Source organism: Dromaius novaehollandiae, chromosome 2 (assembly GCF_036370855.1).
Source record: "Dromaius novaehollandiae isolate bDroNov1 chromosome 2, bDroNov1.hap1, whole genome shotgun sequence".
NCBI classification, from domain to species: domain Eukaryota; kingdom Metazoa; phylum Chordata; class Aves; order Casuariiformes; family Dromaiidae; genus Dromaius; species Dromaius novaehollandiae.
In genome coordinates, this window is record NC_088099.1 from 157575608 (window position 1) to 157863965 (window position 288358).

The following is a 288358-nucleotide window of genomic DNA, read 5'->3' on the forward strand; positions in this document are numbered from 1 at the left end:
GGTAAAGGTCCCATTTGAAACCATTTGGAAGTGGAATTTGTTGACTTCTATCTGCTATTGAGCCATACAACTTTTTTCCTCCAGTTTACTCAATTTCCATTTTGCAATGCAAAAGAAGGGCACCTATCCACCAACCAAGTCAATCAACACTTAGAAAAGCAGTCCTGAAATCATAGAGAAAGCCTAACCTTTCAAGCAGGTTAGACAAAGCAAGGAAATACAGTTCCTCAAGCTCCTCGCAACCGGAGCATCTCTGGTTTTCACAGCAACACCCACCAGCAGAATGCAAGAGTACTGGCAAGCAGCATCCCAGCACTCTTGCTGCCTGCCTTAATGTCTGTAAAGGACCACCACCCCCACGAGTTTCTAATATAGTTGGTTCATTTAATAAGATTTTGAAGCATCTTTTCTTCTTTATCTCCTTCTCTCAGTTCCTTAGAATTAAATTCCTAGTCCTCCTTCATTTCCCCACTTTCTCTCAGTGACTCCTCATTTTTTTACACCAGCCCAGTTTTTAACACCCAAATAACATTTTCTCCCACACTTTCCTCCTTTGAATCCTGCCCCCCTTTCACCACTGGCTCTATCACCCTTCTTATTTTTGCCAGGTACAGACTTCTGCAAACATTCAGGCCTCCCTCCTATTGCATTCAGTGTTCAGTACAAGCAGCTGAACTCAGCACAGTGCTGCGATGGCAACTATTTTTGTGTCTGCTGCCAAATTGATTTTTAAAAGCATCACAGCTCCCTGTTGCTGGTGTGAACCCAAATCTCTGCTGGTGCCAGACTGGCTGGTATCAACCCTTGACCATCACTAATACAGCTCCCAGAATGAATGGGTTTCTCAAGCAAACTTCTTCACTCACATGATAAGAGGCTAAATCATCTGGCTAGCTAGGGGGTCTGCAGCCATGAGCAGATGCCTGAGTGCACCAAGCCGGCAGGAGACACACTGTGAGACAACAGAGAAGAAAACATCATATGGTTTCAGTATCATATACTTAAGAAGAAACTGCACTGGAATCTATCATGTTTCTAACAGAAAAGCCAACTTTTTCCTGTCATAAGAGGGAACCTTTACTATTATTTACTCCAAAAGATAGCGGGCCAAGAAGTCGTCCTTTTCTTCTAGATTAAGTGAACACTCATACCTCTCTTACATGAGGGACTGCACTAACGTAGAGTAACAGGAACCATCTATCCAGAACACTTCTGCAAGGAGACACTGAACAGTGTCTTCACAAAGCTGAGTGACTGATTCTGGCTTTCAACAGACATTTGCAAAACAGTCAGGGTTAGACCCTTATTACTTTATGTATGTATTTTGATGTTAAAATCCAAAGTGAACTGGCAAATGATTAGCCTACAGCATTGCGGAGGAAAGGAATGCCTAACTTCAACACTTAGACACTGTCTTTATCTATGTATAGATTTAATAGGCTCTATCAACCTTTAGTTAAAGGGTTAATCTCTAGAAATAAGAAATCAGTGTAGCCTCAGCACAGGTATCAGCACAGCACAGGGTTGCTTTTGTGTGCACAATAGGTGCTCATCCTGTAGCAGCTGAGTCTTGGTCTCAAATTTAAGAAACTTATGCTCAAGAAAAAGTTGCTTTCCGCCTGCCCCAGCTCCCACCACACACCACACATACGTACCAATACTGCCATGTGCTAATAAAACCTGTGCTTCTCACAGTGGAGAACCAGACCAGCAGTCATTGGCCTGAGGCCCTGTCACCTGTTCAACGATTTTCACAGAAGTCTTAACAGATTTGTTAATGTGTTTTGGATACAAACCTGCCAAAACTGCTTCAAAATGCCCAGAAGACTTGACATACCATTACTAGTGTCTGTTCTGACACAGTCTCCCATGTCATGCAGAGTAAAGACTGTGACAGCGGCTTAGCAAAGAACCTGAGCTGCTTTTCCAAAAGTCACTTTATTTAACACATGGGGGCAAATCCCTGGTACGGATGACGCCCTGTGTTTTTTTCAGGACAAGAATGCAGCAAGCTCCCTCCTTTTCCAGTGAAGGACAGCAGCTTTTTTGCTGCTTGCCAACATAAATGTGAGTGTGCAAACCCCACACCACAACCAGAAACAATGCCCTTATTTTTAGTTTAATAGTGTCTAGCCTTGAAGGTAAAAGACTTTATTATAGTTTTGGGTTTGCTCCAATGTGGAAAAGAATTCTATTAAAGTAAATTGTCTCATTCACCACTATATTCATCTCTTCACCAACACCACTGCAGAAGTCATGAATCTTCCAGACCTGACAAGCCACGTATCAAGACCATCATAAGGCCAACAGTAACAGCAGTTAGGGAAGTGGAAGCAGGACAGCCCTAGGAGGTATCAGAGGATCTGCGGACGCCCATTTCACTGGGCTGGGTCACAACCGTGACTCAGATGAATGACGTTCTTTGCTGGCTCGTTTCCTCCCAGGATTCACATTTCCTGGCAGCAATCCTTTGAACACAGCACCAGAGCCCACTGCCCAATGCACCATGAGTGCAGGATCCAGTCCTGAGGAGCCAGAAAGCTGGCTATAAAAAAGCCACAAATTGGCAACTTTTGACCTACCCTATCTACACCCAAAAGTCTAAAGCTTGGTGCACAGCTTAAAATTAGTTGAGGTCCCTCTCTAGAAGTGGAGAGAGACATCCTCTGGAGATGTCTGTCTCTCTCTCTCAGTGGCTCGGAGGTATAATTTCTAGACAGCGACAGTTAAGAGAGACAAATCTTAACCTCCAAATAGAATGACAAGCTGACATGCTGTAGGTTCTCCAGCAAAGTTAAGTGATGAAACTGCCAGTTTCTATAAATTGTTTCACTATTTCTATGGTCAGCAAAACCAGAGAGTTTCCTCTTGTGGCTTGAGCATCTAACGGTTCTTGAAAATCATGCAAAAATGCTAGAAAAGACAAAAAAGAGAGGGGGGTAAAGATTGTAGAGAAACAGCAAAAATGTTGAGGGTATTCTTTACACAGGTGGTCAGTAATTCCTTTCCTCATATGGTCAAAATAATGATGTTTAGACATAACTGACATTTAGAAGACAATAAACAAAATTCTAATATTAAGAAACAAACAAACAAAAAACCACTTTTCCCTTAACTTCTGCTAATACCAGGATACTAGAAAAAGGATTCAAAGGGATTAGAGGAAATTCAGACATTTTAAATACAAATTAAAATCTAATTGTACACGTAGGAAAAATCGGAAATAACCATTTAATGTTAGAAGTCAGTAAGGCTGGAAACACCAGAATGAGAAAAAGTGAAGAACATTTCTGCTGTGCAGTAAGGGAGGCTGACACAATTTTGGCTGCACAGACAGTAGTATTTGGAGGAAGGAAAAGTAAAAGCAGTAAAATTCTCCTATTCTGTATAGCTGTCTTGTGGCAACCCTTGAAATACTCCATCCTGTGATTATAAGCACAGGTAAATGGAGCTTGCTTACCTGCAGAGAGGACAGCATTATATAGAATTAAGGGGCTGGAAGAACTGATAAAGGAAAGAGTAGTATGTCTCAACAGTGGCTAAAATCAGCTAAAAAAAAGGATTTCTTTGCAATATATGAATATTTTTTTAGTGCAAATATACCAAAGATAGGGAGGAATTGCTTGGTATGACACACCATGGAACGCTAACCCAAAGCGGTGAACAGTTACAAATGAAGATGAGGGGAAAAGAAAGTATTGGAAAAAAAAGAATGTATCAAAACTGTAGATTACAGTCTGGAGAAGAATGATGGAATCCGCACGCCTGTAACATCCTGGATAAAATACTGCCAAATGCAGCCAGAGCAGTCATTCAGTATCAACAACTATTTCTTTTTCCTCCTTCTTTTTCTAACATTTACACATCTCAAAAGCATCCGAGCAAAGAGGAGAGCATGCTGAAAAAATGCAGGAACTCCCCTATGCCTTTTTTTTCCTAACCCTCTGTGCCACCATTGCTCACCCTGCATTTTCTTAAAATCTGGAGGAAATAAGAGCGAGCACCTCATTACGAACATATCAGAAAGACACTAGAGAAGTTTATGAAGAATAAGATTAGATGTGGATGCCAGATAAACATGCAAAAACCATAATGTTACTGAATTACAGGAGGTTTCAGACACAAAACCAGAGGGTATAAACCATGAAATACCATGATATCGCTTGTCCTGCAGCAGACTGGTATTTTCTTAAACTGGTGCTTCTTGGCAGCATGTGCACTAATCCACAAAGTTTTCATGTACCTTTCAGCACTGTAGCATGAGCTCAATTAATAGCTGAGCAGTAGTTTAGCTGTTGACTGGGAGCCAGTTATCTTAGAGCAGTAGAAGGGCAGCCCTTGCCTGCAAACAGAGCTTCGACTAACAGACAGAGCACCATGGCTTGATTTCAACGTCATATCCAACACGTTAGTCTAAGACATTTTCAATAGCACGTATATTTATCGCACGGCGTGTGACAGCACTAGAGCAAGCTGAAGCCTTTGCTTACTGCGCAGCCATACCCAGCCTTACCAATTGCACATGGGCGTCACAGTCCGAAATAATAAACTCATGGAGCTGGATCCGATGATTTCTTAAATCCTACTTCCTAATTAGGTACCAAAGCATAGCATCATTACTGCACCAGACCAGATCACAGAAGTGAGTCATGGCATACTCTGGAGACTTATATTTAAAGGGCTTTCAACAGAAAGCTTTCGACCTGATTTGCATGAACTGATGACACAATCTAGATTATTTCTGTAGCAAACTATATGAAAAACTCTCTGCCATAACATTCAGACTCCACCACCACCAAGATGTATATAAAATCAACGCTATAACAGAAAGCAAGGGAAGGCTGCATGCTTAGTCCAGGAAGAAGTAGCTACAGAAGCAAACATGAAACCAGTGTGGTAAGTGCACAAAGCATAAGCAGCTACCACTGTACTTTCCATTGTGACTTGCAAAGTATTTTAAGCAGAGAGCCACATAATAAATAAATAGTAATTGATTAGAACACTTCTCTATCACCTAATATAAGTAAAATTACCATTACAGATTACCATTAAGGGGGAAAATAAAGTTAGATTTTAGTAACTTTTCCCATTTTAGGTTCAAAGTAAGAAAAAAGAGTTTACACATGACACTGTCTTAACAGCATTTATCCCCCTAAGAACAGTATGATAATAGTTCAGAAACATGCTGAGTATTATTTTAGCACATAGTAACAAAAATATACTCTATTGTTTTCAATAATCATTTACAATGACAAGTACAAAAACTATACAGGGATTGTTGCTCTTTCACAGACTGACTGCACATATGGGGAGGATCAGGATTTACCAAACTAGAAAATAAAATGATGAAGAAAAAATACGTGCAGAATTCATCACTTTGTTTTCTGCTACATCACCCTAAATCAGAGTCAAGTCAATATAGGACCTGTGCCAAAGCGATTTTGATCAGCTGGAACACAGAACCATCATCTTCCATCTTAAATGGCACTGCTAGGATGAAAGATACTGATTTAGAATGAAAAATTGCTTTCGTCATTTTTTTTCCAGATATTTTAATGAAATGAATAACTTTTCTTGTATTTCTCTGAATCTCTGCAAGAGAGACTTCATTTGCTTTTCAAGCTCTCTTCTTTCACAATTATATTTCTTGCGGTTTTGTTGCATGTGGTGTTCAACAACGGCAGGACAACCACAGATGACTGAAGGAGCAGGAGTCACAACTAAGATCCAGCACTAAGAGGGCCAGCTACAGAAAATTCACTCAAACCTTCGTGTCTCTTTAGGCCAGAACCTTCAATAATATTGAGAGCAACACTGTTTGGTACTCAGAACCACACACCACTGGCCTTTCTTTGGGCTCACCTTGTATTACAGCAACTTTCAGCAATACCAAGCTGACAGGATTTAATAACATGCTAGTTACAAGCATGCTACTTGTTTTTGTTGGTCATAGCTCACAGAGCTCTGGGAAATAGTTGATTTTAAGTTTTCGTTCTTCAGGCAAAGCAATTTACAACAGAGAGCCAAAGAGCCCCGCAGTTGTGCAACACGTGACCCTCGCATCGTGTGTCACAGCAGCTGAAATGAAAACAAAAAGTTGTAATTTGCTGCCCACATGGAGTGTCACGGAGAACAATCAGCCAGAAATAAGGGATTCTTCCCTGCTGGAAAGTTTCAAAAGAAGTCATTTGTTTGCCTGTCATCCCCCTCGCTACCATGCTACTCCACTTGCAATTAGAGTTCTCAGCTTTCTTTACAACAGTAAACAGTTTTATCCAATACAGTTAGCTATATTTCACTTTGAAATAAACGTTTTGATTTCACGCCTACTCTAATTTGCACAATTAGCAATTGCACTGATCAAAAGCAACAGAGAGCAGGCCAGGGAGATCAAAAATTGCACAATTCCAGGCTTCGTTTTTAGCAAGCAGAGAGACGTTGGTGCTTGCAGAGCGTGACCAATCTCCTCCTGAAAGGGAGAGCTCAAACACATCAGACAAAATGAGTGCAGGTTTCTATTTTACGTGGACAGGTGACAGGATATATAACCCAGATGAGGATGTCCAGTTACAACATCAAAGTCCACATTTAGTCAGAGAAATCCCACGTAGTCAGGAACTCCCAAAACACGTAAGAAAACCGAGCCTTGAAGTCCACAGGGTATCTGTGAGTGACAGAGTTCATGAGTGCCCAAGCACACATTCCCGTGCCACCTGGGTGACCTGTATAAACGCCCTGTGGAACTGCATTTTGGGTTGCCCAGGACTTCATAATCTGCATGCTCATATAGAACCCGCTAATCTCCTGCAGAGATAAGCGGATGGTTATCCTAAGAGACGCTATGGTTTGCAGTGTAGACCTGAGCAGGGAGGAGCCTCCTTTCCATCTCTTTTTAGTATCTATATGAGCAACTGCCCTGTTCCTCAAGCCTGCCAGTCCAATAACCCTTAGCACAAACTCATGCAACCCAACAAAATAACTTATTTTCCCAGAAGAACTGTCCTCGTGTCTGACTGTTTTAACAAAGCAGCTGAAGGAGTTTGTAAATCAAGATCAAACTGCCTCTCACAGCATTACTAGTTCTTGTGGTATTTTCCACAAGTAATGGCTCTAGACACAGCCCAGCTCCCAGTTCTGCTATTCCAGTGCTCTCACAAGGGGGGGAAAAAGGGTTGCAGGGAGGAAAAACAACACCCTTGGCTGTTGCCACATCAAGTTGGTCAAGCAGTTAACAAGGACAAACCAGGCAACAGGCAGAGAAAAAGTCACTTGCAGAACTGCATTAAGTCTATACTGAAACTTCACAGAAATGGGCTGTTTCCCTTTCCCTTCCCTTTTAAGATCTGTTTTTTGATGTAGCCTTTGATAACTAGGCAGTTATATTGCAAAGATAAACCACCTGCAATCATTCTCTTATTCAAGGGCTCCTGTGTTCAAAAAGGAGTAATTCAGTATCATTTTTCCTTTGAGAGTTGCCTCTAGGCAGGGATTATTGGCAGCTCAATAGCCAAGATGCACAGAAATGCCACGCTGGGAGAGGGACGCCACATCAGCTCGTTCTTCCAGTCTCCCAGAACGCTAAAGGAACTCAGAGGCACAGAGAACAGTGGGGAAGCAGCACAAACGCAAACCTCAAATCCTGCTTTCTTAATTGATCCTCCATGCATTCCCACGAAGGGAAAATGGCCCAACAGAGTCCCATTCCCCTCCCTTTCCTCCTCATTCCTACCAGGATGTAACACACAAGCCATTTTCAGCAAAAAAACGATAGTAGCACCCCTCTGCAAGCAGATCACCATGGCAAATCCAAGAAGCAGCGGTGTGCAAAGACAAGAACACACTCCGTGGTCTTGCACTACCGCTCTCCTCAGAGCAACCTCTTCCCAACAGCAGTGGCAGCTGTAGGCCTAGTGCAGCAAGCTTTATTCACAGGATACGTTTTTGAACTGAGGAATGCCACCATTCAATACACTTCACAACCCACTGCAGAAGAATCTGCCTATTTACAGGTTCTTCCCCCTTTGTCATTGGCAAGCAAAAGATAATCACACTTTTGGAAGGGCTTACACCCTCCAGGCAAAAGCATAAGGCCCTTTTCATAATCGAGGCTATGAATAAGACACTTGCTGAAATGCACAAAATCAAGAAAAGAAAACAAAATGGACACATAATGCATTGGATTAAAACCTCAAATCATTTAAAATAGGTGTGACATTTCACAGCAGTTTAGTCTTTGCACGAGTACACACAAGTGTTCCCAACCTTTCTTGCAGCAATAACTGTTAACAGTCACAAACAGATATTAGGCATGATGTTACAATAAAGAACCCTGCAGGAGGGAGGTATGAAAATGTCTTGGTTGATGCCTAGGTAGAGGAAGAGCTCAGTGTCTGTCTAGTGCCTTTCTCCTGAAACATGAAACCATGTAAAACTCTGTTCATTAACTCCCAATATAAGGTGAAAAGAGATGCCAGATGCACTTTCAGTGAAATTACTACTGAATCTTGGATTTTAATGTCCCACTTTGAACATGAACAGCGCTCTGACTTCTTGAAAAGGACAGCCATTCACTGAATACCAACTGGCTGTTTACTTTAAACATTTGCAGACAGAGCCATCTCTAGCCTGAAACATAAACAGATTTTGAGAACACAAGCAGTAATTCACAAAAGGGAGAACCAAGTTTCCAGTCGAGCCTACTTGACTCCAAGAACAGGGTCAGAAAAGACATTCCCAATCTTTTAATACAGCTACAGCATCATCTGGAGGACTTCACCACGCGAGGCTGGTGAAGAGCGGCCTCTAGAGCAGTTCTGTAACCATGAGCTCAAGGGTGCTGTGTGGTATGGACTATCAGGTGTTATTACTGGCCACAAACACACAAGTTTGGCTGAATGCTGTACCATTGTATGGAGGCATTGACTTTGGCCAGAAAGGACACACTTCTAAAATGTCATTGTTAAAAATATTATCTCTTACCATGAGAGGGACTGGAGAGCCTAAGGAGAAACTTTTGGCTTCCTTTTCAAATTGTGCACCAGGCATCAAAGGAAGACACTACCTTATATTGTAGGAGCTTAATTCCCAAAGTAGCAAAAACTTTGATCTAAATTAAAGTCTTCACAAGACTCAGTCCCAGGGACAGCTGAGCCATCAGCGATACACGTATTTTTGGATCTATTTCAAATACCTCTGCCAGAGTAATATTCAGAACCAACCCAGGCAAAAACCAAAAGATAATTAACAGAGATGCCATTGTGGAGGTCCCTGTAGGGAAAAATCTTGCTAGCGTTAGAAACTTGCACAGCATCACTGCCACTCATCCCTGACAGTGCGCGACATCCCTGAAGATACATGCTGTGGTAGGGAAAAATAGTTCAAGTGAATACGATTCAGTTTAGACAAAGGCAGTACAAGGCAACTGGCTCCATCAGAAGGGGCCCACTCCTTCCAACTCCTAGAGTCCGCTTCATCCAGAGAAGACCAATGGAGATGCCTCAGTAGCTGGCTATTTTTGTTAAGCATGCATAAGGAGAGTCCAGCGTGAGCTACTGTTGGCTCTGCACCCACTTTGATTAAAGTTATTCATGGTACTATACTCTGTGATATTTAGGAGAAAAATGGGGATGGGGAAAAGAAAGAAGGGCATTACACTTTCCAAATGCCAAAAGTATTTCAGCTGGACTTGCCCAGAACAGTCAAAACAAAAAGGAATGCTTTTATGCTTGTAACTTGTGAATGTAAGGGGTAGACTGTATTCTGTCCTCTAACAGCACAGGTCAGGACAGCTACCTTCTTACAAAAAGAAAACCACATTTTTCACACTGAGGCTTGTCTCCTCTTCCAAATTCTTCAATGATTAATGTGGGGAAAGGTTGGTCAGAAAGCAACGTAATGTTCTCTTCTTCCGTACCACCAAAGCTGTTTAACTGTATAAATGCTATGGAAATATAATGGTATTCATGACTCCTCCCACCTCCAAACCTGCTGCAGGAAGGTTCTAGGAAAGCTAGGTGTGCTATTTACCTATGCTGAAGTTGATACCAAACAATTAGAACCTTTAAATTGGTAATCATTAATTAGTGCCACTAGCTACCATGCTCAGTGAGCACAGTAATTGGTAGGGTATAGACAGCAATGCTATCAGGAAGGCTGATGGGACTTCTCTTCACAGCCATCTATAGGTCTCATTAACAACAGCACGAAAACCGCCTTGGGTCACACAGCTGGGTGAGAGCTTTAATCAAGTGAATCTATTTCTTCTCTTTTTCTATGATGGCTCTGAAACATTAAAGATGCCACATACTGGGGAATAGCTAATGTTGTTGCTTTTCACTTTGTCAATGTCTTACAAATCACCTATGTGCATATTCTTTGTTACAAGTCACATAAACAAGAAAAATCACAACCCTGCAGTAGTTTATTCTAACGACCACTGCCTACCAAAGACAGTAGGAGCAACTCATGAGATTGTGAATTAGTGTTCATAGCTGTATCATCATTTAAGCCAGTTGCTTAGATACCTATTGACTTTTAAGGTGAAGAAGTATTCTACTGTAAATGTTTCTTGATGATTCTCTTCATCCTGCTGCAAGAGGCCTTATTTTTGGCATCATCTACTTATGGTACCATACTACATGCCAGCACTCCTCACTGTCTGCTGCAACCCAAGATGACTGTTTCAAATTACACATTTGAGGCTCAAAGATTGCCCTGCTCACATCCTAATGACCACATCCACTCAGTTGTGGATGGGGGGGACGAGGGGGAAGGGAGGGGACAGAAGAGCACAGTTATGTCCAGAGTGGGTTTTGTTTTGAATGGAGGGGGGCTTTGTCTTTCAAAAAAGAAAAAAAAACCAAAAGAACTCCACCCAACCCTTCTGCATTTAACTTGGTTTTTAAATTCCAGTTTGCTCAAAATCCTCCCTCCCCTCCACACAAGACTGTTTTGAAGCAACACTCCAAGAGCATGACCTCAATAAACATTAAATAAAAAATTTAAAACAGGAGCTTGAACTGGTGTTGAGAGCATAACTGCAACACTGGACTAGCTCTCACTAGTCTCTTAATATTTCAAGTTAAAATGTTACAGATCCATGAAAGTCTCAGAGCAGGACAACAATTCTTCAATATTATTAAGGCCTGTAGTTTATCACAGCTTATCACTAAAGCATGTAAACCATGACACAGGTAGGACAGCATGTTGGCCGGATGTGTGATAGACCATATGAACAGCACTTACGAAGAGTTCTATTATACAGTGCAACCAGAATAAAGTAAAAATAAAGGACAACATACACAGGTTGTCAAAATGAGATTAGACCATCATTCCAATACAGAGATGCTTTACTCATCTTCTTGTTTATGGACACCCATCCACAAAAGGATTGACCAAGCATCGAAACAAGTGAAGAGCCCCAAAGTTCAATGGAGAGTTCCAAAAGGCTTAATTGGGATACAAAACTCAGTTATTACACATGATTAAGTGCAGGTGGACTTCTGACTAATATTAATCACAAATGCCGCCATTTTTACCATGCAAACATTTTAATTGTTCAAGTTGTTCTCTTCCAAGCACGGAGAGAATTATCAGAAGGACAGAAGTGGACTACTCCACAGTGGTACCGCATACGAAATGACCAGGGACTTCCTATAACTTTTGTAATAAATGCCTGTTGTGTTAACTGAGGCTGAATACCCACAGGGTATTAACATTTCCCCTCCAGCAACTGGTCTAATAAAGAAACACAGAACAGCTTTGCTGTAGTACAAAAGTTTACAGAAAGTTTGACAATTTAATTGAAGACAATACAAAATATGTTGTCTGAATTCAAATAATTTATGTAAAAGTACATGAATGATGAAAATATTGGTGAGAAGATTTGGGTAACCACATTATCAGATGCATGTTCTTTACTTTTTTTTCCATCCCTACAGTTAACATACAGTCAAAAATACATTTATATTTTAAGTTACAATAAAAGACAGCATTGCAAAAATAAACACAATTTCAGGTCTATCAGCCCTTTAACATGAAAATTTCCTGTTAATATAGGACATACTTGATAGAATAAACAAAGTGGAATAATACTGAAGTCTCCGAATAAGCCTGGTTGTGTTTGGTTTTTCCTTTTATTGGGGAGGGAGAACAGAAAAGAGACAACAGAAAGCAAAGAAGAGAATTTGTTAGTGGTCTTTCAATTCTGTGTTTTAAATAGCATATGCAGAGCATGGGATTACTTTCACCTATTTACCCCAGGAAAAAAACACCCTCCTTGTCAGGAGACTCAGGGTACAGATCAGGCACAGATCTTCCATTTCACATGAAGCAATACCACATCCATACAAAAGTAGATCCTGTGGGCAAAGTAAGCTACCCCAACTGTATACAGGATGGCACGTTGGCCCCAGCAAACACTTTCTCCCAGCCTCCAGCACAGCCACAATTCCACTCAAATCATGGGTTATTTCTTCATGCTTGTCAAATACCGAGACCCAAAGAGTCGCTTTCATGACTATGACATCAAGCAACAGCCTGAAACACCCAAGCTTTCTTACCATGCGTCACTTGCCCTCCACATTTTTGTGGTCAGCTAAACAGTTAACAAGGAAACACATGATTAATTTCTTTAAAGATATTTTAGTTCATTGCTTCTTGTTAAAAGCATTGGTTGCAGTACAATAGTTTGACATACAGCAACAAAAACGTACTCGATTTACATGCACAAGCCATTAAACAATAGTACAGTCTTTCCTATAGCCTTTCTAAAATGAACACTATGACAGCTGACACTTAGCTTTCTGATTGTTCTTATGAGCTCTCAAAAAGTGATGAAAATAGTGTTCCAGTTAATACAACAGCAAAGGACAGAGATTTGGCCATGGCTGGAAGATTCCAGTGAAGATGCCAGTATCTTAATGGGAGGCAATGTTGGTATTACTATAGTCACAGCTATAAAAGCAGCTATGCAAAGTTGTTTTAATGTGTACTCCAACTTAAAAAAAAAATGCATGAGAAATACTTACAGCTTTGAATAGAAACATACCAGAAAACAAGAAAATGTATGCAGCAGCAGAAAAGTTAGAGTTTAAGGCAAGAGAAACGTGTGGATGCTTTAAAAACCTTATTATTGAAGTACTGTATAACAGCAGCAATCAGTAATCCATGGGGGAAAAAGTGCATTGTTTTCTAGCAGGGCTTTTTTTTTAAAAAAAAAGCAGCTTCCAATTTTGAAAATGCAAGCATTCATGTTCCATTCTTGCCTAGATGAGATTTCTTTAACTTTACAGTTTGGTCCAGATTGTCATGGTTTAACTTACAAAGAACAGTATACGCTATTAGGACTACTCACTGCAAGTTTACCAAATCTGCTTTTCAAAAACAGATGCAACTGTCACCTTCATTATAGATTGGTGTTAAAGTTTCAGTACTGCTGTTATGGTGCTTCTGGAAATGAGAACAGAGAAGTCAGATTTATGACTGAGATGAGCAATCAGCTCTGTAAAACAAATATGCATTTTTTTAAAACATTTCTTTCTAGGTTTTGAAAGAGTTAATAGTTCTAGCAATAAGACTCTCAAAGTGCCCTGGCTGTGCCCCTCTTTTTTAGCAACTTTTCCAAGCGATATTCAGACAGGTAAGAAAGCCTCTCCTCTGTAATCAACAGTCTTCAATTTAGAATTACACTATTGGCAAGTCAGATCCTGAAATATTATGAACATTCAACATGATAGTTATAATTCATTCATGTCCATTAAAAAAAGCACAATTATATGTGACTGCACTGTCAGATCTATGATACACCAAGTAAGACTGCAAAAATAAAAGGCAAAAAAGAAAAAAGGCCCCAAGTCTCCATTTCTCTTCTTACCAAATGTCCCACAGCAAAAAAGTAGCAAAGGTTTAATCTTAAGTACAAAGTTATATTCTGCAAATCAGGTCCTCTAATCCAGACTGACGGTACTTTGATTATCATTTCAATTGAGCCATCTATTACAAACTCGCAATGCCAGCACTTTTTCATACCTTCAGTTCCCCAGCCTTGTCCACCTATATCAATTATTCACATCTTATTTTATATAGAACAATAAATAATGCTGTGGTTTGCATTTCTGAAATAGGTAGAGGTCTCAATTCCTGTAAACCATGTGAAAAAGCTCAGGAAGATAAATTAACGGATACTTCAACTGAATTCTCAAAATATTGTTCATAATGGAAAAAAAGGCATGAACATGAAGGTATAGAAGGTGTTAACACACCGGTCTAAAAAATGAACCTGGTAAAGAGACTACACTGGAAACACTTACCTTGTCAAGGCATTTAAATGATGATCTCAGAAGATAATTAGTAAGAATTATAAAGAAGTGCAAACTAGACTGTAGTAGATGGCTGAAAAAATCTGTTTTAAAGGCAGTGTAAAATCGTGGCTGGTGAGGGGGCAACCAGTCATCTTGCTGACTTCAAATCATCTACCACCGACCCCCTTAATAATCTGCATTAAAGGACCTGATGAACAGCAGTGAAATTTTTACCATGCAATTACAACTGTTAAGCAACCAATATGCAACTCAAGAGTGATACTGTCATCCATGGGGAATTATTAAAGTAATAATCCATTAAAGAACAAGGTCAAAAGGGGAAGTGGTAAACATTTGTTGCCGTAAGTGAAAACACTTCAAAAATTTACATTAAATAAAAAGCTAAATGGTTTCTTATAAAAAGTACTGAACACGACAAAGCCACAATAAATTAGTGTTTCCGTAAAACGACATGCTGAAGGTTTTGTTCCCAAGTCTATACATTTTTTTTTTACTGTCTGTTAATTCCTAAATGTTGACAGCATAATTGAATAATTGAGGTACATTAGTTTACATTTGTATATGTCTTGTAAAAATGTTAATTTTTTTCTTCCAGTTTTTCTTCCTCATCGCCAAAGAACAACAAAGGAAACATTCCTAAAATGCAGCCAATGGTCACTCCAATAGCTTTACCCTAGAGAAAGGGGGAAAAAAATGAACAAGTTTCTCACAGATCAGTTGTTACTTATTTTCTGTGTAGTACCACCACAACAGGAATATGGACCCTTCTTTCTAGCTTTTGGTTGGGAGCCACACTTTTCTCAGCATGCAGACTACAAACACAAGCTAGAAGGGACACACAGATATGTATATGGAAAAGTGACAAGATGAGAAACAGCATACGCTGTGACAAAGACAATTTTGAGTAAAGACAAAGGGCATGACCCATTAAGAGTTCCACATGTGGTAAAGGAGGAGACCAAGACTCAAAGGGTCAGTAAAACGGCCAGGAAGACAGGGCAGGAAAAAAACATTTAAGGTGCAACTATAAAACATATCTTCTTGTATGCGGTAATGCAAATTATCATCAAGGCCATGAATGACTGTCATGTCAAACATGACAGTTTGCAAGGGCACAAGGTAGAGACAGAAAAATAGATTGGAAGAAAAGATTTCACAATTGACCTAGATGTAAAGGTCAAAAGAAATAAGAAAGGCAACATCCAAACCACATCTCTACCAGCAGTAGGTGGATGGCATCAAGAAGCTTTGGATAGGATAGCGGGCAAGTATTTAAAAGACAAAAGAAAAAAAACAATAAATAAAAGGAGCATACAAGCTAAGACACTCAGAAGTCCTTTGTATAGAGAAGGGCTGTGAATGAACTGTACTGGAATGACTGAAACTTGTGCTACAGACTCAGCTTCCACTGAGAAAATCCAAATGTGAGACAGAGACTAGAGGGAAGCCAACTTGCAACATGACTAGTTCCTCTCCCCTGCTCACTGCCATGATACAGCACTGCTAAAAGCAGACTTTTTTCCTGAACCTTTCCTCAGTAAATGTTACTTCTCTTCCCTTAAATTTGCAAAGAAATTTTTTTCCTCAGAAGTTTTCACTCTTGCAAAGTGAAAAAAATCTCAACACTAGTCATAGTATTTAACCACAAGTGACTTGGTATAAAAATAAGCTAACATGCTCATTGCTAAAGTGGGACTGTTCAAATGTTTATATGTTAATGAAGTAATCATGAAAATGCATCTACAAGATGAGTGTCCCATAACTGAGCAAGTTACTAGAGACCTCGGTAGTATTACTTGAATACTAATTTATCCAGATAAAAGTTAATTTCATATCCAAGCTAATTATAAAATATCAGAAATGAATACATACTAGTACAGATATATTACTAATAAGCACTTGACAAAGAATATATAGGAATAAAACTGCCAAGGGTGATGAGACATACATACTGTCATAAATTTCACATTGACTGTCTTACCGCTGTAGCTAGAGTTCAATCAAGGGACCTGCACAGCATACGTCAAGTCATGGCAGAGATTATCCATGCTACATCACTCATGGTTTGTCTCGTACAAAACACACCCACGATCAAAACAGTCCAGTCTCATAACGCTTCCCGACATAAACTTATAGCCAAACCTTCCAGCAAGTCTTCAAGATTTTAGTGGTCATTAAGTATTTAAGGGCAAAAGTGACAAAAAAAAGTTATCTCCAAATATTAGTAAAGAGAAAAAAAAGACCAAATTCCACATAAATAATTCTGAAAGGACACTTACCAAGTGTGCACTGAGACGCGTTTGCCACATATCAGCTTGTTTGGGTGTCAGATCAGGAATTGACAGACCCAGTCTTGAAGCTAAAGCTTCTACATAACCTGCAAGACTGGCAAGACAACAAAACAAGAACACATGATCTGGGATCTGAAATGTCTCAAAGTCAGAATTTCGAACTATTTGAAGCACTGAGCTTCGATAATGAATAGCTTTTCCTTCAGTACGCATAATGACAAAGCCATCAAGAGGCAAATACAGGAAAATATGCAAAATGTGAACTTAAGTCTGAAATATAAATTAATTTTCTCACTAATTTAGTATGCAGTATTTCCAAAAGAACTTTATGCAGTAAGACACAACTGGCCTGAATGCTACTGTTTTAGCACAGCTTGCAGTAACTTTTACAATTGGAAGTGTTCCACCACTTGCACACTGTTCAGCAATAAGCTTTGTTATATACAGAAAAAGAAAAGAGTGGACAATATGCAAACTTAAATAAAATAAAAGGAATCCGCTGCATCTCTTTTTAATAGAAAAAGAGCTCAGGTGCCACATATTCACTTATTAGTAACAGAAAGGTATTTCTGGCTGTGAAGATGTTTCCTTTTCCTAGTATCTGGCACCCTAAAAAATATATGCTGTTGCAAAAATGTATTTTCCAAGCTGTTCACAGCAGTAGCCACCCTGGCTCAGAGGAAGGGTCCCCCAGGTCAGCACCCTATCTCTGATAATGAATGACTGGCAGCAAGCGCTTACAGGAACCGTACAACAGGACAAGAACACAATGAATCCTCCTGCAATATATGCCCTCCTAGAGGCCAGAGCTTGTGGGTGAGGGAAAGTTATATTCACTGTTATGTGGCTTTTTTGAAAAGGTGTTGGACTACAGAAAGCTAAACTGAGTTTCTCTTATCTGAACACAGGTTTTCACCTTCTACTGAAAGACATCTAACACACCTTGAGTGTCAACTCAGTGACTTCAGAGCCAAGCTTTCACATGATGTTCTTATCAATCTCTCCTTCACACGTGTGCAAAAAATGCATATAAGTAGCTCACATCATTTTAACAAATGCACTTTTTAATGACCAAATTCCCAGTACTTCTTTACAAGCAAGCAAGACCTACTGAGTACATTGAATGAGATTAAATGCCATTCCCAACTTTATCAATTAAAACATGTAATTTCCACAATACATTTTGTCAGAATATACCGGAATAGTGAGAGAACTATTCCCTGTTTCAAAACTATGGCATTGTAATTTTAACTTCAACAATGAATACAATTCAACTTTTTATTTGCAAAGCCAGCAACCATTTCTACAGTCACATGGTTTACTGAAGCACAATTCAAGAGCTGGGAAAAAAATAAAGCAATTTCAACAGCTTATACGGTACTAGTTTGTTAGCACCAACCAGCAGCACTAGTTTGTTTTCAAAGCAGCAAGAAATCAATATACTGTTAAAAAAATTCAGACATACCCCAGTCCAGCTAAATCTGAAACAAGGTTTCCCAAAGCAGCAGCTGGAAGGTGGAAAGGGAAGAGAAGGGGAGGGGAAGGGGAAAAAAGTATTATTTTAATAGCACAACCAAAAAAACCCCACAATCAACCCCCGCAAGTGACTCTCACCAGTATATGTTGCGTAGAGGACTAAGAGTTCCTTTTCTACAGCTAGTCTTCTAACCTTATTACAATTTGTAATAACTGCAGTAGAACTAACAATAGCAGGAAGTGCAGCTATTTTTCTGAACTGATATTAAGAACGCTTTGTAAACACAAAAAGACAGTGACACTTGGAAATTGGTATAACAGCTTTTCAGATCAAAGATAACAACGGCCACCCACAGTTGCCAGTTTCATACATTTAACACTGGACACCAAAGAACACCTTCCAGTGCCTGAAGAGACACAAAACCACTGGAATTAGAAGGAACTGTTACTTGCATATGTAATTTCAATAACTATTTTAAAAGCAGACATGATATCCACAAACTCTGTTAATTCAGGAGTCAGTACTGCACATGCAGTTGAATACGTAATAAAGTTATGTTCTTAAAATATGATTTCACAGCAGATCTTAATAAGGTAAGCCTGCCTGTGACCGTCTTGCATTGCAACAGAGGTTGCAAGCTTCCAGATCACTAGTCTGTTCTGCTATACAAACTTTCATTTAAGCAATTAGGGAGCTTCAGACCAGTGCTACACCTGCAGCTTGTGTATTGCTTGAGCAGAAAGCACAAAATTTTTTAGCCAACAAAATTCTGGTCTTTTTCTCATTAAACTGAGACCCAGCATCAAAGATGCAGGAAAGACACAGCAGAAAACTTGCTATGTAAAACACTACATCCTCATTTTATTACATTATTTTCTTCACATTCAAGATGTCCAGTTGGGGGGGGGGGGCAGGCACACTTAGCTCAGTAGCAAAGACTAGAAAAGCCTGGCATTCCTAAAAATAAGCAAATTTCTATTGTCCATGAGCAGTTTGCCTCTCTCACACTAAGCATGACTTTCTCGCAGATACAGCAAAGCTGTTGAGCAGGTTTGGCACAGTGACAGAGCAGGGCTGCTTCTGTGCCATCGCATGGTCTCACACCAAGGCAAAGAAGCCACCAAGAACATGGGACAACATGGTAAAGGGATGCCAAATACTGATCTTCACTTAGTGCTGCAAGCAAACAGCAGCTTGCCCACCAAACAACAGCAGCAGCTCCATTACAGAAACGTAAATACGCTTTTCCAAGTGACCCAGGATTTGAATTTTTTTGATTAAAAACAGAAAAACCCACAACAACACACACCACAACAAGAGCCAGCACTCCAAAAGCAATTGGAATTGAAATTCCATTTCTGCAGATGGAATACCTCCTTGCTTCAGCCAACGGTTGTTTCTTTATTAGGACAGGCAGCTGTAAAACCAGGGCCGTTTCAAGCCCAGTAGCCCATTTTCAGCCTAAAATATAGTGCCATATTAGTCTACATATGTTACATTTTTATTACTTGCCTGCCATAGTTGAAATTCCTAGGACAACTCCAATTGACAGTTCTATTTGGGTTCCCTGGAAAAAAAGATTTTTTTTTCATTATTTGATGGATTTGGAGTGAAAATAGATGATACCCCTTCAGCTGGTCTAAGTATCGCTTACTGCTTTTTTATGTTAAAATTGAAAGGATAAATGAATGTTATTTCTAATAGATCTGCACAAATCCTATCCTCTCAGCCTATGTATCTCCCCTTAGAACAAGGTCCTACTTCAGATATTGTTTTAATATTATATATATCTCGTAATAGCCACCTAACGGACAAAACAACAATCCCTGTCTCTGCATACCACCTTCCCACTATAGCTGCTAGCTGAATGCACAGCAAACTTTTTCTACAAATACTGAGCAAGCTAATAAAAAATGTAGTATCATATCTCCTTATCTTTTCAGTTAAAGAAACAGAAAATCACAGTGAACTGCAGGATGATACAAAGTGGTGTGTAGTGCGAGGATGAGACACAATGGGCATAAACTGAAACAAGAAAGGTTCCAGGTGCACATAAGGAAAACTTTTTTCACTCTGAGGGCAGTCAAAATTGCAACAGGTTGCCCAGAGATGTTATGCAGTCTCCACCCTTGGAGTTTTTCAAGGCCCAAAACCCAGGTCTGACCTTATTGTTGACCCTGCTTTAAGCAGGACGTTGGACTACAGACCTCCTGAGGTCCCTTCCAACCTGAATTATCCTATGATTAAGATCAGGGCATCAATGACTATTCGACATAAGAAACAGTGTCTTTGGCTTTTACTCCTCTTCCTGTCCTACGAGCCCATTTCATCTTCCAAACGACCAAGAAAATATTTAAGCGTTGCTCAGCAATGCCAGGCTACACCAATACAAATCAGCACCAGCACTAACTATACCTGCATCACCCAGAACAAAGGAACACATTAGTAAAGGACACTGAAGACCTACTTATCAGTGCATTATAATTACATTTGGCTACCAGTAAGAAGAAACAAAAGAGTATTGACTACGCAATCATAAATGTCTTACAGCACAAATTAGGAGAGGGGAAAAAAAAGCAAGCGTCTTTTCAATCCAGTAAAATCTGTTCGTGCTTGCCTTCAGGAGGAACAACACTCCTTTGAAAACATTCTGCAAAGTCTGAATAAAGCATGGAAATTTTCTTACTGGAAAAATTAAAATAGAAATTAATGTGTTAAGGCAGGGGAAGAGGACTCTTCCTGAAGCCCTCATTTGCTTAGTTAGCACAACGAACACTTGAACATGATGAAGCATGCTGGCTTGATCAAGGAATTAAAAAACGAACTTACCGCAGCAATCATAATTGCGTTATCCAAAAATCCAAACCCTACAAAAGGTAATGCATTGTGGAAGAACACTAAAAGAAATAAGTAACAAAGAGATCATAAATATCTATAAGAGAGTTTACTAGTTTACATAAACAACTGACATATCAGTTTAATCAGCAGACATTGCCTTTAAGAGAAACAAAGAAAATCCCTTTCCTACTATTTTTGTTAGTGACCTCTTTTTATTTCTAGCAGGTTTGGTAAACCCTCTGCTACATCTAAGTATTATTAACAGCTTCTGAAAAAACAGTTAAACCAACTTACTCTTCACAAATACTTGTAAAATTTTGGATAGAAGCCACTATGCCTGCTAGTGCATAAGAGAAATATGTAAAACTACACAAATTTTGATACTACTTACAATCCTTCCAACTGACGCTGCAGTATCACAGAAGATTGCCAAACTCTGTCTCAGACTCTTTGCATTCTTCTCTCATTCTAGGAAGCAGCTTGAAATAAAGCCCTTACTTTCTCTGCAATTCCCTCTCTATCCCAGTGCAAGAGATCCATCTTCTTCAAACATTCCTAAAAATTCATTTTATTTTATTTTTTTAAGAGTATAACCTAGAGCTAGGCAGTTCTTATCATATAAAACAGAGTACCCAAAGACTCCTTCAGCAAAGCCTGCAAATGCTCCTAAGACAGTTTTCACTAATGTGTTAATTATCTCACTATTCAACCCAAACTTCTGTATCTTGATTTTCTTGGGGCACTATGTTAAATACAATTAGACTTGAAGAGGCTTCTCAACATATGTTTTAAAGATTCAAGTTCCATCTTTTATTTCATGCATCTTTTCATTCTTGAAACTCCAAATAAATTCTGTTTGAAAATATTTCCTTTTGCAGCAACTTGGAACATGCTGGTCTGAATAACTTCTGGCAATAAGCACAGTGCTACTGTATCTTTCCTTTTGTCCTATTCCATTTTCTCTCCCAAGTTTTAGCTTATAAGCTTCCTATGGAATTTGCATGGCATTGCCTCCAGCTGAGTCTTAAGGTGCTAGCATCGTAACACTAAATATAGCACTAAGGACAGACTACTTGACTAAAAATTCAGTTTAGAAAGATAGTTCTTTTCACTTTTTCAACTTTTAAAATGTATCAGCTATTTAGGGCTTTTTCACTTCAGATGTGATCAACAAACATTTTATAAATGTACACAGACTCAAACATACAAAGAAGGAAGAGAGAAGAGTACGTATGAACTTCACAGTCACATGAAAAGAAACAGGTAGCTCTTCCTTTTGGTTCTACTTCCCACTGACAGCATGAATACATGATCACGTAAAAAAAAGCAAAAGCCACACTTCAAGAGATCTTCCATGCTGAGGAACCAAAACATGTTTGGACTTTCAGAATTACTTTGTAAGAGCATAAGCACTTTCCTAAATGTAAAGATAAGAAGAATAAAGCATGTAATATGTGGGCTTTAAAAAAAAACTACAGCAGGACCAAAAAAACCAACAGAAAGATAAAAAGGAAAAAGAAGCACACAAAAAAATGCCACCAGTTTTCCAGATTTGTGCACCTAACTGTGGATCTACAGAGGGGGCTCAAATTCTTACTGAAGTTGACAGGATTTTGGAGTCCATGGAGCAAACAGAATTCCAGTTACCAACACACAGGCACAAAAAAAGGCAGATACCCAGAACCGGAGGAGATTTGCATAAATGATTGCTCACTGACAGAGCTTAAGAACACAAAAATGGATTGATTTGGAAATCGAGTCAGAATTTAGCATTATAAAGAAGGGCAAACCTATTTCCAAGTTCTCTATAGTTTCGTATCACTTCTCAGTCCATTTAAAGTACATGTGACTAGAAGCAAGTCAGTAGTTTCAAGCTTAAACACACAAAACCACACACACTACTGCAGCATCAACGCAGCTTGGCTTAGAAAAAGTAGGTTTTGCTACTGGCTTTGAAAAATGTTCTTTCCTTTGGGCTTCCAGTCCTAGTCCCATCATCTCTCCAACTGAGGTATCATGAAATAAAGATGACATGGTGATTGTAGGTGCTTGCTTTTGTTCATCTACTACTCAGTACTATAGGGATGAGGACAGAGTAACACTTGTAGGAGGAAAAGATGAAGCAATTCAAATACAAAGACTGCACAAGTACTGAACTACATTCAACAGACATTCTTATTTTACCATGTCTCAGTTGTCCTGGAGATGGTGGTGCAACCTCCAACTTCTCTAGAGAAGTCAAAATGAAACGAGAAAGTTAGCTAGGTCATCACAAATTAAGTTTATTATAATATAATGAGTCTACAGAATTACTAGCAGGCAAAAAAGTAGTTATGTTGATTAATATCTTTAAAACTTGAGGAACAAAAGCTTTATATCTCTATATTATTTTTACATTAGATAACATGGTATTAAAAGCCAAAAAGTCTCTCAGATTGATATTACAAGATTAAACTTATAAATAGAAGTGATTATGCAAAATAACAGCTTATACACTAGAACAGCCCAATAGCCATCTTTGTTATTGGATTAAATATGTTAGAAAAAACACACTAAAATTAGAAAAAAAGGACATCTAATGAATACAATAGTTAACTATTTGTTTTTAGAGGTACTGTAAGCAGGCAGCAGACAACCTTCATTTCCTCCAGTCAGTTTGCAAAAAACCCCTACCAGTTCTGTCCTGACAGCAGACATCTGTTAGCTAGTGTGAGAATAAAAGAGAAATACTACGACACTAGAGACTACGGGTTTCGATCACAGCAGACCAAGAGTGGTCACTTGGTGCATGTTTCGGGAATCCTGGGCTCAGACGGCTGAGAGCTTAGGGCAAGGACCCCCTTCCTGAACCCCACAGGATATTGCATAGGAAGCCAATGCAGTTTCACCGAGTGATAGGTGATGCGCAAAAGGCAGCGGCAACAAGTGCCCATTTCACAGCAAATTGCTAGGGCAGAGGGGAGGAACCAAGCTATGTGCTCAGCTTTTTTAATGTGCCAAACATAAAACTCCTTGTCAAAGGAGGAGGAAAAAAAAAAGTGGCCCCAATATCTTCCAGCACAATGAACCCTGAGCTTTTGACAAACAGCTTACAGATTTTTGGAGCAGGCAACATCTATAGGCAAAGGTTCTCCTGTAAAATAATTGTGAAGCTTACATCACTATCCCAGGTTTTCAACACAGAGTTGGAGCTACCACACTAGCTAGCGTAAAAAGACGGCGCTACAAACACAGGCTGTCAGTCACCCAGGCACAGTCTGCATCATGTCTGAACTGCGCAGATGAGACCGAGCACCCCTGCAGCACCCAAGTGAGCTGGCATACTCAAAGCTATTGCAAAGGTCTAACTAGTAAGTTCACCTAAATTGATGTTTCTGTTTGGTTGTTTTTCAGTTTAGACCATGACACCAGTATTCAGCCAAACAGATACTGGCTTCCAGAAGAACTGCATTAATTCAAGGTCTTAAACTATAAAACCTTTCAAGCTTTAACAACTGCTCAAGAGCTGCTTTCTCCACCTGCCAGAAAGATGTAATACCTAAGCTCCACAGAAACAGCCAACTGTATTTGCCACGCAAGTGAGAGAAGTACAGCCTAAATACAACAAAAATTATATGTATATTTTTTAAAATAGAAAATGCTACAGAATTCCCAGATTAAAACCTCGAGCTAAGGGAAGAACCAAAGATCAGCCAATCAGCAGGTGGGAGCCCTGTAAGAACCAGTTTGCCCCAGCTACAGGCATCATTCATGCCCAACAGCCAGAAGAAGTGACGCTCATATTCTCGGCTTGTGTCCAGGAGGGCTTGGCACCAGGAAGGGGACCCACCTCCCTCCCAAACTTCCTTGTACCTGTTTGCATTTGGGCTCCCTGGGGGTAGCCAGGCAACCTACGCCAAAACCCAACATCCTCTTGCTCCACCTTGCAGCATGCCAAGGAGAGAGGAATGAAAGCACAAAAATCATGAATGCAGGCATAAGGGAGTACAGAGCTCTTTGCTCCAGCAGGAAGCAATTACATCGATCACGAGGGCTCCTTGCTTCTAACCCCATTACCGAAACCATCCTCGGGGAAGTATCATCTGTTCTTCAGGTCTAGTTCTCCACAAGCAAGAATTTCATGGTAAAAATCTGCAACAGCACACACAAATTTCCAAGTAACATGCCTTTTATTTCTGAGGACATGACATCTTTTCACAGTTTGCCATAATTTTTAAAGGGCAGTTTTCATATTCAGCTAGTTTAGGTAACTCCCAAGTGAAATATTTTGGGTACGAATACAGAAGATAGAAGCCTATTCAGTTTTATCGCACAAAACTGCAAAGCTTTAGCAGACGAGTCTTGTCAACTTAACTACAATTGATCCTGTGTTTGATAGCACATGCCATTCTTCATAATTAAATTCTATTCGGTGTAGCCAAAAAGATATTAAAAAGTTAAAGTGCGTAATTTTAGAAACTTATTACTAAAAGGAGGAATTGAGGACAAGCACTTGGTATGAGTAAAAATAAATAAATAACTATGAGTAATGGGAGTTTCAACAGTCGCATTAACTGGAACGGATATAAACCTCCTACTTCGGCATATAAATCAAAGACTATCTCGGAAAGTTTTTAATAGGATGGAGGTTGTGTGACACTACTTTGGAGGCAGAGGAGAGATGAATTGGTGCGATGTAAAAGAAAATAGCAAGGGATCAAATATAGCCTTCCTAAAGAGAAAATTATTTCACCATTGACATAACGCATTTCAGTAGTGCAGGATTCCTGTAGAGTACCCATTTCATGAAGCGGGGCACCCAAAATGAGAACTTCCTTCAATAACACTGGTCAAATAAGTGTTGAAGAGAGGTCCTTAGGGACCTCTATGTTCCCTATGGAACATCGTGGAAGCTAACGGCACCACACTGTGGAGACTACACTCCTCTCGTCTAAATGTTGGCCATAGGGAATGCTTGTTTGGTAAAGGCGTCTTCCTGCCATGTCCATAAAAAATCTTGTTTCGTAGAGGAGTCTTGCTATTTAACTCTTCCGGAAATGTCCCCCCAAATATAGCCTCCTTCATTGCTGAGACAAAAATTAATCTGGGAAAAAAAGCGATCTGGGATCATTAATGAGATGCGGATAGGAGAAGTCTGACAGAAGGAATTCAAGTAACCAAGCAGAGGTCAACCCTATGAGCACTCCAGAGAGGGACTCTCCAGTCCTGAAGTCCTCTTTGCCGGAGCCAGGGCACACAGGTCTTTAAAGCCATGGAGCAGTTCAGGCTGGAGAAAGCCCCTAGTGCCACCCCCCACTCAAAATAGGGTCAAACCAGAGCAGGTTGCTCAGGGCCCTGTCCACAGGGTAGGTGCAGCACAAGACCCAGCTCAAGGAGAAAGCTGGCCCCTGGAGAGCGCTCTAGCCAACCTTCACACGCAACACACCGACGGCCAAAGGGGGTCTCACACGTGAAGAAAGAATTAATAAGCCAATAGCGTTTTTATAGAATCACTTCCAATACCATCTCTTCAAAGCCTTACACGCTTTAACACCCTGTGAGGGTGCGGTCACAAGGGGATCACTTTTCAGGAAGAAACAGGAAAAAAAAACCTTTAAAACAATTTGAAACCCTAGATACACTATTCCCAAGCACATTTCACAATTTATTCATAGGATGCTATCCTGGCTCTTTGAATTTTCAAGGCTCAGCAGAAACAGGAAAAAAAAATCTTCAGAGAGCACAGCAAAGGAAACATATCCTTCACTTGTTTTCCTGGAGGAAAGAAAAAACATAAATACAAAACTCAGCTTCGAGAACTGAATTCACTCAGAATTCAACACTTCAGAGTTTAAATGTCAGGGAGGAAAAAAAACAAAGCACTGCAGTATCACATTTCAAGACGGACATTCACCAGCTCTTCATAAAGCACAGCAAGGAATAAGACACCAGAATTCAACTTAGCACAAAGACTAAAGTAAAATGACAGAATAAGGAATACTTTTATTTTGAATTGGCATACACAACCCTAAATTAAGTTATAAACCAAGGTAAAAGTGCAACACAGGCCACAAGCCCTGAATGAGCAAAATCCAGGAAGCAGGAAAAAAAAATTAGAATTGGTTCTTAAATCTGTTCTGAATCCTTTTTGAGTTTAGAGTATCACTTTTTTGTTATCTACACATTTCCTTCCCCTTTTTTTAAATAGTGGATGAGCTAAAAACCCAAGGGAGAATATGAAACTGTCAACATAAACAACAACATTATCTACATCTTGGGCCAAATCCAGCAAGTTAGATCAACTCTGTTGATTGTAGCCCGTTTAAACTCAGATGGTACTTACAATTTAGTTGCAATTTTATTATTTTTAACTGATGAAAGAGTGATTAACAAGTAACAAGGAGAGATATTTATTCAGAAATTTGGTTTAAAAAACCCAGAAAGTTATCAACACTAGTTTTCAAATTATCAATTTATTAGTAACTGAAATACAAGGACACTTGCAAACCTAAAGCAACATTTTCTACACAACTGAAATTGCAGCTAACACTGCCATAAGATTTTACAGCTAAATCCATTATTGTCATCGCAGGGCAGGAAACACAAGTAACAGTGATGTACTATGGCCAGGGCTGCTCGAGGAAGATACACACTACAGTCAAACACCATTAAATCTAATGCAAGAATCTGATAGGTGTGCTTTATAAAGTTTTTTAAATAAAGACTGAATTCTTAAGAATAATGGTTTAACAATGAATAGTAACAAGGGGGAAGAATATGAAAAATATTAATAAACTGGATCCATTATAACACTACTGCTGGGTCTAAATCTCTCATCCAGAAGATAAGGAGGGCTTTGCCTCAAATCCATCAGTCCAGAACATCAGTTTTGTCCAACTTGCCTGTCCAGGCAATTCCAGCAAATCACTCAGATACACTTCATGCAGACAGCAATAGCTTCACATATGCAGAACAAGGAATCGAAGCAATTTGTGCATCTATAAAATAGCTGTACTCCTTTCCAGATGTATTCATAACAGGATAAAGGTCTACGGAGACAAATTCTGGACTGGAGGATAGGAATGAGGTAGGTGTTATCATTTTCTTCTGTATCTAGAGATGGATCTTTAAGAGTAAATTCTGATTATGAATTAAGAGTTTATTCATGGAATAGTCTCATAAGATGCATCCTCATCCCTCCTTTTTTCTCCGAGCTTTACTAAAAGCTGCAAAAACCTCAGCACGTACAGCAAAACACAAAGCTGAATAACCATGTTCATTGATTTTCAATTGGCTTCCTTTAATATTCCATACAAGAACAGCCAAGCGACGAGCTGACAGCAGAGGAAAAAAAAAAATCTCCATCACTTGTTATAACTCACGAATGGTTTTGTGTTACTACAGCAATTAAAGCATGAAAGGATGCTGACTCGTGCAGTGCTAAATATAGGCTCTACTGTTAGCCAGTTCAGTCATATGCACAGAAAGAAAAGAAAGCTTAGCAAAGCACCAACAAGCAATGAATAAACAGAGGAACTTGATGTAATAATTTTTCTCTACGACCAGTGAAAAGATAACTGTGTCCAAAAAAAAAATGTCCTGCGTACATACAGATATGGCACTACAGGTATTAAAGACTAATTTATGTTCTCCCTAAAACTGCAGAAAATTACATAACATTCATGTCCCATCTCCCTCCCTCAAAAACCTTGAAGTAACAGAAGCGATCATCATTTTTACTTGGAGCTGCTCTTATACCTAAAGACCAAGCATTGGGAATAGTTCACTCCAGGAATCTTCTCCCAGCAGGCAAGCAGCCACAGGTCCCAGGACAGAGCCAGGACCGAGTGCCACATACAGTGGGTGCAGTCAGTCTGTTCCAAAGGAAAAGACAAACAAATAAAAAACTAACAGCGGGGATATAACTACTCTGTACCACTTGACCTAGCGGTCCAGAGCAGATGCATTTGTCAGCATACTTTTTATGAGATATAGGTTTAAACATCACAGAACTTCATTTCAACTTTCTCTTCAGTGCCTACAGGATGTTCATCATCAAATAATGCAAGTGTGCAATATACTTATCCTATTAGCCCTTCCAAAAAAGGGATACGCCATTAACAGCACTTTAAAGATGGTTGCCAAAACACAGACACCTAAGGTGGGAAAGCCATACTGGAGGTCTAAGAGAAAGCAGAAAATGAAAACAGGTATCTAGAAATCCAAATCACTGTCTGCATCCCTAAGAGACTTTTCCTGATCCATTCCAATTTTATTTCAGCAGCTTATAAACTTAAAACTCAGCCTTTCATTTCCATCCAAGCAGGATCATGCCAAAATATGATTTGTAGAGGTTTGTTTCGCAAGGTCCCAAACTGCAGTTGCAAAATATTAGAAATAAGATGGTTTCTACAAGATTCCAGGGGGTTAACTCAGCTAAAATGAGGACAATGTAGAAAGAACTTGCAGTTTATAACAGAAATGCAGGATAGTGATGGAAGTATGGCGTTTGAGCTGCTTAGTTCAGAGAGAAATGTCAGAAAGAAACAGCTGAAGTGTTTACATAGAAATGCCAGAAACACGGGAAATAACATTGTAGGGATTTGAAAGTGAACAATAACGCGGCCTTCTGATCCATGCATTCAGACATGAATGGATGAATACTATTTAAGAGAAATCAAAACCAAGAAGGTGCAAGAGTAATGCCAAAAAATAACTTGGCTGTAGTCCTTCCCCGACGTGTGAGTCATTCACAAAAGTCAAGACTCTGCCTCAAAAAGGCAAACTCATTTGCTGAACCACAGTCCCCATCGTCACGAATGGGGGTGGGCTCTTCTCTCCCTCCTCACCCTCTACGTCCGAACGCTCAGGGACTGCAACGAATGCAGAAGCATCTCAGGCTGCAGGGTAACGGAGGGACACCTCTCACATGACATAGCAAACTATCTTAGGATGAACAAATCTTCCCCCGGCATAAATACTACTCTCCCCGTTAGCTACGAAACAAGACTGGATAAATATTTTAGGCTAACGTTAGAGTGGAATTAATCTCATCTAAACATATGCTGGTAGTTGTGTTTCAGTAATATGAAGTGTTAACACTTCTGTCAGCACTGAATTCTCTTGGGCATCTCTGGTTTTGGGTAAGTATCTGTCACTGAATTCACTGGTTTCCAGCCAAGCAGCAAAGGAGCTCAGCAACAGTGTTGAATTGGAAGCAAATAAAATCATAGCATCTATATATTATCATGGTCTGAGGTTAGGTTTTATGATTTCCTTTGTAGTAGCTTCACAGAGAGAAAACAAGGAGAACAGTTCTGAGCGACACCACAAAAAATGCGGTAACAAGGCTTATCACAGCTCTAAGCACAGAGATCTGATCTAGTACGCTGCCTTCCTCACCTTGAAAGAGAAAAGTGTTACGCATTGCTGATGCCTACATAGGAGTGTTCATGAAATATCTAGGGAGGAATATATACAATTTAGGAATTCTTTATTTAACAATGCTCCCACCAGGTCCTGTTTTTAAAAAGAAATCAGAGAGGGTGAGAGATGAGTTTGTTTCCCACTCTGCCTCTCATTTATGCCTTTCTCTCTCCTGCCCAGAAACAGACTTGTTTCCCCAGAAAAGGAAAAAAAATGGTAGTTTGTGAGGAACAGAGAGCAGTGCTGGCTTTCAAATACAAGCAAACCACACTGTATTTGTAGGCAGCAGCGCAACTTTGGAGGAAGAAGCCTACTGACAACTGCCTGCACAGCGACAAGAGGGGGCTGGGTGTTCCCTTTTCTGCCCTAGCATGAAACACAACATATTAATAATACAGGGGCTCATGCCTCAGAAAAGCAGTAGTGGGCCAGGTCCATGCTACACTTGCTGTTTACACAGTCATTCCCAGGCGCAGAGTGCAAGCTTTTGCCTCTTGCAGAGGCTAAGGGTCTTGGAAATGAGAAGAGGCTACTTGGGTGCTATCAAGAGAGATGCAAAATCCATGGCAATGCTTACTACAGGAGTGAATTCAAGGCTGGCAACAGCAGTGCTTCCCACACTGCGTGGTACGTACCAGCAGCCCCAGTGCCTGCATTCAGGCAGACAGCAACAACCGTTCCAACAGCCAACACCATGTACAGGCAGTTACTGCTGTGCAGTGACACAGACAGCTGGTAAGTTTAGAGGTTTTAGTTTGGTTTAGGGTTTTGTTTGCTTTTCTTTTTCCTTTAAGAAAACTGTAATAAAACTACAGGCAAACTGCTATTAAACCACATACCAGTAAGTATCGGGCTTTTCTTGAACTAACGAGCACTGGAGTTTATAGCAATGGAAAATTCCACTCCCTGCCTGAGGAGGAGCTCGGAAGCAAGACTGCAGAAATCAGAGTCTCTCTGAAGCAATTTTAGAGACTTTGAATGCATATGTTCTTGCTTTTCATCTGTCTCAGAACTGAGACACCTACCCAGAATGACAGAGCAGACAGATAATTTGAATGGTGTCCAAACATTTAGTTACAGACTTGCAATAAGTGTAATTATACTCCTGCTAAACTCTCACAGCATTGTGGCAATGAAGACAAGGACTTGAGGGCAGCACCTGCATTTAGGAAACTGTTAATACCTATCAGCAAAAAGAATAATGTTTAAAACAATTGATAATTTAAGTTCTAGCCATAAATTACACTCAACTAGTTTTTACCTCTCTGTATTAAATATCTAATGAATAAAGAACCCAGTAGCAATGAAGCTTTTCTCAACTCTTAACCCTGCTGTTAAAGGAAGCTGAGCACTTGGGTACCTTTCCTCTTCTTTTCCCCATGTAATTTAGCAAGCTTTCTTGCTACAGTTGTGAAACTAGTCAGATTTTACCACTTGGCTCTTTGCAGAGAGAAAAACCAAGATGCAATATCAGCTTTGACAAACAGCTGAAGGAATGAATGTTATACAATATAATGTAAAAATAGGTAAGATACATTTCACGTGGAACTTGACCTCAAAATGTTTTCTTTTGGCTTTTAAGTTACAAGAACATGGAATGCTTGCTGGATTGTTATACAGCTGTGTTATTTAGTAAATTATTCTGCACGTGAATCAAGTTTTACTAAAAAATATTTTACTCTGTTTATGAGTGATCTGAAGTGATTAAGAAATTCAGTTACTAAAAGTTGATTTTATAAAGTCTTATAAAAAAGGAAAAGCAGAGGATCACAAGGGAAGAGTAGAGCATTGTAGTATATAAGCAAACAGTTCACTGAGTTCACTTTTAACTCTTTCAAGCAATTGCCTTTATTCTGCAGAACACAGGAAAAATTCTTCTACTGGTGTTCCTGCAGAGACTCCTACGTTTTGATAAATATGATGTGTCCCCCCCCCCCCCCCCCCCGGAGGATTAATTAGCTCAGTGCTCAGGATTAATCAGCACAAGTGCATCTATGCAGCCTCCAACTACAGAGCTAACTCAAGCTTCAGCACCAGTCACGCTATTGCAAGGTATGGCTGTGCCCAGGCTTTCTCTAAAGCTACTCTGGCACTTCTGCTTTATGAAGTGCTACAAATCTGATCCATTTATTTAACACGTGTTGATTAACCTTCCCTCGACACTGAGCAATGAACACTTTAAAAGACTACCTTCCATCATTTAACATTCTTATTTCAGCTTTGCATATTTTCCCTTCTGCTTTTTCACTGTTGTTATTTCTCTTTTTCCTGTTCCTTCACAGCAATTTCAACTGTGAGGGAGCAGCAGATTCCTACGTGAGAGCGCTGAAGTTGCATCCTCTACCTATAGTTCTGCTAATCAATTTGCAAATTAGCAAGTTATGAATGTAAACCCACAGCTCAGTCCTCAAGGCTTTTTGCACACAGAAAATGTCTGTTTTGTTTTCCTCATGGGAAGAAACAAGGAATCTAACCTATTTAACATAATTCCCCTTCTATCAAGATGACAGTGCAAAGTTGCCTCTACTATGACGACCGTGTATTGCCTGCATCAATGACATACCTCTAACACCAGCATTTACTGGAGATCTGGATTAAGTTTGTGCTCCTGTTTGCTTCATGCTCTCCTGTGGGGCCTGACCTCAGTGTGCCTCCAGCATCCTTCCCTCCGCTCATTCTCATCTGCTTCTCCAGATCCGGGCAGTGTTACACAGCCTCTCCTCCAGCAACGAGGAAGGGGAAGGATGCGAGGCAAGCTGATGACTCTGCAGTGCTGGAGCAGAGTGCTGCACTACACAGAGGTGGCTGCTGATCCAGGAGGAATAATCCTAGACAGAAAGGCAGAGGAAAGGAGAGGAGAGACAGCTCCCTACTTATTCACTAGAGGTCAGAGGAATTTTGAGATCTATAATACTCCCACATACAGTTCTGAGTGTTTGGTCTGAGTGTACCAAAAGTAACGTGGGACATTTGAACAGTATGGCTCACGAGTGCAAGTCACCATATGTGCAATAAGTGACAGACCTCACCGAGGGATGAGAGAACAAACCCCAGCCTGAGGCAGAAACCCCCTGCGGCATTTCCCACGAGACAAAGGGAAAGGCGGAAGCTCAAGTCAAACACAAAACTGTACCCTGAAGTGATCTAAATTCATGCTGCTGCTGCAAGAAGCAATTTGGCACATTTTTCTTCCCATTCCTAAATTCCTTCTTGACCCTGTATTCTGGACTTTTCCTTTAACCTAGCATTTGTGCTCAGCCAGGTACACAGCTAGATCTACAAAAGAATACTAGTGCCAGCATGGAGAAACGCAACGGCACTGCACACCCAGAGGTTGTCAGGGCAGCGGAGAAGACTAGGACACACTCTCTTCGCAACAGCCTGGCTTAAGCCAAAGGTGAACCTGTACCCCCTACAGACAAGATATCTACTACACATCAGCTAGCCCACTTTCCTGCATGGTTAGGAAAAAATAATTAAATGAGCTCAAGCTTTTACAAGAGGTTGGACAAAATCACAGTGGAACTCAGCTATATACAATCTCCAACTCCAAAAAACTGAAACAAGTAACATCTCGAAGCAAGACTGATCTGACACATTCCTAGCATCCAATTCAGAGAACTAAACAGTAAAAAAAATCCAGTGAAAACCATGCAAAATCCAAAGACTTTTTTTTCCTTTCTAGTAAACCATATATAACAAATGAAGTTGTAAACAACAAGTAATATGTATTTCACAGTCAAACCAGTCACCTTTGGCACTGGCTGTTTATGCTGTATCAGAACTACAGCTATACCTTTGTTACATTCACCCTATTCAGAGAGAGGGAGATACTTTCCTGAAAAGTTTGACCTTTCAAAGAGGAAAAAGTGATCAAGCTGGTTATTTATAACACCACTGCCACTTTTGCAGCTACCTAGTTCCTTTGCTGCCTTTACATTACTTGATGAAATAAAATAAGTACTAAATAGGAAACTTGGCAGGGGAGGGAGGGAGGAGGACGGTCAGACTTCTCTCCCACCCACCCTCTGATCAAAATCCTTATTTATTTGGCAAGATGGCTGTAGATCAAGCTTGCAATATGATGAACAAAACAGTTAACTTTGTATTTGTGACACTACATCTTTCCTTGTGCTTTGTAAAAATCAGTCCATTGCCAGTATTCAGTGAAGTAAAGAAATGGCTTGGATTGAAAGGCTATTTGTAATCTGAAAATAGAAGCTAACAGCATTTAAAAGAGCAGGTGGATGAAAAAAAGAGTTTGTTCCATCCACATTTCTCTCCAGTCTTCTATGAAAGCCAATGAAACAAAATTTCTATCCATTCAGCTTGTGACAAGAGTTGGGATAATATACAAATGGAGAATGATGACACACACTTCATGTAACATGAGTCAGAGAGCTGGGCACTGTTGGGTAAGGGAGAGGTCATTGCACACAGCCAAATGCTACAAAGAGCAACTAATGAAAGCCATGAACAAAGTTTTTGTTTTGTTTTGTTTTTTAAGGCTACAAGTAACTAGAAACTGATGATACTACGAGCACACAAATGTAACAGGTTTAAGTATAGCAATTACCTGTTGGGTCACAAGGAGCATCTGGACACTGAGAGAGTATCAACAGAGCTTCACAGCAACTCAACCTTACTCACACCAGCACACCGAGAAGCAGACAGACTCCTCTGGGGCATGGATAAGAACCACTTACCATTTCCTGCACTTTCTAGAGAGCATTTCTTCTCTAAACCTTGTCTGCAGGCTTCCTAGGAGGTTTCGAAAGCATTGCCAGTGTCCAGATTACAGGTCCCAGATCTGCTCTGCAAAGAGAGCTTTGGAACCAAAGCCCGGGCCAAGGCGAGACTCGTGTCTCTGGCTCCTCTCAGTCCAAGTTGAGAGAAAGAAGCTCATACAATGAGGCCAAACTTTTTCGTTCTTTTTGAAAGGAAAAAGATTTTTCAAGAACGTGTCCCTCCCTTAGTCAAGCAGGAGCCTTACCTAACAGATATTGACCACAGTAAGGTGGATTTTAACTCTGGGAATACCTACTCTCACATCTGGCACATACACAAGAAAATGATCTTCCTTCCCGAAGTGCAGCACAACAACCGCTAAGCAGCAAATTATGGTACATACACTAAAACCCTAAAAGCTACAAAGTATTTAGCAAGTGTATTGAGAAAGGGTTATGTTCCTGGGTACAAGAAACAGGAGAGAAGAAAACAAGCCAGCTTCTCCTTAGGCCTGTTTTAAGATGATAAGAAGGCTGAACACAGATTATGCCCCATCTCTAAACACACGAGTGTTCAAATATGCTCCCGTTTGCTCATTATAATCCAGAGAAAAACATTTACGTTAAAAAACAACCTGTTGGGCTTTGCCAAAATGTGATGCAGACCACGGAGATTAAATAAAAGTAGTTCAAACAGTACCCCAAAAAAGCAAAGAACATAATGAGCTCATTACATACAAGTGCAAACTGGCAAATGATACAGCAAACAAGATGTAAGAAGTAGCAAGACTGAATAATGTGTATTACAGCTGCTAGAGTGGATGCTTTATTAATAATTAACACACCAATATCCAAGTATCCAAAATAATGCAAATGAACACGTGAAAAACACCTATGATTTTGTATTACATGGTTTTGAATGAAATACCCATTTTAATCTAGTAGAATGGATATTTGGGGGGCTCTGCCCTCAAAATCTCACTGTGTTTCGGAGGATACAAGGGTTTAGTCGCAGGCGTTGTTAGTGCATAGCCCAAGAAACCCAGCAGGCACTGCAGATGTTAAAGGAAGTCTCAAACACAGCAGCAAAATGGAAACAAGAACATCTGCTTTCAAATTTGTGAAATAACACCATGCTAGCTTAAGAGGAAAGAAAGAAAAGAGAGACTGGGAGAAAGAGAGAAAGCAAGCCCTCTCAAATCTAACTTTCCCCAATCTGAGACACTTCTCTATAGGCAAAAAATAAACTGAGCCAGAGAGATCCAAGACAGCTTCCTGAAGCATATCATGCAAGCCACGTGATTATCTTATTTTTCCATTTACTTTGTCTTTTATAAAACATTTTCTCCCAGAGACACAAGCTATCTCCGTAGTTCCATACTCACATTGATTAAATAAGACAGAGCAGAGCTGAGTTTTCAGCTGAAATGAGTAAGCTTTAAGTAATTTCTAAGTAAACTGATTGAACTAAATGAAACTTCATTTTCTTTTAATTTAGATTACACACTAAAACAAGGCCTCTGTATTCACAGAATATACATGTTCCATTCCATTTATACCTATAACAAGAAGATCAAAGTGTTTGTATAACCTAGGATTCTAAAAGCTTCAAGTTACTGTAAAATACCTAAGTCAAAAGCACTCCTCAAACCAGAAGAGATAACTTTAAAAAAAAAAAAATCCAACTCCGATGGCTATAAAATGTATTATTTTACACACGACACATTAGGAAAGCAACAGCTGAAGGTTTGGTAGTTTAATTCAAGATCTAACAAAATGCTTGTGCATGACAATTACTTTGCATGTATCACATGCTTAAACACATGCAAAATTTGGAAAACAAATTTTAATTTGAGCAATATTCTATTTGATCTTGCCCAAAACATTAATTTCAGAGAGGGGCAAAGACAGTTAACTGAATTGTATTTTTTATATATAGCAGTAATAACATTTCTGTATTGCATTTGGACGACATAATTTAATGCACAGCACTTTCCTAGGAAAACACAACGACACTGAGCTTAGCTGAACGGAGATGACACAGAGCTTCTTAAAGTGAACACAGTTGTCTCAGTCAGCAATGTCTGGTGTAATATTTTCTAGAAATTATGGTATAGCTCAGAAGACTTTCCACCAGACTGGGACATGAAACACTTCTCCAGTCATTTTAAGAATAAGTCTCCAAAGTATTAAGGGAATCACTGACATAGAGACTGAAGTCTTTATATTAATTTAAATAAAGAAAAATTGTGAACTTTTATTTCTGGTAGCAACACATGCCAGCTGCATCAAAACAAGCAAGCAGAAAGGTTGTCAAACCAGCAGTTTGCTGGCCTTATGCAATGCCACATCTCAGCAAGCTTTTTTTTTTTTTTTTACTGTACCAAAAGTACTAGTCGTCTCTGGTGATACTACCTCCTTCTCTGGCTTTTCAAATGGTAGCCGTGGTCTAGGATATCTGGATGCTAAAGTTTTTCAAAAGCAAGACAGTAATAAGTCCTCCACAGAAACACATGGCCAAGTTCCTGCATTCAAGCAGAGAATGCAGACTAGAACCAATTTTGTTAAGTTACACAGGTAAGTAAAACAACAGAAGGGGGGAGAAAACTAAACCATAAGAGCAAGAACAGCATGAACTTTAACTTGTTTAATGTGGTTTAAAGGTGGACAGTTACAGTCATATTAGACATTTTTAGAGAACAGTTTCTGGATAGTTATACTACAGGGGACCAACATCCAACGTTGTTGTTTATTGGCATTAAACCTAAATCCTTTCTAATACTTAAGCAATATATGTATGGCCTTTTCCTGAAGTACTATATATATTAGCACAGACAGAATAAGACTCACAAGCAGACTTTGAGTACAAATGAAATGTTCAGGAGTTTAAAGCAGAAAAAGAAAATCAGCAAATTTACCCTAATCAAGTTAAAACTCAATGGAAAAAATTTATATACAGTTAATTTCCAGGAGATACTACACGTAGGCTGAGATGACAACATGACGAAAAACGTAACCTTTCTAGGTACCCAAATTTGCAGCTTTATTGTTACTTTAAAAAGGAAGTCCAAATAAATCATAAGCAGTCAGTTACAATAAAGCTTAAGCACAAAAGTACATCAGAATAAAGACACCAAATGTAGAACTGACTAACACAGCACAGTAGCGCTGGAATGAATAATGGAAATAGAGATTTTCTACTGCTTGGGAGTACCTTTTGGAGATGGTTTTTTTTTTTTTTTTTTGCTTTGGGATCTTTTAGGGTGGGTTGTTTTATTGTGTTTTGTTTTTTCTTCACAATTTCACTTTCAGGTTTCTTGAGGATGGAGAGTATCTCTCAAGTGGACTTCAAAAGTATTAAATCTCTTAACTAAGGTACTCCCACCCCATGCAGTGTCCAGATCCTCCCACGCAGTTGGTCTTTTCTTTTAATAGGCACCATATTCTTGAGAAAGTATGCAAGAAAAAAAAATCCTAAAAAAAAATTGAGGTAGGTTTTGTAATAAGTGAAAAATTAATCGAGGGAGGAAAAAGGGGGTGGACTCCCACCTCTATTACTCAACAGAGTAGTTGCAAAGTTACTTGACCAATGAGGTTTTCCCTGGTACCATTCACATAACCGCCTGGTGAGCTCTCTGCAGAAGCGCGACTCGGCTTCCCTGGCCGAGCTCCATCCTTGTTCTCTGAACAGAGCAGAAGGCAGGACTCTCCTCTTCAGCAAGGAGGCCTGGGAAAGCCAAATGCTGAGTATTACAGATACAGAAGCATGTGACAGCTAAGGGCCTTGTGATTTTTCCTTTCAGAAAAATACTGTGTCAAAGCAGCTACAGCAAGATCTAACTTAATTTTCCTTCATTCTTATTTTGGGGGGGACAAAATAGCATCAATTTCGAGTAAATGGCTAGGGTTTAATATTAGTGTTAACTGACCTTTGGGGTGAAAATGCTTTTATAATAGTTTACTTTATCACAGGTAATAAAATATTTTGCATTACAATTTATAGATGACCACCATATGAAAATACAACAATTCCATTTGTAGAACTTAAAACAGCCAGTACAGCCTGTATAGCCTCCTCCTTTTGTACTCTGCCTCAAAGCAGGGGCTTCATGAGTTTGAACAAAAGCGATAAGAAAAGCAGTATGTGTTTCCATCTGAAACACCTTATTCCTGTCATCACTGAGTATTTTTGACTCAGAAGCGAGATTAGCAGTAGCCTTGGTGTATGCTGCGATGGCCTAAGAACGCAAAGGGATTGCATGCAGGCGAGCTGCAAGGTTTGTCATTTTATCAGCTTGACAGAGCACTTCAGTCTGTCAAATTGCACATTTACCAGCAGTCTGCCAGAAGACCTTTTGCTAGAATAGCAATCAAACACCAAAGCTTAAAAAAAAAAAAAAAAAAAAAAAATTCCTGACCTAGGTCACAGCAAGACAGAGGCAGATGGTCCTTCTCCATACACAGCTCAGTTCACCTGCATGTACGTTAGGCCTATGGAGGGGACCAAATCACACGAGTGAGAGTCCCCTCCTCTCCCTGTCTCAGCTGACCAGTGGTCCTTCCAAGAACCCTCCTACTTTCACTGTAAAAATCAGTCTTTAAACAAAATAGCAAGTAATCCCAGCAGGATCAAGTTCTGCTTTGCTGGGTAAACACAGATTAAGTTCTACCAAAAAGAGGTACTAAGAAGAGTGATACCTAGACCAAATCAGATGAATCGGTTTGTTCATAGCAGAAGGAGGTATCAGACCCACACAAAAACCATTTTTTATACTGGACCATGCTTAAAGAGAGTAAGAACTTCAGTTAAATTAACTTTCCTTTAAAAGTTACTGAAATAGTGGCACCTAGACTCTTATTATTCCTTAGGCTATCCGAATAAATGGGCAAGTTCATAAATTTTACACCAGACCACAAAACAGAGAATGATTATTTTGACATCAAAATAAGATGTCGCCTAACATTGGCCAAAAGCTTGCAATTCCCTCAGAAAGATCTTGCCACAGCTGCCAACCCTATCAAACGCATAGAGGTGGTGCCCTTTACCAAGCAGTGCCGACACTCTTACAAAGGTAAGCACGATACTTTAGCTTATGAACATTTTTCCATCAGAATGCACCAGTTGGGTCAGATTATTAATACGTTTGTGGTGTGGCATGCTGCTGCCTTCAAATGGAGTCTAGCTGAAGACTGCATTCTCCAGATGTGCAACATAACCAACTGCCAGGACTGCCTTGCTACTGGGCTTTTGCATGTTTTCCAGTTAATACATAACCTCAACAGGACAAATAAGCAACTACAGCTCAAAGGGCTTGAGTTTTCTTTTATTTAGTGAACACATTACAGAAACTTCCATTAAATGATAAGATGCAACCTGGCGCTTTCAAAGAACTTTGTGTTCAATGTACATACGTAACTCCAACAGAAACTGTTTTCCCATCTTTGCAGCAAAGATGAGAAATAACTATTGCTATCAAGACTTGATATTTCTAGAAATGCTAGATACCCATTGTGTTAGTATTATTAATGCAAAAGTGTTACATCTGGGCATAAGGATATTTTAACCCAATACACATTTAAGAACAACAGCACCCTTAGCATGTCTGCTGTGTCTTTATTTCTCTATGTTTAATATTTCTTACCTAAGAAAGTCAACGCCTTCAACAATTTCCTTCTGTGCTACTCGGCTTGCTGCACTGCTTAGGAGTGCCTTTATGAATTACTTCATAACATAGGCTGGAAACTTAAGGTAGAAAACCTGAATGTAATCACCTTTCCTTAAAAAGAAGTTACACCTTCTCTTCAAAACTACTCTCTTTTAATGGAAAATTGCTAGAGAAGGACACAGACATTAAATCATTCTCCAAATCGCCAGGAAGTTTTTTCGTACTTTCATCTCCCTCGCTTAAGAAAGTAAGAACAGGAAGGAGGATTTGACTACCTGCTGCCAACAAAACTAAATCTTGCTCATGGGGCACCGCTTCTACAAACAGGAAAGCTGAACTGCTAGAGTTTATCTTAAAATGAATTTCTCAATTTGCCACTTCAGTGTTTCCGTAACTATGAAAAAAGAGAGCATAACCTATCTGTATTCAAGTCCGCATGCATCATCTTTGTCTGGCATCGCTGACAAGCTTACAAGGAACACAAGCTGAAATTTTAAAACTCTACTTTAAACCTCTCCTTGGGAAAACATCAGACCCTAACTATTCACCTTTCAAAGGCTGAAGGAAAAAAAAAGGAAAAAGTAAAAGGCCTATAAGAAGAAAAAATAAGTCCAGGTAGGAAGTACTGTAGCTTCCTTTACTGAAAGCAGCAGTTTAGTCATGCTTTGACTAAACTGTAAGTTAGTTGGCAAGAGAGAAATTACAGTTTAAATTGGGACACTTTGCAAAAAATCTACTAACACACTTCCATTAAGATTCAGTTTCATACTCTTCCCCCCCAGCTTCTCCTAAGCAAAAAACTTCTATTATTTCAGTCTCACCTCCCAGGTGAGCACCGTTTCACAGCCATCCTTTAGCACAAGCTTACAGATAGAAAATTTCTGACTGAAGCATTAAAACAAACAAAGGAACCTCAGTTTTTATTAATATGTCAAATTTCAAGTGCTTTCATGAAGCTAAAGTGTTCAAACCAGCTGCTAGTGCTGGAAGCTGTAAACATCTAGATGTTTTCCAGGTAAGACACTTGATGATGAGGTGACAGGAACATGCCACCCTGTGACAAACCTCTCCCCATCTACAGGTTTTGTGACTACAGTACAAACAGAGGTGTTAAGTTTCAAAATACTTCAGACTCACCTAACTTAAAGATCAACAGCTATGGCTCACCTACCTGAGGACCGTTCTTCAGCGTAGGAGCCGTGGCAAAGGATGGGTTTCCCTGCAGCCTCTACCATTAGCGGAGGCCACAGATAGTGTGTCCTGTCATATTTCGCGCTAGGGCAATTAGCTGATGAAACTGCGTCCTTCTGGTGGTAGGCCTGCGCACGGCCTGAGGAACAGGCCCCTTTTGGTTCTTGATGTGCCCAGGTCTCCCCATATTGCTGACAGCTTCCCCTAGCTGTTATGGGGTCTGTTAGGGCACAGAAGAGGTAGTGAAGGGAGAAGGTCAAAACTTACCCCAATAAGGACTGTGTTAAGAAGGGCACAGACTAAGACCTCCCTTTCCATATAGAAGTATGAAAAGATCACAGGCATGGAAACAAGTGCACAGAGCGACAGAACTGCTTACACCTTTCACGATTGAAGAGAGACTGATTTCCCAGACTCAAAAGGGATACGGGAATTTACTCAGCAGATAGGTAAGTAAATGTGAAGGCTGCATTTGGATCACTTTCATGGGAAACGAACATCAGAGTAAAACTAATCTAAAGAATCAACTACCCAAAGCTGCAGCATGCTGTGACAGATTAAGATGGCAGGGCTGAAACACACGATCAGGATCATTTTGTCTAGATTGAGCTCAGCAGCTATCAAAATCAAAAGTGACACAAGCAGACTGAGGAAAGTACTTGGAAAGTGAGGAACAAATGCCTCTTCCCTCCCTGCCAACCCCCACTTGCCACTCACAACCACAACCCGTGTAACCAGTTAGATTATTGCTATGCAATCATTTTAACTAAACATACAAAACAGTATCTAGTCATATTAAAGCACATAAAGTATACCATCATCTAACCAGGTAGCCATATCATTTTCTTTCCACTGCAGACCTTTTATCCCCTCTGTGTGCATCTGTCACTACTTCATGCTGAAGCTGTGTTTTTATCTGCTGGAAAACTGGAGTAGAGTGCAGCAGCCACTCTAAATGTGTGTATTAATCCATCCTCACATAAGACCCGAATTCTGTCAATACCAACTCTCTACAGAAAACAGCTTTGGCAATACATCCCATACAGGGGCTCCTTTCAGCACAGTTCCCTTCCTTCATTAGACCTCAACAGCTTGAATATATGAACACCAAGGGAGAATCCAGTGCTACAACGGGAGCATCTACTGAAAGCAGAGCACCTATTTTAACTGTTTTCAATTATTTCTGTGCCGTGTTTCTCCTCCTGTTCAGAATGAATGTGCTTTTGGTTCTCAAGAACATCAGGGAACGTGCAACAGGTGCTCACTACAGTTTAAAAATTAAAGATTAGACCAAAAAAAAAAATCTTAATTCACTGGACCTCCAGCATCTCTTCATAACCAGGATGGGCTTCCAGGAAGTCCACTGATGTTTTCTAAAACACGTCAAGAAATAGCATCACTTAAAGTTAAAAGCTGACAGTGGCCATCGTAGCAAAGGCCTCACTAGAGCCGGCTAAAAGAAAAAGTTCATTCTCAAAGCAGCTCATCAAATTACTATTTGGGCAGGTCAAGAATTTGGCTGGAAGGACTGAGGCCTCGTACAGTTATTACACTCTGTGCAATCCTTATCAGTGAGACTAGAAAGCACACAGTTGCGGTTTTGTTGAAATGATCTCTGATATGAAATGATAACTTCTGGCACAAGTGAATTGGAACTTCTACTGCTGAATTAAATCTGTAGTTTATGAATAAGGTCACAAGCAGATAAGTTTCTAAATTAATGCTTTTGTTACTCAGTCTTCTAAATCCTAAATTAGCAGGTAGTCACAGTGTTTTATAGAAACAGACTTTGATACGGTATCTAACAGTAACTGAGCAACAAGATATTAAATAGGACCATCTGTTGAATCATCTCTGTGTAAATTTTGAGATGTTATACTAAAATACATTTCAGAGATTCATTTTGAAATTCACAACATGATCCTCGCTACACAGAAACACTGTGAGCAACCAGCTTTACCTGAGCAGTGACTGCTGAGACAGAAACTCACTGAAAAACCTTACGGCAAGAAACCTCCCTAAGCCAATAAGGATCTATTTTGGAAAAGTATTACTTGTTAGTATTCAAAAGTTAGTGTCAACTTACAGCTTAAAGAACACTGCCTGCTATGCTGGGAAACAAATAGTGACTTTATACATCACTCTGCAAACAGTGCTCCTGCTCCTAAAAGGAGCGTTTAAGTGAACTGCTCTTGCTCTGAGTGGAAACAATAGTGTTTCTATGCAATAGTACACTGTAAACAAAAATGAAAGAGTACCTGAAAAGGTCACTTTACGCCACGAAAGCAGCGTTTCTACGGCCGCGCCGCAGAACCGCTTTCTGCCCCCCGCGAGGTTTCTCCGAGGCCCGTGCGGGGCAGCCACGAGCCACGGAAATGCCCTTCCCAAGGGCACGCCGCTGCCGAAGGCGCAGAGGGGCCTAGGCCAAGCGCACGCCCATCTCCCCGCACCTGCCAGCGCCTCCGCTGTCACGGCCACCGCAAACCGCGGCGGAGGCAAAACCCGCTGAGCTGGTAACTAAGGAGATTTCATTTTCTCTTTTTTGTACTCTCTTTTGGGCATTTGTTCTGTCGGAGAACAAGTTTGCAAGCACAGCTGGGCCAAAAAAAAAGAAATGAAGAAAGAAAGAAAAAGCCCTCCGCGAAGTGTTTAACCGGTGCTGTGCAGCGCCAGGCCCCCCTCAGGCCCCCCAGCCAGGGGAGCAGCAGCCGGGCGCTCTGAGGAGACCCGGGACCAGCCCGCTGCCGCGCCGGTGCCCCCTCCCGCCCCCCTCGGCGACCCGCCGCCACAGGACGCCCGGCCCGGCGGCGCCGACGCTTCTAGAAGCGGGACTTGACGCCGGGCGCTGCGAACCCGGAGGCGGCCGCGCGGCAGCCCGGGCGCATGTGCCCCGCCGCGGCGCCTCACGCGTCCCGCCGCCGCCGCCCGCCGCCGCCGAGCCGGGCCGCGCCGCTCACCTTGGGCGATGGCGATGGACTCGAAGCGGTGGAGCTCCCGCAGCAGGCAGCTCCGCTCGGTGGAGTGCAGGCTGTAGATGAAGTCGCGGGCCCCCTGCGCCGTGTTCAGCGCCTCCATGGGCTCCTTGCGCGGGTGCGTGCCCAGCGCCCGCCCGGGCGGCGCCGCCCGCGGCAGCAGCGGCCCCTCCGCGCCGCCGCCGCGCAGCGTGCCCAGGCGGCGGCGGCAGCAGCAGCGCGGCGGGGCCCGCAGCGAGCCCAGGCAGGCGGAGGCGCAGGGCGAGGCGGCGACGGCGGCAGCAGCGGGGCCCCCCGGCCGCCCCAGCCGCAGCGCCGCCCGGCTGAGCCACGCCGACATGGGGCAGGGGAAGGCGCGGCGCTCGGGCCGCCCGCAACGCCCGCCGCCGGCTCCGCTCCCCGCCTGCGGGCGCGGCGCGCTGCTCACGGGCCGGGGCGGGGCGGGACGGCGCAGCCAGGCACCGCCCCGCCGCTCCCGCCAGCAGCAGCGCCGCCGCCGCGCCCCGCCCCGCCCCGCCCCGCGCCCCACTGGCCCCGCGCCGCCCGCCGGGCAGCGGCCGCCCAGGGGCGGCTCCGCGCATGCGCGGCGCGGGGCGGGGCGGGCTGCCGCCGGCGGTAACGGTCGGAACGGCTGCGGCGCCCCCTCAGGGCCGGGCTGGGGCCGCCGCCGGGCTCCCTGCGGGGCAGGACAGGGCGGCAGCACCGCCCCCCTCCGAGCCTGGCCCAGGGCGAGCGGGAGTCGTTTCGGAAGAGGAAAGACGCCCTCAGGCTCCAGGTGGTCATGACGCTCCCGACTCTTAACGGTATCGCCGTTACTACGGTGCCGGTTAACCCCCGAGGCTCCCTCGCGGCTTCAAAAAGCGCGTTCCCGGCTCGTGCTGGTCCGCAGCGTCCCAGCAGGTTGGTGGCGGTCCCGAAAGCAAGGTGGCACTTTTCTTTCCCGTTTTTGTTTTTCGGGCCTTTGCCTTAAGGGTGTTACACCATTGTGTGTAATACCAAACACTTCACGTTTTGTTTTAATACATGTAGCTAGTTGTATGTGACGTTTGTATTTGTACATTTAATCGATTGGCGTTGTCTTTAAATCATCCAATATGATTTTAAAAAAATACACTTTTATTACAATTATGGTTTACATCTTCATTGAACTAAGGCTTTTTTCAACTATTTCTTAAATGTTCTGTCGCGAGGCCTGAGCAATTCCCTGGATACATTCACTGCACTTGGGGTTATTTTAGGTTCCTTTTTTTTTTCAAAACACCGTACAGAAATTATTGGGTTGTATAATTAGACTGCCAAAAGCCTAAAGAGCCACAACCGGAAGGGGCTCACTTAAAATTCATTGTAATTTGTCTATTTTTAACCCTTAGGTAAGAGACCTCTGGAAGGGGGGAGCAGGGGCAGATGGTCTCTTAAGCGGGGCGACTGCGCCTTCTCGGAGGCTGCTTCTCCCCCGCTCGGCAGGGAGAGGTTAAAACTGTAATGGCAAAAGCAGTATTTTCTCCCCAGTTCCACAGCTGCAGACTTAAAACATGGTATGGAGGCAAAGATCTCATAGTAAATAGAGGTTTCATCCCTAGAGTATGTGTTCAGCGTTATAGATATTTGTATATAGCATGTGTACTATTGACAGGGAGAAAAAAGTAAGCACAAAAATACACAAGACAAACCATAAAGGTCTGGATATGTGATGTTATAATTTTCACCCTGTTAGAGAAATAATAGAGGTAGATGGGTGTTGGCTAGTATTTCCAGTTAAACGTGTTTTTGTCATGCAGCTCACAGATACTGATTCTGAACCGTTCTCTGCCTGCAAGACATCCTTTACAGTTCTCTGTCTTTCTCCCAGTGCTTACTCCTGATTCACAGCTACTAAGTTTCTGTTAATACTCAGAACTCTACTTAGCTTCTCAGATGTTTTACTGAAAGCACTGTCTGTACCTTCTGCTGCTCTTCAGGGGCTGTGTGGCAATCAGTAATATTTTTCACCTCTGTAGAACTGTAACAACAGAGTTTATACAAGTCTGTTCCGAGTTGGTATTAAAATTCTTAATCAAATAGCTTTTTCAATAAAAATGGAAGCTTTCACACAAAAAGACCAAACATGGAACGGGATTGCCAAAAATCTGAAAAAAAGTCATCAGAAAAATAGGAAAAAAACAAACTTTTCAGATGCCCAAAACTTTAAAGCTTCATTTAGACAGATTTCTGATTTGATCAGTCTTGACAATAAATTAAAATTCATTTAAACTAAAATAATTTTTCAGCTTCAGTTTCTTTCTTCTTCTTATGCCTGTTTAGGTCGTAAAGAAATCAAAATTTAGCAGTGACTTTAACTCCTTTTAGACCTCTGATAAATCTAATTAGATAAACGGATTAAAATTTGGCAGATTTAAAATCTGTGAATCTGAGATCAAGTACTCTCCACTTTGCAGACCATGGAATACTTTATTACGAAAAATCAGGTACATCCTTAAGTCTGCTTGTCAGAGTGTAATGCAAGTTTTATCGTATTGCAAAACAATGGTATAACTGCTTCATTTTCACACAGCTTGACTGCACCAGAACACAAAGATGGAGCAAAACACCAGTAACTGTCAAGGAAAGGAGACTTTGTGCCAACACAGCCCATACCATGTCTATTGCAAAAGGTGATTACATTTGGATTATTCCTGGAATGTTTTGACAGAACTGAAAACATTGCACATATTTTTAAACACTCAAAGAGAGAACTGCTTTGTCCCAAGGGGCTGGCAATCTATCACGCCAATCTAAAAGAATTTCTTGCAAGCAAGACCTTGTGCCCATGTGGAGGTGTGATGAAATGAACAAGAAATCAATGACAAAGAACTGGGAGTTTACAACTTGGATACTGTAGCCATTAGGTATTTGCAGTATAGGAATACCAACCTCACATAGATGTGCAAGAACATTATTTAAGTAGACATGTTACAATAATATTAAGAAAATAAAATCAGTACCTGTATGTCAAGATAGAGATCATCTTTCAGGGTCTGTGACAGACTGCAAATTCTTCTGTGGGTAGAAGCCATGACTTACGTCTTTCTAAGCCTTTAAAACTGCATTGAACAAATCGTAATAAAAATGTCTTCAGAGGAACTAGTCTGCAATGACAAGGAAATAACTAGATGACCTAATAGGTTTTTTTCCATCTTTCACTGTTGGAACTTTTATTTTCTGAGAAAGTGACATTGAAGCCATTGGCTAAATGACACTTTAATTAATGAAACAGTCTCTTTAGGTCAATTCAGGAGGTGTTGTAGAGTAACTTTCATTCATCCTGACACTCCAGCGGAGCTTGTGAATCTGCTGAAATACATATTTCTCATAGTGTTCTGAAAAATGCAAAAGTTTCTCTTTATTTTCTTGTTTTCTTTCTCATAGGTTAATTTTCTTCTAACTGGACTTATAAAATAAGTCACCAAACTGATTAACGTGGTTAACAGACCAAGTGACAGAACTAGGAGGAAGCTTTTTAAAATGCTATGTGGAAAATATGGCAGTGTTCAGCCATAAAAGCTGGAAAAATGATTATGTAGGTATCAGCAGAAAAGTGCGAACCATCTTTAACAGAATTTCTGCAAGCCCTTCTAAAAATTTCAGAAAAGTGCAAAAAGACTTCCACAGAGCTCCTATATCTATTGGCACAGATGGATTTTAAAGAGGCAAAGCTGAGAGAGATATCTTTTTCTAGAGACTGGCTGGAAATATTAGGCAGCCCTAGCCACATACAGCTATGTGGTCCAGCTTTAATAATGATATTTTTATGTGATGAAGCAATTTCAGAAATATTATTTTGCTCATGTTCGTGTAAATTGTTCTCTTTTTTTCACATTATAAAAAGTTGATAGGTATGCTGTGTGGCTGAAAAAGAGCTGAGGATCATGGTAGACAATCTGTGGAATATAAGCCCCTGTGGAACACTATACCCAAAAGGGATAGTATGTTTTTTGAATAAATAAATACGCTATTATCAAATAGAAGATGAGAAGTTACTCTTTTTCTGTCTTTCAGGGTAAACGCTTTTAGAATATTGTACTCAGTTACAATGTCCACAGTTTAAGATAAACTGAACATACCTTAAAAAAACTTCAGCAGGAATTATTAAAGGTTTTGAAAATTGCCTCTTAGTAACAGACTACAGGGATCAATTTATTTAGTGTATCAGCTGGAAGTCTGTGAGTTAACACAATCATAGTCTGTAAGTAACTTAGAAACATTATAAAATAAAAATTTCAGCACAACAATATTGTACATAATGATACCCATCATTAATGTATAGCAAGACTTGAAGCTGAAACTAGGCAGATTCAGATTGCTGTACAAAATTTCAATAGTAAGAACAATTAGCAACTGAAGCAACTTTATAAAGGTTGCAGCAGACTATCACTGGTAATTTTTAAGTCAAAACTGGTTATTTTTCTAAAAGATGGGATCTGCTTGAGATAATAATTAAGATAGTGAAGACCTATATCTTTTAGCTTAGAAGAGCTGATAGGAGGTGTTTACTATAATTCCTCCCAGATTTATAATTTATGGATGCACAGCACTTCTTAAAATGAGTCCTGGCGTTTTTCCACACTAAACATTTTATAAAACTTTGCCCTGTTCCTCCAATATTTGTATTTAACTTGAAAAAGAGAAAAGATCAGTATATCCTTTGAGTTCAAAAAAAGGATTTTGTTGATAAAATGGGAAAGGTATGAAAAGTATGAAAGAAGAGGACCATTCCCCAAGAGAATAGGGAATGTCAAAGAAATGCATTTATTGTGCCTACTTGGCTATTTTCTTGCATATATTTATCAGAAAAATGACTAGATGGCCTAAAATTATCTGTGGGAATATCCACTGTACAGAAGGTTTCCCTCATCAGTGTAAAGCTGAGACTGTGATCAAGGGCCACCTCAACATACCTTCAGCTTTCTGGCGTTAATTTGGGGTATGTAAAAAGCTGAGCATGAATTAGAGTGGCTCTGGGGCTTTTCCAACTTACTGTGAGGACTGAGCAGCTCCTGTACAGCTCTAAAATCAGGTGAACACACAGATGCTGTAAAGCACCTTTGCCCAGCATCTTCATCTTGCCCCTATGCATCATGCAATGGATATTGTACCATTATCTCTCTTCTGAAGCATGGAAGAAAGATAAAGCTCTCAAAGTGCTGCTAAGCGGCTGGTTTAGGACCTTGGAGACCTTGAACACTTTGTAGGGAAGAATGGATCAAATGACCTGGAGCTCCTTGTCATGGTAGTTCTTGCTGTGCCTAGAACAGCTGCACCATCAAGTTTTATAGAACGCTTCTGTCAGCATTAACTGCATTGCCCCTTGATCCCATTTACCTCTATTGGAGTGCACTAATTAATGGCAGAAGATAAGAGTTGAATACCACCAAAAGGGCAACACAAGCAGTCGTTCAGTCCATTCACCCATTCAGTCCATTCACCCGTTCAGTCAAAGGCAATGAGGAACACCAGCTTTGTTACCTCTCACCAGAGGTTTTCACTCAGTTTTACATCACAGATTTCTCTGCCTTCCCTGTTTTTCCTCTTCATCAGTTGCTTTCTTTCTCTTACTCCCTTGCTTTCTACTCTCTTAGTTTCCCCTCCATGTCATCCTATTAACATACTCAACGTGGCTTTTCCCAGTCTATTCCCTGAAGTAGAGCCACATCTGTTATTTAGAGGCTTTCACCAATCCACCATTGCTCCAGCTAGGCTCCTATTATTCCAATTTAAGTGATTATCGCCAACCACCCTGAATCCTCCAGCTCCAAAATTCTAAAAAGAACTAAGCTCTCCCTTAAGCAACCCATCTCCCACTCTAACATGCAAATTGCTTGCCCAATCCTTCTTTCCTTCTCTTCAACATATGCTTGGTTTAGATTTAGGCCTCTGGAGAATATACATGTAGTTCTGAAAATCATACCTCATATGCAAATCCACATCCATGAAGTATCCAAATGCTTTAAATGCCTTCCCCAGGTTTTCTGTGGTAGTCAGTCCCTCTTTAGATAACACTTTCTTTAGGTACTTAGATACTTACCCTAATAACCCTAGTAACTAATCCTTTTAGCCACGTATTCCACCAAGTCCTATATCATAGCATGTTTTCCTTAGAAGAAATGAGGTGGCTTTTCCTTGCTTTGCTATGCGAAATTGCTGTTTGACTGTCATGACAGCAACTGTAGAGAATGTATAGCAAAAGAAAGAGCAAAATTAAATAATGCTGAGGGCTAAAGTAGGAGTAAGTTATTTTACCCGATGAGTAGCACAGATACATTCTTGGAGAGACTAGTACCCCCACTTTGCTCCTTGAAGAAAAGGAACAGTGTACTGTGCTATCTTTTGCTCCAGTAAACCCTTAGAAAACTATTGCTCCCCCTTTTCCTTTCTACTTTCCTGTAATTCCTTCCTTCCCTGTAATTTTTTTTCCTGACTTCTCAACACTGAAATCATAGTGGATTTTCTTCTCATGGGGATGAATATATTTATGAAACTCCTTCTCCCCTATTCCTGGTGATGTGTAGGAAAAGCATGTTTTGCTTTCATCTTCTCATGATGCCCTTCAGTAACCATGTTAGTTTAAATAGCTTGTACTGAGGTTCTCCGTACAAGGTTTTCAATCTCCATTTGCTGATTTATTCTATTAGCTGTTGGAAGCTGCCTCATTGTACAAAAGCAAATTTGATTATATACAATGATAAATAATTTGGACGAGTCCTTTTTACAACTGTAAAATTTCATAGCCTTAAGCTATTTTTTAATCTCATTTTAGAAGTCACATGATGTATTAAGTTCTGTGAAGACAGATTAGGATGCTAACTAATTAACTGATTCTATTACATAGGTAATTTTCAGGAAGCAAATAAGCAGGCCAACCCTCACCCCCTCCAACATTTTGTTGTAAGATTATTTGTATCCTCACTGTGTAGAAGCTTCAGTCTCTTCCAAATCAGTGAATACTAACTCTTTTCTCACAAGGTGTCACACGTGTGTCCCCTCAAATTAAAAAAAAAACAATTCAATAATTAGAATAGATTAGAATCTGCATATAGAATTTATCTGATAAAATAGCCGATGTGCAGATTTAATAGGTGGATTAAATCATCTGGAGAGTGGCGATGAATTTTTAATTACTGTCTATTTAAAATTCAGAATACTTGCACAATATTCCAGTGAGATCCTCAGCAGTTCTATTGAATACAACATGCTCCAAACATTTTATTGAAATTTGTATAGAGGGTGTATTAATCTATTTAAAATAAAGAGATGAACTATAATGGAAAGGTGAAAAGGGAACAGGAGCAGAAACAGATGTGATGACAATTTACACTAATATTTAATTCATCAGTAAAAAGAAAAAGTTACAGATATCTTGTAATAACTACAGACATGTAGTCATCTCCTAATTGTGTAAATAACTGTCAAATGCTAAACTCGCCATCACACCAAATAGTGTTTTTAACACTGTTATATGTTGTTTTTGTTTTTGATTAATCACTTAATGTCTATAGAGATCAATAAGGATAAAAAATTTGAAATTAATTCCTTAATTCCACCTTCCCTTTACAATAAGAAAAACAAATTAACATACTAAGAATATGAACTACAAGGTAGATTAGAGGATTTTTTTCAAACTGTCCACCCACAGGACTGAATGTGAATATGCATGTTATGCATGCATATCTGTCTTTTGTGCAGATAAAATAAAGATGAGTAAGCAGGATGAGTCCAGCAGACATCTTTTAATGTTGCATTCAACTTACTATCAAATTTGGACTATGAGAGGAGGAGACTGGAGATTGTTAGTAAAGAGAAACTCCTCCACCCCCAGAAAACAGATACAGATGCAAAGTGAATCGGTAGTGACCGAAAGTCACTGTTCTGTAGTGACTGACCCAATATCACAGTTTGAGCATGTTCCTGACCAACATAGTGTTGTATCTAAACAGAAACAATCGTCAGATGCAACTGAATGGGTACAGAGGCGGAGACGAAAGCGCTGTGTCACGGTTACTTAGGGTGCACTGTTAGCAATCCTTGAACGTGCTGTTGCTGTACCAGTTCTGTAGGTAAACCAGAACTATGAGGAACAAGATAAGCAGTCTTGTATTGGCATGAGATTCAAAATAACCCAATGAAACTGATATCCAGCTGTTACAGGACACAACTGTACTTGTTTTATAATATTTAACATAATTTTATTTATTTAACATAATTTTAACATATATTCTGCCAAAGTTAGTATCCGTTATATTTTTAGTACTTCTGGTGATAATCATAATAATTATTAATGTATTTTGAAAAAAAACATGTTTCATTCCCAAAATTTGGATACACAGGCCTTGTGCAGAAGACCTGGACAAGCAACTGACAGAGGGTATTCTCCTCCTAAACTCAAAGGCAGCGGCAGAATGCTGACAATATTCATTGTAGCAAAGTATTATACCTTGTTTTTAACCCACTAAAGTTTCTTTTGAATTTTTTCAGCACCTTGATAGGCTTTGGAAGAGTGTAGTACTGAAAAAAGTGACCTATTTTCTCTCAGGTGGAGAGTTGCCACTATTTGTTTGAGGTGGTTGCATTCTTGTTCGTTAGGGGTATTTTTAGGGGAAAAAAATAGTAGACCAGCTTTGAGTCTGTTTATTCCAAATGCAGTAGAACATTATTTACTTTTTCTCTTGCTCTCACTCTATACCAAAGACTCTTTAAATTTGTTCCTTTTCAAATGTGGGTCAAATAAATCTGCTGAATATGCATGTGGGCAAAGTATGCCTCATAGCAAAAATGCTATAGCAGCTGAAAACGTTTGACCTGTTCTTCCAGGCACCTTAATGCCAAAGAAGAATTCTTTTCACAGAGATTTTGCTTTTGAAAGAAATAAAAGATAGGGGTGGGAAAAAGCTTCATAAAAGCAATTTACTATTTAATGTATTACATAGATATTTCTACCTGGTAAACAAACAGAGGGTTTGACCTTTTGGTGCTTGAAGGTAAATAGGTTCAGTTGAGACATAACAATTTTATCGACCAAGGAAATACCCCATAACCTTTCAGTCCACAGTGTTGCTTAAACAGGACAACAAAAATATCAGGGAAACAAACTGCAAGTTTTTATTTCCAGTGATTTTTTTTTAAGTCCTCTGTCTTTTTATATGTTTTCATGGTAGTTGAAAATAAATGTTAAATATTATCCAAGACTATAAAAGTCATTCTGAACACCCTAAAACAGAAAATAAGGCAACCTACTCAAATACCAAAGCAGGATATTCTGGCCTTGCATGGTGAGACACCAACGTAGATCATGAAAAGACACAACTATAAGAGATAAGGATCTTATGTTAAAAAAACCCCTTTGCCTCCAGTCCTTAGCATCTAAAACTGCTTGCTCATACAAGGACAGCTGTACTCTATCCTGCTTGATTTCTTTACAGCTATGTACTCCAAGAACCTATTGATTTTTTTTTATTACTATGTTTCAATATTGCCCAGACCTCAATGATCTCTTCTACTGCTAGACTTGCTAGATCTTTGATTTCTTGCATTTCAGCTGTGCACTGATTCTTGGAAGTTCGCCCAATACACTCTGAAGTTTAGGTGATCTGGATCAGTACCATAAACTTTACAGTTCTGACTCCATGTTGCCCTTGTAGATTTTATATCAGTCACCTAACCGTCCCACTCTGACTGAGCTGTAGTTTCTCCCCTAGGCTTTACTTTCAATAAACAGCAGGATTCATTGGCCTGAACTTCAGATTTCCATGGACTATAGACACTAGGGTGATTAGTTCAGCTGTAGACACCAAACTTTATGGATATGTAGGGTGGCTTTTACAGTATAGGTGTCTGCATGTGAGCTACATGCAAGCTCCCGTCGCAGACAACAGGACACCTCAGGAAGGCAATTTGCTTTCCTTACCATAGGAGTGTGCCTTACGATGAGTTTAACCACCCACTGCAGGTGCCTGGCTATCACCACTGAGTATAAAGGGAACTGCAGGTGACTAACTCTGACTTAGATGTTTAACTTTTAGATATATAAGCTTCAGCAGATGAGTCTCACTGCAAACCACCTTTATAGTACTGACCTGCTAGACTTTCCTCAGATTCTACTTTAGCTAATATTTAAACTACAATTTCTGGGTAGGATTTTAAACCTGATCAGCAGAGTGAGTGCTTGCTCTCAAGCATTAAATAAACACATAGGACAACAGCACACAGGCTAGGTGTGTGGCTTCCTAGCTGTTCTAGTGATTTGTGCAGAACAGGAGATCCTACATCTTGTTCCAGGCCTGTGGCAGAAGGTAAATACCACAGTCCAGACTAATTTCAGCCATTATATTTATCCTGTCCTTTTGCACCCTTCACTCTCTAATTAATCTAGAATATAAACTTGTTTTGTTGGTATAAGTGGTTATCTGAAGAGCAACCGATATTTTTTTCACAACTGCATATTTTCTCCGGAAGAAAATGTTACTAGGCCTTTGTGTGTGAACTGTAATTGAGGGAGAAACAATTACTTTTCTAGCAGTTGCTACTCAGGCCTAATACACCATAGGAGCTATCAGCTGCTGCCAAACTTTTGCTTTTTTCTGCTTTACTACTACTAACAAATGCGATTTTTAAATGATTTACAAAACTATTCCTAGTAGAGAGTTTGAAAGTGCATTGTGCCTGATAAAAATAGATGGTGACACAGACGTGATGCTAAGGATACAAGGCAAATGTTCATCTGTAGACATATTAGGGGTATTGTATTCTCCAGAGAAGCAGCTCCAAACTGGAGATTGCAGTGCTCGGTCACTTACAAATACAGATGGACTCATGAGCAGAAGTTTTGTTCTTGGTATTACTGTAAGCAAAATAAATAATCAGTAGCATAGCAGTGATAATCTCATAGTCCTCACAAAAAAAAAATTTCAAGATTTTCATCTCTGCAATATGCGAGCTAATGATGTGATTAGATAAGGAAAAAGAACCAGCTCTCCAACACATCTGATGAAAACATGCATTGTGTATTCGCTTATGATCTTTGTGTGTATCACTTCTTTATTTCTGAAATTCTATAAGCTTACTATTCTCTTTTTAAAAAACATATTTCACAAGGATACCAAGGAATGTGAGATCTGAAACTTTGTTGTTTAAGATGTAGTACATAAGCCATAAAACAAGGATATGAGATGCAAGTCATAAGAGTAAGTGATCTGAAATCCATTAAAGAACAAGGACATTTTCTAGTAATTTTGCAATATGTATCAGACAGCACAAAAATGTATGTGAAGAATTTCAGAACAGGGCAATATTGGACTCTCAGTGATAGAAATGGCCTTTGATTTTCCACAGCACAGAAATTTGCAGTTGTTGATTCCAGAGCTGAGTAATTTCATTACTGAAAGTCTATCTGGCCAAAGAGATCTATAAATATACACAAAGGATTTTGAGGGTAGAACACATGAGGAGTAAGTCATTAACACATCTATAAACTGGGAATAGGTTCAGTGATTCAGACTCAAAATACTTCTATAAGTTTTTTATTCTGATCCAGCCTGACAGAAGTTCAAAGTTCACTTGTCTACAGCTCTTAGGTTCCATATATGAAAGACCTTGGACACTTCAAAATTAGCCTACAGCCTGCAGCTACATCAGAGATTTGCTTAAAAATTGTGCTGTTTCCTTTTTACAAGATACTTCTTTGGTTATTTTCTTTTTTAATTATTATATAGGAGTCTGAAGTTTGTAGGGTGCGTTTTGCTAATATCTTCAAGGCCTTTATCATAATCACAAGGACTAGAAACTTGCATAAAAAGACAAAAAAGGAGACTGTCATGTAAACTTTAGCCTCAAGCGCTCAAGAAGGAAAACACCCTGTTGTATCGTAATAGTCATATTAAGATCATTAGGGTTTGTCCAGATTGGAGTTTTACTACAAGTAGGGAGATCTTGAAACTGCTGGAGCATGATCTTCAGGTGTGCTTAGTGTTACGACCATTGTCAGCTTCAAATGGAAACAGGGGGATCCTTGGCACATCTGGAAATCAGATAACAGCTGAGAATCCCGGAAGCAAGAGCTCCACATACTTTAATTTGAAGGTTTGACATACTTACAGAGTAATTTGGCAGCACATGTGCCAATTTTGACTTTACAACTGTATTTGTAAATATTATTTATTTATAGTCAGATGAGTAAATTACAGTTCCTAGAAGTACTTTGAACAATCTGTGCCAAATGTCCAAATATATCTACATATTAAGCCTCTGATTTTTGTGGGTTTCTGAGTATGCCTGATCTTCAATACAACTCTAATATTCAACCAATGAGATTAGCTTACTACCATACATAGTGGGATGAGTGTTTGGCAAAGACAAGACTGAAAGCTTATTTTATTTATAATAATAATATTATTATTATATATATTATAACAATATTATAATAATAAAACTTATTTTATTTATTATAATAAGGCCCCCTTAAGCTAGTCTGACAATGTAACACTTCTATAAAGTGTAGGGAAATAAAGCCCTATTATTCTGCTGTTATGCAATAAAAGCATCTTACTATAACAAAACTCTGGCTCAAGAATGTAATTGAGAAAAAGTCAAATCTTCATGAGGTCTTAAAAGAACTCTATGCAACTGTAATACAATCAGCCAGTCATCTCAAAATTTGTGTATTCTCATATAAAATATGAAATTATGTATTAAACATGTCACAAAACTTGTTTCAAATTCTAGTTGTGTATGCACTCTACCTCTGGGCAAGTTCTCTCTTGCTTTAGAAGATCAGACTGAAGCTTCTCTTTCTTCCATCCCATTCTCAGTGAATATTCAGGAAGGGAGTTGCTCAATAGCATATTTTACAAGTGAAGAAAATTTGGAGTAAATATAGCCTGTGTAGGATTCCTTTCATGAAATGAGAGGAAAAATTTGGCTCTGTATATAGAAAGATATTCTATAAGGATCCAGTTAGATAAAAAGTATAGAATTAACACCAGATAGCTACAGTTCTGTGGATAAAACTACAGAAGAATATACATATTCATGAGATATAATACATAATAATCTGTAAGGTTTAAATTAGAAGTGATAGATTATTTTATTTGTCTGAATGGTTCAAAATAGCTGCAGAAGTGTGATTGCTGCAGCTGCTACAAGCCCTGTGTGGGAATCAGGCCCTGACTCAAAGAATTTTGTGCCAGAGAAGCCTGGCACTGACTGTCCTATCCATAACTTTGATATGGAAACCACTATGAAATGCTAGTGAGAAGAATATATAGCAACCAAGGATTCACAGGTATATTCTCCTCTTGCCCTTCTGATAATGTATTTATATAGCATTTTGTATTTTCAAAGAGCTGGATAAGTATCAGTAAATTCTCAAGATAAGGAAGTGTTTCCACTTTATTTGACAAGCAGGGAAACACTAATAGTGAATCACTGATCTAAGTCCTGCCAAATCTCATGCACTGCATATGAGCCTTATTCATCTGGTTCCCTCTTCATCTTTCCCTGCTGTGGTACTTCTAGGTCATGTGCTTGCTATATAGCCATGTCGACCATCTTCTGCCCTACGATCTTCACCAGCTGCACTTCAGATCCCTCTACCAGCTGCACCTTCTGTCCAGAGACAGGTGAGCTATTCTGCTCTGCAGCTGTGGGTCACCCCCAGCAGGGCCCTGTGCTCCAAGGAGCCCTTTCGGAAGCCAGATCCCTCAGCTGTAGATTAACTCAGCATCATGATTAACGTGCAGGCTTTCCTCATCGTGCAATCTGACACACAGGCACACACCCCCGCCTCAGACCCAGGGGACACATGGACAGCCCTGCCCTGTGGTATGATGCAATTACATGACCTAACACAGGAAACTTGCATATGGCATCAGAAGAAAACGTGCCTAACTTGGAAATTTTACCATCATGTGAAAAATTCAAGTCAGTTCCCAAACTATTTTACCTAAGCCACTTTTAAAGCCATTGGAGTCCTACTGTAGGTCATGTTGCAAGCAGCCTGAATTAGCTTTAAAGACCTCTGAAAATGGCTTTTAAAAAGTTTGGTAATAAAAGTCCGAGCCATCTAAAGCTTTGTCTGCACAACAGCTGCAACCAAGTTTAAAATTGAGAAAGCATCCCTCCAGTGTACATTAGGTTTTAAAAAAATATTAGTAGGATTGACATCTACAGTGAAGTCTCTGGAGCTTTACCGTAGTCCTGTACTGAGTCCACTAGAGGCCACCATATCTCTGTACTAACAAGTAGAGATGTTGAGAACAAATATACTATACAATGTTTTGGAGAGATTTCAAAGTATTCCCATTCATTTAAGCATGCTTGAAACTATGCATCAATGTAAAATACTTATGTTAATACTGCATATTGATGCACTACATACTTCTCCTTCTATCCAAATATATTTTTACCAATTAAAATATTTTCTAATACAATGATCAAGCAGGATAATGTCTTCTCTGCCATCCTTAGAGAGGGTGAGATTTATTCCAGTAATGGAGAACTGTGCATATTGGTCTTACTAGCAAATATGCAATCTACCTCATTGCTGAAATACCCCCTCAGCTAGTTACATGGAATCCTGTAGCAAATTTAGGTCTAAAGCCCATTTCCAGGCACTCATCCAGCTAAATTCAGTATAGCTTTCCTCAAAACTGTAGCAAGGCTAAAGTACAGTTCCCTCCTGAGTCACGTAAGGGTAGCGCTCAGAAGCACAGACAAGCAAGAAAAAACAGGAGAGCTTTGGGGGAAAGCATGACATAAAGGAATGCATATTAATCTTTTCATTCATTTTCAGGATTGTTGCAGTTTCCATTATGTTGCAGAATATACATAATCAATCCCATACAAGCACGGGACAGGTGCAGGCACAGCTTAAGTATTTGTCGGTAGAAGAAAATCAGAATATTAAAAACTCTCTGTCCTCTCCAAAAAATATATTTATTTACAGATTATACAAATAAATGGGCACATGCTATACAGTAACACCTGCAGCCTTTGCTGACACAGTTTGGAAATGTCCCTCTTTTTTGTGAGACATTGTCTTCTTTCCTTCTCCCCATTTTCTTTAAAAGGCTCTTCTTCCTCTGAGATATGTTATGCCTATGGTAAAAATGAGGGATCTTTTGGAGAGAAGTAACACATGCTGCTCTTAATAGAGATTTTCCACTGGGTTATTTTTGTATAGTCATGTGATGGTGATTTGTAGACCACAAAGGTCCAAACATCATTTCTTCCACAGATGTTGGAGGAATCTACATTGTATTACAGAAACCTATTGCTTCTGCATACTGATATCATCATTTCACTGCAGCTAAAAGAATTGCAAGCTCAGATATGATGAACTGACCTTAGAATTTCATTTCCAAACTGACTAGTCTCTGTGTTCCTCTTTTATTTTAAATTAAAGCTGTTTGACCACTAAAACTCCTAGCTCTTCCTGCAATCAAAACAACAAAATTGAAAGTTTGCATTAACTGATAAACTTGCAAAATAAAAGTAATATAAATAAAAAATCATAGATTACATGGATTTAAAAATTCTTTTCTAAGTCCCAAGAGAATTATCATACCAAATTAGGCTATACCACTTACAGGACTAGATGATACAGTATCTATTTGACCACCAACAGTAAGGAAGGTATTACATAACAACATGAAAAGGATAACTGTCTTCCTAACCGTGAGTCATTAATAGTTGCCTCATGTCCTGAAACATTCATATCCATTTGTAAATCCTTGTCAACATAAACATTTTGTGCTTTTCAGCTAGGCTGTTTGATTCAGTGTCATCTAGCAGCAAAAAAATTCCTATAATATTTACTGATAATCACTCTTCTTTGACCTTATCCCAGTTTTATCTGTTCCTGCTATATAACTCCATCAATGACTGTGTAAATTATATGGAAACTTTTCTTTTGAGAGCCTCTAAAGTCCATGAATGAAGACAGTTTTCTCTCTTTGACATATAATAAGATTCTTTCACTGACTGGCTTTATGCGAATTCATAGACACAATACAATAGTAATTGAACTCAGCATCTTTCTTCACATACCTGTCACCTCACCTCTTTCATCTGTGACTAATGGTGTTCCTACCACCCACACTTTCTAAATTGGGTGTGATTTGTTTATTCCTTTCTTAAAGCACTTCCTCTTCACCATCTTCTTCATTAAAATCAAATTTCTTATTCTCAGCTTCATGGCCCTGCAGGATGCCCCATTAGCTTTCTTTTTCCTTTCTTCTTAGTTCCGCTAGCCATCCCAGTTCTTTTATGTCTTCTTATTCAAATGTCATTACTGAATCTTAAAGAAGAAACTCCATCAGCTGAACATGTCCTTTCTCTGAAGACCCACACCATTTAGACTTCTGACTTGCAGCATGGAGAGAAACATGGATTTAGAAATGTTTTTCAAATTGCATGCATGGTCAGCCAGACACATGTGTAGGCAGTAATATATCAATGAATGTTTAATGTCGCTACAAATATTTTAGGAACAGCAAATCACCCCTGAATTATTTTGATGTTGTGCTTGACATTTCAGGTTATTTTCGCTAGTTCTGGAGGAGGGAAGATGGTGAGGGGGAGTGAAACCTACTGTCAATATTTTTCCTCTGAAGGTTTGTGACATACTTACCATTAACTGTCTTCAAACATTCTCAATTTTGAAATAATTGCTCTACTGTGCACAGTGTGCTGAAAGGAATATTGTTATACCTTTAGGTGGATTTGATCAATGATTATGAAACTCAGAAGCATGGTTTTTGTACCTTGTGATGGATTCAAACTTGCTGTTCTCTAAATTTCCTTGCCCTAGAATCTACTGTAATATTGGACTTCCGCTGCCAAATTCTCTTCTGGACTCTCATCAGAATCAGAAAGGTCCTATTAAAATGCAATTGTTTGTACTTAGTGTTTGATGTTACAGAAGGATTTATTAGCGCAGCAACTGAATTGAAACCTAAAATAGGAATTTTGGTCATATGTGGAAATGAGCCTGTAAGTTTTATCTTAGTTCCTATTCATTTTTAAGAGGCCCCCATGGGGGAGGAAGAAAGCAGTTTTCTCAACCTGTGCAGTGGACATTGAGTTCTACAGATTCTGAATGGGTGGGATGTGCTCCTGCCTGTCTACTGACCTGCTAGATTGGTTTCCTCCAGATCTCTTATTCTATTGTCTGTCATGAAGCTCCATTGTCAAAGTCTGTGATACAGTGTTGGCAGCACAAATGGCTTAAGAGCAATCTAAAATTGTGAGATTTTATAATAATTCATTACTTCAGCTTTAAGTAGTTTTATATTTGTTTCTGGGAAAGCAACAAATATGTTCTACCAAGAAGCAAATAAATAACTTATCTGAACAGCTACTTAAATATGTTGCATTATAGAGGATAGTATTTGTAGCAGAAGTGAAGCTGTCACACAATGCTTTGTAGTAACATTATACACAGTAAGTTAAGGTTATCCCATCTAAGTTACCATGGAAGACCAGCCTGCTCCATTCACTCATCCCAGGAGGCTGAGACTGCTGTGTGCAGCTGCTTCTATTCTGATCCTAAGTGGGCAGCAGAGAAATGGGAGCAGGGAGGTTTATAGCCTGAGGTCCCTGGGACCCTAACCCAGGACTGTAGTAGTGTAGACAAATAAGGGCTGGGCAAGGACTAAAAAGGCACAAAAGCTTGTGTGGGGGCATACCTGAAGGTGGCAAATGCAGACAGATCACTCCAGCCTAGGGTGTCTTCAGAAGCAATCTAACAGGCCAGTGAAGACATAGCTAATGACACATCACTCAGACACTTCTGTATCCCCATCCTATGAAGCCCAAAGGGCAGTTGGTGCAGCTGCAGAGCACTGTGCCTGCACTGTACATCTATTGGCAGCTCAAGACATCAGTTTGCAGGCTCAGAGCCCAGCCAGATGTGAGCCAGTGCACATGTTCCTTGGCCTTTGTTTTATTTTAATAACAAGTAAACCCTCAGTAAGAGTTTGGTTTCCTCTTATGTTGATAATCTTCAGTTTTTGCAACTGAGAAGTTAACAACAAAACTGAGTGAGAGGTATTACTTAGAGCTGTGTGCAGCCACAATGCAGGCTTGGGGAAGGGAAGGAGGACTCTGAAACCTCACGTCCACCAAGTGACATGGAGCACATGCCACACCAGGCAGTAAAGCTGCAGCTAAAACTCTCTCATCCTCCCCCAGGAGAGCCACCTTGCCAAAAATTCACTCCAACTTGGAACTGGCTCCATCAGACAAAATGAGTAGTGAGAATGGAAAAAAAACATTAACACAATGAATTCAGTAGCAAAAGTCGAGGGTCGCTTCAAGGGACCAAGATTTTAGCCTTTGCATTCAGCTATGGAATTGCCTCTCTTGAAGTGCTTAGGAGAGGTCCAGTAGTTACTTTCAATAGCCCTTAATGAGATAAATAAATCCTAAAAACCCGCTGCTTCCTAGAACTGTGTGCTTAAGTTAATCTTCCTGACTCACGTAAGTGAAGATTAAAGAGTATGGTAAAGAGCAGCTAATGGCTCAGGAAGGAGTTTTTCTTTCTCTTCCTGGTTACAGTTCTACTTATTTTATTACCTTATTTATCATCTCTAATGATGTGTGAGTACATATGGAAGCTGGGGACATTTAGGAAAGAGTGAAATGGCCCTTGCTCCAACCACTTTCTGTGTATACAGCAGCCAAAGAGATAACGTGTCCCAGAACAGGAGTTTAATGAACTTATTTAGTGGAATATGACATTTAAAAGACAGCGAAGTGAGAACGATGGGTTTCATATGGCTAATTGCTTAAATAATATGAAAACTACATGAGTCTGAAGAACAGCCTGAACTGTTCAGAGGCAACGAGAGTAAATGACTTTTTCTTCTCTAGCATATTCGTGAAAAGCTTGCCAGGTATTTGGAGGTAGACAATAACATCTAGTGTGTTAAACTTTGTTGTAATGGTTGGTGAGAAGCAAAAACTACTCAATGCATTACACCACATCTATTATTGTATTTTGAATTCTTGCACATAGACAAAAGTGCTTGGCTAAAAAAGAGGTTGAATTCATGCTTACCATATGCAGAAATAAAGCGGATATCTTTCTGGGAAATGAAGAGTAAACTATTTCTCCACAGAAGTCACTGGGAATTTTTCTTTGCACTTCAGTGAAGCAATCCAAAGACATTAAGAGACGAAGAAAATTAGCATAATCAGCTCATGTTGTTTAATCCTCCTAGTCCAACCCAGGAATATTCTCTATGTGTTACTGGTTAACTCTTTTGTCCAGGCCAGGTTTATATGACCTGTAATTTCCCTGTTCCACTGACTGTTGTAACTGGCACAGTGTGCATCTTGGATTTTGTAGAAAGATGCATTACATTTAATTTCTATTTTAAAATTGTAATTATATTAAGTGCAATGGAGAAAGGAGAGCCTAGAACAATGTGGGAGCTACAAAAGAAAGTGCTTTCCAATCTGACTGTTTGTATATGCATAATACATATATATTTTTGATTCCTTAAGAAAGCCGCCAAGATTTGGTCCTGACAGGAGTGAAGACCAGGATGGAGCTCAGTGATGGATGACAGACTGAAGGACACAACAGAAGAAGAAGGGCTTGTTGTAGGAGTTTAACGAGAAAACTAAAGGTCCTCTTGAAAGCCATACTATTTCTTTCAAACAGCAGGAGCACTGAAGGCTCAGAACTACCACAGGTAAGAAAATTAGTTTCTGTTAAGCAAATATTTATACCTCACTTCAGTAGTGCTTGGTGCCTGTCACTGTAATGTTTAATTCTGTGTGGTCAGAGCCATGACTAATACAGAAATCCTTTGGGACTTCATTTCAAATATTAGAGCTGAAAATCCGATCCCTCAGTTCAGTCAGCACCTAAACTTCCACTGATCAAGGTGAAATCATCTGCAGGTAGCCTCTATCTGAGACGAATGGGATATGCATTGTTGACAGAGCATGCAGTGATTGCACATTACCATTTGAACAGAATTTTGACATGAATGAATGAGTATTAATGAAATGCTCTCTGTTACAGTGGAAAAAAGCATGTTAAATAAGTTGTTTCCATCATTTTCTCTTCATAGATGAAGAAAATCAAACACTTAAAAAAGATTCCGATACTTCTACTTGATTTTGTGTCACTAAACAAAAATAATATCAATTACGAAATAACTTTTCCTGTTTTTCATGGACTCAGAATAAATCAGTTTCTTCAAATCCACTGCATCAACAATATGACAATTGCTGACAATTTGGCTTTATGGCCTAACACTGTTCCAATACACAATCTGGATGTTATTCCAACACACAAAATCTTAAAGAGGAAGCGGTAAAACTTAGTTTAGTGTATTATGCCAGTGGCTGGGATAAACATCCTGACAACCAGAAATGGAGATGTGATAAAATTTGACAACATAACTTGGCTGCAAAAAGAATGGATGGTTTTAAATGGTTCTGAGAACACTGGACAAGGATGAAACCATCTACCAACAGTGTAGGTTGTCCTGTATAACTGATTTTGGGCAATGGCTGTAATTATTTTGTGCTTTCTAGAGATTAATGTGGCTTTGGAAGTTGCAAAGTGCACACACACATACCTATGAATCATTTCTGAGTGGCACATTTATATTCTTGCAGATGTTATCTTCTAACAAGAAGAAAAACATTGCAGTCATCATGGTTTCTATTTTTAAACTGACTTTGAAAAAAAAAGGCAAACAAAAAAGTGCTACAAAAAACCTGCACCAAAGAGACAGAATAATAACGGCATATACACTCAGTCCCTGACGGACAAACACATCACTGTAAGGTCTAACATGTCCGAGCTCTTTCCATGGCTTTCTTGCCCTCCTCCTGCAATCACCAACAGCATGTGTGTTTAAGAGTATGAGCTAGTCAGACCAGAAAACACTTCTTGCTTTTTCCGTAAAGAGCCTAACCAAAAGGGATTACAGGTTTTTTTATTTCAAGATTTTGTTTTTGTTGTTAAAAATACCAACTTTTTACCCCAAGAAATATTCCCCCCAGTTAAATTTCTTGCAGAAATGTTTTAACTTTTACTGCTTCAACTGACAATGGAGATTATTTTGTTTTTTAATAAAATATATGCATATCAAGGTACACAAGATCCACCTACTCTTCTTCCCTCTGTGATGTTTTTAATATTTTTTCAGTTTACTCCATATATGTGCTGCCAAGGTCAAATAAAGATATTGAAGCTCTTAGTGTCAACAGTTACCATCTTTACCACAAGAGGACGGGGTACATGTGTGTTTTCAGGCTGTTGTCTTACGACTGCTTTAAGCTTCTCTGCGCGTATGCTACTGCTAGATGAGGCGGTTTGGTGCTTAACCCTGCTTCTGGTGCATGACCCCATCCTCTTCCTCAGGCCAGCAGTTGCAGTCATGGGTTAAGGATAATCCACGTCAGGGAACTAATCTAGGGGGAAAGAAAACAGCTGCTCAGTCCGTAGTCTGGTTCATGTTTAGCCACATGAGCTCTGTACTGGGATTAAGGGAGGCCACAGAGCCGTGTTGCCAGGAGATGAAAGAAGGGAGCACACATTTCACCCATGGCACAGATGTCAATCAGATCCAGCTGATCAAGAAACGGCACCCAGATGGCCTGAGCCAAATCCTGCTAAAGCAGTGCAAGCACTCCACATCATCTCCTCCCACTTGGAAGGATTTCAGGGGTGGCTGACCAGGGAGCGCGTAACTCACACAAAGCAGCGTTACAAGCACCCTGGCCAAAACACCTGGAAACAGTGTCGGGGGGTGTTCAGGAGCCAGAGTTGCTCCTGGACTCCTGAATTATCCTTCACAACTTGAAAGGGTTTCCCACAATGCTGATCAGTAGGGAGCAAGTCCTATTTAATCAGACTCTGGGTAGGGGCCAAGAATTTGGCTCTCAAAAAGGAAAATGTGCATTTTTTTTCACTGACAGTGTAAATAAAGATCGTTTTATAAGAATTGCCATGCCAGACAAATTTTCCATACATGATATCTGCAGACTTTTTTTATCTGGGGAAATCTAATTCTGGGTAGTCTGAGGCTGTAATTACAGGAATATTTGCTCAGAAGCAGTACCAGCACAAGGCTTGTGCAGAAACTTTTGAGCTGGACTTTTGAACTGTCCAGCTAAAAAAAGAAAAGCATTTTTTTCTTCCAGTTTTTTTCCAGCAGGATCCCTTTCCCAGTTCAGTTCATCATGAAACCAATGCTGTGTAGCTTAATGTAATATAATACATCATAGTGGCAAAATACAAATTTTAGAAGGGAAAAACTCCATTCTGGATGTAGATACACCGACGCAAGTTATTAAAATAAGCATTTGTAGGAATTTTGCTTCGGTTCATCACCAACCATTAGTACCAGAAATAGCAATGTGCTAAGTTACTTGAAATTAATATTGAACATCCATCTTCTTGCTGTGCTAGGGTAAAAAGCATCAAGAGTATTCCTTTTAGCTGTTTCTCTACCCTGCTGTTATAAAAATCGTCAATGGCAGAATTTCCACAGCTTCCTAGGAGGCTCATCTCTGTGCTGAGCTGCCTTTATAGCAAGGAAGCTTTCTGTAAAATCTAATTGAAAAATGCTTAACTGCTTATTAGGCCACTGTCGTCTTGTCCTGCTCTCAAAGGTTATGCAGAAAGCATGATCACCAACTGTCTTTTTTCCCCCAAAAATCTCCTGGTATTCTAGGCAATAGAGTGCCATCATCATTTATTTATGGATATGTTTTGTTCTGGGGGTTGAAATGCTTGTAACTAAAAGAGATAAATTTTATCTTTAACATGAAATAGTGGGAAAGAGGGGGTTAGGCTTCTCGCCCAGTCTCATCTATAACACCAGACTTTGCTGCAAAATTTGGAACTTCTTGTAAAGCTGGAGTATTTTCAAATAAGCAGTAGAAACATATTCCTCTTTCCTTTCTACATATACTTTTAAATACTGTCAAGTTTAAAGCTTCTGTTTCATTCCTTGATCCTGACAATTCTAGCTGCTCAAGAGTATTCATATGGAGATCAGGTCAACAAAAGTTTTAGTAGTAAGACTAAGGCAAAGGTAAAAACAATACATACATTAATCTAAGTACTTTCCCCTCCTTGTGATAGATTATATTTTGTTTTTATCAGCCTTTTTTTCCCCAAAAATCTTACCCTGCTCTTTAGCTCAACTGCAAGGAAAGTGATTGTATAGACGGGAGGTTTTGTACAGCATTAGTGTTTGAGTCCACCCTGAGCAATGATGGAAAATTACACTTTCTACAGGGATCAGTTCTCTGTCTGGTCCTATTCAGTAAATGCATGGAGCCCCTGCGTGATCTAGCAGTACATACTAAATGGTACACAATTCCCTCTATGCTCTCACATACAGTCACTACAGTGGCCTAGTATGCAAAAGTCATAACTAAAATGTAGATGATTGAAGCCTACTACATTCAAAACAAAAATTATGCTGGTGGCAGAGAGGAACATTTTGAGTTAGAAGAGTTTCCTCTTAAATGCATATCCACAACTAAGCCAATTCTGAATGTAAGACCCTTGGATTCCTCACTAGCACCAACTTCTCACATAGCTACATCAACATTATTGCTGCCACCTCCGTGTATAAAGAATTTTCGTTCTGTCCCGGCGGACAGTGACTTTACTTCAGCTAATCATGCTTTTGTGACATCTCAACTGGACTATAGCAATACAAGAAGTCTGGCCATAGAGCTTTTGATAAATGTCTATGTAATATATATGACATTTCTTCAGAACCCTGTCCTTTGCTCCTTATACCAGTTTCCCTGGCAATATTTAATTAAGTTCCATTCTCTGTCCTTACCCTTATGGAACCAGTAACCTGAGCCCAGGATATCTGAGAGATTAGCTAAAGTCTATGAATGAAAATCACAGCCAACAATTTCAGTTCTCTAGTGAAGTGGAATATCTTACAGTCAGAGTAAAGCTCCTCTGTCTGGAAAGTTATGTTTCTTGCGGTGCTGGACCAAAGCTGTGAAATGATCTCCCACAAGTAAGAGATATTATGAGCATCTTGACATTTTCTTTAAGTGCTAGATGTATTTCTTTGACTTCGTCTTCTCTCTGAACACAGAATATTCCCACACGGGAATGCCGAATCAGTGAATAGTTTGGAGCTTTGTAGAAACCGAAAGTTCAGCCCCTACTGGAAAGTACTTTGGTTTACTTGACACTTCTAGCCAACTCAAAAATGAGTTGATAAATTAAGAGTCTTATCCAGTTGCCAACAACTGGAATGATAGGCAGAATTTCTCTACTTCTAAGGAAGTAAAAGGACTGCTTGTCATTCTGCAAAATATTCAGAAATTGCCAGTCCTTGGTAGCTGTGAAGGGGAAGTGCCAGACTGTAAAGCAAATCTACATTCATTTTGTGTTTTTCCTTGCTCCTACCCATGCTGAAGTTATGGAAGGAAAGAAGAAAATAGCAATAATAAAGCAAATCAAATAATTAATAGCAGATTATAATTCATTATAATTTCATAATGCAAGAAAAAACATCTTCTGCCCATCATGAGAGTGCATGCAGGATCATAAAGCCCAGAGTTGGGAGGAGGTGTTTGATAATATTTGTAACGTCATTTGTCTGCCTATTACTGAGGCAGACACAAAATGAAGGGCTGCTCAGGTGCAAAAATGGCACCATGTTACGTCACTCGAGAACACGTCCCACATCAGTGATGCCAGTGGGGTCAGAGGAGCTCGACTCCCCGAGCACTCCTCTCCCCCAGTACATCTGCAGCTGTAAATTCCTGCAAATTTTGTTATCGTATGGTTTAACCATTGCAAAGATAACTAAAATGATGTAACATTTCAAGTCTTGACTGTGAATTATTTTATTCTTAAAACCCATTGGCACACTGGCCTTCCTCCCACAAAACACGCCTGCCATCTTCTGGCCAGCCCACCATACATCTAGGGGCTGGCTGGAAATGCATTTGGAGTGTCTGTACTGAATGGACTTTTCCAGTTGTTAAAGCAATCAACCAAGCAAGCAGGCTGAAATTAAACTTTTTTTTGGAATGTCATGTTTCACTGATCAGAGAAGAATTAATCTTTCAAGTTGTGCAAAATTCCTCTCTCTTGCTTCATAAAGATTTGCATGAGCTTTTCCTTTTATCCTCATACCCACAAATAGCCTGAGGGTTTCGTTTTATCCAAGTCTAAAAAAGACATTCAGGCAAAACAATCATTATTCAACTGTCTTTACATTTAAATCACAATTTTCAGTGGAATTTATAGGAAACCAAGTTTGATCAAAATGGGAATGATGGTTCTCATGAACCTGTATTGAACACCAAAGTTGTAGTGGAACTTGAAGCTGGGCAAAGTTCATGTGGTGTTGGGTTCCAATGCAAATATTTGTTGTGGCTGTAATCGAAGCCAATGCTAGAGCTTGGTATCACCTTAGGAAGCTTCAAGGAACTTGCTAACTAAGAATAAAAAAACTTGTTCAGAAGTCAAGTGTTAAGTTTTGACAACAATTCTTTGCTCCTCAGAATCTTCAAAACAAGGCTGAACCTCTTTCTGAAGAATAGAATTTGTTATAGGTACAGGGACTACTGCTTGCAGTTTCACAGCCTGTTATACAGAACTTCAGATTGGAGGCACATAATGACTCCTTTTGTTTTTAAAGTCTGTGATTAACCCACAAGAGCAGACTGAGTATTTTTATTTCAGGATAGAGCCATTCTGTAGGAAAAGGAAATCATATGAAAATTGTAACACTTCACAAAATCATATTTCATTAATAAATTTGAGAGAAAATTTTAAAAAGTTGTGAAAACCTGTTCCAAGCAGCACAATGATTTAGATTTTTTTTTAATTTGGGAATATTTTTGTTTCATTTTCTACTATGCTATATATTACAATGTCATATATAGCCTATAATATAGGCTATAATATATGTAATACATGCATATAACATACATATGACGTGTATTATACATATACATATTACACATATACATATTATATTATACATATACATACTGTATGTATCAATGAAGATACTAAATCTTAAAAACTTGAATTGCTCAGAATTTTTGTATTTTCAGTGCCTCAATTTTAAAATATAAAATTTCTTCATAAAATAGAAATTCTGCCCTCCACATCACTTATGGTGAAGCAGGATAGTGTGGGAACTGAGACTATCCATACAACCATATAAAAATCAGTTGTGCAAGTTTCAGTATCCTCCAAAACTACGAATGCCATTATGCCCTTTCCTACATCAGTTACAGAGATTGTGCTATTCGGCCCTTAATGACACACTTCACCAAGCTTAAGTCAAGTGAAGGGTTGGGAACCATCTGGGTTCCCAAGACAGTCAATGAGAAGATGCCTTCTCTGGCATTTGCAGACAAGGATTCAACCTGTCTGAAGTATCTAAGACAGTGGATATCCGTCTCTCTTTGCGGACTCTTCAGGGAGCCTAGGTAATTAACTTAGAGTAGGCTTTTAGATGGCAGTTAACTGGGATGAATCCTACTCAGCATGACTGCCCAGACTGTATGGAGACACAGAGAACAGGCTACTCTGAGCACTTTTGCTGTCAGCTGTGGCACGCAGCCAGTCACATTTGCAAGACAGGATTCACCCCTCCCACAGAACTAGATCATGCATTACCTCATTTTTTTCTAAGCCTTAAGCCTACTCTGTAAGGTTCATGATAATCTCTGTACTGAGACACATTTTAGTCAAAAATTGTAACCCAGTTCAGCTAGCTTTAGCTTAGAAGTCAGGAGCCATCCTAAACTAGATACCCAGGCTCCAGCTGTCGTAGGCACAGATTGACAAGTACCTCCAACTGAAAATTCATCCTCCTTGTCGTTGATACAATCTTCAGATGAGAGAAATTTTTGGACTCTTCCTGCTGACTGTAGATGATGTCTCAGTCTGGCATAATCTTATCTAACTTTAGGTTCCCCTGTTAGAAACAGTCACATTTGGCCCCTCAGTATAGTCCATGGAGAGAATAGGAGGCGTCTCTAGACGCTGATGAAATCGAAGAGCTGATATGCCTTTGGACCAGCTTGTTTCTCTCCATCGACAACAGAGGAAGTGAAGCTGACAGGACTTTCAGCTTCAACTCTGCAGCTCAGTGCTTAACATTAGGCAGAAGCAGTCCAATCTTCTGCATCAAACCTGCTGTTTTATCACCATTTATCTCTGTTTAATCCAATCTGGATTTCCCTGGGAAGGAAAGGCCAGAAAGGCCATTGCTCTGAGTCTTCCTTTGCCCTATACTACAAATCACTTGTGCTCCACTTCCCATGAGACAAAACTGTGCTAGCCTCTTCCTCCCATCCCCTCATCAAGATGGTGGCTGTATGCAGTCCTAGTTACATTGATCCCTCTAACCCAGCCTCACGCATGGTTAATACTCAGAACTGTTTTTTTTTTTCACTGACCAAATTCAGTGTTTTAAAAACACCTTGGTGAAGGCTTTCCGTGGGAGCAATGGATTTGCTCTACCAGGGAGGATCTTTCAAGACCACCTTTTTTGCTGTGGCTGGTCTAGCTTCCAGTGCAAGTCTGATTCTTTCCACTTTTGTCTCTCATAAATTGCCTATAAACAAAGATCTCCCAGGTTAGTTCTTTTAAAGACTGAAATCATCCTGAGAAATGTGTTATTTTAGTTGAAAATAGAAAATGATTCTTTCTAGTGCACTTTATCAATCAAGAAATTGTTACATTACAGAATAGTTCACACTTTCAATTGGTTTTAATTAGTTTGATATTAGCTAACTGATGTTAACTAGCTTGAAGTTGTCTAACTGGTGACTAGCAGTACACTTCTGGCCTGTGTACAGTTTTCAGTTATCAGGGACTAACTAGATTTAGTAGCCCAGCCCACAGATTAGCAAAAAACAGCTCTTGCACGTGACTGTGTATGCAAAGGGCAGGGGAACTAGGGCCAGGGCTGCTCTGCACGTGACTTCAGAAAACTGAGCTTTGCGACTGAGATCTTCTCTCTAAGGCTTTGTACTGGTAGGGGAGTAGGGGAGATTGGCAATTACTGTGTGAGACTTAAGAATGTCTTTGTAACATTGGCCAGCTTTGCCAGCACAGACGTCCACTTCCACTGGGAAGTGGGGGAAAGCTCTAGTGGACAAGACACAGCCCACTCACAACAGAGAGACTAGTGACTGACCAAGGAAACAAGTAGCACAAATGGTGAAAATAATGTCACCTCCAAAGCCATGGGAACCTGCCTTGCTCCTTGATTTTTCACTTTGTAATTTGGAGGCTCTACGATTGTATCCCAGATGTTGCTAAATATCTGAGAGAAGCAGTTCTACAAGGCCTTTGTTTGTGTGTATTGAATTAAAATAGCAAAACCTTGCCTTTCAGATGGACGACTTATCACATGCAGCCATGCATGACCTTTTAAGGGAAAAGAAACATGGAGACTAATGTATAATTGTTTGGATTAGCTATGAAAAACAACATATAGATCTAGGTTCTGTATGGTGCAGCTGCTGTCTAGTTTGTGTTTTTAAAGAGGAAATTTTCATTAATTAGGTTAAAAAATAACATTAGGACTGTACTTTATTTCAAATATGTATCTAGGGCCATAGCTGTAAAACACAAAGCATGGCTAAGCTCAGAGAGACACAATGGCAATATTTGTTCTCTCACATCCTCCACACAAAATATCTGTTTCTCTCTCTAAATCAGGCAACATCATTTCTGAACTTTTGCCTGGTTTTGAAAGATGCAACTGCACTGATGGTCAGGCTTTTCCAGCTGCCCACCTATTTTAGAAAGACATTTTTCTGTGAACAAATAGTTACTAAGCTTATGAGAAGTAATAGCCAAGAACAAAAACAAATATTAAAATCCAGAAAAATATTGAATATCAATTTCTAGGATAAATTTCTAGCATCTGTTCTGAGATACTTTGATGATATTTTACTACTTCAACATTCTAGAGTTATTTTTACTGGATATGTATTTTGCAGTAAAGCATGCTGCCCTTTCTACCATGGATTAATAGCAGAACTAGGTTGGATATGTGAATCTGTTAAGAAAGGACATGGTATCCAAAAGGCAAGCACCTAACACAGCCTGCCTTTAGCAAGATGCACTCAAAAAACCATCAATCCAGTGACTCTAATACACAACCAGTGAACCTGACTAGTGATCGCCCATCTGGTACATAAGGTTATTTCTCCTGAGTTTTGGTTCCTTCCTGTGGTCTGCTCATCTCTGATGTCTATATTGTGCCATCTGCACCCAGCCAGGCAAGTAAACCTCCAGATGAAAAGAGGCAGCTGCTTCAGTTAGTCTGGCAGGATAAGAGCTTTGTGCTGGAGTTGTCAGCCAGCAGCAGCATAAAGGTGGAGCCATCCTGAGGTAAAGCATTGTGCAAAGGAATATCTAACTCTGTCCAAAATCTACTCACTCGTGGCCTGAAACCCCCCACACACTTGGCAGTAACAAACATAAACATGATCTATATTCATTCTTTCTTTTTGCTTACTTAGTTAAGCCTTTAAATCAGGTCTGCAACACACAGTTAATAGTTTTGGAAAAGAAGGCAAACCACTGCAGCAGAAGCCATGCTTGTGAGGGAGGGAGTTATCAAATGCAGACGTCTCTATGGAAGACATATGAAGTGCTCAGAAAACAAAACAGAACAAAAAATTAGTGTAGGTGAAGGATCGGGGAGGAACTATCTGAAGTAGTGCATTCCCCATAGGTCCTGCTGTGGAGGAGAACTGGAGCCAAGGAAGCAAAAAGTAAATGCTTTCCTAAGCACTGTCCCTCCGCACAAGAGCTGGGCAAGCATCCAAGTGCTGCTGTCCATGTCTGATGGTCCTAGAGGGAAAGGAGGACAGTGGTTGTGCAGCCCTTCTCTCACATTGCCAAAGAAACACTGGGAAGGGGTCTGCTGTGCTTAGATATATTTGATGTCTCTTGCTTTTCTAGTTTCCTTGCTAAGTATGCTGGTCATGCAGATAGGAAATGAGATAAATGAGTTATTGCATGTTCATATAATTTGTTCTCTCTACATAATTTTTTCCACAGGAGGTGAAACCTAAAAGCTCTTTCTCTGCAGAGCTTAACTGAAAACTATAGTGCTATAAACAGCAAGGTCTTAAACAGCTGCTTTGCAGTCACCTCTTTGCTTTGAAGAGAATGAGAGAGTTTGCCTTTAAATATGGGAAGAATTACAGGACTAAGGTATTTTCCTCATGCTGGTGACGCACTTGTGTATGACTCTTATCTCCTTTAAGAGATGACCCATGGCTTGTCGCTGTGTTTTAACTCTCCAGTGGGTCCTTTACTTTGTAAAGACACAAAACTCTTCTAGGCATTTTTGCTTTCCAAGTGATCATTCTTTTTGAATAACGAAAAAAATCCTATTCTTTACTGAGGGAAACAAACAACAAAAAAAATGACTGCTAATATATTATGGCCATTGTCACTTCAGACAAATGTGAGTTATTTCAGTTAATTTTGTCAACATTTTTAATATGAGTAAATTGATTTCTACAGTCTTAGCTTCTTTATAAAAATGATATCTAAATGCATGGCATTTAGCTGTAGAGAAGGAATAAAAATCAAACTGATAAAACAATAGCTAAATCTTATACACATTAATTCATATAGGAAAATTCTTACTATATCAAAAAGGTCCCTGTCTCAGTAACAAGCATTTGCATCTCTTACCTTTCTTTTTCTCTCAAGAAGACGGCACAGATATAAACTATTCTTAGGTAAAGACTACCAGTGTCTTGAATTGTAAGGTAAAAAATAGACTTGTGCGTGTAAAACTTTTACATTAAACCTTAAGTAGGAACTACATTAGTCTTTAAATATCTCTTGCTTTGCAAGTAGCACATATGAAAGTCTATATATACTGAACTGCAGAACAAGAAGTTCAGATTTAGGAAAGTATCTATCTGCTCTAGTTGATATTTTGATCTTATCAGTAGCACACATCTTTACAAGCCTGCAAACACTGAATTCACACAAGCAGAACTGATGACATAAGCTGTCCTCTACAGCTGGTTATTAGCTATCTTTACCAAGACACAGCTGGGTGTCACCCACGTACTGAATCCACCAAAGTTTACATTAATAAAACACTGATACTTGGCTTTTAAAAAAAATTCACATACATTAGTCTCTCTTATGCTAGAATATCATCCTAGGAATAGAAAATATTGTCACCCACTTTAGGTTCCTTTCATGATTCTTGGGTTTTGTTTCAGTACAGGATACGGACGTCCTTATTCATTTTAATGAAAAACTGCCATGGAAAAATGAATGATATACTGTACAGAGCTTTCTTCTCACATAAGAAATGTTAAATCTTTTCAGATAATTCATTGCAAAAGACATTTGGAAAGGAGAAATAAAATTTGGGAAAAGTTAATGGATTGTTACCTTCATTGCAAATGAAAACTTTTGATTTTTGACACACACATTTTGAACTTAGCATCCAACTATTACAATTCTTACAAAACTTATTTTCTTTGGATCAGGCTACATTTATGTGTCATATCTCAGGGAAAAGATGTATTTATGGATATATTTAAAGCTTTGCAGGATCTCGTAGCTAGAAATAGAAACAGTACTCTAAGTCTTTCCCTCCATTTTTGTCCTCTTTAAAAACACGATTTTTGCAAGATCATGTGATTTTGCAATATCTGACGCAAGCATTGGCTTTAATCCAGTAAAGCTGTTGTCTGGAAGGGCTCCTGAGAGCACTTAAGCGAGAGGAGGAGTTTTAAGAACTCAAAAGTTGTTTTGCCAGGGAGCGGTTGTAGATGTGCCCAACACATATGTACACAGACCCCAAACATTGCTTCAGGAGACAGGTATAAAAAGTATGCATTTCTACCATTCCACAGGATAATAAGGATTATTGAATCATGTTATTAAACTAGCTGTAGTTCAAAGAGGTTCATCAGAGGCTGCACTTGATAATTTGTATTTATGCAGTTACTGTTGTTCCAAAAATCTCAAATTTAGAATTTTTAATAGCTTTTGAAAATGATATTTTGACCACTCTGAGCTGTCAGAAAAAAACATAAATCATTTTAAATAACTGAGAATAAAACCCCAACCTTCTGCTACATGCTGTAGAAAACATCAAACAATTCCAATGACTTATATTTGTTATTTAAATGAATTGAACAGGGATTTTATGACTCCTTGCCTTCAACAAGAGGTGCATTTAATTCTTCAGAAAACACTTTATAGTTCTCATGAATTATCAAAGAAACATAGAGGGCATGTTCTTTTGTACTGTCTTGTCATGGGATTTAGGCTTGACACTTGACACTTTCACAAAGTCGGGTACATGCAGCCACAATGACATGGGGAGCAAGCTTCACCTTGGAGTTCAGGACTATTTGCCCCTGACAGTTTCTCTAGATAGTCAAATAAAGGAATTTTTTGCCTAAATTATATGTTAGTTTATCAACAAGAAATTGCAGAAGTCCCCAACTGTATAAGAAAACTTTTTTTCTAGGATTATTAATATGAATTTACACAGAATAGGATTTAACCTACGATTTACATTAGAAAGAATTTGAGACTGGATTTAACCCAAGAAAAAATATGACAAATTTTCTTTAATGTGTATATATAATTGAAGTGAATTCAATAGTTATGCTTATGTAACAAAGTTGAATCTGGCTTATTATTCCACATTTAAAGCTTTCAGTAGCTCAAACTGCAAAATTACAAATATCCAGTAGGTGTCATCTTCATACATATCATATGTATGATAATCAGGTTTAGAATTTTTTTATCTAATTTAAACTAACTGCAGGAGTCTTAAACACTGGAACACATTTTTCAGAAGAGCATGAGTAAAAATGTATGAATTTGATCTGATACACTTCAGTAACATCAGGATTTCTGAACTACTTGCAACCTGGAAATGTTTATGCACAAAATAATTTACACATACCCAGGACTGTACTTACATGTCTAAATAATATGTGTAAATATGCCTGTAAATGCACATGTTTAAGCTTGAAAATCCATTTAATGGATTCAATTTAATTCCTATGTCCTTAAAGCAGTATAAATATGGACTGCACTATAACATTGCCTTTGATTCTGAAGCCTGTACTGCAAAAATAGATGTAAGATCCCCTTTACTCACAGGGATCTTAAGTGAAGTTGGAAGTGTCTCAGGAGGGCACGTAATTCCACTTCCATAGATGGTGTTTTATGTTGCTGAGTTTTTGAAATTACACCTTATAGAAATGAATATTTTCATATGGATTATTCTGAGCTATCAAGTAGACATCACAGATCCACTTGATTTACATTGCTTTTCATTGCAAATCAAATACTTTTATTAATATTTAGCATCCTTATACTTAGCTGAGGCATAAATTTACTCAGGAAAGGTTGAATCACTTTGATTCAGCCATCTTCAAATACAAGTAAGATAAAGAAATACACACACTATATTTTAAACCTCTAACCTCCAACTGTTATTTGGCATGGGGATAGCTACTAGGTCAGAGTTATGCCTTTTAGCATGTGATTAAAAATGCACTTTGCCCATGTAGATGGATTTTGTAATACAATCCTTTAGCAATCTGGCAATGTTTCTGGTTTTGTTAGTGTGGAGCATTGCTTAGGAAAAGTTCATATGGAACACAGTTGGGCCTGATCCAAAATCCTTTGACAATAATAGGAGGACTTCTAAGGGCCATGAATTAGTCAGACATGTGAAAAGACTGAGCTATGACAGGTGAAGCTAAAGGCAGACATTTGCAGCAAATCATACAGTGACAGATGCCAAAAAGCATACAAGCTGATTTCAATTGCAGCCGTAAAACTGCTTTTAATTCACACAGCTAATTGGGTGGAAAATGCCAGTGTTTCAGATGGACTAATATTGATTACGCATTTGCATTTGCATTAATTTACTTTTAATCAATGTTTAAAAATCAAGTCAGCTTGACGTTTCCAAAAGTTAGATTCTCTATAATCTATGCTTCTGTGAAGATGCATGAGGAGACATGATTTCGAAGGAAAATGCCTTTCTTCCATACGATCTAGAAATATGCTTATGCATAGAAGATGACAGGGCTTTTCTATCACACATGAAAAAACAGGAAATTCTACATAACCATTCCCTAATTAAAAGATCTTTATTTTTTCAAGGTGAATTACTCACTTAAAAGCCAGGAAATGATTATGTTAAGGCTGCCTGCACTAAACATTGGCAAGAAGGTGAAAATGCAGACGTGTGGAAATTTTACAAGGAAAGATATGGCACGAACTGGCTTAGAGAGTAAATTACAGATTTCTTTTGAGAAAACAAAATCGCTGATTTGCTAAAAATGTCACGCTCTTATGACTGTGTTTTGAGCCATAGCAGCTTGGGGACGAGAGTTATGGCCATCACAGAACAAATAAATTTTCTTATTTGAAAAGGTTTCTTTGTTAGGAAGCAGTGTTTTTGTGAATGTGATGAATGAATCCTGATTTATCTTTCATGTAATAGCACGTGCTATGTTTTGTTGTTGTTGTTGTGCTCTATAGGTAAGAGGGGAAAGGTGAAGCTTCGTGAAAGTAGGGCATAATGGGAAGAGTGTCCGTGTGTGCTGTGAAATACAACGTAGAAATCATTTTCTGCTCTCCTAACCCTCACAAAAATGCTATGCGCTTTTGTTTTATGCAGGGATACAGAGTTTATTTTCCGAGAAGACGGCAACTCAGCCACGCATGCCTGCAGAGCAGAGCAGGGATGGGACCTGCTTCCTAGGGCCCTCGTGGTCGATGCTGGATTCACCTAAAATGATGCCTACGCGAACCGGGTGCGTCTGAAACGGACGTTCAGCGCCGGAGCACAGATACCCTGTGGTGGGACATACATAGAAGTGCAGAGAGTAGCTATTTCGGGAGACAGGTATGAAGCAGAGGGACAGGGATACCTTTGAGCTCTGCCACCACGGGATTAGCAGCGTAAATGCTTTTAGGATCGAGGCTGTGGCAGGGTATCAGCGGGAGGAGAGCAGCTGCAGAGGGCTCCCTGTGGGGTGGCCGCGGGGCTGCACTGCCGCCGCAGAGGGAGCCGACGCGGGCGCCCCCAGAAGCGGGATTCACCCGAGCCGCAGGCCTGCGGCGAGCTCGGGCCGCCGGAGGGAGCGCGTCGGGATGGGCCGTGGCGCAAGGAGCCACGGCGGCTCGCTGAGGGGCTCCCGCCACACGCAGCAGCTCGCTGAGGGGGCGCGCGCGGGGCAGAGGCGGTTGGGGCAGCGGCGGTTGAGGCGGCGGCGCGCGCCCCAACCGCGAGCCGCCCCTGCGGCGGTTGGGCGGTGGCGCGGGGGAGGGGCGGGGGGAGGGGAGGCCGCCGCAGCGCGCGGCTCCGCCCCCGGCGTCCCCACGGCGGGGGAGGGGGGGCAGGGGGAAGCGAAGGCTGCGCTAGCCGCCATGTCCCACCCGCGTGGAAGCTGGGGGCGGGGCCGGGCTTTGTGACGCGCGCGCGCGGCCCCGCCCGTCGCCCCGCCCCCCGGCCCGGCTGGGGCCGAACCTGCTGAGGCGAGCGGAGAGGGAAGATGGAGGCGGCGGCGCGGCGGGGGGCCTGGCCGGGCCGAGCGGCGGGAGCGGGGCGGTAGCGGCTCCGCCGGGCTTCCCCTGCCCGCACGCCACCCGTTGAAGGCGGGAGACGCTAGGCCGCCTTCCCCTGCCCCCGTCGCGAGGGAATGGCGGCCCCGGGCCCTCCGCAGCTGCCGTGGCTGCGGCTGGGCCCGCGGCTGCGGACCGGGCTGGAGGTCGCGCTGCGGGTGCCCAGCCTGTTCCTCATCGACGCCATCTTCAACTCGTCCCCGCTGCCGGGGGGCTCCTTGAGCGCCGCGCTGCTGGGCGTCCTGCTGCGGCTGCTGGGTGAGAGACCTTCCCCCGCGGCGCCGGCGCGACCCTCGCCTCGCCTCGCCTCCCCTCCCCCCCGGCCTGCCCGGCCAGCCCGCTGCCACCGCCGCTCCCTCCTGTGGCCGCCCCCGGCCCCGCGTCCTGCCTCGGGGCGCTGGCGGCTGCCCGCCGCCCCCTGGCTCCTGCCGCTCGGCCTGTTTACGGCCGCGCGCAGGGGGTGGGCGCTGCTGCTCTCCTCCGCTCCCCCTGCGCCGCTTTTATTACTAGTTTGTTTTCCCCTGCTGTTACGGCCTGTCTCTCCCCTCCCCCCTTTCCCCTGTCTCTGACCCCTTCTTGCTGTTTCCTTGCCCCCCGCCCTGCTCACTCGCTCCTCCTGCTGTGCTGCCCGGCGTACGCCATCCTCCCGCCGCCGCTTTCCCCCCTACCCGCCGCCCCGGCGCCTCCCCCCGCGCAGCCTCCCGCTCGCCGGGGCCCCGCGCGGCTTCCTCGGCCGGCAGTGCTTGGGGCCTCCGCGGCGAGGGAGCCCCCGGCGGGGGCCGCGCGGGCGGTGCAGCGTCGCGCCGTGGCCGGGTTGCGCGGTGTTTGGTGGAGCCGGATGGGTTTCGTGCGGTGCGGCCGCTTTGCCGTGGCTGCGCTGAGCGCTTCCCTGCTGAGGTGGGAGCTAGTGATCGCTGTCGTCGGGAGGCGTCCGCGGTGCCCGAGGGAGCCTTGTGACTCCCTGATTATAGGTTTTTTAAAAAAACAGCGCTTGGGCAGTGCGGTGTCTTACTGAAATACACTGCTCAATCCCTTATTTTAGGAATGGCCGTTCAAAAATGCTGGAAACTTGATTCCCGAGTGAAATAGGAATTGAGAGGTCTCTTGAAACTTGAAATCACATATTTTAAAACTGTTTTTTTTTTTTATTCCTGGGCTGAAGGCTGAAAGTCACTTGTATAAATCACTATGTGGTCCTATTTTCAGTATTACATATAATGTAATGAGAGGTTCTTTATGTAGCCTGAGCAAGGTTGGGCTCATTGAGTTATAAACAGCATTGTGCTAACAGCTGAACAAGTGGCGTTGAGTTATACAGGAATCCTGAGACAGGAAGGCAAGGGGAGGAACATGAAATGCAGCTCGGATTTTCACAGGCCTGTGACGTGCTGACATTTTTGGTGGATTTCATGAAAAATTATGATACTATGAAAAAACTTTGATATGAAAAATGAGGAAAGTGAGAAGGGAGGTGAACAGGAAAGAACATACACAGTGAGAAGTGCAGGGGTGATAGCACTGCAATAGCTGGAGAATGGAGGGGAAAAAATGAAGGATAATCTGTAGTAAGATGGCAGATAAGAGGAGAGAGGAGAGAAAATAACAAAGCAGGTACTTTAGGTGGGCTTTTCTCCTTTGGTAAAGGATGTCTGGGGAAGTTGCTGTACACATGAGAAGTGCAGGCCTGGGAGATTCTGACTTAGCTACTTTGCCATGTGTTGCAGCTGGTACTGTTGGCTTAATGACAGTGAAGAGGGAATTCTTCCTCCTCATTTTCCATTTCCTAGTACTTCTGTTCTACACTTCTGGAACTGCTAAGAGTGCTCTTTGGTGATAAAAATAACTCCTTTCTAAGGAAATGGACATTGCAGTGCCTTACTGAAATCATTTTCAGAGCCTTTTGTTGTATCATTCAGATGCTGTAGGAAGTGCCTTGAAATTAATCCCACGTAAATGAGAATGGTAGAAATGTTATTGGATGATCTCTCTTAAGTGTGTGATAATGAGATTAAATGATTAAGGAGCTCTTCAGGATTGTGTTCATATGATCCCTTTTCTGGAAGGGTTTGGGGAAAGAGGTGGGTAAATCCCTCCCCTACCTCCTGCAAGAAAGCTTTGGCAACAGTGTATGGTAGAATAATCTTGTACTTTGAGACAAGTTCATGGCTTCTCAAAATTAAATAAAAATCAATATGTAACCACTTAAAGATAAAGATCTTTCATGTGGTTCAGGCAACAACGTTTATGCATATATTATCCTTGTCTGAATTTAAGGATTACAGGGGAGGAGTTGTTGTTAAGACAAACTGAAATACTTTTTTTGGATCATGCTATATTTAAATACTGGGGAAGTTGCCCTTCTAGTTGTCATATCCAGGCTTTGAAAGACTGCTCTGACTTTCCTGTAGCAAAGTGCTATTAAGAGTAGGATAAGCGAACAACTTATCCTATAGATACGAACATTGTAGCTCTGCAGAGATTCGATAGCTTTTAGGGGTGATGTTGAACAGTTCAGAAAAATTCTGGGTATATATTTTGATTTGAGAATTTTTTTTTTTTTTTTTTTTTTTGTAAAAGTTGCCTGTAGGATTCCTCTGTTTGTTTGTTTGTTTTTCCATTACTTTCTATGTAAGTAACTTCACTGGGTCATAAAGAGCGTAAATCTAAGTTCTAAAACTGTAGCACATTATTTTTTTTCCTCTCTAATCTTTTTGATTAACCTTGTTTTATGTCCCCTGCGTGATGTTTACCTTTCGTATCTTTGACTGCAGATTTTGTAAGCGATTGCAGGAGAACCACCAGCTCAGAATTATCAAATAATTGTGTTGGAAAACAGTCCCTCCTCAGTGAGGATGCTGATTTTTTGACAGAATTACTATAAATACTGTACTTCGGAGAAAGATGCAGAAGCAAGCAGAATGTCTGGGGCTAGGAAAACAATCATTTGGCAGTTCCATGTGATTAAAATATTATCATATAAAGGTAGTTGAACCCTGTAATTGACTGGAAATTGAATTCTAGTATGCTACTATAGGGATATCAGCAAATTACAGGAAATAATGGAAAAAAATATGAGGGAGAGAGTCATTGTAATAGAAAGAAGTGATTTAAGGTAAATATGTATGGTTCGATTAAGTGCTCCTTTTGGAGGCGATAGTAGACAAATAGTTGGTGATGAGGTGATACCGGAATAGTAAGTTGCACAAAAAAAGCAGTATATACAGAAATATGAGAAAACTCTTACAGAGATACTGTTGTATTTAATAGTATCAGAAGGAAAATGGGAAAGATCTACTGTTTGGTGAATACTTTTGGGGGAAAAAACCTCTTGTCATGACAAAAAGATGGAGTGAATGACAAATTTGAGGGAGGGGGGCAGTGGCTCACCTCCTGTTCCAAGATTTCAGTCACCATGTGTAGTCTTTGGGGGTTCCTTCAGGGGGCTTTTCCACAGAAGTTTTGATAAAGAAATGCTACTGTTATGTTAGGCCCTCTCCAGGGAGACAAGTAAGTGTAACTTTTTTCTTTTTATGACTCATTATAGTACTGTTTTTAGGTATGTGTGTAGTATGCAAAAGGTCAGTATTTTAAGATGACCTGTAGTATTTGAATACAGACTTGTTACTACAGCTGCAAGGAAGAGGAAACGGATTTTGTAACCTTTTGTTAAGGTATGTTTCAGAGCAACTTGGTTAGTACAAAATTTATCTCATTTGGCTCAAATTGTCAAAATTATGTAAATAAGGATGTCGTTACAGTTATTTGAGCCTTTTCAGTGACTTCTGAGGAAGGAGAAAGGATACAAACTTGTCATCAGTGTTGATGGGTGTTTATTACGGCATGCACAAAAAGGGAACGAAACTGCCAAACTTATGAAAAAGAGCACTGTATATAATGAATGTTTAGCTTTCATGAAAGAACTGAGCTGTGATACAGGGCAATTCCTGAAAACTGATTGAGGCTTTTGCTTGGTCAACTTCTCAAGGTTAATGATTAGTTAGGAAGAATGTTTTTTTTGTATGGGACAAAACTGCTTGCAAGTTATACTGTAAAGATACATTCATAACTGGGCACTTCCTTTTTTTTCTTTTGTAGTCTGCCTTTTGCTCTTGATTCATGTTGACCCTATTTCTTCTTGTTCAGTCTTTGAAGCTTTTTCTGGCTATGAGCAGTTGCCAGTGCTACCAGTAAAACTGAAGTGCTGGTTCTTAGCAAAGTTTCTCATTCCCATGATCAAGATACTATGGCTTAAAATATTTATTTTGAAATACTTGATTCTGGAAGACTTGAAACAATCTAAAATACTATTTTCAGAAAACACTGATGCTATCCTTAAATAAAAAGCAGAGTACTTGTTTTCATTAGTTTTAGTACATAAATTGAAAGCAACTCATAATCAAATACAAGTTGCACAGATCAAAACCTCTCCAAACTGGTTTGGATGTGAGAGCAGTTGCATAGACTGGAAACTGATTGAGAGGCCCAAAACAAAGGTGTTTACTGGAGAGAAAATGCTTAAGGAAGTATCAGAGAATTTAGTCATGTGTGCCATTTCATTTAACATTTGCTGGGGTAGGGCACACATTGAAATTCATAAGTTATACTACAGAAGGAGTATTGCAAGGACATAAATGTAATACAAAGGTACTGTGGATATCATGATAGCATTTCTTATAGGAAAGTGCATACTTTAAATCATGGGCAAGATGTATTTGTGGTCAGTATCAGGCAAAGGTTAGCAAACAGGAATTTCAAGATCTAAGTCTGACTTCTAGCACTTAGACACCAGTTCGAACTGGTATTTGGTAAAGAAGTGATTGGTACGGTTTTGGATTCTGTGTGCAAGTGTTATGGGGAAGACCTTCTTCTGCAATATATGACTTTTAGTTCAGGATGCCTTATTAGAAATGCAGGATGTCCTTCCTCCCCTCTCCTCCTTCTGAGTAAGCTACAGCAATTTTTCAGTGTTTTGACAGTTGTGGTAAAAACTCTAAAAAGTTGTCGGAAGCAATTAAAATATTTTACTGTTACAAACATCATGCATTCTGCACTGCCATAGTAACTTGATATTAATGAGTTAAAAATGAAACCTAATAAAAATTACTTGATATCATAGCAGTGAGATCTGTCAAGCTTTAGATAAATAGTCTGAAACAACTAGTTTACCTGTTTCTCATCCTTCAGTGTTGTGCCTCTTGTGACAATTTCTCAACATACTCAAATTGATATGTTGCTGACAGTACAAGAGTAAACAGTAATGATTAGTCATGAGTATTATTAAGATGGAAACCTTGAAATCCACATAGTTACGTTGTAAAAATACCACATTCATTGGAACATAACTAGCAATATATAGTAAAATGGTATGTTCCCATTTTCCTAGTAACTTTCTGTAAGCCTCTTCTCTATAGCATTCTGCATGAGTTTATTTCCTTGAGTAGTTTTACTGTTTTGCTTATTTTATTGGTGTCAACTGAAATTAAAAAACCAAAGACCCTGTTTGCTGCTGTTCAGTTCATTTCAATTTTAGATTGAGGAGTGGGGGAAGGGGAAGGTTGTTAGCTACAAAAGCTTGACTTTTAAGAATGTCTGACTCCAGGTTTGCTTCAGTTTCAATAATGTATGAAAGTCGTTAACCTGTGATAACCTACTTGCATTATACTCTACCACTGATTCATGCCCATACTTAATGAAAGGGTTTAGCTCATCTGTTTTGGAGACTGTTTAGTACTTTGAATAGCTTGGACCCTGCTAGTTCAGTGCTTTGCTCAGGTGAATTAATGGCCTTAAGGCAGGGTAAATGAGTAAAATTTAGTAACTTTAAATAGCAAAGCGAAGCTGTATCTGGTAATTCTTTCAGCTTTTAAAATTTAGGTACCCTCAGAGTTTGAGACTGATCTAGAAGGATCTTTGAGGGCTAGGGAAGGTGTCATTGCTCTAGACTGAAACTGCAGATAAGCTTGACAGTTGTGGCAACTTATGCTTGCATTGTCTTTGCATCACAGCTGCAGTGCAGTGATGTCTTAAATGCAGATTAAGTGGTTCTGTTGAACTCTGAAAACGGCACCATCAGCAATGTAAAGTTTGAATAACAGCTAATATGAGCGAGTAACTTGAAAGCAATAAATTAAATAATTGTAGCTCAAACTAATAGGTAAAACTTGTTGCACAGCTTCTGCTGAGAACTAAATTATGTCAATCTGTTTTCAGGTGTCTTTGTATCCAGTGTTGTTCTGGTCTTACAACAGCGAGCACTTTTCAAGTTTTATATGATCGCCTCGGCATTTCTGCTGGCTGCAACTTCAGTGTTGGTGAATTACTATGCTTCTTTGCACATAAACTTCTACAGTGCCTACTACACAGCAGCTTTTGGAATTCAGTTCTTCCCTCATAAAGGACCTTCGCTATGGATGGCACTTTCCATCCTTCAGCTCACCTTTGGAATTGGATACGTTACCTTGTTAAATGTGCAGTCCATATACTCTCAACTAATCATACTGGATATATTGATTCCTGTAATTGGCTTGGTTGTTGAATTACCTTTACATGTCCGACAGATGCTTGTTTTTATTTCAGGCCTAGTTCTGACGCTAAACACCACAGCCATCTTAGTTATGAGAATTAAATGGCTCTACTATTCTGTGAGATATGTTTATCTGCTAGTAAGGCACATGTATCGCATTTATGGATTACAGCTATTGATGGAAGATACGTGGAAAAGAATTCGTTTTCCAGCTGTACTGCGTGTCTTCTGGCTAACAAGACTTACAGCACAAGCTGTGGTATTAACATATGTTGTAAAGATGGCAGAAACTAATACAGAAGAAAAATTCTTCTTAATATCATGGGACAATTGTTGGGAACTGATTTGCAGTCTGATAATAAGTGGGTGTGATTCTACTTTAACTGTGTTAGGCATGAGTGCTGTAATTTCCTCCATAGCGCATTATTTGGGACTTGGTATCTTGGCCTTCATTGGATCAACTGATGAAGATGACAAAAGGCTTGGTTTTGTAGCACCCGTTTTGTTTTTCATTTTGGCTCTACAGACTGGTTTAAGTGGACTGAAACCAGAAGAAAGATTAGTTCGCCTAAGTCGAAACATGTGCCTTTTGTTAACTGCAGTCCTGCATTTTATCCATGGAATGACAGACCCTGTGCTCATGTCTCTCAGTGCCTCCCACGTGTCATCCTTTCGCAGACACTTCCCTGTACTGTTTGTTTCAGCTTGCCTTTTCATCCTGCCGGTTCTGCTCAGCTATATCCTCTGGCACCACTATGCACTAAATACGTGGCTTTTTGCAGTTACAGCATTCTGTGTAGAGCTTTGCCTAAAAGTAATAGTTTCTATTACTGTTTATATATTGTTTATGATTGATGGCTACTATAATGTGCTATGGGAAAAACTTGATGATTATGTCTACTATGTTCGTTCAACTGGCAATATTATTGAATTTATATTTGGAGTAATCATGTTTGGAAATGGAGCTTATACCATGGTTTTTGAATCAGGAAGTAAGATTCGTGCTTGTATGATGTGTCTACATGCTTATTTCAACATTTACTTGCAAGCGAAGAATGGCTGGAAGACTTTTATAAATCGCAGGACAGCTGTTAAGAAAATAAACTCACTTCCAGAGATAAAAGGAAGCCGGTTACATGAAATAGATGATGTATGTGCAATCTGCTATCATGAGTTTACCACATCTGCTCGTATTACTCCATGCAATCATTATTTTCATGCACTTTGTCTTCGGAAGTGGCTGTATATTCAGGACACTTGCCCAATGTGCCATCAGAAAGTATATATTGAGGACAAAGAAAATGTCAATATCTCTAACAACAGTGGGTTTGTTGCACCAAATGAAAATCCTGTACAAGCTGCAGAAGAAGCTGTTGATGCTGAAAATGAACTAAATGAAGATAATGACAGTTCGGAGAGTGATGAGGAAGAGGATGACTGTGTGGCACAGCACTTGAATGAGACTCTTAATGTTGACTCTAATTCTCTTAGTGATTAAAATGTCCTTTACTAAACCGTGAGGTATTTGTTTAAAATTGACTTCAACAGAATAAAATTATCACTTTGTAGTTATTACACTTAAGCACAACAGCAGTATCTCAGTGTTGAGTCTGTGAATGGTGGTTGTTTACTGTGGTATGTGCTACTGTAAATATACCTCTAATATTTGCTGGTCTCTTTCATGACCACCTTAAACTTATGTACATTATTGTACATGGAATAAAATGTTTTCACATTTTTAAGATGGTTGGAAAAACACTCTTTAATTGATGTAGTGCTATGCTGTGCCAAAGACTGTATACCAGTAATCCCTGATCAGTGAGTTTTGGGTGCAAACAAAAAATATTGGTGAAAATACTGTTCAGCAGGTCTACTTAGAAATGAAAGAAGCCTGAACCAAAGCAGCTTTACTTACAAATGCAGTATTAGCAGAGCTTTATAGCTATAAACTAGTGAGCTGTGTAAAATAAATAAATAAATAAAATAATTTAGGTTGGTAGACTTAACGTTACAGCATTTGCATACGTGAAGCAAAAAATGAAACTGCTAAGCTTTCTGGTAAAGTTAAGTAGTAAAGCATGCAAGTGATTTGTTAAACATTTTACTTCTGAATTTCAGTACTAGTTTGGAGTATTCTACATGTGAATTTAGCCACCTGGCATTCAGCTTGTAATACATACACGTATTACAAGAATTGCTGGCTTGGATTATCCTAGAAATTGATTCTGAATCTTGATGCAAAGGGAATAGGGCTGAAAAACTGCACAAATGCAGATCACCTTTTTCAAAATCATCTTTAATCTTGCACAAAAAGCAGCACTACATATTGGTTCCATTGCTGAGAATGTGCAGACATGATCATTCTTAAGTTTTTGCAATACATTTACTGAAGTTATGCTGAATAAATGTAAGAAAAACAACTTTACACATTTGGAAAGAAGACTTTAATAGTGTTGTTATATAAGGTATTGGCCAACTCAGATGGGTCATCTTCCCTTACTGCTGCCATTATTTCCAGTATTTGACTAAAAAAGAAAGAAGAATATTAGTAAACTCAAACTCAGTATTGAATATACTTGTCTACTGCATGTATATGTAGACAAGTAACTAAGATTAATCTGGAATAAAAACTATTCTGAAAGCAACAGGGAAGGTGCTCAGATAGGCAAATAGCTTCACTAAGTCACTAACTTCTCTTCCCTCTACACGGAACACTGGTTGCTCACTGGTACAGATTCATCTTTGGTCTTTTGACTCTTTTTTGGACGTAATTAAACAGCTTTCTGTTTCAAAGAAAGTGTCATCTTGTGGGTGTCTTTATCCATAGTCTTAATTTTCAGACTGAAATTTATTAGCCTCCTTTCAAGGCTAAATCTGCATTCTAAATAGACACTGGTCTATGGCAAAGCTTAAATTCCTGCCATAAATTTATCATCTATTTTGAGAGTATAGCTGCCAAAATGGTTCATTCCTACTTTTGATTTGTCTATATTAATTTTGAGGAGTAAGTTCAGATAATAGTGGTAGTACATGTTAAATGAGCACTTTTAAAAGGCCTTGGCACAAGCCAGGAAAGTTAAGAGGGAAAAAAAAATGGGGTGAATAATAATAAAAACCAATCAAGTCCTCACCTTTCTCTGTACTTATTTTCTCATGGTCTCCTAGCACTTAATCATACTGAAAAAATGCATACTCTGTACAATTCCTAAGAGGTTTTATATCATCTTACCATTTAACTAGAAGTAGGAAGGAAAAAAAAAAATCAAATTTTCATGGTAAAGCTGATGACCCTCAAGCTTGCTGGTGGTGGTTTTGGGATCTTGTATCTAACATACATAATAGCCAGACTTCTTTTTGAGGAAGGAGGTAAAGCTCCTTTAGACTATATTTCAAATGCAAACAACTTTTTCCATAATGCAGGAGTAGCCCGTTTCATGCCCATGCCTGGGCTTTGTAGCCAAACAGCTTCTTGATTTAAGGGGAAGCTACTAACTGTTCATTATTCCAAGAGAAGTTGAGGCGCGATCAGGCCCTTTGGCTACAGGCCTGCACCGAAATAAGTTTTAAATAACCAAGAATTTAAGCCTTGCAGTGTTTTGGTAGGGCTTACGTATCTGTCCCCCATTGGATATAGCTGGATTAGCCCATGTTACTGTAATACTGTTTGTGTGAAATAAACCACTGCAGGGGGGAAAAAAACTTGAGGGCTAAAGTTTTAATGAAAATAGCTTCTAAGGAAGCAGTCTTGTCTCCGAAAGACAAGGGGGAAACTCCTCTTGCCAACTTATCTATGCTAAATGGTTGTGAGCTGATGTTACTTGCCACTCACACTACATCTTGCTATTTGAGAAGTCATAAAATACCAATTTTCCCTTACCATTTACCTTACCTTCATTTTTCCTAAGGTTTAAGAGGTTTTCAGGTTACTAATCTACAACTAATATGGGCTATAATTTTAAAGGGACAGTACATCTGAAATAAGGTTGACCTAAACAAGATTATTTTATAAAAGACCAAAACCCAAAGTATAGCACTTGCATACTGTTTTAGGGCAGACTCCCTGCACGCCTGCTTGTGGGGTTTCTGAAACACTTTCACTGTAACTTACAAGTAAGGCAGCAAAGGCTGGGGGTGGGGGTGTTGTTAACACATACAGGCTTGCCTAAACAGGCACCTCTACTGTTACTGAATAAAGCTGACTCCCACCTGTCCTCAGTGCATTTTCAGAATTTTTTTTTTTCAGTTAGTCTCTTCCTCTGCCCCCAAATCCCTGGATGACCCCAGAAGGTGTAAAGTACTGAAAGAACATTAGAACATTTCCACGCTCATGTGTGCACTTTGTATTTAATACACCAATAAAATGAACTTCAAGGAATATTACAAATTATTACTGCACAAAATATCTAAACACTAGTAGATGTCACCATGTAAGCTTAACCTGTGCTTTTAGCATGACTGGTGGTCTTTTCTGGAAAAACGTTTCTTCAGGTCTCCTAACGAAGAAGCAGAATTCCCTTCAGTTCTCAGATAAATTCCTGTACAGATACCTTGCCAAATTCCTAGATACTTTAGTAGTACCATGGGAAATATTTCAAACGGCAACAGGTGTTTTATACAACTTTCCATAGAAATATATGTAGACTTCACAGCAAGAGATCTTCTGATGAAGTAAACAGGCTTTGCATTTGGATAGGTATAGCTGTGAGCTTTATTTACTGGGTTGAAAATTCATTCAAATACCATACCGCCGTAAGAGAATTTCATGAATTTCTTTTTTTGAGAGCTGATAACAAGACAGAGAGGATTGGTATAATCAACCAATCAGACTTTACTACAAGTTGTAAAAGTCCATCTTTTACAATTGTAGTCATCTGTCAGAGCTATTCAATGGATATAACTAAACTTTTTCATTAAAACAATGATACACTTCCCTGCTTTTCAGTGCATCTGGGAGGGAGTGTGTTAAGGGGTGGTAGAAAACAGGGATTCTGTCCTTTCCCATTCGAACAGTGAGTGCACAAGTCCCTAGAGTTTTAACAATTCCTGATGTTCACTACGGTTCTTCCTATCTAAACTGTATCACAGGGTTTTGTGAACCTCGACACATTTTTAAGCACAGTAGCAGAACGAAGAAGTGATCCTAAACAATTTCATGTTACTGTAGTTAGTACCAGAAAGGCCCAAAGGCTAGTCTGCTAGGGAACTGGGAGAAGTCATTTATAAATGACTTCTTATAAAAGACTTTTTAATATGACTGGTTTATATCTACTCAATATCGTAGTACTCTCCACTCTTCAGAGGATCACACAGCTCTAGCGCTGAATTCGTTTAAAAGCAACTGGAACAACAACTGAGTGAAATTTATTCCAGTCAGGTTCCTTTACAGAATATGGCCCCTTATGCAGTGTATTGAGTGAAAAGATAAAAACAGCACTGGTTTCACTTGCTGGGAGCTTTTTGCATTGCTGTGAAGAGCTTTTTAAGATCTTCCACAACCTGTAAAGCAATACCTTGCTCAAGGCTCAATAAACTTAGAATTCATTTCCATTTACTACGTTTCCAGTGAATTTATTTTTTTCACTTTTTTCTGTAAAATGAGATTTGAACTATTTTAATTAATATAGTACACTTACATTATGTGGCAGGGTTCATTTCTGTCCTTCAAGCAGTGCCCTATTTCCCATTTCTTTTTTGTAGGAAATGTAGTTTTTATGTATTTTGATCCCGCATGAGTATTTTTCACTCCACACCAAGGTGCATCTAGTTTCATTCAAGAAAGAATTAAAAGTATTAGAAGTCCTTACAATCACTTTCTAAAGATTACTTCTCTTCCTGTTTGAAATGGAATTTGAGAGATTTGGACAATTTAACATCTTCACTGCCTTTGGATTTTTATACCAACATCATCAGGACTTTACATTTTAAGAATATCAGCAATAATAGTACATAACAGTAATTTCTTCTGTCATAAAAAAGATCACTAGATAGACTACATGCATTCCACAAAGGTTATGTACTCTTTAACAGGTCTGTGCTTCATACGTAATTGCAATTTAAGGATTTAGGCAGGATTTTTTTTAAGTAAAAAAAAAATTCCCAGATTCAAAAATTCATATAAACACTGTATTTTTAACCACCAGTTACTGATATTTGAAATGAAGGCAGCTTAGTCCTTCTAGCAGAAGGCTGAAAATGAGTATTTCTGGAGTCTGTAAACTCTTTTCTAACCTAACCTGCTTTCTCTTCTCCCAGTTTCTCAGTTCTTGATTCTGTCTTATCATTGCTATACAAGCATATCTCCTTATCTAACAGTGTTTTAGTCAGAAAAAATGTTGATCGAGATATAAAATCTTACCAGTCTCTATCATTAATCGCTCACTAGGAATGGATTTCAGGGTTTCCAAGTTAGCTTCTGTTTTCAATGAACTAGAAAAATCACAGGAAGAAAATGTGTATAAAAGTAATTATTTTGCCTGTTGAAGTGTTTTGTGGCAAAGGCAGCTTCCTAAATAATTTTGTAAGTAAATAAAATCTGCTTCATCTTTTAAAAGCCCTGCCTGCAAATTCAGGATTTGCAGAAAACAGTAGGTTTGGGCAGTTATTCACAGTGAAACTGTCTCAACCTAGCAAGGGTGTAGAATTCCTACCTCCATTGTCCTACTCACCTGGCCTCAATAACCCACACAACTTAGAAAGTCAGGCTGGCTGGCTTTTGGGCACACAAATACTGAGAATTCAGGCTATTTAACTATTATGAGGCTAATCAGATTGCATTTAAATTACTCCTGGATTTGACAAGGCAGCTTAAAATTACAGAATTTAAGTAGGCCTCAGAAGGATTGCTTCTGCATCCCACAACCTCATTTATTTACAAACAAGGATTGAAGCATAGTAGCAAGGACCCTAAGACTAGATTAACTCACCAAGCTGTGAGTTAAGAACTTTTCGTAGCTAACAGATTTACTGTAACGAGTGGAATTCTAAATCTGTCAACAGACGATCATTAAGAGTCTACTGAGCTTTGAAGACTTGACCTGATTTTTTTAAAAAGAAAGTAACCAGAGTTCAATAGAGCTGACATTTTAGAATAGTTTTAATTCTTGAAAAGAACTTACCAGCCATTTATTCCAATATAGAGATCTAAATCTATCATAGCAGCTGCTTCCTCCTTTGTGCCATCAAAAGAATGTACCTGGAATATATGTCATCATTTAAACACCTGTCATCCAAAAGTACATATTAATTTTTATTTGTGATATCAATACCTCTGACAGTATGTATTACACATGAATATAAACATCATAAAGATGTGGCCTGGCTCAGCTGATTCTGAATGTGGACAAAGCTCAGTTTGAAGACCTTAAATACTGTAGGTAGACCACTGCAAGTAAAAATCTGTTACCAGGTTTCCTTAGTAGTAAATACATGTAGAAAGGGACTACACAAAGATACTGCTTCTGGCTCAGGAACTTGCTGAGCAATGGATAGCTGGAAAACTATACAGAGGAAGTAGCACTGTGCTCAATTTTTACCTCCCTCCCTCGCTATTCCCTACAGGCTGCCATCAGAGACAGAATAAGAGCGGTATTACATTCTACACAGACTTAGTCCAGCAGAGCTGGGGAGAGGGACAGTACCTGCCATTCTGTCGGCCTGGGGACTAAAGAGGCAAGGGACAGGTCGCAAGGTGTGACCCTAATGCATGTGGGAGCTGCAGCTTCTCAGTCCCTGACTGGAGCAAAGAGAACTGCCTGTTCTTCCATGCTACGAGGGGAACAATCAGTTGCAGAGAGTGCCTGCTCTTCATTTCTCTACTCAAAACCAGTTTGGCAGAAGAGAGGAAGGAAAGAGAGATTGTACAGTGTTACGTAAGAGCAAAAGTAACATGCAAAGTACTGAGCTAGGAGAAGGTTTCTGCGGTAAGGGGGAAAGCTGGGGACTGAGATGGTATTGCAGGAGATGGGGTCCAATGTTAGCAAGAAAGAACAATCCAAACATTTATGAGTTTTAGGAAACTCTGCCATAACGGAAACCTGACAAAGTGTTGCCTGGCTTTTTTAATCATTTCATTGAAAGTTTTTCCTACTATGCTTCTGAATTAAAATACACAATCTGAATTGCTAAAGACAAAGTAATCAAAAGTTACATCTGGATATAATTTAAGAAAGGTATCTGATGTCAGAACCAAACATTCAAAGTTATGGCTCATACTGGGAATATGCATCTGAATTATCTTCAGTCTGAACATACTACATCCACAGACACTGTAGAACTGGGGAGAGGCCAATGTGATTTATAAGGTGCTTAAACCGTCCTTCTGACGGGCCAAGAAAAACTGCTCATGTCAGCAGCTGAATTTTTTCTGTCTATCCTCTTACCTTGCAAAAAATTGTTGAATAAGCAAAAATAAAAACACTGGAAGGGATTGGAAAGTGGTTACTAATTTGTAATAACTTAAATCACATAAAAGGAAACCCATTCAGATTCCATGAAAAACAAGAAGTCACATACTAAGGGATAATATTCACATCCCTTCCCCTCTCCACCCACAATATCTACACATATGTGTATAAAAGTGAGCGCTAAACTGAAGTCTATACTTACCACCCCTCCCACAAATCTATCTCTATTTCTTCTCATTATATCTGTGAAGTGAAATGAATAAAAACGTAAGAAAACAGCTTTATAACAGAAAAAGGCAAAAGATTCAGGTTTTCAGATTTTTTCATATTCAGTATTTGTTAGCGCTTGAAGCTTTCAAACAAAACCCACCTAAAAATTCAGCATGTGAGTTCCTACAGTGGAGAAACATTGGCAGTTCTGTTTGTTCTGACAGGTCAAATTGTTTTTCAAAATATCTGTAAAATAAAGAACACTTAACCAGAAACTCAGTATAAGAACACATAAAGATAGTAGAAAAGTTTTTCCATTGCTTGTATGCTGCTGTCCTCAAGAATTAAAGACACAATGGATTTGCCATGCAGCAGTTCTTATTTGTACATGGATTTAAGAATTCAGTTTTTAAAGGAACCCTTTCCCATGGTATATTCATATATTAGCAATCTATTTTGGAAGACAGATAAGAAGTGGCCAAGAACGACAATAATGGAGGAATCTACACTACGCAAGTACTCTACTAGAAGCTGGCCCTTCTCAGCTTTTTGACTGCTGTTTTCTGGGGAGAGGAGGGGGTTTAAATGAAAGAAGAACTGGCTGTTTTCTCCACTATGTTTTGAAATTTTAGGAATGGAAGAGAGCATATATCACACAACACTACTGCAAGAAGCCCATGTAAAAGCAGGCAAAGTGAGGGAGCGATATGCAGACTTCTGTAGCCTCGAATGGCCGAAACTGGGTATCAGAGCTGGCTGCCTTGTTTGCTCTTCACTGAAGGTCAAAGTGATGCCTGTCTTGGGGTGGAACAAGTACTAATATTAGACATTTTATTTCTGCCTTTTGTCTTCACTCTCTCAAAATCTTCAACTGCTTCCCTCCTCCCCGTTGTGTGTCTGCATCCTTTCATTATCACTCATTTTTATCCCTCTCCTACCTTCTACTCCTAGTACTCCCTTTGAGGAATCAGTAACAGCGAGGCAGCAGTCCTATGAAGAGACATAAAAAGGTGGGCAGAGGGAAGGCAGCTAGGCAGCCGGTTTCCCCAATGCGCTTTCTAAAGGAAACTAATTCACACTGAAATAACCCTGTCACCTGTCATTTGCAGCTAGTTCTGACCCCAGAGTATCATAATTTACCATTTCTGGCTATCTATCTGCCATGCTACACCGAGGCATGCAAATTGCAAATGCTGAGGAAACATGGTAGAGGAACATATGCATGGTAGAGGGCCAACACCGCATAGCTCGGTCAGCCTGCATACATAATGTGTAAGATGACAGGATTTGGACAGGGCAGGAAGACAGCATTGCTTCTCCAACAGGCTGGGACCATCTGCACATATTGGATTTCTTTATGCGTTGCTGCTAAAAGCAGTCCAGGCCACTGGGACATTCCCATCATCAGATATCAGGAACACTTCAAAAGGAAGCTCCGATGTCCACGTACTGCTGCATATGTTTCATGTATGAATTGGCAGAAAATGGGAGCAAACCATTGGTTTGATTTATGTTTTTGTACCATAAAAAAATAGAAGACAATATAAAACAAAGACAACTCAAGTGGGTTATTTAAATTTGTTTAATCTTCACTATTTTCTGTTTATTACATGTTGCTATTTCTCTGGTATTGTTAACTTCTTTGTTTATCAGTCCAGATATTTCACATATAGCATGTGAAAGAGAAATCAGGTGGGATGTTAAAAAAAGACATGAAAATTCACAGCATGAATTACAGCTGCTTACTATTTTCTAGATACAATAGAATTTTAACTAGAACTCATGATTGCTCTTGTGATTAACTGACTAAAATAGCTTGATTTAAAAAGAAACCTAAATTTTTAAAGGTTCATTTCACATGGAAATGAGGCTTGAGAGGTTCTTCAGGTCACTGATCTGCAAATAAGCTCCCTTCGGAAATCCTGAACCTATTGGCCAACTTCAGTCTAATTCTGAGAGAAGGGTAGTGGTCCTGAAGATATTATGTGCCCTGCTGAGGGAAAGACAACTCAAGCTTCTTCTGCTCTTAGCAGCAATGAAGCCCAACACATGCTGCTACTTACTCTGTCAAAGGGACAGGGGATGTGGAAGTTCTCAGAGGAAAAAAGGAAAGGGATCACAGACCCAGGGAAAGTGTGAAGAAACCAGATATGTGGCAGTCAGGATGGTAACAACATAAATCAGTACGAAACCAAGCCTCACTAGTTCCACAGCTTAAGGAACAACTTTTTTCTCTTGGGCGAGTGAAGTGTCATTTAATATGCCTGTTCTGTGTTGCTTCTCAATATGGAAGGTCAAAAATATTTTTGCAACATGCTTGTTTGCAGGTTTAGTTTTGACCATAAAAGTAAGTTTAAATGCGGTATTTTTAGTTTTGGAATCCAGCCACTAAAGGAGTTGAAGCAAACCGGTCTTGCTGAGGCAGGGGCTCTCTAGATAAGCACTTCTGGATCCACATATGAATAACAATGCACGTGATTTTGGGTGGCCTCCCTTCCCCCATTTGGTTAAAAAACCCTCATTTCCCATGTTGCTGAGTCCCACAAACCCAGCACAGTCATGACAGCAGAAGTGAAATCTCTATATACTCCTCAATTTACGTGACCTTCATTATATATAATAGGAAGGCAGTATCTTCATCTAACTACCATTTAAATCACCAAACAATCACCACATGAAAAGTTACGTGAAAGGAGGACATAAACAGCTCCTAGGGCTGATTCAACACAGGAATTTCATCCTTATTGGCTTTTTAATCCAAGATACTGAGTGGAATGATCATTTGCATGGTGGAAAATCATCCAGAGGCAAACGAATCATAACCAACTAGAAAATAATGATTAAACATTAAACAAAACAGAGAAGTAATGCTCGGATACCATCTACTGGGAAACAGTCATACTTCTCTTCTCTGGGGTAACTCTGCAGCTGCTTGCCAGCAATCCTAGAGACTGGTAAAACACCTGAACTCCAGCTGAGCTGACAGCTGGTGAACTGGCCCCTCAGACTCCACCCTTTGCTTTCCTTTCTTAGTTCACTTATCAAGCATATATCGAATATTAATTTGAAGAACCTGCCATATAGTCTGAAAAAGGTCACAAGAGTCAGACTGTACCTAACTTTATAGCATTTCATTAGCTGAAATGGAAACCGCAAAACAATCTGAAACCTCAATCACGTTTCACAAACATGTGAAGGATGAATACTAGGGAAAGCGGAACATTTAGAAAACAGGAACTTTACAAACATAATGCTTGCACACATTTTCCCTCGGGTCTTACCCTTTCTCTTTGCTTTCTGTCTTTTTCATCAATCACCTCCTTCTAATTGCAATTTCCAGCAAGGGCTTTCAATAGAGCTCTTAGAAACCAGATTCATGTATTTCACACAATTCACTGAAAGAGCATCAGCTAGAGACTTTCTGTCATTATTAATCTTAATTAGAAAGGAATCACCTATCACTTCTAAAAGGTGATTTGTTTCACTTTGTCACTTCTTTCCTTGTACCCCAAAATTTAAGTGCACCTGATTGCTTTTCCACTTGTCCATCAGCTGCAGTCCATCAAAAAAGAAAAATCAGATTTTTTCCTTAAATTTTCTCATCAATAACATGAAGGCAATAAGAATCTTAAAATACAATACTCCACCAGTGTTTTAGTTTGCCACAAAAGATAAACAGGTTATCCTCCAAACTGTGCTTTGCTCAACTTGGTGTACACTGAATTCAACCCCCCAAAAAGATTCTGCCCACTTGGCTAAATATTCTACTGTATGACTGTAGTATTACAAAGAAGAGATTAACTCTACCAACTGCTAACATGTGGCAATTAGAAAAAACACAACTAACCACTGCCCCCCTGTGACTAATTCTACTCAGAACAGCAATATGCAAGCATGACTCATTAATCCCTCAACTCATTTGAATTTATCACCTACCTTTTTCAGTCAGTTCCCCGTGTAGACAGAGTTTATCACTACAAGAATATGAGATGATTTTAGGGACTATGCTAGTTTCTTTCTATTCAGTACCTATGCTGTACATATTACTTCACAGTACATCACTTGCCAGCTCCCCAAACTACCTTTTTAATCAGCTTTCCTCGATTACCTTACTCCCAGCTAAGATCTCCCTTATTAAAAGGCCTACTCTTGTCCACTGGTGATTTACCTTATTTGACAGTTCTGTTCCCTTCCCCATGCCTTCCATTAAAACAACCCCACTCTTCCTTTGCACGCTACAGTGATGTTATTCTCCCCATGAGAGTCTCTAACAGTTCTTGAGTATAAGCAAGAATGAACATCTGTCACACCCAGAAACTCAAAAATTCTGATTGATTTCACAGAAAAGGACACGTTAAGTCAATGCCAGGCAGGTAGTCTGGCAAAATTTAGTGTATAACTGCTTGAATGTAGGCCTCTTTGTTTAAGGTCTTTTTTTTTTTTAAACTTCAGGTCTCTATCTGACAAAATGTCACCTGGTAGAACACAAGATAGAAAATATTTCTGCAAACTACTACAAAGTCAATTTATAGTTATCAAAAGTTTCTTACTTGAGTTGGATGTCCTTTGGGCAAAATTCTAATCTATCAAAATCTACAAATGGAGAGAAGAAAACCCTGTTAGTTAGTAGTGCTGGGGGGTTTCTTTCATATAAAGGAAAACAATAGTATTGAAGTACTAGGTTAATGCTTACCTAAGCCACATTCCCCAACTGCTATTATCTTTGTCTTATTTTTTTCAATTAGATTTTGTAATTCGGATAAATACTCCTCAGGCTTACTCTGCTCAAATTCTCCACAGCGGGTAGGATGGCAGCCAACTGTACTGTAAAACATATCTAAAACAAGGGAAAAATAACAAATTTATGTAAATTATAGCTATTATCTGGATTTTTTTTAGTTCATAACTTTAAAAGAAACTCCTTCTGAATGTCTTTTTATCTTTTTGATGGTTTTATTACACTGATATTTTTTACTGTAACAGTGTATCAGACAGTATCTCTACAGGGGTCTTTTTAGAACACATCATTTAATAAACCCCAAAACTGCAACTCACAGTTGAATTATTTTGTTGGAGAAGCCCTCAAAGGGAAATATGACTTGTTCAAAATGGATCAGGTTATCCCCAGCTATAAAATTTGTAGATAGAATGTCAGTTCCCTTGCATGTCTCTGCATTAGCACAGATTTAGCAAAACAACATCTGGCCTGATTTATCTAAAAATCTAGTCTAGATTATCTAAATGCCAGAACTAAGAGTACTGCTGAAGTGCCTTTATGGAAGATGTAAACACACAAAAAAACCTTGAATACGTAAGGGCCTGAGCAACATGACCTAATATTAAAGCCAGTCCTGCTTTGCTGGCGTGGGGGAGGAGGGAGGAGGGGTTGGGCCAGATTACCTCCTCGGGTTCATTCCAATTTAAATTATTCTAAGATTATATTTTGTAAGCAGTACTTTACTTACGTATATTTGAACATATGTTAATTAGCTGAATGATATTTGCCAAAGGAAAAAGGGTGGGATATTTTTCTTTAAACAGAAAAAAAGTGAAAGCTAGGAGAACCATAAAAGAGAAAGATACCTCCATTGCTCATGCTGGTCATGATAGCTTGGTAAGTACAAAACAAACAAAAACCCACAAAGCAACACGTGCTCCACAGTATATAATCACGTCAGCTTATTTCTGGGAGAGGGCCTTGTCCTTTCAGAAACACGTGCAGTTTGATTTTTCTAAGGATCTGTACTAAGAAATACTGATACAAATTGCAGGAAAGGCTGATTCCCTCCAACACCCAGGGGTCTAAGTAACAACATGAAGAAACTCATGCACAATACATTTATTCCATTCTGAAACATAATTTCTGGTTTTTAATTTGAAATTCTGTCAAGACCTCCAGGGACATGTTCCTTTGAACTGTTAATTCTGAGAGAGAAGATTGTGTTTTTGACCAACAAAAAAAGTTTAAACTGAGGATACCATTAGTCTGTGCCAGCTGCAATGCATCTTTACTGTCTTGTAGACTTCCACCTGTAATCAAAAACTTGAAAGAAGAAAAGTACTGTCAGTCAAGGCACTCAGCTTCCAGCAAACAGCTGCAGAATGTTTAAGAAACCACTCAGATACAAATAAGAATGTAAACAAAGAAGATCAAAAGAAAATAATTGCTAATTTATATATAACAAAATTTCATAAATCACTACAAATCTCAGTATTCCTCACAAGCTAGTACTGATATACTAGGGACTAGACTGGAATTTTTTCTTCATCAAGTATCTTCCACACTAACTATTTTAGAACATTTAATAAGTAAAATGGTTCTATTTGCAGCAATATTAACTTAATTATAGAGTGACTCAAGAAATTTTACTTTTTTTTTGCTCAAGAAACAGTATTCAGAAAAGTATTCTCCCTGTCTTACAGCTAGAGAAACAAACATATAAACAAACAAACAAACAAAAATCACAAAACAATCAAAACATGATAAATAAGTAGATAAAGCAACAAAGGAGTCTGTATCAGGGCCAAGTTTACAAATTTAAGAATGTCTGGCTCCAATCTTGTATTTTGACCTAACGAGCAAAGTTTAGCATACCAGAATTGCTGCTAACAGCTTTTTTTTTTTCTTTCTTTTTAAACCACCATCTGCAGAATCTACACCCTAGGTCATAATCTGGGAATCTCATTCTATGACTACATTGCTTTTGCACAACAGTTATCACTTCATATGCTATGTACCAGACTTGGTCAATGCTAACTCAGACATTTCTGTGGCATACTCCACTACAGGGTGGACATGCCACACTACTGCCACTCCAGAAATGCATAAAGCCAAAACTGACTCATTCCACATAAAGCACAGGGCAAAACTTCACAGAATTTATCATAAATCAGCATTTCTTGGGGGGGGGGGGGGGGAGGGGGGAAATCCACCAGCCTTATTAGCATAGCAAAACAGCTTTGTAAGAGCATGCAATGTATTCTGTTTTAATTCATTTCTGCAGTTTAGAGAGGTACATATAGGTGGGCTGGACTATTACAACTAAGGGAGTGTGCTCCAGTCCTGAAAAGAGTGTTTTTAGGCCAAGAGTTCCAAACCTGCTCATAATGATGCAATTTTAATACATGTAAGTTAATATTTACTAACAGACATTCAGATATCTGTAAACATCCATGGGCATTCCTAGCTTTTCTGCAGTCATCAAGCTACTCTACATATAGGAACATCTGAAGGATCACTGTCCTCACAAGAGTTTTTTGTTTGGGTCTATAGTAGTAACTATTGAGTTAAAGAGTTGCACAGGATACAAGAAGCCAGTACTGGCTGCCTATAACATAACTAAAATGGAAAAATACACATTGATTGCAGTAGGTCAGAGGAGAACACCTGTTAAAACGGTACAAAACAAATTTGACGCACCTATCACATATGATATAATTGAACTTAATTCATGAGTATCTAGTGATCTGTTCAGATGAAAGATAAAGCTCTGCTTTATGGTACTGCAGAAAGTTACTACATTCTCCATAGCAAGTTTCAGAAATATTGCTTTTGTAGTGCTCCACTATCAAATCAAATGTATTGGAAAGCAGTTAAAATATTAAAGAAATTTTCTAATTATAATAAATTACCTTTTTAACACCAACTTTGACTGCTCTCTCTACCACATCCAAAAAGTCATCTGCAAAAGTTACAGAAACATTGTAAGTTAAACATGAGGTTTTACAGAATAATTTAACTACTTTTTAACTATAAATCACTTTCCTGTAGTCAAATGCCTATATATCATGATAAATCTTTAACCCACATTTGAATAATCCTTAGAAGGGAACAAAAGAATACAATAACTGAAGATCTGATTCAAATCAAAGAAGTCAGTGGTAATTTTTCATATATTTCAATGGCCTGCTTGCTTTTGCCTCTATATCTAAAGACTCCGAGAGCCAAAAAGCATCACATAACTATGTTTCAGCAACGCAATACTGTGATGGCTTTTATTTTTCCTAAGGCTCAGACAAGTTTCTTTCATGCTATTGGGTGTCTCCTACTATAAATACAGCATCGGTAATTTTCCATTTTTCTCTAGAAGCACAGTTACCTGTACAACAGCTCAACAGCAGCTGAATAGAAAGGAATATATGTCACTCTGAACATCTGACTTATTCTGTTACAGCTTCTACTTCAAGCGCTTGTAAATAATAAATCTCCAGTCTTTGCGGAAAAAAAGCAATCCTAACCTCACCTTCTGACAAAGTTTTTAACAAGAGAAACTGCATCTTCCAGCAGATAAAAAGAAACGTTCACCTTGATGTTTCTGCGTCCCTCTGTAGACTCCCCTGAACATAGGATCTGTCAGGTTAACACCAATATCTGCGAAGAAAAACACCAGCAAATACGGAATTAGGCGTTACAGTCATTCTAGGTTTCACTCTGAGAATTAGCACAGTAGTGCATGAGCACGGCGGTGACCGGGACACAGACCCCGCTGCCCTCCCCTCACCGATGAACTTGGCGCGGCTCATGGCGGCGGCGGCGGCGGCGGCGGCGGCGGGGTGGGGGTGGGGGTGGGGGTGGGGTCGGTGCGGGACGCGCCTGCGCCTGCGCGGGGCGGTGTCCTCCAGCTTCCCGTCAGCCCCCGCGCCTCGCCGCCCCGCCCCGCCCCGCCTGAAGGTGAGCGGTAGGGCGGCGCGACATGGCGGCGTACCTGACGCACCAGCAGAAGGTGCTGCGGCTGTACAAGAAATCCCTGCGGCACCTGGAGTCCTGGTGCATCCACCGGTGAGGGAGGGAGGGAGGGAGGGGACTCCAGGGAGAGCGAAGAGGCCTACAGTCTCTCTTGCTTTGTTCCCCGGCTTGGCTGGGCCGTCGCCCTCTTCCTTCCTTCCCTCCCCTGGGCCATGGCGGCGGTGGGGAGGAGAAGCCTCCTCAGTCGCTGCCCGTGCCCGCCGTGCAGGCGGGCGCTGTGAGAACGGGAGTCCCTCAGGGGCCTGTGGCCAAGCCCTGTCTTTACACCGGGATAACTAGTGAGGTTGCTATGCTTTATTTTGGTATCTGGTTCCCCCCCTCCCCCTTTTCTCTCTCCATCACACGTACTGCGTTTGTCACTATGCGTAACCTCTTTCTGTAGAGACAAGTACCGCTACTTCGCCGTCCTCCTGAGAGACCGGTTTGACCAACACAAGAATGAGAAGGACATGGTGAAGGCAACAGAGCTGCTGAAGGCAGGTGAGGAAGAGTTTTGGGCAAACCAGCATCCTCAGCCTTACATCTTCCCTGACTCTCCTGGGGGCACTTCTTATGAGAGATATGAATGTTACAAGGTAAGGTGGCCTGTGAGATTGTGTGTTAGTGTGTGTGGGACTAACATGCTTACCTTTTTCCTTTTTCAGTGAATGGAAAGTGTTTTAAGTAGCCTTTTGTACGCCTGCTGTTTGACTCAGCGGTATCAATAGCTCACTGCTGTTAAAAGTCTTATTGCTTCGATGGGAGAAGCTGTCTGGCTTGTCTGATCCTCTGACGTGAAACTTGCTGGTCTGTCAGAAGACAGCTAGTTTCTTTTTGCTGGAATAACCTGCCCTTTTAGCAAGTTGGAGCTGCTCAGTGATGGGTTGCACAGAGCCAGTGAAATGTGGCAGAGCTGTGAGAGGAGTAAGGGTGGAGGAAGCAGCACTACCCTTTATGGTGGCATCTGTTCACAGCCTTGGTTTCGCTCTGGTCCTGTCCAAACTTTGATGTCAGCTTGGTCTGTCTTCACTTCACTCAGTCCCATTGTTCCTCCAGCAGTTTGGGCAAGGGTACAGATGGTTGTTTCCCTTGGTATGCTGTAGTGCTAGATAAGTATTTGAGAGCCGTGGTGTGTTAGCCTAAAAATAGTAATATTCTTAGAATTTAAGGTACTCCTAGAGATTTTTTCTCTAGATTTTTTTATTTACAAGTAAAGAAACCTTAGTTTCACATAAAAATACGGTGTTTTGGCTTTCTTGGCATTGGCTGTTTTAGTATATTTTTTAAAAGTTGATATAGAGGGAGTATGCACCAGTTTTTCTTCTGCATTTTGAAGAAAATGCTGATACTCAAGACTAGATCTGTTCGGGTCTGTATGTGTAAGAAGCCATATGGAAGAAAAAAACTGATATAGGTTTATCAGAGGTGGAAAAAAGAAGATTTAGGAGAGAGTATGGAAGAAAGGAATGGCTGAGGTTAATGCCAAAGTCTTTGGCATTTAACAACAGTAGAGCTAACGATGATAAAGAATAAGAATCCAGGCAGGAAAAATGTTGGTTAAGTAATAAGTGGTCAAGACTGGTCTTGATATAGAAATATAAACTCTTTCATGTTTTCTTTTCTTCTTTTCTCTGTTTTTTTATGCTAGAACTATCATCATGAGGATTTGGTTTGTTGCTATATCAGTGATTGTCTATTGTGGATGTGGCTACTTTAAATGTAGTTTTTAGATCTTCCTGTATTTGATGGGTTTAGTTGGTGCTTGTTGCATATGGAGGGGTGGGTGTGGAAAATATATATATGTATCTTTTTAATAGCAGCTCTGCTATTATTGTTAAGCCTAATTAGTGGTGAGAAGCACAGCAGGAAACTGGAACTGTAAATGTCACTGGATGAGTGATGGTATTGGAGCCACTTCTTAATCTTCCTAAGGTGGATTTTTTTTTTTTTTTTTTTTTTTTTTTTTGGTAGATGTTCCTATCTTTAAACTGTCAATATTCAGTGATGTTGTTGCAGAATTCTAAATTCTGCTTTTATTTTTGATTGAGCATCTTAGAGGTCATATCATAATTGAGATCTTACAGGCCACTAATTATTGTACCTTAAGTTACTTGGAGAGCTTTAAAGTAAACTGAGATGACCTGGGATCAGTCTTTGGGCTGCTGTGACTTAAGCAAGTCACTATGACTTCTGATAACCTGTGAAACCAAGATTAAAAACATTGACCCCGACATAAGTATCTTGTGATCAACAATTCAGATGACTCTTAAATTGTTTTTATGTAGTACTTTATTTCATGGCCTATTTACCCATTTTAACACTGGTTTCAACGATCAAATGTAATTCTTTATTGCGTACATACATATATTTTTATCAAGAACATGTGTGTTTTCCTCTTTTTTTGGCAGCTTCCTGAATGGTGTTTGGATTTCTGGCATCCTTCTGAGAAGGCAATGTATCCTGATTACTTTGCCAAACGAGAGCAGTGGAAGAAGCTGCAACTGGAAAGCTGGGATAAAGAGGTCAGTGCTTGTTTTGTGCAAAGTGAGCTCTTACAGCGTGCAGGTGTTTTGTGTTACACGTAGTTGTGTTCTTGGAAAATATTTTAGATGAGAACAGCAAATGCCCACTGCAATCTTACTTAGACCTTTTGTCAGCATGAAACACTGACTTGACTTAAAATGCATATGCAGATGTCAGAGTTACAGCTTCTTAAAGGATGTGAAGGGAATTTTAAGTTAAACTTTATCACAAGGCTGTCGTAGCAGTTTTGCTAAAGGTAATTCCAAAGGGGAATGAACAGAGATTAATGACCAGAGCATTCCTCTTCTGGTGTTGTGAAGCTCTGAACACTTCTCAGTTGCACTTTCGAAAGTCAGTTGTCACAGCGTTCCACATTTGGGAATCCAGAATAATTTCTGGTCAACTTAGGTTTAGCTTTAGTTAGGAAAAGTTGCTGATGTTCTTATTTTTTTTTTAATTATTATTTTTTAAAAATGTATTATTTATTTACTTATTTTAAGCTCAGTTGTAGAGAAGTGGCTGGATTATATGTAATGTGTCATTTTTACTAGAATTAGCATAGTGACAGCCAGCACCTATACTGCCTCAAGAAACATCTGTTGAATTTCTGCAGGCTGTTGGTGGCCTGCAGAAATAGAAAATCTAAGAAAGTGCTTTTCTAGAAAGCTGCTTGTGGTCTGAGGTCTCTCTCTGACTTGTATGGAGGTTGTTCAGGACTTGTAATTATCTGGAAGCTTTCAAAGCAGCAAGGGAATACAGTCTGTTTTTAATTTGCAATGGCAGACATGAATTAGGAAGAGATAATGACCTTCTAAGTGAAACTTTTCTTATAAATCACTAGAACTCCTTTTTAATGACATAATATGAGCCTGCAATGATTACTGAGTTTGTAAGTGAATATTGAGAAACAAGAAATGTGTCTGTCAGCTTAACAGAAGACGTTACTGCATAGTCCTTTTTTTCCAAAATGAGGGCCAGTTTCACTTGCTGTCTGAGCAGCGAAATCCACAACATGGAAATGGTGGTGGTATGTACTAAAGCAATTGTATGTTTTGTCTTCTAGATTAAGCAGTTAGAAGAAGAAACTCCACCTGATGGTCCAAAAACTGAAGCCTTGCCTCCAGCTCGTAAGGAAGGGCATCTGCCACCACTGTGGTGGCAATATGTAACAAGACCCCGTGAAAGTCCTATGTAAAAGCATTACTTTCATGTGTGAATTAAAGCGGTCTATCTTCTGCAAGCAGTAGACATGTCAGTAAACATACTACTGTAAGTAACACAAAATAAAGCCACGTAAAATAAAATGGAAGGCATTTTTGTGATATATTGGTCTCCTATTATAGCATGCATACAATTATCTTCAGTTTGTGCAGCCTCTAATAGAGGACTTAGTATCTACACCATATACCTGTAATGTTGATGAGAGCACTGACCTGCATGTGAAAAAGTCTTAACACCAGAGCAAGTTTGCTAAAGGTGAACATAGCTTGTGAAGATTAATGTCGCTTGAATTTGTGGTATTGCAGATAAATTATGGATGGTACTTCACTCAGACTTTAACTTCTGTTAATACTTCAGCCTTCTCAGATAGGTGCCAAGCCTACTTACCCACTTACTTACCCTTGCTTCTTGCATTGAGCCCGAGGTCCCAGAGGAAGAGGGGGAGAAAGGCACAGTCAGCTTTCTGGCTTTTTCAAGGTGCCCTGAGAGTCTGTATCCCTTGGCAGGGAAAGCTGAGGTATAAAAGGCTGTCCAAGAACAGGTATTGATGACAGAGCAGTTGCATCATGCCAAGCATTGAACTTGCACTGAGTTCCTAAATATTTAATTTTCAATTTAAGTGCTCAAAGATACAACTGTTTTAAAAGAAAATGCCAACCCGTAATATCTGGCTTGAAGCTATAATCCCTGCTTTCACACGAGTAGCAACCAGTGCCTTGGAGAAGTTAAAACAGATGCAATGTCAGTAGAGAGCTAGGAAATTAATGCAATATAATTATCTGATGAGGCTGGAGAACTCCCTGAACACACTTGTAATTTTTTTCGAAGTAGTTGGTCTTACTGAGCTATAATATAGAATGACAAGATTAATTTCCTTATACATAAGAGAATTCCAGTATCTTTCCTCCACAAAGACTAGAGTGGAAAAGGTTACAGAAAAAGTGATCCTTAGGGGAAAATAATGCTAGTTAAATAATGGCCTGTGTAGGGTGTTGGGGAGGAGAAGGTGCCCAGGCTACAGCAGGAAACAACGTGCAAGTAATTTGATGCTTAATTGGGGCATTAGAGCTGGTAGCAGAACAGGAACCACCCACTGTGCCTCTTTGGATGATTGCCCCTGTCAGGTTCAACAAAATGTCAGACTAGGCTGCTACGAAATTCATCCTCATTCTTACATATTCCAGCTTTTACAGGAAACTCAACTCCTGAGACTGGAAAAAACTGGCCAAATAAAAGTATTTTCCCTGAGAATGAACATGAGCTTAAGGCAGAAGGAGAAGGAGACTTGTTGGAGGCCTGGATCAAATGATAAGTAACTAAATGGAGAATAACACTGAGTGGCAAGAGCCTGCTGGCCAACGTAGAGAAGGTGGGAGGGGGTGGTCCTAGAGGAGGTGGATGAAAATTATTAAGTAATTTGGATCAGCCTGGTAACTTGGAATTTGGTACCACATGCAGGCAAGGTGGTGAATGCTTGTGCTAGGACTGGAGTTTCAGGATACTGACAGCAACAGGCAAGGGCTTTGGTTGCTCCTGGAAGGAAGGTATTTTTACCTTGCTTATTTTTACTTTGCTTACAGGTAAAGACTTCTTGCCTTCCCAGCTTAATAACACTATTTTAGAAGTTTTTGGATGCACCTGGATAACAAACCTTACTAGACACAAACCTTCATGTTATACTTCCTTGCTGCCATGGTTGAAATTGCTCTACAGCACCAGACAAATGTTCATGCCTGTACGAACTGAATTTGAGATGTCTATAGAGTTTTATCAGTAAAGCTAGGTCGCATTCTGAGGAATATAGTTCTCATATGCTCACTTATGGATCACAACAGTTCTAGTACTTGATACTTAGGAAGAGCTAGTGATGAAAGCAGTTCACTTTCAGCTGTGTGCCAAAAACATGTATGTAAGATCTAGGAAACTTCACTAACATTAGCACCTATAACCTGTCAGGGAATAAGAGAAAAGACAGGATATAGGCTCATAGGAAGAGATTGCTCTTCTGTTGTAACTATTCCCATTTTTTAGGGCTTCAAGAGAGGTTTATTACATTATCTAATCTGACTTTCATTCTACAGAACCTATTTGACTGTACCACTCTTAGCCATGTAAGTCGTGCTTATTTTTTCCATGAACTCCTCCAACTTAAGACTTGAAGATAAGAGATGGTAAAGCAACTATCTTCAGTTGTTTTAAGGACTTGCATTCAACTGGTGTATAATGAAGGGCTTTAATCTGGCTGCTATTTAGAAATTTCAGGCTTAATGAAGATGGCTACCTAAATGCTAAGGTCTGCCTGAATCTGTAAAAAAAAAAAAAAAAAAAAAAAAAAAAAGATTTCATTTGCTGACATACTCTACTTTTGAAAGTGTCAGTCCTTCCATGAGGCTGGAGCTCTTCTCTGGCCTCTGTTAGTCCAGAGGCAGTAACAGAACTGAGGAGTGGAAACTGCAGTTGCCCTTTCCCAGCATTGATTTCTTCTCTCCACTCAGATACCAATGCTTTTCAAAACTGAGGGTACCTGTTCACATTAGGAGTTTCAACCTGTGCTGCCCCCTTTCCTAACTTGTCATGGCCTTCTAACACAGAATCTGCTATACCAGAATTGCAAAATTGCCCTTATCTAAACTGCAAAAGCAGATTTGTTTTAACAGCTACCTGCGTTAGCCTGTATAGAAAAGGCCAAAAATGTTTACTGCCATCTTTCCTGGCCCTTGACAAGCAGCCCTCAGCTCAGACCTGGGGCCACAACTGGGTACCCTGACTGTCCTGGCACCTTTGCTTGCCAGAGGGCCCCACACCAGGGTTGAGGTACAGCCACTCAGACCACAGCCAATTTTTTGGCCAGGAAACTGAGCAAAAAGTCTCTCCTGCCTTTTACAACCATCTGAGCAGGTTTCATTGACGTTCTCTAAGACGATGCATGCTCCACCTCCCAGCACAAAAACAAAACATTTCACATACGCCAATGTAAGCCCATCAGAGATTCATTGTAGAAACATCAGCGATATGCTTCAAAATTACTGAACCTGGCCCAGCAGTACATGGAATTGTGAAATAAGTCACAGCCACAGAGAGACACTGGAATGAAAATATGATCCTTTTAAGGACAGAATGTATTTCCAGCCAAACCACCTTGAGTTTTCCTTTAATGTCTTCATGACAAATTGAAACCTCAGGACTAAATGGATCTATTGCAGTGGTAAGGAAATAAATTAGGCCACTGCGTGATAGCTGTAAGTGGGAACAATACCTTTCCTCTCTACCTTTGTTCTTGAGCAGGCTCAACAGCAACTCTTCAATCACTCAGGCATGTGGCAGACAGCACTTGCCTTGTGCTTGATAAATTCTGTCCATAAGCGTGTGTGGTGTTGACAGCAGCAATTTCCCTCCTCTGGCAAAAGGAATTGCAGTCCATTACTGGAGCAGATGCACAAACATGTCATCTGTGCTTCCTGGCCAGATAATAACAGCAAGGGACAGAGAAATGTAATCAGTATTTAATGGGAATTTCCATCATTAGCTCTGTATCTTTGCTGTGTTACTTCAACTGCCCTTTCCAGCGTGCATTAGTAAAATGTAACTATAAGCAATTATTTTTGAAATCTCTCTTGCTTCTGTTATGTGTATGAAACTGGTGGCTGGAGTTCAGATGGAATCTGCATGATCTTGAGAAGTTTGATGAAGGAAAACATTGATATCCAAAGCTCTGGAAGCAGAAAGTTTTTTTTAAAAACTGAAATACAGAAGTTTTCCAGCAGTTCTTTATTCATAATGTAGGCTTAAGCAATCATTACAATGTAGAAGGGAGACACACTTACAGCAATTATTTATACCAGTTTAGAACAAAAAACTGCACAGGGAGAGGTCAACTCTCAGTACAAACTAGCAACTAAACCACAATAATTTACCATTAGAAACATTTTATTTTTTAGCTGTGACACTGCTTTTACAATATGCAAAAACACAAACAATAGAACTATCCAAAGTGTTTTGTCACATTCTTTCTACATTGAATTTGGCAACATTTTATATTAAATTTTACTGATTATACTAACGTTTAAGAACTAAACAAGTGAAAAGCTGTACTCAGGTACAGTTACATCCATTTATTTCAAAGGTTTAAATAACACTTTTAACTATTGAGATTATCTCCTAGCAGTTCTTGTTTATGCAAAAACCATCTCAAAGCCTCATTTGCACAATGCATCAGCTACTGTATCAAGATTGGTGGGCTACACCACAGGCACTACTGTTTATAATATTCTGTAATAAGGAGCTTGTTTTTCAAAGAAAGGAAGGTTTAATATTTTCTAAGAATCATGCCTTTTTTCTTTTTTTTTCTTTTTGCTTTTAAGCCATAACAAAAAAAAATGTTAGCAACCACAGCAGTGTAAAATGTTATATCAAACACAGCGACTACACAGTTACTAGAAGTTTCACGTCCAATGCAGTTATGTATTAAAGCATAAGAGGTTATGTAGGCAAGCCTAGAGCCAACAGAAATCTGCAGAGGATTTGGTGGGAACTAGCTCCTTACAGAGTATCTGGTGCAGTTTTAAACAATCCCAGACGTACAAGTCGGTACCCAGCCGCACGTGGGCCTGCTGCGGGCGGGCAGACCGCGTCCTTTCGGACTGTCTGCATATTTCTATCGGCTTTAGGAGACGGGTATTGCGGCAATAGCTTGCTTTTACTTTAAGGAAAAAATCCAACTCTTATAGTTCTATCAACAGCGTTCCAAAAAACATGACTTAAAATACAAAAAAAGAGAATATAGTGGTCAGACTCCCAGGAACATCAAATAAAAAACAGTATCTCTCCCCTCCCCCCACCCTTCACCCCTTTCTTTTCAGTATTTAATAAAAGCCAATCGACTGCCATTTAAAAGAAGGTAAGAAAAACAAGCCCCTGTATTGGAAAGAAACATTTGCGGTTTATTAGATCACAAGCTGGTTACACCTGTCAAATTGGTACATGTTTTCTCAAAATATTTGGGTTTTCCAAGGTGCCCAGCCTGCTGGGCACAGTCAGAAAAAGGCATTTTGATAGTATCTAAGAACTCCCTGCTTGCATTTTAAAAATGTTTTCGCATTTGTAACTGCCTTGAGCCTGTCGACCTTGTTTGTATTCGGTGAAAGGATGAGTGGAACAGAAAGTGAAGGTGGAAGAACCAAGCCTACACAGTTAAGGCTGCATGCACGTGACTGAGAGTTGCTGCTGTGCAGTCAAAAAGAAACGTGGAAAAAACCCGAAGTCTTTAAAACACCCTACAAAACAAAACACTGCAATCCAGTATGGCTTATTCTGATGCATTTACCATGAAGCTACTAGTAATTAATCCTACTAGCCTACTTTTGTGCAACAGCATCTGCTATTTTGATGGCATCTCCCTCCCCCCACTACCCCCAAATACTCTACACCAACTGCAGGTTTCTTCCTTGCATTATATATTGCTTTTATTATCAATTTTTATTCCTGCTTTTCAAACTTTTTAATACTTAAATGAGGATCTAATTCCTTACTGCTTGACTTAAACTTTAAAATAAGTCCCACTGTTTTTTTTCTTTTTAACCTCACTATTACAAGGCGCTCTACAAAAGCTTGCAAAAAAGCCAAATTCATTAAATCCCTTTGCTGAAGTTAACTACTCAACATTTTTTTTTCTCCTATGATTCAAAACTTTACAAAGAGTTATAAAAAAGGTAAATGGGATTTGGCACCTTCAGAAAAAATTAAAAGTGTAACTTAGATCAAAAAAATGCAGAAACAAAATCATTGATATTTACAAATTAAAACACCAGTGAAGATTATGTCTTACTATGCTCTTTCACCTTGTTTTCTTTTAGAGTACTTTCAGACTGTCTGTTACCGAGTATCCTAAAAAATTCACTGATTACAGATTGGAATGGATAGAGACAAATTAGTTTTCCTCACAGTTCCTTCTCGGCGGCTAGTACTCTGGCAGCTGCTTCGCTCCTAGGAAATACGAGGTGCTGAGCGATCGTTTGTGGTCGTCTTCTTCAGTTTGACACCGCGCCGGATGGCGTTCAGCATATCTTCGCCTTGCGGGACATCCCCGGGACTGAGCTCCCCGGGCTCCAGCTCCGGCTGGCTGGTGGGTGTCAGGGCGCTCCCGCCATCCCGTTCGCTCTCCTCGCCCTCGCTCTCGGCAACCGTTTGCCTCTGCTCCTCGGCAGCGCTCAGTTTCTGGCTCGACGGCGGCGGGTTCACCGACGCTTGCCCGCTCCACGAGGAAGAGGGCATGCTGGTGACTTGCCCGCCCTCGCCGGCCGCCGGAGACTCGGGACTCTGCTCGGCGCATTCTTCCGTGCCGGCGAGGGCCCCGGGCAGCCCCCCCGGCATATCGGGGACCGTCGGCGTTTTGACGGGAATCACCGGCGTCTTGATCGGAATCGGACCTGTCCCGATGGTACCGCGTCTGACCGAAGGCTTGGTGGAAGGGGTCCGTCTGATGGTGGCGACGCCAGGGGTGACGATGACGGGTCCGAGCGTGGTCGGCAGACCTGCAGTGGAGGCAGGACGCTTGGTCTGAAACATTCTGCGATAGGACTGGCTGATGTCACTGTTTCTCGGGATGGTGGAAGATTTGTCAAACTCTTGCTGCTCTGTCTCCTGGTCACCACTCACAGAGAAATAATCATAATCTGAAACTGATGCCAAAAGACACTGTTAGGAACGAGCTGGAGAAGACAGCTGTGTCGTGTCACTTAAGTCTCAAGTATTTGTATGTGTCTGTAACCTAAAAAGCCTGGAGGGCGATACTAACTAAGAAAGGGTTCACCTGTAGCAGGAAGGAAGGAAGCCTGAAATACTGAGATCAAGATTCTCACACTAAGTGACTGAAGCCAGGCACTAAAGCAGTTTGAACCTAAAGCTGCGGAGTGCCAACATCTCTCATGAGAGAGAACAAGGAACGGTTCTCTCTTCAGTACCTCCTCTAAAAAGAACTAATTAAGTAATGAAGACTCAATGTTTGCTACCGAACAGACTTAAAACCTTCAAAAATCTTCAAGCCATATGCTACTACCGTAGATACAAATACTGAGAACTGTCAGTGACCAAAAAGTAGGGCATTGTGGGGCTTAGGGGACTGTGCACTAGTGATTTCAGCAGCAAATATGTTTATTTTGCAAACAAAGTAAATCACACCTGACAGCTCTGAAAACTCAGCCTGAGCATTAATAATTACATCCGGGTCCTTCCTTTCCGTGTAGCGGCTGAGCCAGGCGAGGCCTCTGCAATTGCACAGCACAGCTGACCGCAGCTGAGCAAACACCACGGTTGCCGAACTCCAAATATCATCAAACTCAGCCTCTCTCACCTTGCTGTTAGTTCCGAAAACGGGTACCAAAAATTCAAGACCTTATTGTAAGTTCCCAGACATGCCCAGTTAAGGTCTCCAATGGACTTTTTTCCCCAATTACAATGATTTCTGCTTATGTAGGAAATAAAAGCTCGTGAAGGGAAACCAAGAGCAGATTCAGAGTTACTGACAGAGCAAGAAAGCAAAGGTTATGAGCGCATATTTGCTAAGACAATAGCCCAGAAAGGATCTTGCCACCACAAGAAGTGCACGATGCAAACCCAGTGATGTTCTGCTTAACCCACTAAATATAATTCCAGCATTCTCTTTAATAGTATCCTTAAGCTAAAACTCTTTCTAGTAACATAGCATAAAATACAAAAGTTCAGTGCACTATCTAGCAATCCAAGTCCCTATTTGGTTAATAAATCAAGATTGCATTTTGAGCTGGAAAAAACTTCAGGAAAGTGAAGTCCATCTCCTTCCCCTCAGCTGCCACCTCCAAGGCCAGCGATGGCTGCAGGAACGCTCCTCCCCGCTCCCGAGGGGCCAGCACCCGCCACAGCCTGCGCCCAGCGCTCGGGAGGAGCGGCGCCTGGACAGCAGAACACAGAACTGGGCACCTTGAGATGGGATGGTGTCCTCCGAGCAGCACGGGGTGGTCGTCTGGGTGCTGTAGCCGCTGGAGCACTGCAGGGAATCCCGACTGCTCCGCTGCGTGTCCAGCTGCAGGCCTCTCGTCAGGGCCAGGGCCAGCTCCTCGCAGGCCTCCATCTCCTCCCCCTGCTGCACACGCACGAAGGAGAGCCGTTACTTACACAAGGTTTAGCCAGTCTTCACTGAGCTTTTAATCCTCTCCCCTCCTGAGCAGAGCTCATCTCCGTCCCAACCCAACAGGATTGTGTCCAACAATTTACTACAGTCTAGAAATGGGGTTTTTTGGATGCCTTTGTTCTACAAATGCTGATATCCTCAACAGCGTTATCTCTCGTGCCCACACAACTTCCACCCCCCATACCAACACCACACAGGTCCCACCCCTTGCAAAGAGATGTGCCAACACGCAATGCAGCAGGAAAGTACCAGCAAGGAGCTAGCACATCCCTTTCCTCTGCGCCAAGCAGCACATTCACAGTCTGAGCCTCACCCTCATGGTGGCCGACACCGTCATGCTCCGGGGTCTCTGGGCCTCCTCAGTGGGCGCCGCTGGTCCGCTCTGGGCTCCTCCGTTAAGGTCCGGCTCACGCTTTTCTTTGCGACGTTGCAACGTGTTCACCGTGGGTTGGTCATACGGGCCTGGTTTGGCCCAGTCCTAAGGAAACGTGTTTGTTAGGGACAGCTTATGGTAGTCGCTGTACTTTAACTATAAATAAAGCTATGTAATAGGACAATTTTAACGCAAGAGATTTATGCATCAAATTGGAGGTGCCCTTCTGAATAAGGCCAGATGTAAATTAATTTTGAAGATATTAAAAATGTTTTATTATAAAAAAGCTATCTCCTTTATTAAAGGGAACCTAAATTTATTAATCTACCTAAACTTCCTTATATGAAGATATTTAACATTTGAGTGTTATAACTTTCTTTAGATGAAGGCCCATTGTGTTTAAAGACTATATTTTCAGAAGTTCAAATACAGAAACCACATGTGTAAACTTGCACACAGCAGCAAATACACCTAAGCTTCCAATTAGTGATTTAACAGTCCTAGGTGTATGCAAGCTCTAATACTATGTGTCGTTACGCATGCTGGCAACTTCGAAAAACTAGTCCTAAATAGATTTTTGATACACATTTAGAGGTGCAAACTTAGTCAGGGTAATCTCTCAGCTTGCTCACTAGCTGAAATCTAGATTAATGACCTGCACTGAAGAAGGACTAACTTCACTCTGAATTACTGACACTGAATTTGAAGCAAACTCCCCAGGCCACTAGGCCTACGTTCACTTCGGGCTCTATTAAGCAACGCCCTGCGGCCGCCTGGAAATTGCACGTTGTGCACGAAGAGCAGGATCCACCAGGGACCTGCGCGGGGGGCCAGAGTCGCCGCGAAGCGGCAGCTCCCCCAGCACTATCTGCTAGAGGCATGAGCGAGTCTTCCCTCACCAACACCAGGGGTGCCTGAAAATAAATAAATAAATAAATAGAAGCAGAAGGCACCTCACGCCCCACCGCTGGCAGCAGCTGGCTGCTGACCAGCCTCCACACAGCCTTGTGATTAAATTAATGACAAGCTAAGACCATGCTTTAGCTTTTACTGAGATGTGTCTCACTAGGGGAAGCACAAGGCAGCTGCACGGACAGAAGCCTCTTGTGTAGGTGGATATCTCAGTTTAAGCCATGCAAAACTCAGCTTTGCCTGAACAGCTTTGTCTTTGCTGTGTTTTGCTGCAAAACAGACTGGCAAAGTGTTTCTAGCATGGGCACAACTAGTAACACTGGAGCCCGTGATCACCGTGGCCACCCTGTGCACGTCTCAGTCTCCAAGTGCTGGAGAGGGCGATTCAGGAGTCTGCAAGGAGATATCTCCCATTTTACATTTATAGAAAGGTCCCACCAGAGCGCAAAGCGCGTTGCATATCCAGGCCAGGGCAGAGCAGAGCAGAGGTGGTGCGATGCAAAGAGAGACCCTTGCAGATCCAGCTGGAGCGACTCAAAGAGGTTATTGCTCTCCGACATTTGGGACTGTATCCCCCAAGACACCAAAATGAGCTGTGTGAACGCTTCCAGTCTGGACAGCACAGCATAAATCAATACCTGCGTCCAGCGACTGGGGGCAGGGGACTTCTTAAGCCACCCCAGCTGGGTCTACAAGAGCATGCCTGCCTGCGGCTGCGGGAGGGGCGAAGCGCAACAGCTCCAGCGGGAACCTCGTGTTGTTCAACGTACGATTGCACTAAACGCACACGAGATGTCAAGCCTGCACTTCGCCGCTCACGTGAGTGTGCTAAACCAGCTCTTCTCGCTGAATAGAGCCCAGAGTGCTTTCGACAATGTCACGTCTGCTCCAGACTTCCCTCTCTAGGTGTTGTCAGTTTTCATATATTTTAGGAAGTACCAGAATAGACAAGATCATTCAGAAACGCTTGCTACCCTTATTTTAGCTCTCTAGACGATTACCACCATGCAGCGCCCATACAGAGGGATGTTAAACAGCAAATCAACAGGCAATTACAGGGATCAAGAGGGAGCAACTGCCGCGAGCGCAGTGCTGGTAGGAGGAGGTGAGGACGGCCACAACAAAAGGAACACAAACCTTCCAGCTAGGGATCTTAGATGATGGCAACATGCCTGGCCCAATGGTGTAATAATGAACGTAGTCTGGAAGGAGGGCTGAGGGAGCCCGAGTCCACGCGCGGGAGACAGGCGGGAAATGAGGGAAAGGACCTGCACCAACTGAAGCTACGGATGGGTCACTTGATAAACTACAGTGATAAAACCCATTAGACAACTGGAAATGAAACAAATAAACAAACAAAAAAACAGAAATTAATATAAACAGAATGAATATGAAACTTTGATGACTTTGATGCTCTAGGGAAAAAAAAGTCTGTTATCTTAAAACAAACCAAAAATTTGCTTTGCTGCAAATAAACAACACAAAATTGATACAATGCTTGGCTCAGAAGAGAGATTGTTTGAAAATTGTTATTTGGTATAACAAATTTCAGACATCAATGTGGCAGTCACCGTCGCCAGGCCCGGCAGCTTTGCCTTCTGTCCAGGGAAGCGGCACACCGCGAACGAGCCCTGGCAGTTTAGCTGCTCTGCAGACTGCGGACACAGAAACAAAGCATTTCCAACACGGAAGGCGTTTGCAATGGTGGCGTTTCTTCTGCGTAACTGGACAGAGAGGAAAAGCATACGGCCTTCGAAAATGACATTGTAGCCACGTGATGGTATGGAAGAAAAAAAACAGCAAGGATTTACCAGATGAGAATGGATACCGCTGTCACTGTCTCCCCCAATTTAGAGCGTATCCCCCATGATTTATTCCAACCGTGCTCTAGCACTGTGCATTTTCTTTTTTTTCTTTTTTTTGTTCAAAAACACACCCAAATTCCTCAAGAGCGTAACGCAGGCTACCTAACGGGAGAGAGGGGAGAACCCACCAACAGCATGACCTGGATGAGCGGCCCCTTGGCAGGTGACCAGCTGTGTTTAGGCAGCGTTTCAGTCTCTTTAAGCAGAAAAGGTGGACGATGAACTTTCAGAAAATTTTATCTCTTTGCAAAACCCCGATTTGTAGCATCCCCCATCAGCTACTTTAAAGGGGAGTGTCACTGTGGTTTATCCAAACATATTTGCTTTTCAGGGACTGCGTAACAGTTCCTATTCTCATCTCCGCAGGGAGGAATCCTGGCTGCGTCCCATGCACGCTTGTTGTTCAGATGTTGCTGGGTTTGGGTAACGAGCTAATAGGTTTGTACATCTTTGAGATGAAGTTTTTCACCTTATCTGTGGAGGCCCAAGCCCCCATGGTGGAGCCTGAGCTGACTGAGGTGGGGGAACTGCACTCGCTCACTGACTGGCAGGTTTCAGAGGCTTCGGAAGAGGCAGAGCTGGACGAATTCTGCAGCATAAAACAGCACCGCAACAACGCAGGGAAAGGATACACAAGCCACCGAAAAGAAAAAATAAAACACAAACAAAAAAGAGACAAAAAGCACAGACACAGAGACACACACAGGAGAAAGGGAAGGATGAGAGAAGCAGAGGGTTAGGGTTAAAAAAAATCAATTATATACTGCTCAAAATCATTGCTAATGTTCAGGAAATCTATAAGAGAAACAACAAGCCCATTGCTTAATGCGAGAACTTGGCATGCTGCTTGCGAATGAGGAAGTCGAGGGATCGCTCGACTCCTCATTGCAATTTCAGCAGCTCAGTCGTGTTAGGCGTCTCAGAGCAAAGAGCTGAGGGAACTGAGGAAACCTACAGTCCAAACATGCACTATACCACGACAACCCATTTATACAGAAAAGCAGGTTGTCCATACGTCAAGGACACAAAGTTTAGATTTAAAACACGGAGCAGCAAACGCCGCTTACATCCACAAGTTCTCGGATATTTTGAGCTGCAAAAGCACTTGTGAAAGCTAGTGTGAGTTTGAATATTACGGAACAGAGAAAGAAATGATACTTACCAACGCTGGAGTTTTCCAAAGTGCATTATCTGTATGCATGAGCCTCTGTGGGTAGTATGCATACATTAAAAGTACTCTAACTCACACTTTTCTGCCCAGCAGTCACTACGAAGGTACCTGCTGGTGGCCGCATGAATGGTTGCCTGTGCCTGCCACCTCTTCACGGCAGAGACAGAAAATATCAGGGACTTGAAAGGAGAAGGAAGGAAAACGCAGGACACTGAATATGCATATAAGGCAAAACACCCTGAAACACTCAGCTCCTAGCAAGCAGGCCTGACTCGTATGTGAATAACCACATGGACCATTTTACCAAGTACAATGCTATTGTATCTCTCCCTCCTGAAAGCGGCATCACCCTCAGTAGAGGTTTTGTGCACAGGTCCAGCTGGGTCCTTTGAAATCATCAAGAACACAGGCCAAGTTGTCAGGACAGCAACAAACTCTGCTTGCTGCCAGAAAATCCAGCACTAGCACCACTTTAATTCATCCTGCTGTAGTCCAAGACCTGTAAAGCAAGTCTAAGGCCACCCCTGGCATTTTATTTATGACAGTAGAGACAAATGGCTGAGATTTCCAGAAACGTGCTCTCATACCAAGGTTGTGTAGCAAGGCCTCAGATCTCAAGGAGTGAAATTTTGAAGGGGTAGAGGAAATCTCATCTGAAATAAAAACGCCACCAGTAACCTTAGGTGAGGTCTTGCTGTGAGTATGCAAAGAACATGATAGCTGGATAAGAAGTAACGTAGAGAGAGAATAGCTGCTAACACCCAAAACTCATTTTGCAGCCCACTAAAAGCTACATAGAAATAACAGCTAACTGCCAAAGCAAGAGAGGATGTTGGTCTCCTGAGATGGGACACCATCGCCACATGGATTTTGGTGAAGACTACAGGGGCTGCTGAGAAGCCAATATAGGATCAGCAGCTTGACCTTATTAGTGAACTGTGGATTTGGGTAAGTGCTGTGAAAATTTGCAAAGGCAAAAAAAAGGAAGAAGAAATAAAAAAAGGCTAAAAGGATGCACATCCTGTCTTACGTTGACAGCACATCAGATCGGCAGGTGACTTCACAAATGCCTTTAGGGTACAAGCAAGCTCAGCTAACAAGGCTTGTACTCAAAGTACAGTAAGAGTTGAGGTGAACACAAGAGAGAAAGAAACTGCAAAAAAATGATGACATGTAACTAGAAAGCACAGAAGTGCAAAGTATCTACGGGGGCACTTTGTGATGTACTGGTTTGATGTTTTCTGCAACTTGTCACATTTTTCTTGATTTAAAGAAACACCCACTGCAGGAGAAAAACCTCCAAAGATAATGTATCTGACAAACACGAGCTCCGGTTGATTCCATCACAGTACACTGAACAGTGAGGAGGCTGTTTTTTGTCTATCCTTAGAGAAAAACACATTTTGGGAAATTCTTTTTTGTTCTAAAACTCCAAGTGCTGCCTAACGTTCTAGGCAGCTCAGCAAAAGAAACTATGTGAAAAGCCCCATGAGAGCACACGCTCCCATTCAGAAAAAAATGAGAAAAATGTGATTTCAAAAATGCTTTCTGAAGCTCAAGCTCATAACCCAAAAGAACTGTTGAAAAAAACATCCAGGGTCTAAGTATTCTGCATGTGACAGGACAGTGAAGGAACCTGCGTTCCAAAGGCCGTATCAAACCAGCTTGTTTTCTGCAGATGCCTTGATGATGACAAATGAGAGTTTGGAGTTTACACCTAACAGACTGTTCCTGTTTACAGGCCAGAAACTTCAGGAGATTATGTCAAGCAATGGTGGAAATGGCTCATAAATGAGCTAGCAATAACACTGCATAAAGCAAATAAAGGGAGAAAGACTACAACCACAAATTCTGCAGATGCAAGGATTTGCTCAACTTACTTGATATATAGAGGAAAAAAAGACTGGAAACGGTTAACTTGTTACTGCAATTAAATGGGCTTTTGCTGGTTTTTCTACCCATGGGTGGACTGGGATACAGACAGTAGATGGGAGGATACCTGCAATAGCATCCTTGTGATCAGAAGCTGGGACGGTTCATTGGACATTATTCAGCTACATGCCAGCTCTGGCAAGAAGTAGGTGACATTTCTGAGAAGCACAAGCAAACCTGCCACCGCTCAGTGGCTGCAAAGAGTCTCCTGCCCAGCATGCCAGGATCAGCCACTGACTCCTCCTGTGAACCAAAGAACCAAACCTCATCAGGCCTCCTGGTCCAGGAGATGAAAGAAGGGGCTGCCCCAAACTCCATACGGCCATTTGCAATAGACGTAAGTAGGCAAAGGATGAACCAAGATACCATCGGGGACACCATCTCGGTAGTGGAAGGAAAGGCAGGAGGCAGTGGTAGGGAAATGGGACCTCGTCTTAAGAAATTCACATGGCACAGGCCAAGGGAGGCTCAGGTATCGCCAAAGGAGGATTACAAAAGTGAGAAAACGATGGAGAGGGAGGCAGCAGAATACTGAACTCTTGAAGGGAAAACATAAAAAAGCATCAGGGAGGCAAACGCTACCTGGATCAGACTGCAGAAACTGCCTTGAACTGAACAGTTGGGAAGCACAGACCACCCTTTGCTTCTCAGCAGAAGCGCCGAGAACAGGAACCGCACAGTCACTGCTAGGGCAGAAAGTCTCCAAACCTGAGCGCTTGCTCTAGGTGCACACCCCTCCCGTGCAACATGCCCCCAGGGAGCACGGGCGGGCAAAGGCTGGGCAGAACGACGTCGACCCCACATCGCTCCGAGTGAGAAACTTCACTGTGCGATTTTTGAACTTATCAGTTGAATCATTTTTAAAATTAAATTCTTTCATTTTAGCTATTTTAATCGCAGGAGGTTGATTTTTTTTCCCCCTCAAGGCTGTCGTAACTGTAGTTGTGTTCAGCTCTCAAACCATCTCTTCTAAGAAAGAAGTTAAAGTTAACAGTATTAGCAGAAACCTAAACCGGTGCTTTGCATGGTAACAACCAGTTCCTCAGATGACCATTATACACAAGTGGCCTGATGGCTGGTGTCTCAGACATTGTCCTATGGCTCGTTCTTCAACAGTGTCTCTCTGCTTGGTGTGGGATATAATGAATTCCAATGGGGATACAGAAAAAGCTACATTTTGGGCCACTAGACTGTATGATTTTATTTTCCATCTATTGTCCCACTAACCTACAAAAAGACTGCAGCTATCTCTGATCACTTGCATCCTTCGTTTGCTACATTTTCCATTCAAATATAGTATTGCTTTCTTAACCCTTTCCCTTCCTCGTATACTAGACAGAGCTTCCTGGGCAAGGTTTCCCCAGGAGACCAGATCCTAATGAAGAGTCTCATCCAATATCCCTCTGAAACCAGTGGAAGACCCAGCGGTTACCTTTCAGGAAGCTGTGGATAGTGACTCAAGGTCAGTATTTGACTTCCCTCATTTTCAGGAACATGTCTCTACTGACCTCTCCTCTCTAATCAAGAACAAACCCTTGGGAAACTTATTTAGAGAGGAAGCTTAGGAGAAGCAAACACCTGGTGGTAATTAATGCACTAATGGTGCATTTCTGGTTTTGTTTAAGGTCTAAATTAGGACCATTTCTTAATTTACATGGAAAATTGAATAGTCATAATGAACTATTTCCCCTTTTCTAACTTCATGTTATTTCAAGCAATAGAATCTCCTGAAATGCAAAATCCTATCTGCTTCCTAATTTCTACATGCAGAAACAAATTCACATCTAGTTTCCCTCCACTTCACTGTCTGGGGAAAGCTATTTCAAGAATACACTAACAATAAAGACTTCAACAGTCCTCTGCAATTTGACAATACACCAACACTTCTCTTTTCCTCCTTTACCTGCTTTTCTCTTCATCTAACACCTTGCTTTCATCCCCATCAAATCAGGAGTTTTAAAATCCAACTGCATAATCTTTTCCCACGTTATTCCCACAACGTAGGTTCACTCCGGCTCCAGTGGATCCTTTTATCATCCTCCTCCTAAATCAAACACCACTATACTAGGATCGTACTACTGCCACCACCACACTACTTGATCCCTCCCAGACCTCAGTTTGTCTCCCCCATACGCTACGTGTAGGTTCAGCAGCACTGACCAGGTCGGGTGTTCACCCGAGAGCTACTCCGTGCTCCCAACCAGAAAGTTTCTCACGCAAGCTTTACACTGTTCAAGTATAAGCCATAGGCAATGCTGACTTCAAATCTGGCATTTAAATAAGCTATTCAGCTCCAGGAAGAGAGCTGTCATGTTCTTCAGGTGTTCAACTATACCCAAATGCACTTGCTTAATTAAGATTAAAGCATTTTACAGTGACCTTTCCAAATGTACCACTGTCTGGTACAGGCTAACACCTTCTCTCCCAGTGATGTTAACAACAATGCTGCAGAATGGAGATCACACTAAAGCAGAAAAAGGACATCAGAGTCTGGTTTAGTAACTGCTCTTTCTCCTTTCTTCTATGCAGAGTGTAATAAAGAGATAAAGACTTACTACTCGAGGATTATAATCTGAAAAGCAGTCTTCACTTTGCCAGTCATCTCTCCTCTGGTAAAGTCTGTATCATGTTTGTTTAAATCCCTAGTTATTCCTTTCTTGAGAGAGTTTCACTGAAAATTAAACTGATTTTATTCAGAAACCACAGATAGGGAAAAAATGTCTAAAATGTAGGCGAGAGCAAAAAAGTCTCATATAGCTCTCAGTCTCACTCATGTAATATGGGAATTTTGTGGCCCCCTTCTGCTTTTTTTATTAAAAGAAAAGAGCCTTTGTTGCTGCTAATAGCTTCCAAAGCATGGAGCTAGCAAACATTATCAGCAAAGCATCCACCTGTGCAAGATATATAGCTTTTAATTTCCTTTCCTGGTTCTAGGGCTTGCTTTGCTGCTTTCCCAGCGTCACTACCAGAAACAAGGACGTTGGTGTTTTAGAAACAGCAGCCACTATCGCTGCTCCTGCCCACCCGCCACCGAGCCTCGAAAACAAAACACCAGAGGAAGAGCTGTCAGTTGGTTAGAGACACACAACACGAAATACGCTGTAAATTGATCAGCTTTTCAGTAAGCTCACAATCACAATTTTCTGTCAGCACAACACACACATTTTACTTAGTGCTGAACATATAAAGCAAGACACTCAAGCGCAGATGAAGCGGCCAGGCAATGATCTGCTACCTTTCCCTGTGCAAAGGCACACAGAACCGAGACACACAGAGCACATACCTATTCGTTATACCAATACACTACACTTGGCAAGGCAACGTCACGCTGCTGCAGCCTCCTACAGCTCATTAATAGCTCAAATGATGTTTGGATCAATTTGCAACTTTAGGGATAGTGTCTAAAATGAAGTAAAAGCATAGGAACAAGGTTCTTAGCTGGGGTAAATCAGCATGACTCCAACTTTTGGGATGTTCTGCCAGCTGATACCAGCCTAAGTTCTCTCCCCAGCTTAACAGAGGAACTCGCAAAGAGGGATTTTTTTTTCATGCTAAGGACAATTGCAAGTTAAATCCTCATCTGCCAACATTGCATCATCATGTAGATTACCACTTTTTTACACCGGTGCAGTGGATACTATGAAAACCAAAGATGATGCCAGCAAGTAAAACTGATGCATGTATCTTAAAAGTCAACTTCCTTACCTTGTTACTATTCCAGTTTATTTGTGCTCATTTACTTTTTGGCATTTCACTTAGGTTAGCCATAGCCCATCTAAACAAAACATTCGTTTAATTAGTCTGCACAAAGTTCTAAATCCATCTGTTCCAGGATGTCATCTATAAAAAAAATGCTGATGTGTCCGGACTGAGGACACTGCAGAAGACGTACATGTTTGAAAACAAAACATTTCTATTAAAATGAAAGAGACAGAGAGGAGGAAAAAAAAAAACTTGAGCTTCCCTTGAGAATATGATCCAAGCTTGAATGAACCAGGGTTGTTTCAGATGATATCCTAAAAATTTCACTAAGTGCTGCTGACTAAATGTTTCTGCAAGAAACGGGGGGTCTATGTGCTGTTGAAGGTGGTCTAGGAGTAGCCAAAGCATGCAGATGACACTTGGTAACTGGCAACGCTTGCTGAGTGTGAGGATTAAAGTTATCACCGGCTCCAAAACCACCTACTCCCCAGCACATGAAGAAAAATACAACCGCATTTACTAAAGTAAAAGGCAATCTACTCTGGTGACCACAGAGTGTATTAAAAATGAGCAATACTCAGCAAAAGGAAATGAGGCCCACCTCGGACTGTGACTAAGATTTACGATGGGATTTATAATGTGAGTTGGCGATTCAGCCTCAATTAAAAAATACTGCAGTTGCAATGTGTTTTGTTAAAAAAAACCCAAACCCAGAAAACAGAATTCAGGTGCTGAAAGATAAGTCAGGGATGCATGCAAGCCTCTGCCTTCAAACGGCCAGCAAGTTTTTGTAGGACAGTTGCCTTCAACAAATTGAGAAAAAATTTCCCTCTGCAGACCAGAAGACATTATGGAAACGTTTCACTTATCCTTACAGTGAAGTTCTCTTAATTTGACTGGGTTCAGGAAATCATCCTATCTGTCGAGTTTGTTAGGATTTCCATAAAGAATCAAATATAACATGTATTTCCTGCAGAAATCTTGTTTCTACAGGGAGCTCAGTGGAGGGCCAAAAAGGACAAGCCTATCTATACAAAAGCACATCCCCAAAAGTGGCAAAACCAGTTTCACATGATGCTCTGCTGGTGGTATTTTGAGGATTCTGGGTCCTTTACAGGGGTCCATCTGGAGGGAATAAAAGTAGCTGTCCTGCTGCCAAAGCCACCAGTGTCAATACCAGTGGTCATAAGGCTGTTCTGGCATGGATGTTTGTCCATTAAGCAGCAAACAGCCACCAGATACTAATAAATTGCAATCTGTGTAGGATTATTAACTAATAACCTCAGTGGGTGAAGTGAATATTGATTCCCTCCCATATGGTGGATTTTTCTCGCTCTTTCTCATTTGTACATATCCGAAAGTTAGGTGTCCTGGGCCAACAGAGAAACCCATAGCCCCTAGAGAGTGATTTGTCCCATCCTGCAGTGCTAACTGCCAAGGGAGCATCAAGAGGTCACTCCAACTAGAGGCCCAACTTTTAGATGAACGAGGTTCAGAAAGACGTATCTTACCCTCAGTGCTTAACCTGGCTCCAAGGTACCCCCAAAACCACGTAAGATCCTTTTGTGAAAGGTGAACCAAGCTACGGTCTCCAGCTCACTTCTCGTTCTCATGCTTGCACGTACCTGGTTAGGTGCTTCTGGTGGCATAGGGGATGGCGATTTGGACTGGAAAGCATCCTGGGACATGAATCCAGAGTCATGGGAGGACACACTGGACAGCCTCATGGGTGCCTGCTGAGGCAGATTGGAGCTGCGATAGCGATAGTGTGAACTAGGTGAGTGCGAGTGCGAGCCACTGGACCGGGAATCACTACTGTTAACGCTGTTCAGACTGCTGTGAGAGACAAAAGGAACAGAGAAAGGAAAGGGGAGAGGAAAAGACAAAAGGGGGGGGTGGGGAGAGACCCATATACAGTACAATTAACATTCCACGTGTTGCTAGCAACAGGCAGCATAAACCGGAAAAGAAAAAAAGAGGTTGACAAAATAAATTTAAATATATATATATACATATGCACATATATATCAGTAAAGAATAGTAAGCAGCTGCAGTATCCTTTGTGACCACAGAGAAAATGGCACTTTACCCTGAATTTTGCTCAAATGATCACACTGTGTAACCCAGGCACTAGGAGCTGAAGGCTGGGTCAGGTCCAGAAGAGGAGATCGCTGCGTGCCCGCCCCAGCCTTAATGCACGTGCAGCCTCCACATGCCCCCAGCTCGCTTCTGCTCTTAACACCCTGCTGCTCTTGCACTAAGAGCCAAATTCTTCCCAAGCTCCCTACAGCAGGGCGTCGAAGGTGTAACAGTGCACCTAAAAGGCTGCACCTGGGCACGCGGTGCCAGTCAGCCAGCAGGCCAACACACGGGATTATTGAAAGCATCACGAAACCCCATACTTCAGAGTGCCTGTGACCAGCTTCACCCGCCTGGTGACTCTCTGCCAGGAAAAAAGGCGCGCACGGGGCAGTCACACCTCTCGGCAGCTTCAGTTAGAAAGGTGACCAAAGAGAAGCAGAACTCCCCAGTTAGGAACTACGGAGGAAAAGATTCTGAACCAAAGAGATGGACTTTTCATCTCCAATATCCGTGAACGATGGCAATGCCTAATGGGTCACGACGCGGGAGCTTCCAAAGTTCCCTTCTGCTGCGGAGGTGACTGAGAGGGACTAGCTGGGTGTGTCAGTCTGAAGGCAGATTCCTACTCTCGTTGGCAGAAGCCTACCTCCTAGCTAAAGGGATGGCTCTAAAAGATACACGGGCAAGGACTGCACCTTCTATTCCCAAATTTCATGTACAAGTGAGATGTACAAGTCTGGTGCAGGTGAAGAGGAGCACTGCATTTTTTTATCCTCACACAACAGTCTCTTGCCATACAGTTTTTACTACACAAGAAGATGAGGTTGATTCAGAACAGGTGATGGATTTTCCAGCCATTTTCTTTTACAGCTTCAGGATATTGCATCTTTAAGCCTGTGCTCAATGCTTTAAATATGCGTGTTTTCACATATATAAAAAAGTATAGCATTTTTTTTATATATATATATCTGCATGCAGAGGCAAGTACATACATACAAGTAGTCATGTTCACTTGTTCTGACATGCTATAGATAACTTTGCTCATACACAGGGAACCTGTAGTACATTATTCATAAAGCAAACTAAAAGGTAATCATCTGAGAGCAGCTACAAAGGTGTTAGAGCAGAATACACAATAGAGTATCTTCCTTTTCAGTAAAAGGAAACAGTAAGTGTAGACATCAGGGTACAGGGGTAACATGCTAATAAACTGTTTTATGAGAGAAAACAGTTTTTACAGAGAAAGCGTCGACAGAATCCAAGTGTTCCAACATATTTGGGGACAGCATTAGACAGCACTAAACAGTCAAAAAACTTTTATCAAAAAAATGCATTTCCATCTACCAGACTGATAGGGTAATCGACAAGGATGTTTTTCCTTTTCGAACACTTTAACTTACTGATTAGTAACAGCTACTTAGAATAATCTAAAAAGCCATCATATGAAAAACAGAAAAGGAAATTATGAATGAACAATCCCAGAGCTTAGATCAGTACAGTCTGCTCTTCGATCTGAAATGGGTTCAAGAGAACTGAATCAAAAGCATCCTCAAGTTGTCTTGAGTTCAAAAGTTGTTCAGTCATGCCCATCCTTTTTAATATTCTCAGTCACACACATAAATGGATGAAGACCATGAGGGACTGATTTCATTAAGAGTTCTTACTTAAGATTTAATTATGCAAATACAAATCTGTACCACAGTCTGAACTTTCCTCCTTTTGCCCCCAAAGAGGTTAAAACAAAGTATTACCCATCTACTTACCTGCAAACACTAGATTTTCTGGACATGGTAGTACTGGGAGAGGATGGAGGAGTCTGATAAGACCAGCTGTAATCAGAACCTTTCAAATCTAAAATTACCTGATGAAAGATAATCAATAGTATCAATGACTCAGAAAATCTTTTTTTCCTATTAATAGAAAGAATCTGCTTGTTGCAGCATTCTTCACCACAAGTTTTCAATGTCTATTGACCTAGTTTGTTTTCTGCTAGAATGAGACTGCGTATGCTACAATTCCTATGCAAGGTAGTCAGCTTTATCCTTGGGTTTCCAAAAGCTAGCATACTTCAACACTACAGCTGCTATCACAGAAGGACAGTTTACGTTTGAACAGAAAAATCTTTTAAAAGGAAACTTAAGATTTAATTTATTTAACCAATGTTGTAAACTGTTCTTCCTTTAAAAAAAAACCACAGCTGTTATAACCCTAGAGTTTAAGAACTGTCCCATTAAAAAACCCTCAACGATTCAGTATTAACTCACAACAGAGATTCCCTCCTCTATACTTTTCAGTCAATGATAAGGGGCTTAAGGCGTGATAACAAACACGTAAGAGTTCACGCAGCAGAGCTGGAGGAAAAAGGCCTATTTGGAGTCATTTAACAATACATATTTTCCTATGCATTTTAAGGATAGCACGGGAAAAAAGCTCAAATGTTAGAACGCGAGGAACTATCTAATCTCAGCCATGCTGCTTTCACCACTTAAGAGGGATGCTCTGATGTAGGGGCAGGAGGTGGCACTCATTTCTCACGGAGCCTCGGTGGAAGGTGGGCATCTTCATATGCTTCAAAGTGTTACAGCTACCATTTTACATTGTGCTGCCCAAATATTTCAGGACCACTCAGTTGGTATTTTACAATCAAATTGTTAAAACGGCTCATGTTAAAAATGATGTTGCTGCAGTGAAGCATCTACAAAAAACTAATGTAAAGCCACTAACTGCTAGCAGTCAGTATTTCTCATAACACATAAAAACAGTACAAGTTGAAAGTTGAAATATTTTCCCAGTAACAAGAGCTAACCTGTTCACTTGAAGATGGCAATTTGTGTGGATCCATGGTGAGACTTTTCAGGTCATCTGATATGGTTTGTAAATGTGTTATTTCTCCTAGCATTGATATTTCTTCTTCCTGAAGGGACAAACCAGCAAGGCTAATGATGGCCTCGGTTTTAAAAATGAGATCCAAAACACAATATATACAATCTTCTGCATTTTGCTGATGACTGTAGTCATCAGCTCCAGTGGAGTTGCTTTTTCTCTGTCCATAAATCAATCACTACTTATGAAAGAGGCTTGGAAATACTCATTCACAGAGTTTTATGCCTACTTTAAGATTGCTTAAGTTCTCAGGCTTAGACATCCTCTCTCTCACCAATGAGATAAATAAGTCTTAGCGTTCTTTTGGTCACGTCTTCAGAAAAAGAGAGTCATCCTCACCGCATTTGAAATAGGTTTATCCTTTCTATGTATACTCACTAACGTGCCTTAAGGATTTTAACCTTGCATGTAAACATGGGTTAAATTCATACTTCTTGCTAGCTTTGGAGACTTTGACAAAGGCACCATACAGATACAAAGCATTACCATGTCTGTGATTCATGCTGGCTCATACTACATCAAGAGCTAGCTCTACTCTGACAATATCAGCACCGTAAGTTACCATAGCAATCTCTCAGCTACCATGGTAATCTCATCCAGGTCTTCTGAGTCTGCAGTTCCCCTACTACTGCTCAGCCATCATCTTCCTACTTCTCTAACTGTGGTTTTCTGCTGAGGCTGATGCTCTTTGTAAACAAGCATCGGGAACGTTTTCCCAGGACACCGAAGCCTCTTCAGAAATACACCAAGCTTACACAAAGCCACAAACGTTCTGGCGCCGGGCTGCAGACAACCTGAGATTATGAAAATATACTTAAGCCTTTGGAACGAATTGAAGAAGCTGTCATGTAGGAGGGAAAGAGCTGCCAGAAAACTGCATGGAAGCAGGCTGCAATCTGTCAGATAATGTCATTACATACACAGGGGAGATCTTGAAATATTTCAGTCTTACTGCTAGAGTAGGAGTAAAGAAGGTTTATATTAAAATGTGATGTTAAGAAAAAAGTGGTGGAAGCTACATTAGCGGTGCCCCAGGGCCATATTCATAGGGGCTCAAGGGCTGTTTCCCTGAGTTGGCTTGAACATTTTCAGCGTCTTTGGTCTCCGAATCACTCCAAGGGCCCATAAGAAAGCGCCCAGCTCTCACCACTGCCTAGACAGAGATGCAGGCAGGATTTCGGCTAGTTTCTATAGCTCTAGAAATCCCTTCCAAAGACACAACGAGCTACTCTTTTTAGAGGCTGGGGGCCACCTAGCAGACTTGTGCACTGTACCAACACGAAATGGAGAGCTCTTACTATGACAGGTCGCAGCATCGAGATGAAAGTACAGAATCGGCCACGTTCCTCAATCAGAGCTTTCCTGACAGCTTGCTTCTCGGTTTCTTCAAGCAGCAGGTACTTATCATTGACGTCTTGTAAAGCACTATCCAGCTGGGGCTGAATGTCACCCCGTCCTGCACACAGGGAACAATCAAGAGTGCATTTTATCAACACTGTGGATCTATATAGACAAATCCCTTGTTTTCAGTCAGCACTGCTGCCAGACTGCTTTTGCAATTCAAGTCTCAACCAGTATTTTCCCTTAATTCAAATTAATAGGGCTTCTTTCATTGAAATTAAGCATGTTCCCCTTTTGCCTAGGGAAGAAATCCAGTTCAATTCAAAGAAAGTTTCACCAAGGCAAAGAGCATTTCATGTAGGGACTCTCTCAAGCTGTTAGTTGTTAAAACCTCTCACATCATCCTTGCTGACAATCAACACCTTACTGATTAGGAGGACATTCGTCACTAATCCCAGGCATGCTCCTCTTCCTTCCTACTGTCATGCTTGGCAAGCTCCTGCTGGCAACGTTGTGGAGTCACTACATGAGTGAATGAGTCTCCTATATGACATGACAGTAGGGACATGATACCGAGCGTTGGACCACAGGATTCAGCTGCTTTACACAAGCCAACTGGTAAAACAGCTTTCTTCATTTCTAAGTCCAAAACGAACAAACAAAAAATAACTATTCACATCTAAAATATATAAATATGTCCAGTCCAGTATTTGTCCATGAAAAATAAAAAAAAACCCAAAACACACACAATGCTTTGCCAACACAAAGCTTCACCTAGTTCACCATAAGCCAGCTCATACATAACACTAAAATTTTCTGTGACAGTTAAGCATCTTATTCTGCAACAACTGCTTACCCCGCATCATGTCAAAAATTCGTTCCTCTAGTAGTGAAGAGCTGCTTAACTCTAGCATTACTGAGTCAACACTGCTGCAGTTACAAGATCTTTTCATGCAGCCTACAACCCTGATTATTTTAAAGAGCCTCGGTTGCATAAATTTTTCTCAAATCTTCCAGAAATACCACAGACAAAGTAAGAATGCCAGGTGCATTTCCATTCCACTGTTGCTCAATACCAGTAAGACCACATTTAAAAATGATGTGCAAGTTACAAGCAGCTACCAAAAAACCAATTTTTATGGACAATCCGTTTTATGGACAGTCCTTGTGCATGCAGGATTTAAAGCTATGAGCAGGAGGAAGAAAAAAGCTTCTTGATGCGGGCAGTACAAAATGCCATGTTCCACAAGACGACTCTAGGTCAGAGGCACAAAGGTAAGCCTTTGCCTTATTACCATACCTATGACTTAATACTTCACAGCAAGGTGAAGCCATCGGTTCCCCAGCACTAATAAACAACCAGAAGAGAAAAGACCAAGCAAGAGTGGAGCAAAGAGAATCACTGGCTTAGAGGCATTACAGGCTGGATATACCCAAATCTCCTCTGCACAGAGTTAAACATAATCCAGATAAAACTGTACAGGTCCCCATGCCCAGCGCTCCGAGGTGCATCCCTGAGGAATGGCGTCCCTGCGGGCCGGGCAGCCCCAGCACAGCCTCTGCCAAGGGCACACAGGGACCGAGTTATCGGCATGAACTCCCAATGTCCCACCCTCGAGACCAGACTGACTGGTGCAAGGTGGATCATAAAACTCTTTGGGAAACAAATAACTTTAAAACAAAGTCTGAAGCTGTAGAGTTATCTGGTCTTTCTCTCAAAATTACTACTTACCAGAAACAAAAACTTTTTAGAAAAATTGTAGATAATTCCCTAACTGGCCTGTGCCTTCTTATTTGTCTCCACCTCAGGGGATAAACCGATGGCCTTCTCTTTGACCACTGCTCTGTACGTTTCAGGCCCTTTCTCCTACTCAGTGTTGCAAGCAGATGCAGCAATTAATCATTTTACACTTCCCTGGAGTTGTGCTTTCAAACTCCTTACAAAACTGAGATTTACATTACTACCCAGAACCTTTATTTGGAGAGCTGCCTGGAAATGACTGCAGGTGAAGTAAGCTCATGTTCTTCAACCCTAGATACTGGATCGTTCGTATGGCTGTACCAGATGCAAAACATATAAACTGCTAACTAAATCATGCACCCACCAGTTCAACTCTGGAGAACTGCTGTGTATAAAACCACATAGCTCTCCAGCACCCTTTGCACCTCTGTAACATTTGTATTTTACTCCCTTAAGTGAATCAGGAAATTAATAGACATACCATCTACTCACAACCACTTTTACGGAGCTGAGGCTCTTGGGTGCCTGTGCAGTCAGTGAAAACAGCCAAGCTCTCCAAGGCGTAATTCACAGCAGTGAACCAGCTTAGGTGCTCTGAATCGCCTGGATGAGCTTCTCAAGTCAGATGTCTACAGGGCACAAAAACAGCTCTCTCTCAACCCTTTTCCTCCTGAGCACAGCCCCGGGCAGCCCTCCTACGCCTGGGGACACCGAGGACGCGTGGGAAGGCTGCGCATCTCCGTTGCTCCCCACTGGCCTCCGGCCTTCCTTGGTCCAAACCCGCTACGTTTCTCAGGAGGAAACATCAGTGTCAAAAGCCATTGTAGACACCAGGTCTCCAGGGCACCAGGGCTACAAACCCTGTGGGCACTGCATCCCCTGCTTGAGATCGATGATGGTTTTTCCCCTTTGAATTGTCAGGGAAGGTCACTTATTTAGGGTATCCCTGACAACCGACTGCGCTGTTTTTGTAGTCTATTGGAAAATCTATTGCAATCTATTTTTGTGGATATGAGCTACACTTTCATAAGGAACATTAACAATTGATTATTCTCTCTAGCACAGTAAAGGCTTTAGGTTACACATTTAGAAACGTTTCCAAACCAATGCAATTTTTATAACGACAGAAAATAGTTCCAGAACAGTCTCATCATTTAGCACGTGATGGTGATGGTGGGCAAAGGTGGACCTGAACGGACACTCCTACCCCAGCTGCAGACTGGTTTGAACAACGCACCAAAACACTGAGCTCTAGAAATGGTCAAACTTGTCCACTGTAGTCACCAATCTCTGACTTGGAGTCAGCCAGAAATGAGTATGCTGTAAGGATGGCTCTGCAAAACGCATCCCTTTGCACGCAGAAGAACGAGATAATCTGAAAAGCCAGGAGAAATGTGAATCCACCCTTTCTCCAAAGGGAGCTTTGGTGCTGTAGTGAGGAACAGAAATGCAGAACCAGAAGTTACAGCTTGCCTGCATCCTGCCAGGACCAAAAGCAGCAGAGAGAGCAAACTCCAGTTGCTGAATCACTTTTCATCAATATTGACATGAATCCACCATTACTCACCAAATAGTCTTCATATGTTATGTTCAGAGAGGGTGTTTCACATCACTCGCATGACATGCAAGAGCTTTAAAGGACTGATGTGCATTAAAACATCAGTTTTATAGTGGTCTATGGCTAAAAGCCTCATGCAAATTCTTAAATAACCACTGTTTGAAATAAAACTTCAGTCAAAGGAATATATTAGGGAGAAGACAAAAGGTAAGTCTAATTTTCAACCCAATTTCATGCTTATATTTTATAAGGCAACTTAACTAGCAAAACTATCAACAATAGCAAAGAGCAGCAATGATTTTTAAATGCTCAGTCTAAGTCTGACTGCTAAAGTTATGCTATTATTGGCAAAGTAGATAATGCAATAAATATTGGTGAAATTAATATTTTCCATGTTCCCATTCTCACCTAAAGACTGCTCCCTCTCATTCTTTTGGGGTGTCTTAAAAATTCCACATGGACACTTTATAGGGAGTGCCAGCATTGACACTGTATAATCAAATGCTGAGCGCACATCTACCAGTAGAAACCAAAACGAGCTCAAAACCATTCGTCCCCAAATCGTTTCCTTCACAACAGCATACCTGCTCAATCTTCCAGGATGAGCAACTCCTTTGAGTCCTGCACAGTAAAGTCAACAAACTAATAAGGACCTAGACTGAGAATAACGCAATCCTGTAGCAGCTTACAGAAAGGTGGAAAACCTCATTGCTGGGGTTAACTTTAGAAGCTAATTCCAGAAATTCAGCAACCAAATCTGAGTCTTTCCAGCGACTGCTGGAGATCTGAATCAGCTGCCAATGTTCCCAAGTACTAAGCTGTCTCTTAAAAGACAACGTCCAAGTTATCAAAGGAAACTTGCAGATCGAATTGCGAACCAGGAAAAACAAAGTGCAGTTTCAAACCAGGAGCCCAGGTGGTAGGTGCCCAGTGCCCAGCTCCAGGAGCCCAGCCGAGGCACCTCGATTAAGAGCCTCCCTGTCTGATCAATCTAGGCTCTTCCAGAGGGCAGTTTTAAACACCTCCATGATTATTCCTACCAGCTGAGGTCTGGTATTTTCTCTCAAACACACTAAATTTCACTTCAGAGAAGATCAAGGCAACTACTTCACATTTTCAATATAACGACTGAAGATAGCACTCCGACTTAAACAGATTAAAGGTGTGATCAGGCAGCAGAAAAGGAAACAGTTGTGAGGCCAATTCCACCCCTTCCCCAGCATGAAGTTATACGTGATTTCTTATCTATCATTTAAGAAAGGTGCATGCGAATTTCAGAGAAAAGGGATTTGGACCACAGGTTTACAAAAAACACCACTAAGGACTAAGCTCTAGACTTTAAAAGTCATATTAACAATAAGATATTCAATTATGGGAACATCACCTTGATGACAAGTCTATTCTATTTAGCTTCTCTCGCAACTGTGATACAATTTAATCAGTCCATGTTAATCCCTTTCTAAAATAAACCAGAGGTTCGGCTACAAAACCGATTTTCTTCTTTTACAGTGCTCCAATTAGATGCCAAAAGAAGATACAAATCAAAAGATAGTTTGTTCACTGAGATTGGGCAATGTTTTAGTTTCATTAGAAATTAAAGTCTAGGCAGTTAGTGAAGACCAGACACCATAAAGAGGCCACAGCAAGGGCTACAATAAACCAGCCACCAGGGTTACAGCATGGCACAGACTTACCCAGAGCCTCAGCTGTCAGGCAGGTGCGCATGATGAGAAATTGCAGGACACAAAATTGACACAGAAAGGAAAATAAAAAAAGTCAAACTGGTATTCCAGCACTCCTAGAGTTTAGACATTATCATCAGCTCTGAGACAGGAGAGTGAGCAGTTTGGAGTAGCCTATTTTGACTTCTGCTGCTGCTAAAGGCAAACGCATTAGCTTTGCTTACTGATGAGCTGCTGTAAATCAAACACCCGGTTATTTATCATGCAGTTTTATTTTAAGAAATTTAAACAGTTTAGGAACTCTGTTCGGCTTGCAGACTCTTAGGCAAGAACACGGTAATGTGTGTTTCAGAGAAAGTGCACGACATAGCCAACCGTCAGACTCTGCTCGAGCGGGGGAAGAGGCACAAGGTGCACACCCCAGTGCGGAAAGGGGAACCTCGGAAACTCGGAAACCCGAGGCGGCTGCCGCACTAGTAACCACAGCACTTTTTGATGCTCTCCACTGCCATTACATTAATAGATTGTTAATTAAATGAAACACTAATTGCCGATGCAGTGTGGAAGAACATCAAAAAGATTAACCGTGATATGCACGTTTTAATTAGAAGAAGTTTATATTAAGCTCTGCAATAACCCTGGCTAGATGTCAAGAAGAAAAGTGTCAAATGACATTCAAACTCAAGGAATGAAATTGAAACTCAGAAAGATCTGCGGTCACTGAGCTGGCAACATGTCTTCACTGAAGTTTTATAAAGTGGAGCTTACATTGCAAAGGCTGGGCCGGGGCAGGGGGGAACTCAGGCACTACAAAAATCCACACAGGATTTTTCCCTGAAACAGATAAGGATAATTTGCTAATTAGTTCCCCTCCTCCTGAGCCATATCATATCTGCAGAGCGAGTCCTGGCTCTCCCTTCGCTCATCACCCCACGCTTGATCCATTTGAAGAAACAAGCTAGTGGAGCCGGGGTCCGCTCAGAGGTCCTCCCTCCCCAGACTGTCACTCCGGGACAGTGCTAAGCACAGGACCAGGCAAAGTACCCGAACGAGGAGGTCTGCATTTGCTTAAAAACTGGGATGTTCCTCAGTTATAATTGTGTGGAAGAGTTTCGTGTTTTTTAGCTAAGAGTCATAGGATTTGCACAACCATCCCTGAGAACAGTACAGCAATTATTATAGTTTGCAAAGACCAGAGTGTACAACAAAAACAGCTGCAAAGGCTCTAAAAACACAAACATGTCATCTCAGCTAAGTGGGAGGAGGGAGAAGAAAAGGCACTTTCGACAGTATTACATTAAGTTGATCATCATCCTGCTCTCTCAATTTCATTAAAAGGCTGGTAAGCATACTTTCAAAAACCGCTGAATAACGCAAAGTACAGGTTGTGCATTTGGATACTCAGCACTGACAAGACAAGATGAAATGTTGTGCTGAATGTTTATGGCACTCTGCAGAAACATCTCTGAATAAAGGCAAAATTCAGCTTTTACATTAATATATGTTATAATAGTCTTGGTCTTTTATTGGGACTGTTATATGTAATTCCTTTTCAAAAATCCCTTTGGATTTAAACACTTTTCTTCTCAAAGTTAGCACACAGTACCATGCGAATAGCCTCAAAGTGAAACCTTCCAGATATGCTATGAGCCGAATTGAAACCTGTCTACTCAATCATAAATGTCCAAAGTCAAAAAATACAGAGAAAAAAGCCAACACACACACACACCAGATTTCACATGATATGTTGTTATATATTAAGTTAGTCATTTCAGTGTTACAGTTAGATCCTTTTTTCTTTTTTTTCCTTCTTCTTTTTTTGGAACTAGAAGTCATGCATTTTGTTAACCTTCCGAAATGGTCACAGGCAGAGCCAAAGCTGCTGCTGCCTTTTCTCTGAGCTCAGTATAGCTGCAATAACTTCTAGCAGCTATAGCTTTAACTCTAGAGGCCTTGACTCAGCATAAAACCTAAACATGGCTTCGTTTTAAATATACGCATAATTATTCTGCTGAATCAGGTTAGGTAGGCCGATTTTTGATGTCCAACGCTTGTCTGAAAACAAAGAGCAATTTGTAAGATGGTGTACATAAGTTCATCCACTGGGTAGCCTCATCCGTTTAGAAACTGGGGAAAAGAGCAAAGTTTCAGTGCTGGGGAGGCGATGTGCCCTACAGGCCTCACCTCCTGGGAACATGGCTCTAAGGAGAGAGGAGCAGGACACCCCAGGGACCACATCTGGTTCTCCAGGATCCTATTTAGACTGCACATATTTTGACTTCACATGGATTTCTTACAGTCTAAGATACCAAAAAGAATGAAAATCACTCCTGAAAGGTCCTTCAAAGCACAATACTTTCATTTCCACAAAGACTTGTCATTTATCAGCTATACTCCAGCAAACTTCTAAAAAGGACTCATAGGACCTTTTGGGTTTGTTTCGGAAGTCTGTTGTTTTCCTAACCATTTCCTGCTTTGGAAGTACCTTTATTGCAATTAAAAAATAAACAACAAAAAACAAACCTACTCTGCAAACATTGAGAAACGATCTCAAATGCCAGACCTGAACTTTTAGCTTGGCTGCATGGAATCGGACCAGACAGACCATGCAAAGCCAGAGAAGAGGCAAACCCCAACGTTCCCATCCCTTTGGTGCTCCAGGGATGCCCGACCTGCAGCATGCCTGCCGGGATGAGCCACACGGACCACAGACCTCTCCCCCAAAGCCCTGGAGATGCAAGCAAGGAGTGAGCAGCTACCATGCAAGGGGCAGGCCAGATGCTGCAGGACATAGGCTCTGCAGCCTGACACGATGGTGAGAGAGGACACCACCGTCATAACACATGCGAGTGAGAAGTGCAGGGCTGTATCTCAGCTTCTAGATCTAAAGCTGTCCAAAGCAAACCACTGCCCCATCCAGCCATGGCAGAAAGCTTGCTTAGAAAAAGCTTGAAAGGCAATTTTAGTAGCATGCACAGTATTTAATCAAATCCAGAACTGGGCAAACATCTCACTTGCCCACAGATGATCGTAAGGTCAATTCAAAACCATTCTTACGAGCACTAGGCAGAGAATGGGTTTGCTGTTTTAGAGGTCCTGTGAGTCAGTAACTTTGCAGAAAATCAAGGGACAGGCCCTGCTCAAGGAAGAACAGCACAAAAGAGCAAGTCTGATCAACAAGGAAACAGAAGAGCTGAAGACACAATAAAGGGAGCGTCCATGCACTCAGCCACATGCCGGGAGCAGGTCACCAGAGACTTTCCCTGCCAGCAAGTTCAAACCTCACTTGTGACCCAAAGCAAAATCGGTTTGAGCGAGCTACCGTTTTGTAAATAAACCCCTTCTTGTTTATGTTTTTGCCTCAGCGAAAAAAGCAACGTACTGCACAATGTACCACAAAGAGACCTGTCAGGAGAAGACATACAACAAAGTTCACACAGTAACATCTGACACTGCTCTTACAAATTCAAACAAATGCTTTCCTCCTGCAAGGTAAGGATCAAAAAGGCAAAGAAGGCAAAAGGCACCTGCTACGTTTTTCCCTTCTATATTTAACTGCTTTAACTAGTCTGTCAAAAGATAGATTTTCCTCCCACTTCCCTCCCATCTGTGCCTGGCAGGTTCAGGTATTTGTTCTCACGTCTGCACGAGCCTCAGCACCTCGCTGCGTCTCTCCTTCCCACGGGCAGAGGGAACAGACGTTTACAGCTCTGAGCTCCTAAAAAAGTTATTGCAGCTCCTCCTTTTCCTTGTGCTGGCTACCTGGGTGCCTTCATCACCTCCATCATCCCCACGCACCTCTCTTTGCAGCTGGCTTTCACCCTGCCTCAGCCCCATTCGGCTTCAGTTCTGGACCCAAGTGCCACGTGTGTGACACCGGTTCGAGATCCCACTGCCTGGAAATACAGGAGGTTCACTGACAGCTCTGAGAGCATCTCCTAACATTGCAAAATGAAGCGAGGGAATGGCTCTAAAAAAATAATCAAGATACTTAATTGCAGCACTGCTGCTATAAAAACGATAGCAAAATGAGGCCTATTCCACTCCCCACTAAAGATGTTTAATTCTGAAGCAGGACAAGACACTGGTGGGCTGACCTCCTCTTGGTTAGGCACGGCATGTTCAGGGGAGGGAGAGAGGAACCCAAAATGCAGGGAGAAAGCACGAGAGCTTCAGCCTACTTGCTTTAACTATTGCTGACAGAACAAAATATCTGTCAACTTAGAGGAACAAGCTCCAGCTTAATCACTGATCATTCCCAGGACATGGACATGCTCTTCTCAGTTCCCACCTCCTGGACACCAAGGGACTGCTCCTGTTACAGTGAACAACAGGGGTCAGACCAGAAAGGGGGAAGGAAGGGAAGAGAGAGGGAGGGAACAGTACACTCTCTAAAGCAGTGTCTGAAATCAGGCAATTCATCGCACAAAATGGTAAACAAGTTAACAAAACAACCAAAAAAAGGTCTTATCACAAAAAAAAAAAAATCACATCCCCTAATGATAAACATTCTGACCCAAAATGCTGGACTTCTCCAGCAACACACAGACGCACTCACTGGGCACACGTAGCTAAGCTCTTCTGTTAGCTTGCGTCTTTCCGTGCCCTTCCTCATCCCTCTTGTAAGTCAGTTAAAATTGAAGAGCAGTTTGCCAGCCATGTGGCTCTACCACTGTAATCATTAACTCACCTATTCGGAAGGACAGCTAGGGATCACCTGCTCTGGATAAAGTACAATAGGTCTAAACTTACAGGTTTTGAAAAGTTCAAGAAACTCCTGGCCCCAGTGTTCATTCTGCTCACGTTCCAGGCTCATAGTTTTTAGGCAGGAGGGGAAGCACAAGCTGCAACCTGCAGCCCGAGAGCTGTTGAAAGCTGGTAGGAGCCCAGAGCCAGGAAAGGGAGCGAGCAAATCTGCTTCCATACAAGCTCCAGATGAGTTTGCACCTAGCTAAATAACACCCTTAGTGATGGTAATGCTGCAAGTATCTGAGTGGATGCATGTTTCCACGAATATGATGAAGAAACTCCTATGACAAGTTGGTGGTGGGAGAGCAATAGAAGCATGAGGTTCAGCTGCTAAAAGGGAAAGACCCCTTTTGTGGAGACCTCCCATTCCTTTCCTACTCATCTCTAGTTTTCTATGGTTGCCAAGCGCCCTCCCTGATGACAACCCATACCACCTTCTTACACACTGAGGAATAATGTAAGATTTAGGAGATTATAGGCTGCAAAAAAAAAAAAAAAAAAAAAAAAGAGGGTGGAAAGGCAGAACAGCGAGAAATGTTAATAGTTACAGAGCATTTACATAATGGCTTTTTTATATTATTCCAAAAGATTGTAGAATATTTTACAGGTATCTGCATGCGTCGTGTTACAGCATCAATGCTCTTAACAGGAATCAGTTAGCAGCAAGTGTTCTGTTTCAAAAAATGACTGACTCTGTACAAACAGCTTCAAAGCTTTTGTGTAAGAACATTAGACAGCAGCATTCAAATATGATTTAAGTGACACAGAGTAATTGTACCCTGGTATTCAAGCACATATCAGTAGTACATTACAGGGGACTGAGCTATTAGACTAGAAAGCCCTGTTGTTGTTCAATCTGCGTCAATAAGCACAGCACAAAAGGTGCTTAAGAGCACAAGTATGGAGCAAGTTACCTTTCTTTGCTTTCTTCTGCAGCTTCAGTGTGTCAGACGACTTCTTTTTTATCTCTTGGCGGGCTTTTTTGTATTCTAAAAAACACACAGTCTCTGTATCAACACACTTGATATTAAAATAAAGGATTTTCACAGAAAAGGCTATGCTTAAAGACATTAGACTACGAATTTTAAGAGGACAGTTATTTTTAATCAAAACAGCTTAGAATTCATGTTTTGTAGTGCCTATATGTTTGGCTAAATAAAATGTTTTAGGGTGCGAGCGCATTCAAACTGAATCTTTCCCAAACAAACAAGTCTTTACAGAAGTAACAGCTGAGAACACAGTACAAAATGAGAGTGCTTTTTGTTTGAGAGACTCATCCACTCTCAGGAACAGAAAATGGAGATGACAGGCTTCTCAAAACATCTGTGTTCAAACACCAGGATCCCGAAATGGCAAGGCAGAGAAGATCCTATGATCCCTATCCAGCAGGAAAGCCAGGCAGAGGGAGAGGGTGCTAAGACTTTGCCCAAGAAAGGGTCATGTTGCCAGCTCTTGCACATGAAGTGGAGCATACTGCAGCTGTCCTCATTTTTAGATGAGCTGCAAACCCCAGGAGAATTAAAAACCCAGAACAAAATATTCCACCTCCATCTAGGCACGCTAAAGATACCAGATATGAAAGTTGATAGTAAAAAAAAATAAAAATAAAAAAAGAAGATGGAAAGTATGTATGGGTCTTCACATACACACACTTTAACAGAGGAGGTCAATGTTACTGCTCTTCTACAGATGGGAAAACAGAAGCAGGCTGGTGGCAGGCACAGGAACTGTGTCTGGGCCAGCCACACCTCCAACACCCAACCCTGTCCCCTAAACTCTGGGGGTCTCTGCATTTTGGTGAGTTGGCCCTACCTCCCCGTAATAAACCACCATGGTGCTGCTTTTACCAGGCAGAGCAAAGTCTTGAATTTTCAAGGGTCAGTGGTGAACCGTGACCAGCTTTTAGTGCCTGTGCTAGAGGGCCATCATCCCCTGGCAGGAGCTTTGCAAAGCTGAAGCCATCTACCCACAAGCTCTAGCCGTGCAGGACCCCGCTGCCCCCTGCTCGCTCCCCCAGGAAAGCCTCCGTAGTGTGCTCAGCACTGCAGCTCTGAGCACCTCGGGTGCAACGACACAGCTTTGCAGCTCCCTGGGTACACATCTCTGTATCCCACCAGATATAAAATAACTGCACTGAATGTTTTAGAGAGCTGTGCTTTCTCTGGAGAATGCTATGGCTGAGACATACCGTGATCTCACAGTTAGTTTTTAACTACACCTCAGAGCTTTGCAGAGATAGATGTGGCATCCTCTGCACTATGGGAGATCATATAGCGAGAGTATACTAACTGAGTTAAAACCAATGACTGCCTACCAGCCTAGAAAAAAAACCTATCACTTGGGGTCCTGCAAACTACACCTTCAAAATATATGTGCAAGAGTGAAAAAATGTTAGGCACTTTTGGATGTAGTGTTTTAAAAGAGAAAAGTTGCTATACATATTTAAGCATGCGTCATTTCATTCCCCAGTACAACCATTAAAAGAGGAAGAAAAACTGGTATTACAATTTTACTCCTATTAAAGAATTCTTCCTCTGTAACTACCTTTTGCATGGTCTTTATCCAGTTGATTGGCCACTTTCTTCCACTCTTCCATCTGTTCTTGAAGTGGGTTTATCAGACAGTCAATTAAAGCACTAATTTTGTTGAAAAAACACAAAGAGCAATCAAATCATGCAGATGCCCCTATTCTTACATAGAGAACCAAGGTCAACACTGGAATATTTTTACTTTTTGCTGCGACAGCTACCAGTGTCACAATGTAAATATCAGAACACAAAAATGCATGAGCTGGAGAAAGCTAAAGAAAGGACTGGATCAAAAAGTCCCCATCACAAGATAAACCAGAATTACTGTGCAGCAGTTCGTGGCGGGGAGGAACTGAGTGTAAACCAGAGGAGTGACCTGAAACAGGGCCAACGTAAACAGCTAGATCCCACTCATCCGGCACGCAAAGAGTAGTCTACACAAACACCCTGGAGACTGAAGGGTTTTACGTGCCCGTGAAGGTTATAAACTTACGCAGGACACGTACATGCACAGGATGACAGCGAGCAGCTGTAGGAGCTATCAGCATCCTGCCCACTAAGCAGCCTCACCTCTCACCAGCCGGGGCTCGAGCGAGGAGGTAAGTCAGACTCCGCGCCCATGCCGTGCCTGGCACTGCTACTGGGAATAGTAAGCAAGAAGAGCCATAGGAGCAGCGGAGTTTGTGATACAACACTAGCAAGGCTGCGCTAGGTTAACTGGATTGAGACGGCACTATTGAAACAGCTAACTCTGGGTAAACAGAGGTGAAAGTTCCCTCTGTGAAGCCAATTCCTTCACAAATACCTTTTAAAAAATAAAGGGGAGAAATCTCAAGTCATCAAGCAAATGGTAAAGCATTACTTGGTTCACCTCGGGTCAAGTACTCATTTTGCATCTCTGGTTAAAGAGAAACACGTGTACATACTACAGAAGCAGGCTGTGCTTTATGTATAGCCCCGCTTACTTGCAAGTTGCTACTCTCCCATTACCTTCACAGTCCGACTTTAACTGGAAGAAAGGGATGATGGAATTTAACTTTTCCATATTAACTTCTTTTTTGGTTGCAAGCTATTTGGGTTCTCAGGTAAGTCAAAGCAGCAGCACAATACTGCTGCTGCTTTCAGACTTGGTGAAAAGGCTTAAAGTCCCAAAACACAAGGACAGGTCCCTTGCCCCATCGGCAGGCTGCTCAGCACCGACTGACAAACTGACGATGGGAACTTGCAGCATTTAGTGTGATTTGAGGCGATGAGTCCAAATCCTAGAAGATGCAGGGAAATGCTGTGTTTCCTGGCTTTTAAAACACTTAGCGTGCTGGGGGAGAGAGGAGAAAGGCTGTTCTCACCGAGATCAGCTGGAAAGCCAATGCTGGGGAACAGCTTTATGCATTCCTCAGTAACAGGGGCTGCACAACAGCTACGCTGTAATTGCGGTCCAGCAGCTAACGAGAGCCAAATCTCGGGCTCCGGGCCAGGCACAGAACCACTCACCTGGAGAACTGCCTGAGTTTGGACTCTATACTCCTGTGTCTCATACACATCCTGGTCAGGGCAGATCCAATCTCTCGGGTGCCACCTGCAAAACAAAATGTGAGGAAGGTGAGACGTCTGATAAGACGCCTTCCTGTGACGGAGGCATGGCAATTCAAAAGAGCGTGCCAACTCTTACGCAGCAACTCAAAACCGTATTTGTAGTATACAATCACCATAAAATCAGCCAGGCTATCAACCAGGCAGAACTTAGTGGTGTCAGTCACCGTGGGGAGAGACCAGAACTGAACCATTAAGCAGGATTAAAGCAGTTCTTCTCGGCAGCTCTTTGTGCGGTGAGGCCCAACTCCTTGGCAGAAGGATTGAGGAAACAGGGCTGGAGATGTCAAAGCACAGGGGAAGAAGCCTGGCAGAACACCGAGCATCTACAGCCAGGTGGGTTGTCAGCAGTACGCCGAATTTCTGAAACAAATCCAGCCGTTTGATCCAATTTTCTCATAACCAGGTTCTTTACACCAATGCTCAAAAAGGATTTTACTTTTCCAGAATACGTAACTAACCCTATCTACTCCCTCATGCATTGATGAAGATATGCATCACGGACATATTGTCACCATACCTGGATCTCAGATCAGGCATCTAGTTATCACTAAATGCCAGAAGATGGCACTATTTGCTCTACGCCCCGACTCACTTCAGTTCCTCTGACAACTGCATAACGGGAATAATTTTTAGCAACTCTTCCTCTTCCAGAGTTTTTCTTCTTAAAACCGCAAGTTCCACTATTTCCCACTTTGATCAGCATTTCCAACTTTGATCAGCACGTTAGATTTCAATATTATTTTGTTTCAGTGAGCTTTAGTTTTGATAACAACTTAGTCCTCATCTGCAAACCAAATCTATTATCAGAGAACAAACATCAACTTTTGCACCAAGCCTTTCCAAACTGTAACGGTCTGCAGAACAATGAAGATACCCACATCTATTTTAAGGTCTCATCTAATTATGAAACTAGCCTCAGTCTTGTAACGTACAGTATGATATCCTTCTTAGGCTTTGCTCATTTTTTCCCTTGAAAAATGGTACGGTGCAAGAAAAAAAAATTCAAGCAAAAAAGCTTGATGTCTTTAATCGTTTTATTTATTTTTTTTAAACACAAAATCGAAAGTTACCATTTCCCTGCATTCTTACAGAATTAAACTCTGTGCCCACAAAACAGTGCTGGAACAAAGACACTAAATAACTGGAGCAGATTTTGGCTACTGGGTATTTTCCATTGTTCAAAAAGATAAACACCAAGTCCTTTGTCACTCGCTCACTTACTTGTATTTTTATAAGGAGCTTTTGAAATCACGTTCTTCGGTACGGCTGAAGAGCTGCGGCCTCGCTAGGTGACGGGGCCAAGCGCAGCTTGGAGCTCAGCGGAGGAAAACCTCCAACAGAGATACCAAGCAAAAGGGGCTGAGAAATGACCCAGAGAGCTTCCATGGCCGTCAGCAGAGCGAATCTCATGCTGAAAAACTTAAGTGTTAAGGCCTGTCAATGGTTAATTGACAGTGCTTTCCTAAGCCCCACCATAAGAAAGAAAGGGAAGAGTCATTTTAGAACAATAAATAGGAAATAAGGCACCATGTGCTTCGGAGAGGAGGAAACCAGGGTCAGCTACTATTAATATTAAACTGCAAGGTAACAATATTTTAACTGAAACACCAATAACCAAAGTTTAAATATATTTCACAGAGTACAGATGAATGGGCAAGGTCAGCAAAATAGCTATGCAAAATTAGGTCTACAGTGGCTTTTTTTCTTTTTTTTTTCTTTTTTTTTAAACCAAAGACACTGGTTTGGGGTATGGGAAGTTACTGTTTTTTGGTTTTGGGGTTTTTTTTAAACTGTTCTTCCCATCTTTTGCAACCTCATGTTATCCTAAAGAGTTTATAAGAGCATGGAAATACCAGGTGCTAGCTATTCTAGGAATGACAACTACCCTAACAGAGCAAAGGAAAAAGGATAAGACCAGTTCTGAAGAGTTTTTAACGGCCCTTTTGGAAACAAGGCGTTGCGGAAAATGGGTTTCGGAGCACGCACGGGAAGGGAATGAGCCGCGCCACGGGCAAGCATGGAAGGGCAGCGCCGGATCGTGGGTGGGTGGTGAGGAGAGGCCCGCAGGGTCAGGGCTTAGCAGGCAATGGTGCTACTAAATGAACCTAAAGTGATGAACCAAGTTTGACTATGCTGGACATGAGATTTCTGCAGCACGGCAGAACATGCACACCTTAACCCATCCGGGGTGAGCGCCCTGCCCGTACTCATGCGCTGAGCCGGGACGCGTGCAGCGCGGAGGGTTTATCTACCGGGCACCAGGTTGCCACCAGGGCTGGTCCCACCACCACGGCGGCACTGGTGCGCCCGTTTCTGAAGGGCTGGGACCAGCTGCCTACACAAACTGGCACAAGTAAACCATTTTGTAGCACTGGAGCTGGCTCAAAAACGTCCAACCATGGAGAGGGACGGCAGATGGGATTTTTTTATCCCAACCCAGCCAGACAGCCTTAGTAAGAAAGAGCAATATATGCTTTATTTATATAAATTATTGCTTGGCATTAGCCTAGTGGTTCACCCACTCACAGAATGAAAGGGTTAATCATTCGTATCATACACGCTCTACAAAACAGGGTCTGACCTTGCAAACAATACCAATGTGCACACGAATCTTTAGATTGGAAATGCAGCCCAGTATTTCAAGTGTAAGGCTAAAGAGCTTTCAAAATCTGATTACTGCACTGGGCTATGCCAGGATCATAAGGCACCTAGTTAAGCCTCCAAGTTCATTTACGGTTTTTCTTCCCCAAAAGACTGGCTCCATAAGTGTCCAGTTCCTTATTTGTTCCAGGATAGAGCTGTGCAGCGGGAGGGCAGTACACCAAGTGGAGATAGCTGGTTTTTCAGGGCTACCAACACACATGCTTGGTGGCCATGAGCACATCTGAGCCAGAAGTGCATGAGGAGCATGCTCAAAGTACCGCCAGTCTTCACGTCACTCAAAGCAGGTCCCCAGCACAAAGTCATGACGCTCTCCAGTAGCTAAAAATTTCCTGAAGATAAATATAGTGGCCAGGTTAGCAAACTTTTAGTCAGACCAAGAGTGAACTGGAAGACCTGGGCTCTATTCACTGCTCTCCAGCTGTTTAAGTCAAACTCCTTTGCCTTTGGCTCTCCATTTATAAAATGAGGCTAGGAATTACCTGCTTCTCTGACACACTACAATAATTCATCCGTTAAGGCAAACAATGCTTGGGAACCATGTAAAGTAACAGTACGAAACCAGAGACTAAAGCTGCATTCATGAGAATTCCCTACTCAAAGAAAGTGGTTTAACAAAACACCCAAATTTGATCCAAAAGTGGGTGATGACATCAGACTCACTTCTCATATGTAAAAGGCAACTCTGCAAGACAAGCGTGTTTTTGCTCTTACCTGCCATGCTTTTCCCTACTCCTGCCTAAACCCATGAAAGGCCAAAAAACTCTCTCTCATGCAAGATAATTAAATGAAAGCCTGTGGGCCAGCGCGCTACAATGAGTGCACTATGAAGCCATAAATGATGCTCTTTCTGCACTTGTCATTCAACGCTGCAGAGAAGCAACAGGGAGGGATTGTAGCAAAGAGACTCAATTGTTTTATTCAAATCATTATGTTTGCACTTAATAATGCCCACATATGAAGGAAATGACTATCTGATGAAATGCGCAGCTGTACAGCTTCACGGCCTCTGTACGCTCAAAACAGCTCCCTACAATCGACCTCTTATCTTCCTCCTTGGGCTTCAGTTTTGAGCAACCCCGGGCGGCTCAGAAGACGACTGCCTTTTGGGAAGTGCCTTGAAGGCTCCAGCTTATTAACCAGCTCATCTTTATCTTCAAGGGCAGGGTCCAAATGTACCAGTCACTTCACTCTTTCCTGAAAGGGGCGAGGATGATGAAAAATGGGTGTAATACTTTCGTAATTTCAAAGTTATCAGAAGAGGCTTCCATTTCACAGCAGAGATTAAAGCAGCAGCTGAATATAGGCCAGATTATTAAATACTGCTCTGAACATAGAGGCTATGACAGGATGACTAACAGTGGGACGTTTTAAGCTAATGGTCATTACTCAACCCTTATCCAAACTCACGCTGTTAAAAGAGCAAGCAGCCTCCATCGCTGATTGCACAGGGCACGGACCTTGATCTTGCAAAACTGTTTATGCCGATGGCCCCACAAAACCCAAGGATGATGGGATCAGTGCCAGGGTAGCACAGCAGACATGGAGAAGAGGAGGGCTTTTGCCTAAAAGTGACAGTGACTAACACAGGCGTTGTAGGAATCGCCACTGAGACAGGAGCCTAACAGAACTATGGCAGCATGTTTTAGGGTATCAACAGCCTACAGATAAGGCTGGTAAGTTGGAAAAACACATCAAGAACTGCATGCATGGTGGTGTTGTCTAGGATCTACTACCCAGCAAAAAACAAACAAAAAACCCAAAACCAAAAAAAAAAAAATCCACCCTTATTCCTACAGGTGCTAAAAGCCTCTCTGAGCAGCACTCGGCAAATGTCTCTGAAAGCTGCTGTTCCAAACAAGCTAAAAACTGTTTCTTAAGTATTTAAAAATAGTTTTAATTTAGACATCTTTCAAAAAACTGAATCAACAAATGCAAATTAAAGGTCAAAATCATCTAAATATTTCAAATTAGCCAAATTTTAAAAACTCAAACGACGGTGGCAGACCGTTGTCACGTACTGCATATCCCTGTCGCCGTCATTGCAATGGAACAGATTGCTTGCAATGTTCAGCAGAGTGCCCTTTTGGTTAAGTTACTTGGAAAATATATTTATAGGAGCCTGATACTAGCCTGTCGTGCTAACTAGAACTCCATGCAGTCCAGATGATCCTGAGAAGAAAACGTGTTAGGTTCCTGTTTTGCAGAAGACGCTAGCATTTGTTCATGGATGGGGGTAGCAGGGTCTTAAATTGCATTTACATCAGTTTTCCAAAATTAAAAGAGGAAGAAGAGGCAGTGAGCTAAAGCAGTAAAGAATAAGCTAAGACAAGAGGAACAGGAAAACAGAAGCGACCCTAGGCTACAGCCTGCTCTGGCAACCGCCGGCTTCAGGAAGTCCCTAAAACAGGCTGCGAACATGCCCAGTCAGTATGTTAAAAAAGGAAACGCAGGAAAGCTCTTCCGACCTCTCCTAGCCTAGCTGATGCCTCTGCTCAGCATCGCTGGGCCTTGCCACCACACTTTGGCGCTTCTCAGTAATGAAAGCCTCCAGTTTGGCCACATCAAGGCTTTAACGCCACAAAAATAAGGCAGCGTTAGAAGCAGATTTGCTCAGAAGAAGAAATACTGGGCTTGTGTTTTCCAAGGTTATTCACGTTTTCTTCTTTACTAAACATTGATTACTGAACACTACAAGGTCTGACGAACGCTGGTGCTCGGTGAAGCCACCCCTGGTAGCACTGCTGCTACCTCTCCCCATCGCTTTTCAAATTTTGAGCCAAACCTACATTCGAAACCGCTCTATGAATAGCTACGTAAACCTCACCAGCTTAATCCGAGCAGATCCAGCTGCTTTACTCCAAATGCTACTAAGGGCTTAGGGAAGACAACGTGAGTCCCCGTGCTCACAAGCACCTGCAAAGCGGCAGCGAGGACTGCCTCTAACACGCCAGGGAGTCCGGAGCGGCCGGCGGTTTGGGGACAACCTCTCACCCGCGCAGCACCCGGCCCCAAGGCGGGAGGTCAGTGATATCTAAAGAAATATCCCCAACGCGTAGAGCCTTCACTGCACCCAGCAAAAAGACGACAGCCTGGGTGAGCAGACGTGCTGAGCGAGCCGGACCGCTGATTGCAGATCTGGCGGATCTGGCTCTAAATGAACTCCTAATGCCATCCCAATGCGCGAAGGCGGCAGTAATTCAAAATCCTTCTGTTCTTCGGAAGCGCAACCCTTTATTTTGTCTGGGCAGAGCTGTGAGCTGCAAGGTAATCTGATTAGACTCCAGCGATACTCAACAAGGGAAGGAGATAACACACTTAAAGCAAATGGGCTGGAACAGCAAGCGCAATCTCCCTCCGCGCTCGGCATCGCATGCAACCGTTCGCTTTGACCCCTTACTTCCATACAGCAAATGCACAAGCTACAAGTTTTTCTTCTCTTTTTTGGGTTCAGCTACCAGCCTTGCCGACACCACCGGCTCCCAAAGCGAAAAGCGTCCGCAACCACCCAGCTCCCAACCACCCGCGCTGCCAATCGCGCTCCAGCCGGGACTTCAACTGCGACCGAATGGCTGCTGCCTCTGAAACACAGCATCAGGCACGGCTAAGACAAACAGGTGCAAAAAGCAGAACAAAAGCAATCTTTTTTTAATTAAAATCAGCAGATCTAACTGAAACCCCACAGCAAGCAACTCTGCAGACGGAGGCAGGGTTATTTTTACATGCTGCTGCTCCTCGTGCTCTTCCTCAGTGCATGTAAAGCTGCCTTAAGATATAAGCAATTTGAGAAATTTCAGAGAAAGCTGGTTACGCCTCGGTTTGTTGCAAAGAGACCCAGTGACATCAATAAATAAAACAAATCAATGCCTGAGTTGGCCACAACGGGATCTCACTGCCCGCACTCCCTTCGCTGGGGGGAAAGCTCTGCTCCTCTTGAGGAGCCCCAAACTGTCCCAAATGAACCACCTTTTCAGACTTCTCCCCAAAAACCCGGGAGCCTCTTCAGCAGGCACACGGAGCACTCGCATGCCTCTTTCATCGAATGGCCGGTAACACAAAGCCTTTGCAAGAATCCAGGGCACTGATTTTATAATTATCTAGATTGCCCCAAACCTCTTAAAGCCTGCTTCGCCCCGTGCTATATTTAAAGACAGCTGCTGTGCTGTTCAGCATATCAGCTCTCCAACAGTTGACCAGCTTTGCACTCACTGAAATGCCCTTTTTTTTTTTTTTTTGGCAGCATCCCACTTATTTTCAACTTTCTCAACCGTACTACAATGTTACGAATTTTCACATTTCAAGGGAGAATATCGCCACATGGGTTTGACACCAGCTGGCCGCGTAAGCCTACAGTGCGAAGGAATGTGGTACACAACACTGACCTCAGTTAAAAAAAGTAAAAATTAAAAAAAACACCTGTTATAAAAAAAACAAAATGAGGACAGTCATCTCCAAATGGGCTTCTGCCCATAAGCTCAATAAACACATGCTCAGGAAGACACAGCCTAACAGCAAACTCTGAATCCAAACTTTTGAATTTGGAAAAGGAATTGGCATTTTCTCCTTCACTTGTAAGCAGCAAGCGATGCAAGCTCCGTACACAAGTCAGGTTGCAGACGGAGATGGTGAGACAGCTTACGGACACAGGCCCTTGCTCCCCAGATCCCTGGCTGCTTTGACCGCACAGATTCGCGTGCTCTGCAGGCAAACTGCTGTTTATCCCACAAATCCTTCCAAACAATCTAAGCTGTCACACTGAATTTAAAGCGTGCCTGCTTGAACCACAAAGAGGACGGCGGGAGAAAAGCTTGGAGAGTTCTCTGATTCACAAAAAAACCCAGTATGTCTTGTAGAAAACATCAAGCGAGCTGCAAAGTCGCATGGCATTGCGAACATGGCATTTTGGCACCAAGCAAGACACGCAGCAACGCTCATCGGCATGCAAATACCAAGCACGTGCTTCTCACTTTCTGCCTGGGCACAGCAACTGGATTTCGTCTTCCAAAGACTCTGCTGGACTGTGACACATCTTCTGACCGCTGGAACAGTGGATGCACCTAATTCTGCTGCACAGCTCTGCTCCAGCACACACGCACAAAATGCACACCAAGCTTATAAAATCGGTGCACGAAGGCTAAGTATTAAAGTACTGCGTAACCCTCCTCCTCGGTAAAAACAACTGCAAAAAAGCTTCAGGTAATCAGGATTTGAATCAGCAAAAAAGGCTAGAAACCCAAAGAGAGAAGAAAAAGACAAAGTAAGAACAAGGCTTTGCAAATCCTGAAATTTAAGTCTTGAAAGGGAAGCAGAAGTTATCTTACACCCACAAAAGTTGCTTTACAGCTCTGCTTTTCAACCTTTTTAGCTTTCACCTCGCTGAAGTACAAAAATCCTTTTGTGCCTACCCTATTCTGCACACCTCAAAGTACTACCTACCTTTTTAACTCAGTCCTGCTTATTTTATAGTCTTTAAAAACTTCAAATCAAGTGGAGTTGGGTAATTTTAAGTAAGGCATATAGAGTGCTGCTAAACTTTCTTAGTGACAGCATACAAGCTACCTACTACCCTTCCTTACAGGATGTGCCATCTTCTACAGGTGGAAACCCCTTGTTGCCTACCCTACTGTCCTCCAAATATTTGTGTAACTGGTTTGGTCAGTGGTCCTTCCTCTCACTAACTCCTGCAGAAAAACACATAATCATAGAATAACTCCTGCTGGCAGGGATCTTTGGAGGTCATCGGTCTGCTCCCCCACTAAAAGCAGGGTCAACTTAGACCAGATTCCTGAGGTCCTTGTCCAGTCTTGTTTTGAGTGTCTCCAGAGGTGGAGATTCCTGGATCCCTCTTCCAACGGTTGACTATTGCCATCGATGTTTCGCAAATGCCTTTCGGGAGGCTGTACTCCTCCGACACTACTTCATCAACATACATTAATACGTAACACAATAAATTCATGTGGTAAGTGCAGCCGATGAAGTTGTTTAACTGTTTTACCAAAGCAAAAGCTTTGAGTGCCAAAAAAAATCCATCTTATGCACACAGAACAGCACTGTCATAACCCAGTTTGAAAAAAAAAAAAAAAAAGTAGTCTATGGTATATCCAAAATGACATAAAAACCAACTAAAGCCCACCTGCAAAAAGGCCCCCAGACACTAGCTCGTCCAAATGCATCCACAGACATTTCCTTTCTTTGCATTTCTCACAGTTTCTCAAAAAAATGAATTCATACTACTAAAAGCTTAAGCCGATTGTAGTCTGCCAGCACAGAAATGCGCATCTGGTCATTTGACGTTTTTGGTAATGCACCGAATCCATCTAAATCTCACATCTCCTCACATGCTCTGCTGCTCCCTTGTTCTGCTGAACAGCCCTCAGCAGCCTTCGCCTACACACGCACTTGGCTGTGATCTATTGCCATTATACTGTCTATTAAAGACAAGAGGAAGTGTCAAAGCAGGCTGGAGGATTTCTGACCTACGTTTTAAGCTCTGTAACGGACAGGACTAGCACATAAATTACAAGCTGAAAGGAAAGCGCTGAGAAAGGGTCACCTCCTATTTAGGATTTATTAGCTGTTCCTCCAGAGACCACCTTGATTTAGTACCACGTAACCTACATTCCCACATTTCACAGTGATGTTGTTGCACGAAAGGCTTCCCTGCATCCTGCTCTGCCATGGAAAGCAGGAATGATCAATTTGCCCAGCTGTTCTAAAGACGGTCAATGTGAGACACAGGATGCGCAAAGAACATCTGTATACAACCAGAGAGATCAAAAAAATCTCACATGTGTAACATGGAGCTGGATATGCTAGGGAAGAAAAGCTTTGCATCACTCAACAGAAAGTCATCTTTCTATGCGCTCTCAAGCACAGTTAGTAACACACAGACCTTGGGCAAAATTCAAGCTACGGAGACCAGGAGATCCTGCTTCTGTTAACCAAAGTGAGACCCACCCTGAGTTTTGGGGGCTTTCAGACCTGGGTTGCAGTCCCAAATCCCCAAATGCAAGCATGACTCAGATCCATCTGCTGCTCACCACTGTGTTCAATTCTGGCCTAGACTGGTCGGCAGAAGTCTTGGGAAAAAAACACTGAAAAATACAGTTTACAGAATAAGGATGCAGCAGCTTTGAAAGGGTGTGCAGGAAAGAGGCGGCTCCCGAACAGCCAGTTGGTCTACCTTGACCCTGACAGTAACGTCTTAAGGCAGTGATTCACAAGCTGCGTTTTGCAAGACCATGGTACGTGGCCTACCGCCGCTTTGCAGACAGCAACAACCCCAGGCTGCAATCGTCCCTCCCCGCCCTGGAACCAGGAGCACTGTGTGTGTGTCGAGATCACGTGCTCAAACACGGTATACAGCAAAGCGCTTTTTTAGCGTATGTTCCTACGAACGAGTTACTGCACATCAGCTGTTCAACATCCCATGTACCCATACTCAAAGCCTGCGGTGAGAGGTAATTTACCCTTTTATTTACGGGAAGCTTCCTGAAAGAGGGCTAAGTTTCCTCAAATTGTTTTTCCCCAGAGTAAAGCTTGTATGCAGACAATTCTTGAGGAACCACTAGCACACAGGAGTTTAACAAGAAGATACCATTCTTGGTCCTTGCGCCCCTGCCATTTTCCCGGGCATTACAGTGTCAACGCAGGCTAAAACTTTCACAAATTCAAAGCTACAGGTAAAAAACAACGCATACGCTTTTCACATCACCTATAGGCACAAATTCTACTAGAAAGAATCAGTTTTTCTCCTGCTTGGACAAACACCTCCCAACCAACTAAACCACACTAAATAATGAAACAATCATACTAGTAACGTGATTTCTTACAATAGCAGGTCAAAAGTTAAAATGAACCTTAATAATGTATACAAGATTTTAAAGGGTCTTTTTTTCCCCTTCTTCTTCTTTTTTTTTTAAATGTGGTCAGCTTTAAAGTTATGCTCCGGTAAGCATGACATATCATCAGTCTTAATAGACTTCCAAAGCAATAGCACTTTCTGATTTATTTCCTCCCATCCCACATCATCTTCAGAGCCCATTTCTATTTCAAGCATCGGTACCCAGTGTTTGCAACATCTGCAGGTTGCCAAGCCAGTTTATCTATGGAAAAATGGATATGAGCTACTCACTAACAGCAGAGGGGGAAAAAAAAAAGAGAAAAAAAAAAGACTGTGCTGAAAACTATGGCTAGTTCACGCTTTTTCCATGTATCTATAAATAACGCAATGCCAGCTGCTAATTAAAGTAGACAGGTTCGAATGGTGTAAGAGCACTAATCACAACATGACATGTTAAGTCTCTAAATATAAAGAAAAGGGAAGCTCAAAAAAAAAAAAAGAAAGAAAAAAAAGAAAGAACCCCCCCCAAACCCTGCAGCAGATAAGGGAGAGCACAGCGTGGCTCAGCATTAGGGAGAAGGGAGGAGAGCTCGTGGGGAACGCCCCGTGCAGCACGCACAGGGCACACAGCGAGAGCCACAGAAACGCGGCTGGTGCGATTTGTGCCGTCACCCCGTACCAGAGCCGCGCTCTCCTGCGGCTCCCGAAGAGCGAACACTTCAGCAGCCTGAAGGTCTGGCCGTGACGTAAGCTCGCAGTAACTGCAATGCAGCACTCGCACGGGCTCCGATTATCGCAGAATTGGTCTTGGGAGGCAGCAGGGCTGTCACTCATCCCGAGCGGGACTCAAGGGCAAGTCCTCAACACGAATAATTGCTGCCTTCAATCTGCTCAGCTGCAACCCGTTTCAGATGCAACTGCTTGCAACAGCTCCAGCCTAGATTTGGTAGCAGTTTGTTTAAAGGAGGTAAAATAAGCCATTCAATTAAAAGGATAGCCCCCGAAGAACTGGGGTTTTCTGCAGTAAGAGTAAGGACGGTATAACTGAATCGTGATATAAGCAGTATTGCTATGGTTAAGAAAAACCTCTCCAAAGAAAGTATTTTGTCTTGTTAATCTGCCATTTCCAAAAGGATCAAAGGGCTGTGAAAGACATTACTTCCAGGGAAGATTATAGTAAAACAAGAATGAGGTACCTCAGTCAGCAACGCAAGATAAAACAGCAATACACGTGGGAGATATTCTATGTGGTGCATTATTTTACAAGCCGGGAGGTGGGTCAAAGTCCTACCACAGCAGAGATAGGAAGCACTAGAAATCCTTTGGAGACGGATGAATTTTAAAACGTTAATAAAAACCAAATCACATTCAAGGAGCTCCAATTTATCTACGAATAACACTTTATAGCAGATTTTACTAAAATGTAAGCAAGCTACAGGCACATTCAGACATGAAATAATGAAGAAACATACTGAGTTCCAACGAGAAATATGGCGAGTTATCTGCTAAAAAACAAAATAAAACCTAACACTATTTTAAAGCATGTAAGGAGGTGACTGAAGCCACAAAATAGGTACAATTCAGCAGCAGCAACTGCTCTTCCAATATGCCCCCCCTTGCTAGAGGTAGTGCTTGCAAGTGCAGTCAGCAATCTCGATGGGGAGGAGGAGAGAGGAGATCCCCAGGGACATCCTTTTGACCAGGAGCTGAACGTGAGAAGACTCTGCCTGAAGCTTACAGTGCACACAGAAGGTGCTACAATATGGCTTCTTTTGAAGTTTAACTGCCTTTGCAGAGGTAGGAAAAAAATATATCAAAAGAAAGAAGCCTGCAAAAAGGTGAAGGGATCTTTTTAGCAGAAGCTGTTTCTCAAGAGGGTAGTACCTTCCTTCTGCCTGGCCCGTGCTTGGAGAAGCCTACGGGGAGTCGCGCTGTCGGAGTGCTCCTTGTCTGAATGTACCTTCTGGCTACTATCGTGGCATCTTTATTTTAAGGTTTCATTAACAGAATTATGTTGGACACATTTCAAACAATTTTGATTGATGCTGCCAGGTTTTGCCAGGCTACAGTTGAAACCCCAACCTATCCCTAGTGTGAGGAAGTCAACGAGCACTGAACTGAGCGGGAGGCACTGGAACATTGCGGGCAGGACGAACAGTTGAGTGGTCTCGCTGCCAAAGCACAGCCCCTGCCCCATGCTACAAGCAAAGACATTGTGAGAACCGTGCACAGATAGAGAGTAGGAAGTACTGTGTGATGTGGTCATTCTCAAACCCTTCCCTTGCCAATTTACTCCATTGTTTAAGCAAAGTTAACCCCAAAATCCAAGAGAGCCATCAGGTCCTCACAGGTGAGCATCCTACTTTCTGCAGCCAGCGACACACAAGTGGTTGAGGTGTCCGGGATTACAGTCAGCTGCCCCTGGCTCTTGGGACAAAGTGACGTGGTACATCTAGAGCAGGCCTGACTGGGGACAGCCTTAAGCACAAGTCCAAATCCAGGCACAAATGGGGGTCTCTGGATCTGCAGCAGGATGCTGTTATCCACGCTGCTCCTTCACACGCTTTGTTCCCTTCTATGTCTAAATGACTAGCACCATCATCTCCCAACAGGAAAGCCACAAGAGTATCCATGGATCCATCCTAAAAATATCAAGAACCACTAAAGATGAGAACACTCCACTGAAAAAAAGGGCTATAAAAAGGGAAAGCAACACAGAGCATCTCTCAACAGCTCACCTGATGTCAGGCCAACATCCATCCTCTGTCAGATAACAACACAGCTGTTTGCAAGCAAGGCATCCCCTTAGAATAAAGTTTTGCTCAGTCTCACACGCTTTCAGGACGGTAAGGCAGGAGATCTCAGCAGCCATTAGGAAATGCATTGTTCCTGCACTGTGCTCTCTCAAACCATGATTTCCAGCCCTTTCCAAAATTAAGGAAGTGGTCAAGCTCAAAACATGCCAGTGGTCTATCAATTTAGTACAGCCAACATTTCCAAAAGGAAAAAACTTCCAGGCTTAAGTCATATGTAGTCTTTAACCTAGTCTCCAAAATAAGCTAATTTGTTTATAGCAGGATATGCTTCCTGCCATAAAACATCCATATGCAGAAGATATTGCAGAAAACTTCCTTCAAGGTCTATATTTAAATTGGGATTACAATTCATTGCTGATGTCTAGTTATCTGGTCACTGATTTTCTAAGATAAAGATTTAGATCTTTTAACACTGTTTACTGTTATTTTACCTCCAAGTTTTCCTCTACTGACATCAGATATCTCCTCCAGGAGAGCTGCCAAGACAGGTACCTCTCATCCCAGTGACTCACAGGAAGGAATTTGATGCGATATAAGCAGCGTGAATCATAAAGAAGAGCTTCTTAAAAGGAGTCCAGCATTTTGATAGGAAAAGTGTATCTTTGTCCACCTTAACAGCTCTTTTACAGCAGAGTACAGCAGAGGACTCGTGAAGCAAAGAGCCAAGCTCTCTCCCTATCCAAACTTCCTGACAACGGTGCCGGGACCACAGGAACGGGAATGATAGTCCGGGGTCCAGCCGACACAGTTCCCCCACCCACCTTCATGACGGGCCAGTTCCAGAAAAAAAAAGTCTATTACTTTCTGGATCAACACAGTAAAACTAGAGTCCTGGAGTCTTCAGGCACAATCAGGAAAACTGTTCCCTAGATGATGTTCTTGGCCCAGCGAACAACAAAGTACCATTAAATCCAAAATACTGGACATGGGAGTAGGGATTTCAACTCCACCTTTACACCTAGAATTTCCCTGTGATAAACAAGAACGAAGGCCCCAAATATCTGTGCTTTGAATTTGAGGAGGTTTTGATTCTCCACAGCAGACCAACTCCACACTGGGTGTCTTTGGTGGAAATTTGGGCAAAGCCAAGGTGACATTCTCCAGCATCTAGCTACACCGCGTGAGCTGGCATGAGAAGTGCGCTGAGCCTCCCCTTCAGCATACGCATCTCCAAAGAGCATCGTTTCTCAATTTCCCCTAACACCTTCAGCCATAACACCGGGGGTGGGGAGGGCAGCAATACTATTACAATTACTATGCCTATGACCTTTAAATGTTTAACTAGCAATCTATTCTTTGCAGTCAAGATAAAGCAGCAGGTGATTAGCTTCACTATGAGTCACTATGCCCCTGTAGTGCAATAATTCAATTAGACACTTTAACGGCCTTCAATTTTGTGCGGGATCTGTTTACTAGAGCCGTACTCCCCAAGCTGCAATTTTGTTTTGCCTCACGAGCTAAGCAAGGTCAGTTCAGGCCAGCACCAGCTGGAAGGAGAGGTCTTGCAGAAAATCCCAGACACTGCAAGAAATGGGGCCGACGTTTATGGCAGAGGCGCTAGGAACTTGAGCTTTGGGAGAAGTCTGCAGCTTCTGCCCGGATACGACTCGCGAGCTACAGCTGAGCCCCTGACCTCCCCAAATCACTAATCTCAGGACAGTATTTCACTTGCTCACGCCAAATCAGATACACGAGTCTTCATCTGCTCTTGCAGCTGCTGAACATATACTCTTAAGCAAGTGTTTCACATCTCCAGAAATGGTGCGATCGCAGTGGTGTGTGTGCACATGGACACCTTCGCCTTCTCCCTCCATCCACTCCTCAGCTGGCTTTAGAGCACCAGGAAGCAGCTGGGGCAGCCAAGGAAGGTTTCCAGTGTGTAACGCACTGCCTCGTCTTCATCCAACCGCACCTGGATTTTAGAAACTGTACCGGGAAGTATCTGCTCACGCAACCTGTGTTCATCACAGCTGAGCCTGTTCCTCACCTCCAGCGCCGTTTCCTTACCCCCCTAGCTCGATAGACAAGTCTACAAGGGAGTAAACAGATTTCCCTCCTGCCCAGGGCAGAGTCAGCCAAGGCGACCGCAGGTGCACCCTGCTCATCTCTGCACTGGAAACCTGCTCCGCTTCCCGGCCCCACGAGGTCCCTACACCCCAGCGCAGGTGCAGCAGCCTGCAGGGGCGTCCCCAGCTCCCGGAGACCCAGCTCGATTCCTGCCCACAGCACAGAGGGCTACCAAGACCCACAGATAAATCAGTGGCAAGACCAGACGTCCTCCTTTTCTTCAAGCAATGGCCAAATACAGCTACTGAGAATCAACCTCTGTGCAGTATTACCTCCTGCTCTAAACTTGCGCCACCAGGCACACAGGTTAAGCTTAAAACTATACTTTTGCAAGTTTTAGCTTAAAAATATCCTTTGGTCACTGTCTACTGCCCACTTCACATGGCTTACGAATCTCTTGCTGGCTGCAAGCTAATAGATAAATGCTTTAGCTCAGACGACATTTGCCCGTAGCTTTAGACCCAAAGGTCTTGGGTTCCAACACTGCTATCAAATGACAAATTTCCACAGAGTGCAGTAAGAAAGGTTTTGTTTTGTTTTACAACACCTAGCTCTATCAAAATCTTTCATTAAATAGCCTTCCCTTTCTTAAAGCATGTATCTGCATTATGGAAGTGGTTATTTTATCTGATAACTATTCTGGTTGTATTTTTAAGGCCACATTCAGTGCAATTTTTTTTTAATTCAGGATTAGACTAACTGAGAATTTTATCAACAGAACAGGGAGTTTCAAGGAAAATATTTATATCATAAGCCCCAGCATGCACGCACTTGACAAAGTGTGTCTTATAATGGTATATTCTTCTTCTCCTTTAGGAATAGCTTCATTAGCATAAGCACATCCAGCCTAGTAAAACTGCATTTACAACAGCTGTTGCATTGCTATTCATATAGGTGCCAAAATACGGTTACTGTTTAATGTGTCTAAAATTACTGTGACATAGGGAAGCCCTAATTAGAGCTTTGCAATACTGTATTGCAAAAGGGCACCAGCAGGAAGACCTATGCCAAGGACATCTCTAGGTCTACAAATAGGAGATTTTTAGTATTACAGGGTTAAAGAACTAAAACACTTGGTGATTCTGGCTCCCTAACAGAAAGTAAAACAAGACAAAATAAATCATTTTATATAGCAAGAAGATAAGCTGGCAAAAAAAAAAAAGCAGGTGAAGTCACGCATCAATCTTGTGACTAGAAAGCAAAAAAAAAGATACTATCTACTTGGCTTCCGCTGAAGTCCAAAATCTCGTATTTCTTCTGAGAAAGAGCCTTCAACAGAGCCTCTTATCTACCAGGAGAATCTCGTCCTTTGGCGGATACAGTAACAATAAAAGCCGAGCCTGTAGGCTCCAGAATGAGCTCTTTCAGTTTTCAACTTGCAAAATCACTTTTGATTTTCAAACTTCTCAGCACTCTTACGAGAAAAACCCAGTGAGTCACAACGAGCAATCTGAAGGCCCAAGTGCTGCCAGGCGACCCGTGCAGAGCTGCGAAGCCTTTTTCCCACCTACGGCATTGCACCGACAAGCTTCGAGACAGCAGGTCGCAAAATCCGAACTGGCGACTTTCGGCGCTTTCTGCCCGAAGTGAGGCACGTCACAGCCATCGCAATTGGAGTGTGGGGCGGGGAAAAAAAGGCAAAATAAAACATGTGTTTAACAGCTGGCCTAGACGAGGCTGTAAACCTTTCCCTTTAAAACAGTAATTCAAGCTCAGCACCGCATCCCACTCTGCAGAAGCGTGGGAGCAGGCAAATCCCCGGCAGCGCTGGCCGGGCTTGCTACCTTACAGCTGCAGCGCTCTCAGCCGAAAGCTCCTGCCTCCACCGGTGGTTTTTCCTCTGGTTTGCAAGAGAGAAAACCACTGCCAACCCGCGAGCGGCACCGGCTGGGCTCCCGGGCGCGCGTGGGAGACGGCCGCCGTCTTCGAGGGACGTGAGCGACCGACGTTGGGTCAATTAATTCTACATTAACATGAACCTGGGGACCCGTTAATGAGAACTTTTTTCTTTTCTTGATTTGATAGAAAAGACATCGAGACATGTTTTAATCCACAGAACAGACTGATAAAACCAGCTGCCCGACACGGGCTCTCTCACGAGGGCTTAGCTCTCCTCGGAGCGCGCTGACCGTGAGGCTACACGAGCTATCGGCAGGCAGCGTGTTTTCCAATACCGCCTTTCTGCTCGTGAGTCAGCAAAGAGGCCAGGAACCATCAGCGGACACAGCTCCTTCTGGGCTCTCCAGACCCAAAACAGCCACGGCACTAAAACCTGTATATTCTCTCTTATGTCCAAAGAGACTAGAGAATTTATCAAGATCTTATCAAACATGTTTCTTCAGGGCTGGTTTGTTCGTGCCCCTCTCCATCCTCCCCCAAAACTAAGCAGCTTCTTTTCTAAGTTAATCAGAACTTATTATTGGCTTTCAAGCCACAGACACAAAGCAGTACCCATAAATACTCCTAGTAAATTCATGAATGTAAACCCCAGAATACGAGCAAAAGCTGCATGTTCAAGAGTATAAAAACTAGCAAACAGATTCATTTACCTTACATAAATGAACTGCTCAAGTACTTATCTTCCAAAAACAAAATGCACGCAGATCCTCATGAGGGGCTAAATACGGTGTTATGGACAGATAACTACGAGGCAGATAGGCCTTCTTGTTACTTCATGAGCATTTATGGACGTCCTGAAAATGGCAAACGTGCATGAACTCAAAAAGCAGCCAGCAGTTCAAAAGGAGCTGTGCGAGATAACAGAACAAGTAAAGCAATAAGGCAGACCCAGCCCAGAAGAGAGGAATTCTGCACGGCTCCTGCTGTACCCATTTTCCAAGGTATTTCCCACTCAGGTCGGTGCCTGGTGGAGACGAGCTACAACAAATCTGGTTCAGCTCACGTTTAAGGGAGGCACAGCAATTCCTGAAAGAACCAGAGCTAAAAATAAATATGAGTGACCAGAATAAGCACGTGAACTAAATACAAGGCACACGTAAGAAGATTTATTAGGTCTCACGCTGTAACAGTGCTGGGAATCACAATGATGCCCTATTTGCTACCCAGATACCCTTGTAACTCAAGGATGAGTTTGCTTGGTGCTGAAACAGAGCATGCAGGATTTCACCAGAAAAGGCTACATCTCGTCCTTCCCAGCTGAGCTTCATTCACCTGAAAACTGGCTATCTTGGTGGAAAAGGGGGAGAAGTCCCATGGTGTCTCCCAAATGGCAAGCACGAGGGGTCGACAAGCAACACACCAGGCTGAACTGCTCCACAGCGTCAGAGTCCAGGATACACATTAGACATGCCAGTAAGTCAATCATTACACAAGTGATAAGAGCAGGTAACCTTATCTCCAAGAACTCCTTTTTACTAGGAACTTGGGGTCTGAACTCTCAAAATCGAGGCAAGCATTGCAGGAATCGATGCTGGTGTTGCTGTTAGAGCACTGGGCTGGCCTGCAGGCCCTGCTGGACAAGGTGCGGTTGGGGTGGTAAAGTCCTCCTTGCAGGGGTAACCAAAGGGAAAGCTCAGAGGGAATATGCATGCTAACGAGGGCTGCAGTAACGAATCCCCTTCAGGAGGGGCAAGGAGCAAATGTGCCCAAAGGACCATGCTCAGATGACGCTATGAAGGGCACAAGCAAGATCACCATTACACTGGCTGTAAACCGCCAATGGAAACTACAAGGAGCAATGGGAAGTGTGGAGAGGGAAAGGACTGCCTTTGGAGCACCGAGTCACTAATAGTAGCTCTGTTTTTTCCTCCTTTTTTCCCCTCACGCAAACTGACTACACATCTGCCACCACAATCAGACTCTTCTGCATGCCAGGCTTGCTGTTTCTCCTGTGTCTCTTTAGGCTATAAAAGATTTTGCAACAGGTTTTTGTAACACACGCTAGAGAGCGCATACAAGCTCTCTGTAGCTGGACATATGCAGAGGCTGCCTTTTCAAAACAGTATTGGTGTTTGCGTTGGTGACCTTTCTTGAAAGTCCCACATCATTGTCCTGCATCCTTTTGTGTAACCTGGCTTTTGAAGCTAAATACACAGCAGCAGCACAACCTTGGTCACTGCCCTCTAGAAGAGTCAATCTTGCTCTTGTTGGAAGTGCCAAGGCCACATCAGTTGATCCAAAGACATATCCATATCTTTGGTTCACAAGCAGACACTTCCCTTTAACGCTAACTGTGGTGAGGGCTTTCCAGATGGGGAACATCTCTCTAGTAGGAAGAGGATGGTAACCATCAAATCAGTTTGCACAAGCCTTTGAATAGCCACAGCTAGAGCAATATTCAGTCACTGTCAGTCTGCTCCTAGTTAAACTACAACCAAAGTACACTTAAAGATACTGAAGCCACATTTCATCTCCTAAATCACCTATTTCCTAATAAATTCTGGACAGAGTAGGCTTTCGTGTGTGAAAAGCAAAAGAAAAGATACCAAAGCCAAACTAAACCTTAACCAAAGGTCCTAATTGCCCTTCCCTTCCAAATATACCTTTTATTTACTGATCCTGTATCCCAATTGTGGAAACTTATCTGGGATCATTAGGGAGAAACTAGACGGAAATGATAGTTCTGAAGTGTACATGCTTTTTCCATGATGAAAAGGGTCTCTCCAGAGCTTGTTCAAACAACAGCTATGGGAGGTGAGGAACATCCTGGCTCTTGCCCAGGGATCTGTCCACATTCCCTGGATGCTCCCTAGTACATTTGCCTACAGTATCTCCTATTTCACAACGGGTCCTCCTATCCACACAAACCTCACACAACAGACACTGGCGAAGGACAAACAAATCTGGCAGAACACAGTGCTGCTCCCAACCAGCTACTGCATACCCTGGCCTTGATTTCTCCTTCTGACACAGATACTGCAGAAGAGACATAAGGCAACCGCTCACACAAACAGTCAAGGGAAAACAGTCAGAGGCTACGCTGTCACCTCCTCCAGCATGCAGTGAAGGCTGCAGACCTCGGAGGGGCCATTCCAGCTGCAAACCTCCAGATGCTGAGCACAAGACCAGGCTGAGCGCGAGAGGCAGCAGCTGGAGTGAAGGCGAGGGGGCTTCGTCACAGCCCTGCGTGGCCCCAGAGCTCCAGTGCCTAACCACCAAGAGCTGTTCTGCACTTAGGATTATTGATTATCCTCTCCTAATCCTGTGATTGAATGCCTGGGGCAAACAAAGTTTCATATTATATATAGATAGATAGCTATTTAAAATCATTAACAGAGATTTATATCTCTGAGCTAGTCTGCCATTCTCTGGGGAAACCAGACAGCTGCATAGTAAGATACTGAAAGCTGCAATAAAATGAAGAAATGAACTTCAATAAATCATCAAGCTAAGGCTCAAAATGTTTATCTGCAATGTCATGTCCTCGTAACCTACAAAAGCAGATGTGTAACTTTTTGTTTTTCTTTTATCAACTATTAAATGGTCATGTAGATATTATGGAAGATTAAAACTTTTTTGAAGCACTGAGCAGAGGCTGCAGTTTCTTTTCATGACAGGGGTACTTGCACATGCCACTGTACCACACGAGAGGAACTGGAGATAAAAATCTGTGGAAAGACACCCTTGAAGGGGCAGCTTTAAACATGCTGTTTATCTTCTGCTGATGTTCTGGCAGCTAGACATGCCCAAAATGCCACTTCAGACTTCACTTGTTCATTAATAAGAAAGCATGGGACCAATTTTACTAGCTCTGTTCCATCTTCTCTCATTTTTTCTTCTTCCAGCACCTCCCATCATACACTTAAAGGGAAACACTGACACAACCAGGCACCACAGCAGCAAAGCTGGCTCAAGACCTCCCAGCAATGCAGGCAAAATTCACTGTGGCTGCAGTGCACGCTTCCTGGAGGAGGAACAAGAGAGACTGTACTCCAAGACGGTCCTAGAGACATCCTACCTGGATGCGACCAGGGAGAAACACGGCTGATCCTGCCAGGTATCTCTGCCTGTGCCTTGGATAAAGCTGATCGCCAGAGGGCTAAAGGTTGCCAAAACAGAGTCTGCAGCAAGGAAATAAGCCAGTTCCTGCAAGTCTTTGCCGCCTGTCTCTTAAATGAAGTCTCCGCACCAAAGGTGCTTGGAAATAAGATTACTGAAAGCCTACCCTGAGACTCAGAGGGAAGAAAGAAGTGGGGGAACCAGACATATGTTGCACCGCATCTCTGCTGAAAGCTCAGAGCTCGTCCCTCTCCAGGCAGCTCCATGAACATCGTGGACATTTTCCAACTTTGCACTGAAACACCCTACAGACACAGACCTTCACCTCTTTCTTCAGAGCTCTACCCCAGTCACCAGCACAGAGAGGGGGGAAGAAATCAGATAGCATTACAGGTGTGTAAGAGATCCAAAAGTTTTTTTTTTTTAACCCTGTTTCCTTTTTTTTTTTTTAGAAAAAGAATAGGGCAGGAAGTCTCTGCGCGCCCTCAAGTGCAACATCCAAAAATTAGCATTTGTTTGTTTTACAGAACAGGCCCAGTTCTATCCAATTTACACTCAATCTGTTAATCTACAAAGAGAGCTAATAAATGCTGAAATTATGACTAAGGGGGATTTCAAGAGGCCTGCACCTTAACTGTGTTTTTTTATGCAGTAAGAACAGAGTCTTGCATTATTCTACCGTATTCCCTGCTGGCATGAATACAAAATCCAGCAATTCTGCAGCTTCTTTTGTCTGCAGATGATGATGCGAAGTGTGACTATGTGTTAAATCCAGCCTGGGAGGGCTGCTTTTTAAAACCTCATTGGAAGCATGATTTCTAAGATTTTGAACGTACAAATCTGCAAGCAAATCTCAGCTATTCTATGCGAGCCACTCGAGCTACTGCTGTATTCAAGTCCTTGAAGTCTACCAAATTAACTCGCTCAAGCTCTCATGACTATGGTTCACAGAAGTTCAGCTGCAGCTTACATAAGAGACAGAATCGGTGTGTTTGCGTAAAATAAATAAATAAATAAAAAGGGTCAGCAAACATGATGCGCAATATTTAACAAGAAAAAAGCTAGGAACTTAACAGGCTTCACAGCCTAAAACCGTTCCTGAAGGCAACAAACATGACATGATCATTCTGACAGCTGTGACAAATTAGGTTTCATTTGCCTGAGAGCCAGCCATGTTCATTTAACTGCAATTACTGGCACATCATGATCCCCACTCTGGAGAATGCACCCAGTCATCCCAGCAGACAGCGAAACAAAGCCTCTTGTACAGATCAACATGCTTAAATTGTCCTTCTGTAAACAGCAAGTCTTCAGAAACAGCCGTTTGCTAATACATGTCAATAGCTTCTACAGGTGTTTATCGTGGTCCCTTTGCTCTTTTGCAGCCAGCGGAACAGGCAGATCTGGTTGCGATGCTTTAAGCTACTCACCCGTTCCCTGTATGTCTGGTTGGCGAATAAAGGGCTTACAGGAGAATGTGCTATTTTAAGATGTTTATTCTGTTGGGTCTAATCCAGGTGATTTGAAAATAGACTGAAATACTATTTTAAAATCCTAAACATGTAAATTAACAATTTTTGTGTTTGTCTTTATGTCTAAATTCAGTAACATATTTGGGCTTTCTGGGATCTTAGAGCAAAATCCTGCGCACATACCTACGATTTCAGAAGAGTCCTTTCCTTGCCCCCCCAGAGACGAAAGCTTCATCCCGCTGTACCTGTGCTGCTGAAGCATTTTTCTTTGCGGGGCCCATTTAAATGTATGGCCATCAATGTCCTCACAAATTCCTAGGTAACATACCCATTTTGTGTCCAATCCATTTAGTTACGTCACAAAAAACATCACCATTCTTCAAAACAGACTTTATTCTATCCCGAGCAGGACTTCACCAGCGCATGCGCTGTGCAGGCAGCAACGCAGGAGCCCTCTCGTGTATGTGGTTTCCAGCCACCAGCTGCACTAACAGGTGGCTTCTGTTTTTCTTCTCAAGAGAAAGTCCCAGTCGCTATCTTTGGTGGAATGCAAGAAAAAACCCACCCCACGGAGGCATTTAGGCCCTGGGAGCCCAACGCGGAGCCACATTCCTCCCAGCGGCAAGGGGAAGGATGCTTTCCATTACACGGTGATGGACAGATCGGGACACACCAGGAGCAAGCGCTGTCTGCGTACGTGCACTCAAAACTCGCAACGAAAACAACACTCGCAGCCTGCAGCGCTGGCTGCGCAGGACGCTATCGGCGGCTGAGAAGTCTTACGTGGCAGCAGCTAATTTCTAGTCAACATTTCTATCCGGGGAAAGTTTCTGATCTTCCAAGGCATAGAAATGCATTAACCTTCACTCACGGTGTGTAGTCCTGCAGTTTTAGAGCAAATTACGTTAAATGTGGGAGTAAAAAATGCCAGCTTAGAGGCCTTTTCATCCTTTTTTATACACTGGAGGATTTTAGCTAGCAAATTCCTCATAGCAAAGCCTGACTACAGCACCTAATGCACTCCGAGTGCGAATGCAACACGAACAACAGAACTGCTGCCCAAAATCCAGCCGCGTCGCCCACGCCTGCAGCGTAAAAGTTACGTAGGCAGCTTTTGAAAAGGTTATTTCCCTCCAGGCCCTCCGCAAACCAAAAGGTTAACTTCAGACGCTCCTCTGCCACAGCTTTTTTTTTTTTTTTTTTTTTAAAGACTAAAGTCTTCATTTTAAACCAACCCTCTGAGACATTTTGCAAACAAGTCCTTGGAAGAGTAAGCTCAGAGCTAAAAGCCCAGCTCACCTTTTTATTTACTGCAGTCATTAAAAACAGAAGTGAGGTGACAAATGGAGTTCCCCCCTCTGCTTACCTTCTGCTCACCCTACCAATACAGCTAAATCACAGCGATCCACCTGCTCAGTCAGGGCAGCTGCTGCACGGCCGAGAACTGAATCCATCCAGTCTTTACCCTCCATCCCCAGAAGCTTTTACGATGGAGCAGGAGGGGACATGGATGGAGCACGGAGGGATGTCAGGCCGGTGACACTTGCTGGCCCGTGCAAGTTGCATCGCTGGCTAGGAGGTAGAGCCGCGAGGTTCGGATGGACGGTTCCCTGCACGGGCAGGCAAGATGCTGAAAATGCAAGACGTCATTTCAGCAAAACCCAGCGATGCTGCGAGCTGAGCTCCTCCACCATTGCCCACCGATGCTCTCTTACCATATATTCATTTATATTTATATGACTTGCCAATACACTTATTCACGGGTCTCACCCAGGGGTCTTCCCCGCAGCAAGTCTGGCATTTCAGGGGTCACTGGCTCGCTTTCTACAATTCTTCTTCAAAACAATCAAGTTTTGCCAAAAAAAGCACAAGCGCGGGAGCTTTCTGAGCGCGGCTGTTGGGACTGGCAGCCTAACCACTCCGGCCTCGGGGTTAGATCATTACACGCTTTTTGCCATAGCCTAGTCCTTAACAGGCAGCTTTCACGGCTGCTACCTTTTGTCAGCAGACAGACGGACGGACGGACGGACAGCCAGGCAGCCTTCTTCACAATGAGATGGGCTGCACAGAGGCTATTAGCTAAAAATATGAGTTACTGTGAAGCTACTGTAATATTAAAAGCATTTTTTATGCTTAAAAGCATCCAAGGCTATTCCCTTGTCACTAAAAATAAGGTAAACTTAAAATTCAAGAGGAACCCAGTTTGCCACTAGGTTTCCCAGATTAAAAAAAATAAAGTGTTCAATTATTTATTCCTGGGGAGAAATTAGCCCCCCCCCCATCCCACTTCCCCCATTTAAAGAAAAATAAAATAAAATCAGTGTCCACACAAAAAACACCCTCAGGCCCTTTGGGCATGTTTTGAAGAAGCTATTTAGAGGAAGGAACATGGGCATTTGCTGTCCTCGTATTTATAATGAGGCTCCACCATCCCCAGGAGCGAAGGCAGAATGAAAATGGGTCATATATCTAATTAGCACTATTGAAGCGTGAAGCCCAAACATCCCTGAAATGTAATAGATTTTTTTAATAACTCCAGCTTCATTAGAATATCCCACGGTCACCTAAGCGATGTGCCAGAAGCTTAAAGAAGGGTACTGTAAAGCAAGCGTGTATCATGCTGCTTTACTATTGGGGAAGACGAAAGAGCGCTCTTGACAAAATCTAATCTCTTAGCTAAAAAATAAAGCGATTAGTCGATCAGCCTAGCACAGACTATTCTTTAATCATATTTAAAATAAAATAAAATTTAAAAAAAACCCTGTTGACTACAAAAACATCATATACAGGCATGGATGAGACTGCTTGATAGACCTGTAATTTTGAAAGCAGACCGCTGGACGGAAACCATGGCAAATTCCACCTCTTTCATCCACAAAAAAGACACACGGAAGAGGAAGACTTTCCTTTCTCAGTGCACAAGTCTCCTAGCAGGATGCACGATCACCTGCACGTCAGGCTGCCGCAATTCCCACCCTTCCAGCCCCATCTGCTCCTGCCTCTTACGCTTGCTTTTATCAGAAGCGGGATCCGCTCCCTGATCTGCACCCAAGCCCGGTCTCCTGCACCCAAGCTCTCATTTGCTTTGGGGGACACTAATGGCAGTGAATCTACAGGGCCAGCTCGGTTCCCCCATCCAAAAAGACGCTCCATGAAGGCTTCCGCGCTCAAACCCACTCACAGGACCCTCCCTCCGCTTCGATCAAAGTCAACAAGCCGTAAAAGCCACCCATGCGTGAAGTTTTGGAAGTCACTACAGCCTTCTGGAAAAAAATAAAGTGGAAAAAAAAATCTGAGGGGGGAATTAATTGAGCCTGCAGCTGTCTGCTCTGCATATCAAACGTCACCAAGTTCATGTTGCTGCACAGGTTTTTTTGGTACGAGAGAAGAGGAGGCAACAGCAGCGCAAAACCAAACAAAGCGCTTATTCTGCCCGTCCGTGACTGGGCTCCTGCCCTGCAGGCAACTACATCTTTTGTGGGACTTGGCACGTGAGTGCTTTGATGCGCCTCCTGCCCTGATTTTGCATTTCTGTTTATTACGCTGAGGCCTCTTTTTAAAGTGCTCTGTCGTCACAGCGGAGAACGAGGCGCACCAACTGCATGCAAGTGAAACCCACAGTATTTTATTTGCAGAAGAGAGTTGCTAGATTAAACCAAAGGGAAACAAAAATAAAAACACACACTAATGCTTTGATTATAGAGACACATATAAACATTTATATCATCTTTTCTTCAATGGTATGGTGCAGGCAAATCACCATGCTCTCCAAAACTGCTCAGACCCGAGGGAAGTTAAATCTGGAGCAGAGCAAACAGGGATAACCCACGCTGACTGTGGGGCCCAGCAAAGGCTGGAGACCACCGGTCCAGCGTCCCAAGTCCAGACCTCAGGTTATCACTGCTGAGGAAACAGTGGCCATTTTCATTGCTTGTATTTGCAGAATTTCAGTTCCATTAGCATAACCACAACTTGCACCAAAAGCAACTCTTCAGCTCTTCTTCTGGAACCAGAAGTTATTCTCCATCACTTCATATTAATATCGGTATTAATGATATGGCTGTTTAAAGACTCAGCTGCTAGTTATCTCCATATGCTTTAGGTGGTACAATGCTAAAACATACCTAATTTTTTCCCCAAGCCATAGCACAGCAATTGGTTAAACCTGCTCCAGCAGTCCTGAGGCCAGATTTCCTGCAAAGCCCACCCGGGTACCAAATCTGCTCAAACTCTAGCTTAGGCAGTCATCCAGCACACAGTTTGTAAATATCTAAATATTTAAATTTTAATAAACAAATTTTAAGTAGATGCTAACCCACGGTGTGTTTTCCACTGTGTTTTACATGAAGATCTCCAGGTCCTGAGGAGCAGCTCCCAGGGAATTTAGCACATACACCCAAAGCGGCTTCCATGCGCTCTCCGCTGGGGACTTGGGCACCTCACCCAAGGCCACGTACACGGTCCGCGGAGGAGCCAGAAACAAAGTCCGGAGCCTCCATGCCACAAGAAAGTCTCCTTTACTGCGGAACAGAAATAGTTGAGAGGAGGCCTTCAGTGGAAAATGTGATGAGAATAGAGAGCAAGAGAGTAAAAGCCCTGTCAGCACATTTCATAGACAGTCGTTTTAATGAGGAGATAAACAGATAAAGCTTTCAATCCATATATGGAGTATTTTTTTTTTTAATTTGAAAAGAAGCTAACCAAGCACATGCAATTCAATGGAAAACAAAGGCCGAACAAAACATTTTCTGACAAGGCCCAAACTTGATCTGAAAAATGTCAGTTCTCAGGCCACGGTGAAATGGAGGGTTTCCTCACGTTCCCTACCTACCCCTTTATTTTCTTTAATTATCTCTTCCTTTCAGATATCTGGCTGGGTAATGAAGTTAACAAGTGCAAACAAAAACCAACCCGCAGTTTTGTCCAAGACGCCCCAGCTTTGCTGCAACAGCCCAGAGTGCCGGGGCAAAGACCGCCGAGCAGCGAACTGACGCCTCCTTCCCCGTACGCAGACCAGCCGGCCCACGGACAAGCGAATGGCTCCCTTGTTATGTTCACATGCATAAACGCGCATGTGAAAACACATTTATAGAGTTTACATAACGGAATGCTGCAACAAATATACCTGAAAAAGATTTCTGCGAGTCTTCTGTAGTATTTCTGAAAGCACAGGAAAACACTTTGGAAGAAAACGAACAAACAAAAACCTTAAAAAGGGAGCTCTACCTTTGCTAATAGCATGATGAGGACAACGTACGCTTTCTGCGGGCTTCCTCTTTTGTTGCCCGTTGGAGCCTGAGTCAGGCCACACAGCTTGAATCCAGACCTCCCCAGGTGCCAGGCAGCTCCACCACCGTGGCGAGACCTCATCATTACTATGCAGTTGCCACCTATGCTCTCTGCCACCTCTACAGCCGCTTGACATGCAAAGAAGCCGTCCCGCCAATAACATGCTGCTTCTTAAATCTGATGCAACACATTTAAATCAGGCTGGTAAATGGAAAGCCGATGCTCAAAAGCCAGCCCGAGACTATTAAGCAACAAGAGCAATTTCTTCATACAAAGATCATTTTCAAGACAGGCAGACTGCGATTTTTCCCCATGAGGTGGGATCTGGGCAAGGAAGCTTGCAAATGAAAGCCCTCTCTTCAGAAGCCACGTGGCAAGAGTGAAGTCTTCTTCTCTCCAACCACAGTTACTCCTGTCGTAACCTGGAGCAACCGCTCCGCACAGGGGACGGCAGCTTAACTTCAGCGGCCCCTCGGGTTTTCCCCCTCCTGGTGACGCTCACCCGTTGGGTGGAGTCTTCGATAAGCCATCTCCTGTTCACAGTCCAAAGCACTGAAAGCCAGCAGCCACTAACGAAAGGCTCTACATCCTCCATATTACATTCCCCTGGATATCTTGCAATACCTTAAAATTTTATATGTGACATTTTCAAAGGTAAATGGTTTAGGGGCATTTTCAGCACTTAAATCAATCGGAGTCTACCACTGCAGCTTTAAATATTTAGTATTACTCTAACCTTGCCATTTAAAATCCCGCATATATACAGCTACGGACTCCCCCCCTACACACAGGGATATACGTCGATGAAAAAAGTGAACTTTAATTAAAAGGGAAAGCAAAAAACAACCTAATATATGAAATCCAACTAAGCGGCAATCATACAAAATCTCTATGGTAAAGAAATCTTATTGTTCTGGGGTTTTTACGCTTCAGAGATTGTATTTCATGTTAGCAGAAAAAAATCCATATCCTAAAGAGCCAGCGACAGAAGCCCATTACATAAACACATCCATGCTGGAGTACGTGACATTGCTGCCAGACTCCTCCGACGACCTCCAAACTTACTGCACGTTCAACCACTCTGAATTGTCCTCCGGGACTATTTTCTATGATAATATTCAAGATGTGCAAGTGTCACCATGTAGGAAGCAACACTGTTCTGTAATCTATCACCCAGGTTGTACCCGCTATGCAATTAAAAACATGTAGGTTTTTATTCTGCAGCAGTGAAGTAGGACTAGAAACTGACCCCTGTACATGGCTATAAATACAGAAAAGCAGAATTAAATCATTGCCTCATGCCAGATGCAATAAACTCTAATGTGGTTCCTTATTTATAACAGCTGGGCCAAAACTGTATCTAGTCATAAAGGGTCACGATGAGAGCAGCCACATCATGGACCTCCAGAGCCATCGTTCACATTGCCTGCACTTCAAGGCTGGCAGACCCGGCTCCCTGCGGCAACCACAAGAGACAGAGCCCATCTGCAGACCTGTTGGGGTAAAGTGGCCTAACTGGGATGCTGGGTTGGTGTCTTCGCACTGCCAGGAGCCACGTCTAGCAGAAAGTCCATTCTGCTGCTTCTCCCCTTGAATGAAGATGCCACGGTACGTGCCTGTATGCATTCTCAGCACTGTATAATACGGTCTGAATACAACCACTGCAGCTCTCCCTTTTCGTCTGGATTTGTTCAACTAGCCAGTTAGAAGGGTATTCTTCCCAAACTATGGCGTAAGCGAGTGCTTCACAGTTTGTTTTACAAATTCTTCCTTGCTTCTATTTTGCAGAAGCAAGCTGGGCTAGACTAACAAGAGCCGTGTACCAAAGGAAGCAATAAATTCATCACCACTTCAGAGTCCTGAGATTTGAATAGCCTCCCCAGAAGTTCTGGGCTCAAAAGCATTCCTTTCACACTAGGGACCTCTCAGTACACAAATTCCTATGTGAAATTCTCAGGCTGCATTGTGCAAGAGATCAGATAAGACAACAAGGACACAGACTATTTTCAATAAGCCTCTCAAAATGCCCATGCTTTCTGAATAGATGCACAAGTTAATGTGTATCTACCTAGAACTGCAGGTAGATACTTCAGCTGCACAAGCGATTCTTCCTGAAATCATGGAATAAGCCCAAATGGATGGAAAAGCGCGAAATGAAATACCAAAAACGTAAACATCTTTAGCAGACATCCAAAAGCAGAAATAATGGTTGTTTGTCCTACTATATCCAAAGATGTGACTTTAATTCGAAGGCATCTTGGATCAACCACCACGTTCACCACCACAGCCTACTTTCAAACTCACCATAACACAAGTGGTGTCTGAGCTAGAAAGTATGCCAGTCATTAAAAACAAAAAATATGATATTTTAAGTTCTCTCATGCCTGTTTTCCCTACCCCCACAGACAGCAATCTCCACCAGAGAAAGGTCAGCTGTCTACAGAATCCCAGTTCATTACAATAGTTGGCCAATCTAACTAAGTATGATTTTTTTTGTGCGTCTTAACCTTAACTTTTAAATTATACCCTGTATTACTTTTCTCCAACACTTTTTTTAAATTTGAAAGCTGACTTCAGTATTGAGAAACCAGTCTATGCTACTTATTAAATTTTTGAAAAGGAATTCAACTGCTAAGCAGGTTTTTTTTAAATTGGTATTTCCCCTGGTCCACAGCATTCATCTCTCTCCCCCATCAGTAGAGGAATTTGTTAATGTACTTTGCTTCAGCTCCACTCACTTTCATAGCGTGTATCTACAGCAAAGAAGTTTCTACACAGATGGCAAACTTCCAGCATTTGCTCCCAGGCTACTCTTCATGAAAAATACAGATATATTCTTTAAATATTATATGAACCAGAGCAGTAACTCAAAACCAGAAACAATTATCTTCTCCTGGATGACATTCAGCAACCCATTCTCCTCTTCCCTGGCCTGCCAGCTGCCTTTAGCACTATCGGCCCCGTTCCTCCTTTTAATCGCCTGTCCACTCCCTGGTTTCTTATGGTTTGGTCTTTTCCCAGCTTTCTTCTCACCTCTCCCACTTGGGGTTTCTCTAGGGGTTGTGCAGAGCTCAATCCTCAGTCTTTTGCTCTCTGCACTTTGCTCAGCTTCCTCCCACAGGACCAAGCTCCCACTAAAATAATTTTATTGTGATCAGCTGGAGTGCAGCATCCCCAATCATGAGTTTTCCATATTTTTGAACATAAACACCATTTAAACTTCTCGGCATTGATGACTCAGATTACAACAGGGAACAAGACTGAAAAGGAGTCAAACACCTTGGACCACTTCCATTTTTTGATGGTGTTCAGGCATTACTAAGTAAAAAATTGCCAAAAAAAGAAAAATAAAGGCAGACTCAAACCATGCTCCAGCCCCATTTCCCAATAGCTGCAGACACTGCAGCTACCTTAGTGACGGACCCTTTCCACTACGCCCTTTCTCCACATCGCCATGTTCAGGCTGTGCTCATCTCATGGATTTTTTCAGAAAAACAGCCAAGATGTCGTTTTTTCCTATCCATCCCGGCAACTGAAGCTCACAACTAGGCTTAGCTTTTGGTACTGCAACTATCTCTTGGTTCACTCACACTTGGCTTTCTTTCCCCTGATTTAGCTACACCAGTGCACTTAAAACCAAGACACCCTTCCATTTTTGCACTCCGTCACTGCCTGCATCCCATCAGGCTACTGCTACTCTTATCTTCATACACTATGCCATACTACTAAAAAGTGTCAGCTCCAGGCTCAGACTGGCCAGCTAGGCTAGGTATCATCGCATCTTGCTCACTGGTTAAATTCACAACATATACCTTCATTATTTTTCTCTAATGAGCTGACCATTCACCCTCCGCCATCTACAGCGCAAGTCTGTCTGTCTTCGTACCCTTTGCTGTGACAGCTAACAAATTGATTAGTGATTTTTGGTCATTGCCTGTCATGTTGATGCTGCTGTCATGGTTATGCACTGCAAGCATACGATGAAAAAAAGCTTCCAGTGGGCTTGATGCTGTACAGTCTTGATCCAATGCAGGCCAAAGTAACCTGCCATCTATCAAAATTTAGTCAACTGGGTCAAAACATTCCCAAATATTATTATGACTCAAAATATTCCCAGCTATTTCATAAAAAACATTCCCTGCCTGCCTGCTGCTTTTTACTTTCAAAGCATGTCATACTAATAGCAGCTCTGATACTAGCATACGGAACAGACTATTTTAAAGCTGCCAACAAGTTTAAACAAACAAATTGCACAAGCTCAACTTTAAGTAAAAGCTTCTTCCCAGAAACAAATATTGACATTAGATACAAAATATGAAAATGCCAAGCCAATGCAAATACTTGAGGAGACAAAACAAAACTAGGCAGGAATGTTTTCCATTTTGGCATAAATGGCAGCAGTTTTGTGCCCGGATCGCAAAGCCGAAGTTTCGTTTCTGAAGAATATATACTATACCTCCAGGCACGTCCTGAAACACCAGGCGGGCCGGGGAGGCTGCTCAGGAGAGTCGCGTTTCACCTGCCTGGTGACTCACCGGGTAGATGCTCGCCAGCTCCTTCCCGGTGCTGTTTTGAGCTGTTTCGCATGGGGCAGATGGGCAATTCCCTAGGGTGGCCTTTCGTAGCAAGTATTACCCAGACAGATTATTTTTCTCCCTGGAATGCTTGTCCACTTACGGCATCCATAGTGTGTGCAACTTCAGTGATGGAGACTTACTTTGATATAACCTATTGGATTAACTCTAATCCTGGTGTGACTAAGTACGTTATTTGCTATCTTTACTGCCTATGGAGGGAAATTAAATGATACCCCTGCTTATTTTCCTTCTTCCAGCAAAAGGCTGGGGAAAAGATAGGCTACAAGTGTATTGCACACTCAGCTGTTCGCTTTTCCCCTTGTTTGAATATTGAAGTAATACTTAAACTATCAAGAAATTAATAAAAGAGCAATCCAGGCATCCTGGCCAATATTTCCTCCAAACGAAACACATGCTGTTGTCCTCAGCTTCATGTGAGCTGTTGCCATGCACTTAAAAAGCAGCTTCATTTGCCTCTGAACATGCTGCAGAGACAGCATGGAAGCTTCTCCTTTACGCAGCACTTTGAAACACCTACCATGAGCTGTTCAAATTAAAACATACGTAACGAAAGCAGCTCAATTTTGGAGCATTGTCATTACATTTCCAAGCCAAAATTCAAAAGCTACTCATTTCAACAGCAAGCTCTGGTTGAAGGAAAAGTAATCCATAGCCTACAAATACCACTTTAAGTGCATCGAATATAGCACAGAATTTTGTGCAGTTATTGTGTTACATGACACAATCGCTTCAGGCTAACATTTGGCCACCACAAAAGACGAAGAAAGTAATATGGTGGATTAAAATTAACCAAATCTTATTTCAAGACCTTTTCAATCAGAAGCTAAACAGCAGTTTATCTCAACAGCAGATCGCTGGTATAATCAAGGATGCTCCATCACATTCTTCCCACAGTCCAGGCTAATATTACATCGGCAAGTCAAATGAGGTCACCGCCATTTAACTTTCTCCTTAAATTCAGAGTGCAGAAGGAAAGCATTTTTTCAGGGCTACTTTCCTGCTCAGAGGAGGCAGTCATATTCATATCTGTAGTGTCCACAGGCCTATGGGACTCGGGACCAGGTTGTCCCAAAGACATCTCCCCTTTGCCCCAAGGACTGTTGTATGCCATTGCCTGCCTTCCCTGCAATCTGGGTATTGGGAGCAGCATGGGACTAAGCAATTCATATGGTTTCATTTTCACAGTCAATATGTGATGGACTCTGACTTCTTGAAGTCCCTTCTGGCCATATTTTCTAAGATTAACTTGTAGAGCTCGGGGGAGGCAGTGTCATCTACATACCCTGCCTTCACCTCCGTCTGAACGTCACAAGCAGTGAAGTTCTGGTTGCAAACAGTTAAGCACTGAACATGCCAGCACCCAGTTCAGGCAGCACAATACCATTACTTAGGAGATATCCAGATAGCTGTAAAAATCAAGACCGTAGGAACACATTGACTCTTGAGCCCAGGCAGGTATTTTTCTACTGAATTGCTTTTCCTGGTCTACAGATTACCCTGAAGTCATTTGTCGCAGTCTGCATTCCTCCAACTGCTTGCTCACGGTAAGTACCTGCTTACTTAGCTGTTCCTGGTCACGTACACAGCTTGCAAAACTCCCTGCCCACACTCGGTGTGGCCTGGAAATAAAGCAGCTCCTTCCAAAGCTGCTTTCGAGTAACATCTGAGCGAAGCATCCTCGTGGAAAGCAGACCCATACAGAAGGTCTGATAGACCACAAGATGGTTTACTGGAGGAGAAAAAGGCAGGGAGGAGAAAAAGGCAGCCAGCATAAAAAGGCTCAAATCACCCTATAAAAATACTCTGCAGATTCCTAGGAGGAAACTTTTCTAAGTATTAGAGGCTTAAAACAATGGGAAGTTACATGGCTAAAGACCTCTGTGGAGTCGCACCCTCACGCCAATGCCTGAAGGTCTTAGCCTGCATCCTCCTGCACCTCTCCCAACAGCAGCCTTATCTTGGGGAGATCAGCTGCACCCTCTACACACCTAAAAGGAGGATGTGCTTTGTTTAATTGTTTAGGTGCAAACAGCCTCTCGGAAGTTTAATTAAGTAGCTCCTATCAGAAGCTATAATATTTCTTCAGCCTCCATTTGCCTACACCTAACACTGTCAATAACGTGAAATTTGGCACTGTGTTTACGGGAACTGAGCTGACTGTGCGGCAGGGCACTCTTTAACGTTGCCAGCAGTCTAAGTACAGAATACCAACTGCTCTCCACTTCTGCTCCTGATAAGGCTCTCAAGGTAGCAAATCCCCGCATGTGCGTCTTTGCACTTGAAAAAAAGCGCAGGGATGACTCACTCGCGTGTATGCAGAATTGTTATCATCAGTCTTACACGGCCATTTGTGCCACACCCCCTGACACAGGAATTAAACTCAGTTTCAGTTCTCACTTGCTTGTACCCAGCACAAAGTCCTGCCATTAGTCAGATGTAGAAACTTCATTTCTCCCAGCCAATGTCTGGATCTTCGTCCCAATCCAGGTCACTCCACTGGCCATAAAGCAGCTACGTTAGGACCACCAAAGCATGGAGGATGGATAAACTTTGGTATCTCTAACACACATCAGACATTTTATCAAGGCTGAAGCACAACAGCGACAACGAAAAGCAATCTCCCGTGCCCATTTATCACTGCCTGCATGCGAGTCTGCTGCAGCCTGTCAAGTATCTGGAAGCTCTTCCTGCCATCTGCTTCCTTCCTCTAAGGGTGCTGCAGCTTTCCATCACTGCTCTCTCGTAGAAAAGTCTCTATTTCTGTGAATCTGAAGTAGTATTTTTATATGGGCTTTGTACTTAGAGCCTGCCTTCACCAGCTGTAACAATTGCCACTTGCTTAAATTGAGAACATGCACCGCGTTACCGGTTTCCATCCCCGTAATAGTCACCAAATCCACGTTCCCCCCCCATCCTCACTTTGTGAGCTGATAATACTAAACCAAGCCAGCTAAAACGGCAATCGCAAACCAGGCCTTTTCCAGAACGCGGTGGCCTACTTATTCCTGCAAAAAGCTGTCAGCCAATTACCAAACCAATTAACAGCCAGGAGACTGATCTGTAGAAGGACTTGCTGGAGTTTCGGTGCTGGCCGGTAGTTTTATTGTTGCCCTTTGAACACCAAAGTTTACAACAGCTTGTTAAAGGTGCCTTTTCTGCAGCGCTGAGGTTCCCGCAGATTAGCATCCGTCTCCGCTCTATATGTAAATATTGCCCTTTTCTTCGCTTCCCACAGAAGGCAACTAAGAACTTTACCATTTCAGGAAACAAGCCACCCTAAATATTTAAGGGGCCTTTTGAGTTTTAAGGCAAATAGCCCTGAATGTACACAAACATCTACTCACTATTACAGCAAAGTCTATCTTCAAAGTCTGCCTTTTCCATAATGCAGGAGATGCATTTACACACAGTAAACTGTGTTTAGAACAACAAAAATAATCCAGTGCCTCAAATTACAAGTACTAGACTTGAAGAAATAATGAGCTAAAAATCCAAGTCATTTACTTTCTGCAGCTACTAGCTTCAATAACGTAAAACTGGGGGTAGGGTGGCTGCTCAGCATCCATTTTTTCCATTTTGTTTTACAACACAGCCCTCTAACAGACCAGGGAATATGTGACTTTTCACAGAAAAAAGTCATTTTCATTTAAAAATTTGGATTAGAAAGTGGAACATTCACATTAAAAATGCCATTGCAAATTCAGAAGCAACACAAACACTGTGGTGTTAACATCACATTTGGAAGTAAACCCTAAAAATCTGTTAACTGTGTACTTTGCAATTGGTCCCCTGACAGCAAAGAGGAACCAGAAAGTGTCCCACACCAGCTAATTGAGAGTTTTAATAATACCGTCTTTAAGTAATCTCACTAGACAACACTGAGCCAATCTGACCTACATGTTCTAAATAACCTGCTGCTTCTACTTTATGGAGAAGCTGGTATTAAACCATTAAGCTAATAGTCGGAGCTGTCTACTGTTTCGATTTTAATAAGATCTGGCCCCAGCTGATAACATACCGGGAGAAACAGCTTTGCAAATGGAAGCTTCGCATGAAAATCTGGTCACGGCGAGACCAACTCAATTTCCCCTCTTAAGAAGGCCACAGAGCTGTTGTGCTCCAGCTAGTAAAAGGTATCAATACTGACCTCTATTCCTGCAGGCTCTGGGAGCAAAGGCGTTTACAGTTTAAGGATGTCTCTGAGAAGGGTATACACTTCACTGTTTACATACGCAGAGCTGAGCCTTATCCATATTCCCCACATTTTGGGTATTGAGGAGCCTCTCAGCATGAAGGACAATGTGACATGGTACCTTCTACAGAAGAAGAAGGAAAAAAAAGCTAGAATGTCCTTTTTAATTAAGCATCTCATGAGATTTACAAGAAAATTTGCAAAAACTTGAATTAATTATTTGGATACCAGCACAATAACACTTTATATTTGCAGCATCCTGCAAAGAAGCCCTTAAAAAAAAGCCCTGTCTAAAACAGCAAGCAATCAGCACTGCACTTCTAACTCCTTAAAGGTGGATTTACTTTGGGTTCAGATGTTTGGAGCAAGTTATGCAGTCTGCACAACCCGAACCATTGCGTGCTGCCTGGATTTCCCTCGAGGAACATAATTAACATCGAGTTAAAGCCCTACCTCCAGCATCAGGGAGATAATTGAAATCCAGGGAGTCCCAAGACTCTTCTCAAATTGAGGAGTTGCTAAACCAAAATGTAAAGCTGCAACAAGATGTTTATATTAATTATACTAACCAATCATCAAGGGGCTCCTATCCGAGGGCACTTTTCCATGGATAATTTATGGCAGTGTTTAAATGATGGTCTATAATACACTGTACATTCTCCAACAACACAAACAAGCTGTTACAACTACTTCAGGCTTCCAGTACGAAAGCATAGTGGCTGCTTAACTCCCAAAGGGAGCCACTCTCTCAAATATCAGCTTGCAGTGAGTCCTTCGGCACAGAGAGCGGCATTTCATGGTTTATTTTCCAACAACACACTGCCTTATAGCACTTTGGAACTGTTACTATCTGATGAACATACCTACATAGCTAATAACACGAATTTTCAGGCAAAAACTGCCTATAAAAGTGCTTTGAAAAATAGCTCTGTTACACTGCCCTTTGCAATGCCGTCCCTATTATGGCTTTCAGCCACTCCATGGTCTTCCCTTGGGGCTCTGCCTGACCCACCTGTTGAAAGCCCTCTGTATAAATCTCCATGGAGAGTTACTCTAATATAGTGGGTAAATACTTCCCCCTTATATGAGTAAATCAAAAATTTATTTGACTAGCTACAAAGTTAATCAATTAGACTAACAGCTGACCTACTTAAAGATAGGGAAAAGTATCTGATACTAATTTTCTGGAAAATAACATGCAATACAGCATCAGCACATGACAAGTCAGGTAGTCCAGATATAAAGTAGGCTGAAGACTAAGAGCATGCACAGTAGTGGAAGAGCGTTAGTCTCAGCAGGGCGTAAAGGACTTCATTTTACCCTGGAGCATTTAGATGAACTTTGCAGTCTTGGGGAGGGGGGAGAAAATGCAGCAGGACTAACACTCTCCACGTAATACGGATAGCATCAGCTCAACACACGGAGCTTTTCCAACAGAGGGAACTTCAGTGATCAGAACTTCTCACTCTGGTTTTTCACAGTCTGTGGTTTAGGGTTTCACAAGTAGATGGGAAGGAAATAATACAATTCAAAAAAAACCCACAAAAAACAAAAACCAAACAAAAAAAACCCCAGCATGAGCTCAGGTACACCCGTATTTCACACTGTTGCATCTACTTCTTTATAAGCTGTCTATCCTGCATCAAACTATGGCAGAAAAGGTTTAGCGGCGTTCGCCCTCAACCACAGTCAACAGTTATCTCACAGTAGTTACTACTACGAGGCCTTACTTCTGCCTAGGGATCAATTTATTGGACATCTAATTTTCTAACCCATTTCTGTTTGCTCTTTGGCTGCCAGCATTTCAGGGACATACCACATTATGAAGTGATTCACACCGTTACTCCAAAACGTTTGGTATGTTGGGGAGAAGGGTGCTGAGCTTTCCATTTTTGTGCCTTTTTTGTTGTTGTTTTTGGAATAGAAAGCTTCACTGGGAGAAACTGTGCCTCAGACAAAGGCTAGGGTTTGCACCCCTCAACAGGCCAAGCAACGCTAACTTAGCTAAGTGAGCATCCACTCAACACTGCAGCTTCTCTGTCTACAATTTGGTTTCACATCTGCATCACTGGATGAAGGTAGTCACTACAGAGTAGAAAGCCCAACAAAGTTTTTTGATGAAAGCTTCCTGTGGAAGCGCAACACTACTCAAAAAGATCTCTTTGCACTGAAAACTAGAGCTACTGCAATCCTAGTAAGTCATTTCTTCAGTTATTCAACAACCAACATACACAGGTGCACTTGGTGGAGGCTGCAATTTTTCTTGCATAAAATGCTTTCCTTTAGCGTAGTCAATCTGAACGTCATAAGTCCAGCTCATATCAGACTAGGTATAACGTCATTTATAATTAACAAAGCTGAAAAGCAGCAAATAATTCTAATTATGAGCAACAACAGAACAAATGATGTCAGCTTTTGTGAAAAGGCAGTTATGCCAGAGGCAATGCAAACAGCTACGTTGCATTAAACCTTCTTCAGAAAAAAAGTTCACCTGCTCTCTATTAATTTACTCATTCGATATTTAAGGACTGACAATGCTGGAAAATGTGTCATTCCATTAGATGAATAGCGTCCTGCCTACAGGGGAAACATCATTACTGTAATGGAAAGAGATTTAAGACTTGTTTGCCGCCAGTGTGGGCCCGAGCTGAACAGCTGGTCAGAAATTCTGCGTAACCACAGCAGGCTCCGGCTGCCGGAGCCATTGCTCAGGAAACCACAGGCTGAAGGGGAGGGCCAGAGGTTTCTCAAAATGAAAAGCATCTCTCATCCCTCAGAAGAATGCGGGTAAACAGAGAGAAGAACAAACAGCATGGAGGGGAAATAGAGAGAATATTTGGTGCGGAGGCAAGCCCCTAAGGAATGTCCACTAGAAGGAGACCAGTCAAAGCGGTAGGATGTAATGAGAACTACTCTGCTTTAAAAGGTAAATCAGGACAATTTACTCACGGTTCTTGCAAATATTTACTTTGAAGGTAGTCCAGCATATTTCATCCAACACATATGGAGAAAAAGTAATTTATTATTTGCATTCTTACTTGCTCCCAAAGATGCCTTTCCTCTCCGTTAGCAAAATAAAGAAAACAAACTGTCATTTTGGCTGCACCTTATTCATTTTGTTTCCAATTTTTCCCTCTACTTTTCCCAAAGGCTCCTACTGGAAGAAATTTAGTCTTGGAAGACTTCAGCTGCATACTTTCCCTTCATTCCCTGTCTCCTCAGTAAGTTTGAGAGCCTTCTCATATGGTGCCGTCACATGACTTAGTTCCTAGTCGTCTAAACGGTACCACTGTTCAAGCACAGCAGCAGTACTCGGGATGGACAAACGTCCCCTGCCGCCAACAGTGATTTCAACTCCCACCAGGCAAGACGAAACCTAAGAAGCAGAAAAACAAATGCTTGCGGGAACCTGACTATGGGGGAGTCCAGCTACAAATGCAGTACGAATAGTTTCCAGCCATTTCATTGCGTTTACATATTCGGTGACAGCATATCTTTTCCGTGCCTGCAAAGACGGCACTGCTATTCCCTGCTGAATGGGAAGTATGCGAGATAAGAGATCCTGGCTATTGCGTTGCAGGTTAAATATTATTTCCCTAATCCTTCTAGTCAAGCTGACCACGATGGTCCTTTTTTAGACTTTCTGATGCCTGGATTTGTTTCCTGGCACGTACCTATTCCCTAGCTTAGGGGTGTGAGGAAAACCGGGTTTGATATCTTTAAAGCAGCGTGCCAATACTTCTCCCAGCCCTTCCCGACCCCTCTATCTCAAAGCAGCGGCATTGCTGGTTGCATGCCATCCCGACCAGCTGGCCCTCTCAGCACTCTTCACAACTGCCTAATATCTTTGTGTGACCTTCACGCGGTGTCAACCAAGCAGAGAGAGGACCAGGCAAACAACCCAAGGAAGAACACTAAAAATAGCCCAAACATGCGTTAGTCACAGGAGCACGACCCTGCTGAGAGCACAACTCACCGCTCGCCTTCAGAGACATAGCCCCACTTTTCCAACTCAAATTGCTGTGTCAAGTCAGATCAAACACCTCAGTTTTGGTTATTTTAAAATGGCAGAGCAGAAATACAGGTCTCTACTGCTGCTTTTTGTCCCATGACCAAGACAGAGCATCAGGAGACAGCTCACAGCTTCGAATGAGCAACGGCATAAGGCAGCGTTCAATAGCTTCCCTGTGCCAACGCAATACCACACCAGAGCTTTGCCAGGGTTGGTTGTCCTCCCACGGTTTACCAAAACCAGGCTTCCTCTCACCAGTTGGTCAGAGGACTCAGCTGAGGAAAGTACTTGCTTGCTCCTTATTTCAGAAGGAAATTCCCTGCAGACATGGACACCAAGCCGCACAAGCTCCATACGGAAACGTGGAGTACCAACAGCTACTGGAACCCGGGCTCAAGTGGAAGCAGCTATTTAACTCCCATCAGGTTAAAAGAAAATGCAACGTTAAGGAGAGATGGAAGCTAGAAGGAAGTACAGCAAAATAAAGTTCTGGCCCAGAGAGGGTTTCGGAGATTAAAGGGAGAGCAAAAAATTTAAGGCAAGGAAGAGCAGACAAACAGACACTAGACACAGCATAAAAGCTCACTATTTTGCTAATATGAATGTTCTCCCACAAATGAAATCCTTTCCCCATTCCCAGAAAGGCTGGTCAGCTGGTTTCCCAGTGGTTGGGGGCGATGGGGCAGGCCAGGAGGGCTGGGGCCCCCGGGTGACAGCAGCTGCTGCGTGGCACAAGCGCACACCAGCTGCGTGGCCACATGCCGAGCCAACTCCAAAGAGTTAAATTCAGTCGGTCACTGCCAAAAACTCGTGCACGCGAAGCTGCCTCACCCCGGGGCAGTCATCGTATTTTTGTTTATCATCATTTCCATGTTTTGGAGCGGGTTGCGGATGCGAAGGAGAGAGGCGGCATCGTTCTCAAGGTTTAGAAAACTGTCTTTTCAGGATCGCGTTTTGAAGACGAAGGCAAGGAAAACCTCAAGTGAAAGTGAAAACCCACTGAAAAGCACACTGAAGTGGTTAGTTTCTGCTGAAAGCTGTCACTCCACGACGTCTGTCTTGCGCACGCATTAATGCAACGCTGCGCGTGTCGGTACCGTCTCCCACTAACAAACTAGAGGATGTTTCTGCACTCAGTGACAGTACTGCTGAACTACAACGGGCACCTTCTCCTGCTGCTGCTGCACAGCTATAGAGCAATTTCAAACCCCAGACTGCCTCATTGCTCCAATACACATAAAACACAACCAAGACCTACACACAAAACTGCCCGTTTCCCGCTCGAGTTGAAGTAAAGTTGAGGGTTTTGACTGGCGTCTTCCTCCGTTGAGGAGGCTGGCCATGACCTTCCTCCCCGCACGGCCCCGTCCTGCACAGCACTTCTGTTTCGGTGGAAACATTAATCTCACGACTGCGGCACACAAAGGAAACAGTTCTTTTTTTGGAAACAAGCTCTCTGAGAGGAGTCGGGAACAACCACAAACCTCAACAGCTGCACAACGAAATCTAAAACACAGACTCGGGCTGGCCTTCCTGTCGGCCACAGCCAAAACAAAACGAGCCCTCGGGGGCACCCCCTCGGCCTGGGAGCAGCGTACAGGGTGGTACAGCGACAGTATAGAGCCTAAACGTTAACAATCTTTCCAAGCACAGCACAGGAAAGGAAACCTTAATACGTGTTGTCTGCCAAACCTGTGAACCACCTCCAAAAACGCTCTCAGACACCTGCACCTCAGGTGCCTGCACCAGGTCTCCTTTTTTCTCCTCCCATTCTTGAGGGGGGAAGAAAGGCAAATGTTTTAAAGTTGCAACTATAAAGAGGTCAAGTCTTACAGCTTTCCATGCACACCAAATTTCAGCAATTCCCAGGGGGCCTTTGACGAGCCCTTGCTGCCTGAAGGCACAAAAAGGGACACCAACGGGCAGCAACACGAGTACCATCGCCATCTCTCAAGCTGACCACCGCTCAGCCAGCCCGCGTTAGCCAGGCAGGAGTCAGTCATTCCCCACAAGTATTTGGCTATTAACAATCATCTTTACATTTTCAAGAGAGGTGTATGGCACCCAGTAAAGTTACAGAAATTGGTTTGTGAACTGTGAACTTCAAATCCTACTCAAATCCCTCCAGCCCTGCTGAAAGGAAGGCTTATGTGCTGCTGTGTACTGCGGTAATCACTGGACAAAGCTACTCCTTGACTCTGCCTTTTCCCGGGGGCCACGCCAGGCAGCCAGAGCATGCCACAGCCAGCAACAGTCACTTACCACCTCAAATAGTTTGCATTCTGCATCTAATGGCAGGAATGCATTCCTCTCATCACGCCGCAGCCACGTAAGATTTAATGAAGACACACACCTGGAAAAAAAAGCGGCTGAAAGAAAGGGATAAATTATTTAACTACCAGTGCATATCTTTCCCCATTCCGAGCAATCACATGAATGCCCTCCTCTGATACAAACCCTTACCAGATAACCAAATACCAGCTTTCAGGACCAGGGACTGGGAGTGAATTATACTTTTCTCCAAAACAGATTGATACAAACAGAAAAATGCAACAGGCTACACACATGAACACACACACACTGAACAAAGGAAGGTGCTTTCAGCTTGCTACAGCCATCGTGACCCGAGTGACACAACCAGCCTCCTCCCACAGCGGTGAGGACCAAGGAGCACTGACACAACAAACCATCACACGTCACCAAGAGATGCCACTGCTGGTGAAAGCTGGGGCCCCTCTTTTCCTTTGACCCATGATAACGGTAGAATTTGGCAACAGAACCACGGATAGAAGCAAAACAGGACCAAAATGTTTATACAGACAGTTTGCAAAATATTTTGGAAGCTCTGCAGACACTGATTTCGCTACAGCTTTCATTAAGCCGGTAGCACCCCCACCACCGCTACAAGGCACAGATCCACGAGCAGCCTCACTGGAGGGGGACTAGGAACCTCTGGGTGAACAGGGCACCATGCTGTAGCTTTATCACCCAAGGGAAGAAACTACGTCCTACTATTCCCTAAAATCTTAAGATTTTCACTGCAACTCAACGTAAAGAATCAAAACAAAGCACTGCAAAAAAACCACCACCCTGAATTATCAGGAGGGAAGCTAGCTTTTCCCCTTATCACTGGCTTAAGGTGAACATTGAGCTTAAGTTTCAGCGAAGAAAAGCGAGGGTAAACACTAATGTATACGTAAAAAAGGCCACCAGAAAATGGCAACCGCAAGGAGTAGGATTTGGCTACGATTTCTCAAGTTATTCCACTGATGTCATCTCAGCAAAAAGATCACATTTAGCTCTCCAGGTTATATTCAGAACATCGTCTCGTACGACAAGTCATAATGATACTGCGAAAGACCACAAAAGCCAAAATGGTAATTCCCCACGAAGAAGGTAAGCAAGCTCATACTTTGCAGGCCTTATGAGGGAGACTTTATAAAGTCACTGGCACAAAGAAACGTTTTCAGTTGCTAAACGTGGTCAAGACAATCTACGCCATTCCTAGGAGTGGCTATACAGAACTGGCAGTCCCAAAATTAACATTTGGAGAGATGGAAAAAGAAATACACACTCTAGCTTAAGGTGGGTTCTCACACAGCAAGCACAGTAGCAAGAGAAAAACAAGGGCCGTATTGCAAAATCACCGAATTACCAAAATATTCACTTCCTTGTCACTAGTATTTTTACACTAGCTGCGGTAGCAAGACAAAGAAAAAACAGTTCTGGAATAAACACCAGTGCTATTTATCCTGATGCTTTCTCTGTTTTGGGTGTAAACACATCCACAAGAATCAAATCATACGAGAACTACTGAGACATATATGCGTCTTTCCTGTTCCACTGAACTTGCAGGTATCTAAGTGCAAATAGTTTCACTGAAAGTGCATTTTAAGCAAGCCATGGTACCAAATCTGCTTCTCACTAACCACACGCTCCACAGGGCACAGGCACTCAATAAGAACATGCTCTGGAAAAATGAAGTGCAAGTCCCTTTGATATGTATACATTTTTTAAAGTTAATCAGAGCAGTGAATTGCATTACCTTTAAGTGGCTGCATTAAACACGCTCACTGCCCCTTAAAGGGCAGCAGGCAATCTTCAAAAATGAGCTAGGCAATTTGAGAAAGAGTATCAGGACACATTAAACCATATAAAGCAAGTCCTATTAGTCTGTAGGAAACAAAGAGGATGGTTAGATACCAGAATTTTAGCCTTGGTAAAATACTGCGAGTTTATATTCTTTAGCGTTTCCCTGTTCATTGTGGTGCTGGAGTTAAAGCAGCTGGGAGCAGTTTAAACTAGGCACCAGCCTCCTGGGGGTTACAACCCGAGGACAGCCACTATCGGCCATTTGGCAATTGCACGCACATGCATTTTGGGGGAATCAAAGTTTACCTTCTTACAGGAAGGCAAGTATTTTCCTTGGACTCTTTGTGATCGGTTTTGGCAAGTCAGGGACAATATGCTCTCATGGAAGCCATACAGCCTATTTTAATCCTACTTTAAGTAAAAGCCAGCAGTATTTCCTTACACTTGGTTGACGACAACAGGATGCAGCTTTTTGTCAGTAAGCGAGAGTTACCTATATCCAAGAGCTGCCCCACAACACGTTTCATGCCATTTTAGCACTAACGTTTGGATTGATGCGTTCTGCCTGTTCCATTGTTAAACCATTTCGCTATAGTCTCCCTCCCGGGAGCTCGTTTTCCTCTTGAAAACATTCACAAGAAAACAAAATGCCTCCTCAGAACTAAAGACTTCTACAATGATGTTCAATAATTAAACCGTAAGATAGAAGACCCCTTTTCAAAACTATAAATTTCTGAAAATAGTTTTTTTCCTTTCACAAAGTAGTTAAATGAGCAATAAAAAAAATATTATTTTTTAAACCACTATTAGAATAGTTACAAATTATATTAATGGTTATCAAGTGTACCTATTTATGCTAGTGAGAAAAAACAGAGTTCCATATTCCAGAATTAACACCCTGTTATTAGGTACTGGTTAGGCTTGAGAATTGAATGAGAAAATATAAACTTCCCAGTGGCAATCTATTTGAGGCTAGGGTGACTAATTATGTATTCAAATGCTGCTTGATTTAATATCCACTCAATGCCTATTCTCTTTGAATGAAAAGAAAATGTCACGCTCGGACTTCGGAAGAAAGTTTTCCCGACTGTGAACCAGGACTTCATGATGCAGTATTTCAAAAGAAAAAATAAAGCTCATAATTGGAGCAACAGAAGCTAATCTGCTTCTTTGCAGAAGAAGTCAAAAGGTTTCGGTTAGCAACCCGTGAAAATGCACAATGACAGCAAAAGCTGAACTAAAGCGCAGTGCCCCTCTCCAGCTGCAATACTAACAGCTCCCATGTGTTACTTCAGCATAATTTTTAGCTCTGAAGAAAAGCATATGAAGAGCAACAAGGGAAAATCAGTTAGCTCAATCCCAAAACAAAGTTTTCCTTTATTCTACTGAAATATCAAGGATTTTGGATAAAACAACACTGGGGGGAAAAAAGAGAGTCCAAATTCTACAGAAGCTTGAAAACGAACAGATTTTACATCAAACAAAAAGGACTGAACTTTCCTTCTGCACTGCCGAGCTGAGAAGCCTCCAAAACAACGCTCCAAATTTTCCTTCCCCAGCACAGTGTAGTAACACGCACACTTAGTTGTGCACTGAGGATCTGAGCCCCAGCTTTCCAGCCAAGCTGAGGTTGTCAAATGGGTCGCGGATTTTAGAAACCCGCTTTAGATTGTTCAACAAGTATCCGGAGCTAAAAGCAGACACCTATTATACTTACGTGGGTTTGTAAATATAGCTAATATACTTTTTTTGTAGGGGTGTGCCTCTGGAAAAATATAAATATGTTACTGGTCACTTCATTGCAAATACAAAATGTAATATGCAACTGTAGTTAAAGGAGTAAGGCAGAAGAAATAAACCATTTGTTTAATTCTTTAGAAAGCCTGCTGCAACCCAATTCACACATCTGTCTAACCCTTACTTCTTTCACCCACACATGAGGTTACGTGGAACTTCGCAATTTCCCGCTTTGCCTCTGGTTTTAAAACATCAATTAGTTTGAACGCAAGTGGACACGTACTGTTGGGTGGACACAGGGAAAGAGAAGTCAAAACCATTTGCGTATTCTTAATTACACAGTAAACAGGTTTCTGTTCTGTTTCCGTGAAGACTAAATGACAGCACTTCCCCTAAGACCAGAGACGCAGGATGTCAGATTTGGCGCCACTGCTTCTTTATGGACATTCGTTTTATCTCTAAAAATGGCACCAGCAAACAAGGGCGCGCCACCGAGACAGACTTATTTCTGAATTTTAACCTTTTCCTCCTATTTACTCATTTTTAAAAGGACATGAAAATCAACCGAGGCCGACTTGCTTTGCGAGCCGCAATAACTTCAGTGATACTACGTATGAGTTTGCTGCTGAAGTGTTTTTGGTGCATATCGGACTGCAGCAAGTAAAACACCTCAGATATTTTAAGCCGATGCCTATTCCCACAATACATCTCCAAGTATTGCTATTCACATCTTTTACATACAAAACAGACTGCAACCCAGCTAGAATTTTCATCTTTTAGGCAACCAGGAGCAAGGTCACGCTCAAGGCAAGTCAATGGAGCCACCTGCAATGAGCTCGCTGCAAAGTTAAGTTGTTCCACGTTTCATCAGAAGCTTCGTTTTGAACAAAATAACCAACAGTTTCAACGCCGAAGTCTTAAAAGTCCGCCCTGCCTTACCCTACCCCCCAGACACTGTAGAGACTGCAGCAACGCTCGTCGCGAAGCCGAGACGCTCATGTCATCTCTTGGCACGCATCAGCCGGTCAGCTGTACCACCAGGCTTCCTCCGTGCAGAACGAGCAGACGCTGCCAACCGCCCTTCCGCCTCTCATTTTCAGTCACTATTTCACAATTAAGCACAACCTCAGGACATTTGAAAATAAAAAGTTCAACCAACAGTTTCCTTGTCCTCCCCCCACAAGCAAATACATGTTTGATATTACTTAAATATTTCATATGTGAGGTTTTACTGTGCCTGAAGTATAGGTAGTTAGGAGATTACTGATGTTTCTGGAAGATGCAGGTGTACCCTAAGCAATCAGCAGTTAAACGCGGATTCATCTTTCACCACTTACTGGAAACACTGAACAATCAAAAATGCATGCCAGTGAAAAGGAACTAATATGTCATGAAGAAAAGGAAACAAAAGAAACAAACTTCAACTTTTTTTTTAATGTAATAGAGACTGCATTGAATATAAGCAGATTTTCTGAGAGAATATGCAGATATCAGAAAAGAAGGGGCAAAAGGAATTTTAACCATTCCAGAGGAGACACAGCAAGAGGTGAAGAAAAAAAAAAAGGAATAAAAACAAAACCCCCACACCCCAATTTATTCTTTGTCATTTTGGGGGAACTGTTTCATAAACTCTGGCATCCAATATCAGCTTAAGGTTCCTCGGATACTACAGGATTCTCCTTTTTGTCTTAATTTGGTCTGCGCTTAGAGACCACACAAACATTCTTCTCCTCAAAGCATTTGTTTTTTACGGTTATTATTAGACCTGAAGAGCTAAAGCAGATCCGTTCCGCTGCGCTCACAGCCCAGATGTGGAGCGCGCGAGCGCTCGGCACCGGAGCCCAAGCCAAGATTCCAGAGCCGCGGACAAGAGGGCCCGCAGGAGATGAAAAGGCGGCTGTCTTCGGCATTTCCAGCCTCCCAGCTATTTAGAGGGCCGTGACTTCACACTTGTTTGTTCTTGGAGCGGCACAGATGTGCTCTATCAATTCAGAGCTGGAAGACAGTAAGTAGAACTAAAGAAAAATGACTTTTGCACCCAAAGTTTCACCAGGACAGATACAGAGCACCGACAGGCTCTACTGCATTATCATCGCGGTAGAATATATGTATTTACATAAATATTTACACCACATTTTGTCTGACCATCCAATCTGAAGAGATTCTGAAGCCAACAGCAAAAAAAAAAGTCTATAGCTAGAAAAGCATTTATTTTATGTTCTCAGCTGGCCTGAGCTGCAGCAACAACTGCTGTCTGAATTAGCAGCAAGCCTTCCTTTTGCCATGTATGTTAGCTGCAAGACGGTAACTGTTGAGGGGGGTTTTCTGTTCTATTTTTAAAGCAAGTAATGTCACTTTTACACAAGCCATTCTGCCTTCAGAACTCATAGCATATAAAAATTCAAACAAGCACGGTTTCTAACCTCGAGGATGCTAGTAGGTCCAGAAAATTGACTTGCTGTGCCATAACACAACTTCTAAGTGTGGCAAGGAAAGAGGGAGCAGTACAATTCCATCTTATCTCGTTGCAAGTTTGCAACACTTTCTGTAATTAAGGTCTAAGGGAGAATACTTTTTCAAGCAACCTGTAAATTCCCCTCTCCTATGACTTCTCCTTCACTTACCACACTTCCACCTCCTTTGCACACACAGCAGTTACATTTGCCACCAACTTGAGAACGTAGAAACATGCAAACATACATCAGAAGGATCAAAATTTGTGAAGAATTCAGGAATTTGCACTGGAGTGCTCCTGAACATGAGGATGCGGCCGGTAGAAGCTGCGCTGGCTTGCTGCTAAGACCACTCCACTGATGGTAACTACGGACTGCTTTGTGATATACTGCAGAACAAACAGAACTGCCACAACTTAAGGGATATATTCTCCACGCGCTGTCCTTATTCCAGCCAGCGGTACAAATTAGCAAGGGTGGTTCCTTAATTACAAAGTGCTGCATTTAGAATTGCTACTTACTGTTCAGCTCAGAAGGTTGCAGCTGTTTCTTATTCCAGCAGCTACAAAAATCCACCTTATTCTTTAATGCTGCATGTGTTATTCAGCATGATTTATGGCACATAACATTTAGTTTAAAAATTTTTGACTCCACAAACGTGAACACTCCCTCCCACTTCTTTCCTCCCCCATTCTCCCACTACCACTAAAATGAGGTTAGTTAAGAAAAACCCTGTTCAAGCTGAGCTACGACGGTATTAAGAGTTAAACATTCAGTCGAAGCTTTTGCAATCAACAAGTAGCCGCAGTTTGAGTTCCCTTCCCATAAACCTGCTCTAGAGGTTTATAAAGAGGACCCTGTATTTTTTGATTAGAATGAAACATGTTTGAGCTATTAGGGACACCTGCACTAGTGATGCCTACCAGAGAACTGAAGAGCTGTGGTTTGCATTATTTTAATCCAAATATAACACCGCTGCTTTTAAAAAAACATGAAGATCCACAGATAAAAAGAAGTCATGCTACTGTACAAAATCCTACATTTTCACTTATAATGTAGAAACGTTCAAGAATGAGAAGAGCTAAGGGTTCAGGCTGTAATTTTTACTGTACTATGAACAAAATCTCTTGCCATTATTCCTGTCCCAAGGCAAGGCCAGCCAAACGCACAGTGCTGAGCATGCAGGCGCTGTCTCAAAGGTCTTGCAACCAGAAAGTTCATTAAAAACACTGCGTTAATTATTAACCTCCAGTTTACTGAGCTGCAATTGCATTATCACTCAGCTTCCATGCTCTTCATCCAGCTACAAACACGTTTCAGCCTAGTCTGGGTTTTGTAACATTTAGCATTATGCTACACGAGAGATGAGAACTGGTCACCAAACAGGGCGCACACCTCCCCTGACCGTTCTGCTATGCTCCATTGACCCAACCGGCCAACAACTGGCAAGATCAGTGCTTCAGCAAAGCTCAAAGTACGGTAAATACACGGATCTAGCACTAAGTCTTTCTGTAGTGCATCCCAGAACGTTTAAAATAAAGATCCTCAATCCTGCAACCCAAAGCTCTGTAGATCTGTGCAATTTCATCTCCACCCAACCGGCAGGTAAGAAAAGCTCCCCTAATCACTAAGGTGACCACTGTTTACTGCTAAAGAAGTCCCACATGCCAAAAACCACAGAAGGAGGGTATTCTGTGGGAAACCCACTTCCCACATGGCTCCTCAAACCTTTCTCTTGGAGAAAGATGATGGTTTAGATTCATCAGCCACAGAGCTGCCTTTCTTCCAAGTATGCTGGGCTCCCCCAAGTTTTACATACTGTCGTGGTCCACAGATATTTTCCTGCTTAGCACAGTCACCAATCCAGCAGACCTATCAAAGTGCCATGACAGTTATTTCCATCCGCTAACTGGTAGGAGCTCTACGTTCTCTCAGCGAAGCCTCACAACAGCCCATTTGCAGTCCGTTTACAGCATGTGATGATAGGTAACACCATGAGTGGTTTTGTGCCCCTTTGCAAATGTATGCTACAATGTACATGAAGTTAGCAGCCTACTGAACAGACTAGACATACAAGCCACAGGAATTCAAGATAAACCAGACATCTAGCTGGTGAAGTTCTTACTGCTTTAATAACAAAAATACAGCACTTATTACTGAAACACAGGCTCTGAAGTGAGTAACTATCTCAATATTAAGTAGCCTTAAGATATTATTTCAAAAGCCATAGTAATAAAAGTATTCCCCCCCCCCCCCCAGCCTAGCTGCTGCACAGAAGCACTGGAGAATCTGCAAGGTCTGAGGCTGCTTCCTCCAGATACGGTGGACATATCCAACTGAAGTGGTCTGGAGTGCAAATCAAAACTGCATGCTACAAGCTGTTGGGCATCTGTTGCCAAATGATCTGTTAATTCTTCTGAGTCTTCTTAAATGGAAAATCTCATCCTTTTAAAATAAAAATCTTTTTCTCATCTAGCAGTAGTTGAAAATACATCATTTAGAGAGAGTGAGACTATGTCCATAAATATGTAAAATTCAGTTATGAAATGACTAGGCTATCAACTCCACCAACAGATAAACAGATACTGAGATATTAACTTGTTTACATTAAGTGCTCACTGCTTTTGTCCAGATAGTTGAAATTTCAATTCACACAAAGTAGCCTCATCTCTTTTTCTGCAAGCTGGAGAGAGCAGTATCTCACCTCTCAAATTAAAAAAAGAAATTGCTGAATATATACTACATTTTTTCCTCTAGATGAGGATGACAAACAGTTTGTAATGCATTACACTGTATTTCTGCTCTTACAGCTGCTTGCAAATCCTCTACTTCCAAAAATAAGTGTTTCAGAGTAGATAGCAGTGAATTTAACTGACCCTCTTTTTGTACAGTCCAGATTTACAGAAGCAACAAAGGCTCTGCAGATGTCTCCACATCTAAAAGAAAACCAGTTCCCTCTGTGCCTAGCTCCTTCTTGTAGTGCAAATGAGGAAGAGAGGAGAGAAAAGCCGGCGTGCTCCGATTCAAGGATCTTCCTCTCCGTTACCTCAGGAAGCTGCTTGGGCAGGGAGCCGCTCAAGCTCCGTGTTTCAGAGCACCCAGCAAGGGGCTTCCCTGCAGCCACAGCGCTGCACCCACGTGCTCTTCGACACCCCTTCCGCTGGTCCTCACCACCATTGCTGGGAACTATTATTAGTGCTATCCAAAGCATGGCGCTAAGCACATCCCTCTAGCCAGGGCGACACAGGCCTAACAGCGTTATAAACCGCTCTGCCAACAGTACCAGCGAGCCTACGCGGCTCCGAGGCATTCTGTAAACAAGCAGACCTGCTGCTTACCAGACAGACAGATTTAGCAGCATCCTGGAACAGGGGTTTTAAAATACGTAGAGGATACATCACTGACTCTACTACAGTAAGCATCACACTTCTTTTTTTTAATGCTTAAGGTTACTATCTCATTTTATTCACTTTAAAAGGTCTGAACACAGGCACAAAAATGGGCACTATATACACAAAGAAACAAAGCAGTATGTTGCTTTTCTCCTCTTTGTACAATCTTACAAAAACAAGACCTGCGTTTTCTTTCATTTCTTCGCATCTTCTAGATGGCAGAGGATGAGCATGCTTAAAACAACAGAGGGAGAAGTCCTTGAAAGATTAAAAACACTGGCCAGGGGACCACCTGCCTTCATCTCTCACTGACCTGATGCAATTTCAGCTCTTACACACTCTTTCATGGGCTTCTGGCAAACCACCTTGGCTACAGAAGTGGGAGGAAAGCTATCTTCAATTGCCCACCGTGATTCTGTATTCTTGCTCTCATTTCAGGCAAGTGGACTGCGAAGTCGCACAGCATCAACACAGAGAGCAAGCTGGCATCTTCCAGCCAAGCTCACACCTGCAGGCAGCTTCCACGAGCCCTGCTGCAGCGGTGCCTTTCCTCTCCTCTCACCCTGGCATGGACAAAACCAGCAAAACACACAAGTATAAATGAGCCACCACTATTGTGTGTTGTGTTGATGAAACCTGTCCATAGCAAGTCAAGGTGATGGGCTATGCCACCGCCGATGTAACTCTACTGGTACCATTGCAGGAGGCAACCTTAGGGCTGGAGGGGCTGGGTTTGGGGTGGGGGTGATGGGGGTGTTTTTGTTTTGTTTTGTTTTCTAAGTCCCATTCCAACAACAAAACAGTGAGAAGAACGGAAGAGCTGCAATACTGACAAATTCTGAAGGGAACTAGACGGTTACTAGTGCCAGCATGAACCACATGAGATCAGTGCTAAGCAGGACTTTATGAGTCCTGCAAGGATAAAAGATGATCTCTTCCCTAAGTTTTTACTTACACTCTTGCAGCTAGCCACAGCAGGAGGATAGGAATTACCAGGTCTCTCAACAGCTTGCTACTCATCCCTGGCCAAGGCATTTCATTCCAGGCCACAGCTCGACACTACTGGTTTCCGTGAGCACCATGAGACCAAATGTGACACAAGGAGCAAAGCATTCCTGTTCTTCTGGGATGCACCAGGAGAATCCCTCTCTTGTGCGTCTGTGAAAGTTATGCCAAATCCAAAGATGAAAGACCTCACCAAAAGCCAACATCTGTATTTCGCTTAGGATTCGAGTCAGGGAAGGCAATTCAAAGCAAGACTTCTTGTGGGTACTGGTTGGGTTAAAATTTTTTTGCGTATCTTCATGCAAAGAAGATGCAGCCAGAGCATTTTCCAATGCATCTTCAATAGCCCGGCCCCTGCCCGTTCCCACACCGCTCTCTGCTAAAGGGCAGTGGGCACTGCTCGGCCCAACCTGGCTTTCAGTAGACTAAGCACTGAGCAGTGCTCCACAGATAATCAGGTTAGATGATCTAATGATCCTTCTGGTCCTTAGAAAGAAAATTTACTGCAAATCACTGCGATGCTTTGAAACCCTGGTACGGCTTCTCCCACACACAGACCAGCCACTGCAAAATGAAACTCAAATAGCCAAGTTTTACTTTGTGGTCAGCAACACACCACTAGAGCCGTGCACATCTGAGACAAAAGCGAGGTGAAGCAGACAACCAGTGATGAGAGACGAACCAAGAACAGCCGTTTTCTGACTTTAAGACACAGGAGCATCCAGTTTGCTAAGAAACAGAAAGGTATGGAGACAAGGGGCCTGAGGGGCTCCCTGCCTTGAGCTTTGCATACATAACCCTAAAACAGCAGTCACCTGCCTGCCACAGCTCGCTCACTCATCCCTGTTTACCAACACACGCTTGTCTCTTAGCTGGGTAGAATTTGTCGCCTTTCCTCTTGAAGGAACTACAGTGAATAATTCATCTTTTAACCATGCTTCACCCTAATACCACAAAAAAAAATCTGAATGTGCATTAGATGATTATTAATATGATACCCCAAGAGACTTTTTTCAAAGCTCAGAAACTAATTTTTGCCCAAAAGCTGTCCAGCTGTCAATACCAAGGTGACTCACTGATATTTAAATCATGCTAGGCCACTGCTGTTTAGCATTCCCACAGAAGCCTTCTCAAACAGATTTTATCAATCGATAAATCATATTAAGAATTTATCCACTCGACCTATGGACACAATTGCTGCTGAAGTCATTCTCCTCCTCCTCTTCCTCCAGCATGACGGGGTATAAAAAAAGCTTCATAAAAACATTAAAATGGATTAATAAATAAATAAATAAATAAATAAAGTCCTAGCTAAAAGTAGTGAGATGGCTTTGCAAATTCTCTCCACAAAACCAAACTCCCTATAGAGCTTTTCTAAAATATCCTAAAAAGGGCTGCACCTTTAGCTACAGGATTGCAATCTAAAACAAGTTAACCAGAAAGCAAAAGAGGAGGTAAATTACAAGAAAAGTATTCATTGCTGCATGGAAAAGTCTTTGTCTAAATATATCGCACCTAAGAAATCTTAATATTGTGTAATTAAAATCTGAACTGACATGGACAGGGAAGTGGAGCTTCAAAAGCAAGGTTTTCAGGATTGTCTAGTTTGACATCTACTTTACATTGCAGGAACGAGTTTGTCTGCCTTCATCCTTCCCATACAATCACTGAGAAAGGTCTGTGCGTGTTAAGAGCACCTGGGGTTTTCAGAGCTCAAGGAAGATGGACTAATAAAACCATTGCTAGCCTTAATGCCACTCAAACAAGATGCAGTATTCTTGATTGTTTCTCTCTCACTCTTTCTGGTCCTCCTGCAAAACGGGCTATTCTTCAAGTCAAATGTTTACGGGTCATGCAACTTAATGCAAATATGCTGAAAATACTGCAGGAAGCATGCACTACCACAGAGAGAAAGGAAAAACCACAGAAACCCACAGCAGCTGAAAACAAAAAACCACAGATTTTCTTCTTTCTTTCCAACGAAAACAAGCCCTTTCTTTGCCCTCTGCAAAGCAGAACTGACCGACCCAGACAGGGAAATCTAGACAGACCCAAGAAACACTAGGAAACAACAGTTACCCCAGACTTTGTATTTATTTTAAAAGAGGCAGAGGTAAAAATCCAGCTGCTGTCAGTGTGTGCCCCCAAGTTATTGTGAACTAGGTATCCACCTGTTTAGCTCCACTAATATTTAAGTATTGTAGTTGCTCTGCAGAAGTTACATGGCATCTCATGCTGGATCTACAGGATAATGGATACTTAAATAACTTACACGAGCTTCACAGACTTTAAGACCAGAAGAAATTCTTATAGTTATAAACAAAGGTCACGCAAACCAGATGCGCCTGCAAACATTTGAGATCCAAGCCTTGTGGTCAGACTTCCACTTCACACCTCCCTCCCAAGGGATATTCAGACCTCTACAACCCAGGACTGTTCTTGGAAGTCTTTATTTTATTTTCCCTCAGACAGAACTAAAGCTCCCCTTACCAAGAAACTATTGCAATTATGTAAATTGCTATTTTATCATTGGTTTTTGGCATGTTTGCTTTAAAAAAAGAAGAAGAAAAAAAGAAAAACCTGAGTGTCACTTGGAGGTCATAAATTTTATGCATCTACCTACTGAAAATATTATTTGGGGCAAAATATGTCATTATGAGAAACAACTAAAGGAAGAAGCTCATATTTACCTTGTGTCCATTCAACCTTTTCTAACTGTTGGAAGCAGTGAATCAAAGGTAAAATGAACTGACTTGCCCCAGTTTGTTTCCATGCAACTTAAAGCTGTAACATTAATGTTTAATGCTTACTCCCATTGGTCATGAGAATCTTTTTACATGCCAAATGCATTTTCATCTAAGACGACCTTTTCTCTTTAAAAAAAAAAAAAAAAAAAAAAGAAAGAAAGAAAAAGAGCAAGGGGGAGAGGGAGAGAGAATAAAGCTGTTCATACATATATTCATTCTCCATTTTCTATGAAGACCTAAAAAGCTCAGATTTTTGTGTCCAGCTTCCATTTTTGATAAAAATCACATCTGAAAATAACCTAGAACCAAAGTGGGACTAACTTGAAGTAAACAGAAGTTAAGTATTAACTCAAAAGCATAGGTAGTTTCATCCATTGTGATCATACCCTCAGAAACAGATCTGGCACCAAAGTCTAAACTTTGACCATTTTCAACAGCCAAGAGACCATTCAAAATATGGTGCTAGACAGGGAAATCAGGAAAAATTACTGAATAATCTTACTTTTTAACCTTACTATACTTTAACCCTCATTAACCAACTTCTCCTCAGGGAACAGGACAAAGACTTCTTGCCAGTCTAGTCCAAAAATCCCCTGGCAATATTCAGGATGGGCAGATGGGCAGCTGTTTTTGAAAGCATTAGCTTGTTTATGAGAGAGCCTATTAAATCTAATGCAAATCCTGAACAAAAAAGCTCTATTTTAACAAAGGTCGCATACTTGTTTTAGAATATTCACTTCTGCACTTTAAGCTCACTTATGCTGGTACAGAAAGTCACGCTACACCAGTATCTCATTCACTTTCTTCACTTTCCTTATATACACGCCAAAAGTTCAGCACCACCATCACCCTTTCTGGTAACATACACCAAGCTCTTCCCCCACCCCCACAATTTGGGGAGCCGTGTTAAATTAGGAAGGTTACCAACAAAGAAAGTACATTGTGTAGAACAAAGAGGCTCTGAGAATAGGCAGCCACTTCAGGGGGAAGAGCTCAAGTCCTTGTTAAAATGCAGCTTGAGACACGTGAAGTTTCTAAGTCCCTACTTAGGCCAACCTCAGGCTTACAGAGAACATTAAAGCCTGTTAGCAACATCAATTATCCATCCCGAATGTACATGGTGGCATGTGAACCACGTGGTCTGGGGAGGGCTCTGCATCACAGTACGTATTCGGTGACGGTCTTCATCTCCCCAGCAGCAAGCTAAATTTCAGCTCAATGGCTCAGACATTCCCCTGATTATAGCCAAAACCAAGGCTCCTGCCTGTACGGCAGCTACAGAAGAGCAACATGTGAACTCTTTACCTTTGAACCCATACGACTAACGCTCACGCTGAGCTGCTCTTCTCCCTGCGAGATGACCTAGATTTAAAAGGCATACACAATCACACCAGCATCAAAGGCAAACACGGGCTCTTGGTCTACAGTGATTTTGCAAACTAGTAGGAAGTGAACAAGCATCAAATATCAGGCATAATCCATCATAGTATGCAGTTTAAACATTTATTTAGTAAATATACTTTGGGTTTAATTTATTTATAACAACTCAGTCTCAGACTTGTATCAGTATACTAGGCAAATTTAACAAAATCTTAGCCTAAGACCTCGTTGCTGGACTCTCCATAGTACCTGCTTGCAAATGCAAACATTTCAAAGGCATCATTACTCAAAAAAAAGAGGGCTTTTTGCCCACTATCCATTTCTTCTCCGCAGTCTCTCCAGCTGCCTCCGGCATTCTTGACTACCAAACGAGCAAGGGGCAGCTCCCGTGGTGGCTGGTTCAAGGCTGCCCTCGTGCCCGCTCATGGAGCCAATGCTGCTGAACTAACCCGAGAGCTTCCCCATCTCTTTTCACCCAGCCATCAATTTTCAGAAAACATTTTAAAAGTTTCTTTTCTTGGCACCACGCTGTCAATCAGGTGTGTGTGTGTGCGCATGTGGGTGCCTGCAGGTGCACAAAAGCCAAATGTCTTTTGGTGGAAGAAAGTTTTGGGGTGAACACAGACTCATGCACATCTTTTCTGAGAGAGATGTGTAAAAAAACACACCCCAGCTGACTTCCACAGATGAAGATCTCTTCAAACTTCCTCAATGCTGTGAGCTTACTTGACCACAAAAGTTTCAGCATCAACACAATTTTGGGGAGCGACCAGGAAGAGAGAGCAAGTATTACCTCCTGGCTAGGTCCAATTTCTATACTTAGAGGACTCCCCTGGAGAGAGACCACTATTCTGCATTGCTTCCCCAACTCCGTCACATGGACGAGATTTACTTTGAAAGGGACCCTAAATGGAAAGCTAAGCTTCATTTTTACACACCTGACCCCACTACACCTTTCTGGATTACCTGTAGTCCCAGGCTTCCCAAATTGCCAGGCACCCCACAACCTACACGTGAAGCTTCAGCCCTTTCCATCTCCCCCTCCTTGCTTACCCGTGCAGAACGTGCACGTTTAGTGGTCCTGCCCGGGCCGAAGCAAGGGCAGGGGCTGGTCCTGGGGACGAAGCCGCATCAACAACGCTACTTCTCACGCGCAGCGGCACAGAAACCAGCTCTGCTTCACAACAAAACAGCGACCACGGCAAGGGCTATTATTCTTTGGAGAAAACGCACCCAACTCCTGGGCTTGTGCCATACTCCGAGGTGGGCCAACGCGATGCCAGAACACAGCTGTGACCAGTGTGTTCTTCACGGTTTCGAGTCCAGCTCCTACCTTTTGCAAAATGCATGGTTTCAGCCCTCAAAGCTCACTGTGGCAGCAACGGCTGCCACCACCTCTACCTTCTTGTCTGCAATCAAATACTTGCACAGGGCTGCACCAAACTGTGAAACAGGCTCAAACACAGCTCCACAGTCAAGTCGCAGCCAGCTCCTCGGTATTAGTTACTATAGTAACCAGTCCCTCAGCCCCAGCGCTCACAGCAGGAAATCATGCAGATTTCTATTTTACATAGTAATAAATGCTGCAGGAGAGGAGATTTTTACCAACAGTTGCAGGGGCCAATTGCACAAAACCGGCCCGATTCTGCCCCGTGACACCACCACCTTGCAGATGAACGCGCTCTCCTCCCCTCCCACGCGCCGCTGCCACCGCCGTTCGTTTTGAAGGGGTCCCCGCACAGCCTGCAGCAGGACTGCTGCTGCAAAGGCGGCAGCATTTTGCAATGGCTTCGTCAGACGAGGAAACACTCCTTTTGATATGCGAGAAGCCCACTCAGAAGCAACAAAAGCAAAGCAGCACAGAGATTTGAGCATACGTATGTACACACAGAGTCCAAGCACTGCATAGGAAACGTGGTCAGGTCACGACCCAAAGGTCCTCTGGAAATGGCCCTTCCTTCCTTTCTCCATCCTGTCCAAAACCAAGCTGAATGGAGGGCAAGCCACAGATGCGTTTGTAAGAAAAAAAACAAAAAAACACTACAGAAGCCATAAAGGCCCCAGCAGGGCTCTGAGAAGCAAAACACCAAGGTAATGGCATCATAACCGTCCAGAAGTAGTTCTACAGGTCAGACTCCATCAAGCATGGGAGTGGAAGAGGGAGATGACAGAACAATACACTTCTTGTCCTGGGCCAAGGCTAATTTTCTAGTGAAATTCAAGAACCAACGGGATATTTTCCCCAATCTCTCTGAACGGGCCCATAAGACTGAACACCGCAGGTTTTGCTGCCTCAACTAGGGATGAATAGATCAGGAAACTGCTTCACTGAAGAAAACTAACGTTTGGGGGAGGAGGGAAGGGGGGAACAGCTTGCACAGCAACAGGGACAAACATTTGTGCTGGCAACACCCAACAAACCATCACACGAACAGACGGACAAGAAAATGAAGGAAGCTGATCTATTTTGAGCAAGACCTCATTATTACCATGAACATGTCCTGCTTTCCTGGAAGCAGCAGGTATGCAAACATACGATGAATCATATCACCGAGCAAATCGCCTGGCAGTAGGAACACTAGTTTGCATGGACACACGCAGAGCAGACGCATACGATCCGTTGTCCTGACACCTCTGAAAGTGCGCGGAAGAGCATCCATCTGGGAGGCAGAGCGTATTACGGAGAGCAAAAAAACCTGTCAGACCACGGCGATGCCACGGGTTCGTTTGTTAATGATTAGACAGCTCTGTTGTTCTGGACACTCTGCTCAACGCTGCTCTGCTGGAGTTTGTAATTTCACATTTCTTTGCATACCTTTTATGCTGTTAAAAACGAACAGGATTTCTGTCCAGCAAGGGCAGGAATAGACTTGGGGAGTCAGAAAATACATTCCAAGTCAAAGCACGCATTTTTAAATTACAGCCTTTGCACAAATTGCCTTGCACGGCATCCTGATGTAAAGAAACACTGCAAGCAGTTGAAGAGACCTATGGACAGGGCACAGCGAAGTCTCGGTGACCGCCTGGCCCTCCCCAGGGCAACGCCAGGGCCTCCTAGAGCTCTGGCAAGTTTGCATGAAGGCAGCTGCCAGCAGCAACCCGATCCTTCCCCAATACATTATCCCTTGGTGGAAGCCACATCCCAGTCGATCAAGAAGAGGGCAACAACCAAACCTGCATTTTGAGACAGCTGCAAAGCTCAAGGGATGAGGCAGCAGAAACATCTACAGCCACTGCTCTGCTGTCTCCAAGGCAGATTGTGGGCAAGGTCTGCAAGGCAGCAAGTACTACCCTGCTTCACAGGAAACTTCACTTAATCTGGTCTGACTTCTTGATACTCCCCCACAAGACGTTTCACCTCCCTTTTCATCCAATGGCAAATAAATGCAAATAAAATATTAAATAAAATGCAATGGAAGCGGATCTTCAGCAGTTGTTGCTCTCCAACCTGTGACGTTAAAAAAAGAAATAAAAGCTGCAGCAACTCTCCTGTGGTTACCACAGAATTGTTGCTATGTGCCAACCAGCAATTTATCACATCAAAAGGCTGCTGGAATTAGCCTGAAAGGGGATCTCCCACCACAGGAACATGTGCTACACGGGGAAAACCAACCACTGACCAAAACCTCAGCCTCCATTTTTAAATCCACATCCCATTATCCAAAGGATGCCTGTGCCTCCTCGCCTCTCACACACCATCTAATAAATCAGCTGAAGGAAATTCTTAGAGCTATTTATGATTTGTCCTCATCATTTCTCAAACTGCATGCTTAAGATATCAAAAGTTCAGTTCTATTTCTAAGCCTGTGAAAGCTCTTTGGAGCTACAAAACCAGTATTTAGTTCCTGAAGTGTAGGAGCTCCGGTTGAAGATGCCCACACAGATGCAAAGTCACTGTGGAGTCAGAGACAGCACCTGGGAACAGCAATCAGCCTACCCATCTCCAGCCCACAGAAAAATCAGGACCTTAAATTCTTCTCTACTAAAAGCACTACAGCTGCTTAAGGAAGGGGAGAAGAAAAACCACAACTAATATTGAAATATATGAAACATTAACTCTCTCCTCTTCCTCCTCTCCACACTCCCACCAAAGATTTCTGATTCAGATGATAGCACAGATTTACATGTAGTCAGGAAAAAAAGACACCAGCTACTCCTATCTTGATACACCTGCCCACTCCTTGGATGAAGCATTAAAGCAGCTGATCTGCACTTCTTCCCCCAGCCTTTTATTTTTCTCCTTCACAGAAGTTACGCTCCTGCATTCACACTTGCTTCTGTTGTCAGCACACACAATCACCTGCTTTACGCCTTCTCTAACAACACTTCAGTTTCTTAGCAAAGCACCGCAAGCTCAAAAAATAATGCCGAGTTGTAGGGCAAATACAAAGTTTATTTATACACCACACTGTGCACTGCACCTTGGGCTAGCTGACAACACAAGTTACTATAGCAATTATTTTAATCTATCACATTGGAAATTTCTCCTCAGCTAGAAGCATCAAAGCAGTACAAACGTTGCCAACGACCCTGAGCTAGCTTTTGTCTTGATCTTATGGGGAAAAGAAAACCAAAATTAAACAAAATTCCTTAATGCTGCAAGGCATGCACTCACCCCAGGAAAAGGCATTGGGAATATGTTCCCCACCTAGGATCCCTTTTCATCCCCTAGATACAAATTCTGGCTGTTAACAAGCAAACCCAATCAGATCATGTTTCTTGTGTTGGGGAATACAAATATTAAATTCCAGCCAGGAAGACTTTCATCCCATTTTGACTGTGCCAGCCCGATGGGCTCACATCAGCAGCACAGTTTTCAGACGGCAGTACTTGCTCAAAGCCTCGGGCTCTCTTATATATGTGATGTTGTAGTTTTAGCGCTGGAAAGAAGCATTTCCATGTCCTGCTTCTCAAAATGCAACGAATCGCGTAAACAGGTATCCCGCTTCAAAGTTATCTGCCGACAACTTTGAATTGATTCTGTGTTTGGCATCATCTGCGTGAAAGTCTAATGGAAGCCTGAACACTTCATTTAAATAATTTTCTTCCTGATTATCTTCTATTTTGAAATCTGCAAGGAAAAAGCTTGGTCCATATTATTTTATTTCAAAGACTCCATGGGAGAAATAAGTACGTGCTTATTACAAAGTCTTATCTAACTGACAGGAAGCTCTAACGAAGGTCTCGTTATTTGAGTGAGAGCATCTGAAGCTAAGGAGAGGTTAAGACAAGAGTTTAACAATGTGAAACCCTTTCCTCTTGTGGCCAGCTTTGTTTTCACTCTGGATTTACACAGAGATCATTATCACAGCTCCTGCCCACGGCCACGAACAGGTATTAAGATTTTTGCAAAACGTTATCCGTATTTTTGGTCCCCTGCTATAGATAGCTGAAAACGCCCTTCTCCTCTCAGTCTCCCATCGTGCTTTCTGAAAAAGAAGAAACTGCCTTTCAGTACTGTTGATACTATTTTGCTGTGACACCAAGGGTTCAAGATTCATCCCTGTGGTTGCACTGCGCCCGTTTTCAGCAAGGCCTAAGCACACTTATTTGGGAAATAAGGATGCTGACTCCAGCTCTGCAGCGGACTCAGTCTGTGACCTTGGGAAAAGCCACTCATACTGTTTACATACCAATTACTCATACCCGTACATACCATTTCTCCTGTCCGAGACGACGGCAAAACATCCTAGAGTAAGGTACCTGAAGGTGTGCTCACACAACACCTGCAGCAACACAGATGCAGAGTCCGCATAGAGACACAAATCTGCACCGAAGGTATTACTTTAAGCGGTTTTGTTAAACATGAAAGGAAGCCACCGAACGCTGAAGTACAACAGCTACCTCAGGCAGATGCCCGCAGAAATTAATGAGATTTAATTTTATAACTAAAAGCATTAAACCACATTTACATTGCTGAGCGCTGATACAGTTTAATGGGGCCTGAAGAAGGTACAGACACTTTAACGCAGCACTTCACCCAGACTAATACATCCTGTCCCTCGCAAGGGTAACACGAAATGGCTCTGCTGGTTTTGTAGCCCTGCCGCTGTCGTGTGCCGTGCAGGCTGGGGCTGGGTTTCCCTTCTAGCTCTGAGCAGTGTCACTTCGTAGCTGGCTGACCATCCACGGTGTTTCCTCCATGCCCTCAAATCTCCGTGCCCCTGCAATCTCCTCCAGCTCTTTTCTGCAGCATCTTAAAGCTCAGCATTGCCTCCAAGTCCTCACTGACATCCGTAAAGTGAAAGAGATGGAAAGCATGAACAGCACCAAGCAGCATGGCATATGTCAAAGTCACCAAAGGTGGAGAAAACATTCCTCTAGCAGGGCTTGCCAAGTTGAAACAAGGCAACTTCAAACAGCATTACAATCCACTGAATCCAGCTGGCCACCAAAAGCTCTGTGCGATACCTCTCTTAAAAATGATTTAGTCCGTTTGCTAATATCAAACACACCTTTGTATATGTAAAACACTTCAATATGAATGAAAAACCAAAAAACCCACAACAGTGGGTATCAGCTGCCTCATTTTAACAACTGCACTTTGAAGATCACTTTTAAGCTTCAGGGTAAATCAAACCTTTTAGATCACCTTTCCATAAATTTTAAATTACATCTGTGAAAACGCATGTAGGCAAGATTGCTTGTTTTATGGAAGTAGCTGACAGTATATTAAATAGATATAAAGAAGTGTGTATGCCTTAGGATTAATGTCCCTCATAACATAAGGAGAACAGTTACTCCTCACCTGCTTTCTCAAGTTCCTGATTTCTAGTGCTTACCTACAAAGGCCATCGAAATGCAGAACACATGAGCAAAGGCAGAAAAATACCAGCAAGCACAAAGCAAAGCAGTTTACATACGCTCTTTAACATACTGCCCAAAAACCAACTCATGATACATTTGCAAGCCACATTTGGAGCGTGCAGTTCTTTCTGCTTTTCCAACAGACGCAATTTTTAATGTGCAAAATATCAAGCAGTTATTAAATGAAACCAGATTTAAATTTGTCTTTCAAGCCTCAGTCAGAATTGATGCAAATAAAAACACTCAAGATCTCAAATACTGAAAGCCTTAAGCCATGTGACAAAATCCCCAAATTAAAACTCACAAGCAAAAGCCTCCCCAAAAGCAAAACTTCATTGAGATTTATAGGTAGATTGCAGCATCTGTGTTTAACTTTTGTGAGTTTCAAAGTCTAGGCTTTAAAAGTATTTCCAGCTTTTGTAAACCACTAAATTACTTCAGTTCCTTTCTTAACAGTATTCTCTTAAATAATATAGTGAGAAGTAAAACCAGATTCCACTACAGGCTGATGAGTTCTGCCAGGCTGTGCATTGAACAAAGTCTGAAGACTACAAACTGCCAGATAGACATGTACATGTCACGAGAACTCTGAAGTCAAAACATTTTTGAAGTGGTATCATTTTTTTAAATTTCTGTTGACACCAAACAGCATATGCTGCTACATAACTCGCATTATTAGAGAAATATGACATTCTTACAAAAAAAAAAAGTCCTGGAAATGAAGTAATTTTTCTTTCCAACAATACATTATTTTTTAACAACTGCGTATGTGTGTTTATTTTTTTTATATACACGTATATAAAAAGAATTAACTGAGGTGCTTGGATACTTGTCCTTCTAGCAACAGTCTGCTGAAGAAAACAGGATGACTATATGGACAACCCAGAAGGAGAAAAAGCTTTTGGAAGTTTACTTTTTCTTCTCTATTTTGTTTTGCCTGTTGATTGCTGGGTAAAAAAAAGTAAGTTATCACCCTCCTTTTAGGGGCTTAGGATAAACTTTCTAAAAGCACATTCACAATTAAACTGATAAGCCACCTTACCCACTACCCAAGAATTTCATCAGGAACTGTTAAACGGATTTCGAGCGTGGCGGAAAATCCAGGGCTTAATTTCTGTGAACATTAATATCTTTCACCCATTACAATGAAACAGTGATCTTCAGCGGTGCAACCCGAGCAAAAACAGAGTGCCCCGACCAGATCTTTTTTCACACTGTCAGACCCACAGAAATAAAACCTTTTGGCAATAGACTACTCAGAGCTACTTTCCACATACTTTTCTGTGTCAGGCTGACACCAAAAAGCACTGAACTAATTCATACGCAGGGAAAAAGAGACTGAACTCTAGGTTAACACGTATCTGAATGGATAGAAAACTAAGGGTACATATTAAGTCCTGATTAGAAGTGGTCAGGGAATTTACCTCTGCATTTTGAAATAAGAGAATATGCTGCCTGCTTCACATTGGGAACCCTTCTGACCTCGAAAGCTACGACGTCAGGAAAATATGGCAACGTACGGGTTACCTGGCTCACCCGGCCTCCTGGCTTTACTACCGGCAGAGCTCCTGTTACGCCCTCTCTTTGAGCTCCAGATGGGAATGCCAAGGTAAAGGAACATCACTACTGTTACAGAATTAGAAGGAAGCAAACCACATGGAAAGAAAGATACATCAGGAGGGAAAAAAGTGGTAGAGGCACATGAGGCAGAGAAAGGCATGCGCTGGCACAAGGACTGGAGGTGATGGCAACAGGCTCTCCGTACTCATCCTTGCGCATTTGGTATCTGCAAAGGTATTTGTCTCTCCTTGCATGTGCGGATGTGTACATTCATGCAAACGCTTTCTTCTTTGAAAGCTAATGCTGATGCGCACAGATTACAGAGCGGCCAGAGAGTGCTTCTGCTGATTGACCAAACGCTTTCATCGGCCCCATCACTGGCTCTTAAAATAACACGTCAACTTTCAATAAAGCTACGAGCTATTACAGATGAAATTCAGCACCCAGCTTTACAACACTTCAATCATCCTACAGGGTACCAACACTGAAACGGGCATCTGTTTCAGCATTTTCTTACCAAGTCCTCCAAAGCAGCATTGGACTCACGCAATGACAATCTATAGCTATGATTCAAAACACCCCAACCCTCTCTACCTTTGCCATGGGAAGCGTTACACAACTCTTGTGTATCTCCTACTCTCATAGTTTATCTTTAACGTTTGGATGTGTATTTAAGAGGAGGATGCACCCATGCACAAGAGCTTAAAGGTTGTAAATTAACTTTGCTGACTTCAGTTCACATGTTAACTGAGCATCTTCAAAACAGTTTGAAGCCGACCCAGGTGTTTGACTAGACAAACAAAAATATTCTATGAAGTAACCGGCCGAATTTAGTGCAGAACTGTTCCAAGTTAGATAACTCTTCAAAGAGAAAATTAAGAGCCCATTAAAATCCCCACATCAGAGTAGGAAAAACACCAGGTTTGTTCAGGTTTGTTTTGCTTCCTGAAGGTGACTGTTTATACTAACAATAAAATACATTTTTTTTAAATGAATCTTGCCCTAGTAAGTCACAAGGAGTTCTGTCATCAGCTTCAACAGGGCCAAGATTTTATCTCTGTCCAGAGTAAGCTAGAAGAATTTGTATTTGTTAAAGGACCCACGTGCAAAACCTCAAGGATGCTCCAAGGCAACAGACTACTTCCATGCCAACACTCAAAGGGGCAGCAGTGGAAGCTGGGTTGGGAGGCTCATCAGAACCACCACGAGCTTGGCATTTTGATTCTTCGCCTAGAACATCAGCTTCTAAAAATAAAAACAAAATTCCCTTCTATCCTCCCAGTCATGGGAGGCAGAAAGACAGAACAGAAGAGCTATACACATTTGGCCGGCTGCGATTTACAGAGCTCCTTTTGTAAGGGATGTGCTCTAAGAGATAAGAGACAAGACACGACGCTCGCTGGACCCCTTCCAAAGAACACAGCAGAAAGAGCAAAATACCCTTCAAAACCTGCACGAGCCATTTTTGTCAGAAAGGAGGAGAATTGCCGTCATTCTGGTGTCTGAATGCAAGTCCTACAGCCCCGCCAGCACGGCCAGGACACAACACAAGGCTGAAGGGTTTTGGTTGTTTCTTTGTTTTGTTTTGTTTCCCCCTTGCAGAAGGCAGAGGAAGGAGAAGGGAGCATGCTCAAAGGCAAGACATTTCAGAAACCCAGCTGAAGTTCTGGCTTGGGTCTCATCCTGAGCTTATTCCACTTTTTGCAGTGTTTATTATTTTACCTGAGTAGATGCTGCATAATTTACAGAAGGTACACATATAATGAAGGAACTTCTTACCAGAATGTAAATATTAGCATTAAAAAGGAAAAAAAACATTGTTCCCTGTACTCATGCTATGGTTTAAGATGTGCTCCAGCAGCTGCTACTACTCCTCTTAGCCAGCAACAGGAGGGACTGGAAGTCTGGCTTAGCTCACACACTGATAATGAAAATGCACACTCCTCACATCAGCGAGGTTACATTCTACCCCTCAAGCCAAACGCCAAGGATATACTGGGGCTAAATAAAATAAAATAAAAACCAGAGCCTCTAAGGTTAGAGGTGACCAAAAGCCACTTGCTCAGCACTGATACATTCCCTTTGGAAATGCTCTCCACCAGCCGAGCCTGCGGGACACAGTGACCACGGGGAATGCCCCACCGCTGCAGGGACATCTGCATGCAATGCCTTCGCCACTGCGCCTCCAGCATCACAGCGGAGCAGCCTTTTGTCTCCTTCCAACTCAGCAGTCTGGAAAGATTGCCAGCTGCACTGTGTTGACCTCCCTACTCACAAACGAGCTTACGCTGTTACCCAGAGAAGCCCACTGCTCAGGAAAATTAATTTTTACGAGTAATGTCAGACTCGAAAAGAAAAAAAGGGGAAGGGCAAGCAAAGACTCTCCTCCAAAATATAAGTACAGGCCACTGCTGTTATTATCTACAGACCCCAAAGGCCACAGCATCAGCTGGTATCAGTTCTATCTTCAGCAGCCCTACAATAATTTATGCCAGCTGAACATCAAGCCTTACAGCTTTTACATTTACTTAAGGTACAAAAGTGTCAGTGAATACAGATTTCAATAAATCCTGCTTTCTAAAATATTATTCATCAACATATAATTCAGATGGTAATTAAGAACTGTTCACATGATTGATGACACATTTAAATTACAGGTTTCCAGCATTTTTTTTGGTAAAGAAAAGACGATTTCCTTTTTCACGTGCTGCTTTTTCAAAGTGCAAGTCCATCTAACAGATGTCTCACAGATCTGCTTGTCAATGTAACAAGTTAGGCTTTTTTATTTTTTTATTACGACAAATGGTATAAACCACACAGCATTCTGTTAAACTCAATATTGACACATCTGCTTACCACGTGTATTAGTAGCCATGTCAGCCACTTTCTGAAAGGCATCCAAAAAGGCAGCAGCTGCTACTACTGTAGTCCTGAAATGCATACAGATAACAAAACATTAGCAGTATCTCATTGCTGCCTATTTAATTATTGCCAAAAACATTAAGGCTCACAAAGAATACCAGTGTGAACTTGCAAGAAAATATCCTCTTTTATGTCTGAATTTAGCCTTCTCCCTCCCTCATGTCTTAATCTCTCCCTCGCTTTGTGTTAGGGCCGGGGACTTGATGGCAGCTCCGCTAATTCTGCGCAGTGAATTGCACGGGACAGGTGCCGTTTCAAAAGAGCACAGCCATTCCCCTTCTAGCCGATTCCCTCTGATGAACTGATATTAAGTAGTCAAACATGAAAAAGCAAATCTAACACACATTATACTGCACCCATCAGAGTACCAATTACAGCCACTGCTATTTCCGAGGAACACATATTTTTAAGGAGAAGCATGCAGAACCTTCCCTTTATTGAGATTCCTCACCAAATGCTTTCCTGAATTTCTCATTGAGGAGTGTCAGCATCTCCTTTTCTATCCCTTGCGATAGAAAATAACAACCTCCTGGAAATAAGGCTGTTTTGGAGTTTGTGAGCAAGTGGGAATGAGGCAAAAAGCTTCCCCACTTTGAAAGAAACTTTCTGATCCCGTGCTCCTCCAAGCAGTGAGCTTCCTCCCGACAGGTCCACCAGCAATCTCGGAGACCTTACAGTCCAAACTGCCAACCCCGCTAACCTCCCTCTTACTCTAGATGTGAAAAATGTTGGAGATCACACGTTTATTCAAGCGGAGAGCCAACGTGAGTCCCAATTTTCCAATGCATTTGCTCTACGTAAGTAGGCCTTAGAGCCCCTAAGCACCTCAGCTTGGTACCAGACTTCTGATGGTTTACAGTCTGGTTGACCCGATTTAAATGAAACCAGGACAGGGCTCTACAGATAAAGTACTACTGTGCCCTCGCCACGGTTAGCTCATGGTTCTGCGTCTACACATCTTTTATACCAGTAACTCTGATTTTCTCCCCTCACTGTAACAGTCAGTCTCCCCAAGCAAAATCCTGAAGAAGGAAGACCTTTGTCCTTTGCTTCAAGAGTTCCTTGACATCCTCAAAGAGCCCAGATCTGCAGGAACGCTGATCCATGGCCAGAAAGGACCACAGAACTGCATCGCTAGGTCAGATTTTACCAGAGTTTCACTCCAAATGCGCTAAAATATGGAGGACATAACTGGCAGCATAATAAATGGCCTAGTGACCACACACAAGATTTGACTGCAAAAACAGGCTTGAGGGGACGTGCTTGAGAGGATGTATAAAGACTCCCTACATACCCACGCAAAAAACCTGACAGTTCTCCAGATAACTACTAACATCTAGCCCCAGAACTAGCTATGCTTTTTCAGGATTTTTCTTAGCAGTATTTGTGTACTTAGTCTTCCAAACTTGTGGGTCATGCTGTTATTCATGTACTACATTGTTAATTATTAATTAAACTGCTAATAACAAAGTTCCATTTCTCCAGTAACAAGATACAGGAAGAGCTGGTTCCAGCTCAGGTGACATCTGCTCTTCTCTGTCAGACGGAGCACACAGAAATGAACCAGCGGGAGAAAGCTCACACTTGCTGCAAGTAAAGAGCACATCCTTGAACGCAGGCTTTCAACCTGTCTGCTTGCACATTCCTGTAGCTAGGAAAGCACTACGCTGGACACAACACTACAGGATTGGAAAATAAACTTATTTTTTGTGCCTTCCCAGGAGACCTATGTTTAAGCAGTATAAAAGGCTAGGGAAGTTCTACATTTCCTTTTACTACCTCCTCTATTTCTCCACACACACTCAATGGGATGGGATTGCTGGAGGAGGACAAACCACATGCAAGTGTGATATTTTAAACACGGCATAGCAGAACAGCGCGTTCCAACTGTTTAGGGCAAATGAGCCTAAACACTAGCTTCTTCGGAAATGGCTCACAACAATGCAGAACCACAAAATATCCTGCCAATAACCATACATATTACCACCACTGCTGCTGTGAAAAAATGCTGATGCTCTAGGGAGCCTAGTGGAGATTGTGGTTTGGGGAGAGCAGTGAAGAAATGGAGTTTGGATTCGTATCAGCAGAAACACACTGTACAAGTGAGTTCTAGAGGGAACAGAAACGCTCACAGTGTGATACATATGGTGCTTATTAACGGAAGTCCGTGGAAAATTATATAAAATGCCATTTGCAAAGTAAACCCCAATAAAATAAGCTTTAATGAACACAAGTGAACGATCCAGTAGGGGAATTCCCCTGATTTTGTAGGCAGATGAAAACGTTGCTAAGACTACTGGAGACTCTATTTAATGTTTTGAGGCCTCTTTTAATAGAAACCAGCTGTATTCTACACTGATAAAAAGGACAACATACATCTTCTAACTCCAAATGTGTGCGTTCACTGAACAAAAAAACATCTTTTTCCATCAGGATCTAGGCCATTTAGCTCAATTTATGTTTTTTATTATGGTGGTAGATTATGTATTTTTCTAAAATACACCAAAACAGCAGCAGTAGCATGTGGAAATTACATACGTGGGTGCTGCATATGAAATACGCAAAATTTACTGGGACATGCTAAGCAAATTATCCTGATGGAAGCTGCATCTAGTTTTCTTAACACTGTTTGCACACACAAGGAATTGGAGGGGATCTTGACTGTGCAACATAAAACTTACCGAAGCTGAGACTGCAACTTCCCAGCTTTATTTATAAAATCTTCCCACACTGGGTAGCTTCCCTGCAAGAAAAAAGAAACAATAATTAATACTTATTTTGGGCATTCAATTTTTGATACCCCAGATTTAATGTTCATATGAAACTAAAAGCACAGCTAAGACTTGGTTCATTACAACCTCATCCATTAACACCAAAATATATTTTCCCAGCAAATTATCTGTCATGTCTTTAAACACCAGCCCCAGACAGATGGGACTTAACTAGTTATGATTCCAAATAAAAGAATAAGCTCTCTGAGGAGCCTTTACAGTCTTCTCAAGTAGATACACTGGGGGAGAAGAGGGATTTCAACTGAAGCAGCAGTAAGAACCTCCTTACTTTGGATAAGTACAATAAAAACAAGCATATTAGAAGTGAGGTGCTGGGATATTACAATAACGTGCAGTGAGAACTTCCCAACACCCGAAGGCAGAATCCCAGACGTCCTCCTCTACATATGAGTTTCTCTATGCAATTTCCAAGCTCCCATCCTCTTTTCAAAAAGCCTCCGAGATAATGGTCCGAGTTGCCCAAGAGACCACCTCAAACACTGTCTCAAGGTAACAGAGCAATCACTCTCAGAAAAGGCAAAGTCACCATAAGGAGCCCAACTTTCTCCACAGCTGCCCTATAGCTGCAGGCCTTGCTGCCAAAATCGTCTGCAACGACCTTGGAACCAACTGCAGAGCTGAAGCTGGTAAAGCAGTGTGGCGTTTACAACACGCAAAGTTTTTAAGAAGGTTTAATTCCTCTTCCCTTCAAATTTCCTGCAAACAGCCAATTTTCATTTAGAATATAGACACCAAGTTGTTTTTTGATCTTTATCTTCCAAAATAAAAAGGGGGGGGTTGATTTTTAAGATTTTTTAAAATCTTTTTTAGAACAGAAAAAGGTGAACTTTCTCTCTTGCAGTGTAAGTGCAAATTTTCTGTTAACGTTAAAAATGGTGGCAGAAAGAACTCTCAAAATTTCCCTTTGCTTGGAGTCTAGAGAATAAAAGAGAGAAAAATCCATGCTTCCTTTAATAAAGGTATAAGACTTGCTGTTACCAGAGCAACGACACAATAAAACCTAGATAAGGCAGCTCCTCAAGGCTAACATTACCACCGCTCTGCCTGCCGGGAAGAGGCTGCGAGCAATTGCAGTTGCTTGCAGCAAACTCCATCCACCCTGATTAACAGGTGCTGCTCCTGTTTCTGAGTAAAATGAAATCCATCGCTCTCACTACCACGACGAGAGGCCGCATCTCGTTTTGCGCAGAACAACTCACTCAGGAGTGTGGCACCTCGCTGCCCTGTTGCCCGAAGGGGCTTGGGCAGTGTCACGGTAGACCTAGGTGCAGGAGCTTGCTGGCTACTGCCCCTGCCACAGGGCACTGCCTAGGGCGCTAACTGGCACTCTTTAAAAAAAAATTGTTGAAAAGTCATTTAAAGTAGTGTAAACCAGGTTGCCCTAAAACCTTATTATGCCTACACACTAGGGAGAAGGGGAAGAGAGGAGAGCATTTGTCAGGGTGGGAAGAGCCAGAATATAAAGTGCTTTGTGCTAAGCGAGGTTTGTCAGCCATTTAAAAAACAGAAGAAAGGTACCAATCAGTTGAAAAATGCCATTTCCCTAAACCTATTAGCCTTACTAAAATCCACGGCTCTGAACCCCATCTCTCCCAGCAGTCGCTGCTGGCATTTCAGCGCCTGCCCGCGTGCCAGCCATGCATTATGCATGCAGACGCCAGAAGCCCTGAAAGCACCGACAATTAGCAGCAGGGCCCAAGGCTTCACCGGCTTCTCCAGCAAAATGCAAGCTGACGAACGCAGGATACCACAGCAGCCCGATGACGCTTCCACCTCGGCGGGGTATTTTCCAGCTAACTGTGCCTGATGGCATGCAGGAGACTGACAACAACCTTGCTTCACTGCAAAACTTAAGATAGTGCTATCAAAACATAGCTCAGGAAGCAAACTTTTTTTTGCCAGGCTGGCCACAGAGAAATTGGAGTCGGAACAGTCACCCAGCATTTCTACATATTTATTCTTTGTCTTTAAAAATGCTGTTCTCTTTAAGTCAAGCCTACGTAAATAAGTCGTAGCAGCTCACTTAAACTGGTTGCTAAATTGGTTTGATTAAAATCAATGTAATCTCTTCACGTGGACATTCCTACGCTGGCCCGAGAGCAGCTGATCTCATTTCAACCAGAGGAAAAGCCCAGCAGTTTAATTCTGTCATATTTAAAAGATCTCATGTCTTTCAATTGTTAAAGAAAATACTTCTCAGCAGTTTTGCATCAATGACATGAATGCCTGTATAATCTCTTCAGCCTGCAATACCTTGCTGTTTTCTCTCTGGCTTCTCTCATATAAACCTAGCTGAAAATTAAAAAATGTGTCTTTATTTTATCTGTGTCCCAGTAGAATTTGCTGGGTGCTTCTCCCTTTTGGAGCCAAGTCAGCAAGTCCTTCATCTCTTTCCATAACAGAATTCGAGTCTTGTGCACAAATTGTTGATCCCATTCAAGCCACTTGTTCCATTTGAGCTTTTCCAAAAACACATTTTCACCAGCACATTCTTGCTAAAACCAAAAACCCTCGAATCCCACCAAGAGCAGACATGCACGATGTCATCTACCGCTTTACATGACCTAGTAATAGGTTTTTATATCATCTCCAGCACCTGGAAAGCAAGGAAGCCATTTAGTGATGCTTGCAGGGACAAACCGAGAAGATGAAACAACCCAAGAATTAAGCCAGTTCTGTAAACACCCCCAAGACTCCCGCAACCTGGGGGTGGTTCCCTCTCCAAGGCCCCCTCGCATGTCACCTCGCACAAGGCAGCCCCTCCATCACTCCATTTCTCATCTACACAGCTGGAACAACGGTGCTTCCTTTCGTACAGAGTGGCTATGGAGAGAAACACAATGGTGGTGGAAACCACACACTAATATAGCCATAAAACTTAAACCTCAATTTAACATGCATGACTTTTTCAATTAAAAGAAAAAGGTAGAATACACTGTCCTTGTCTAAAAAAAAAAAAAAAAAAAAAAAAAAAAAAAAAAAAAAAAAAAAAAAAAAAAAAAGTGTGTGATGTAAAGCTGCTTCTGGAAGAGCAGTAATACGTTTAAAAATACTGTGATGTTTCCCAACGCTTGCTCTGAGCCTTCTGTAACTTTCGATTTCAAATAGCTGATAAAGGAAATCGATTTTTCCCCCTTTAAATGTCAGGGTTATTGAGGCCCCAGTGTTATCTGCAAAAGCAGCAGCCTGCCTTTACCTTTCAACCCCTGCTCGGAGCCAGGAAAACCTTGCGGGAAGAGTCACTACGGGAATCTGGGTCCCAAACCCTCTACTTGGTGTCTCACAGGTTAAAATAGACATCAGTCACAACGTCGGTTTGTCCAAACGGTTAAATGGACTGTTTCCCCCAAAGTAACTTCATGCCTATTATTTCTTCATCGTCAAACGCCAGGCATGGGACATCCTTTCCTGCAAAACGGACATGTCTATCACTGCATCACGCCGGCGTAGCAAGGTGGTGAGACCCTCCGCCGTTGCCCACCTATCGTGGCGCCGGTCAGCTGCAGCATGCCACCATCAGCCCCGATCGCCCAATTAGCTGGTTTACAGGCGACGAGCCAGCCGACCAGAGGGCCGCGAGTGGGCCGGGAAGGGCCTCGCGCCGCTCCGCTCGCCTCCGGGCCTGGAAGCGAGACGGTGCTGTGCACGGCCACCCGCTCGGCCAGGCCTGAGGAGGGAGGCGGCGGACCCTTCCCCGCGGGACGCCCGCACGCCGCGGCGAGCTCCCGACCCGCCTCCGAGCGCCGCACGCCGACAACCCGGCCTGCCAGCAGCAAGCGCGGGCACCCATCCCCGGCAGGCGGTTTTGGGAGAGGCACCGTTTAACAAACCCCGGGTGGATGACGAACCTGTTCTCGGCAACTCAGCACAACTCTACAACAGATTTATTCGAGCTTTTTTCCCCTCCCTTTGGGGCCAGCTATCCCGCAATGGGGACGAGCGGAGACCCAGAAGCAAAACTTGGTGACTTCTCAATAAAGCACGGGCAGACATGCAGCAAAGGATCGTATTTACCAAGACTGGCCTTGATTAACATCTAAAGGCAAGATAGGAACCCAGATTGCTATATTTATTTGAGATATGAGCAATGACTATCTACAGACTTTGATAAAAAGGAGAAAAAAAAAAAAAAAAAAAAAAGCACTTCTCCACCTTAGTCTAGTTGTGCAGCTATGGAAATCACCAGCTAAAAAGCCCAGTGTCCCAAATATACAGAGCTGGTATCAAGCTTCACGCACTAGCAACACATCCAAAGGCTGTACAATTTTTGTCCTAAAGATAAATGTAACTTGGCTCCACCCCATGTCCCCCCACCCCTCCAAAGTAAATGCCACCTAGCCACAAAAGATTTATTATAGAGTTTATCATCTATCTGAATCACAAGGATTATCACGAATGTTTCATTTCGGTGCCGTTCACTACGCTACCTCCAACTAGCGGAGAGACTTTTATGGTGCTGGACACCACACAAGCTCACAGATGTTACAAACAAAAAAGTGACCTGGATGAATGACTGCAGCTTTCACGTGGAGACTATCACTCTCCTAGGGAGCCTTCAACAGGCAAAACAGGAAAAAGCAGAGGGGAAGGGGACAGGAAAACAATGACAGCCTGAGAAAAGGCTTCCGGGCACAGATGTCTCAACACGTGGCCAGACGCAACGGGTGACAAATCGATTTCCCCATCCTGCTAACATCTTGCACTGCAAGCTTTTTTCTGAAATAATTGGTAGTCAACTAGGGAAAAGGGCACTTGGCCAGTCCTAATTGCAAGAGTTACAAAATGCAACCCAGCACTAATACATTTCTCCATACGATCCACAGAGTTCACACAATCTGCAGCTGAAGAACTGGGCTGCCTAGTCCTTTATTAAGCCATGAAAGCCCTTGGAAGGCACAGGTGAGTAGAAAACGAACATCACCTTGCGTTCAAAGTCACTCTTCTTCCCACCCTACCCCCCCCCAAAAAAAAGTTCTGCTTGTTGGCTTGCCCTCCTTTTAGGTTAAAAAATAAACAGTTCAAGAACCTCTCTCATGAAGTTTTTATAAGCTGCATCAATTTATTTCCCAACCATTTGCCCGAATAGCCTCAAACTTCCAACAGAATGAAATGTAAATTTTGCTGGCCAGGGAGATTTCACGTTTTATGGAGATGCAGAGGTGGACATAACATCTGCTCCAGGACTTATTTTGTGTCATTTACATCATTTCAGTTGTATCCCAAATTCAAAGACAGAACTGCATCAGCAAAGACCCAATACTGATTTCAAGAGCACCTTACAGAGAGGGTTGTGACAGTCCATGTGGGCTATCAGCTGCTCTCCAGGGGAGAAGGACAAGGAATAAAACACTTTTACCTGCAGCAAAGAAGTTTCAGATTGGACAATTCTTCCTAACATCCAACTAAAAGAACAGCCGAACTTTGAAAGGTCAGGTCTTTAATAAAACCTAACACATCCATAGGGGTGTTCTAGGAAAACTCGGTACTGCCAAAACACATGGAAAGGGACAACATGACTGCCAAGTCCCTTCTGTATTTCTAAGCTAAGGATATTGCCATGCTTGAGGGAACTGAAGGCTCAGTTTTAGCAGCAGAAGGGACTCTTGACCCATGCAGAACCTGTGCTGGGCCAGGAATGAAGAGTCATTAAGAGCAAAAGACATGGAATTCACTGGATTTCCCAACAAAAGCAGGACACACACATTACTGACTGGAGGGGGAGGAGACAGGTGAGAACTCCAGGTCTGACAGATCAGACCCCACGCAAGTGGAAGTAAAAAAGCAAGTTAAAGATCAGATTAAGATGTCATTTAACCTGTAACTACCCTTCAGGAACAAAAAGAAAGGATAGTTAAAAGCAAAGTCCGTGTCAATACAAAAACACCCCTGAAGACACTTCACGCGCTATAAAAAAGACAACAGTCAATTAGCTATTTCTTCTATGCATCACAGACCATCCTTGTTTAATGTTTTCAAAACTGTTTGGTTTTCAGTCTAAACAGAGCATGAGGACACTGTGAGAACACGACTGTAGGATACGGGTAATGGCATAATGTCCTGATAAATCAAAACAAAGATCTGGTCAGAAAACTGCAGAAGACGATATACCTTCCACCAGGAAAAAGCAGAGACGTATCAGTTACTTCTTCCTTCCAAAAACCAGTTGAGGAACTTTAAAGAAGGATCAGCCCCCCGAGCTCCAAAATGCTTATTAGACTAGGTATTCATTTTTGTAATTTATTTTTTAATGTAGGTATTAGGTATTTATTAACACTGCACAGCACCCTGGCTTATGACCAACGAGGGTGCCTGCTTGCTCAGCCAGTAAAGCCCCATGTCAAACCTACGTCACCCGCAGCCCCATTTCCCAGCAAGTCGGAGACAAAATCTCGGCTCCAGAGCAGACACGTTGTGGTTGAAATCCAAACCAGACTGGGTAATTAGCAAACAAAAAAGTTATAGTCACACTGTGAGAAAATGTAGCGTGCATAAACATACATCCTCCCTCTCTCTAAACACCAGAAGTTATTTAGGGAGGGGGGGCACCACTGGTCACAGCTTCTGGGGAGCCTTTTATCCCCTGCTACATTAAAAAAGCTGGACATGAAGTCGTCTTCCAGAGGAAGCATTTAGTTCCACGCTCTTCCCTCCAGGTCTAAACACGTCTGCAAGCCTGAATAGCAGATTTCTCCTCAGAGACTCATCAATACCGCCTTTCATCCACTGAATCATTAAGTGGCCACTGTGCATACTCGGCAGCTATTTTATAAACCCACAATATTTCAGCTGGATCAAAACTCAGATAATTAAAATACTGAGAGGCACTCATTCAAGTTAATGCCTACATGGTGCTGTCTCGAAGCAGAGCTCACAGCGCTGTGCTGGTACCTCCACTACCACCCCTGGGGTTTGATCACTTCTCCCCAAACCTCTGCAGAAAGAGGAGAAATCCTCATTTCTAAGCGGCTATTGCTGGTCTTGGCAATCTCCATCACACCAACAGGCAAAATGATCTCCAGGACCCAAGAACAGGCAGTCTCTGGTCCCGGAGCACAAGTGTCCGAGTTGACCACAGTCTCCAGAACTACCTCGCATGGAAAAAGGCAGCAACCAGGTTGCAAAGTTTAGTGCTTTACTGTCTGGAAAGTGCTGAAATTTATAAAGTGCAACTACGCTTACCACAGGCTATTTTTTCGCCATTTTGCTCATGAAAAAAGAAACCACATCATTTTCCCGTGCCAAATTACACACTTCAGCTTGATCGCAGACAATTTGGTTAGGAAGCATCTCATGATAAAATTTCATTAACGAAAGTCCCAAACTGGCCACAACTATTACGCCACTATGCAAAGGGCTTTAGTGACATTGAACAGCACATACCTGACTTACATGACAAGAAAATCTCATGCTCGGGTGAGAAGCATGGTGGAAGTTTATGGAAGAGAAAAAAAATGGGAGGAAAAGAATCTGAACCTTTTTATACCATAAATCAAATTCGTCCAGTTACACAATCATGGCTAGCATTGCACACACCAACAGTATCAGCATGCACAAGTTAATTCATGCAAGTGTACCTTTTTCTAAACTATGCAAAACAATTTATGAAACACTGTTTGTACACCAGCTAGCATCCTAGAGTTAAATTAAACTGCACAACACTATCATGCTATCTGCTTGTTGACCAGTACGGTGAAAAATGCCGAGCTAATGCACAGCCTCACAGCACAAGACAGACAAACTCTTCATAATCTTCCACCCTGTGATTAAGATGCTCCAATCACACCTCTCCACTTAGAGACGCCCCGCAATTTTAGCTACAGAAGAAGAGTCAAACGCCCTTGTGTTGAGTGTTGATCATTCATTTGTAGACGTCATCTGTTCTGCCTGCAAACAACGGGTTATAAAGGGGAAACAGCAACACGTCTTAAGCGGCAACAACAAAGTGGATGAAGAGCATCCCCTCGTTAGCTCTATGCTCTAGATGCACTCAGCTCCTTCCTGTCCCAGGGGAAAGGAGCAGAAGTCACCAAACCTGCAGCCATATATTGCCTTTCTGCAAAATGGGAACCATTCTTAGGAGCTCAGTCACATGCTTCCAGAGCACTTTGAAGATGAAAGCTGTTGTGGTCCTAACCACAAAGCTACCAGACATTTTGTCTCCAATCCTGCAAAACAGCTCAGCATTCAAGCTATCTCAGCCCTGTAGGAAGGAGTCAATCAACACACTTAAAGGTCAGCTCAGATACTAGCGCACGGGGCAGTGCTCAGCACCTTGCTGCATCAAGGCAGACCTAATTTTGAATTGGAAAACACACCCTTGAGGAGGCAAATGCACGTCTACAGCAGCCTCTTTGTGGTAGTAAGTCAAAACCATCTGTACCCACCTTTGCATGCTTTGAGGCAGACCAAAAAGTAGACCAAACTGTACTTTTTAAGTATGGTTCCTATTCTGATCTATGTCACGTAATTCTTTCCACTCCTCTTCAATACCACACTGTCTCTGGGTAGACCATGGACATTAGAGATGTTTCTCAGAGGCTGAAAACACACAGGCTGTTAAGCAGAAGATACTGTTTACAGACGCACAAGAATTCGCCAACTGTAGCGACTTCTGGACTTTGAGAAGACATATCTACAAAGCCAAACTTCTTTTGCCATTTTATATTGAAGATTTGGGGGCATCTCCCACAAGTTCAGAACCGAAGCAGCAGCAAACCCTTTGGGAATATCACTCTTTGGTACGTATTATGACAGGCTCAGCACTGGTTTACACAGACTTCTTGTCCTCCAAGATCTGTTCAGCCAACTGCTTTATGCAGCACTGCACAATCCTTTCGACACTTACGGCATTGCAAACCCTACTATACAGCCCCTGGCATCTTGCCAGATCCGAAAGGCGTACTTTTTAAAGACATGAAAAACTTCTGCCTCCAGTATGCCAGAAAAACAAACCAGCCTCGTACACATTTAAGTAGCAAGCGCTCCTCAGCTGTATAAATTGCCAGGGCTCACACAAGACTATGTGGATCAAGAATGTGTCCCTGAAAACAATCATTTCCCTGGCTGTATGGAGCCCCCATATTTAAGCAGGCATCGGTAGCTCTCTTCCTGCATCATCCTTCAACCTCTGCAGCACGTTACTCCCTCCCCCCTTAAAGATGTTCACAGAAAGATAGAGCAGCTGTGTAGAGAGGGCAAGGAATTTCAGCGCGAGCAAACTAACTGCTTGGGCAAGCAGGTTGTTGGCAGCAGCTGGGGTAAATCAGTGCAACTAGCTAGGCACAAAATGTGTTGGTGGTAAAACCTTTAAAACAAATTTTGAGAAGAAAATGTTCAGCTGCATGGAGCAGAAATTAACCCGTTTCATACTTTTGGGGGAGGGGAAAAATGTAAATTTTCTAGATTTGGAATAACCACTTTTCCTAAGGATTGTCATGAAAAGGATATGCCAGTGCACTACAGCACACATGGGAGACAAAGATACCTTTTCTTCGCTGAGCCTGTACCTGCACACTGCACATTTAACTTTCTTTTCTTACACTGGTTATCATCTTTAACAGCTGGATTGAAACTAGACCTTAAAGTCATTGAACTTCACCTTCCTCATCTCCAGAGAGACCCCAAGCTTCAAATAAAACACAGCTGTAGAAGAGCTGTCATACTACTACCTGTCAAAGTAACACAAATCTGCCAGATTCTCCAGCGCGTGCAGGCGGTCCTTTGGATTATCTGAATGCAGAGGACTTGCAGCTGCACTTGCAGCAGTAACTGGCTCAGCATTTTATTTTTTCTAACAAACATCTTTCCCTGCTCACTTTTTATTATTTTTCTGACAAGCACAAGGCCATCCCTCACCAGCAAATCAGCCCTACTTATCAAATGGCTCTTAATCCTTGATGTGACCACCCCCGGCTCCATCTTCCACAAAAAGCAAGATGAAAAAGCTGCTTATCACCAGTCATGTCCTAAAGGTAGGTAAGAAATATTTCCGTTTTTGCAGTCTCTTATGCTCGTCACTGCACATGCTCTTTCTTTTGCTTTCTCTCCAAGACCAACAGCCTTGAAAGGCTGAAAGAAAAGGTGTACTGTGTTCTTGTCCAGGAGAGCTCACCAGTTGCAATGGGCAGGAGAGGGTCCACCTCTTTTTGAACATTAAAACAGCAGTAACTGCTAAAAGCAAAGGGTAGATGTCATTGAGATTTCAGCTAGACGATTATAAATAAGGTGCACACACTAAAAAATTAAGAAGAAAACATCCCTGCCTGTAGCTACACCTCCAGATTTTCACTCCTTGTGTGGGAACTTTCCTTCTTGTTCCCCAGTGGGATGAAGCTTGGAGCCCTTCTCATATCTGCACATCCCTCACACGCAGCAAGAGGAACCAGACCAACTGGTAGTCCTCACCAGATCAATTAAAAATTAGTTAAAAGTAAAGCCCCAGGAGACTTGTGCAGGCCTGACAGCAAGCCCCTGCCTTGCCAAAACACGCTGATAAACCAAGAGCACGTGAAAAGGGAAAGCAATGACATCATGCAAGTGGTGAACCTCAAACGCTGCTAATTTCAGTGTTTCCAGATGCAATTTCCTCCTTTTCTTTTTCCTTTGAGATAGCAGAGAAGGATGCGACTAAAAGGAACGCAGAATTAGGGCTCAAAAGGAAAAGCGGCATTAAAGAGAACACTCTGCGTGAGAAGACATCATCTTCCAAAAACCACACTCAAAAGGCCCTCCCAAAAAGTCATCTGCACAGATTTGCTTCGCACTACAAGAAACACTGAAGTTAACAGCACATGACGGCACCTCATTTCCCAGCTGCCAGAAACGCGTTACAATCCAGCGGGATCTAACACTCTCTCCCCGCGAGGAGCTACAGAAAGTACGTTGAGAAGAAGAGAAACTGCACAATGTTAGAATACAACGCTCAAAACTACCCCTGCCAGGATACCCATGGTTTTTTTCTGTTGCTGTTTTAATAAACTTCAGTCACTTCGAAAAAGATCTCGCGTAAGCGTGTAGCAAATTACAAGTGCGACATACCCGAGGAGGTATCACAGGGGCCACCAGCACTCTGGGAATGGACAAAACCCCGTGGCAGCCAGACTCTCCCCGCCTTTATGATTCTTTAATCCGGACTGGAAATCTCAAAAGCATCAAAGCCCGGCTCTGGCGCACACCTGCCAAGCACAATTCCAGCTGTGAACCTGCCACAAACAATTTGGTCCAGATGTGCTCCGTACAGTACGTAACAAATTTGACCCTCATTTTGCATGGAAGATACGGATTTTCCTTGTTGGAAAACTAAAGCTCCAGGTGTACCTGAAGCTGCCGTACAAACGTACTGTTTGTTACTCATTTTTACACTTAACTCAGTAACACAGTGTTCTCCACATCACTTAGCTTTAAGCTTAATTAGTTTGAAGCTTGTTTTGTTGCGTATTAATTACGTAACCATATTGTGGTAGAAGAACAGACAAAAATTTAGGGTTTCTAGAGAAAATTTTACAGGCAGTTTGAGGGACCGCAGCCAACAAAAGATAATCTTGCTATCAAAATGTGTTGTATTAATCATATTGGTGTATAGAGTCCTCATTAGGTTTCAAAGTTAACGCACTCCTCAGAAAACCAGAAGCAGTCGCATTGCTCCGAACAATTCCAGTTTCTGTAACTTCGTCAACACCAAAAAGAGCTCAAAATTAACAACAGGCGGACCTGAACTATTTATTAGTGTGAACAAAGAGGAAAAATCAGTCCACGCACACTGTCACCCTCACCTCGGCTGCGGCACCTACCTGCATCCACCGGCAACGCTGCAGAGTACTTCTAATGCAGTGTTGCCGAACCCGTTGCCTTTAGATTTAAGTTTGAGGGAGAGCAATGCATAGGATAAAAAGAAGGTGAAAGTTATTTAGTTAAAAAAAAGTGGCGGATTCTGCAGCAAAGCCCTCAGCACCGCAGGGCGTTTGAGACCTCAACCACAGGCATCGACGGGGTGCTCGGGCGCGCGTGGGCAGACCCCGACACCGAGCCTCAAGGCCCTGCCACAACCTGCACGCAGCAGCACTTCAGATGCCAATTTTCACTTTACTCCTAAAGGTACGACTAGCTGAAAGGTTCTGGGTGGCTGTTATAAAATAGCTACTTTTTTTAGAAACCGGCACCGTCCTTTGTGCACGATTCCCACACAATTCTCATGCAGCTCATCAGCCGTACGGCATCGGCTGCAGCAGGCAAGAGTGTGAGGCAAATTTATTTCTTCTACTTGAGCTAAACAACGAGCAGATTTTTCCCTTTTTAAATCTAATTTTTAATTTTAACAACCACCACGCTGCTAAAGAACTGCAATGTGCTCCAAACCCACCCACCCCATACGATGCCTCCGCAATCTGCAGTTCACAAAACAGGTTCCACTACTATGATGGATTAAAAAAATTTAAAAAAAAATAAAATCGCGCCTGTGCCCATCTCTGTCAACCTATTTTGGATGAGCAGCACTCCCATGCAAGAAGCGATGCACAAGAAAAATCAACATGCCACAGATTTGCTTGCTCAAGAGCAGGAAAACGTTATCGCTTGGAGAAAAGCAGCAGAGAATAAACATGCCCTGTGTCCTTCTGCCCCGAAACCCCAAACCACACACTTCGTCTGGGGCGGAGTACGTGCTCCTTGCACAGCGTGCTGAAAATGGATCCAGGATTCGTGACTGTTCCCCGTTTGGGGTTGGTTTTTGTTTTTTTTTTTGCTCTATTTCAGAGCGTAGTCGATAAGGAATAAAGGGAGGATGACGGCACGGCGACCACCACAGCCAGGACCGCGGCACCCCCGCGACGGGCACGCACACGCGCCCCCGCTCCTCCCCACGCGCCCCCCCTCCTCCCCACGCGCCCCGCTTCCAATTACACGTCTCCTGGAGGCCGTCTGCAGCGCGCGGACCCTCGCCAGAAGATAACTTGTGGCCCCGGCAGCTTCTCCTCCCCGCTCACCTGCGCCGGGGGCTTCGCGCCACGCGGAGGGCGGCCGAGCCCGAGGACCTCCGCGGTCCCGGGCCCTCGGCGGGCGACGCTGCAGCCTCCCGCGGCGGCCGGGCTCCACGGGCCCCCGCGCCCGTCGGGAAAACGCGAGGCGATGCCGCCAGCGCGGGAGCCCTGACGCCCGACGCGCTGCCCGGCGCTCGCCGTCAGGGCGCGCAGCAGCCTCTGAGCATCTCCGGGAGGGAAATCTTCATTTTATTTTATTGTTAATTGCGCCTGTCGGTGCAGCACGGCAACACCTGCGCGGCCGCACCCCGCGGCCCCTGCGCGCATCCCCGCCTGGCAGCGGCGGCGAAACGATGCCAGGGGGGAAAAACAGAGGGGAGGGGAAGGTGAAGAAGGAAAAAATAATAATTATGATAAATAATAATAATAAGAAAAAGCCAACAGGTTTGGAAACACCAGGTAGCACCTTGCACCTTTTGGCAGGGGCAGGCAGAGGGTGAGGCCACCCTGCCCGCAGCCCCCAGCGGCGCCGGGGGGGTCCCGCGTCCCCCCTCCTTACCTTCATGTCGCTGATGATGGTCTGGAAGAGCCCCCCGAGCGCGCTGCACTCCTTCTCTATCACCGCCTCCATCTTCCCGGCTGCGGGCACGCCGGCACCGCGGCGACTGCGCTGCTCGGCTACGGGATAAAGCGGCCGCCCCCCCCGCCCCGGCTTCCCCCCCTCCAAAAAAAAAAATCAGCAGTCCTCAAAAAAAAAAAAAATAAGGGGGGCGAACAAGCCAACGGGGCTAATGACCAAAAACCAACCCCCGCACCTGAACTCCTGCCTGCACCTCTGCAAAAATTAGATGCCGAAGGAGAAAGGGGAGGCGGGCGGCGCTGCGGGCGGCGCTGCGCTCTGCTCCGCTCTGCTCCGCTACGCGCGGCCGGCGGGCGCGACCCCCCCACGCGCGGGCAGCGCCACAGCCGCCGCCGCGCCGCGGCCCCCCATGCCCGCCGCCCCCCGCGCCAGCGCCGCAAGCCCTCGGCGCGCCGCCTCTGCGCGCGCTTAAAACAAAACGCACAGAAAAAAATATATGTGTGTGTATATGTATATACACGCGCGCGCGCAAACCCACGGAAGGGCGCGTTAAAGCGAGCCGCGCTCTGTGCGACCCAGCCGCTCTCGGCGGAGCAGCTCCCCGCTCGCCCGCGCCGCGCTGCGCTGCGGCGCAGCCCGGCCCCTCCGCTGCGCCCGCCCGCGCGCAACGCCCCGGCCCGGCCCCGCGCGCCCCCGCGAGCGCGCGCAACGCCACCGCCGCCGCCTCGCTGCGTCACGGGCCCTGAGGCGGAGGGGGGGGGGGGGGGCTGGTGCCCGGGCGCGGCTGCTGATTGGCCCAAGGGGAAGGATGGGCGCGGCCGTGGGAGCGGCGGGAGGCCCCGGGTTCGCGTCCCGCTGCCGCCCGCCTGGGTGAGCGGGAAGGTTTCTGAGGGGGACGCGGCCGCGCTGCGCAGTGGCCGGGTGTCGTTCCCGGCGTGTTTCTGCCCCTCGTGAGGAAAGGCACAGCGGCAGAGCCTGAGGGGCCCCCTGCAGCGCTGCCCGCTGGGGGCGCGGAGCTGTCAAAGGAGCCCTCTGGAAGGCTGGCGCCCGTAGGGCAGCCCACGCGCCCGTTAGCAGCAGCCATTAAATTGTGCCCGCTCGAGGTGTTGTGAGGCGTCGTGGGGGCCCTGTGCGCCCCGCTGTCTGCCCCCACCCCAGGCCTCGCTCCTGCTTAGCGGCCCCCGTGAGGGCTCCCCAAGCCCTCCCGGACCCACACAGGTCCCCATGGCCGGGCCGCTCCGGCTCTCGCCGTCTCCCCGCCTTCTCGCTCTGTGGGCCGGGCCAGGCCGGGAGGTGGCACGGTGGCAAGAGGGCCCCTTGGGGCCACGCAGCGTCTCCCGAGGACTCGTGGCCAAGGCCTAGCGTCCCCGTTCCCCAGCTGCCTCACTAGTGATTTTTGTCTTTCCAGCCTCCTGTCCCGTGCGTCTGAGAACCTCACAGCCATGCTGTGACCCAAGACACCGCCACGATGGCAAGGGTCACGTTCTTGCTCCAAAGGAAGGTCGCACTAGCACCGTTCAAAGCGAGTGCTGTCGGGAAGCCTTAATGCTGGTGAAGAAAATATTTGTTGCTGTCGTTCTTTGCAATTGCCAAACTCCTGCGTTTTCAACTCGAAAATGTCAAGCAGTCTATCTCCCTCAAATGGAATAATTAAAAAATTTCATCTGAAAAGTGCTCACCAAAGTTAAAAGCAACTGAAAATACAACCTCAGTAGAGTAAGAAACAAAGTGTAACTGACAACTACTTTAATCATAGATTAAATGGGGCTGTTTGTACATCCTGTCTTACAAAGGTAAGACTATATTTAAGGTTGTTATCATGAATTAAGTATAATAAAATATATTTTTAAAGTAATTGAGTTTTAAAATTCTCCATGCTGAAACCTCAGTTCTACAAAACATCAAGGTTGAAATTCATTTTGTGTATATATATATATACACACACATATACATGTGTATGGTATGGCTGAAGTCCTGTACGCACTAATGCATGTGCTTAATACAATATTAGAGGAACGGACTAAATGTACTGAGGTTCATAAGACTTTTCGTGGCACTAAAGCTAGGTGTATGCTCATCTGTTTCAGGGAGTTGAGGCCTTAAGATCCTATTGCTGCTAACTCCAGTGGAACCACTGTGCTCCTGGGAAAATAGGCTGCGTTACTATGCAATTTAATAAGACCCAGATGCAGAACCAGGAAAATGTAAGTATAAAATAATAAGCCTTAGACCCCAAAATGAGTTTTTTCTCCCATCATATACACATACACACACAGTTATGTGCATAACCAATGGCTGAGATGGAAACTTAGGAATCCAAGGAGGAAAATTAAAGAGATATGAAATCTATTTATCTTACAGTCTCTGCCAGAGAAGACCCATTATGGCTCACCATCATATGTTGGCTCACTTCAGCCAGTATTTAGGCACATACAAATGAAGGATTGTGTTATCTGTGTTAATTTAGCAATGGTGAAAAATGCTGGACTGGTGCCATATCTCCAGTGGAACTGCTGCATCACAAACTTTAGCGGTGGTTTCCCCTCTGCTTTTTACCACTTCAGCTAGGAAGCACCTCCCCCAGGTGTGAGTGATTTGTTTTGTGGCTCATTATGCCCCTCTGTCTTGAAGAAAATTCCACTAAATATCCACAGTGGTTTGTAATAACTCTACCTTCGCATCATGCACAAATCTACAGCTTTAGGTGGTTTAGCATAACTAGCATAACAATTATCACCTGAGACAGAGTTATATACAGCAATCTAGCAGTGAAAGCTTGTCACCTATTTTGTGTTCTTCACCTACCCCATTTCTGGGATGGTCCTTGTTTTAACACAAGTAATATTTTGTATAACCTCCTTTTTAGATATCACAATTTCTAATGTAAAAGGCTTTCTAGTAATAAAAATTAAGAAATACATGATACATACGTGACAGGATGGAAGCAAATCTATTTCTATTAAATAAAGGGCTACTGAGTGAAATGTTTCAGTCAGCTTTTAAGAACTGCTTTAATGCTTTAGTTTTCTAAATACATCAGTCCTGTCTGCTCTGTACTAAGCAACAAATCTTCATGGAGTGATGATTTTCAAACCTCAAGAAATTATAACACGTGAATTAGGCAAACAATGTAAGAGAATTTTTTTTTTTTTAACTTTGCAGAACTGAATGGGCAAAGCATGCACACCATTGGTTGTGTAGAGTAACTTGCAAAATCACTGTAAATCAAGCACGTCCAGTCACATGCCTGTCACCTAGAGAGACCTTACCAAAAGTGTTCAGGGGGAATATTTTTCTGTGAGAAAGTGCTAGTTTGTCAAAAATGGAAACATGCTTTCAACAAACTTTTCATTCAGAGGACAAAGAATCAAAATGAAACACTGCAAATGGAAAAGATTTATTTCTCATTTCAATATTTTTTATTTTGAAACCTATTTTGTTAAATCTTCCTTGTATATATCACTTAAAATACTGTTCATGTTGTTCTTATATCTTAAACTTTTTGTTTGTTCACAGGATGAATAGATACAAAATAAAGCAAGAGCATGTAATTTAAAACCAACAAAATAAGGTCTTGGTGACTGAAAACTTTTTATTCTTTAGTATTGAAAGAAATTTCAGACTTTTAATTTTATTCTGTTTCTAAGGGACTTTCAGTGCTAGAATTTTCTGCAGAATGGCAATTCGGCTTCAGCCAGCTGTAGAGTTAGAATTAGCGTTTTTCCTCAAAGACCTGAGTCCAAATGGTTGTTTAAAGTGCAAGTAAAAAGGAGTTTGGTGATTTTTGCTCTAATGGGTTACCATCTGTCACATTATTTCTGGGATCTACTTGACTGACTGATAGCAAATCACTTCCTGCAAACATTATTTGCAAAACTTTTATGGTCAAAGACTATTTCTGTGTTCATGAGACATCGTTACAGGGGAATGTTTCATTACCAAGTGATGACATTCTGTAAAATATCCTGTTGCACAGCAAATGCCAATACCACTTCATGACAGTTGGGTGGCTGAGTGTATCTTAATCGGCAACCCCCAACAGATGTCAACCTCAAAATTTGTCAACAGCACCATGGGAGCCTGTATTCTGACATCCTTCAACACATTTGGCGGTCTGCTGACACCGAAATCCCAAGAAGGCTGATGGCTGAGAATAAACGTATTTTTCCAGAGATAAGTAGAAAGCCTGGGCAGTGACGTGGTCACTTTGCTTGGCCTGGATGGTTCCTAGTCCTCCCACACTGTGTACCAAAGCATGAAAGATAGCCAGAGTGAACCAGGACACACATTCATGAGGGCCAAGAGTTTTCAGCCCCCTACGAGCTCTGCCAATGGACTTGCCTTATGACCAGAATATATCCATTCACATTCCTGTGCCTTGCCTTCTCTATCTATAAAACAAAAATCCCAAGTTTTAAAAGCATTTTAAGCGTTTTCACACCAAGCACAAGTGTGAATTTTCATTGCAATCAAGACAAATATATACTTTGTCAATGTGCTATAAAAATGTTTAACTGGGGTACTTATTTAGGTCCTGATCTTACAAAGATTTAAGCCCACTTACGAATGTGAGCAGCCCCATAGCAAACTAGATTACACATGCACTTAAGTGTTATCAGATTGAAGTCATAGAACAACAATCACAAAAGGTACTTAATCACCTTTAAATTACAGTGTTCCTAAATTAGCTAATGTTATTCCCCAGGGAAAAATTGCCTCATCTAGCATACAATCAAGAAAGAATCAAGGGCTGTTCCTTCAAGTGGTTGACAGTTCAAAAAGAGACATGATATAAAAAAAGGGTTGCTAAAGGCTGAAGTATTTTATTGAATTATCTCTTTCAGAAATTGATGCAAATGAATAGCATAATACTCCATTATACTTCCACGGAATCTTTCATCCTCAAGCTTTCCTAAAATAAGCTTGAAAAACAAATGTGTGCTTTTTTTAAATTGGAACAAGTATTCGGACCCTGTTGGAGGCTTTCTGATAATGATTTATATTTTGAAGAAGGTTTGTATTTTCTTATTTATAGATTTAGGAGAAAGAGCTGTCTACTAAGTCCCTGACACACTCCTTCAGTCATCAAGGTGGTCACCAGATACAGTTCTGCTCTATGCGTAAAAGCAGATGAGATCACTTTACAATGCCCAGTTGGCTGGAGAAGTAAGATGGCAGGGAATAGAGCCAGAAAGATGACAAAAGGAATTTATGAGAAACAGAACAAACCCAATAGAATTCATGTGAGCCAGCAGTCCCAACTTCATTACAAATTTTAAATAATAAGCCCTCTCTATCACTAGTGAGGGATTGATATTCTATTTAAAGTGAGTTGATTATTCACTGGTCATATGTGCAGTTGGGGACCAGGTGAGGGAGAATTCACATTTTTCTGGAATAGCTGTTTACAGTTTCTGGTCAGAGAACATGAAAAATAACAATTCTGTTTCAATTTGTGTTTCTCTAACTTTATTCAGGTTATTTTTGTGATCCAATTTGTTTTTAAATAACCAAGCTGCATTGCTGCAGTGTGGGTACCTCTGCAATAGTTTCTGCTTGCTGGCAAAATAACAGCTGCTATTGCTTTACCATGATTGATTTCCACAGAACAGCTCCATCTAAAGCTTACCTACGGGCAACAACTGTGCAGCAAAAAAATCTATGCAGTCTCATTTTCAGTTGTAAGCTTTTCTCAGAAGAAAAATACATTTTCAGCAAAGTCCAACATGGGATGTCATTCAGTCAGAACACATTGAGGATGAGCTGCTTGTTTTTAACAGAATAAATTAATCTTCCCATTTTTTTCCCCTCACCAAGTAGGAAAAGAAGTCCTTCCAATGGCTATCTCTGTTCACAAGGTACAAAAGATCAGTATCAGGGCTTTCATGTTATCAAGGGCTTTACAGATTGGCATGGCTATTTTTATTTTTCAGTAGTGGAAATTCTAAATGTTCTTGCTCAGATTTTCCATCATAGGCTGATAGATTCAGAAAAGGTGCTGAGGCCTATCACTGCCTTCCAACCAATACTCCTGTCACCTGCCTGAAAACTGTTGCATGATGAACCTTTATAAATGCCAGCTGGGGTTCCTGTGGCTGAGGTTATGGAGATACTTCACCTTGTGTAAGTCCACACTGCCACTGAGAGCGTATTTCCAAACTGCCTGCTCACACACGGCCTCTCCTTCCTTGTCACGGTCACTAGAGTTCAGGGATCTGATTTGGCTGAAAACTAAACCTACAAGAAAAGTTCATTTTAGCCCAGGTGGAGACCCTGGCTTCTTGTGTTGCATGAAGGAGGGGCAGCCTCTGTAACTGTTCACATGCTTGTTCTCCACTAGGTACCTTCATGTTTCTCACCTACAGCTAATGCAGGTTTAAAAATCTGAACAGTCAAGCAGTCGTCTTCCCCCACCTCTACAGAGTAAGGACTTGTCTACATGCCTACTCAAAAATGTTAATCTGAATTCACTTTTAAATTAGATTGATTACCTTATACCAGATTCTGGTGTGAACATACTCACTTTGCAAGAAGATGCCTCACTTTCATACACTAAAGCTGTTTCAGTAATGCATCTTAAAGTCACACCTTAATTTAATTTGGATAAAATTTCCTGAGTGTGCCTGTGTAGACAAGCAATAAGTGAAAAACAAAATCAGATCATACTTGCAGTTACATACAAGCTTAAAAGTACTCTGAAGAAATGACACTTATAATAGATGTCACCTTTTAAAATAGTTTGTGAGCTCTTCTTTCAAGCAACATCAACTTTGACTTCAGTATAATTACACATATAAATCAGTTGTCTGTTGTATTACGTCTTCAGCATGTGCACTAGTCCAAGCCTTTGTCAGCGGTTTCTCCCTTTCCTGTAGCCTGTTGATGTGAATATTTAAACGAAAAATTGTTAGGGAAGATACAAGATTAAACTGAATACTCCTGTACTTCTCACTAAGCAACAATGTTTAGTAGGTCATGATTTTTGAAATCTCTGAGATGTGAAATTATTGGTACACACAGAAATCAGTGTGTTGAATCACCACGGGACATGGTCATATGAAACCTTATGCAACACTTTCTCCTACAAAAAGAGAATGTTATTCTGCCAATCCATAAATCCAGCTTTTAAAACAAGCATTACATTCAAAAAGAAATGGTTTAGAAAAAAAAATAGAACATATTCCAGTGGGCAGACTTCCAACTCTGCCTTTTATAGGCATAGTGTAGAATATTCAGGGTTTTTTTTTCCTCTTTAGTTGGGTTTAGTTTTTGAAATTCTGACAATGAAAACTTCAACACTAATCTTTTTTCACAGGCTTAAACACCTGGGATGTCAGTAAGGAGAAATCATGAGGTATAGGTTTCAGCTATCAGTCCAAGTTAAAGTTCTGCTGTGAACTCCATGGACAGAAAACATTTTAAGTAGGTAAGATCAGGCTGAGAGCCTGCTACTATATAGTTGCTTCAAAAAAAGAAACGTCAGAATTAGAATTAGAAACAACAGGATCCCTTCCAGTGAAGCAAAGAAGATGGACAGAAAGAAAAATCTAGCCTGCTTATCCAGATAATGCAGGCAGATGAGCACGTCCTGGAATTTGGGACTGAAACCAAAGAGAGCTGACATGAGGACATACTGCAGGGAGCATGAAGAAAAACAGTGAATGGTGCCATTGTGTGACTATTTTAATTAATTTTTGTAATGAAGCCAAAGCTCTAATTTACCACATCCCAAAAGTAAATAGAAAAGGTTATGGCCTTAATTTCAGAGGTGGGGAAGGAAAACCTAATTGTTTAGGAGTCAGCTGTCACTCATTATTGCAACTGGATAGATACACTCTGTGTGTTACTATGAATAGTCTAGATTCAGCAGTCAAAATGGTAATGACAGTTCCAGTCTCTCTCCTTCTTCTTTGCAAGTTTATGATTAGTAACTAGTTTTTGTACTAGATTTACCATGTGGATTGCAATACTTCCTAATCCCTCAGACTCTGTGTAAACCTGTCTGGGCCAAGTAGTACTTTTTCTTTTGTCCTCTCAATATATAGATGGGTACAACCTTAGCAGGATACAAAACATAACAGACATGACAGGCAATCCATTCTGCCTTCTTACTTTCTGTTAACTCTGAGTAGCAAGTGGGTAAATGCTTATGCAGGAGCTAATAACAAAGAGAGAACATTTGTGTGAAAGATCTACAAGCTGAAAAGGTGCAGCAGCCACATCCTTTCTAACTAGGGCCACTAGTAAGTACTATATTTAATAAAATGTGCATTATATGCTGTTACAAAAATGCCTCTGTTCCCATCAGTCAGACTTAGCACAACTGTCTATGCACAATGCGACAGTGTTGTGGGTTCATTTTTGTGGGCCGAGGGAAAGATGCCAGGACAGATCTGAGATTTGTGTAAGGTCTTTTCATCTGATCAAATGCTGTACCTCTGTACATGCCCAAATGAAAAGAGTACCATACTGAGTGCTCACTAAATGAAGTGTTTTATACTCTGGGTCTTTTTGTTCTTTGACCTATAATGACAGTTTGAAGAGGAAGTTATCCAGTATCAGAACATGCAGGATATATGCAGAAATGTTCATGATAAAAAATGCTGTTCTAGCAAGTTCTGCGATGTCAGAAACAAAGGAGTGATCTATGTTAGGCTGACCAGTTCAGACAAAGCATACTGGTACTAGACAGTGTGAATATTATTAGATTAACACCTATAATGCGATAGCTATCATCCAAAACACAAATAACAATCAGTTCCTTCCCAAAATACTTGTGTTAATAGTATTCCTCCTCTCAGCATACGCAGAAACTGCCTTCTTTATCCTAGAAACATGAACATTTCTTTTAGCACTCTCCTTTTATTCCTATTCAATATTCCTACTCAAAATCCTGAATTACACAGTGATCTCATCTATGCTCTGTCTTTAAATCTTCTTTGGCAAAGGAGGTTAGTTTGCTGGTTGGCATCACAGTTTAACAGTTTAGAACTTGAGCACAAAATTAGATATATTCTTCTGCCAGGAATAAAGATAATCAGGAAAATTCACATTGTGCTTTCTACAACAAAGAATAAACATCATGAATGACTTCTAAACTTCTGTCAGTATTGGAAAATAGCAGCTCTTCCATCTTCTGTGGCTGTCAAATCAAGAGTGGACTGTTTTCTTTGAAGGACATGTTTTAACAAAACACAAATTAGTGCAAGTCCTTATGAAATCCGATGCCCTGTGCTACCAGGCAGGATGATCTAATGGTCTCTTTTGACTTTGAAATCTACAGCTGCATGAATCAATCTCTAAAGAAGAACCAGCGTTTAGCATAAATCTTGAGAGACAGATGCCAGTCTTACTGATGTTCAGGGATGATATATAGGGAAAGCACTAGTCCCAGTGGGGTTGAAGCATAGCAGTGGGAGGGAGAAAGTTTTCATGATATATGACTTATGCATGCCCAGTAAGCAGTGTGCTGGTCCCCACAGCGATATCTCTTTTGAAGACAGTAAGATTGTTGATAGAGGTAATATCCTTCATTAGGCCAAACAGAGTATTTGGAAAAAGTAGACAAGTGCCTGAGTGCATGAGTTTTTCCTGAAGCTGATTGAGAAGCAAGAAACTTCAAAGCTAAGTGAAGACATTTAAAATATGAGAATCATTTTTGGGTAACATTTGACATTGTTCTAATGTGTGAGAAAAAAAAAGTGTCATGATGTGAAAACACATCAGTTTTGTTTTTAGGGCTGAAAATATCTGCCCTGAATGGCTAAGTACTTGATTGGCATCCACTTCTTTTGGTCTTTTTTATCCAAATCCTTTGGCAACTCTTATTTCTCAGCCTATGCTCCGTACAGCAGGGATTAGTGAACAGGGCCTGTTTGCGTTAATTCTAACTCACAGAGGCTACAGCATGGGGTTCCCTCCCACCAACACTGATTGAAAAAGGGAGTAGATTTTACGCTCTTTAGCTGCAAAAAAGCGCTTGGCTCTACAGTCAATGTTGGCCTTCAGCTCTATAGATATCAGTCATCTGCGAAGTATTGCTGCATGCTGACCTAGATACTCTTTCAGCTGTTCTGCAGAGCTGGTTTGGTTGTAAGGCTACCATTTCCCTGGTCTCTGCTCTGCCCTACCTCCTACCTTGGAGAGAAGAAAATGAGGGACAAATTAATATTAATCTGAATAGCATTTTCCTCCAATGTTTTTTCTGGAAAGCAGAGTTTCCCAGGAAAATCTGTTACCTTATGCTTTCCCTGTCGCTTCCCTTCTCTACATTCTCCTTATGTTGCTTTGCCTCAGAAATCTTACCACTTTTCAAACATACCCTGTCCTCATGAGAAGACAAATGTGCCACCTCTGCTCCGTTCCCTTCTTTCCTCAGATCTCCACCATGTGCTCCATAGGACAACAATAGAGAATGGGGAGGGCAATTTGTTTGCTAAAATGAGAATCACAGAAAGAGGATAGGCCTGGATCTCCGACAGCAGCCATCTGAGATGTTTGAATTGCACTCTAGTGTCCTATTATTAATAGGGCATTCAGTCCAGCTTGATAAGTACAACTGAATAATATGAAAGGGTCTTTTTAGCCTCTGATTTGTATCAGATAGGAAATTAAAAAAAAAAACCCTTAATTGCCTCTAAAATTTGACAAGAGTCAAATTAGATTGGCAAATCTATTTTTTCCTCTGAAAAATGAACAACTTTAAAGGCACATCTGGGATTATCAATAAAGGGGAATATTTACCTATGTAGTCTTGCTGTAGAGGGCTATAGGGGCAACACTAATACAACATCCCAGAAGACAAACTTCTTCTGACTTCTTTGCTTCATGTGGCAGATTTAGATCTTCAGAAAACATAACATCTTGCAGCTTAATGAAAGCACAATACTGCACCACCACTGCCTCCCTCAGTAGTTTAAGGAGAAAAGCTTCCTGGACCTAAAGGCCTTTTGTTTAACCTGGTACACTATAGACTGCTTCTGAATAAAATCTGCACACTTCATTCTATGCAGAACAATGTTGAGCCATGGACTCAGTTCTCTGCTCCTCCACAGGGCTTTTGTGTGACCTTAAGTGAATCATTCAGACTAAGATGCTCAGAGGCATTGAATTCTCTCCCTTAGTTTCCTGTCTTCAGTATAAGGCTGCCTAAAAGCCATGGGTAGACAGAATAGTAACTCCGTAGAAATGCAATTTCTCTTATCTCATCCCTCAGTTTTAGATGTAGCTGAAGTCAACTGACATGCATAATCATTTGTAGATTTATTTATTTGAAATCAGAATAAATCTCTCTTTCTTCTTCTTTGGTCTCAGTTGGGATGAGAAATGATTGGATCACACGGCTTTATAGTTTGCCTGTTTGTGTAACTACTTTTATCTATGAAATATGAGAGACCCAAACTGAAGAGAAAAGGAAGCTGAGGAAAACAATCGTGCATTTAATTGCAAGTATGGTGAGGCATATGATTATCCACATTTCGTGGGGGAATGGACTCCACAGTCCGGATCCCTATCCTGTCTCTCATGTGTATGATCCTTCCCCACTGACTAAGGGTGAAATGTAACTTCAGCCTCCACGGGCCAGGCGATCTCTGTGGCAGTGCACCAGAGCTATAGGGGCATCTGAACAGCAGAACAGAGATTTTGATTTCGGCTTTGTATTCAGCGAGCCTGAGAGAACAGTCCTACAGGAGATTCAGCCACAGAGTATGACAGGAACAGAGATCCTTAGCTCTAGATATTCCTGCAGATTGTTCAGATAAGTGGGAAGAAAATACTGTGAGTCAGAGCAGTAAAAATCATAATTCTCTTGACATGATTTGCAGGGCAAGGTGAATACCATAACATAGAAGTAAGGGGAACAATGTGGCTTTATTCCCAGATATATAAAAATGTGACTTTGGAGCCCGGTAATTTCTTAGAATTAAAAAAAAAATCCTGTAAAGACCAGGGTCTTGAGAGAAGTGAGGGATTCCCTGAATTTTGGAGGCTTTTTTTTTAAAGAAGAGGGAAGCAAAAAGAAGAGATGAGATCTGACAGCCCTGGCCTGTTCTTTTTGGCTGATGTCTTTCTTCTTAATAATAATAACAATGTTCGCAGATGTGCTCTTGCTGGCATGACTGTGGCATGGGCTGGTCTGGGGAGATGTCAGCCCCATTTTCATCTCATGCCACTGCGTTTTCTTTTTCTTCCCCCACCAACCTCTTGTTAAAAGTTAACTTTCTGTTACATTCACAGTCTTACTGGGGCCAAATCCTCAACCCCTAGGCAAAGTCTGAATAACTACACTCAGTGGGAGGAGAGAGATAGGGTAAAGCTGTGTGGATGCAAGACTGGGTTTCGAGAAAGTCTCCCAGAGGAACAAGGGCATACAAGATGGATTCCAGCTATCTGAAGACTTCAAAGCATTCTCTGTGGTTAGGGACAGGAGTTGGATTTCATCAGAAGAAGACTGGGAACCTTGAAAGCCAGTGCCTAGCTGACTTTTAGTAAGATTCTCAGATGACAGAGGATACAATGCCCTAAAAGTTTAGGACCCGCTTCTCTCCCCATGTCACACTGCTGCATTTAAGATGAGCAGAGTCAAACTGAGCTGGAACCTGCTCCAGGACAAACAAGTAGGATCTTTGGTTTAGGTGTTTCCCACAAAGAGTTCTTGAAGCTGAAAATTCATTTGCTTTCCCTGCCTTTCAGTGCACATTGCAAAGCCCATCTTTTGCAAGCTGTAAGGGAAGCCAGCATGATGTGATCGGAGATTATGAGCTGGAGGCTGGAGGATGTTTCCAGCGGGTGCTTATGATTTGACAGTAAAGACTATCTTTGGTATTTTTTGAGGGAAAGTCTGTTATTAGAAGCTTTTATATTGAAATCAATGGATTAGAGTATCTCATTGAGAAATGCAGATATTTTATTTAGTTTTAGGTATGCATAGCTGTCCAGAACACACCAGTGGAATTGGAAATAAGACAAGCCAGTGAACTGCTTTGCCTGTCACCTGCCAATAGTTTAGCTTTCAGTTGATTTCAGCAACTTTACTCTTAGAGGTACTGAGCTTTCCAAGTAATAAAGTAAATGCAAAGACGGCAAGCACTGCATTTAAAATATTTATCAGGGCTAGTGCAATAAATACATTCCGTTCCCCATTTCTATTTATGAATTTCCTTAAATGAAGCTAGATCAAGTAATTTTACAAGGAGCGTAATATTATTCCCTTGCATTAATCATGAATTGATTGCCAATGCAATCTGAGATAGTGGTAGCAAAGAACAAATAGGAGATACGCTTCCAGATTTTGTTATTTCTCTCCCACTGTGATCACTCAGTGGGCTTGCTTTCCTTCCCTGTCCCATACCTCCATGTGCCAAGGAGGAACGGTGGCTTGCAATGCATCTGTTCCACGCTGTTGTATGAAAGCGAGTCCTTCTGCTCCCAGAGTAGACAGTACACAGAGGGCACATTACATGCATGGCTGCTGCAGGATGATCTCTTTGAAACACTATGTCAGCTTGTCTCACTGATATCCCAATAAACCCGAGCTTTTGGAACATGCATTTTTCAAGGCAGTGGTGGTTTTTTATAACATTGCAGTGTATGTAAAGGTTAAGCTTTGTTCTGCCAGTTCAACTATCTTATTTCTTCAGAATTCAGTGCACTTTATACTGATGCTAGTGGCAAGTCTCCCACTTATGTTGCTGGGAGGAGGAATTGGCTGCTGTGATAACAGCATACTGTATGTGTAATCTGGCCATGAGAATTTAGAGGATATGGCACTGCATTGATTTAATTGATATAACATGGTGTCCATGCATTGATCTGCAGCACAAGCCTGTCAGCTAAATTTCATTCTTGAAACTAAACCTGACTTTTATCAAATGATTTTCTGCAATGGTCAAATAGAGGGGGAAAAAAAAATCTGAAGGAGAATGGTTCTTACACCAGCAGCAACCGAGGGCTCCTGCATTTCACAAGTGATAGGAAAATTTCTGTCTCAAGAGACACTGGGGCTTTCATCTCCAGGTGGGAGCTGGGGGGCAGGAGCAGGTGTCTCTAACATTGGCAAGCTCTTGTGAAAATCTACATCTGTGTCTGCACCAAAAATTCAGCAGGTGTTCCTGTGGTCTGTGAACTGTTGCTGGTTGTCAAAGTGAGACCATACAGCAGTGAGCAGCAGAGTCTTCCAGGCTCTGCTGAGGCCAAAATTCAAAAGGATTACAAACCAATTGCTCCTGTCCCAGAAGCAGACCACCACCATCAGCTGACTGATGGGAGCTAGTCTCCGTGATGGGCGGTGCTGCTTAGCACGCTGCAGTGTCTTTGCAGTAACTGGCCAGGGGCAGTGGCTCTCCTTGCAGGTCTTCTGAATGCAGCTCTCCCTCCATCCCCCAATTGTGGAGATGCTGATTTCCTCAAAAAAAAGGGAGGAGGAGGGGACTGAAAGGTGTACTGCTGCAAACAGCTTTTCTCCAAGCAGGGATTTTTTGGCAAAATGTGTTCTGAAACTCCAGATCCCCCATTCTCACAAAGCAGTACAACTCACATTTAACTGAAATAGCAAGTATCTTTCACCAAAATAAGAAATTATTTTTATTTCGTACACAGTTTAGCTATGGACACCCTGGCTATAGGTTGTCACTGAAGCCAAAATCAGAAAGTCCTAGACAATTCTACAGATAGCAATACTATTGAATGATAGCTTGTAATCAAAAATGTTTTGAAAAAGAGAGAAAAATCTCCTGTTTGGTGTCTAAATCAGGCTCTGATTACTTGCGATTAAAGGCAAGACATTCATGAGAAACAGACTGTCATCTGGCTGCCATACATCTGCCTACTTCCCGTTTTTCCTCCATCTTCCTCTACAGCACTGACTGCCTCTGACATGATGAAGGAGTTGGTAGATAATGATGGATCTTAGTAGGATGCCTAGGCTAAAGCATGTTTGTGAGCAGGGCCTTAATCAGGACTCACTAGGAAAAAGAAGTCATTGTCCAACAACACTTCACTTGTGGGTGCAAAGCAGTAAAGCAGGTACATGTCAGTCTTGTCAACATTTTAAATCTAAATGTAAGTAAGAAAGCAAGGTGCTGTTGAGGCAGTTAGCTCATCTAGTTGACTAAGAAGTAAACGGTAGAGCATTCCCATGCTAGAGGCAGCAGCCTGCTTGTGGGCTCCTTTGCACTAAAAGGATGAAAGCTGCAAGAGCAAAAGGAAGGTGGAAGCCTGAGGGTATAATCAAGAACTTCTCCCCATAAAAGGGATGGAGGAGGGAGACTTTGATTCTTTTTTCTCCTACACACCTTTATTTCCCTTTCTTTTCCTCTTTACTTCTAGTCCCTTGGGGAAAACATTACTATTAAAGCAAAGCTCCAGGGAGCTAAAAAAATGTGTGTAGGGATTCTTTGGAGGAAAACTTGGCTCCACTGAAGTCAACAGGAGTTTTGGAATCAGCTTCAGTGGAGCCTGAATTTCAGCTTGGTATCCTTAAATCTGTCTTAAAATGTTTCCAGGACCTTACAAAACATTGTCTGCTTGATACTGACCTTTACATCATGATTGTATGGAGCCTGATACAGTCTTGTGAAATTCACCATTCATTTGTGATAAATCACATCTTTCTCTCAAGGGATAAAGACAAATAAATAACACCTTAATAATCCTGTGAACTGGATCAACAGTTTCATGTATCACTGGGCATCATGACTAGACCTTCATAGTTTCAATGGGAAACTCCTGTAAATCAAATGCTCCTGCAGAGTTGTTTATTTGAGGGACAACTGGAAAATTCCAGTGATCCAGATTTAGTTATATTTGGTGTCCCTTTCCATAGGGAGTTTAAATTCAGGGGACCATGACTAGCTATTCAAGTTTTGCTCTGTTGGATTAGTGCTGTGTATATTTTGGAAACAATATCTGCTCTGAGCAGCAGATAGAGCTATGCCACAGCCCACATCAGTGAAAAGCTCTTGTGATTTTTTTCCTCTTCCATTTTCAATGAAGGCTGTCCTGTGTTCTTGCTCATTTCTATATTTTATTGCCAATGTGGAGTGCTTTAAGAATGCCATTAAGGAATGTAATACTCATCCAATAGGATCTACACTACATTTCACTCTCTATACTTTCCGACAGCAACCAACCCCTGAATCTACAGGATCATTCTGATGACTGAGAAAGCACAAGCATATTCTGTTGGGTAAGCGTAACTTTGAGGCTAACAACAGCATGCCTGTAATACAATGTGCAAGGTCCACATTTTCTTAAGTGCACAAGGATTTGGATATGATTGGCCTGATTTTCTGAGGTGCTTTGGCAACTGAGGGCCTCAAGCTGAAGGTCTTCAGTTTCTCAACAAATGAGACCAGACACTGGAGATTCAAAAATCAGATTCAGAGAATGAGCCAAATCTGCAAAGTCCAATGACTTTACCTTTTTCCCTCATCCCCACTTTCCTTTCTTGTTCCTGGGAGAATCTAGCCTGATTGCTTCACTTTCACTCTACTTTCAAAAGCACTCTTTTAGAGCTATTACTTTTACCAGCCCCAAAGTGGCCTAGCTTCTGAAAGTGAATCAGCAGAAAGGGGGTGACTCAGCAGAGAAAAATGGTTTTCAGTTACAAACCTGCCGCCCACTGGACCTCTGAGAAGGGAATAATCAGTGCAAGCACACACCCACCTTCATTCTTGAGTAGGCATGGTGAAATAGCAGCCAGGCCTCGTGCAAGAGCTGCCTCTCCCGTCAGTCTCTGGCGAGTGCCTGCTGTAACACCACCCTCTCAGAGGCCAGGCTGTGGGCATGGAGCGGATTTCCCCTGCAGAGCCTTCCCCCAGCTGGCAGCGAAGGATCCCTCCCCTGCCTCTTCCCCGCCTCACTGCTTGCCTGGCTCCGGTCCATGTCTCTCCGCAGACTGCTACTAGTACTAACGGTTATCAGTGCTCTGGGAACCCCTGCAGCAGAATTTGGGACTATAATCTTTTATATACTATACACCTTTATATACTAAGAAGTATGATGAAGTGATGATTTGAGGTGTTGCATGTATGTACTGCTTTACCATCCCCAGAACCCATCTCAGGCTGGTTTGGCTATGCACTTTGGGACAAGAAGCAGTAGGGCTAGGAAGAGCCTGGATGCACATGAGTGGGAGCCCAGACTGCTCAGAGACATTCCCAGTTCTGCTGCTGACTCACGGTGTGAGGCTATAAGGTGAGATAACTTCTCTGTTCCCTATGTTTAAAACCTAAAAAAGCAACCCTGACCCACACAGATTAAAATAATTTAAGAGCCTGAGTAGCATCTTATTAACTGATCATTGTTAAAAAAGGAAATTCAGAATGAGCTGGAAAAAAAACACGGAAAAAAACCACTTTCAGTTCCCCTGTTCTGTCTGTAAAAACGACATTTGATAAAAATGTCACTTGCGTACTTAGAAGTCAGCAGCTCTACTTCCATCTAATTCTCACAATCCCTACCTGCCACCCAAGGTCCCTGTATCTCACTTTGCATTAGCAAAAGATTGGGTTAATAAGCAGTCATATTATCCCAGCAAAAGACAGAATCCTGGTGAAATGCATGGGAAATACACGTGGGTGGTTGTTGTTAAGAGCAAATTTCATTAGAAATATTTGTAAAAGATGGAGGAGGTGGATGATAAGCCAAGTGCTAGCACAGAGCATATCGTGTCAAAGTCACTAGAACTGCTTTTGTGTCTTCAGCAGGAGTCAGATTGGGTGCAGAGTGTGGGTCATTTTGTAGGTCTATGCTCATGAGCAGTCCTGCAGGTGGATGGTTTTAAAGTCCCTTTCAGACAGTTTATGGCCAGAAAAATGTGCCTGCCCTAGATATTACAGATGTTTAAAATTACTTTTGCTGGCACAGTCTTGTAAGAAATGTCCTTAATAATAGAGGTGCTCATTTCTCTGTTGCCATGAGTTATAATGTGAAAATAAACATTCCTCTCTAAATAGAGAAAGACTGGTTAATCTCTGGTAAATTTGTAATAGGTAGTGCCAAAGCTGTGGCCTCAATAAGCTACAACAGTTTTGTCAAAAAGGGCAAAAGAGATCGAGAGCCTAATGTGTGACCTCCATTCCCAGAAGAGGCACCGATGGCATGTTGTATACTTTAGCATGCTGCTGTGTTCCTTCCAGATGCTGTCTTGTTACAAACAGATGATGTCCTGAGTTTTGTACCTAGGTAAGTATAAGGTAAGTAGAGCATTTCCAGATTTCTGGGGAGGGAAGAAATCATAATTCAGCAGTCCTGTTTCACCTTATTGCCAGTCCATGATGTCTCAGAGATTGCTGTTGGCAGCCAAAAGGAAGGAAGACAACCAGAACTCTGACCTGTCTCGTTTCCATTTGATCTCATTGGTTTTACTATGCACTTGCTGATTTCTGTCAGAGCTACTTACTACTCATATGCCACTTCTGTTTGCCCAAGCTGGCCCTTTATTTCAAAGACGACTGCCAGTGTAACATTTTCTGCTTCAAGAAGCACAGGCCCTTGCCACTTGCATAAAGAAACTCCTACAGCATAAGTCTGTTTATTTTTATTTTTCCTCTGTGTACCTAACCTATTTTTATCTAGTTAGGCACAGATCTTTTGTAGTTCTCTCTGCTTATTTTTAAAAACCTAAGTTGGGCTTAAAGCTTGACATGTGTCATATCGGACCCACTGTTTTTGTGTTGATATTTTTTTTCCATTTCCCTTCATTCCTTGCCTCATATTCCTGGTGGATTCCAGCCCACGTTCTCCTTCCAAACACTCACTGTCTCGTTTCAGCCCTGTCTGCCCCCAGTCTGGTTTAATCTAGCCCCTCCCTCCTCCCCCCAAAATTAATAAAACCTTCTCAAAATAGTCAGTCACAGTTCTGGTGGCTTATTTCCAGCTCTTAAACTTAAACACCTATTTATAGCTCAAAAGGTTTGAAAAGGGATCATTAAGGGAATACATTTGCAAATGTAGAACAAAGATCTGATTCTGGGATTTTCTTTACACAATTACTTAGTGTAAATAATAATGTTTGACACCTGCTTTTCTCTCATATAGAAATCTCAAAGCACTTTACAACTATGAATTCACTAAGCCACTGTCAGCTGTGTACAAATTAGCACGAGTGCAGTTCTTTGTGCAGTTCTTTGTGCAGTAGAGAGAGGAGTGGTCCTTGAGGCTCTTCGACTGACACCCTGTTCAGATCTACTAATGTTATTATTCTTTTAAATTCACTGACTTAAGCTTGCTCTGTCTGTGACCCCATTGATGTACCTCCTCACTTGAGAGACTGAAACCTGAGTGAATTAGACCTTCACAGATTCAAATTATATCAAAAATATAGCACACCCAGTACTGAAAGGTGACATTCAATGGACACCCCAAGTTCCTCATTTTATTCTGAAGCCATTAAACATTATCAGACATCTATAAAATGTAACACTGATGCAGAGACATATTTTTTTCCTATTTCTTAATTTCACTTCAATATTCATGTAATATGAACATCAGAGTATAGGGCTCATGGGCACCATCCTAGCCATGCTCTACAATGACAAACTGATTACATTTTTGTACAGATTATGTTTTGTTGTTTCCCTTTGGCTCTGATGAGAAACAGTATTCCTGCAGTTAAAAATCAGCACTAAGTGGGAAAGTTAGTGCATCACTCCTGGAAGTCTGCTTCGATTTAAAAAACAAAACACAGAACATTTCTTATGGATTCTGTCTCTGCCCCGAGAAACCAGGACTCAGTTGAAAATGACAACCCCCAAACAGAAGTGAAGCTGAGAATGCAGCCAAGTGAGCCTGCCATAGCTTTTTTGTCCCTGAGTTCATTTTTCTTCTGTTTCGCTGTCATCCTTCAGCTATAAGTGTCATTTTGCTGCTTGTCACAAAAGCGTGGCTGGGATGTGTGCCTGTTTGCAGTTTCTTTCAGTAGAAAGTGAGGCCAGCGTTACAAGGACAATCACATTGACTTAACCAAGTAAAGGCATCTACCCTCACCTGATGCAGCCTGACACTTGATGAAAGCACAGCATGGGCAGATATTTCAAATACTAGATACATCCTTTTGTAACAATTTTTCACAAGATATTTTCTTTTAGATTTCCAGCCAACATTCTCCCAATAAATGTCTTTTTGTAGAAGGGATGATTTGCTTTGACGTTTCTTGTTGCTGTGAATCATCCTTTCCATTTAATCTTTACTGTGGATCTTGACAGAGGTCTCAAATCCATTTTGTTTTTCCTGAGCTATCAGAGGCCTGATTTTGCGGAGTGCTGCCCATACTTGGGCAGTGCTGTGTGCCCAGGACGCCTGTTTTACATAGAAGTGCTCCTCTTGGACCAGGATAAAGCCCCAAAGACCAATTTCCAAGTGGTTTCCCCTAGAAAACAAGGCAAAATTTAGCTGTTATATATGAATCAGATTTTAAACCAAGCCAAAATATTAGGCCTCCTTTCTGAAAAGTCAAGTGCATCTTGCTGTTTTAGGCATATTCTGGAGGTGGGGCTAACAGAGCAGTAAAATGGGGACATAGTGATTTTAGACAGTCATTGGGGTCAAGGGAGAAAGAGAGGAGCTAGAATCACAGTTCTTTGAGGCACCATGAGAGTGCCATGGGAATGAGACCAGAAATGCCCCCATAGACATCTAGTACACATTTAAACTTTATTAAGTTCCACAAAGGTTTTCTTTAACTGATCTGCAGAGCTTGAGTTGGCTGGTCCTCTCAGGGCTCATGTCATGAACTGTTTCAAAATGAGCCCTCTTATCCTGCTACTCCTTTAATGTAATGGTGCAGGGCACAGTTGCTTTGCAGCCATGATGGATTTGGCAGAACAAGTCATTGAGATCCTTAAAAATAGCAGCAAAATACATCCCTGTTGTGTTTGCAGGGCTGTGTTTACATGCCTTTATCCAGAGCATTTGCCCCATCACTCAGGGCTTTTTTCTTCACCTGAAGTGTGCCTACACTTAGACTGAGTATTAAGAAGTCTGCAATATTCTTCTTTATCTCTTTCTCCATCTTTGGCCCAGATATATCTCCTTTACCCCTGAATAGAGGCTCTTTGGAACAGAGACCTGTTAGGTCTGTAGAGGTGCCAGCTGCTCTTTAGGGCATACAAAAATTATGGCCCAGAACAGGGTCAAGTTGCTAACGAATAGCAGTTGCAGGTGCCAAGTTGCTGATGTCTCTGAGGCCTGTTGGCTACTCCTCTGGCTACACCTGTACCAGGGAACTAGTGCCAGTGCCCTTTATTTGGTCCTGAGGCCAGCTGGCATAGTCTGGCCAGGTCTTTACTTTTAGATTCTCTTAGCCTCCAATTCGGGTTTGCAAACTTCCTACTAGTAGTACTCCACCTGGCTGAGGCTAACTGCTGAACCTTTGCTTAGGAGAGTACTAGCTACACTGGGCCATAATCATGCCCAATACCACTGTAACATTTACAGTCTCTTAACAAGGATATTCCAGTATCTGAGCCTGGTCTTGGGTACTGTTCATGCCAAACAACTGCTGACTTATTTTGTGGTTTAGCATTTTCTTTTTTCAAGACATGAAGGACTTTTTTCCCCACTCAATTTATGCTAACTTCTGTGACTCTGCAGCTTGTCTCGCATTTTTCAATGCATATGTCCCCTTGGCATCCTTGCTAGGCAGGTAAATGCCATCAGCCCTGATCAGTGGTTGGGAGGCTGGGAAGTGGGGAGGTGATCTATAGAGACACTATGTGCATGCCTTCACTATAACTAGAGTGACAACATTGTTGTAGAGATATAACAGAACTATCTGATTTAAAGTAATCATAATAGCTCATAATTCAGCGTTTACCTTACTCTCAGCAAGATAAATCAGCCCTGCCAGATTCCATGCTGCACAGTTAGCTGGGTATTCTGACAACATGCTACGTTTTTTTCTGCAAGGTAGAAGAGCGTATGCCCCAGGCCTTTGAAGGTTTAAAGAGCCTTGGGGATCAGATCCTAAATAACTTGCTAAAGGTCATGAGGGAAGTCAGGAGGTAGCTACAGCTCTCCAAAGTCACAAACTAGCACAAAAGCCACTGGAGCATGTTTCTCTCAAATTTAATAGGTGACAGGGCCTTTGTGTCCTTTGAATTTTCTTCCCTCTGTGAGAACAAACAGGATCAGCTTCAGTTCATGTAGGCCAGGGTCATATCTTCAAAAGTAGTCAGAAAGAATCTTGAGGGAAAAGGAGAAGGACAGAGGAGTGTTAATTCAACCTGTTCCAAAGGTCTTAACTAGACCTTATATCGTATGTGTGTGTTGTATTGTATTACAACTCAAAGGCCAGTAAAATAGTTTCTATGATGGTGATATACCTTAGAAGGCTGAGAAATTTAATCACGGAAAAGGGAAAGGGTGGAAAAAACATAGGAGAGTAGAAGAGAACAGGGATGTGTCTGTTACCCATGGCAAAATCAAAGTAGGACCTTGTTAAGAAGAGGCCAAGAGGGAAAATGAAGAGAACAGAGCCCCTGGCAGGAGGAAGGAGGCAGGAGGAGTTGCAGCAATTTCCTGATCAGGAGAGGGCTGTGAGGAAAGTGTATTGGAAGCATGGGAAAAGGAATGGAAAAAAGCAGGAATGCCAGATACCTACGGTGTTCTCTGCTGAGAGCTGTTAAGAAGGGAACTCCGCCTAATCTTCTCTGACTGTTGCTTGATATATACCTCATGTAAAGAGAAGAAGCAGCTCTTCTGAACACAAGAGTCTCCCTTTATGCAGACTGTGGGCAGCTCTTCAGCATCTGTGAGGGACAGACTGAATTGCAAACCAGGTCTTGAGAGAGCTCTGGTGTGTCCTCCAGGACACCCTTGCAATTGTATACCATATTCAGGATGTGGTTATTCCAGTGGGAAAAGTTTAGGATCAGACAACTGCCCCCTTAATAACACAGGGTTCACTACTCTCCCCACTTACTAAAACAGCAACATATAAGAATAACTTTTTTATTTTCTATCATGCTTGGATCCTGGGGTCTTATTTTATCTGTCACATCCAGTCTACTAAAAGAGGCAGGTTCTGTATCTTAGACTGCGGTATGATTTTCTGTTTGTCCTTTTGGATGACTTTGCCCAAAGGAGTGATAATAAAGAAATGTGAAAGCTGGTGTCAAAATAATTTCTTTGAGCCTGGAATATAATTTTTTTCATTATTCTTGACATTCTCTTTTATTTGCGTCTCTTCTCTTCCGCTTTCTACTTATGTTCAGTATTAGAGCAAAGTAAAGCACATAACAGAAAATCCTCCTTTCAAATTTCTTGGCTAGCATTGACCCACTCTCATGTGGACATGTGGGAGCTTAGCACACCACATACGCTCTCTATATCCCTATGATTTAGGAAGCTGCATCATTTTCCATTCACAAGTGTGCAAGAGCATGGTCACATGGTCACTCTTGCTATGGGAGTTCTCCTCCTGCCTCACCAGATCCAAAAGCTACAGAAGCATCACAGAGGCAATTTCATCCAGAAGAAAAAAAAAAAAGCCCCATATTGCAGATTTTCCAAAATACACCTTATTTGGTTCTTCCTTTCTGCTGGCCTGCAGACATGATGTTTCCAAGAAGAGGGAGGCAAATCGAGTGCTTCATGCTTCTTGTTTGTTTGGGTGGGAAGCTGGGATCTGAAAGGGAGTTAGGAACAGATCCTCCCTCCACCATATTTAGAGGAATGTAATGGATGTTTGATCTCTTCCTGTTATATGCTGCGGTGAAGAACCGAGAGGAAGAGGGCCCATAGTGGTGAAAGGCTGGTTATACGTGCTGGCAGGTGTTAATCATCCCTGGTAATGTGGTCTGTAATGAGGCGCCAGTATTAATGCTCAGACTCCATCTGCATGGCTTTTGGAGGCCTTTTCTGTGTAGGGAGTGGAAGCCAAATGGCAGCTATGCAAGGTTGGAAAGGCTCAAGAGCAGATGACATTGTTTCAACACTAATCCCCAAATAAGGCTGTTTGAGGAACACAGCTCTTCTTACAGTGATACCATTTTAACACACAACCACTAGCACAGTCAGCATGGTGATTTCTCCCATTCCCAGCTCTCTTCATCTCTTTCTAAATTCTTTCTTCCCTACCCCATATTTTCTCTTTTAGACCCCACTGTAAAAGAGCTAGCTTGCTTCTAAACTTACTTAAGTATATTTCATATGTTAATCAAAAGCGGGGGCTGATTTTTGATGACTTGTCTCCTCAGATTGGACAGATGCCACTGCTTTGACATTTGCGTTTCAGAGATACCGTTTCAAAGCCTGTATGTCAAGGGTGACATCTCAGAACCAGATGTGGTTTGGCTGGCACCATAGCTTTGTTCCAGGGCATGGCTGCCTCTCCCACAGGCTGTGCAAGGTAAGCATTTGTGTTCTAAATTTAAATAAAACACAATCTAACATATTTTTACTACATTTACAAAATGAATTAGATAATGTATTGACATGAGGGTCATGATGGTCCAGCTCCCACATCAAAGACAAAGAGACAAGGGACAGAGAAAAAGGTGTAACAACGTCAGATTTGCTGTGTAATAGCAGAGGTGGGGTTATTTCAATCTACCTGCCTGTCTCCCTAATATCCACAGCTAAAAATGTTTAAAATGCAAATTATTTTGCATGCTGGAATCCCAGCCAAACTACAGTGCCACAAAGCTTGTAAAGATGAATTGTATGCTACAGTCAATTGGTCGTGGTGAGCTGCTGAAACAACTACAAAAATGGGATTTGCCTCGTGGCTGAAACAAGGGACTGGCAGTCTCTTGGCATTTGCTATGGTCTCCACCATGGATTTGAAATGGTGGCTTAGGGCAACTCCTTTTATTTTTCTACCTCTCGGTTCCCCTGTCTGAAATAAACAGTATTTTCCCCCCTAACAGAAATGCTCATGATGGGAGATTAGTAAGGTGTATTGAGAACCTGGCATGATTTGGCCACAGGCTGAAATTCCAGGGACTGTTTACTGAAAGGGCAAGTGTTAAGTATTACGTTTTTCTTCATCTTGGCTGTTGCTGTCTGTCAGCAGCACAGGGAACACAGGTGTTAATACATCATCACTGTCCTCTAACATAATGCAGGAGTTAGACCACAGACGGAATTGGGACGATTTATGAAGCCAGGGTGCACAAATGGTTTCTACTTGGAGGTGTACATGTTTTGCTGGCACAGGTGATGCACGCCATGTGAACAATTCAGAGAACTGCTTTGAGCAGACACGCTTTGCAAATAATGCTTGTTTTGTTTCGAAACAAACACAGAGTGATTGAATTGCACAAAGGTATTGACTATGCCACACTGAGCAAATTATAAGTCACTCACACATGACATGTTGACTGAGTTCGCGTACCGGGACTTCTCTAAAGCTAGGATTTGTGACAGAACCAAAGAGAATTGGGTCTTCAGATCCCACAGAAATTCAGTGGGTTTTGAGTGCCCTACTCCTTTCAGTTTTTTAAAAAATCCCAGTGTTATGAAGTTAAATACAAAAATGGGCATCAATGCAATTTCCTCAAGTCAGGTCAATGATTCCTGACCTTGGGCTGCAGAGTCAGGAAGATAATGTCATAGAAAGTTACGAGGTTGCTTATGGTATTTGTAGTGTGGCAGCAGCTGAAGGCCCCGCTCAGGACTGGCTCACACACAGGTGAGTTTTGCAGGAATGGCTCAGCATTTTCTTGGCTCCTGAGCTGAAATGTCTGGGTTACAGCAGAGCAAAGGATAAGGCATGCTTTGGAGGAGGATAAAGCTGCTACCTGCAATTATCCATAGGCAATCAGGCAAGGAGGGAAACCATTTCCTGATTCCACAGCAACCGCCTTATTCTTTCAAGGTTGTGGTTTGATTAATTCCTTTCTCAGTATACAGACGTTCCTTGCTATTTGTTTCCAGATCCAGCCCCACAGTTAACAAGACCATTCCTCCCAGCATGTAATTCCTCCTAATAGAAGGTGCTGTGAAGTCTCTTCAGGACACAAAGATGATTAACTGCTACAAGTATCTTCAGCATAGATCAAGGAATAAGATTCAACCAAAGAACCTAGAAACCAGTTCTGACCTCATTTACATCAGCTGAAATCTCAAGTAACTCCGCTAGCTTCAAAGGATTTACGTCAGACTCATATCAGTATAAATAGTCCAGAATCTGAACTGACCTCCGTGCTGTATGCAGCAGCAATGGTTTTGTGAGCACAAGAGTGGATTCTTTCACAGCTGCTTTTGGAACAGTCTCCTTTTATACATCACTCTGGCCAATGAGGGCCATTTGGGGATAGACTGACCCACTTCGAGTTGTGCTTTACCATAAGACCAACTCCTTGAGCATTTGAAGTACGAGGTTCAATTAGGCGGACTGCCGTCCCACCTTTCTCTCAGTACGGTGATTCATAAATAGCAACCGGCACAGCCCTTGCCAGCACACAGGTAAAAGCACCAGTTACAGAGACCGTCAGATTTAATGACCTAAATTCAGCCCTTCGGCAGTAACTCAGGGAAGACTCTTATCCAGCATATTTATATAATTTCACTATATATGTTAAAGTTATGGTTCGTTATTGTTATTATTTATATTTGAGACTAGACTTACACTACTCAGACCCCTCACTATTGCAGTAAATGCCATATCAGGAGCTGTAAATGTCAGGAGCTGGCCTGGCACATTAAAGAGACACATGCTACACAAGATATTACTGCATTATTTTCTAGAATAAAAGTGACCTTTTCTCTTTTTTTTCCAATATTGCCTAAAGGAAGAGTTTGGCCATCCCTGGATTTTATATCAGTTAGAGAAAGTTTCTCATTTTCCACCTGAAGATTTACATGGCAGGATGTGGTTGTCAGACTGTTCTACTTGCTCTGTGCACACTCTCTGACAGTGCTGACGTGTTTCTAATGATGAATAAACACTATTATTCATAATACAGTGGCATCTAGAGGGTCTAATGATACATTAGGGCCCCGTTACTCTAGGCCTGGTAGAAACCCACAGGAAGAACCAGTAATTTAAATAGACGAAGAATGTTATTACTGTTTTACAGGTGAGACCCAGAGAGATTTGAGAATTTGTCCCATGCCTTATAGGAAGCTTAGCAGAATCACGAGCTGAACTCATTTCCCCTGAGCTCCAACCTTATGCCTCTAATTTTACTGAGGCAGAAAAGCAGGAGGAAAACCACTGTCATAGAGCCAAGTGCATCACAGGAAACACACTCATTCTTTCAGCTTCATAAAGCTTTTCTTAAACTGCAACACTTCCGGGATTGTTTTGTTTGGTTTTTCTTTTTTTCTTTTTTTGTGTGTGTGTGTGTGTGTGTGTGTTTCCCTTCCCTGGTGATTATTTCTTCTTTTTTTCTTCCTCTTGCAGTTTGGGACACAGAAAATTTTTATCTAAAACAAAAGGAGCCCAGTTTTAATCAGGAAATCAAACACTACTTCTGAGAGAACATGTTATTTCTTTTTCTTTTTTGTTTCCTTTCCCTCCTTTTTTTGGTAGCAAAGCAGTGCCAGATTGGGTCCTACAAAAAACAAATTCCATTTTCACTAACATTTGACTGTCTTTTATTATGTCTGATGCTGGCTCACTTCTTTCACAAAGGCTGATGTGGAGAATTTTACCACTTCTTTATTGTTATATTTTCTAGTCTTGCTTGGCAGTGGTGTTAGTCTTGTCCATTCCTTTGACATGGTCCTGTACAAATATCTCAGTATTTTCTCCCTAGTTCACTTGAATCATGAAGTTATGTCTCTGATCTCTTCCTCAAAGACTTGGTTCAGAGTCAAATCCTTCCTGAAAACTCAGCCCTGTCATGATTTTCCTGAGAAACTTACTGCCCAGCCCTGCCTAGCCTGGGGAGCACCTTGAGACCATCTGTGCTATGGTCTTTTTCCTCGTCTGCCTCCTACTTCAGCTTATATTTGCAGCCACCTCAATCCGGCTAATTGGTTTTCTGCTGCTAGAGGACTCCTAGCATGCTGTGAGTACTCTCAGAAATAACCTTGCTGTTGGATTTTGGGTGAAGAAGGAGGTGTTGAAGGGTAGGCTCCACATTAGAGCTTGTTTTCCTCTTTCTCTTAGCTGCTGTGCTTCTTTTCACAGCACCTTTGGCCAAACGGATGTGATTATAACCTTGCCAGTCTACATCATGCTGTGGGTCCCATCTCAAATACCACTAGGCTACAGCCTCTTTAAAAACTTTTCTTTGGCAGACCTTTAGGCTAGGTTAGGACATTCAGGCATTCAGCATGTAATCAGGCACTGCTCCTGGTGTTATTCTATGAGTAGGATTTCCATAGATGGGAAGAAATCAACACCTCTTCCTCCAGGGAGGCAGCAGTTTTAGGATACCCAAAACAAGTATCTTCCATGGCTCTTAGGAGGAAGGAAGAACCTTTCACTGGAATAAGTAGTCTCTGTGGGTAGAGAATACTGTGGATTAGCAAGACATGTGGGACAGGGATCACAGAGGCTGTTTCCTTCAGAAATGGAGCATGCTGGCATGCTGACAGAGCTTATGAAGAGCAACTTCTATCGAAATGACAGGGAGAAGGTTCAGGGGGTGGAATATAAATACTCACGTTGGATTTGGCCAGAGTACAGAGGCTTACAACACTGAGTTCTTTCAGAAAGCTAAAGCAACGTGAACCTGGTGTATAGGCAATCACTCCAGATTTAACAAAGTGCCATTACTTATGTTCCCACAATAAAAAGCCTACAATACTGACTCCCTCCAAAAAGATGGCATTTCAGCACAGAGATGTGCCTTTCTGGCAGTGCTGCCATAACTCTTGTATTACTTGGTTTGGATACCTTTTAGAGCTTATAAATACACAGTCACCAAGATACTGGCAAACTCAGTCCACAAGATGGACTTGTGGGTTGTTTTGCCTCACAACATACTGCAAATCAGTGCAGTAAAGCGCTTTCCTCTTTATGATATTAAATTTTGTAAGGGAGATAAAGTGAAGTAGTCTGTTGCTCAGAGGAAAGAGAGCAGATGGCAGAATCTCAAGACATGCTATTTCTGAGTGAAAAGAAGGCGTCCAGAATGGCTGGATATGAAGGCAATGACCAGATATGATTTAGTCTGCTTTCTCCTATTCCCTTTGTTTAAGGACAACAGCTGACTGCATTTCCACCATATTCCAAAGGACTACTTCAGATGAGGTATTTCAACTCAAGGCATCTACCCTTTCCAAAACACTGAATAGCTACAGTGCTTCATAACATCATCTAGAGCTGAGAATTTCAGGGGCACTAAGGAACAGATCTAAGAGGCTTCGAGTTGGATATCCAACTGTGAAGACACTTGAAAAACTTGACCTTTTTGAAAAACATGGGACTATCTTTTTTTTTTGTAAAAATGAGACTGTTAAACTGACCCTATTAATGCTGAGCATGTTGAACATCCACAGATCTAACCGTAAGTGCCATGGAACAGGACAATATAATGCCTCTGAGGAAGCATGTTCGTTATTACTGCTCATGTTCATTAGAGCCTGCTCATTGCTCCACAGAGGACCCACTCCGTGGAGACATTTACATTCTTCCTGCTCTTTTGTGCATGATAGACTGGTCTCCTCCTGATGCAGGGGAGGTAACTATTTGTGGACCATCCACTGAGTGTATACAAGGAAGGGAAATACTGTGCCAGTTCCCCTCCATTGTCCTAACAGATACAGGTTCTGATAGCTTAGAAGGAAAAACTGAGACATGTCTCACTGGCCTCAGCTTACAAACAGTGTGTTTCACAGCTTTGTTTACGTTGTTTGCATTTACCTTGACAACAGTTGCATTGTATTGCATGTATCTTTGTGGTTTTGTTTTCTCTGTGCTTTGGCATTTTAAACTAACAGCTGATATCAACATAGAGTTGGGCTTTCCCAAATTTTCCATTTTTGATCACAATCTTGTCAGAGCACTTAAACCACAAAGACGTATATGTGGTAAGGAAGTTCCATGAGTGGCCAGACACTGTGGGGAGTGATGCTGACTCTTCTGCGTGTCTCACTCTGAGTCACTGCTGAACCCAGTGAGACTCTCCATTGACAGACATCAGGAAACACAGTGCTAATCAGGGAGATACAGTGCACTGAAGGAGATATAAAAACAAGCCCTGGACTCACGTATATTAGAATTTATTGGGGGAAAACACAGCTATTTAAAACTAAAAAAAATATATATATCTATCTTGATCTTGGCTTGATCAAGAAGTTCTGCAGGGAGTAAAACTGAAACATTGCCTGGTGTTAGATTCCTTAAAACGCTAAAGGACGAGTTCACCAATTAGGAGTGTATGTGAATAGCTCTATGACCTAAGCTCACTTTACTTAGCCACACATTATCTGATGGCTTGGAAGTGAGAGGGAAGTTGTCATCCCCAGGAGGGAGAGGGTCACTGTGATCTAATGTCTGCACTTGCAATGCCAAGACTTGTTACTCATCCCTTAAGCGTCTATTTTAAATAGTATTATTTTTAAAGGTAGCCACATGAGACAGACTATAAAGCAGCTCCTTGTAAAAAAAATAATTGGTTCAAAGGGTAGTTTCATGCTGTAAATACGTTCTGTCCACTTTAGATTTCCCCAGCAGTAAATAATGGATTAAATCATGAAATTCACATTATAATGAGAATGGCACAATGCTTTAATGAAACCAGAGCTAGGCCAACTAACCCTATTTTCCGTTCTCCTCAGGAATCAGGATAAAGGTTTATCATTAACACACCATATCCAGCTTTAATTGAGTAATTAGTAGCAAGATAATATCAAGGTGCTTGACAGTGTTAGTCTAGCTGGCATATAGACACATAGCAAAAATCTGGGCTTTGTCTAGAAGTAGTTTACAACTCAGGAGAGAAGACTGGAACAGAAAGTCCACAGCTGTCAACCTCAGGAGTGCCCTGACTACAGGCTAATGACCAGGTGGACTCTCCTGTGCCACTTCTGCTTGAAGGTGGGCCCTGCACAGAGAGAGACCAAGGAAGAGGTCTCTCACCAATGAGTAGCCCACTGGTGCTGCCCCCAGGAAGGGCAAGCCCAGGGCTTTACTCCCCACTCCTAGTGCTATTTATACACTTCATATCATGAAGCACAACTGGAGAAGTCCCTGGAGCAAGGACCGGAGTGCCCAACCATCCCTCCTCATTCCCCACTCCAGGAATGCCCAAGCTATATGCTATAGTCACGATCACTTTTGCTTGCCTTCTTTTGCAGAAGCAAAGCCTCCACTCCTTTCTGCACAATAGCCTAGCCATAACTAGGGATATGGAGTGCCAGAAACATTTCATCCTCTCACTCAACTCTAGTAAACTTGTAAGGATGCATGCATGGAAAGGGAAGCAGGGGCTTTGAAATCTCTCAGGCTGATGATATAAAACCCAGGCCATGCAGTTTCTGGGCAAGTGCTTTAACCAGTAGGCCTTTATACAAGAAGAAGGAATTCTCTGCTCCAGTTGTGTTCTGAAAGAAAAAAAGCTAGCTGATAATCTCTAACCGAGGGGAGGATTACGGTTATGGGTGGGAGCGCTTTGCAAATCCCAAATCTGGATGACTGCCCCAGCCACTTCCTGACTGTATGCCTGGGGGACACCACGGTGCTCAGTAACCTTCCACTCCCCTCCATTCTCTGGCTTCTAAGAGAAGGAGACATGGGTGCATAGCCTGGAATTTGTGACACATCCCAGCCATGTCTTTGGCTTGGCTGGTTGGAGGACTGTAAGGTGAATCATGGATCATCAGTCTCCTGCTGCCAAGATGTAGCTGGATGTCCCAAGGTTCAGGCCCACCTCTGATTTGGTGTTGCAGGTAAATTCCTAAGTCCAGGAGAAAGGTGGGATTTCAAACAGTGGGATTTTTTTCAAGTTTCAGACTGGCTTAGCGCTGTGCTCGGCACCCTCAGTGTTGGGCCCATTCTGAGGTGCTGGCTCTCCTCGCTGTGGCACAGCACCATTGAGGCCTTAGCTCGTATAGTGCTAAGGGCCTTCTTGCTGTGATTCTGTAGCCTGCCTTTCACTTGCAGCTTTGTACTCTTTCACCCAAGCTGCCATGGCACCATTTTCCAGAGCTTCTGAAGCAGTATTTTCCCGCTGTTGTTCTCCCCCTGTTGTTCTCATGCTGCTATTCTCATGGCCTTGATACTGTTGTTGTGGCAGGTTCCCATGGGAAGCAATTGCCACTGGGGTGAGGATCATCCCGCCTTCCCCCTGCTCCTTTCCTTCTCCTTGGTTGTAGCTCTCAATTAGGGGACCAATAACACACATACACAAAGCCTAACACCTGAGCAGCAAGCAATATCTGCCCTGACAGCATCGTAAGCAGGAATAACCAGTAGGGAATGGACATGTCCTGATGAAAACCGTATCATTATTATGGGAAAATTATAGTGGAGGGAGCCTGATACACTGGAGAGGACACCCGTCTGGGGGGCCCATTACTTTTCTACTGGCTGGCTGCTTGGAGAAGTTTCCCTTTGCCTTTCTTCTGTCTCTACTGCAACACTCTTGCCTGTTGTCACTGACTTATAACAGCAAGTGCTGTTTGATAAGATGATTACAAACATGGCATCCTAAGTCAGGATGTGGTTATGACTACAGCAAAGAAAACTCACTTGTCTAGGCACTGTCTTCATATTTCATCATTCTTCCAACCAATCTGATTCAGAAATGTTCCAAGCACACTGCACTTTCCAGGAAAGGACTCGTGGGATCTTCAGCCCAACTTAAGATTAGGTCCTTAAGAGGAACTGTCTCTCCATATTTGTTATAAAAAGCCATCAGCTCAGCCAGTTCTGCAGTGATGGCTTGTGTTATTAACATTTCATGATATTACAGAAGTGTGGGCCTACTTCTCTGATGCAAACGATGTTGTCAGTTCATGACTGATGAGTTTTTTTTAATCACGTTTATCTTTAGACCCACTCAGTAATTAAGACTCAGAAAGGGACTGTATGAATATGTCTGCATGCAGAAAATGATGCTCTGTGTGGAGTAACTGATTATATTAGCAGCTTCAGTGTTGGCCAAAGAGTTCATTAGTCCTGCCAAAACTCAGCAGTCAATCCAGCTAAGACAGATACGATTTCTTTCGATGTCTTCCAACTGCTGTTGGAGAATCTGTTCAGCTGGAGTCCTGATCAGTTCAAACCCAGAGAAAGCAATGGGAATTCATGGAGATACAGAAAGCTCAAACTCAAGAGTGTGCAACATCCCAGCATCCTGGAAGACAGCTGCAAGATGTTTATTAGCAGTGATGATGCATGAGATAGATGACTAACAAGCCTTTCACTTGAAGTTGTGGCTGAGCATCTCATAATCAGTAACGCTCAACTGCCTCTAGGCAAAATCCTCCATCAGTCCCAAAGAGAAGACAGTGCATTGAATGAGTAAACCGAAGCTGGGACATAGTGATTTTTCAAATCACTTGCTATTGCTGATTTTCCCCCTTGGTGCTTTGAGCTCTACCATTCAACTAGCAATGCCCTTGCTCCAGAATCATTATTGGCTCGACTGCTTCTAACATAACTCACCTATTACACATTGTCTAAGGTTTGGTTGTCACAGCTATAAACAGTGAAATGAGGAGAGATAAGAGATTAGCCAGATTATTGGCAGCAGTAGAAGCTGTAGAGCAACCTTGGCAAGGCTGCTTGCGCTGTCTGGCAGAAAGCTGAGCAGAGAGAAAAACAAGGCTCTGCCCATACTGGGGGCATGGTCCTGGGCTTACTCCTAGCAGAGCTTGACACAGGCTGCCATGACCCAGTATTTTTGACAAGCTGCCCTTTCAGCTCAACACAGCTCTGTATGGGCTTAGGGCATCGCCCATGCGCAACATGCAGCAACATCAGGGACCTGCCAAAGGTTCAGACCCACAAGGGAGTTAGTGAAGCCTAGGGGGGCACCGCTCGCCACCTGAGACACTCTGCTTTTTCATCTGCTTCTCCCAAGCTGGCCACATTAAAATGCCAGTAAAAAAAAGGTTTGTGCTAACACACTGCAGCTTCTGTTCACAACAGGCTAAAGCTCATTAGAAGAGGGTTGGGATTACTGCCGAACTGGAGCCCTGTGGAAGCTCAGACAAGTGGTTGATGTCCTCACGTTGGCTGAGCTGTGGCAACTGTTCACGTACACACTCTCTCCCCTTTGCAAATAGCAAGGAAGGCACATTCATCTAACCCTCTTCCACTGAGGCTTAACATAATGTGTTTTACCTTGTGGCTGCCGTAGGCGAAGTGTATGAATCAGTCAGCTCTTGCAGTGCAGCTGACATGTAAGAACTCAACCATGTGTCTCAGCCCTCTGGGCTAACTATTGTCACATTGTCCTTCCTCCTGCATTTGTCTGGGCTTGCTTATGACCCTGAGTGCCTGGGTCACATCAGATCTACTTTGTGCCTTCCCTTAGCAGGGACCAGGTTCCTGTGTCACTTTTGCTATGGAATTTTCACATTTTTGGGCTGCTGGGTTTTAAACTCCTCTCTCTCTGTACGGGAGGTTGGGGGGGGGGGGGCGGTTCGCTGAACTTCAGAAGTAGGTTTTACGGTTTTACTTAAATCCCCCATTACCAAGACTTTCTATTCATATACAGACATGTGCATCGATTGCTCTTCATGCAAGAAATAAAGCTCTCTTCCCTAAGCAAGCAAAAATCAGCCCCGCTTGTTTATGTCCCACTTCAGACTTTATCTGTTTCAAACAGATAAAGTCTAAAGTGGGACATAAACAAGCGGGGCTGATTTTTGCCATCCTCATTGTACTTGGAGGACCATTTTATCATCATTATATTGGACTACAGCAAAAGCATCTTGCAATAAAAGGCTGACATAAATTGACCTTTTGTTGCAAATTCTGCCATTCAAGCATATAGCAGGAAGAAAGACTACATAAAGCTGTGTGAAAAGTAGGTCACTGTACATATACTGTTACCATGGCTGTCTTGGATGCGTTTTAGTAACTGGGCTTCTTGGTTTGAGCAGTGATATGTGCACAGGGGAGGTTCTGAGTTTGCTACACAACTTCGTACTGCATGAAAAAACCTGAGTGGTATCAAGGGGTGTTAAAAGCCTTGTTCGTAGCTTGGGGAGGATTGCTGTGGGACATTTATAATGCTGGCTTCGGAGGAAAGGGACGTCCTAGTGGCAGGGACGGTATTTCTGCGAACAGCCTGAGAGCTGGCACTGCTTTCCCTTAGGTACGTTCTAAGACTGCGTAAGTGACACGGGATCTAGTATAGCTCTAGGCACATCAGTAGTACTTCAGGTCCACACTACCTGGCCTTGCGGAGCCTCTCTCTCCCCACTGTGCTCCTGTCCAGAGCTGGGGCAATGCTAGCTGAGGGGACTTCCTACCACAGCAGCACTCCTCTCCCCCCAGGCCATGGTGGTCTTCTCTTTCCCCAGCAAAGTGGTTGCTCTGCTATGCTCTGACATGTAGAGTGAGGTGAAGGGGAACAGAAGAGATGACTTGCACTGCAGATCTCATCTCTTCCAGTCTTGTCTTTTCTCTTCACTCTCCACCATGGCATAAAGTCACCCGGTAATATCAGCTCTCTCTGTAATATCAGCTTGCTCTCAGCTAGCGTATCGGAGAGAAAGAAACTTTTACCTCCTCCACAACTGTCTGAATTGTCATTGATTCTTTGTCATTGGTCCCATGAAAGATTCAGCTGGTCTCTGAAGCTCCAGGACAGTCCAAGCAAAAATAACTGATGAGATGGCTGAACTCACTCTAGCCCCTTTTAGGACTGCATGTTCTCTGTGATGCCCGTTAGAAGATCTCTGTTTTGGTTTTTTTTCTGAAACTGTTGATATTATTAAGGAAAAAGTTGAGTCCAAGCCTCCAAGAGTCAACAGAATTAACTCCAGTGGGCTGTCTACAAACCTTACCTCAGAAAAACATCACTCTCCAGGAAAATGCTTAAGCACAAAAGGCTTTTTAATACCCTTCTGAATAGGAGTGAATTTAAGCACATAGTCAAACATTTTCTTGACTCAGACTCTAACCAGTGTACTACAGATAATGAAAACCAAGTGAGTCCTAGGAGCTCCTCAGGAAAACAAATATAATGTCCATGTTTCCCATGATCGTCCAAGCTTATCTGACTCAGCTGCACTAACAGCTCCAAAACAAGACTGGATTCAAGATCCAAGCTCCTCCTGGTGATTGACAGCAGACCCTCGAAATTGATGGAGAGCAAGAGCACTTCCCCAAAAGGGAATCCAGTGCCAGCTGTTCCTTGTCCTCAGCTCAAGAGTTTCCTATTAAAGTTTTTATTCAGCCAGTAGGGAAGGTCCTCTATTTACCATTTTATTTATTCCTGACATAAAATGATATGATAGACCTGAGGAGGAATTGTTTTCCTTTGTGTTGCTGTTATAGACTTACACAGTGAAATAATACTCAGCCTTTGATCTTGTTCTGCTTGTGTTTTGCATTATCTTTGCAGACGATTGAAAAATAGAATATAGGATTAGTAGATTAAAAGAAAGATTCCAAGTAACAGAGTAGCTAGATTTTATGATTTGTGCTGAATTATTTATTGCACAATAAATGGCTTACCCATTTTAGTAGACAATCCATCCACCCACCCATCCCCTTACATGGGCTTCAGTGCAAAACAGATTAAACACTGTGAAAGGAAGGAAGAAACAATGGAAGCATGTAAAATTCTGATGTTAACAGATGAGAAAACAAAAGGTGGAAGTTCTTTTTAGTTATGACGCTGAATGGATATTAAGTAGGAAGATTCTTCATTGCATTTCTATACAGCAGTTCTGAGGGGTCCCAAATGGAAATAGGTTTTAATGTACTGAATAAACATATGATAAAAGACTATCCAGGCAGGGCTGGCCTAGGATTACACAGAGCTAGAACTACTCCACAGCACAAGTTGGTGAAGGACACTGTAAAGCCCTCAAAACCTGGTCTAATTTGCTTATCTGACATACAAGGTGTTTCACTTAATGTGTGTTTTCTAGTAGTTGTGAAGGACTTGCACCAAAAAACATGGGAAGACTTCTAGATACTACGTGCTAAATGATCTATGGTATCTATTGCACAGAAGACCCAACCACAAACATGGAGTAATCAAAAAAAAAAAAAAAAAAAAAAAAAAAGCGCTGCATAAAAGCTCTAAACTTCTAAGCTCCACTAAGACAAGCATCATGGTGTTTGTTATCCCTGTAAGCTTGATTTTCTGAAAAGAAGAGTTTACACAGTCAGACTATTTGTATGTCCATGTAAATGTGTGCATGTATAAATGTGCCCACCCCACAGAATCACGGACTAGTTGAGGTTGGAAGGAACCTCTGTATATCATCTAGTCCAAACCTGCTGCTCAAAACAGGGTCAGCTAGAACAGGTTGCTCAGGGCCACATTCACCTGGGCTTTGAATATCCCCAAGGCTGGAGACTCCACAAGCTCTCTGGGCAACCTGCTCCAGTGTTTGAACATCCTCACAGTAAAAAAGGTTTTCCTAATGTTTAAATGGAATTTCCTGTACTTCAGTTTGTGCTCGTTGCCTCTTAGCCTGTCACTGGGCACAGCTGAGAAGAGTCTGGCACCGTTTTCTTTACTCCCTCCCATCAGGTGTATTGATAAGATCCCCCTGAGCCTTCTCTCCTCCAGGCCGAATAGCCCCAGCTCTCTCAGTCTCTCTTTGTATGACAGATGCTTCAGTCTCTTAATCATCTTGGTGGCCCTTGCTGGACTCACTCCAGTATGTCCATTTCTTGTACTGGAGAGCCCAGCATCGGACACAGCACTCCAGATGTGGCCTCACCAGTGCTGAGTAGAGGGGAAGGATTATCTCCCTCAACCTACTGGCAATGTTCTGCGTAGCCCAGGATACCATTAGCCTTCTTTGCCACAAGGGTACATTGCTGTCCCATGGTCAACTTGTTGTCCACCAGGACCCCCCAGGCCTTCTCTGCAAAGCTGGTTTCCAGCTGGTTGGCCCCCAGTATGTCCTGGTGCATGAGGTTATTCGTCCCCAGGCGTGGGACTTTGAATTTCCCTTTGCTGAACTTCATGAGGCTGTTGTCCCATTTCTACATTTTCTCATCAAGCTCCCTCTGAATAGCAATGCAACCACTGGGTGTATCAACCACTCCTCCCAGTGCTATATCATCTGTAGACTTGCTGAGGATGCACTCTGTCAAATCATCCAAGTCATTAATGAAGACCTTAAAAAATATTGGCCACAGAATGACCCCTGGGAGACACCACTACTGACTGGCTTCCAGCTCAAGCTCATGCTGCTGATCACAACTCTTTCAGCCTGACAGTTCAGTCAGCTTTCACTGTCCATCTATCTAGCCCTCACTTCATCAGCTTGCCTATGAGGATGTTATGGGGCACAGTGTCAAAAGTCTTACTGGAGTTGAGATAAACAACATCCACTGCTCTCCCCTTATCCACCAAGCCAGTCATCATTGTAGAAGATTGTCAGGCTGGTCAAGTATGATTACCCCTTTGTAAATCCATGCTGACTACTCCCAGTCACCTTCTTGTCCTTCATATGTTTACAATTATTTACTCCATCATCTTCCCAGGGATCGAGCTGAGGCTGACCAGCCTGTAGTTCCCCAGATCTTCCTTCCTGCCCTTTTTGAAGACACGAGTGACATTTGCTCACCTCTGGACCATCAGGGCCCATGGACTTGTGTATGTCCAGTTTGTTTAAATGTTCCCTAGCCTGATCCTCCTCCATCAAGGGCAAGTCTCCCTTGCTCCAGGCTTTCCCTCTGGTCTCAGGGACTTGGGATTCCTGAGGGCCAGTCTTAGTAGTAAAAGCGAAGCAGAAGTAGCGGTCTTACCAGACTGAAGCAAAGAAGGCATTAGGTATCTCAGCCTTTTCCGTGTCCTTTGTCACCAGGGCAGGCCCCTGTCCCATTTAGTAACTGGCCCACATTTTCCCTAGCCTTCCTTTTGCTGCTTATGTACTTACAGAAGCTGTTCTTGTTGCCTTTCATGTCCTTTGCCAGTTGCAACTTGAGGTGGGCTTTAGCTCTTCTAACCCCATTGCTGCATGCTTGGACACTGTCTTGATATTCCTCCCAGGTCACCTGTCCTTGCTTCCACCTCTTACACACTTCCTTTTTATGTTTGAGTTCAGTCAGGAGGTCCTTGTTTATCCATGCAGGCCTCCTGCTACCTTTGCTTTACTTCTTCCATCTAGGGATGGACCATTCTTGAGCTTGGAGGAGGTGATCCTGAAAAATCAGCCAGCTCTCCTGAAGCCCTTTTCTTTCCTGCACCTCTTCAAAGTAGATCCCTGAACAGGCAAAAGTCTGCTCTCCTGAAGTCTAGGCTTGTGGTGCTGCTATTTGTCTTCTTCTGTTCTTGCAAGATCCTGAACTCCACCACCTCCTGGTCACTGCACCAAGGCTGTCCCTAACCTTATCATCCTTGACCGGTTCTTTTTTGTTTGTAAGTGTCAGGTCCAGTAGAGTGCCTCCTCTCATTGGCTTCTCGATCACCTGTATCAGGAAGTTGTTGTGAGTGCACTCCAGAAACTCCTGGATTGCTGGTGCCCTGCTGTGTTGTCCCTCCAGCAGATACGGGGATGGTTCAAGTCTGCCATGAGGACCAGGGCCTGTGAACATGAGATTTCTTTCAGTTGTCTGAAAAAGGCCTGATCTTCTATCTCTTCCTGATCAAGTGGTCTGCAGAAGACCAAGCTATCACTACTTAGTTGTTATTTACTGAAGACAAGTAACATGCTTAGAAAGAGCCCTATACCAAGAATAAAACAGAAAGCACTAAAACTCCAAAAGATACAGTTCCCACTATGTTTCAGAGCCCCTCATCTCCCAGATTTACATAGGAAGATGATGGAATGGATCCAGTGAGTGCATGCAGTTACATACTGCCCTTCATATGCTGAAGAATTATTTGGATGGCTGTTGTTGACAATATGTTTATTAGTTTCCTGGTGTAAACAGCCATATGTTCTGTGAAAAAGATACAGGATTTGAAATCAGAGTTCCCACAGCTTGTTTGCAAATACTAATTTCTTGGAATTGTTTTAAAGCTTATTACTATTTGCCTGCTTTTTAAATAGGCAGGAATGAGGAACAAAATCATCAGTTTTTACCTCAAGCAGATATCTCCTACAGCACAGCTATTCGAGTGCCAAAGTCTGACCTTGATTCAGGATTGCTGCAGATCGGCCACGGGGAGAGCGTGCAGCACCTGGCCGGCCTGGCAGAGCTGGGCCAGCACGCAGAGCTCAGTACAGCTCCCAGCGTGGCTCAACACAGCAAAAGCAGCAGCTCTGACCCCCGGGAAGGATAACACAGTTGGGCCCTGTGTTAAGAAATTAAACGCTTCTCTTTAGAAAGGGCTCTTTGTCTCTTTTGTGTAAAATTCTGAAAAGTGCACGTCTTCCTTCTCAAAAGTGCCAGGAAGCCCTTAGCTTGAGTCTGCAATGCAGCTGCAGCTGAGTTACCTGATTACAGAGATCTGTAGGATATAACATGCCTAAATATTTTTGAGGATGAGGGCTTAGACCTTAATCTCACTAATAAACAGTGCAACAGAGATGCCAAAGTACTAATTCTTTAGCCTGTTTAGGTGTCCTAATACGGCATTCCTAAGCACATTCCGTAGCACCAAACCACCCCTCGTAATTAGCATTAGCCCCTTGCTATGATTTTTTTTTGTTCAGTCTGGTGCTTTGCTGTTTTTGAAAAGTGTACCGCAGATCAGTAGCTATCAGCCTAGCTGTCCAAAACCCCAACCACTCTAGAGAAAGATCTGCTGTCAGTTAAACCCTGAAAATCATCTTGTTACCAACGTACATAGTGGCTAGATGCCTCCATCAGGCCAGAACTGCACTTTTGCTAGAAATGTGTACAAAATAATGCTGCATAGGGGCAGTCCTGCATAACCATGCAGTCTCTCCCCTTCCTCTTTCTATGTGACCAGCATTAAATATCATTCCAGGCAGAAATAATGGAGGTGTAGATGGAGGCAGGAAAAAGCCCTTCTAGGCTCTTGCAAATTTGTCTCGTAAATGAAAGTCAGTGTCCAGAAGGGCTTTTATATGACCTGCAAGGGGACCACAGTAATGTCAGTGACAGGAGATTTCCAGCACGAAGAAGTAGTCCTCCTTAGAAGATCTTCTCCAGGTCTCCGTCATTTGTGATAGCCTGTTGCCACCCAGGTCACAGGACAGCGTAAGCACAGTGTCTTTCCCATTCTTACTGCCAACATTCAGGATGGTCAGTTTGTCATGTGCTTCTCTAAAACTGGGAGCAAAGATTTTCTCCCTGGTACAAACAAGCATTTCAAGTATTACTGTATTGTATGTATATATAGTATTATTTTCAAGTACAACCTGCCTCCAGTAAGATATTGCTTTTTGTCCACCAAAGAGTTTTTCTGATACAAAACCCTACAGTCATCAAAAAGCAGTCAGTGGAGTTTTTTACTTAGTTATAAACACAAATGACAGGCAATATTTTAAAAAATAGGAAAAAAAACCCCCCACTGAGCTGGTGCTTTCATTCACTCACATCTGCCCACACCATTTCCATATGAAAATGACAAGACTGTAAATTAAATTCAAAAGCAATGTAAAAGACATTTCAGTCAAGTTAAACTATTTGTACTAGAGTTGAAGCTGACCAGGCATTTGCCGATTTTTTGCTACATCAGAGGTGTTATTTTTCTTGTTGCTGTGACCCTGGTCCGGTAGAAGCTCACGATGGCTGTGTCCTCTCCTGCCAAGGCAAAGTGCTGGAGATCTTTCTGTAGGAATGCATTAGATTAGCATTATTGCACACGACATGATGTGCTTGTACAGACGTCAGGTGAGAATTTCACAGTTACGATAAAAATCAGTACGAATCCTGCAGCTGGCCAGCGTACCAGGAAACCTCTGCAGACTTATGCAATCCTGTTCATTCCAGTTAGGTGAAACAAAATTGCCCGTCTCAGAAAAATAAAGCAACTACAAACAATTATTTTCAAATAACAGATCTCCTAAAATGTTGTTAAAGAAATCCTGAACTCTCTGTTCTATTCCCATGTAGAAAAACATTCCATACATATCAGGGATTAGCCAGAATTCCCCTTGCTCTGTCTTGCCTTCATGTAAAATTTACTTTTAATAATGCTCAGTTTCCTGAACCACAAAGCTAGCTTGACTGTTTTGCTGTTATTCACTGGGGCAAAAAAAAAAAAAAAAAAAAAAAAAAGCTAGGGCAAGAAGGGAACACAGGTGTGTTTATCCTGGGTCAGAGCAAAAGGCATTTGCACACTGGCAGAGGTGGAAACAAGCAAGCTGATGGGTGGCTTTCAGCCTTTGCTGTGGGAGGAGTGTGGTGGGAAGTCTCCTACATAGGCTCCCTAAGGGACACCAGCCAAAACAGCACCTCCACCTGCACCTCCTAAACCCACTGTACTGGCTGGACTTGGAGGGACTGTGATCATCCTCTCGCCACCATTGGAAGTCCCAGACTTTCAGAGAGCACAGCGCCATGCCGGCATGGGAGGCAGCTCACACACTGCAATTCCCCCCTAAGAAACCATCCTGCTTCCCTTGTAATTTGAAACCTGCGCATTATAAGCAAGGAGTGAGCACCAGGGAGAGGACTCCATGTCTTTCATCCCTACGATGTCTCAGAACCAGAAGCTTGGAAATAACACAATCCAGTGCAGATGTTACAGGGCATTTACCGAAAAAGACTCCCTCTCACTTGAGTGCTCTTTTGATTAGGCCGGAAATCGTCCTTGTGCTGCAAATGAAAACGTCCTTATGGAAAAATAGGCTGGAACCTAGTCGAGGTGACTGGCCAGGTTTTAAGAAGCATTTACCTTGCTACAGATGTAGACAGATTTTGGAGAGAGATTTTCAATGGTGTTTAAATCCTGTCGATTTCCATGGCAATTAGATGTTAGTCACCTTTCAAAAATCCCATTAGGCACCACTCCTTCAGAGCCTGGCTTTTAGTTAGTAATGGACAGTGCCTATAAAACCGAGTTTTGTGCATGTGTGGGAAGAGGGTGGAGGCAATTATTTTTCTGAGAAAGCACAGCAAGAAGTGAAGCTTAAGAAACTGAAGGACAAAGAATTGCCCTTTGAACCTGTGCCATAGAATTCTATATAAAAGCACACAAAAATACTGAGAATATATTGGTCAGTTCAGGCAACCAGCATTTTTTGCTATATTTTATAGAATTTGCTATAAAACCTTGCTTGTTCAACTTGGTCTAACACCTAACTGCAGTATTTTCCAAGCCCAGCTTTCTGCTTCTTCCACACACATGCCAATGCAGTTACAGGCTACTCTGGGTGTATGATGATGAGCAGAGATATGCTTGGCATATAGATAGTGTCCCTATGGCCAGGAATATCAACTACAGACCCATGTCCCATTATGCACCCAGGGAGGGACCTTGCCAGGAAAGGATGGGAAACAGAGCAGAGAATGTTTTTATGATCACCCTTCAGTTAGGTAAAGAGTGATATTACTCCAACCCTGGAAGGAGAAAAAAAATAGGTGTGGGACCTACTTCATATCAGCTCTCCACAATACTGACTAACCAGTGTTAATTGTCCTCCTCTGAAGACAGCTTTTCCAAGTTAAGCACACATTTGCATAATCTGGTGTGTGCACATAAATACCTATCATGCATGCAAATCAGGTATCTTCCTAGGTACTTACGTGTGTGACCAGGTAGAGCATTCATTCTAATTCCTGATTAAAAACATAGTCTTAAATTATGCAGAAAATACTATGAAGGAATGCTTGCATCAGTAGTAGGCAGATAAGAAGTTTAAAATCACATGAGACAGAGCTCTGTTTTCCAAAGTAAATACAACTAGATGTTGGTCTTCGACTGGAAACATGGACCAATAGTTTACTAAACCTCTTTCGAGCTCATTGCTCAGCCTCTGTATAGACTGAGCCCTTTTGAAACTATTTATGCGTAAACACTGGCATTTCTGACTGCATTTTTAATGCTCAGTCCCTTCACCAGAATTGTTTATCAGGATTTGTTTATCAGGAATAGCCACGGAACATTTTCTGCACATCTTGCAGAATACTACAAAACCAAAGTCAACACCCTGTCAAAGCAAACACCTGAAAACCAGCATTGTCTGTGTATAAGTGGGGATAGTTAGGATACTTTTCAAGACAGTGGGAGCTGTGGGCTAAAACCCTCTTACATTGCCCTTAAGTTAAAAGTGGGAATCTTCCTCCTCTCCTCCAAACCATGCTGCTGCTCAGGTACATTAGACATCGATTTGAGTGTATTTCACTTACCCCCAATGACTCTGGGAATGAATGGGAGCACTTGCCTGGACTCCCAGGCAGCTTAATGTCACCATTTTCAACCAAAATTGATTTTAAGGTTCACTTAACTCTAGGGGGCACATGACAGCTTGAATAAAGCCTCAAAGTAGGCACCCCAAGTCATGACTAGGTGGAATTTAAGCATAGCGTGGCTCTATATATTTGATAGGAACAACTCAAAAGTTGAATACTAAATGCCTGTAACAAATTTTTCCCAAATGTCAGGGAGCATATCTGTAGAAAACATTTAAGCAAAATGCAAAAAAGAAAAACTCAAAGTGCAGAAAAATATAATCTACTAACAAACAACATAGAAGTTATTCTGCAAAAACACTGACGTAGCTGCAGCTCACACTGCACCACAGACACCCTTAAATACTCGACTTCTATCCCAGCTAGAGCAGAACATCTCCTGGTTCTTCAGTATCACTCTTAGCTTTGCTTTCCCAGGAGGCAAGGAGGTGCTCTGCAGATAGAAGTGAGCTGTGCTGCCTTGAAAAATTACAGCCCGCAGGTGCAGGCAGAGCAGTTCAAAGGTTTCTTGTTGCTGTCAGTTTGCAGGCTGACGGGCCCAAAGGGACACGTGGGGGCCATTGAACTTGACACCGGGCATAAAGTGAGGGGGAAGAGAGACGAAAAGGCAGCTTGCTGCCATTTGTCTTTGGCAGAGATAGCTCGTTTGAGGCACGTGTCATCTTGGTATGGCAGGACACTCAGAGGTGCTTGAGATCAGTAGAAATGATGCAGATGTGCAAAGACCTGCGAGGAGGAAGTAAGAGATGGATTTGGAGCCATGGGGAGCTCTGGGCATCAAAGGCGAGCCGGGTTCCCTGTGCCCTCTGCAAGGCAGGGAAGCTCTGAAGAACAGCACGCCTAAACCTCCCACCTGTGAGACACAAAAGGAGGCTGGCAGGCGCTGAGGGGGTGTCTGCAGGACAGGGAGAAGTTCAGGCTTGGGAGGGAGGACCACGAGGTAGGCAGGGCGAGTAGGCTGGCAGGGGCAGGCCCGCCTGCAGCAAGGGCACGAAGTGCAAAGAGGGTGATGTACAGTGAGGTGCAGGCTCTGGTGTCTTGTACGCACAGGGCTGTGGCATGAGCGAATAGTAAGGCCTCCCAGGAGGGTCCAGTTTGAGATACGTGCATGCAGCAGAGAGAGAAATGGCAAGTCAGGAACACTCCTTGTGAGCAAGTGTCTTCTGAGCGTGACCTGGCAATGGTGGTGGTTGATGGGGAACAAAGTGGAGACAAAATCTTTCTTCTTTTTTTCTTTTTGGTAACTACCCTGCAATAAAAATACCAGAAATTAAACTACAGACCACGCCTCAGTTCCTCTCTCCAGGCATTTTCATTTATAGACATCAAAAAAGCACCCTAAAGAACCATCATAATTTTTATTCAGCTGTAAGAAACCGCAGAGAGGGGAAATCATCATTTCTCTACTTGAGCAAAGCTCATCTGTGACCGGAAGTATTAACTAAAACTGTCTAAATGATCTCCAACTCTCCAAACAACATTTCTCCATCCACTAAACCAGCCAGAGGGTCAAATGGCAAAAACCCCAACTCCATTAATGTACAAGCAAGCTTTTCCAGAGGTGTCTTGGCTCTCAGAAGCTGCTTTGCTAAATTTGACTTTCTAAGAGAGGGGGAGCCCTACAGAACTATAGCTGCCCAGGCGATCCCACCTCCATGATCTCTTTCTCTGCCTCCTGCCTGCACAGGCCACCAGCGGCACATGCCCTCCAAATGGACCAAATGGCCCCATTTTGCAGCCCCTCATAGTAGGCACGTGCCACCATGCAGCGTTACCCATTCGTTGACAGCCAGACGGCCACGGACGGGTGCTTCCCACCTCCCGCTGACGTCCCCCCACTGCTCCGTGCCGCTGTGCTCCGCAGTGCGCAACCCCTGAGCGCCCTCAGGTCTTCCCTTCGGCTGTTGCCAGCCAGGGCGGCGGGAAGATGACAGAGTTTAGCTTGGGCCTGGAATTTTTCTCTTTATTTCCTGCATTTTCAGCAGTTTGAAGAGTTGAAATATACTCAGTTGCGTAGCCAGGGACATCATCTGGAACCAAATCAAGATTAGGAAATCTGCATTTTGCACCTTTCTGAACAATGTGCCTTTAGGTGTCTTGAGATAACACACTAATTTTCAGCTGTCTCTAAGCTACAATTTTGTCCCCCCTCCTTTTTTTTTTTTTTTTTTTTTTTTTTTTAAGATATGAAATGCATTCAGACAGATCCCAAACCTTTCCAAAGCTAACAAGGAAAGGATTTCTTTCTCCGATTGAAGTGGAGTAGGGAAGGTTGTGATGAGGCACCGCATGCCAAGACCTGTCCTATGCCAGGAACGAGCAAGTATTAAGATGAGAGGAGTCATTGTAAAACTCTGGGCAAAGGGGTTGGGCCCATCTCTCTACAGCCCGACGTACACCTCATTATTTCAGCAGCAGACAAACAGCGAGACCAGATTGTTTACAAGAGTGTGGAAGTACATCTTGACAGCATTTTGTTTCTGCTGTAGTTAGTGATGACAGAATAGGTGATTATCAAAAGCAATTAAAACATTTTTTCCCAGACTGAATGATTCATAACTCCTCATTGACGCTGTTGTCTCAAAACCAAAGGTTGTTGAGGAGGCTGAGGGGAGGAAGAAGGAAGAAAAGAGATGGCAGGAAGGACGGGTAGTGTGGGGCACTGGCAGCAATCCCTCTGCAATCCTGCGCCAGCCCTGCGTGCACTCTTTAACTTGTGCATACAAACACCCCCTCCCCCCCCCCCAGCATGCAGTCCAACACACACGTGGGAACAGGAGTAAAACAAAGAAGTACAAAAACAATGCCTGCGTGGAAGGCAGAAGATGAAACGCAAACAATAGTGTGGACACTGGGCCATACACTTAAAGCTTGTTGATAATTTCTCACATTAAACCATCACTGTGTATACACCAAAATGAATATCCCTGGGTAAAGGTCAAAAAAGCTTTGGCCAGGACACAGGGACGTGTAGGTTAATATGAGCTAGAGCCTCACCTGCGTTAGTCAGAATAACTAGAACAAAGCCAATGCAGCTGTGCCAGTTTATACCCGCTTCAGCTGCGACCTGTTTAAACATTTTTGGAAGGAGTCCAGCGACAGAGTCTAGACATTGTTATTCAGAAATAACCTGATCTTCATCTTTTCCCCCCGTACAGAAAGAAAAAGGAAATGCATGTTGTGAAGCAACATTTCACCCAGAACATCAGGGAAAGACTGGACAGTAACCCAATTACAGGCAGATCAGAAACGTTTCAAAGGCGCTTATAAAGAAGCATCAGCTATCTTGGTCCTCCTTGTGCCTGTGACTGAATGAGAAAAGATTGCATGCAGCATGGAATCAGGTGATCTGTTGTGCAAAATCTTCTTTGCCTTAGAGAACAAAATTCGTGAGTCCATTTCATCAGCCTTGCCTCTTGGGTCATTGCAGCAATCTTCTGCTTTTATCTTCCTCTGTCCCTGATCCGGCAGACCTAGTGCAAGAAAATGAGTCTTGTTAGAGTCTGGCATCTCATGTTTGCCAGGAAAAATCTAAGGAACTTGCAAGGTCTTCTGTGTTTTGGGGCTATTTCAAACAGCACTATTGTTTTGCCCCTGGCTTGCTTACTAGAAACGTTGTCTGAAGTGAAATAGCTTCTCTAATTCTAATATTTTGTCTCTTTCTGGCCTACGTCGCCTCTAGGTCTCCTGGTCACAAAGTTTTATTTTTAGCTTACTTCTCTTATTTAACTTCCATGGAAGATTTCAGCATGCCCCTTCCACACGAATATCTGCACGAAGAGGCAGGGAGATGAGGGATGCTTTGAAAGGAACATCTGTGAAGTCTTTGTGCTGCAGTATCCCGAAGGCCTTGACATTATGTCTTTTCCTTTGCTTCTGCATCAGCTTCTTGTCTCTTCACATGTAGCTTTTAAGTATATTTTTAGATAGTTGAACAATTCAAACAGTGTGCCTGGAGCCAGCATTTAAACTTGGGCCTACATTTTCAGAAAAAAAGGTTTAAAGTTAGACTGGTTATTTAGAAGTTTCAAAAAGGCTGATCTCTCACTGACATTTTTACGTGCCTTATTTTTGTAGCTGCTTATGTTTCATATGAAGAAAGTGCATGTTATAGAGAAAGGTATCACGGGTTTCATGAGAAAGAAAGCGGTAAATCCTAGATTAGCTGAGTCTATCAATAAAATTGTATTTATTTAATTAGGCTGAGCTCAACGGGGCTGCTTTAGTACAACTCAGCCTATGATGTGATGAAATGCTAAAGTTTGTGTTGGAGGTCTGAGTACTGCATCACAAACAACATGTACTCATCATGCAGAGCACTGATCCAGTACAAAACTCAGTTTGCTAGTTCTCATTTGTCAAAACATTTTCACAGATATACATGTAATGTAGCATATTGCTTACCCCTGCCACGCTGTCTGTTCTCCTGTAGCTGGCAAAAAACAACATAAACCTCATCTTAGGAGTCTCTGCTAATTGAACAAAAGCACATTCGTGTGTCCACCCACCGGTCTGGGTCCAATGGGGCACACTTATGAGTGTGGAACCTCAGCCTTAGAAGAGACACCTGGCATATGAGCATGACGAAGAAAGCCAAATGATCTCAGCAGCAATCAGAAAGGATACAGCGGTTGGATATTCAGGAGCATAAACACTGAAACACAGAGACCCTCATCTCATGGGAGAATCCCATTTCTGACCTCAGGATTCATTGGGAGACAGAGATGTAGCCTGACACACCTAAAACGAGCAGACCAGTTCTCTTCTTAGAGAACTCCAGCTATCTCCACTACTGACTGTTCTCCCACCCTGGGGTGCCCAACCTTTCCAACCTAACCAGGGTACCTGTTGAGAAATTGTGTCTATCAGCCATATGAAGATGCTACAGAGAGATGAAAGTTGGGGAGCTGTAAGGTGTTTTACCCAGGGGAAGTAACACTGGTTCCCTGAGGACCTCACCCCCTCCTTGCAGGACATACCTGTTTTAGGTACACGACTGGGCTCTGGATGATCTGATGATGCTGCCCTCAGCGGCTGCAGTTGACTAGCTTCCTCCCACAGATGAGGATACGATCAGCAGCAAGGCTGTGCTGGCCCTCGTCATCGTGCCATCACAGGAGTTACACAGGGCCTGCTGGGAAGCCATGTGTGGCTCAAGGCTTCCAACACAGTCACCGCTGTCTTACTGTTGGGACTGCCACTGCTGTCTCCTGCTGACCTACTCCTCTCTATTTCTGTTCTTTCATTAAGGTTCAGATTACTAGTACAAAAACAAATATAACCAAACACTGCAGTTCTTTGCTTTCTTCCTGCTCCACTCCTGGCCTCACTCATTCACCAGTCACCTCTTTATTTTACACTTGCTGTTTCTGTTGGTGCTTCATGTCCCTCTCTTTCCTCTCCTACGAATGATACCAGCCAGCATCCAAACACCAGTATCTGCAGCGACTGCTACAACTCCAGTCTTGATACTGGGATACTTCCCCTTTCCGCACTGGCAGCAGCATACCGTTCCCTGGCAATTACTTCTGATGTATCCTCTGATGCTGAATCAGAGGAGAGTGAGCAGAAGCAAGACCAGGACTCCAGTGGGATGACTTGACCCCGATAGTCAATGAAAATAGGATTTAAGTGACTATCACAGTAGATGTAAGAGTTAAGACCAGAGTGGGACTAGAAAAGTGAGAAATTGTAAAGGAAAGGATGGTAAAGAGGAGGAGTTGTGATGAGGCCATACTGAAAGAAAAATTTACCCCATTTCAGCTGGTCTCTAGTTTCTGTCCATGGAAATGTGTTCTTATCCACAGCACATGTAAAGCAACCCAAAGCAACTTAGCCTTTTCTCATCGCCTCAGAATGGAAATGCAAAACAACTAGATATGTTCAATATTTGCTTATCTGGGTTTCAGCTCCCACTTGGTAAAACAGAGACTCACACACATCTCAGGAAAGGTATGAAAATAAATTCAACATTAGTGATAGCTCTGAGAACCGCAGAAGAGTCCATGAGGCAATTAATGTTTCTGACTTCAGTGTAGCATTAAACAGAACACCCTGGAACGACGTCCAGAGCTGCACAGTGAAACCGTTACCAGCTGATCATTCTGCATACATCGTCCATCTTTTGCACTGAACAAAGCAAGCATCGTATGGAAAATATAGCGTGTGATCATACAATGAAAACCTGCATTGTAATACATATAAATGGTATAAACTAACATTACAGGGCAAACGTTAATTCTAACACTTGTCTTCAGAGTTACTGTCTTCATAACTTAGTGTTCTTCTAATACAGCTTTTTGGATGAAATATCAGTATATGCTAGCAAAAGAGAAATTCAAACCAGACAGCTGGATGTCATTTTTTCCCCTCTAAGGAATGTCATGTTTGGAATGGCCCAGTGGGCAAAGGCGAATACATAATGGTTATTCAGAAAGCAATTAGATTCTGACCGCAGGGAAATGTTTTCTGAATGGATTGAGCTTTAATAGAATAGACCCAATAGTCTTTTTTGTTCCTCTATTTCTTATATAAGGAATCCTTTTTCCTTAGAGTTAAGATCTGGGTTAACGATGAACACGTTATTATACTCTTCATGCAGTTCTTCACTATGAACTCATACATATATCTTAATAGCCACAAAAGCTCCATTCTAAGATAGATATAAATAAGAAAATATCTAAAGATATTTTGAGGTAATGACTCTATACATGCCCTTAACCAGAAGCACAGTTAATGCTAGTGAATTTTTTGCCTTTTCACTTACAGAAACATCAAATCACAGGAGCAGTTAGTATTTGGGGCTGATATAAACAAAAAACCAAGTAGTAACCCAAGCCAAAACTAAAAAGGAATTTATTTCGCTTTGAGCTATTCTAATCATTTAGAGATTTCACATCTACTTCTTGTGCAGTTCCTTTCAGCTCTAAGACATTAGAAGTTACAGTTTATTTAAAGAGCTAATAACTAACAGGCCTAATTCTGCTCTCAACAAGGACGAATCTCAGAGAGCAAAGGCAAGGGGGTTCAGTTAGGTTAGATAAGCTAACATTGCTAGGAGATTTCATCAAAGGCTAAGCAGCAGCAGAAAACAATCTGGCTTCTGTAAATCAGTGTTTGATAATACAAGAAGAATTAAATCTTTTAAAATACCTTTATAATGACAAACTATAGATATCTCCATTACTTGAATCACAATCAACAGTCAAGATTATTTAGTAACACAACACATGCAGTCTGGACACTGGGAGGAGGGGAAATAAAAAGTTCTTTTCTTTTATTTTTTTGTGGGCATTTCATCCAAGGAGCAGGCTGTTTCACCCAACCTACAAGACACAAGGCAATACAGAAGAGATGTAGCATTACCACCTAGCTACCAAGGAAAACAACACCCTTCGTTATCCAGGAGGGCCATTAGGGTGACTATGCTTTTCCTGCACCCCAGTAATACCCAGAGGCTCCGCTAAAACAGCTCGCTACTGTACCAGCTCCAAAGGCACTGACACCTTAGATCCCCTTTTTTCTCAAGGTTTTGTCAGTTCTCAGTTGTGACAATTATGTATGCAAGGCTTGCTTCATGCAGGCTTGAGTCTACCAGCTGTTGCTTGTCTTCACACAGAATCAATCTCAAGTGTCTCTAATTAGCCAGTGAGATCAGGTGCTCTCATAAAAGACTGCAGGGTTGGCTCAGCTGCTTGGTGCATCAGAGCCAGGCTTCTGTATCTGGGAGGGATCAACAACTGAGGTGTCATCTCCTTTTTTGATACTGTGCATAACAGAAGGTGTATCAACCTCTTTTCTTCCCCCTTTGTTATACTATTTTTCCTTCTTTGTTAGTGGAAAAATGCCTTTCTCATTCAATATGTGTCTATCTCTGAGAGGTGCTAGGCAGGCAGAATACCTACAGAGCTCTAGTACTCCAACCCAACTTCAATATATGAGTTGATTTAAAAAAAAAGTGGACTTACTTGATTTGGTAGCAGTATTTGTAAGAATATTGGTAAACAGGATCCATTATTAACACAAAAGCCCATCCTTCTACTTCTTAGTGACATGCAAATAGTGAACAAATTCTAATCATAATGTCTGCTCTAAAGAAAGATAAAACACCTGCTTGGACAGGTACTGGAGCTGAAACACCTGAATTATATCAGCAGTGATCAAATGATAACACCTTGCTGTTGTGAAGTGTTTTCACTAGCATGCTCAGGTCTCAAAGCATGTTACAATGGAAATCAATACTATGGGAAAGGATTTGGGAAGCTGGTGTATAGAGAAGGGAAAGGACATACTCTGCCAGCCAAGAGGTCAGTGGCAGCGATGGAAGGAAAGTCCTTGTCTCTCAATTCCTAGATCAGCTTTCTATCACACTGCTGCAAAACTAGTGTCATTTACTGCTTTTTAAGGTACAACATTATAGAGACAGTTGCCAAAAGAAAAATAATCCAAGGCACCCTCCTTTCAAATTACTACAATATTATAATGACAGTTTGTCCACTGAAACCCAACGTCCACTCCATCATCAGTTCGGCTTTCCAGTAATATGTGGGAGAATGGTTGTTGTTTAACATGGTTAAATAATGTCCGAAACCAAGCATAACCTGTTAGGTGCGGAAAAGAGAACCAAAAGGAAAATTCAGGAAGAGTGATCTAAGTCCATCTGACATTTGTTTTCCAGTATGTGGGAAAACCTTCTGTGGGAAAAATGGACTTGACCCTTTGAGAGCTTGCAGTCAAAATAATGTGGAGAAGAAATTATTGGCGGTCCTTGTCTACAGTGATTGATAGCCACTAATTTAAAATAATTTTTTTGTATAACTGCCAGTGTACTTGTATTTACAGATGAATTACAAAAAAGGCAGCTCTGTTGTAGTGATCAGGTTTGAACAGTATTTTCTTCAACAGGCTGTTCTTTATGTAGTTTGGAGCCACATAACTACATGCTCAAGTGACTAAAAGAAGTATTATAGCTTTGCACTCATGTTTAACCTGCAGAGCCACTCCATCTGAAAGAAGGTCCAACTGTGATCTGGCTCATACATCAAAAGAATTGTTCTGATTTTAAAAACAAAACTGAACTTCATTTATACCTGAAATTGCACCAGTGTAACTGAGAGCAGATTTAAACAGAAATATTTGTACTATTAATGATTATGGCTAATCATTAGAATTATTTACCCAGTAAGTAAAAATACCTATTTACTTGTAAGGCAAACTCATGTAGTATAGAAGCTGGTGGGGATGAATGGATTTAGAAATTCAGTATGGCATTTTTCCAGCCACTTTTCAGTATATAACCACCTACAGAAAGAACTGACAGGATTATAGTCTGGTATTTTCGAGAAGTGTAAAACATACACTGTCTTCCTCTATACACCTCACTTTTAAGAAATGCTGAAAGAACAACTTTTCATTTATATTCTGTCTCTCTCTGAATGTAATTGTTTACTGTCTCTTCATCCCTTCTCCATAACAGATCATGGAATCAGAAGCTGATAGTCTAACAGATGAAAATGTTAAAAAGCCCATAGAAATGTATTCAGTCTCCTACCCCCTGCAGGCAGGCCACCATAAAATCAGTTAAGGAGCTGTGAGGGCAACTGATCTAGAATCGGAAAGATCAGCCTCTTCTCAACTATTTTTGAAGCTGTACGACACACACACTGAGGTTTACTTGGTTTACGTCTTCACTCTATAAACCTCTTTGGTTGAGCCTGTTGGGTTGGATCCACACAGGGACATACGTGCCTGAACTTAGCCGTAGGTGATATTTAGGTACTAACATTGAAATATGCAGTTTCCAAAAATTTCACTTAGCCCTACAGATGCTGAAGTTTGTAGACATCTAAGTTTTCACTCTTAAGTTTTCCCAGCAACCTCAAGTTCTGCTTCTGGGCCTGCTCAGAAACACAGCCAAGCTCTACAACTGGCTCACCCCCTATCTACATCTCCTGAAGGTCCTGATCTAGTTACTGTGCTCATTTAATGAACACCTACAGCATCTTTCTTCTTCCTATGGCAACTGCCACTTTTGTTTGGAAACATGACTACAGGAGACCTTCCCAGAACTTACACAACTTGCCCTGTTGTTCAGATGATCTTAGGGAAAAGCAAGTAGGTGTGACAATGGGTTGCCAGCAGACATAAAGAAGAAAGGGCCAGCCTGTTCCTCTCTCCTGAAAAAGACATCAGTGGTACTCCCTCAAACACAACTGCTGGTAACAAATTATTGCATATGACCTTTGGAGTCTTTTTTTTTAAACTGGGTTGCATATTTGGGCATTATTTTAATTTCTTTTTAGAAAGAGCAGAGAAATATTTCTATTTTAATTTATTTTTTCATTTTTCCTGGACATACCAGGGAATATCAGTGGTATTACAAAACCTCTACAGAGTGTTTCTGATGGTCATCCAAGCTTCACAGAGCTTCTTATTAAGCAGTGAGAAGAGCAGAGGAGACAATCTCATACCATTCATAGGACATGGCTATGCAGCATAATTTTCTTGAGAAGTGCTTGGTATTGGATGCTACAGACACGGACAGATTTTAAATGAGTGTTCTTTTAAGAAGTACAAGAGGCTCCTAAGCTACTGTCCTCTGTTCATTCATATTCCACCCTCAGTCTCAAATGTCCTTGGATGTCCCCTGGATATGAGTCAACAATGACAGTTAAATCTTGTCTAGAGTTTTTATGTCAAAGAAGGAGGGAAAAACTGCAACAGCCAACACATCTGTTATCTCATGATATGAATGTGTGTTAGCCGAGTAACTACACTATCATCCCTCGTATAAACCTTGCTTACTTTTCTTGACGCTTCTTTCCCTACTCTTCCTAACTTTTACTATATCTTGTCGTTAGGTCAAATCCAAAATTTAATGACATCTCTTAGTGTACTCACAGGTACAATGGTCTCCAAATTCAAAGCAACAGTTTGTAAGTACGAAGGATCTTTGTGGATTATAAGGTGCCTTTCACACTTTTAGGCATGGTAAAATATTAAATTAATTTATTATAAGAATATATTGCCATAACAATTAGTGTTGAAATCACAGGTCACCAGCCACAGGTCACAAATTAGCCATTTAATGTACTCTATGGGCTTTATCTTCTGTGTTAATCCATTAAATGTTCTACATTTAATTCTAATGCACTCCTTAGGTCAATTTTGAGCTGCAATTTGTCATGTATCATTAATTCACAAGTCCAAACAAGTCCTGATATTAATTATTAGTATTTCTTCACTGCAGCCAAACTTTTAGAAAGCTACAGTGATATTCCTGTTCTTCATCTCTACCTGTAAGCATTTGGCTGCTGCATATTTGGTACTCGGTGCTTATTTCTTCTCATACTTTGAATCTGTTAGTCTATAAAATCTCCAAAAAATACTACAATATAAAACATGCAATTATGATATTCATTTTTTAATGTTCTGTGTAGTATTTGACACCCACAGAGATTTTCCCAGCTCCGGGAATTATTGAGTCAATGTTTTCTCAGCTACAGACCAGCAATTATAACCAATGTTTTCAAAGCTGGCAGAACCTGTACTCCTAAATCCATTATTTATACTCTTATATAATACCGATCTGATTTTTAGAAATATTAAAAAGCAATATATTCCTGACAGAAATCAGTGAAGAACAATTATTAACATTTATAACTGGCAAATAGAAACAATACTCTTTATTTATCCTTGTGTGATCGTGTCTGGTCATATCTCCTTCATCAGGACCAGTCTGGCCTAGACACTCTCCTTACACAGCCTACTGCATCAGAAAAACAGTCCTTAGGCTTGGGATTAATATTTCAGTGGTGGCCAAAGGGATACCACAGTCCAGGTCATACCTCTAAACAAGTTGCAACCAGTATCTCATAAAATAGATGACTAATAGTGAGGAGTGAATGTGGATTGGATAAAACTGTCAAACTGTAACATGGTGCTACAAATTTTCTTTAAATACTTAGAGAATTTGAGAATATTTTAATTTTAGGGCCAACCAACAGCCTTGTAAAGGCTGAATACCGCGGCGTAGAGAAAGAAGTGGAAGACACTCTTGCCAAAGAGTTTTCCCTTAGAAAACTGCCCAGAGGACATGGCGGGAGAGGCAAACACTCCTTTCTGTCACAGGAATATTTGTTCAGCTGAGAGGTGAGGACTTCTTCCTTGTGCTGCAGTGACTCCTTGGCCTTGCTGGCCTCCTTCCTCTTCCTGCGGGACACTGAGATGAAGACCGCAAGCGCCAGCCTGATCT

The 288358-nt window shown here is 42.3% G+C and overlaps 5 protein-coding genes across 27 annotated transcripts; 2 read left to right on the plus strand and 3 right to left on the minus strand.

Annotated features, from left to right (window-relative positions):
- Nucleotides 1-11530: 11530 nt before the first annotated feature.
- Nucleotides 11531-45358, minus strand: TMEM65 (transmembrane protein 65). Of its 2 annotated transcripts, XM_064507852.1 has the most exons (8): nt 44874-45358; nt 41897-42136; nt 23112-23156; nt 20919-20986; nt 19602-19656; nt 18078-18120; nt 16601-16706; nt 11531-14994 (listed from the first exon to the last, which is right to left on the minus strand). In XM_064507852.1, exons 1-8 carry the CDS (start codon nt 45226-45228, stop codon nt 14899-14901), a joined length of 1008 nt encoding a protein of 335 aa, XP_064363922.1. In that variant the 5' UTR covers nt 45229-45358; the 3' UTR covers nt 11531-14898. The 2 variants fall into 2 exon arrangements, with proteins under 2 accessions (XP_064363922.1, XP_064363923.1); XM_064507853.1 differs by lacking the exon at nt 41897-42136 and having other exon boundaries at nt 44874-45357.
- A 102-nt stretch (nt 45359-45460) lies between these two features.
- Nucleotides 45461-88821, plus strand: RNF139 (ring finger protein 139). Of its 10 annotated transcripts, none has more exons than XR_010388054.1 (7): nt 45461-45788; nt 47440-47539; nt 58431-58534; nt 61453-61528; nt 64425-64615; nt 79610-79837; nt 86767-86980. XR_010388054.1 is itself a non-coding variant. In XM_026110144.2 (2 exons), exons 1-2 carry the CDS (start codon nt 80634-80636, stop codon nt 88575-88577), a joined length of 1992 nt encoding a protein of 663 aa, XP_025965929.1. In that variant the 5' UTR covers nt 80428-80633; the 3' UTR covers nt 88578-88821. The 10 variants fall into 10 exon arrangements, 1 of the variants encoding a protein (XP_025965929.1); XR_010388055.1 differs by lacking the exon at nt 58431-58534 and adding an exon at nt 74977-75132; XR_010388056.1 differs by lacking the exon at nt 58431-58534 and having other exon boundaries at nt 45461-45812.
- A 535-nt stretch (nt 88822-89356) lies between these two features.
- TATDN1 (TatD DNase domain containing 1) lies at nt 89357-104282 on the minus strand. 3 transcript variants are annotated; one of them, XM_064507854.1, is made up of 12 exons: nt 104193-104282; nt 103997-104062; nt 103324-103373; nt 101671-101734; nt 100385-100528; nt 100242-100284; nt 95852-95937; nt 95684-95724; nt 94195-94271; nt 93435-93505; nt 92713-92839; nt 89357-89604 (listed from the first exon to the last, which is right to left on the minus strand). In XM_064507854.1, exons 1-12 carry the CDS (start codon nt 104212-104214, stop codon nt 89502-89504), a joined length of 894 nt encoding a protein of 297 aa, XP_064363924.1. In that variant the 5' UTR covers nt 104215-104282; the 3' UTR covers nt 89357-89501. The 3 variants fall into 3 exon arrangements, with proteins under 3 accessions (XP_064363924.1, XP_064363926.1, XP_064363927.1); XM_064507856.1 differs by having other exon boundaries at nt 89357-91572; XM_064507857.1 differs by having other exon boundaries at nt 104174-104229.
- A 23-nt stretch (nt 104283-104305) lies between these two features.
- Nucleotides 104306-108243, plus strand: NDUFB9 (NADH:ubiquinone oxidoreductase subunit B9). The gene is made up of 4 exons (XM_064507858.1): nt 104306-104470; nt 104820-105012; nt 106825-106938; nt 108003-108243. The coding sequence occupies exons 1-4, from the start codon at nt 104385-104387 to the stop codon at nt 108132-108134; spliced, it is 525 nt and encodes a 174-aa protein (XP_064363928.1). The 5' UTR covers nt 104306-104384; the 3' UTR covers nt 108135-108243.
- Nucleotides 108244-111913: 3670 nt separating this feature from the next.
- MTSS1 (MTSS I-BAR domain containing 1) lies at nt 111914-232129 on the minus strand. Of its 11 annotated transcripts, none has more exons than XM_026110138.2 (16): nt 231765-232129; nt 218121-218182; nt 215374-215447; nt 146335-146419; nt 144860-144951; nt 143230-143304; nt 137579-137590; nt 132543-132700; nt 131168-131275; nt 130125-130222; nt 127905-128115; nt 119944-120063; nt 118747-118941; nt 116638-116802; nt 116114-116276; nt 111914-114690 (listed from the first exon to the last, which is right to left on the minus strand). In XM_026110138.2, the coding sequence occupies exons 1-16, from the start codon at nt 231834-231836 to the stop codon at nt 114143-114145; spliced, it is 2238 nt and encodes a 745-aa protein (XP_025965923.2). In that variant the 5' UTR covers nt 231837-232129; the 3' UTR covers nt 111914-114142. The 11 variants fall into 11 exon arrangements, with proteins under 11 accessions (XP_025965923.2, XP_064363921.1, XP_025965919.2 ...); XM_064507851.1 differs by having other exon boundaries at nt 111914-114837; nt 127905-128031; nt 231765-232128; XM_026110134.2 differs by having other exon boundaries at nt 111914-114837; nt 231765-232127.
- Between the last annotated feature and the right edge of the window lie 56229 nt (nt 232130-288358).

Excerpts from the sequence above, each read along its gene's own strand:
- RNF139 (XM_026110144.2), top strand. The coding sequence starts at position 80,634 with ATGGCGGCCCCGGGCCCTCCGCAGCTGCCGTGGCTGCGGCTGGGCCCG. Across the intron at positions 80,815-86,766 it reads CGTCCTGCTGCGGCTGCTGG|GTGTCTTTGTATCCAGTGTT; the intron begins GTGAGAGACCTT and ends ATCTGTTTTCAG.
- MTSS1 (XM_026110134.2), bottom strand. The coding sequence starts at position 231,836 with ATGGAGGCGGTGATAGAGAAGGAGTGCAGCGCGCTCGGGGGGCTCTTC. Across the intron at positions 143,305-144,859 it reads GGATAAAGACCATGCAAAAG|AATACAAAAAAGCCCGCCAA; the intron begins GTAGTTACAGAG and ends TGTGTTTTTTAG. Across the intron at positions 120,064-127,904 it reads CACCAGAAGCACCTAACCAG|AATTCGTCCAGCTCTGCCTC; the intron begins GTACGTGCAAGC and ends TTTATGCTGCAG.
- TMEM65 (XM_064507852.1), bottom strand. The coding sequence starts at position 45,228 with ATGTCGGCGTGGCTCAGCCGGGCGGCGCTGCGGCTGGGGCGGCCGGGG. Across the intron at positions 42,137-44,873 it reads GTCCATCGCCATCGCCCAAG|ACCCCATAACAGCTAGGGGA; the intron begins GTGAGCGGCGCG and ends GTGCCCTAACAG. Across the intron at positions 23,157-41,896 it reads CGCTGAAGAACGGTCCTCAG|AGAAGTTGGAGGTTGCACCA; the intron begins GTAGGTGAGCCA and ends TGACTTCTCTAG.
- NDUFB9 (XM_064507858.1), top strand. The coding sequence starts at position 104,385 with ATGGCGGCGTACCTGACGCACCAGCAGAAGGTGCTGCGGCTGTACAAG. Across the intron at positions 105,013-106,824 it reads AGAGATATGAATGTTACAAG|CTTCCTGAATGGTGTTTGGA; the intron begins GTAAGGTGGCCT and ends TTTTTTTGGCAG. Across the intron at positions 106,939-108,002 it reads TGGAAAGCTGGGATAAAGAG|ATTAAGCAGTTAGAAGAAGA; the intron begins GTCAGTGCTTGT and ends TTTGTCTTCTAG.
- TATDN1 (XM_064507854.1), bottom strand. The coding sequence starts at position 104,214 with ATGAGCCGCGCCAAGTTCATCG. Across the intron at positions 104,063-104,192 it reads GAGCCGCGCCAAGTTCATCG|ATATTGGTGTTAACCTGACA; the intron begins GTGAGGGGAGGG and ends TTTTCTTCGCAG. Across the intron at positions 89,605-92,712 it reads AATGAACCCTGCCACATAAT|TCAAATACTGGAAATAATGG; the intron begins GTAAGTGTACTA and ends TTTCTTTTTTAG.